The sequence below is a fragment of the Mirounga angustirostris genome, unplaced genomic scaffold (genome assembly GCF_029215605.1).
Source record: "Mirounga angustirostris isolate CCGP_5_RB_7025 unplaced genomic scaffold, mMirAng1.0.hap1 SCAF_14, whole genome shotgun sequence".
NCBI lineage: Eukaryota > Metazoa > Chordata > Mammalia > Carnivora > Phocidae > Mirounga > Mirounga angustirostris.
Genome location: NW_026991722.1, coordinates 63083668 through 63286250, shown reverse-complemented (window position 1 = coordinate 63286250; position 202583 = coordinate 63083668). Strand labels below are relative to the sequence as shown.

The window sequence follows — 202583 nt, the reverse complement described above, 5'->3', positions numbered from 1 at the left end:
GCTTGTGGCCTGTGAGCAAGGTTCTGCAGGGTCAGCTAGTGGACATGCCCTCAGGATCACCTGGCAGGCAGCACTGAGTGGGCAGAGTGGAGAACTGCCCCACCCCAGGGGTTGGGCCTGGGAGACAGTGCTTCAGGGCCCTCAACTGCCCCTCAGCCTGTGGCCTAGCTCACCTTCTACTACTCCCTCACAGTTTCTCTGTGGTCTGCTTGTGGGGAAGTGCTTTGGGGCATCTAATTTCTGAGGCTCTGAGCAGGGGACCTTTGCTCACTCCTTTACCCTGGTCAAGAGACAGCTGCCCTGGGGCAGGATGGCGTAGAACTGCCTGACCAGGGCCCCAGGGCCCCTCCTTCCCCCCAGATCCGGAGCTGGGAACCACAACCCAGGGCCAAAGTGGAAGAGCCCCGAGAGCAGGATGGGATAAACCGGGGCCCCTGGCTGTGCAGGGGCAGAAGGCACTTTGCTGTCTAAGTGATCCATGGGTAAGAGTCATTCAAGGCTTTGGTTCAGATTGGGAAATAACTTGCCAACAGAAGCCTCCCACCAAGCAGGTCTGGTCCTGGTCCTAGAGCTGCTCCTTTTAGGGGAGAGTGCCCTACCCCCCCCTGCAATCTCCCACAACATCCAGATCCCTGGTCTAGGGATCTGGGACAGATCCGAGGGACAATTGTGGGCTTAGGGGTACAAGGAAAATGGTTTTATAGGACTGGGCAGTGCATACTCAGTGCTCTTGGGAGGTAACCAGTCCTAGCCACAACTGAGGAGAAAGGGCCCTAGAGCAAAGTTTGCCTGCCCACAGGGGCCAGGGGCTGTCTCCCACACACACATACTGGGGCATGCAGAGCCAGACACAGGCCACTGGCTCCTTTCTGGGCCTCAGGAGCTTTGCCGTGGTGATAGGCAGTGCTGGCCCATGGCATAGGCCACTGAGGCTAGGGGAGCACACAGCAGACAGCATCTCTGGGCTGTGGTGGGGAACAGAAAGAGCCCTGGCTTCTCATTTGTTCACTGTGTGACCTTGGGCAAGTCACCTAACTTCAATTTCCTAATCTGTGAAATGGGGTGACAGAAAAACCCAGTCCATCCGTATAAAGTGCTTAGAACAATGCCTAACACAGTAAGCCCTTGCATGTGTAGCTTTTTTTTTTGGGTTGTGGAAGGTTATTTACAGTCGGCCAGAGTTCCAGGTAGTTCCTAGAGCAGGCAAAGCCCAGCAGCTGAGCCCTGAGGGGACTCAATGCTCCCAGTACTACCTCCAGGAATGGTAACCATTCACTGACTACACACTAGCATCCCAGAATCCTGTCCCCTTCACCCTTCACTGGGAGGATGGGGCTGAGACTGCACTGGTCTGAGAGTAGGGCATGGGGACCCCCACCCAGGAGCAACCTAGCCCCCATTCCTCTCTCTTCAGGAGGATCAGGAGCCCTACCATAGTCCAGGTCCCCTCTCCTGTGTCTCCCAGCACGACGTGGTAGCCCAGCCAGAAAAGACAGCTGGGTTGAGTTTCCTGGGGCTGTGGTTACAGAAGAGCCACACACTCTGGTGGAGGCAATTCTACCCCCTTCACACATTACCTGAATTAGTAGGCGGCCTCAGTTCTTGGAGCTGAGACCTGAGGGAAGGGGAGCAGGAGGGGCAAGGTATCCTGTATGCAGGAAAGAGCTTGTGATGTCCAAGCTGAGGGAAGTGAGCAGGCAGGGACCTGGAGGGAGGGAGCCCAGCTGCATTTAACTAAGACCCCAAAGGCTGCAGAGAGGAGGACAATGGCAGGGGACCCTTGTCCTTGTGGCAGTGGGGGCATAGGGGCAGAGATGTGTGCAGATCTTCAAGGAAATGGGAGGTAGAACAGACACAACTTCCAGCCTGGTCCCCTACCTGGACACAGACCAGTGGTGGGGTAGCAGGTGGGGTGGGGGGAACCCCAGGAGGTGGCTGGGTCTGCTTATCAGAGGAGAGATGTGAGCTGAGGAGGGTGGAGACTCCAGGTCACCATGTCCCACCCACAGCCAGAACCTCTGTGCTGAACTGGAAGCCATAGCCAGCCTCCGCTCAGCCTCAGGCAGCCTTCACCATCTAGCATGGCCTTGACCTGGAATCCTAACGTAATGTAGCCAGGAGGGACAATGGCCTCAGAGACAGGGCAAGGGAGCAGAAGGTGAGGTGGTGGCTACTCCTGGGGCAGGGCTTGGCCAACCTCCGGCCCTGTCATCGCTGCTGTGGGGCTGAAGAATGGTGTCCTACCCCCTTAGGCAGAGGCCTCAGGCAGCTGTCCTCCAGCTCCCCTCCTTCCTTGAACCCACCCCCTGCCCCTGCACAGGCATCCCCTGGATTTTTCCATGTCCTTGTGTAGGTGATGAATGGCAGTTAGAGCTTAGTACACACACAAAAAAACAGTCACTCCTGACAAATGGGTCTGTGTCCTTTTAGCCAACAAAGACAATTCTGTTTTTCGGGTTGTGCCCTTAGCCTTTATAGCAAACACAATCTCAGTTGAGGATGTCAGAGTTATTTCCTTTCTTTTTACTTCCTGCAAGTTCTCAGATTCCCTGGGCAAGGGTCTTTGGTAAGGGGCACAGAATCGGGGTCTAGGGGAGCTCCTGCCACATCAGGATCTGGGAACAGGGACTCGACACCCTAGGGACAAGGACTTAGATGCACGCACAGTAAAGAACTGGCCTGAAAGGACAACTGGAGGGCCACAGACAACACTCAGGATTGTGGGTGAACTTGACCTAGGCCAACGATGTGGGTGACCCATGGAAAAAAGGTGGCCCCTGGTGTGGTCTTGTTTCTCCCCTCTGCCCACACCCACCTGGCAAATATCCCTGGGGCAAACTCCCCTTCTCCAAACCCCACCCCCACTCATTTTGGGTCAAACCCTGACCAAGCCCCGACTGTTGTCACCTTTGTCTCCTGGCAGGCCATGCCCACCTCCCCACGTAATCCTCCACTGACTAGGCCTGACCTGGGAGGCTTGGCCACAGGGGTGTCATCTCCTGACGTGACCTCAAGGGATAAAGCATCCCACCCCCTCTGCTCTAAGCAGTGCTCAGATGCCTACAGTGGCCTGCCGCCCCGCCCCTGGCTGAAAAGCACTGAAGACGCTGGGGCCTTGGGCAGTTTTACCACGCTGACCGGGTCGGTGCGGCTGAAGCTCCCTGGCCAGCCTGTTTATCTGCCCCTGGGTGCCCTACACAGGGTGACCGAAGCCCCGCAGCGCCCTCCCCACCCGCGCCGCCCGATGGCCTGACGAGGAACGGCCTGCTCTCGGTGTCCAGGAGACTGCCCCCAATGGCTGGGATGGGGGCAGGGTAAATAAACTGCCCGCGATTGTGACCGGGAGGCTTATCCCGACCAGGTCACGGGAAAGAGGCTGTGCTTGCCAGGGCCGAGTGACGAAGGGTCCACCCTCATGGTCGTTCGTTTGCGCCCCCAGGCAGGCTGCTGAAGGCCGCAGACCATCAGGGCCTCTCTCAGCACTCGCCGTTAGAGGGACGGGGGCCCGTGGGCGCAGAAGGCACCCAGGGGGGCTTCCTGGGTCCATTTGTGAAGAAGGAACCAGATTTTCCCGGCCTTGGGGACACGCGGTGAGAGCAGGGTAGGCGGGGGCCAGGCCGCCCGCGCGCGATCAGGAACCGCGGCGGCCCGGGACGGGGACACTCGCGCCCGGAAGTCGGGGCGGCTCGTGCTGATGGCGCCACGGGCGCGCTCCCGGCCAGCGTAGGCTCGCTCACGCGCTGCCCCGGGGCTCCGCTGCGGGTCAGGGTGGCTGGGGTGTCGGAAGGCGGGTCCCTCGCAGTCAGTACCACCAGTCCCCACCCTCCTATTTCCCCGCCAATGCCCGCCCTCGCCTGCAGTCCCCCAACACTCTCCCGAGTCACTGAGGCGCCTGTTCCGGCGACCGACGGCCCACGTTGGACGCTGCCAGCGGCCTCTCCTGACACGCCGGCCGGAGGGTACATCCCCCGAGCTCCCGCACCCCCGCCTGGAGATGGCGGTGTCCCAGGGCTGGACTTGCCCCGCGGCAGCCTGCTTTCTGCCTCACCCCCAGACGGGCAGCACGCGCTGCTCCCTCTTCCTCGAACACTCTTCTTCGCCCCCGACCTTTACCTTGTTACTCACACTGTTCTCAGGTCCTGCCAGACCTATGTACAGGTAGAGGGACTGTTCCCCTTTTCCCGCACAGCCCCCTCACCTGGTTACCTTCCTGTGTACTCAGACCCGAGCTCCCGGAGGGCAGAGCTTGGGCCTGTGGCTCACCCGTGTCCACTCCGCAGAGCCTGGGCTCCAGAGATGTTTGCCAAGTGAAGGAAGGAAGGACTTGCGACTGTGTCTTTTCCTCCCCACTGCAGGTCTTTGCTTCAGTGCCCCCAGCCTCAGCCATGTGGAAGGAGATAGGGTCAGGGGATGGGACGAAGAGGGCTCCACCAGCCTCTCCACGGCTACCTCCCTTCCGGTCCTGCCTCCCTGGCCAGCTTCAGACCAGCTGTCTGCTGCCAGCCATGGGTTCATGTAAGGCACAGTGGCCTTGCCACCTCCCCATGGAGAGGGAGGCCTGTGGTGCACTGACACCCCTCTGAGTCTCCCACTCCAGGGGCCTGTCATTAGCAGCCCAGGAGGAGGCTTAGGGGCTTGGGGTGTCCCTACGGAAGGCAGCAGCGAGCACAGGCTGTTCAACTGGACAGTGGTGCCTCCTGGCTGGACCTTTCCTCTCAGCCAGCCCTGTTTCCCAGACGGGAAAACCCAGGCAGAGACAAATGAACTATCTAGGACCTAGCTAGTGAGAGAGGGCAGAAGATGACAGCAGTGGGGAGGCAGCAGGTGGCAACATATCAGTCCTGACTGAATAGATCAGCAAATATGCCCCTCAGGGGCCCAGACTCCTAAAAAGGACCCCAAGGGAAAGATGGAGGTTCTGCAAGCGGTGGCTCCTTGCCAATCTCCATCAGCATCCTCCAGTCGGTCACCTGGCTCCTGGTCACGATGGAGAGGGTGTGTGCTTTACTGAGGAAGCCAAGCTCAGTGGGGAAGCTGACGCCCAGGGCTCCAAGGGGTGATCAAGGCCAGAGGTGGAGTGGGGGGAGGACAGAAGGGAAGGGTGACCCCAAGGATAGGCAGAGACTGTGTTCCCCGACCTCCCAAAAAGGCTGGCAAAGGTGGAGGCTGGAGCCAAGAGCCTGGCTCCACTCACGCCTAGAGGGCCAGGTCCATGAGTCAGCCCTTTGGCCTGATGAAATGAGGTGTGCATCCTTACCTCTGGTCCCCAGGACCAGGCTTGGCCCAGTCAGCTGGGGAAACCGAGACCAGCCTCTGGGCCTGGACTGCAGAAGTTCCGTGGCTACTCGGGTCAGGAGTGTCCTCCACCGCTTGCGCACTCCCTGCTGACAATTGAGCGGCCAAAGCAGATTAACCCGGGTGCTAATCCCCTCTAATGGCTTCAGAATCCCCGGCGCCGAGCAGCTAAGCCGGCCTTTCTCCACGGCCGCGGCCGGGCCCTCCCCGGCAGCTTCAGCCCGGCGACCGTGCCGATACTATCTCAGCCCAGCCTGGCCGCGGGTCCCGCGCTAATCCCTGGCGCTCGCTTTCTTCCCCGTCCCGCTCAAGATCGGGCCGATTGGCGTTTGATTATGGCCGCTATCGAGGGCCTCTTTGTGCTATCGGCCCCAAATCCCCTAATTCTGTGATAAAGGAGGCATTAGCGGCGTTTGCTGCTGAGAAAGGCACCGGGATGAAAGAAAGCAATCAGGGGAATCCTGATGGCCTCGCCTGCGGGGCCTGGGAGGGAGGCCAGAAAGGGGGTCCGGGAAGAGGAGGGGATGTGGGAGGAGGGGCTGGAGAAAAAAGGGGTGCTGCCTTAAGGAGCCCAACTCCCCACCTCCACCCTGAGTCTGCCTTGAACTGTGCTGAGGAACCCCTCCCCACTTCCACTCTCGCTGCCAGCTCTGCTGGATGCTGAGGGACCACACACCGCCCCCTGGCACCATCTTTGCACTTGCTGAGACCTAACCGCCAAACCCACCCTGGACCTTGCTGGGCCTGCCTTGCACTCCAGTCTTTGACTGTCCAAAGCCAACGATCTCTCAGGGTTCATCAGCAGATCCATTCCACCCATGGCCCCTGATATTCCTCCAACCTCTCCCAATCCCCCAGAGGCCCTGCTCTCCCCCCCTCCCCCATCTGTCCCTCTCTTTTGGCACTGACCAGCTTTGACCAGTCCTGGAAGCAGCCGGGTCTGCTCTTCAGTGTGGGAAACAGAAGTGAGGGCATCCAGTGTTGACTAGGATTGTTGACGGAGCATGTGCAGAGGAAGGTGCCCTGAGATCTCCAGTGTTGCAGTGGGGTGAGTAGGAAGGGCCCCTCTGCAGAGGCCACAATGAGCCCCAGGGTGGGCCAGGCTGGCTGTGCACTGGGCTCATTGGGGGAGCTGACCTGCCTGGAGTGCGGGCAGCAGGAGAGCAGGCAGAGGCCAATGGGGCAGATGGACAGACGTGGCAGAGTCCAGGGGCTGGAGGACCACAAAGACAAGGGGACTAATCCCCAGGATCCTCTTATCCTGAGAATTTGAAGCAGGGGAGCACTGTGATTGGATTTGTGTTTGTAGAGATCACTGCTGCCTCTATGGGCAGGCTCACTGACTCTGAGGCTTGGACAGCTCTGTGGCAGGTGAGCATTTACCAAGGCGCACAAGTGGGTGGGTGGGCCACTAAACCTGAATGGACAGGTGTGCATTTACCAAGGTGAACAAGAGTCTAGGTGTGTGTTTTTCCAGGTGGCTAGGTAGAAAAGTGGGCCAGGGGGACCAGGGGGACAAATAGATGGATGGGTGTGTGCCGTGGGTAGCATCATGGAAACCGCTGGGGCTCTGTCCAGATCCCTTCAGTGGTCAGCCCACCTGTCCTGCTGCTTTGAGTGTTGGCAGCTAATGGAGCACAGCCGCCTCCATCCTGGAGCACTGCCTTTGGTGATGGAGCCTCCCACACTCCCTCTGCTCGGGGCAGAGCTCAGCCAAGGATGGACTGGCATAGGGTACAAACGCCTGGTCCTTACTTTGCCTCAGGGCAATTCAGATCTGTGAACCCACCAGTGCTTCCATATGGGATTACAGGAAACTGACCCTAACCAAGACCACCTTCTTGCTTAGCACTCTCCATTCCTCACCCTGCCCGGTCCTGCTTCCAGGGTAACCGACCATCTCAGTCTCCTGAGACTAAAGAGTTTACCAGGAAGTAAATTTCATTGCTCAAACCAGAATGGTTACTCACCCTATACTTCTTTTGTGTCCCCCAAAAAGAGATGTTGACGTTCTAAACCCCCATACCTGTGAATGTGAACTCAACTGGATATAGGGTCTTTGCAGCTGTAATTAAGATGTAAATTAAGATGAGATTATAGTGGAATAGGGTAGGCGCTTAATCTAGTATGACTGCCGTTCTTATAAGAAGTAAGAAGAGACACAGATGTGGCGCCTGGGTGGCTCAGTTGGTTAAGTGGCTGCCTTCGGCTCAAGTCATGATCCCAGGGTCCTGGAATCGAGCCCCACATCGGGCTCCCTGCTCAGCAGAGAGCATGCTTCTCCCTTTCCCTCTGCCTGCCACTCTGCCTACTTGTCCTCTCTATCTCTCTGTCAAATAAATAAGTAAAAAATATCTTAAAAAAAAAAAGTAAGAAGAGACACAGAGGCAGACACACAGAGAGGGGAAAGCCACATGAAGACACACACGCACACACACAAGGAGAACATGGTGTGATGACAGACATGGAATGGAACAATGCATGTACAGACTGAGGGGCACCAAGGATTGCCAGAAACACCAGAAGTTAAGAAAAAGCATGGAACAGATTCTCACCAGAAGCACTGCCCTGTTGATGCCTTGATTTTGGAACTTTGGCCTTTAGAACTGTGAGAGAATAAATTTCTGTTGTAAGCCATACAGACTGTGGGACTTGGTTAAGGAAGACTTAGCAAACGAATACAGATTTCTTCACTCCTAAGAACACACCCTCAAAAATAAGTCATTTGGATAAGAATCTCAGTATCAGGCTTTGCTTCTAGGGAACATGGCCTTGACCAGAAGTGGGTGGTCCCAGGAAACTGACCCTAAGGATGGCACTCTGAATTTGGATCCCTAGCCAGCTGGGTGGCAATGAGAGACCATCACTGATGGCATGTGGAGACTTGATAGCCCCTGGCACGAGTAGCAGTGTGACAGTGAAAACTGTCACCTGGAAGAACCACGATGGGAAACAGGTGGAGAGGGAGACAGTAGCTGGAACACTGTCTCAGGCACTTGAGAGGTAGGGAGGAAATGGTAACCATAAGAGCAATGGAACTAAGTGGCTGTTGCAAAGTATTATTGATTCCTTGATGAGAGAACATGGCACATTCAGAGATATTAATCAACAGTGAGTGTCAGAGGCCACCTGACACAGGTCAAGAGACCCTGCAGCCTGAGGAAGATGAAGATGAGGCACTGCAAAGTAGGGGTCTTAACCTAGACAAGCCTCTTTGCATCGATGTCAGGGTCCTAATGGTGAAGAAGTGGGACCCTGACACATGGAGTATGGATATCTGGGTGGATGAGCACTTTGAACCTCAGACTCCCCTGAACCCTCTAGGATTCTTCTGTGGTGAACAAAAGTGACCCCACCTTACACAAGAATTCTGCACACACCTCAAAAGAGGCAGGCACCTTATCAGACAGCGCTTGCTTCTGGGTCACCCCCACCTCCCCTGCAGGCCACCACACCCCAAACTAGGATCATATCTCAGCATAGACTAACTGAATGCTGGGCCCACTGGGAGGGCATGGATGGTGTGCAAGGGAACTGTGGGTTTGTCTGAGCAGAGCTGGCAAGAACCAGGAGAGGATGCCTTAGGATGGACCTTAAGGGCAATGGATCAAGGAGATGGGACACAAATATTGATAAGGAAGAGCTGATCAACATAGGGGTACTCTCCTGTGACCCAGGAGACTCTGGCAGGAACCCTCAAGAAATTATTCTAATATGCTCCCAGGGTGGCCTGTGGAAAAAGTCATGGTCAACAGCAAACAAAATAGAGATGCTAGAATAGCCGTGGAAAAGAAGAGATCAGAAGACTCAGAAAAAGAGCATGTGGAATTGGGTTTATGATTAGAAGACCCACCAGCAGCCTGTGAGCTCCCCCAGATCTTCAGGAGGGCCTGGAGGACACTAAGGAGTGCACTTGTGAAAAGCCGCTGCTGCCCTCTGTAGGTGAGCTGAAAGATGCCATTACAGAACTGGCTTCCTAGTAGGGAAGGGGATGATAGGATTCAGGAGTGGGTGCTGAATTAACTGCTAGGAGCAAGGTGGAAATGAATATTCTATTGATTGCCAGATGGAATAATAGCCTGGACTACAGGATCTGTAGTGATGGCTTAAAGAATAGTATCTAGCAACTTAGATAAGCTTCAAAAGATATTTACTTGAGAGAGAAAGAATGAGTGTTGGGGAGGGGCAGAAGGAGAGAGAGAGAGAGAAAGTAAAGCAGACTCCCTGCAGATCAGGGAGCTCGATGCAGGGCTCAATCCCAGGACCCGGAGATCATGACCTGAGCCAAAGGCAGATGCTTAACCGACTGAGCCACCCAGGCACCCCCAAAAGATATTTAAAATGAGTGAGAAGAATTCCACTTCTGGTAAGCATGGAGTCACTACAGGAGTGACGAATTTTGCAGTTTTTATTCAGCCAAATTAACTGTCTACTAAAACAAGAAATCAACACTCTTCAGAGGAACATAACAGAAACTATAGTCTTTATGATAGATCACACACAATGTCCAGGATACAATCCAAAATTATTAGACATACAAAGAAACGGGAAATAATGATCCATGTGTAAGAGGAAAGGTAATCGGTGAAGACCAGCCCCAGGATGATCCTAGATTTTAGAATTAGCAAATAGAATTTTTTTTTAAAAGATTTTATTTATTTATTTGACAGAGAGAGACACAGCGAGAGAGGGAACACAAGCAGGGGAAGTGGGAGAGGGAGAAGCAGGCTTCCCGCGGAGCAGGGAGCCTGATGCGGGGCTCGATCCCAGGACCTGGAACCATGACCTGAGCCGAAGGCAGACACTCAATGACTGAGCCACCCAGGCGCCCCACAAATAGAATTTTTTTAAATGATTTTACTGAGACACAATTTTACTGAGGCACAAACTACTATAAACCACATATATTTAAAGTATATATAGTTTGCTGAGTTTTGTCATATATATACAGCCATGAAACCATCACCCCCAAACGTTTCATTTTATAGACTTTTAAGATACAGTATGTATTCTTTTAGGGGGGAAGGGGACTAGTATCTTTAACTCAGAATAACGATTATGAGATTTTCTATGTTGTGCTTATATCAGTAGTTTTCTTGGGACACCTGGGTGGCTCAGTTGGTTAAGCCTCCAACTCTTGATCTCAGCTCAGGTCTTGATCTTAGGGTCGTGAGTTCAAGCCCCACGTTGTTGCTCCACGCTGGGTGTGGAGCCTACTTAAAATAAAAACAAAACAGTTTTCTTTTCTGAGTCTTCTTTTCATTGTATTTGACTCATTTATCATTTCATCTGTTGATGGACATTGGGTCATTTCTTGCTTGAGTCTTACGAATAAAGCTGCTATTAACATTCAAATACAAGTCTGCATCTTCACTTCTCTTGGATAAATCACTAGGAGTAGAATGGCTGTATCCAAAGGTTGAAGCTGCCATACTGTTTTCTATAATAGTGGTTCTGTTTTACATTCCCACCAAAAGTATTATGTCATCTGCAAATAGAGACAATGTTACCTTTCCCTTTTTGATCTTTATATATTTTACGTCTTTTTTTTTCCTTTATTACACTGGCTAGGACTTCTAAGACAATGTGAATAGAAGTGGTGAGCGTGGACATCCTTGCCTAATTCCTAATCTTAGGAAAAATTGTCCAAAATTTTACCATAAAGTATGATATTAAAATTCTAGGTTATTAATGAAATTGTTCATAATATTTCTTTATTATCCTTTTAATGTCTGCATAATCTGCAGTGATATCCCCTTTTTCATCCCTGATATGGGCAATTTGTGTTTATTTTTTCTGTTTGAGTGTGGTTTATCAATTTTGTTGATCTTTTAAAAAAGACATGTATTGGCTATTAATTTTCTCTATTGTTTGCCTAGTTTATATATTATTGGCTACTGCTCTTTGTTATTTTCTTCTTTCTACTTTATTTTTTAAATCTTCTTTTACTGGCACTTAACACAGAACTTTATGTGATTGGTTTTATATCTCCTTTTCTAAAGCTTTTCAATAGCTTCTATTAAAGCTATAAATTTCCCCCTAAACATTACTTCACTTGCATATTGCAGATTTTGATATATTGTACTTTTATCACTAAATCTGAAATATCTCCTTATTTTTCTGTTTATTTCTTTTTTGACACAAATTATTTAAACATATGTTGCCCAGTGTCCAAATATCTGGAGGTTTTCTACATATTTTTGGTTTTATCTATTTCTAACTTAATCCCATTGTTGGGCAGACTATATACTCTGTAAAATTTCAAGCTTTGGGAATTTACTGAGACTTGTTTTATGGCCTGGCATATGATCTATCTTCATGACTGTACCACATGTACTTGGAAAAAATGTGTTCTTCCATTGTTGGGTGGAATGCTCTGTCAATGTCAGTTAGGTCAAGGTGGTTGGTGGTGGTGTTCAGATCATTAATGACCTTACTGATTTATCCCAGTTGTTCTATTAATTAATGTAAGAGGGGTGTTAGAACTCCAAGTATGCTTATCAATTTGTCTATTTATCCCATTAATTACATCACTTCTGGCTTAATGTTTTGTGAAAATCAATTAGACACCTAGACATTTAAGATTATACAACTTCCTGATTAAAAACCTGTTTATCATTATGAAATATCCCTTTTTATGTCTCAATAATAGTCTTTGTCTTGAAGTGTAATTTTTCTGATGCGAATATAGTTGCTCCAGCTTTCTGAAGTTTACTGTTTCTATATGGTATGCCTTTTTCCCCATGATTTTACTTTTAGTCCATCAGTATCTACATTTGAAGTGCATTTCTTGTAAGCAGCATGTAGTTAAGTTTTGGCTGCTTCTTAAAAGTTTTATTTAAGTAGGCTCTGTGCCCAGTGTGGAGCACAACTCGGGGCTCAAACTAACAATGCTGAGGGACACCTGGGTGGCTCAGTCAGAGTGTCTGCCTTCAGCTCAGGTCATGATCCCAGGGTCCTGGGATTGAGCCCCGAATTGGGCTCCCTGCTCCACGGGGAGCCTGCTTCTCCCTCTCCCTTTGCCTGCTGCTCCCCCTGCTTGTACTGTCTCTCACTATCTCTCAAATGAATATATAAAATCTTAAAAAAAAAAAAAAAAGAAAACCTCACAACACGTGAGATCAAGACTCAAGCTGAGATCAAGAGTTGGATGCTTAACCGACTGAACTACCCAGGCGCCCCTTAAATTTTTTTTATTATGATTATTTTTTATTTTAGAAAGAGAGGGAGAGGGAGTGCATGATCATGCACAAGTCGGGGGAGGGGGGAGGGAGAGTGAAAGACTCTCAAGCAGACTCCGTGTAGAGCTCAGAGCCTACGTGGGGCTCAATCTCACAACCCTGAGATCATGACCTGAGCTGAAACCAAGAGTTTCATCCAGGAGCCCCGCTCCTTAAATTTTTTTTAAAGATTTTATTTTTTTTAAGTAATCTCTATACCCAACATGGGGCTTGAACTCACAACACCAAGATCAAGACTCACAGGCTCCTCCTACTGAGCCAGCCAAGCGCCCCTAAGTCTTAGTTGTTTTTTTTTTTTTTTAATTCAGTCTGAGTCTGACAATGTCTTCCTTTTTAGTTGGGGTGTTTGTTTTGCTTAAATTTAATGTAATTATTAATTTAATTGAATCTAAGTCTATTGTTTTGCTATTTGTTTTCTGTTTGTCCCACCTATTTTAGTCCTTATTCCTCCTTTCCTGTCTTCTCTTGACTCACTTTAACACTTTAACTTTTTTAGAAGTCCATTTTAATTTTTTATTAGCTCTTCAGCTATACCCCTTTGCCCTTTTTACTGGTAGCTATAGGAATTACAATATATCATCTTAACTTTTTGCAGTCTAATTACAGTTAATATTGTACTACTTCATGTAAAATGTAAGAACATTGAGAAATTGTATGGTTCTATTTACTGCCACACCCTTTGTCTTTTTGAGATCATGATTATATGTTATAAACACAAAGATGAAAATTTATATTTGTTTTATAGTCATCCATTTTTAAAAAGATTTTATTTATTTATTTGAGAGAGAGAGAGCATGAGCTGGGGGAGGGGCAGAGGGAGAGGGAGAAGCAGACTCCCCGTTGAGCATGGAGCCCAATGTGGGGCTCGATCCCAGGACCCCAAGATCATGACCTGAGCCAAAGTCAGATGCTTAATTGACTGAGCCACCCAGGCGCCTTTAGTCATCCACCTTTTTAAAGATAAGAAGAGGGGGGCGCCTGGGTGGCTCAGTTGTTAAGCATCTGCCTTTGGCTCAGGTCATGATCCCAGGGTCCTGGGATTGAGCCCTGCATCGGGCTCCCTGCCCGGTGGGAAGACTGCTTCTCCTTCTCCCACCCCTGCTGCTTGTGTTCCTTCTCTCGCTGTGTCTCTCTCTGTCAAATAAATAAATAAAATCTTAAAAAAAATAAAGATGAAAAAATATAGTCTTTTATAGTTACCCACATTTTCAGCATTTCTGATATTCTCCTTTTCTTCATGGAGATCTTCGTTTCCAGCTCTTATCATTTCCCTTCAGCCTAAAGAACTTCCTTTATATTTCTTGCAGTGCAGGTCTGCAAGTAACAAATTACCTTAGTTTTTGTTTATTTAAAAATGTCTTTATTTCACCCTCACTCTTGAAGGATATTTTTTGCTGGATATAGAATTCTGGATGTGTGAAACCCTTCTCCACCCCCAGCACATTAAAGATGCTATTCCATTTTTGTCTTTTGTTTTTCAATCATTTTTTAAAAAGACTTTATTTATTTATTTGACAGAGAGAGACATAGTGAGTGAGAGGTACATTAGCAGGGTGGGGGGGCAGAGGGAGAGGGAGAAGCAGACTCCCCACTGAACAGGCACCCCGATGTGGGACTCCATTCCAGGACCCTGAGATCACGACCTGAGCCAAAGGCAAACACTTAACTGACTGAGCCACCCACACACCCCTCAATCATTTTTTTAAAGATTTATTTATTTATTTATTTATTTATTTATTTATTTATTTAAGAGAGAGAGAGAGCACACATGTGCGAGGTGAGATGGGAGGCAAAGGGAGAGAATCTGCAAGCAGACCCCCTGCTCAATCCCACAACCCATAAGATTATGATCTGAACTGAAAACAAGAATCAGTCCCCAATCATTCATTTGAGCTACCCAGGCACCCCTGTCTTTCAATCATTTCTGATGAAAAGTCAGCTACCATTAGTATCATTTCCCTATATATCATGTGCCATGTTTCTCTGGTTATTTTTAGTATTTATTCTTTATTTTCAACTTTCAGTTTGACTAGGATGTGTCTAGGCATGGTTTTCTTTGTTTTTACATTGTTTGGGGGATGCTGACCTTAGTGAATCTGTCAATGTATGCCTTTCATTAAAATTTTTAAAAGGCTATGGGGCACCTGGGTGGCTCAGTCAGTTAAGAGTCTGCTTGCAGCTCAGGTCATGATCCCAGGGTCCTGAGATCAAGCCCCGTGTCAGGCTCTCTGCTCAGCAGGGAGCCTGCTTCTCCCTCTCCTTCTGCCTACTTGTGCTCTCTCTGTCAAATAAATAAAATCTTTAAAAAAAATTTTTTTGTAAAAGGCTAAACCATTATTTCTTCAAATATTTTTCTCTTCCCTGTGGTAGGAAGAATAATGATCCCCTCAAAGATGCCTACATCCTAATCCCCAGAACCTGTGAATATGTTTTTTAACATGACAAAAAGGATTTTGCAGATGTGACTGGGTTTAGAACCTTGAGATAAGGAGATTATCCTGGAGTATTCTGGGGAGTCCAGTGTAATTACAAGGGCCCTTAAAAGTGGAAGAGGGGGCAGAAGAATTTAGAGTGATGCAATTGTGAGAAGGAAGTGACTCACTATTGCTGTCTTGGAAGATGGGGGAATAAGACAGGAGCCAAAGCAGCCTCTAAAATCTGGAAAAGGCAAAGGAATGGATTTTCTTTCAGGAAGGAATGGAGCCCTGCTAACACCTTGCTTTTAGCCCATTTTGGCTTGTGTCAGACTTCTAACCTACAGAAATGGAAGTTAATATATTTGTATTATTTTATTTTATTTTATTATTATTATTATTTAAAGATTCTATCCATTTATTTGAGAGAGAGAGAATGAGAGAGAGCACATGAGAGCAGGGAGGGCCAGAGGGAGAAGCAGACTCCCCACCGAGCAGGGAGCCCGATGCGGGACTCGACCCAGGGACTCCAGGATCATGACCTGAGCGGAAGGCAGTCGCTTAACCAACTGAGCCACCCAGGCGCCCTATATTTGTATTATTTTAAACCACCAAGTTTGTGACAACTTGTTACAACAGTGATAGGAAACTAATACATGCCCCCATTCTCCCTCTGCTTTTTTCTTGGATCCCAGTAACATACATGAACTATTGCAGGGTGTCTCAGATCCCTGAGATTTTGTTCATTTATTCAGTCAGTCATTTTTCTCTCCATTGTCCAGGTTGGATAATTTATATTGATCTATCTTGAGTTCACTGACTTTTCTGTCACCTCCCTTCTACTGTTAAGCCCATTTAGTAAATTTTTTATTTCTAATACTGTATTTTTCAATTCTAGAATTTCCACTTGGTTCTTTTTTAATTTTTTTTCTCTGCTGAGACTTCCCATCCTATCATTTATTATGAGCATATTTTCTTTTATATCCTTGAACATAATTATAATAGTTGCTTCAAAATCTTTGCTGCAGCTCTGAAAAACCTGCTTTTATCATCATACTTAATGCTTAAAGACTGAGCGGTTTCCTTTTAAGATTGGGAACAAGGCAAAGAGGTTTGATTTTACCATTTTTATTCAACATTGTACTGGAGGTCTAGATAATTCTGTAAGGAATAAAAGTTATAATATTGTAAAAGAAGTAAAACTAGACAGATGGTATTTCAGATGGCATAATCGTTTATATAGAAAACCTCTATGTAGGGGCGCCTGGGTGGCTCAGTTGTTAAGCGTCTACCTTTGGCTCAGGTCATGATCCCAGGGTCCCGGGATCAAGCCCCGCAGGCTCCTGCTCAGCAGGAAGTCTGCTTCTCCCTCTCCCACTCCCCCTGCTTGTGTTCCCTCTTTCACTGTGTCTCTCTCTGTCAAATAAATAAAATCTTAAAAAAAAAGAAAAAGAAAACCTCTATGTATCTACAAAAACAAATTACAGAGGTCTATAAGTTAATACATGAAATTAGCAGGGTTGAATTATGTCTCCTCCAAATATATGTTGAAGTCCTAATACCCAGGACTTCAAAAGGTGACTTTATTTGGAAATAAGGTCATTGCAGATGTAATTAGTTAAGGTGAGGTCTTACCAGAGTAGGATGGACCCCTAATCCAACATGACTGGTGTCTTCATAAGAATACATCCATGTGAAAACAGACGCACAGGAAGAATGCAATGTGACAACAAGAGCAAAGATTGGAGGTAGGCAGCTGCAAGCCAAGGACTTCCAAATATTGCCAGCAAAGGCCCAGAAGCTATGAAGAGGTAGGGAAAGAATTCTCTTCAGGCTTCAAAGAAAGCCTGGTCCTGTTAATACACTTTTTTCAGACTTCTAGCTTCCAGAAGTGTGAGACAATAAATTTCTGGTGTTTCACATGACCGAGTTTGTGGTATTTTGTTACAGCGGCTCTAGCAAACTAATACAGTTATGATATGAGGTTAATATACAAACATTAACTGTATTTCCATATAGTAGTAACAAATAATTGAAAAATTAAAAACAATTCCATTTACAATAGCATCAAGAAACATAAAATACTTAGAAATTAAACCTAACAACAAACCTCTGAGACAGCTACATTGCAACCTACAAATATTGCTGCATGAACTTAAAGAAGATCTAAATAAATGGAGAGTTCATTGATTTGGAGGGTCAATATTTTTAAGATATCAATTCTCCCAAAGCTGATCCATAGTTTCAATCCAGTTCTAAACACAGTCCCAGAAAGCTTTTCCTGAAGAAATTAACAAGACAAATCTAATATATTTTTTAAGATTTTATTTATTATGTGTCAGAGAGAGACAGAAGACGAGCAGGGGGAGAGGCAGGCAGAGGGAGAAGCAGGCTCCCCGCTGAGCAGGGAGCCCAATGTGGGACTGGATCCCAGGACCCTCGGATCATGACCTGAGCCGAAGGCAGACGCTCAACCAACTGAGCCACCCAGGCGTCCCTAAATCTAATATTTTATAGGAATACAAAGGACCTGAAATATCCAAAGCAATCTTGAAAAGGAATAACAAACTTAGAGAACCTATGCAGAAGTTTCTCAAAACTTTCTGTGAAGTTACAACAATCAGCTGTGCTACTGGTCTAAGGATCAATAAGTAGATCAGTGGAATAGTATAGAGAGCCTAGAATAGAGCCACAGGCCATTTACTCCTAAACAAGGTGCCAGTGACACGTAACAGGGAAGGGACAATTATTTCAATAAATGGTTCTGTACCAATGAGGTATCCCTATGGAAAAAAATTTAACTTCAACTCCTGCCTCAGACCACACACGAAAATTAATTTGAGAGCCATTGTAGATCTAAACACAAAATGTAAAATTATCACATTTTAGAAGAAACAGGAAAATATCTTCACAACAAAGGAGTACTTGTCAGTGCTAAGAAGAAAACATTTCTGATTCATACATATAGCATAAGCCCTGAGAGTTGGATTTCTTCTTTTTTGTCATGCAAGTGCCTGATGTAAGCTTCGATTGTGGAGGCATCTCCTTCAGAGATGGTTCTCCCGGATAAACACATTGTCAGCCACACAACTAGGTAAAGAACCAGGCCACCCCCGCCAACAGTCTCCTTGGTTTTAGAGATCTTGGTTGATTTTGATAAATGACCATTTGGGCCTACTGTTTTTTTCTCTTGCCATGCTTTAAATTCCTGCTCTTAGGTTTTATTTTTTATTTTTTATTTTTTTTTGCTCTTAGGTTTTAAATTCGCCAGTAAAGATCAAGCCCCTGAGGGCGCCTGGGTGGCTCAGTCGGTTAAGCATCTGCCTTTGGCTCAGGTCAGGATCTCAGGACCCTGGGATTGAGTCCTGCATCATCGGGCTCCCTGATCAGTGGAGAGTTGACTTCTCCCTTTGCCTCTGCTCCTCCCCCCTTCTCGTGCTCTCTCTCGTGCTATCTCTCTCTTGTCCTCTCTCAAATAAATGAATAAAATCTTAAAAAAACCCAAAAAGACTGAGCCCCTGAAACCTTAGGCCTCCACCATTAACCCCAATAAAAGTAAAACCCCAGGTCTGTGCTCTCTCTCTCTCTCTATGTATGACCTTGCTGTGTGGCCCCGGGTGTGCTCTGTAAGTTCTAGGTCCTGTAAGGAATAAATTTTTATTTTTTCCAAATTCCCTGATGTTTATGGCTGAAAAATGTCTTGCAATCACAGAAGAACCATAAGGGCTGGTCTGACCACAACACTGGTTTTTTTTTTTTTAATTTTTTTAATTTTTTAAAGATTTTATTTATTTATTTGCGAGAGAGAATGAGAGACAGAGAGCACAAGAGGGAGGAGGGTCAGAGGGAGAAGCAGACTCCCCGCTGAGCAGGGAGCCCGATGCGGGACTCGATCCTGGGACTCCAGGATCATGACCTGAGCCGAAGGCAGTCGCTTAACCGACTGAGCCACCCAGGTGCCCCACAACACTGGTTATTGATAGGCTAAGACTGGCACAAAACAACACAATGAGATGGATGTATCTTTTTTTTTTTTAAGATTGTATTTATTTATTTATTGTCAGAGAGAGATCATGAGCAGGGGAGAAGGGTAGAGGGAGAAGCAGACTCCCTGCTGAGCACAGAGTCCAATGTGGGTCTCGATCCCAGGACCCTGGGATCATGACCTGAGCCAAAGGCAGACGCTTAACCAACTGAGCCCCCCAGGCATCCCCAGATGGAGGAATCTTAAAAATATTATGCTGAATTCTTCCTGTAAGCAGCCTGAGGTGATTCCTGCAAATGGTTTGCTATTCACTTGACCCAGGAAACCCTACAAAATCATGCAAATCAAGAGGTTCAAATCTTCGTGTTCACTTAAAGAACAAACTGCCCAGGCCATCAAGGGTATGCATATCCGAAAAACCACCCAGTATGTGAAGGATGTCACTTTACAGAAGCAGTGTGTGCCATTCCGTCGCTACAATGGTGGAGTTGGTAGGTGTGCCCAGGCCAAACAGTGGGGCTGGACACAGGGTTGGTGGCCCAAGAAGAGCGCTGAATTTTTACCACACATGCTTAAAAATGCAGAGAGTAACGCTGAACGTAAGGGTTTAGATGTAATTTGGGGGTCATTGAGCACATCCAGGTGAACAAAGCCCCCAAGATGCAATGAGAACTTACAGGATTCGCAGTCAGATTAACCCGTGCATGAGCTCTCCCTGCCACACTGAGATGCTCCTTCCTGCAAAAGACCAGACTGTTCCTAAACCAGAGGAGCAGTTTGCACAGAAGAAAAAGATACACCAGAAGACACTGAAGAAACAAAACTATGGCCCAGGGGTAAATTCTGCATAAAATAAATGCAAATAAAAGTAAACAAATATATATTATGCTGAACGAAAGAAGCCTTATACAAGAATAGATCATACTGTAGGAGTTCGTTTCAATGAACTCTCAGAGCAGGCAAAATTAATCTATGTTGAAAAACAGAGCTGTGTTTTCCTCCTGAGGATGGAGTGAGGATGATGTTTATCTGAGAAGGAGAATGAGGAAACTTTCCGGAGTGATGGAAATATTCTATATCTCGATAGGGGTTTGGATAGCACAGGTGTATACGTTTGTCAAGACTCACAAAATGGCACATTCAAGATTTGCATAATTCTCTGTATATAAATGTTACCTTAAAGTTGCAAACAATTATTGAACTCTAGTTAATGATATGCATGCCGAAGATTTTAGGTGTGAGGCGTACTGATGTCTGTAACTTATTTGGGAATGCATGAAAAATCAGATGGACTGAAAAAAAAAAAAGAAAAATCAGATGGACTAATGGATGGATGCATACATAGGTGATAAAGCAAAAATGCTAATCAAAGAATCTAGGTAGTGAGGATATGGATGTTCACTGTACCTACCTTTCAAATTTTCTGAATGTTTGAAATTTTTCATAATGAAATATCGGGTAAAATAATAACAACAACAAAAACAAAACAACTCAATTTAAAAATGAATAAAGGGGGAGCTTGGGTGGCTCAGTCAGTTAAGCGTCTGCCTTCAGCTCAGGTCATGATCCCGGGGTCCTGGGATCAAGCCCCGCATCAGGCTCCCTGCTTGGCAGGGAGCCTGCTTCTCTCTCTCCCTCTGCAGCTTCCCCTGCTTATGCTCTCTCACTCTCTTGCGCGCTCTCTCTCTCTCAAATAAATAAAATCTTTTTAAAAAATAAACAAAGGACTTGAATAGACATTTCTCCAAAGGAGACATACAAATGGCCAATAAGCACATGAAAAGACACTCAACATCATTAATCATTAGGGAAATGCAATTCAGAACCACAAGATACCACTCCATTATGATGATTATAAATTTAAACAACAGGAAATAACAAATGCTAGCAAAGAAGTGGAGAAATTGGAACTCCTGTGCTTTGCTGGTGGGGATGGAAGATGGTGTTGTTATTGTGAAAAACAATTTAGTAGTTTCTTAAAAAGTTAAACAGAATTACCATATGATTCAGCAATTCCACTTCTAGGTATATACCCAAAAGAATTGAAGGTGGGGACTCAAGCAGATACTTGTATATCCACAGTCACAGGAAGAGTATTTAAAATAGAAAGTGGAGGGCGCCTGGGTGGCTCAGTTGGTTAAGCGACTGCCTTCGGCTCAGGTCATGATCCTGGAGTCCCTGGATGGAGTCCCGCATCGAGTCCCGCATGGAGTCCTGCATCGAGTCCCGCATCGAGTCCCGCATCGGGCTCCCTGCTCGGCGGGGAGTCTGCTTCTCCCTCTGACCCTCCCCCCTCTCATGTGCTCTCTCTCATTCTCTCTCTCTCAAATAAGTAAATAAAATCTTTAAAAATAAATAAATAAATAAAATAAAATAAAATAGAAGGTGGAAGCAACCCAAATACCCACCTACAGATGAACAGATTTTAAAATGTGGTATATCCATTCAGTGGAACTCAGCTAACCAACTAATCCTTAGTTGGCAGGCCCTGGGAGTAGGAGGGAATGGGGAATTATTGTTTAATGAGTATAGAGTTTCTGTTTGGGCTAATGGAAAGAGCCAGAAATGACAGTAATGATGGTTACACAACATTGTGAATATACTTAATGCCACAGAATTGTGCACCTAAAAATGATTACAATGGTAAATTCTATGCTAGGAACATTTTACCACATTAAAAAAATAAATACAAATAGTAAAAGAGCAAAAGGCTGAGATCACTGAACCCAAGGGACTGTTACAATCCCTTGCCCAATTTCCAGCCAGTTCTCAGGCCCAGACCTCATCTACTGAAGTCACCTTCACATTGGGGAGGGATCCAGCTGTACCATGAACGATATATATAGTGCTAGGAGAGGGGGATCTAGAAAAGGTGGGGAAGAGGGATCAGATGGTGCCTGGTTACAGGCTCGGGACCAACTTAAGCAACAGGGGCCACAGCCCATCCCCACTAGCTTTCTTTTCCTAGGTATGTCCAGAAATTGTGCCCAACCAGAATCCTGGGGATCTGAAAGCAATGAACTTCATGTGGAGCTGAGTGTGGCAGGGCTGGGGTAAGCGTCCCCAGTGTGAGCTGGTGACTTGCAGCTGACCCTTTCTCTGGAGCATTGGCTGAATGGGAGCCACCCCGGTAAAAGAGGCTGTGCACCCTGACCTTATGAAGGTGGCCCCAGACCGCCCTGGGCTGGAGAGGAACCAGCTTCCCACTCCCCCTCCCTCAGGTGCTCCCCAAAAAACTCCTTCCTGCTCCTCCCCCACCCCAACCACTGATCTGTTCCCCAGATCTGTTGCCATTTCCAAAGTGTCACATAAATGGCTTCACATGGAGCCTTCTGAGACCGACTGCTTTCACTCGGTCCCATCTTCTGAGATGGCTCTGCGCTGCGGCGTGTGTCACTGGCTCCTCCCTGGGGTGGCAGACCGTGGCATGTTCGTCTGCCCCCCAGCTGATGGGCATCTGGGTTGCTTCCAAGCTTTGGCGATGATTAATAGAACTTCTCTAAACATGCAGGGGCAGCATTTTGTGAGCATAGAAGTTTTCATTTGTCTAGAGCAGCTCCCAGGACCGGAACTGCTTGTTCGTACAGCAGGTGTCTGTTTGTTAACTTCGTCCGCTGGTTTCTGTGCATGAACGTCTCCTTCTTTCAGGTCACTCTTTCCCCTCTCTTCACTGTAGGAGGCTGAAAGAAGCCAGGCAGCTCCTTCAACGGCCCCGCAGGGCATCTCCTCAGCTGGATCATCTTACTCACAGGGGAAGCATCTTATTTCGGGTCCTGCTACTGGTGACAATGTAGCTAAGCTTCTTGCAAAGCCACACCAAGGGTCTCCTTTCTTCCATCTTCTAATAAGACTTTTCTCACTTCCCTCTAAGCCCCCGCTGGCAGTCTCTGCAGGGTTCTTCCAGCTCCCGCTCGCTGTCCAGTCCCAAAGCCAAAGCCACGTGACTTAGGGCTTGAACCAGCAGCATCCCCTTCCGGTACCTGACCCCACGTGGTCAGGTACCACGTAACAAACCACCTCAAACAAATCACCTCTATTGTTACCTCTCACAGTTGCCAGTTTGGTCTCTCGTGTGGTTGCCGTTGATGACAGCTGGGACAGAAGCCACCCGAAGGCTTCCTCACTCACTCATGATGCTCCGTGCTGCCTGTTGGCTGGCCCTTCAGCTGAAGCTGCTGGCTGGAACACCTCTGCACGTGCCTCTTCCTGGGGCTGCTGGTGGCTCCTCGCAGCCTGGTGGCCGGCTCGAAGAGCAAGCATCCCAAGATGAGTAAGAGAGAGAGGAGCTGTATCACCTAGCGGTCTGAGTTGGCTTCAAAAATCAGTGTCACTTGGGGCGCCGGGGCGGCTCATTTGGTTGGGCGTCCAACTCTTGATGTGGGCTCAGGTCATGATCTCAGGGTCATGAGACTGAGCCCAGCACCAGGCTCTGCTCAGCTGCCGGGAGTCTGCTTGAGATTCTCTCTCTCCCTCTCCCTCTGCCCCTCCCCTCCCCTGCTCACGCTTCTCTCTTAAATAAATAAATAAATAAATCAGTGTCACTTCTGCTCCATTCTAGAGGTTAGAAGTCAGTCATTAGGCCAGCCCTCATGTTCTAAGGCAAAAGGAATTAGATGCCACCTCTTGAAGGGAGAAGGGTCAGGGAATTCCCTGACATGTTTGGAAAACTCCAGAGTGGGCCACTCTTCCCCATGGTGGACTGGTGAAGAGATGGGCGTATGCAGAGGTAGACAGGTAAAGAGATGGTGCATTTACCCAGGCGGATAGGCAGGTAGGTGACCCATTTATCAAGGTGGGGAATACCAAGCAAGAACAGATTTTGAGAGGATCTTAAATCCAGCCGGGGAATGGTGGCTGGGAGATGTTTATAGGTGATCCAAATGGAGACGTGGAGCAGGCACTTGTGAGATATCAGCCTGGAACAGTGGGAGAGGTCAGACCAGAGGTATCCATTTGGGAGTCATTGTCACAATAAAGGTGTCTGAAGCTTCAAGGCTGCAGGAGGTCACTGACCCAGGGAGGGAATGGGGACGGATGAAGAACCTGCCATGGCTGGGGTGAGGAGGGCACAATCTTCCTGACCACCAACTCTTTTGCCCCATCCTGGCAGAACTCCCACTTTGATTGGCAGTCAATCCCCGTGTGCCTCTCTGATCTAATGGCGAGCACGCAGTTCTATGAGGTTCTGTGCTGGAAGAGGTTTCCACAGTCATCCAAAGGGACACATGGGAAGAGATGGAGGTATGGGGCTGTGGCAGCCATCTTGCAACCATGAGGCAGGCTGGGAGCGGCAGAGCCACTCACAGAAGTAATGGTTCCTTCACTAAGGATTCAGATTAAGTCCCGGGCACTTTTATTAAGACTTTTGCAACAGGGGTTGAGTTGGGAGGTTCTGTCACCTGAAGTCCAGATTCTCCTCACTGATACCAGAGTGGAGTCAGCAAAGGGGTCTGAACAAGGGTGTGTGAGGTGGGAGGAGAAGGGGAGGAATGTGAGTGTGCTGCCTTTCAATGGCACCTGCCATGCATGGAGCTCCCACATGCCCAGCCCAGTTCTAACGCCTCATGTATAGTAACCGGTTGAGTCCTCTTGAGTTAGGTTGCTATTATTATGTTACAGATTGGGAAACCAAGGCACAAGGGGCTGAGGGAACCTATGGAAGGTCCCACGGCCAGAAAGTGACGGCTGGGATATAAGCCAGACAGTCTGTTGCTCTTTCCTGTGAGCCAAGGATATCTTTTTCAGAGGTCCAGAGAAGAGGGTCTTAAACTGAAGTGTCTGACTGGCTGTTCAGTGCTACTTGCTTAAGAATGAACAGTCTTCACAAATTTGGTAAAGTACAGGTCATCAGCAATGTTGGGCAGTGGGACCTGGGTGGGGAGAGTGTAGACAGTCGGACTGGCCTGAAGAATAAGGAGGTGGAGAGCCTACACAAGTCAGCTCTTGAGAAGCATGGCTATGGTGAGGGTACAGCAAGAGTGTTTCACGTTTTTTTGGAGGGGATTCTGGGACATATAAGGAGGAGGGGTCGCTCCAGAGCTCTGGGGTGGGGCCTTGGAAGGCTGGAAGGCTCCCCTGACCCAGTAGAGAAGATAGAGACTTGGGATCATGAGACAATGGGGTTTCAGGTTTGGTGATGAGCAGAGAAAGCTTCCTGCTCCTGCCATTTCCTCCAGGAGGCTGAGATCCCGGCTCTGAAACGGGTGGGAGGTTTGTGGCCAAAGAGCGGTGCGATCGTGGGGTTGCCAATGGAGTTGGGTCCCATTTGAGGTCGGAGCCCAGCAGTTTGGGGGCCAAGAGATGGGCAGTTTGGGTGGCTTTCTCCAGACTTGCCCATTCACCTCTGTAGGGCCCCAAGGTGACGAGGAGCCAGCCCTGGTTGCGGTGGCTACAGGAGGAGGTACCCAGGGGCTGGGCCGGGAGGCGCCAGGGCAACCAGGGGGCTGCAAGGTCGGGGTGGCCTCCGGCCACTGCCCCAAAAGTAGGGTGAGGACCTCCAGGCCCGGTGGTCAGGGGGAGGCGGCCCTCTGCGCCCTCCCGGTGGCATCTCCCTGCCCGCGAGTTCTGCCAGCCCTTCGGGGACAGGAAGAGCAACGCGGGGCGGAGGGCTTCCTACTGGCCCCCTCCCCGCGGCCCGGCGGAGCCCCCCGCACGCCGATGCGGAGCAGGATTTCCCGCCGCCGCAGTTGGGGATTAGCGCGCCTCTGGCCGGCGCAGCGGGATTAGCCCGCGTGGACTCGGCGCTCGGCCCGGGGATTACAGCGCGCTCCCCCCGACGTATATATTCCCGCGGCGGCGGCGGCGGCGGGGCCGGGCGGGCATGGCGGCGGCGGGGGGCGCGGCGAGCCGCAGGGGCCCCGGGCGGCCCTGCCCCTTCTCCATCGAGCACATCCTCTCCAGCCTGCCCGAGCGGAGCCCCCCGGCGCGGGCCGCCCGCGCGCCGCAGCCCGCCGGCCGCCAGAGCCCCGCGGAGCCCGGGGAGCCCGGGGCGCCCGAGGCCGCGCCCTGCGCCTGCTGCTGCTGCTGCGGGCCCCGCGCGGCGCCCCGGGGACCCCCGGAGCCGGCCGCCGGGCTGGGTGAGTGGGAGCGGGGCGCGGGCGCGGGGGTCCTGCGGGCGCGGCGCGGTCGGGGCGGAGCTCGGCCCCCGCCCCGCGCCTCACCGCGCCCTCGCCCCGCAGGCGCGCGGCTGCCGTGGCCGCTGAGGCTGGGCCCCGCGGCGCCCTTGCCCTTGGCCGCGGCCGGCGGAGGTTCGGGGGCGCTGCCGGGCGCGGGCGGCCCCGGCCCCGGCCCGCAGCGGCGCACGCGGCGCCACCGCACCATCTTCAGCGAGGAGCAGCTGCAGGCGCTGGAGGCGCTCTTCGTGCAGAACCAGTACCCCGACGTGGGCACGCGCGAGCGCCTGGCCGGCCGCATCCGCCTGCGCGAGGAGCGCGTGGAGGTGGGTGCCCGCCCGCCGGACCGCCGAGGGGCCGAGCAGGCTGGCTTCCTTCCTCCTTCTTTCCTTGAGAAGACGGCCCTGGCGCGATGGGAGGAGGCGCCAGGGGCCCGGGGACCGCTGTGGGGCGCAGGGCCGGTTCCGGGGGGCGGGCGGGGACAGGCACGTGCGGGGAAAGTGTCCCTGGAACTGGAGGGGAGGTAAGGCTAGTTGTCCTTTGGTTTAAGCTTTTTTATTTTCCCTGATTAATGAGGCGCGCGTTCATGTGCCAGAATTTGGGAAGCTTGGAAAGGGCAGGAAGCTGCAGAAGGGGCGTCCGGGGCACCGCCGGGCGGAGGTGGGGGGTGGGAAGGCGTGCAGAGAGATGGCTGGTCCGGGTGGGAAGGGGGCTCTCGTCCCCGCGGCCCGAGCCGCAGCGCCTACCTGCAGCGGTTAAGAGATGGTGGGTGCCGCTGCCGCGTGCCGGCCCCGCAGCCCTCGTCTGCCCACGTCCCCATCGGGAAGCTCCCCGCCTGGTCCACCTATGGGGTGGCGGGGGGGTACGCGGGGCCTGGGGCAGGGCCTGAGCGGTGCTTCCTGCTCCTCAGGTCTGGTTCAAGAACCGCCGGGCCAAGTGGCGACACCAGAAGCGCACGTCAGCGACCTCGAGGCTCCTCCCCGGAGCCAAGAAGGCCCCAAAGGAGAGCTGCTGATGGCTCTGGTAGCTACTCCTGGACTTGGCCGCGTCTTTGGGGGCCGGCTCAGAGAGAGGACAGATTTACCCGAAATCGAGCCGAGAGGGGACACCAGCCTCTTCCCGTCTGTCTGCAGGGCTTCCTGCATCCTGGAGCTAGTGGTCAAGGCGGGAGCCGGCCGCTGGAGTGTGTGTTACCTCCCCAACCCCATCTCCCCCGCCCCGTCACCTGCCCCGTGAAAGGAGGAAACACTGAGCATCTCCATGTGCTCGCTTCTCCAGTGACTAAGGGTCGGGAAGATTCCCTGGGGGCTGGTGGGGCTGGGAGCAGGGCACAGAGCAGGTCAGCTTCCTCAATTCCCCACCAACTCCAGGACAGCAACCACCCCTTGTCAGGGGGGCCCAGAATCTTCTCCCTCCCCGGTATGCTGGCGCCCCTCCTCTCCTCAGCAGGCACATAGTTCCCTTCCCCGGGCCCCAGGAGATTTCTCTGCATCCTGGGCTTGTCAGCTTGCGTGCCCTGCACTGGGCCTTGGCATCCAGAGCTATAGGATAAGAACGTTGGGTGAGGTCATCTCCAGAAGCCACTGCCCCGCTCCTTAATTCTGTGAGCCTTGTCTGGATCCTGGGAAATAAACAAGCAACTGCAAACAGCACAAAAGCAGTCCAGAGTTCCAAGTCCGCCATGGCCCCCACTCCCCCACCCAGGGAGTGGGGGCCATCTTGCCTTGGGGAGCACAGCCCAGTGAGTCCTCAGTCCCTGTGTTCCCCAGCACAGCAGACTACCCCACGGATCATGGCCTAGCGCCCTGGGGGTCTGCACCGGCCTCGAGGTACTGCTCATGGGTGGGGGGATTCCATGCTGTGTGTCTGCCTCCCTCTCTGCCATCGTGTTGGGACAAGAGGAAGTTTGACTGGGGAGGATGCACCCTGCCCCCCCCCGGCCCCGCCCTGCCACTGCCTTGGAAGATGTCTGTTTTCCTCTCCATCATCCTGGCCCCAGGGTGAAGGATGGTGTGAAAACAAGGCTTTGATTCCCCCAGTAGGCCTGTATGGTGGGCTCAAGGCATCTAACACCATCATCTGGCTTGGGGACCATGTTCTGCCTCCTTATGGGTCTTGGAGGAGATGGGCCGGGGGTATCTGAAAGGAGACACAGTCCATTCAGTAAAGGTGCAGAAGGCAAGGCTACCGCCGCCAGGACTCCAAAGCTGGCTAGATCAGATAACACAGAGCAGGCACATGTCCCTGCGGCGCTGCTCTCACACCACGGGGTGCCTCCAGGACAGCAACACCCCCCTCCACCCCTCAGGATGCACACTCTGGTTGTCGCAAAGCTCTTTGCCTGGGGGCGCCTGGGTGGCTCGGTCGGTTAAGCGTCTGCCTTCGGCTCAGGTCATGATCCCAGGGTCCTGGGATCGAGCCCCATGTCGGGGTCCTTGCTCAGCGGGGAGCCTGCTTCTCCCTCTGCCTGCCACTCCCCCTGCTTGTGCTCTCTCTCTCTGTCAAATAAATAAATGAATAAATGAAATCTTAAAAAAAAAAGGGCTCTTTGCCCTGACTCCTGGCCTTATCCTTGGATACCGCACAGTCTGCGCGCAGAGCTTCCCTGCAGGCCGGGATGCCTTCATCTCGCTGGGCTCTGGGACCCTAGCTGCCGGGTGGCTCTTTGTCATTGTATTGGGCAGCCATGATCAGAGCTCCACCCTCAAGGGACCAGTGGTCATACTGTCCTCCTTTCTCTCCTTTCTCTCTAGCTGCTCCTTGGCAGGCTCACCCCCTATAAGCTGCCCATTAACATAGCTGTCCTGCAGGCTGGGCCCCAGGCATGCTCCTCTCCTCTCCATTCTCTCCTTGCTTGATCACTTCCACCTTCAGGCCCCAATTCCTATCTCTCTGCCACATTTATATCTCCAGCCTGGACCTCTTCCTGAGCTAGATATTTATGTCCAACTGTCCCCTTGACTACTACACCTGGAAGCCCACAGCATATCAAAATCACCTCGTCGGCAGCAACTCTTCCCCTGTACAAACCAGGTGCATGAGCCAGAGGACTGGCAATTACCCCCACCTCCCCTCCCCCACCCACCATACCCAGGCCAGCAGCAAATCAAATTTTTTTTTGTTTTATTTAAATTAAAGTTAGTTCACATATAGCAAATCAATTTTGCCTCCAAAAACAATCCCAGAAGCTATCTTCTGCCCAGGTTCAACTGTAGCAACCTGATGAAAATGCTATCATCCCTCACCTTGACCACTGCAGCTGCCTCCAGTCTTGTCCACCTGCAGCCACTCTGGTTCCTCTGTAATTCCTTCCCCATAAAAGGCAGGGTGCAAGTGTGAACCTGCCTCTTCCCTGGTGCTCTAAGGGCTTCCCGTTGTTCCGAAAGATAAAACTCCTCACTGTGACCCATGAGCCCAAACACAGCTGGCGCCTGCCCCTCTGGCATCTTCAACCTCACCGCTCCTTGAACTCTGTATATCCAAAGGTCTTCTCCCTCCTGCTGCGAGACCTTTGCACCTGCTCTTTCCCTCCACCTGATCAATGTCCATTCTCTGGGTCTGCAAGCACTTCCTGACCCCGGGGAAACTTCCCCTGACTGACCCCTAGTACAAACTCTTTTTTTGCACTTGTTCACTGCAGGTTTATGCTTGTTTGTGGGATGATCTGACTAGCGTCTGTCTTCCCCATTTGACTGTCAGCTCCATAGGGCAGGAACCATCATCATGGAGTTCCCCACTGAATGAAGGAATGACTGCCTATTATACTAAATTGTTCTGGGGCAGAATTTGTTTGACATAATTCACAACCTCCTTTAGGGAAGAAATTATCATTCCTGAAAAATGGTTGGACAATTTTCTGGTCCATTTCAATGAGAGTGACCCTCTTCTGGGAAACCCCCTGTGGTGTTCAGGGACCAAAAAAAATTTTTTGTAATCAAACTATTTTATTGAGGGGCTTCCGGGAAAGGTCGAGGAGGAGGACAGGGAGGGAGATCCGACGTCCTCGGCCCGGCCGGAATCTTTCCGGCCTCACAGTCGTCGAAAGGGACCGAATAATTTTTAACCAGACATTTCTTCATTGGACTGCGTATTTTTTTTCTTTTGTTAGGTAACTATCAAGAAGAAATTGTCTTAGGGTTCTTTTCTTGCAGAAAAGTTTGAATAAAAACATTGAAACCGTGTATATAGCCAAAATGCGTTTTTGTTAATAATACAGAAGCACACGCAATGATTTGCGAGAAATTGGAATCCCAAGGCCTTTCAATTTCGCAGTTCTAAAAATTTTCACGATTAGCGTGACCGACACGCCCCTTAGTCTCTCCCACCACAACGCCCCCTGGTGCCAGTAGCCCAGACTCACAGGACCAGAGCGGGGCGGAGCGAAGACTACAACTCCCATAAGGGCCAGGGCTTTTAGTGACGTCACTACGGGGGCGCGGGCTGGCCTCGAAACGCACAGCTCTCCCATTGGTGGACTGTTGCAAGCGCCTGCGCATTTGGCACAGTCCCGCCCCCACCGACTCCCGACGCTGTTACGTACCTGCGTCGCCCGAGCGGTCCTGGGATAGCGATGGAGACGCCCGGAGCATCAACCCGGGTCTTGTCGCTTCCTGCCGCGTCCGTGACCCGGAGGAAGCGCGCGGCAGGGGAGGCCCGGGCTGCGACGAGCAAGCAACGGGTCCTGGATGAAGAAGAGTACATCGAGGTAAGACCTCGATGCGACGCTAGCGAATTCTGGGTCCCTTCCCCGCCTTGCGCTCTTCTCGGGTCTCTCCTCTCGGGTCGTGGCAGACTCGTACCCTCGCGGAGGTGGAGCAACCCGAGTGCGTGCTCTTGGGTTGTGGACAGTCGGGGAGCCAAACAAATACTGTGCAGAGAGAGGTGTCCTTGATGGGGGAGGCAGCAACAGTGCTGTTAGGGGAGAGAGGGGGCGGCTTTGTTTGTATGTCGGGGGGTGGGGCGCGTCAGGGAAACAAGGTATTAAAGCGTGAAGAGGCGTGTGGGAGGATGGTGGCAAAGAGGACTTTCTAGAGAGTTGTAACAGCAAATGCAGAGGCTGGACGTCTTGGAAACAGTCTATGATTGTGTCAGCATCATTGAGTTAGTGCGCGTCAGAGGATCCTTCAAGTAGGTTTTAATACTACAACAGACATGCAGGAAGAGGAGCTGGCAGGGAGATTGGAGAAAATCAGTTTGGCTTTGGACTGGTAAAGTTTGGGAGGCCTCGGATAGAGAGGCAGCTGGCATTAGGGGATAGCTGGGTGCACAGATGTGCAGCTTAGGAGCAGGGTCTGGCTGGAGGTACAGACTTGGGAATCTCAGCCAGTGCTGCTGGTGGGGGTGACAGGCTGAAGTCATCCAGGTAAAGGGTTCCAATTGGAAATAGGAGGCCTTGGATGGCATGAAGGGGCAACACCCACCTTGGTCCAGCTGGTGTGGAGATGGAGCCAGCAAAGGAGATGAGAGGGACCAGTTAGTGGGGGGGAAAAGAAAAGTTTCATGGAAACCAGATGAGCGTTTAGTAATGTTAGATGTTGAAGCAAGATCTCAGGGGGTGCTCATCCTCATTAGAAAGTGCAGCTAAACTCGGGATCATTGAGTTGGACAGAGGTTGGGGGCATCGGCAAGGATCTTAGCATGTACATTGGTAGACTGAGAGCAGAGGCAGATGTGAACTCTGACTTTTATTCTGACTTCTGATAGGGCCTCCAGACAGTCATCCAGAGGGACTTCTTTCCTGATGTGGAGAAGCTGCAGGCTCAGAAGGAGTATCTGGAGGCTGAGGAGAATGGAGACCTGGAACGGATGCGTCAGATCGCCATCAAGTTTGGCTCTGCCCTGGGCAAGATGTCCCGAGAGCCCCCACCACCCTGTAAGAGCGACAGTGGTGGGCCGAGAGGGGAACTCCTGCTGAACTGATGCCTTAGGCTGGCTCTAATCCCCACCCCCTTCCTCCTTCTAGATGTGACTCCAGCCACATTTGAAACCCCTGATGTGCACACAGGCACCGGAGTGGTGGGCAACAAGCCCCGGGGCCGGGGCCGAGGCCTGGAGGAGGGTGATGGTGAGTGAGCAGTTGGGTTTGCCTGCGAGTCTCATCCTGTGTGGCCCTGAGGGGCTGACCCAGAGGCAGATCACATCTTGTCCCTGAGGGCTCTGTTTGCCTGAATGGCAGCCCATGGGGTCAAAGAGCACCGGTCTGGGAGGCAGGCATGGGGCAGTTCTCTGAGCCTCTGGCCCTCCTCTGTGGAATGGGAATCTCGCTACCTCTCTCACCGGCCTGCTCACTGTGTGCCAGCCCCTGCCCAGTGAGCTTCATGGGCCTCGGAGGGCCCCTTTCCCGATGTCATCTTAGAATGCCTCGGGGCTTCTGCACTTGTTTAGTGAGTTAGTCACTTCCCCTGGATAGCTGCACGGCTCACACCTTCTCTCCCCTCAGACCTCTGCTCAGATGTTACCATTCAGGAAACCCTTTTCTGACCCCTTCTCACCACCCCCAGCATGCCTTCCTGCCTGGCTTTGTTTTCTCGCTGTAGGACCTGGCACTTAAAAAGGCGTTTTTTGGGTTTTTTTTTTTAAGATTTTATTTATTTATTTGACAGAGAGAGAGAGCGCAAACAGGGAGAGTGGCAGGCAGAGGGAGAGGGAGAAGCAGGCTTCCCACAGAGCAAGGGAAGCCCGATGTAGGACTCGATCCCAGGACCCCAGGATCATGACCTGAGCCGAAGGCAGTCGCTTAACCAACTGAGCCACCCAGGCGCCCCAAAAGACATTTCTCTATTTTTTGCCTCTCCTCACCACGAGAGCTTCTCTCTCTTGCTTCTGTGTGTATATTCTGCACCTAGGACAGCACATGGCATGTTGTGGGAGTAGAACAAACAAACAGGTTGTCTTCTTCCACACATGGATTGGGGTGTCGTGACATGGTCCAGCTTTATGAGGGAATCTTTCTAGGAAAGAGCATTTTGAACCCTGTTGGACATAAGTGTACTACGTGCAATGGGACTTTCTCACGATCAGCGGTCGATCTCATCAGTAGAACATCAGTGCTCAAACAGACAAGATGCTTGTTGTTCTCTTCTGGGTCCTAGTCTATGGCATGCTAACACAGATGCCCTGTGTGCTCACACAGACGAGATATTTTCTGCTTCAAAATCCAGCTCATTGTGGCATTACTGTAGTCCATCATGATGTGTCCTTGGAGCTTGATCAGGGGAGCTTGATCGCAGCTCCAGTGTAATGTGGCAGATGAATCACAGGCAGTTTACAGATTCTTGTTATTTATTTATGTATCAAAATTTTACTTTATTTGAGAGAGCAAGCAAGTGTGCAAGGGGGGGGGAAGGGCAGAGGGAGCGAGAGAATCTCAAGCGGACTCTGTGTGGAGCACAAAGCCCGACACAGGGCTCGATCTCACGACCTTGAGATCACGACCTGGGCCGAAATCAAGAGTCAGATGCTTAACTGACTGAGCCCCCCAGGCGCCCCTCAGATTTTTTTTTTTTAAATATGCCTTGTTGGTAAATCTAGGAATCGTTTCAGTAATCTCAGTGGTAGGTACCATCAGAACGGGGTTTGAGTCCTTAATCTTTCTGACTCTGGGTCTGGAACTTTTAGCCACTGTGCTTTGTGCAGTCTAGCAGGTCGTAGGCAGTCAAGACTGTCAGTGGAATGGAAGACAAGGCTATCCTTCTGGTGGCCCCGCTGAAGGGGGCCCCACTGTGCACAGTGCAATGGCACCCCTTCAGCGGGGGTACCCCCTTCTTTTTTTTTTTTTTTAAAGATTTTATTTATTTATTTGACAGAGAGAGACAGCGAGAGAGAGAACACAAGCAGGGGGAGTAGAAGAGGGAGAAGCAGGCTTCCCGCCGAGCAGGGAGCCCGATGCGGGGCTCGATCCCAGGACCCTGGGATCATGACCTGAGCCGAAGGCAGACGCTTAACGACTGAGCCACCCAGGCGCCCCGGGGGTACCCCCTTCTATGGTGGTGGGGCGACAGCTGGCGTTGTGGCCCAGTGCCTGTGTGGCCCCATCTGGAGCACTGGATCCTCCGGGGTCCCTGCCTCGGAGCCTGCTAGCAGGTTAGGAGGCTTAGGTGACAGCCTCCCCCTGTGGCACAGGCGCCAGGAAGGGAGGAGCAGGCAGGGAAGGAAAGCCCAGGGATGGAGGGAGAGCTTGGGGCATCGGCGAAAGGTCCTACAGGACCGGCCCAGTTTTGGCAGGGCAAGCTTACTAGGACCATCTGCCTTTTCTCTGACGTCTGGATGCCTCTCTTCCTGAGTCAGACACACGTTTCACTTGACATCCAGCAGCTGAGGAGAGCCCCTGAGTGCTCCCTGGGCAGTGGGGTGGGGGCGGTGATTCTGCCCCCAGGTGGGGAGTTGTCTGGCAGTGTGGGCTCTCACCCACAGATGCACAACCAGGGTGAGGGTTCCAACCCTGCTTATGGAGTAGCACGGTTCCTGGGACTGAGTGACCACAAAGTGTTCATGCTGTTTGTGGTTCTGTGTCACTCCACCTCTGCCCCTGCGCAGGGGAGGTTGGCGAGGAGGAAGAGAAGGTGCCCCTGCCCAGCCTGGATGTTTTCCTGAGCCGGTACACAAGTGAGGACAACGCCTCCTTCCAGGAGATCATGGAGGTGGCCAAGGAGAAGAGCCGGGCACGCCACACGTGGCTCTACCAGGCCGAGGAGGAGTTTGAGAAGGTGTCCTTGGGTGCAGCAGCACGGGCATCCTCTGTCAGGGTGAGGGAGTCCTGGGGCCAGGGGCACAGTGCCTGGGGACCTCTCTGACCCTCACTTTCCCCCTGTGATGCAGAGGCAGAAAGATAATCTTGCACTTCCGTCGGCAGAGCACCAAGCCATCGAGAGCAGCCAGGCTGGCGTGGAGACCTGGAAGTACAAAGCGAAAAATTCGCTCATGTACTACCCAGAGGGTGAGCGGGCGGGGCTGGTGGGCAGCGTGGGGTGGGGCCGGGTGTTTGGATCTGGCCTTCAGGGCGTGTATATCTGTGCTCCCTGGCATACCGGGCCTCTGAGGGGTCCTGCTCTGCCTCTGTCCGTGAGGGAGTGAGGCTGCCCCCTGCTTTGCCTGGCTTCATGCTTGTGTTCACCGGGGGATGGCTTTGCCTCTCCCTCAAGCCTTGAGCATGGGGCAGTGGCGGGGCCTCCCCACCCTCTGACACCGCAGTCATCTCTCCTCATCCGCCAGGCGTCCCTGATGAAGAGCAGTTGTTTAAGAAGCCGAGGCAGGTGGTGCATAAGAATACTCGCTTCCTCAGGGATCCCTTCAGCCAGGCCCTGAGCAGGTCCCAGCTGCAGCAGGCGGCCGCCCTCAATGCCCAGGTGAGTGGCCGCGGCTGGCTGTGGGCAGCCACCACCCCTCTGATCTTGCTTTCCTTTCTTAAATTAGTACATTCTTGGGTTTGGCGGAGCCTAGCATCATGTGAGTATTTGGGGCTCCTGGGCGGCAGGGTCCTGAGTCTTTTCTTGACCTGTATGGGCTTCCACTGGGGCACTGTCTTGGCCAGAGACGTTCTGTGGGTCAGTTCAGTGCCAGCTTCCTGGGGGACAGGGACATGAGAGAAGAGAGGCTGCTGGGAGCCAGCCCAGGCTGGCCAGACCCACACCCATTCGCCGAGCAGGGCAGGGGTAGATGGGGTGGGCAGGCTGGAGTAGGGTGAGGCTTGGTAGGGCAGACAGCAGGGATGTCTGAGCTGGGGAGTCACGGTGCAGTGGCAACTCCAGTGGTCATGGGGTTAAAGTGGGAGAGGCAGGAGGTGGGGAGACTATTCTGGTGGCTTCTGCAAGTGCCTTGCGGGAAAGAAGTCAGAGCACATGTGCCAGTGATCAGTGTGGCTTCCTGTCAGGGCCTAAGTCAGTAGCTGCTGAAAGCAGTTTGTGTGGGGTGTGGACTGAGGCCAAGGACCCCGGCCCTGCCTGCATGGAAGGAGGGGGAGCTTCCCTTGCTCTGATGCCTGCTCTGACAGGTCCTCAAGGTCTTTGCAGGGGCCGGGGTCCTTCCTTTCTTTCTCTAGCCCACGAGCTCTGGGTCTGGATTTGCCAGACCAGGGAGGGGAAGATTTGCCAGCATGTTCCTGTGCATTTGCCCATCAGCTAGCTGGGGGGAGGTGGCTTGGGCCCCCCTGACACCAGTCTCTCTTGTTTGTTCTAGCACAAACAGGGCAAGGTAGGCCCTGACGGCAAGGAGCTGATCCCCCAGGATTCCCCACGAGTGGGCGGATTTGGATTTGTTGCAACCCCCTCTCCTGCCCCTGGTGAGACGTGAACCTGCTGGCAGGCGGGCCCCCTGATGGGACTGCCTGTGGGGAGGTGGGCTGCTCAGGTGGCTCTGGGCACCGTTGACACTTCGCCGTGTCTGCCACATGCCTCGTGGGACTCGGGGACCCCGTGTCCCACCTGTGCAATGTCAGGGCTGAATGGGGCTGTGGCGGGGCTGGACTCTCAGGTAGGGCTGACCTGAGATGCATGGGGCCCAGCCCATTGAGTTGGGCAGTCTTCTTGCCTTGCCCTGAGCTTGGCAGCACAGACTGGCTTTGCTGGGAACCAGGGGTGTTGGGGCTCTGCTGGACAGATGGGCTATGGTGAGCATGCTGAAGGGCACAGGGGGAGGCCAGGCAGGGGGAGGCTGGGCATAGGGGCATAGGGAAGAGGCTCTGGGCTCCAGCTCTGCATGCCCTCACACAGAAGGTTTATGAGTCTTGGGGACAATCTCACGGTGCAGCGGTGCATGTGGTGTCCTTCCCCCCGCACCCTCCACCCCGAGCACTGGCCTCTGTGTTGGGCTACTGGTTCCTGTGACACGGGCCAGGGTATATGGAGGCACTACAGGTTTACCCAGGGTCCTGGGAGGTTTGGGCGCTCTAAAAGCCCCCTGGGTGTCCCCTCCTTTGGGGTGGGGTGCCATAGCAACCTCCAGGAGGCCCTGGTGGCCATGTGCTAGGACGGGAGCCTAGCTGAGCCAGCCCAGCTTCTCTGGGGTGCCCCCTTCCCGGGCTAAGCCCCACAGCTATCAGGGCCCAGGCCTGCTTTGGGCCTAAAGTAGCCTTAGTATTGTCCTCTCAGAGGGCAGAGGAGCTGGGGTTCCAGAGTCCCAGGGAAGGAGAGTGGGCCAGCTGCCAGCCTTCGTGTTTGTTAGCTGGGACATGCATGGTGGGAGCTGGCTGTCATAGGAGGGAGGACCTGGCAGTGCCCTCACCTGCATCCCCTGGCCTAAGGTGACTGAGCTCTCCATCTGCAGGTGTGAACGAGTCGCCGCTGATGACCTGGGGGGAAGTTGAAAACACTCCCTTGAGAGTTGAAGGATCTGAAACCCCCTATGTGGACAGGACGCCAGGGCCAGCCTTCAAGGTGGGTCATGGTGAGGGGAGCTCACATGGGACCCTGAGTAGACACATGGCCTTCGGAGCACTTGTAGCTCAATGCACAGAGGATGGTCTAGCTGCCGCTGGTCAAAACAGAACCACCTGAGGGGTTAAGCCGTGCTCCCAGGCTGCACACCTGCGCATCACTGCACTTCTGAAGAAGACCAGGGCACTGAGGACACGTGTTGGGGGGGAGAGAGGGACTTGGGCATGGGGCCAGGGCACCAAAGCCATGGCCCTCTGAGCCTGCAGGCTGGTGGGCCGGGAAGGGCCCTGGAGCCCCAGTGTTCCGTGGGCTGTGGTTTGTGGTTTGTGTCTTCAGAAGGATTGTGTGCTTGCAGAGGGAGGCCTCTGGTTACAGGAGAGCATGCATCGAGAGGCAGCAGTTTTGTAGAAGTTGTCAGAGGGTGGGTCGTGAGACCTGGAGCAGGTAGGGCAGGGAAGCTGGCTGCCAGGTGGTTTGTGGAGATGGGGTAGTCTAGGATGACCCCAGAGAGGCTTTGAGAAGGCAAGGCACTGTGGTCTGCGTGGTTTATTGGGGAAACTGAGTGACTGGCGTAGTTTGGAACAGGAAGGAAGAGAAGTCGCTGGAAGCTGAGAGCATGCAGTCCTGTTCTCAGGGTGCTGGGCCAGCACTCCCAACTTGGAGTGCTAGGAAATTGTAGGAGGCAGAGGTCAGTGTTGTTGCAGAGAGCAAAGGGCGTGGGGTAACATCATCTGCTTGAAACCCCAAGGGGTCGGGCATGGAACCTGGAATTAATGTAGGTCTGCTGCATGGGGAGCTAGGTTCGAGGTTGTCTTGAACCAATCCCTCTAAACACTTGCAGCGTATAGTTTGAAATGCAACAGAAAAAGAGATCTCACTCACTGTAGCAGCAGCAGAAATTTAGAACACCTAACAATACCTTAGCTTTTGTGAAGAAACCAAAGGCTAGTGCTGCAGGCTCGCCTAAGGAAAATCGGAGGGTGTGGGCCACACCATGGGGCCTCCCCGGTACAGTACCACTCTCGTTCTGGGAGGAAACGCATGTCCACACAACGTGTGCAGATGATTTTGGCACCTTGGTTCTTAAATTTGTCTGGGACACGAGGATAACCAAGAAAAACCGGAGAGAGGAGTGCCGGCAGGCGTCTGGGCATGCCGCAGGTACGGGGTTGCCAGAAGTCTGTCCCGGTCCTGGGGCCTACCAGGCAGCAGGGAAGAGCTTCTGAACAAAACCTCAGTCCAAATCTGAATTCAGGGTACGTGAGAGACGACAGTTCAAATTGTGCTGAGCAGTAGAGTATTTGGATATAAAGTGCCTGATACATGTTGCAGAACGAGTTCCTCAAGGGGAAGGGTTAAGTATAGAAAACAAAGTGTAAACAATGAGAAGAAAATCACAGTAACCACTTAACCTGGCATTAAGGTAGGAAGGGATAAAGCGAAGAGAGCCGGTCACAAAGGAAGTAGGGGGTGGATGATACTATACGAAGCGGTGGACTTAAGTACAGCAGAAAAGCCCGTCGTAAATAACACTGAAAGCAAGTAATTGAGAAGGCATTTGCATGGCAGAGCTTAATGTAACTGGGGGGAAGCTGGAAGGAAACAGACGAGCACTTGGATAGAAAAATAGGACAAGGACCCATTTCAGGAAGTTCTGGAAAGAAATACAGAAGGTCGATGGAGGTTAAAGTCAGCAAACGGTTTACTCCAGTCATCAGAGGGAAGCAGATTCAAACAAGACCCCCTTCTTCCCTAGAAGACTGTCGGAGGTTCATAAGTCGGCAGTGCTGGCTTGCAGGGAACCGTGATGACAGGTGGGAGGCCCAGGCCCTTGGCGGGTGGGCAGTTCAGGCGAGCCAGTCAGGGGCTTTCGGGGGCTTTTAGGGAGGCGGCAGTGGGTTGTGAGGATCACGGGGAGCCACGGGAAAGAGGCAGGTGCCCCAGCAGCAAGGGACTGGCTGGCTCGGTGGCAAGCCACCCACACACCTGCTGCCTTGTAGATCCTGGAGCCTGGCCGCAGGGAACGGCTGGGGCTGAAGATGGCCAACGAGGCCGCCGCCAAGAACCGAGCCAAGAAGCAAGAGGCCTTAAGGAGAGTGACGGAGAACCTGGCCAGGTGAGGAGTGCCTGACCCGCACAGGTGGGGGTCTCTCCCTGTTCCCGCTTGGCCTGGGGGTTCTTTGGTGGGTCCTGTGGCAGCTCCTCTGGTCCGGACGTGGCCTGTATGAACCAGGATGCAGGGCCCCTCTCCGTCTTTTCCTTCTTCAACCATCTCCTTAGCACATCCCTAAGAGGCACCTTTGGGCCCCTTGTCCCGCTGTAAGCTCCTGTCAGCCCTGTGGAAACAGGTGTATTGTTCTCCTTGGAGAGAGCTGGGGTCCATCCCAGCTCCACATCCAAGGGCAGCACCATCACTTGACCTTAAATTTGGCTCCACAGCTGTGTGCCAGGCCATCGGGTATCCTCAGCCCATAATGACCACGCATCTCCCATGTTATCTTTGTGGGGCCGTGGGAAGCCCCACTGCTGGCAGTGCCTGGTTGGGCCTAATGGTGCCTCTTTCACCCACCCCCTTCCACCCCAGCCTCACCCCCAAAGGCCTGAGCCCAGCCATGTCCCCAGCCCTGCAGCGCCTTGTGAGCAGGACGGCCAGCAAGTACACAGACCGGGCCCTGCGGGCCAGCTACACCCCATCTCCAGCACGCTCGACCCACCTCAAGACCCCAGCTGGTGGGCCTCAGACCCCCACGAGCACACCGGCTCCTGGCTCTGCGGCACGCACCCCCCTCAGCCAGGACCCAGCCTCCATCACGGACAACCTGCTGCAGCTCCCTGCCCGGCGCAAAGCCTCAGACTTCTTCTAGGGTCAGGCCCGGGCCAGGCCTACGGAAGCTCCACTCGGCAGAGGACTCTGGCCTTCTGGGGACCCAGGCCCGGGCCAGAAATGGTGACTGTCCCAGGAGCCACCGAAAAGAGGCCCGCTGGCACGAGACTTGCCCCCACGGCCCTCAGGGTATATCCCAGGGCCTTGTTGATACTGTTTTCTATATAACCCCTGCCTGTTTCTATCTAGTCGTGATTAAAGAGCACGTAAGCACAGTCTGGCAGGACCGTCTCTCCGGCCCACTCCGCATGGCCCTCAGGCTGCCCTCATGCCCACATCAAGGTCTCAGGACTGCAGGCCTCCCTGGGAGGAAGCTTCTGGGTGAGGTGAACTTGGAAGTTCAGGGTCTCTGGGCTTTCCTGCCACTCCCTGCATTGCTTTCTGTGGCCCCCCTGGGGCTTGGAACCTGCCTTCTGCACTGAGCTCACAGCACATTGGGCCCTGCTCCCCAAGTTCTGTCCCCCTGATGGAAGGAGAGAGCCCTTGGAAGTTGTGCCCCTCAGGTTCCCCTGGCGTTCTGGGTCCAGGCCCACAGCCTCACCAGCTGGGCCTAGCCCACGTGGTTTGCTGGTGACAAGGTTGCGTGGGTCCTATGTGTCAGACAACACATCACGTGTGGCACCTTCAAAGTGGCCTCAGAATCACCTTCTCCAAGCACCTGGTCTCCAGCTCAGGTGGGGCGGAACTGTCTCACTTCCTGCCTTTCCCTCTCCCAGTGCTCCAGGCACCACCTTCCATACTCAGCTGAGTCACCAGCAGGAGTCGTGGGTAACAGTAACCTGGGCCACAGTGTCAAAAAGCAATGGGGCCAGGCTCTATGCAGACCGGAGAGTGTCACGTACACCACAGGCCACACTTGCCCATGACCTTGAGGGCTTTGGTGACATGGGATATCCAAGCTGGCTTCCAGATGGGTCTCTTCCGGCCTTAAGTGGGGTCAGGTCGGATCCTCTGAGGGGCTTGCACTGCCCAAGGAGACAGCCTGGAATCTGCTCAGACCAGAGTCTTTCTTGTTTTGAGCATACCCGGCCCTGCCCTGGCTTGGGTATGTCTTGGGTTGTCCTGCATGTTTCCTCGCCCCCTCCATGAGTGCCGTGTTCCCTGGAGGCTGGCTTGGGGCCAGTCATCTGCCTAGGCACCCACTAGTCTGTGCTCGACTGTGAGCTCCTGCCAGTTTCCAGGGGGCCAAGCCCCAGCCAAGCCCTGTAACTCACCAGGGGGCTGGGACTGGGCTCAGTGGGTGGGACCAGGACCAGGACCGCCCCAGGGGGTCAGGAAGAGTGTGGCCTTTGGTGCTTTTCCCCCATAGGGAAGGGGGGGCGTGGGCCAGAGCAGCATGAAGGCAGAGAGGTCTGAGTGGGTGTGTGATGTGGAGGGAGACGCTGTCCAGGCAAGGCCGCTTAAGGCCAAGCGCTGGCCCCCCTGAGCGCTGGCTGGTGTATGGGGTGGATAGGAAAGGGTGGGGAGGGCGTGGGTGAGAGGTCTGGGCTGGGGCTGTTTTGGCAAATGAAAGGGCACTCAAGGGGCCAAGGCCACTGATCTCAACTGCAGGAATGGAGGGAGCGGAGTACATGGAGAAAGGGGCTGTCGGAGGGAGCGGGATGGGGTCGGGGTCAGGGTGGGCTGTGCTGTGCCTGAGCTGGAGAGACACGTGCAGCTGGCCAGCCCTGGAGGCTCTGGGCCCCGGGGTGGGTCAGAGGGAGACTGGGGGGGCCTGGCTGTGGGCTGCGGCTGAGGTCTTCTTGCCCACAGGGCCTCGCCAGGAGTCTGCCTGTGCCGAGCACCAGTCCTTGCATCCCTATGCTGGAGACCCCCCGCACCGCAGGGAGGGTGGTTGGCTGAGTCCTAGAGAAAAAGACTCCTCACGGGGCACTCTTGATGCTTGTATACACTTTGTGGTTTATTTGGTGGTCAGTAATTAATGTCTTTGTTGAGTGAAAGAAAGCTAATAGAACGTAATCAAAATAGTGGTCTAATTGACGGATTTTACTTGTTCCTTGCACCTGTGCCTTCTTCAGCTCCTACTGCCTATTTAGTTTATGTGGGTGCACACCATGCACCACGCCCCCCAGGCCCTCAGCACCGCTAGGTGCTCGCTTTCCCCACCTCAGTTCCAGTGACATGATGATCTTTTGCCTTGGAGGTCTCGGCCAGCCTGTCCTCCATCCTGTCCTCGTTCTCGGGCACCACCAGCAGCCGGTGCTGGGTTTTGGCCCCCAGCTTGTCCGGCCGGTGCTCAGGCCGGTGCTCAGGCCGCGAGCCTGGCCGGGTGTCCGGTTTGCACTCGGTCCGGTACTTGCCCTCACCCTCCCTCTTGAAGGAGGCAGAAGACATGGCCTTAGGCTTGGGGGGCTGCAGCCACGAGTGGCTGAGGATCTCATCGATGTGTAGCCGCCGGTTGACGTCCGGCTGCAGGATTCGGTAGATGAGGTCCTTGCACTCGCCTGTCAGGTTCTTGGAGCGGGGGAAGTCCACGCGGTGCTCCTTCTGGATGCGCAGCATTTTCTTGATGTCGGAGTCGTCGTAGGGCATGGAGCCACAGACCATGATGTAGAGGATCACGCCCAGGCTCCAGATGTCGTACACCTTGGGCTGGTAGGGGATGCCCTGCAGCACCTCGGGGGCCGCGTATGCCGCCGACCCGCAGAAGGTCTTGCTGAGGATAATGCGGCCACTGCCGTCCCGCAGGCAGCGCTTGGAGAAGCCGAAGTCAGACAGCTTGATGTTGAAGTCCTTGTCGAGGAGGAGGTTCTCGCACTTGAGATCTCGGTGGACGACGTCCAGGTCGTGGCAGTACTTGACGGCAGAGGAGAGCTGGCGGAACATTTTACGAGCCACATCCTCATGCAACGCCCCCCGACACTTGATGAACTCAAGGAGGTCGCCCTGGACCCCGAGCTCCATGACAATGTAGATGCGCCCATCAGAGGTCTCAAAGATCTCGTAGGTCTTGATGATGGAGCGGTGGTTGACGGTTGCCAGGATGTCCATCTCCCGAGGAAGGAATCTCTCCACGAAGTCAGTGGGCGTCTTCTTGCGGTCAATGATCTTGACTGCCACGTTGAACTTGAGGCGCTCAGAGTAGGCAGATTTGACTTTTGCGTACGAGCCCTTGCCAAGATTGATGCCCACGATGTAACCCTTCTTCCTTAGGACCGCGGCATCGTCCATGGTGCCAGGAGCAGCTAGCGCCGCTGTGCTCTACATCCCCTCCCTATGTGGGCCAGTAGGCATTGTCCTCATTTACACTGTGTGGAGCCGTCTGGCTGGGCTGGGCCTGGACTTGGAGGGGTGGAACGCTCAGCATTGTCCCCGCGTGACTTCAGCATGTGAAGTCATAAAGCCAGCTTGTTGGGAGTAGGGACTGAGCTGGGGGAAATGGGGCCCCTGGAACCCTGGAAGCCAGGCTGGCCTGGCAGGAGGGCCCACTCCCCCCTGCCCACTGGAAGGAAGCCGGCACCCAGAACTGCAGTAACCCTCCCTGCTCCTCCTCCTCTGTGGCTTCCTTGTCATGAGTCAGGCCCAAGGGAGGGCCACCCAGGTCAAGCCAGAGTGCCGGCCCCATGCCCATTTCCTTCTGGCTGTGTGGACCCTGCATTGGTCCATGCCCCACTAGGGCCGATTTCCTGCAGCTTCTTTGGGGTGTGAAGAAAACCCTCTCTAGGACTTGTGTCCTTGGAATGGGTGGTGCCTGGGTGGAAGGGCGCTGGTCTGGCCAGCCTTGTGAATGAAGAGCAGCTCCTGTTCAGGGTAGAAGGCTGAGTGCCACTGTGGCACGCAGGGTGTGTGTGGGGTGGGAGGGCCGGCAGGGCCCTGGGCCCCAGACTGGCAGATGCGTGTTCCAAGGGCTGGGGCCTGCCTGGAGGATGGGCCAGGTCTCAGTCAGGTAGAGGAGGTGGTGAGGCATCCAGGCAGGGAAGAGCCTGGGAGAGGTGACGGCTTGTCCTGAGAATCGCTGAGTCTGACAGTCTGGAGGGAGGGTGGAGGAGAAGGGAGGTGGTGGGCAGTCATTTCAAGGCCTGGGGCCAGAAGTGTCATGACCCAAGTCACATTTTTTTTTTTAAAGATTTTATTTATTTGACAGAGACACAGCGAGAGAGGGAACACAAGCAGGGGGAGTAGGAGAGGGAGAAGCAGGCTTTCTATGGAGCAGGGAGCCCAATGCGGGGCTCGATCCCAGGACCCTGGGATCATGACCTGAGCCAAAGGCAGACGCTTAACGACTGAGCCACCCAGGTGCCCCCCCAAGTCACATTTTAAGATCGTCCCTGACAGAGTGCCTAGAGAATGGGCTTCGGGTGAGTGGAGGCCAGTACCCTTGACCAGATGAGAGGAGGCTGGCCCAGGGTGGGCCTGCAGGGACTGGGTGGCAGAGGGAGACAGAGGGTCTGGTGCACTGACCTCTGAGTGGGCAGGGCCTTGGCCAAAGCTTTGGTGCTGGGGGTCCTGGTAAGAGCAGGCTCGGGGATTGGGGGGGGTCCTGAATTATGTCACTCTGGACCTTTGGGAGGAGCAGGCATGTTGTGGCCTGGTGGACCCCTGGCATTTGCATCTCTCAAGCTGTCTTGCGCTGAAAGCAATGTGAAAACCCTTTTGTTTTTGCTTTGGGAACTGTGGCATCTTATTTGTGTCTCCTTGGGTACTTTGGAAGCCGTGCTGCTCATCTGTTCTCCATCACAGGCATCCTGTGCCCACATGTGGGCGTGCCATGTGCTCAGTGTTCAGGGGAGAGGGGGAGGAGGAGGCCTGCCTCTGTGTGGGTAGTCGGGAGGGTTGGTGATGGAGGAGCCAGAGTGCAGAGGATCCGTAGGGCCCTGCCGGGTTGGTGAGGGGTAGGACATGCCAGGCAGATGTGTGGACCCAGCTGGGGCACATGGGGAGCTCCCTGCATCTGGAGGTTCATGGGGAAGATCTCCGGGGTGGGGTGGCTAGAGTTCAGATGCCAAATAGGAGTAGACTACCCTCCAGCAGCCACGGCCTCCCTGAGGCCCGCTCCTGGCTCTTCAGAGCTTCCGTTGCAGTAGCTTTGGCTTGATGCCCGCTCTCTCCTGGGACGTCTCTGGAAGAAATGACCAGAACTTCACTCCTTTGCCTCCCAGAAGGGACTGGCTCTGAGGATTTGCAGGCCAGGACCCAGGAGCATGACAGTCTCCTCTGCCCTTCTCCTGCACTCCCGAATGTTCTATCTGGGGCGCCCCCTGCATGTCTGCCTTTTTGGCTGACTCTGCTGACCCACCCACTTTCCCCTTTTTTGTGGATTCCGCTTCCTCATACTCTGCCCTTGCCCGGAACAGTGTGGCCTCTTTGGTTCTCGGGGACGCGGTAGAGGAGGCACAAGCTGAGCTGCTGGGGCAGCGAGCAGGTGGCTTAACCCAGCATACGCACGCAGAGGCAGGCCCTCCTGGTGTGTCCCTGGTGGGAAGTGTTCCACTGGACCTGGGGCCTCCAGGGGGTACTCCCAGCCTGCAGCCCTGTGCGTGGGAGACCCACGGACTCTGGCAAAGCCACTTCTCTCTGAGTTTCGGTTTCCTCCATTTCTCTACTCATCTTATAGGCATTTGAGGGTTGGTTCCAGATGCTGGGGTTCACTGATGAACTAGACAGGACCCATGCCTTCCTGAAGCCCAGAGGACACAGGGAGCTCCCGTGTCACACCAGTGGTGGCTGCGCCATGACACAGGAATGCGGGGCGGTGAGGGAAAAACTGGACTGGGTTTGGGGATGCTGGGAGGGCTGAGGTCTGAGGAGTTAGCTACATGGAGGGGGACGAGGACCTGCTAGAGCTCATCATGGCTTGAAAGGACAGAGTGGTGGGAGTGTGCAGGGGTGGGACTGTGGAGGCCATGGTGAGGGTCTTGATCCTAAAGCCTTGGGGAAGGTCCCTGACGGGGTCTGAGTCAGGGCTGACCCTGGGAATGGCCCCAGAATGTGAGGCCATCTGGGGAAGAGTGGGCTTCAGTCACCTGGGCTGCCACTCTGTGCTGTGTGATCTCAGGCAGTTGCCCACCCTCTCTGAGCTGTCTCTCCACCTGTAAAGCACACAGAAGATGCTCCTTTGTGGGGCCCCTCCTGCCCAAGGCTTGCCTTCTGGCTAGGCTATAGTGAGTTGCTCCCAGGCCCCTCCTGCTGCATGTTGCCTGCTGTCCCCAATGACCACAAGCCACAGATGACCAAGGCGAGGAGGTTCACAAGCCTCTCCTCAGGATGTCCCCACTCCAGCCACCGGATGATCTGCAGGACGCTGGGTTCCTGGGGCCTCTGGGAAAACTGGGTGGCCCCTCCAGTATTACCCAGGGCCGATTCTGCACCTGGACCTCAGCACTCACAGGCCTGCCCCAGCAGAGCTTATAGTGATGGGCTGCCGAGCTCAGAAGGCTTTGTGGAGGCCATGGCCCCTTGGCTGATCCTGGAGACATGGGTAAGGTCTGCAGGGATGCATCTATGAGCATGATTATGGCACGTGTATGTGGGGGTGTGAGGATGAGGGAGGGGGCTGGGAGGCCAGGAGGAGGCCAGACCTGGGATGCCGAGGCCGTGCACTGGGATCCTTCCCGAAGGCAGCGGGATCTGGACTGTATGCAGGAGGGAGGTTCTGGCCACTGGGGGAATCATGGGGCAGGTAGAGGCCTTGAAGGTAGCTGCGCTGTGTGTTCACGACAGACTCCCAGGAGCACGGAGATAGGAAGACATAGAATGTGTGAAGATGGCTGTGGGTAGGGTGGGAGCCAAGCGGAGAGGTGGTGTGGATGTGTGGAGGGGTGCAAAGAGAGTAGGGCCGGGGCACTCACTGGACCTTGCTTCTCCCGGGGCCTGGAGTTGGAGTCTTTCTAAGACACCGACATAGGGTGGGGGGTAAGTCTGAAGGTGCTTGTCCTCTTGATGTGTCAAACCCGCAGATCCACATGAGGTTGTCCAGAGTGAGTGCAGAGCAGGAAGAGAAAGGGGCTGCCGTGGCTGAGGTGAGAAGGAACAGCCTGAGAATGACGTGGGTGGGCCACGCAGGGCAGGGCAGCCAGCGATGCTAAATGCAGGGCTGTGCCTTCTAAAGGACACTGATGGCTGCAGGGCACAGGCCTGCATAGTGAGCACACCTGTCCTCTCTCCTCGCCAATGTCTGCTTATCCACTCTGGCATGGAGCATCACCGCTGGGGACAGACTGGGACTAGAGGGGAAAGGGATGTGGTCGAGACCACACAGTGACTGTGGGGCACGTAGGCTGGGTGGGGCTGGGCCATCCAGCGGCCTCCCCCCCCGCCCCCGCCACCACCACTTCTCCTGGGCAGGGGGAATGACCACAAGCAGGATGACTCAGGGCGTGCCCAGAACTGAATGCTGGTTGGCCATGAGGGAGCCCTGGTGGACAGAATGAAAGAAATGAGTGGCCTCCCAGGGTGGGGAGCTCCAGAGGGGCTGAGAGGCTGGTCCACCTGCCCCCTGCAGGCCCCCTCCCCACCGGCAGCCTTGTGGAGGCAGTAGCGCCGGGACATTGAGGGCCCAGATCCTCAGCCCCAGCTGCAGGGGAGCCCCTGTGTGCCCCTGCCCTTCTTGGTCTTGTCCTCTCTGTGCCCCCTTGCCCTTCCCAGCACCGCACTCATGGCCTCCCTCTTGAAACAGCGTCTTCCTTGCTCAGCTCTCTGCTCTGGTCCGGGGCCTGAGGTCACAGTCAGGGCTGGGCACACGGGGATGTATTTTCCCAAACTGGAGGCGAAATGCGGTGCGATCCGAGAGTGGGGAGCCGGGGGGGGGGGTGCGGCAGGGAGTGCAGGGTCCTCTCCCTGGATGACCGCAGTCAGCTAGGGCAAAGACATTCACCTTAGGGTCTGCACTAATATAGTGATTTATTGCTTCTTTAGCCATGTGGGTTACCAAGTCCAAAGGGAGGGAGAAGAAACTGACGAAAATAGTGGCTCATCCGGGACCGTCTTCTTTGGCTTGCCCCTTGGTTTCTTTGGAGCTCAGGCTCAAAGCCATGAGCTCTGCTTCATTCTCTGCTGGCCCCCTGGGCCAAGAGGGGCTCGCTAGGTGTGTGTCTCTGAAGGCTGTGGGAGGACCTCTTCTGTCTCCCTGCCAGGCCTCTCTCCGTTAAGACCCGTGGTGTCCAACTGCCTTGACACCGGCACTTGCAACGTCTCTTCCTCGTTGGGTTTTGGCTGGGACTGTGTCTCGGGCTGTGCCTCCTCCTGGGGCTCCAGCTTGGTGGCAGACTTTTTGTCAGGGGTCTCAGGGGTCCATGAGGGCTCAGGGCCCCAGGAGGTCTCCCCCTCCTTGTTGATGGCCTCAGAGGACTGGCCCCGTGCCGTGGGCTGCACCCAGCAGTGGCTGAGGATCTCGTCGATGTGCAGCCGCCGGTTGACATCCGGCTGTAGCATGCGGTAGATGAGGTCCTTGCACTCGCCTGTCAGGTTCTTGGAGCGGGGGAAGTTGACGCGGTGCTCCTTCTGGATGCTCAGCATCTTCTTGATGTTGGAATCATCGTAGGGCATGGAGCCACAGACCATGATGTAGAGGATCACGCCCAGGCTCCAGATGTCGTACACCTTGGGCTGGTAGGGGATGCCCTGCAGCACCTCGGGGGCCGCGTATGCCGCCGACCCGCAGAAGGTCTTGCTGAGGATAATGCGGCCACTGCCGTCCCGCAGGCAGCGCTTGGAGAAGCCGAAGTCAGACAGCTTGATGTTGAAGTCCTTGTCGAGGAGGAGGTTCTCGCACTTGAGATCTCGGTGGACGACGTCCAGGTCGTGGCAGTACTTGATGGCCGAGGAGAGCTGGTGGAATTTCTTGCGAGCGTCATCCTCATGCAGGGCCCCCCGGGTTTTGATGAACTCGAGGAGGTCACCCTGGACCCCGAGCTCCATGACGATGTAGACCTTGCCGTCTGATGTCTCGAAGATCTCGTAGGTCTTGACAATGGAGCGGTGGTTTAGCATGGCCAGAATCTCAATTTCCCGGGGAAGGAATTTCTCCAAGAAGTCCATGGGGGCTTTCTTGCGGTCAATGATCTTGACCGCCACGTTGAACTTCAGGCGCTCAGAGTAAGCAGATTTGACTTTTGCGTACGAGCCCTCTCCCAAATTTATCCCCATGATGTAGCCTCGCCGCTTGAGGACAGCAGCGTCATCCATGGTGCCGGGAGCGCCCAGTGCCTCTGAGGCTGTCCTCTACATCCCTGTGGGACATGGGCCAGCAGCGTCCTCATTTACACTGTGGACAGAGAGTCCTCTGGGCTGGCCGGGCCTGCTGTCCCTGCCTCCTAGAGGCCAAGACTCTGGGGTGGAATGTTCAGCATTGTCCCCCAGGTGACTTCAGTGGGTGAAGTCATAAAGGAGGAGTGCCCTGGGGGAATGAGGCTCTGGCCTGAGCCACTTGGACTTGAGACCCTGAAAGGCCAGCCAGGGGGCTGGAGTGGACCAAAGGCCAGCGGAGAGTGGTCTTGTGCACTTGGCTGAGACCGAGGTGGGAGGGGGCTGTGGGGAACACATCGGTCTGCCGGTGCTTCCAAACAAGGAGCCAGGCCTCCTTGTGGGGTTGATTATTACAACATGGCATCCCAGGAAATCCATGGTGGATGGTCATATTAGTCCGAGTCCCGGCAGGAAACAAAAGACATACTCAAGTTAGGGCAGTCTGAGAAGAGTTTAATAAAGTCATCTTACTTACAAAGGTGGGAGTGGAGTGTAGGGTACCCCAAGGGTAGTAACAGACCCCTGGAAGAAGGGAAGGTTGGTCACTGGAAACTAGGAAGAGTGTAGAGGCAGTGACTCCACAGGGAGGGAGCTGGGGAAAAATAGCCCTGACCTCTTTTCTCTCCCTTCAGCCCTAGAGGTCCTTGGTGGTGTCCACACAGGCAGCCTGCAGGCTGTGCGGGAGGGCCAAAGGTAGAGGTGGATCAAGAGGGGCTGTGGGCGCCTGGGTGGCTCAGTTGGTTAAGCCACTGCCTTCGGCTCAGGTCATGATCCTGGAGTCCCGGGATCGAGTCCCGCATCGGGCTCCCTGCTCGGCAGGGAGTCTGCTTCTCCCTCTGACCCTCCTCCCTCTCATGCTGTCTGTCTCTCATTCTCTCTCTCGCAAATAAATAAATAAAATCTTAAAAAAAAAAAAAAAAGAGGGTCTGTGAGTTGTTGCCCCAGCGGTGACTGCAATTTCAGAAGCCAGGGCTTTGCCTTCTCCCTGCATGGTTTGGCTGGACTTTTCACCTCCCCTCCCTGTCCTATTCTCCCCATCCGAACCTTTGCTGGCCTGCTTCTCCGACAGTGGCTCTGCAGGGGGGACAACTGGCAGGGATATCTGCTCTTAGCTCTGAGTTCCCTCCGTGGGGTCTGCCCAGCCTGTAACCCTGGCTCGGCTCCCCGGGGAACACTGAAGGTTGGGCCTGGATTGCTCCAGTGCCGCAGCTGCTCCTGGGAATGCTCCATGAGGACAGTGCCAGTGGCCAGGGCAGTGTTGGACAGGGACCACTGTCTCTGCTGGCCGTGGGGCCCCTCTTCTGTGACAGGCCCTTTGTCTAGCACTTGCTACAGGCCATGCCCTGAGGGAGCAGGAGAGGGAGCAGGCACGTCTGGCCTAGCCTTGGCTTTTATCTTGGCCATCTCCACTCAGAGGGAGTGGGTACCTCTCTCAGGGACCCCAAGTATCATAGGCTGAATCCCTGGGACATTCAGGAGGATTATGCCTTCAAGGGACTTGGGAGGACTGCTCCTGGGGAGTAAGTTGGCGGGGCTGGAGGTGGGCCAGGCTAAAATGGGTCCCCTGTTCTCTGCTCCCATCTTCACCCTCTTCCCCAGCCCTGACACCCTGTGCCAGGCCTTGTGTGTGTGTGGCTGGTGGTCTTTCCATTGGATGGCTTGCTCCTCTCCTAGTGGGACGCTGCATCTGCTGTGTTTGCCTCCACAGTCACTCTGTTCCCTGACAGGTGTGAGGCCAGCACCGGGAGCATGGTGGAACCGAGGCTTTCCTCCCTGCAGATGCAGCCTGCTGTGGCAGCAGCTGTGCCCAACATTCCTTCCCCCCCCCTCCCCACACTGTGTAGGCAGGGCTCTTCCTTCAGAGGCCAGCTTTGCTCCACAGTCTAAGATCTGGGTTTCCCTGTCAGCTCCTCTCGTATGACACTCCTGTAGGCTATTGCCTCACCTGAAGCATTTTCAGGAGTGTGTGCTGGTGAAGCCACACCTGCCTGTTCCTTACAGGGTGGATCCTCCATTACCCCATCTTCCCACCTCCTCAAAGCTTGTCTGCGTTCCTCCCGTTTTCCTCATGCCTTCTCAGCAGCGGTTCTGCCTTTAGAGGACCACTTTAGGGAGCACTCTTGGGCCGCCGACCGGATTTGGGCCTGCAGGTATGCGAGGTGCGTCAACCCCTCCTAACCCCGGTCCACCTCGGCTCCCCGTCCCTCCCCTCTTCCTTCACGCTCCGCCCCCCTGGGCTGCTCCCCGCCCCTCCGCTCCCCACCCTCTTCGGTCCCACTGCGCCCCGCCCCTTTCTGTATCCGTCATCTTGGCCGGGTTACTCCTCCCCCGCCGCCCCTGCCCTGCGCGTCCTGCCCTGGGATCCCGGCCCTCAGTAGGCCCTACAGCCCAGGCTCCACCCCCAGGTCCCACCTCTCCGCTTAACCAATGGCACACTTAACTCCTTATAGTCCCGCCCGCCCGCCGGGCCCGCCTCTCAGTCCCCGCCCCCCCGCCGTCCCAGCCTCAGGCCTCGCCCCTTTCGGGTGCAACCGGCCAGGCTCCGCCCCCCGCCCGGCCAAGGGTCCACACGCATTGGGAGCGTGCAGGCCCCGCCCCCCGCCTCGGCACTCATTGGCCGGCGCCGGAGGCGTGGGCGGGGGGCGGTGCGGAGCCGAGCAGGACGGCCGCCATCTTGCGCGGAGCCGGAGTTGGAACCCGAGACCGAGGCCGAGAGTGCGCGCGAGCCTGCGGCCCACTTTAGCCGCGGCTTAGCCGGAGCCTTCTCCCGCCGCCCTTCCGCGCCCGGCCCCTAACCCTCAGTCCGGCCCGGTCCCCTGACCCTCAGCCCGGCCCGGTCCGGCCTCCCCGCGGGGTTACGCGGCCGCCCCGGGGACGATGAACGGAGGATAAATGGTGCCCAAGGCAGACAGCGGTGCCTTCTTGCTGCTCTTCCTGCTAGTGCTCACCGTCACCGAGCCGCTGCGGCCAGGTGCGCGGCGCGGTGGGCGCGGCGCGGTGGGGGCGGGGCAGGGCGGGCAGTGTGCGGGGCCGGGGTCGCCCGAGACGTCCCTCCACCGGGCGGGGCCGCTACCCGGGAGGGCGCCGGCGAGGCCTGCCCCCGGGCCGCCGCGCCCCGCCCCGGGCCGCCGCGCCCCCCCGTCCCCCGCTCGGGACCGTGCCCCACGCCCGGGACTGTGCCGAGAGTTTATCTGGGTTCAGAGCGCCTCGTACATCACGGAACTTTGTTCTCGAGGGATGTTATCTTTGGATCGGTGTCCGTGGAGCGCTGCGTGCTTTGAGATTGACGGAAGCGAGAGTGATGTGCGGGGCCCGACGTAACTTCTGGGGCCTGGGAGTTCTCTGGCCAGGGAGCTGCGCCCCTGGGGCGCGCCCACCTTGTCCAGCGGCTGGGGTCAGGCTGGAGTGCGGGGGTCGAGAGAGAGCAGCTCGTGGGGGCACCTGGTTTCCCATGTTTTCCCTCAGCAGTGGTTTGGTGCCAGCGTCTCAGCCCTGGAAGCTCCTCGGCTGGAAAGCGGTAGCCGTGTCGCTTATTGTCACTCAGTGAGGTGTTGCAGTTGAGAACTACTCAGCGCAGAGACCGGCCCACCGTGGTAGTAGGAGTCCGCCAAGTATCGCACGCAGGAAGCAAGCTTCCTGGGGCAGAGACTGGTGCTGTGGCCGGGTCTCCGCCGTTGGAGCCTGGGTATTGCCAGGCCCTTAGGAGTGTTCCTTGAATGTGATAATTAAGTGCTTTGGAGCTCCCCTCGGAACTTGTGTTTTTATAAGTAAGCTTGTGGTGGGGAATCAGGATCGTGGCAGCTGGAAGGTCCGGGGTAATTTTTATTTCTACCTGTTTCTTGTGTTCCTCCTCCTCCATTGTGGAAAAAACCCTGACCTTTTAGGTCAAAGAAAATGTTACTATATATTATATACATATAATATATAATGTTATAATATACACATACAGATTTATTGTCTTTATACCGATGCAGTTGAAAGTATGATTCTTGGGCGCCTGGGTGGCTCAGATGGTTAAGCGTCTGCCTTCGGCTCAGGTCATCATCCCAGGGTCCTGGGATCGAGTCCCGCATCGGGCTCTCTGCTCCTTGGGAGCCTGCTTCTCCCTCTGTCTCTCATGAATAAATAAATAAAAATCTTTAAAAAAAAAAAAAGTATGATTCTTAATACTATTTTTTTATGGAGGAAGGGGCCCATGAAAGCCGAAGTGTCCAGGGCTGTTGTCTGTGAGCTCTGTCGGGTCTCTCTGTGTAAAGGCAGGCTGGGGGGCACAGTGGTGTGCCACTCCAAATGCCTCAGCCAGGGCTCTCACCGCAGACCAGACACCTCTCTGCCTTTGTCATCCTTGTGGAGTGCTATCTCCTCCCCGGTGTTTACTTGGTGGCCAAGGCCCTGGGCCCATGCTCAACCTGGAGTCACTCCAGTGATGCTTCTCTGGACTCCCTTTGTACAGCTGGTTGCTCGCTTCTTCTGATGGTTCTCTGGGCAGCAGGGTGACTGTTTGTGGGGTGGCCTTAGTAGGAATGGAAGCCAGAAAAAGGCCTACCTTTGGAGGGAGTATTGAATGGGCTCTTGAGCCATGGAACCAATGGATTTATGGCTTCTTGTGATTAAATTCTTTAGAAAACATGTCTGTATCTGTAGAGAGGTGAGACATTCTGTTCTGGCTCTTGGGTCCTAGTTTTGCCTGTCCGTCCCTCAGGTGGACCTTGAGGGACCAGGCCACACATCATGCTTGTCTTCGTTGGGGTGCCTCTGGTTCCAGGTCCAGCATCTGCCTGGATGATAGAGGTGACTAATGTCCCCAGCTCCCTTTCCTTTGCTGTCTGTGTATCCTGCCAACTGGCCAGCAACAATTCAGAAAGAGTTTTCAACAAATAATGCAATATATGTTAAGAAAAAAAAAAAGAAGAAGGTAGCAGGAGGGGAAGAATGAAGCGGGGGAAATCGTAGGGGTGGACGAACCATGAGAGACGATGGACTCTGAAAAACAAACTGAGGGTTCTAGAGGGGAGGGGGGTGGGAGGATGGGTTAGCCTGGTGGTGGGTATTGAGGAGGGCACATTCTGCATGGAGCACTGGGTGTTATGCACAAACAATGAATCATGGAACACTTCATCTAGAACTAATGATGTAATGTATGGGGATTAACATAAGAATAAAAAAAAAACAGTGATGTAGAAAGCCACCCAGAAAAAAAAAAAAAAAAAGAGTTTTCAAGTGCTCACTGTCTGCCTACCACTAGGGATGCTCAAATGAACTGAATAAATCCCTTTCTCTAGGAGTGCCCTTTAAGTATGGAAGCAGAAGCTGGATGTAAATCAGGTCATCAAGTATGGGGGCTTAGAGGCAGGCAGCAGCGGTGGCCGGCCAGTCATTTGGACCCGTGAAGCAGGGGAGGGCTTCACAGGAGACCTCACATTTAGGTCTGAGTTGGGGCAGGGAGGTGGCTCTGGTTGAGGGAGCAAAGTTATCCTTTGCATTCCATGACTTTCCAGATCAGAACTTTGCAGTGACTCCTGGTGGTATGTTGAGTTGTTCTGCCCCCGGGGGGCTCCAGCTGGTACCCTGACTTTGGCTGAGCAGCAAGGGCAGGTCTCACTTGGAGTCATATGTTTTCCTTGGGTGCTTGTATGTGCTCTGTGTCCTTCCAGGCAGGGATCTGCTGGCTGGTGCTTGTGAAGGAGACCTTCCCTGGTCTTATTCACCTGCATTCTTTCTATGGGAGTCCCAGCTTAGACCTGTACTTGGGTGTGAGGAGGGCATCAGGCAGAACCTGCTTCCCAGGAGGGAGGGAGTCCTTGAGCACCGGGGCCAAGCCACCTTTGGCTCTTCTCTGGTGCAGCCAGGGTGTGAGACCTTTCACAGAGTGGGGGCAACAAGAGAGCTTTTGGCAAAGTTTCTTTTAAAGATTTTATTTATTTATTTGAGAGAGAGAGAATGAGAGGGAGGAGGGTCAGAGGGAGAAGCAGACTCCCCGCCGAGCAGGGAGCCCGATGCGGGACTCGATCCAGGGACTCCAGGATCATGACCTGAGCCGAAGGCGGTTGCTTAACCAACTGAGCCACCCAGGCGCCCCTGGCAAAGTTTCTTTTAAATGCATGTTTGATCTTGGTTGATTGAGGACGTGTTACATGCCAGGTGCTGTTCTAATATGTACTGACATGTGCGTTGCTTAACTCTCAGGTGGTCCCTGTGAGGTAGATGACTGCTTTTAGCCCCATTTTACAGATAGGGAAACAACCACAGAGAACTCACGAAACTAAGTGGCTGAGATGAGATTTCAGCCCCAGATGTCTGGCCTGTGTTCCCATCATGTGCCCTTGGCTGTGCTCGCTTCGGCAGCACATATACTAAAATGTGCCCTTGGCTGAGGCTCTGTCTGCCCCAGCTGTGTATGTCCTGTCTTGGCCATCCTTAACCCCCAGCTGTGGAACTCCGGGACACATCTCTTCCCATGATAGACCCAGTGGTTCTCCAGGTGAGGGTGCAGACCCTTTTTCATCTAAACACTCTGATCTGAGGGTTAGAACCAGCCGTGCCCTCAAATCCCTTTTGTGGTTAGCCATAAGGACCAGTGGTGGTGGGTGTTACATCTCCCTCCTGGGGCTGTGGTGAGAAGGGTAGGTTGGAGACCTCTGCTGAGGGGCAACAAGCATGGAGGGGCTTCTGGGGAGCCAGTGACCGTGGTATCATCTCATTGTCCCTTTCTCCATGTGTGCAGGTAATGCAGTAGCAGTTGCTGATTCTGAAAGTGTTTTTCTAGCTTCAATTATGATAGAAAATCATGCCATGGTGTTAGCCACAGCTCAGTCTAGGGTGACCCCCACCATACATAGCTGAGAAGACATTTGCCTTCTCCAAGTGAGCTCTGTCCCAGCCCTGTAAAAAGGCTTGTGTTCAGTGAGGCTGCCTGATGAGGTGGTGGGACTGGAAGCTGTCTTTGTACTGTTGGGAAAGCTGGCTGGGAGAGGCAAATGACTTGCATAAGGTCGCACAGCTGGTGAGCAGCATAGCTGGGATTCAAACCCAGGTGAGTTGGTTCCGAGTTAAGGGTTCTTTCCCCTTCGTCATTAGGGATCCGGAGGGGCCTGCTGTCAGTGCCGAACTGGTAAATGTTCAGTGAACGAACTAGTGGCTGCCGCACCTTGCTTCTGGAGCAGCAGTTGAGTTCGTGAATAGGAAGAGTGTGGCTGCTTTACAAGCAGACGTGTCTGAAGCTCATGGGAGTAGCTGGGAAGTTGAACCTGCACCTGGGCTTGCCAGCCGCTTTCTGAGTTCTGAGCTCTTTCCTTCACAGCCCGCCTCCCTGTAACACTGTAGAACTTGCTCCGCTGGCTGATTGCGCTTTCAGCTTAACAATTTCATTCTTTTTAGTTGGAAAGTAGGATTAACACACTTTCCAGCCTCACTAGCTAGCTAATGAATTGTCTTTTTTTTTTTTTTAAACATACAAAGAAAACTTGGAAATAACTTCAAAATTACAGAAAAGTTGCAGGAATAAAATTCATGCAAAGAACACCTGCATATCCTCTACCCAGACTTACCTGTTGTTAGCATTTTAGCTCATCTGCCTTATCCACCATGTGTGCTCGTGCGTATGTATGTATGCACACACATAATTTATCTTCTGAACCATTTGAGAGTAAGTGGGCCTTTCCCCCTGAACACTTTGGCCACTGCAGAGAGCAGGAGGAAGCTCCTGGTACTTGGCGCCTCCGGGAGAGGAATGGTAATGCCTCCCCACAGCCCTGTAACAAACCCTCACCACAACCTGCTGTGTACCGGGCACCGTCACCACGGGAAAGTATTGAGGGCACAGAAAGCACTGTGGTTAAAGCTCTCGTTGGCCCAGGTGGCAGCGAGTCAGGCTATTGTTTCAGTTGGCCCTTCAGGTCTTAGGAATGGAAAACGCGCTGCTGTTGCACGCTTCGCCAGACAGGTCTGCACCTTCTTGCTGCTGTGAGGCTGCGCCTTTCCTGTTCCTCTGGCCCACGTTGCTCTTGCCTGCCACCTTCCTTGGTCCTGCTTCCCAGGCTAGCTCACCAGCACTTTCCTCACCCCCTCCCTCCACTGGGCAATTTGGCAGCGCTGAGGCTTGTCCACCTCTTAGCCGTCATGGCAGGTGATCTAGTTCTCGGCCCTCCCTGCCTGGGTGCTCTCTCACCTCTGTTCCTCTGCCTCCCTTGGTACTTGGCATAGGGAAACACTGGTAGTTTCTTGACTCTTGAGTGGAATGTATCAGTGACAACATGTAGGACCTAGTAGATAGCAAGGGACTGATTAAATGTCTTTTCTTTGGTACACTGCCAGATTGTTCCCTCCTCCCATGTGCTTTTGTATTCGGGGTGCTGAGGAGTTGGTGAGTGGTCCCTTCCTCTTTCTGTCTTCAGAGCGGGTCAGTAATCCCGAGAACGCAATTTTGGGCCAACACTTTGCCAGAATGATGGGTGGGCTCAAAGTATGGTTATTCTGTGATAGCTGTATTTTTGTTTCTGGTGTGATTTACCAATTGACTTGGGGTGTTTAGTGAAAGTCAGTCACATCTCGTCCTGTTGCTCCAAGCTGGGCTGTGCGTTCCATCCGTGTGGACATGGTTGTCTTGACAGAGCAAGTCCAAGGGAGGGTGAATGGCCCGTGGGCCATGGTTGGAGCGCCGTGAGCTACAGACCCAGAGTGTCCTGGGGCTTCTGGGCATCGACCTGGGAGGGAGGAAAGCCCAGGTCTGGTGTGGCTTCACACAAGCTGTTTGGAGAAGGAGTGGCTGTGGTTTAGAACACAGTGAGTCCAGTGTGGTGGGTTAAGAGCATGAGCATGGACCCTAGAGCTGCATGGCTGGATGTCAGGGCCCACTGTGCTGCCCACTCGCTGACTGCACTGAGCCTCAATTTCCTCGTCTGTAACACAGACATAATAGAACATACTTCAGAGAGATGCTGTGAGAATTAAAATCAATGGGTATAGAGCTCTAACAAATCTGACAAGAAGACCATTCATCTTAGCTCCAAATGTAGGGACACTCCCCCGCCCCCCGCTGAAAGTCTGGGTGTATGGGTGTGCATGCATAAGGGCATGTTTCTTGGGAGAGAGCCCCCACCTGGGAGGCAGCAGAGCGAAGTGGCTTTGAGCACTGTCCCCTACAACAGTGAGCGCTAAATGAGTCTAGCCATTCCCATGGTCGGAGAGGGGGTGTATGTGGTTTCCTACAGCCCCCCAAACAGCCACAGTGCTTTGGACAGGGCTAGGATTGTTCATACTGACACGTTTTACTCTTTGTCACATTCATGTTGTGTCCCCTGGGCCTAGTTTGGCACAGAGTGGGCACTCAGAAATCAGTTATTGAACAAATGCACAAATGGCTATTTATATTTTGACATAAAGAGCAACAGCTTCCTTAGCCAGCGGGCCTAGCAGCTGCCCCTGGTGGGGGTGGCGAGGATGAGGGCCTTGTGGCCGCCTGCAAGAACGCCTTTGGAGGACCGTGTGTTGGGGGCCGGGCGGGGGGTGGTGCTGCAGAGCCAGCTGGCCTAGGCCTCACGCTGGGGGGAGCTTGCTTCTGTGGGGGTGAGTTGGGCTGTGAGGTGAGAGTGGGTGACAACTTCCTCACGAGCGTGGATTCTCGTTGTTCACCAGCCACCCAGCCTGGGGTGGGGGTAGGGGTTGGGCAGGAAGCCTTTGGGGGTGGGTGGGCAGGGCTTCCTCTCTGATGGACTTGCTGGGCACCGAGGCTTGGGAACTGGACTTCCCCCTGCATGAGGACATGGCTTGCCCTCCCCTGGGCCATTGAACAGCACAAGCCTTGCTCGAGAGCTGGTGGGTGCAAAAACTGCCATACTTGCCTTTTGGCTTTCTCCCCCTTCTCTGCTTTGTGTGGCCTTTGCTTCAGCCAGCTTGGGCTGGTCATTGTCCCTAGTCTGTGCCCCTGCTCCCTCCAGTCTGTCTCTGTAGGCTGGCTTTCAGATCCTTGAAAGCCAGCCATCAGTTTGATCACCTTGCTGTCTGTGTGCCCTCAGCTGTTGATTACTCTGTGTTGGACAGGACAGGACTGAGAGCAGAGCCCTGGTGGGTATGCTGGATGAACAGAGCCTTCAGGTGTCCACCCTGTTCTTCCCTGTCTTGGAAGCCTGCTTTCCTAGGGGTCCTTCCATAGGAGTTTATGGCTGTGGAGAGGAATGCTTGGGGCTCCCTGGGGCACTGGACAAGGGGCAGAGGCCACTGCAGAGGGCATCCCAGAGGGTCAGCTGGGAGATGGGAGGTTCCAGGACCCCCCAGTGCTTAGATTGACATCAGGTCTCCTGATGCAGAGGCCTTTTGAGTACTACTGGCTGCTTCCTAGGGTCTCTGGGTCAGTTCATTTATCCCTGGCTTTGTGGTCTTACAAGGCAGAGTGAGAGGACTGGAAGTACCTGAAAGGGATGAGGTTCATTTAGGGCCAAGGCAGGCTTGTGCTGCAACCCTCAGTGGTTTGTTGGCCACATCTTCAGATTCTCCCTCCACCCCATCAGTGCAGGTGGGATGCACATGCAGAATGATGTAAAGAGCCACAGTGAAAGCCCAGGACAGTTTGGAAAAATGATGTTGATTTTTTTTACTATTTACAAAAATTTCATACATGGAATATTTTACATAAATGGAGTTACACTTTTTATATAATTTATTGAGTTTTTCAGTTTACAGTGTTCTGGAGATCTTTGTAGGCTAGCACACATACCTGTACTTCATTTTTTTTTTTAAACAAGATTCTGTGAGAACTTTACTCAGTCTCATTTTGTTTTGTCTTTGGGGTCTGCTTCTGGGAGAGGCCTCTTACCTAAACTTTTCATCAACCAGAAGCTGCAGTTTAGTGAGATTTGTACAGTTAGAGATGCCATGGCCGATAGGCTGGGGGACCTAACTCCTAAAATACATAGGCAGTACTTCCAACTGGCTGTTCCCAGACCCTCATGTATTTATCTCAGTCTAAAGCTAGATCTGCAACAACTCCAGGTTGGGCTCCTGGTTTTCACATGGATTTATGCTATAACTCAAATTTGTGTGCTTATTTATCTAAATGGCATAATTTCACCAAGGATAATTTAGAATTAGAGTGGCCATTTAGGGGAACCATTGACATGAGCAGAATTATTCAGTTGAGAGGTCCCATATGGGCAAAAATGAAACCAAATCCCAAAGACCCAATGATCAGCATTTTTTATTGGTATGAGGTAGCTTAATTCCAAAAAGAATTAAGATTTCAAAATATCTTCCTTTGAAGGGCGGCAGAGGGATACTTTGTTCTTTAAAAAAACAGCAACAAACCTTTCTACTTTGGGAACATGCATACATACAGAAAGGTTGCAAGAGTAGTAGTATGAACTCCACCTTTATATAGGTCACCTAGATTCACCAATTAACATTTGACTCACCACACATTTGTGCGTATACGCACACGTGTGTGCAGGCATGTGTGTACACATCTATTTTGTATTGGTGGGGGGAACTACTTGAAACTAAGTTGCAGGCATCATGACCCTTCATTTCTAAGTCCCTCAGTGTATATTTCCTAAGAACAAGGCTGTTCTCTTATCAGCACAATATAGTTATCAAATTTAGGAAGTTTAACATCGATGCAGTACTGTTAGCCATGTTCCCATTTTGCCAGTTGTCCCATTACAACATATTTTCCCAAGCCAGGATCCAACCTGGAGTCATGGATTGCATTTAATTTTGGTGTCTGTTTAATCTTTTAAAATCAGGAACAGCTTCCTGTCTGTCTTTCGTGTTACCAACTTGTGACAAAGTACAGGCAGCCATTTTATAGACTATTCCTCATTTTGGGTTTATCAGATTCCTTATGATCAGATTCAGTTGGTGCATTTTTGGTGGGTGCGATCCCCCAGATCGTTGAGTCCTCCTCAGTGCATGCATCTGGAAGCACAGCCCATCAGTTTGTCCCAGGAATAGCGATATTAACCTTCATCACGTGATAGGGTGGCATCGGCTACATTTCTCTGGGGAAAGGTGCCTTTCCCCCTTTGTGATTGGCAGGTACTTGGTAGGGAGATAGCCTTGCCCATTGATTTTCAGCATCTGTTAATTCTTGCCTGAATCCGTTACCACTGTGATGATTGCTAAATGGTGATTTTTCTCTTGCTTTTTCTTTTAGTAGTAGTCTACTATAAAAGAGAGCTTCTCTTCCTTTTCATTTTTTACTGTCAGTATGGATTCATGGATTCTTCTATTTTTTTTTTTTTTTTTTTTTTTTTAGATTTTTATTTATTTAACAGAGATAGCACAAGTAGGCAGAGCGGCAGACAGAGGGAGAGGGAGAAGCAGGCTCTCCGCCGAGCAGGGAGCCCGATGCGGGGCTTGGTCCCAGTACCCTGGGATCATGACCTGAGCCGAAAGCAACCGCTTAACCAACTGAGCCACACAGGCGCCCCTGATTCTTCTTTCTATTCAATTATTATAGTCTGTTACTGTCATGATTCATTTTGATGCTTACATTGTAATTGATATATTACAAAGGGAAACCCCTTTAGGCTGGCTTCTGCATCCTTCTGACATGTCCTCATCCGTTTTGAACATTCCTTATTACCAGGCTCATCTTGTATCTTTCCTGCCCCAGGCATTTTTCCATGGAACACTGGTTCATTTTAGCGGGAGACGGTATTTAGAAGCCAAGATTTTGGTGCTAGGTGTGTTCATTGCTAGTGGGATATTGCTGCTACCAGTCATTTCAATCCAGCTGGGGTGTGTGTGCATGTATGTCTGTCTCTGTGCATGTGTGTGTATGGATGGGTCTGTGTGTTCGTCCCTTTTTGTGTAAGTTCATACTATTTCTTTTTGTTCCAACCCAGCATTATGGGATCTTGCCTGCTTTCCCTGTTTCATATTTGTATCTCCCTTTTTCTGCGATGAGAACTCTGGCTTCCAACATCAGTAGATTTACTTATTTGCTTAGCCCTACTGTGTGCACAGAATAGTTTCAGAAGTGCTACACCCATTACCACTATCAACAGCAAACCAACTAAGTACAGTTTTGGATTTTTTTTTTCTTTTTGCAGCTCTTTTTGTCTTTAGACTGATAGTATACGTACAGTGTACTGGGTCCAAAAGCTACTTGGATTAATTTTTTTTCTCCTTCCTTGTGTTTGTTATACACTTAGGAACAAAACCTTGTTGATTTGGGGGCACCTGGCAGGCTCAGTTGGTAGAGTGTGTGATCTTCATCTCAGGGTCTTGAGTTCAAGCCCCATGTTGGGCATGGAGCCTAGTTGAAATAAAAAAACAAAACAAAAGAAAAAAACCCCAACTGTTGATTCGAAACCACCTTTACTAAATAAAGACTATTGAGAGAAGTAATTATTAGAATCTCATTATAACAAGCTTCTGCTTCGTCACACTAATCGGTAAAGAAACATCTCCTTTTTGAATAGGTTGTATTTTCCTGGGTACATTAAAAATCATTTTTATGACTAGATATTTATAGTTTTAACAAATCAGCTCATTAGTGTAAATTGCTGTTTGCTTAAGATATTTTTTCCAATTTTGTTTCTCTGGTTTGAAGAGAATTATGTATGTTGAATAAATGACCACTCAGCATCAGTAAAGAGAAAGGCCAAGTAAAATTTATAACAATTACATTCCTTAGATTTTAACACTAATAAGTGCTATTAATTAGTTTTTTAATTTTGTTAACCTAAAGTCTTCTGATGGAGTGTATTAGAAATTACTTTATAATACTAACTACAGTGTGGGGTCCTGGATTGGATCCTGGAACAGGAAAAGGACATAAGTGGAACAACCAGTGGAATTACAGTGGTCTGGAATTCAGTTCATAGAAAGGTACCAATGTTAGTTTCCTAATTATTGCCAAATGTGCCATGGTAGTGTGTAGTGTAAGATATTAACAGCCGGGGAAACTGGATGAGGGCACATGGCAACTTTTTTGTAAACCTAAAATTATCCCATAGTCGAAGGTTCATTTGAAAAGTTATTTTGTAATAACTGAATATTTAAAAATGAGTTATTTTTCACTTCTAAGCATCCCAAGACCTTGTTATCCTAGTTTTGTCATTGACAGTTTTGTCAGTGCAATTTTGGCAAGTCACTCTTTCTAGTTTCTGCTGCTGCTTTGGGAAAATAAGTGGAGGGTTTAGATGTCTGGGGTCATTTGAGCTCAAGTTTGTTTAATAAGCTCCCAGTTCCACCATTCACCCCATGGTGTGCGCCATGTTCTGATAGTCTCTGGGGTGTGTGGTGATGTGGGGGAACTGTTTGAAGGTGGGGTTGAGCTTGGGCATAGTTGTGTACATGCTTTATCTGACAGTCCTATTTGGGAGGGAGACCGTGAGGCAGGTGGTAGGTCCGTTTTAGGGATTGGGATGCCGAGGCCCAGAGAGGATAATTACCTTGCCTGGTGGCATCACTTGGCTTTTAAGTAGAAGAAGCAGAAACTGGATACCGAAGATTGCTATCTTGAGCCGGGTGCTCTGCCTCTTGCACCATGATTCCAAGATAAGATGAAAAAGCTGCATGGCTGTGGGGGACTGAGTGGAGATAGTTGCACCACCATCTGACGCCCACCTGCGAAGGAAGAGGCACCTTCTCAGTGCTCATGGCTTCCAGCTCCACCAGTATCTTGTGTGGACACTGATGCTCTTTGGACCTGGCTGACCAATTCTGGGAGTTAGTGTTTTAGCAGCCTCCCCTGCTGACCTCAGCACCCTCTGATTGCAATCAAGAAAACACGGACATTTTAAGAAGCTTGGAAGTCTTGTTAATAATCTTACCTGACACCTCCTTGTGGATTTTGAACCATGTAGCTATATTATCTCTTAAGGAGCATTAATAAAAGTTAATGATCAGAACAAGGTATTTAAAAGATTTCATATAACTAAATGTAAAAATGGTAATACTTTTAAAAACCAGAAAGTAACCCCCAAAATGATTAGGACACACAATAAAACAAATGTTATAAAATTCTATCTGATCGCTGTTGTGTGTTTCTCCTTTATAATTGCAGTGTGAGGTGTGATGCTCTTTTTATAGAAAGCAGGTACTCATATCAACCTTATTTTACAGATGAAGAAACAGCTTGGAAGAATAAGTGACTTGCCCAAAGTCACACAACTTGTAAGTGGTGGAGCCAATATGTGTAACCTGGGCAAGCTAGAGCTCACGCTCTGATATTGCACAGCTTCCGTAGGTGCTTCGTTACCCTTAGCTCTTTGGCCCTCTGCTCCCTCTCGTATTTTTGCTCCTGACTTTTCAACTTGAACTTCCTTGCCCACACACTTTTCTTGTCTTCTTCCCATAGCCTTGGCCACCGGTGTCACGGCGCTAACCCCCTATCTCACGTGCCCACGGCTGTGTCCTCACAAATGTCCTTCAGGCACCCTCACACTCGGCTTGCCGGATGCCAGAAGCATCCCCTGCTGGCCTGGTCCTGTACTTTTGGCCTTGGTTCTTGGCTGCTGTTAGTGTTGTTGTCATCATCATCATCACCACCATCCTTCTGCTTACCTCCGTCACCCCCTTTCCCCACCCCCCGCCATTTCTGAGTATCATGCACTCTGCTAAGCACTAGGTGTGCAGTAGCTTAGTGAACCCTAACAATAACCCTACTTTTTGGATAGAGTTTTTGATGTGTTGAAACCTACTCTTGATTTTGGTTCTGAAGTAAGTGTATGAATGAAACTTTCAGGCTGCCATTGTAATCTTTAGTATTCTTTAAAGAGGCCCACTAATGAAAAGCTGTGTGCTTTTGTGAGCTTCTATGGGGGTTCATGCAGGTGTCAGAGCTTTGCCCCTACTGAGCTAACCTGAGGGAGAAGCTGGGGCAAATCTTCTGATGACTGGGCCTTAGTGTCAATCTCCTTTTAGAGTGCCTCAGACTTATAAGCCTCTTGTTTTGCAGAAGTTTATTCGGTGTTAAGCTTTAAAATCCCTCCGGGTCTTGTCTGTGCTTGTGAGAATTAGGTACAGCCCACTGTCACCTCATTTTACATATCGGAAACCAGCCCCGGGAGGGATATGATCTTGTTTTCTCTAAGTGGGGATAATAATAAAACTGATCTCAGAGGATTGTTAAGTGGATCCAGGGAAACAAGGTTTAGGTTATTTCTTTAAATTTAAATTTGTGGTAAAGAACGTAATATAAAATACACCATCTTAACCGTTTTTAAGTGTACGGTACTGTTAACGAAATGCACCCTGTTGGGCAACAGATCTTGAACTTTTTCATCTTGCAGAACTGGAACTCACTAACCCACTGAACAACAACTTCCTTTTTCCTACTTCCCCTAGCTCCTGGCATTCCATTTTCTAAGAGTTTGACTACTTTAGAAGCCTCATATAAGTGGAATCATGCAGTATTTGTCTTTTTGTAATTGGTTTATTTCACTTAGCATAATGTCTTCAAGGTTCATCCATGTTGTAGCATGAGAGAATTTCCTTCTTAAGTTTGAATAATATTCAATTGTATGACTATACCACATTTTCTTTATCCATTCATCTGTGAGTCATTTAGATTGCTTCTGCCTCTTGTCTATTGTAAATAAAGCTGTGATTAACATGGGTGTGCAAATATCTCTTTAAGATCCCATTTTCAGTTCTTTTGTATACATATCCAGAATTGGGATTGCTGGATCATATGGTAATTCTATTTTTAATTTATTGTGGAACCTCCATACTGTTTTCCATGGTGACTGCACCATTTTACAATCCTGCCGGTAGTGCACAAAGGTTCCAATTTCTCTGTATTCTTGTCAACACTTGTTATTTTCTATTTTTTTTTTATAGTGGCCATCCTAAAGGGTATGTAGTAATACCTTGTTATGATTTGCATTTCTCTAATGATTAGTGATGTTGAACATCTTGTCGTATTCTTGTTGGCCATTCGTATATTTTCTTTGGAGAAATGTCTAACTCACATCCTTTGCCCATTTTTTTTTATTTTTTAAATTTTTATTTATTTGAGAGAAAGAGTGTACATGCATGCATGTGTGGTGTGGGGGAGGGGCAGACGGAGAGAGAAACTTAAGCAGACTCTGTGCTGAGTGTGGAGTCCTGACACGGGACTTGATCTCACAACCCTGAGAGCATGACCTGAGCGGGAACCAAGAGTCAGACACTTAACCAGCTGCACCACCTAGGTGCCCCGCCTTTGCCCATTTTTAAATTGGATTATTTGTATTTTTGTTGTTAAATTGTAGGAGTTCTTTATATATGCTGGATACTAATCCTTTATCAGATACATGTTTGTAATTTTTTTTTCGTTCTGTAGGTTGCCTTTTCACTTTATTTCTTTAAGTTTGATGTAGTTCTTTTGTCTCCTCTTGCTTTTGTTCCCTGTGCTTTTGTTATCATATCCAAGAAATCACTTCTAAATCCACTGTTGTCTTGTATTTTCTTCTAAGGATTTTACTGTTTTAGGTCTTATGTTTATAAATCCTTGATCCATTTTGATTTAATTTTTGTATATGGTGTTGGGTAAGAGTCCAACTTCATTCTTTTGTATGTGGTTATTTTCCTAGCATTATTTGTTGAAAACATTGTCCTGTCCTCATTGAATGGTCTCAGAACCCTCGTCAAAAATCATTTGACCATATACGTGAGAGTTTATTTCAGGGCTCTCTATTCTGTTTCATTGGCCTATATATCTGTGTTGTTGCCAGTAGCACGCTGTTTTGATTACTGCAGTGTTATAGTATGTTTTGAAATAAGGAAGTGTGAGGCCTCCAGCTTTGTTTTTCTTCCTCAAGGTTGTTTTGGCTATTCTGGGTCATTTGAGATTCCATATTAATTTTAGGATAGATTTTTCTGTTTTGGCAAAAAAAAAAAAAGCCATTGGCATTTTGATAAGGATTGCATTGAATCTGTAGATTGCTTGGTTCATATTGACATCTTAAGTCTTCCATTCCATGAACATCAGATACCTTTCCATTATTTGTGCCCTCTTTAATTTTAGCAGTGTTTTGTAGTTTTTGGTATACTGGTATATCATCTCCTTGGGTTAAATTTATTCCTATGTATTTTGTTCTTTTTGATGCTCTTGTAAGTAGAATTGTTTTCTTAATTTCCTTTTCAATTTGTTCATTGCCATTGTATAGAAATACAACTGATTTTTGTTGATTTTTATGTCCTATGGCTCTGCTGAATTTATTCTAACAATTTTTTTTTTTTGGTGGAATCTTCAGATGTGACATATAAAATCATGTCTTCTGCAAACAGAGGTAATTTTACTTTTTCCTTTCCAATTTGGATGTCTTTTATTTCTTTTTCTTGCTTAATTGCGGAGTGGTTGTGCTATTTTACATTCCCATCAGTATTGTATAAGAGTTCCAGTTGCTCCACAATCTCCCCAGCATTTTATGTTGTCAGACTTTTAAAGTTTAGCCTTTCTCTTGTGTAATGGTACCGCATGTGGTTTTAATTGCCTTTTCCTGTGAGTGATATGCTGAACACTTTTTCATGTCCTTGTTAGCCATTCATGTATCTTCTTTTGAGAAATGTCTGTTCAAATCCTTTGCCCATTTTTTATGAGGTTGTTTGCTTTTTTATTATTTATATTTTTCATTGAATTGTAGGAGTTCTTTGTATATTCCAGATAAGAGATATGTGTTACAAGTGTTTTCTCTTAGTGACTTACCCATTCATTTGCTTAACTGTGCTTTTTTCTTTTATATTGTTTATTTTTATTCTTGCTTAACTGTACTTTTAAAAAGTATCTGTTTTAGGGGCGCCTGGGAGGCTCAGTTGTTAGGTGTCTGCCTTCGGCTCAGGTCATGATCCCAGGGTCCTGGGATCGAGCCCTGCATCTGGCTCTCTGCTCCACGGGAAGCCTGCTTCTCCCTCTCTCGCTCCCCCTGCTTGTGTTCCCTCTCTGGCTGTGTCTCTCTGTCAAATAAATAAATAAAAATCTTTAAAAAAAGAAAAGTATCTGTTTTAATTTTTAATACGCAAATTCCTTTTTGGTATATCCTTTGAGCTTTGACAGATGTGTAGGGTCATGTAATCAATCCCACACTGAAGATGAAGAGCACAGTTCCATCACCCCAAAATTCCCTCATGCTGCCATTTTGTAGTCAGCTCCTCTCCCTACCTTGAGGTTTCCACCTGGTAACCACTGGTCTTTTGATGAATTTAAGTTTATAACATTGTTTTATAGATCTTGCTTTTAGAGATGTATGTAAGCACTTTGCCTAACCCAGGTTCACAAAGATTTTATTTATTTTCTGCCAGAAGTTTTATAGAGTTAGATTTTACATGTAAGTCTTTGGTCTGTTTTGAGTGAATTCTATATCCAGTGTGAAGTGTGGATCAAGGTTCAGTTTTTTGTTTTTTTAATTTATTTGACAGAGACACAGCGAGAGAGGGAACACAAGCAGGGGGAGTGGGAATGGGAGAAGCAGGCTTCCCGCTGAGCAGGGAGCCCGATGCAGGGCTCAATCCCAGGACCCTGGGATCATGACGGAGCTGAAGGCAGACACCTAACGACTGAGCCACCCAGGTGCCCCGAGGTTCAGTTTTGATATGTGTATGTCTAGTTGTTCTACCACTACTTGCTGAATTGAATTGTCTTTGCACCTTTATCAGAAATCAATTGGTCACATTTATGTGGGTCATTTTCTGGGTTCTGTATTCTGTTCCATTGATCTATGTATCTTTACCACACTTTTGATCAAAGAAGTTTTAAATTTTGAAGTTTATCAGTTTTTACGTTTACACTCTGTGTTTCTCTAAGAACTCTTTGCTGCCCCAAGGTAGTGAAGATTGTCTGCTTCCTTACTAGACTTTGAGCTCTGTGAAGGCAAAGACCGTGTATTTATCATTCTGCTCTTCTTGCTTTCATCTAGCACAGTGCCTGAGCTGCAGGAGGTACAAGACTGTGCTAACAGGTTTGTCCTAAGGATTTAAATATAATAATGTGTTAGAGGCATTTGATACATTGCCTGGCACATGCAAAATGAACATACAAGAATCTGATCTTGCTCCAGCTGTTTCTCTTGGAATGAACTGGTTACACTGTACTATGGCTGACATCAAAATGTGGTGTGAGTGATGGATGAAACAGCCAATGGATGTTACATCAGATGCAAGATAGCTATTACTCCAGGTCTACCCCACCCTCTTGCCCTGGTCTTATTCCCACATTTGAACTCTCCCCCACCCCACCCGCCATAAAATATAGACTGATTGTGGGTTGCTGTTCTTTTCTTCAAAGTGTCATTCATTTAATAGAGATGCTTGGTGAACCTGCCTCTCTTTCCTCTTTCATCTTGTCCAGTCATCCTTTTCCTTTGGGCCTCCCCCTCCTCTTCTAAGATAACTAACTTTAAGCAGGGCCTTCTTCCCCAAACATCTGCTTAAGGAGAAGCTGGAGGACAAGGTAAGGCAGATGAGCCAGTGTCCCAGTTGGGCAGTGTTTGAGGATAGAAGATACAGTAAGTGATGGTCACCTCATCTTCTGGATGTAGAAAATGCTTGTGACTTAAAAAAATAAATACTGAAGTTTGGGCCTTGTCAATTTATTCTGGTGTGGTGGTCTCTAGCATCAGCCTTGTGACGCCTTGACTGATAGGAGAAAGTGGCTTCCCCAGTGCGCCCCCACTCGCCCAGTCAGCTGTCACAGCAGAGCTGGGTCACCTGCTTGTCCCTATCAGGCAGGTGGGTGACAGGGAACGGGGGATGTCCTCGCTCAGACTCAGCAGTCAAAGGAGTCTCTCTTCCCATGTGGAGGGCTGACTGAGGGTGATTCTCAGTGATTCTCCTCCTGCCCCAGGGCTATTTGGAAATGGGTTTGGTGGTCACAGTGACTTGGGAGCAACTGGCATTTGAGAAGGCATAGCAAAGAATTTTGGCTGTATTTCAAAACCACAGTATTTTGGTACATGCCTGGCCCTGCAGGTCCCTATCCAGCAGTCAGACACTCCTCGTCCCTGGGGGTTTGTAGTGCTGACCTCCACAGAGGCACTGCGTTTCATAAGTCCTGTGTTTTTTGTCCTAACAAAGAGAAAATGGGTCAGAATGGGAAAGTTTGGACACAGCCCTCTGAGGAAGGATGGGTTAGCCACGCCCCAAATCAGAATGCAGGGCATCCTGTTGGGGGTGGCTGTGATTCCTGACCTGAGTCCTGATTCCCACTTAGCTGAGCTGGTTTTGGGATAGAGATCTGGCCAAAAGAGCCAGAGCCTGCCTTCTGGTTCCTGTTCTGCTGCTGTCGGCTTGCCATAGGAATGGAGCAGGCAGGTCAGCCCTTTTGTGAAATGAGCTGACTGGACTAGATGGGTTTTCTGATAAATACAGTAGTCTCTGGCCTTCCTGATTTAAATTTTACTAGTAAAACTTCCATACTGTAGTCTTCATGAGCCACACACGTCCCGACTCCCTCTTGGATGCTAGGCCCTCGTGTGTGAGAATCATGGGGCCAGCTGGTCTCTGAGCTCCTTGCAGTGTGACATTCAGATACTCTGTCCTTCCTGCTGTAACCCTGATGCCTGCCAGAGTGGAGGAGTGCCCAGGCCTCCCATTAACAGCAGCCTTCCCTGGGCTTCGCTGCTGAACCCCATGGCAGGCTGTGCTGTGCAGAAGCCCCTGGCCCCAGCTCCCTGCTCGCATCTTCCCTTTCTCTAGGTGGGTCCCTTGGAGAGCATTTCCCTCTTCAGAGGGCCTCACAAAATCGTTCCAAAGGGCAGAATACATGAAACCGTTCAGCAACCAAGAGCCACCACACTGTGCCAGGAAGCAGGGTGGTTACAGGCAATCTCACTGGTGCCATGAAGTGATAGCTCCCTGGGAGAGGGCTGATGGGATTGTAGGGGTAACCGTAGGGACTGCTGAGCCAGGGGTCCCAAGAACCTGAGTGGAGGGGTCTTTGGGAGAAGGCCGGATGGAAGTGGCCCTTCACCTCATGATAGGACAAATAGCATTTAGAGCACTGTAGAGAAGGCAACGAGTTTATAATTTAATCACAGTTTATTCTAGAGTGATCTTCTGGGAAATGTTCCGAATGCCTGGTAATGCTGTCCCCATCGCCTAGTTCTGCCCTCCCAGAACCATTCTCTGTCCTGCTGCCGACCGGTGTTCTGCTGAAGGTCTCCACTGCCTGCAGGATCCAGTCTTGGAGCCATAGCATATCCCATGACACCAGCTTGCCCCCCAGTGCCTTTTGGTTTGATTTCCTGCTGAGCCCCAGCCAAGCAGAGAGCTCCTTTCCTGCTTTGGTGGCACTTGTCCAGGCGGCACCCTTGGCCTATGGCCTTCCTTGTGGTCTCTGGTGGTGCACGTGCCTGTTCAAGCCCCTTATCCTTATCCTCTTACCTGAGGACACAGGTAACTCTACTTCAGAAGGCCCTCTCGGCAGGTATGCCCTGTGTTTTGTATTTTAGTGATCTGTGTGGTCAACAGTGATCTCTGTCCCCTCCTGAAGGTGTCTAGAGCAACATTCCTGGCCCAAGTTCCAGCCAGGGAACACCAGGTTCCTGACATGGTGCTCATGTCCCAGCATCCCGTGTTCCCTGTCCTGTCCCACAGCAGAGCCTTATTTTCAGATCCTCTCTCCCTTCTGCCGCTAGTGTGTTAGTGTGGTGCCAGATAAATATCCCTGTTCCGGTCCTGCCTTGGTGGGGAGGGGGTGAAATGAGACCCAGGGGACAGCCCCTCTGGGAAACAGCTGTTGCTCTTTCCAGGGAAGAATGTCTGAGCGGTCTGACGGAGGCTGCGCTGCTCAGCTGGGAGACGGGCCGCCTGGTCCCCGGGTGGGCACCCCAGCAAGGCATGGAGGGCTGTGTCTGAAGATGCACCTCTGCTCTGTGCAGACCATCAGAGCCAGCTAGGGGCAGTGGGAGGAGATAGGGATGCAATTCTCTCTTGCATTTCCTGGCTGGAGATTTTCGATTTCCTGAGCTTTGTGGCTGTGGACATGCGTACTTCCGCTGTTCCCTGTCTTCCTCTGTTTCTCTGTGGGCAGATGTTAGGAGAAATCAATTCCAAACAATTAAGGCCACATACTAAATTTCACACAGTAATTTGAGACAGCTCAGCTTACATAATTTAAAATGAGGCCAAGGCTTGCTGACAAAGAAGAAATTGAATCCAGAGAAAGAATCTGTATTGCAGAGGCTTCTAAATTTCTAGGGCCCGAATCCTCTAAGTCCCAAACGTTGCTTGTCTCTGGGGGCTCTGTGAGGTCAAAACCATTTTCATAATAAAAACAAGGGTCGTTAGCCTCTGTCTCTCATTCTCTCACCAGCGCTCAGTGGCATTGCCAGAGGCCACTTGACAGGTGATTGATGGCTAATGGGCTGTGTGCTTGGTATTCTCCCTCCCTCTCTGTCTCTCTCTTTTTTAAAGGATTTTTTTAAAAGCTGTGGTAAAATCCACATAACATAAAATTTACCACTTCAACCATTTTTAAGTGTACATTGACACTGCCGTGCCACTGCCCCCACAGTCCCCTCTCCACAATTCTTCTCATCTTCCAGACTGAAATTCTATTCCCATTAGATAACAACTCTCCATTCCCCCTCCCCCCAGCCCCTGGTAATCTCTGCGTTCCTTTCTGCGTCTGAATTTGACTCCTCTAGGGCACCTCATGTAAGTGGAATCGTACAGTATTTGTCCTTTTGTGTCTGGCTTCTTTCACTGAGCAGAATGTCCTCAAGGTCCATCCTTCTTGTAGCCCGCGTCAGAATTTCCTTCCTGTTTATGACCTGATAATATTCCATTGAATAGATACACCACATGTCTGTTCATTCATCTGTTGGTGAATGCTTGGTTGTTTCCACCTCTTGGTGAGTATGAGTAATGCTGCTGTGAGCACTAGCACACAGGCGTCTGTCTGAGTCCCTGCCTTCACCCCTTTTGGACAGGACATAGAGCTAGGAGTGGAATTGCTGGGTCGTATGTGTTTTAACCTTTTGGGAACCTGGTGTTTACACAGTTTCTCGGTTTTAATTTCTAATACAGTACATGTTGATTGATACAACCCACATAAACCGAAGATCTTTGGGGTCCTCAGAAATGTCAAGCACATAAAGGGGTTTGGGAATGAAAACATTTGAGAACTGCTTAGTGAGAAGAAGTTCTCATTTTGGTTTTGTGGCCTTGCACTTACATAGTTAGGGTATGGCTTATTTTGAAAAGTGTCAACGGGGGCGCCTGGGTGGCTCAGATGGTTAAATGTCTGCCTTTGGCTCAGGTCGTGATCCCGGGGTCCTGGGATCGAGTCCCACATCGGGCTCCCTGCTCCTTGGGAGCCTGCTTCTCCCTCTGCCTCTCTCTCTCTCTGTCATGAATAAATAAATAAAATCTTTAATAAAAAAAAAGAAAAAAAAGAAAAGTGTCAACGATCCCTTGGCTAGGAAGGGCCTGCCTGTGTCTCCCATTTGCTGGCCAGGAGATAGGCATCACAAGAGGTTTGGGGCAGGCCCTTGGCAAAGCCAGTAGTGGACAGAGGGGGTGACTGTTTCTGAACAACTTTAGATGTGGCAGAAATCGTGCCGGACGCTTTACAAAGGGACTTGAGAGGATCTTGAGGAAGAAGAGGAAAAGGAATGTTGATTTGCAGCTTGAGTTATGCCAATGAGACCCATCAGAATTGCTGGCTGACCTACCAAGCAACTGACTATGTGTCAGTCCCCGCCACGTGAGGTAAGCTCTGTCATGTCCTGGGTCTACCTGCTTTGTTTACCATGCTGGCCCCGGACCGGAGAGTTGCCTGGCACAAAATGGCACTTGGTAGATATTTTTTGAATGAGTGATTCACATGTATTTTACCAGTGACTCACACATTGGATTGCTGTCAGAAGAGTCCCTGCACTACAGGTGAGTCAGGAAGGGAGAGAACCTTTCCTGGGGCTATCAGAGGACTGGTGACACTTTGTTACAGACTTAAAGAATAGAGGAAGATCTTTGAGCAGTTTGGTTCATCTGACATTTAGTGAGTGCCCCTCTGTGCTGGGTGTTGGGTATGGGGTGGAGGATAAAGATTTATCCTTACACTTACACTCTAGGACAGGTTTTGGCAAAAACTCTGTAGGTGGCCGCTTTTAAAAACATGTTTCTGCATGTATCAACAGCTCACTCCTTTTTTTTTTTTTTTTTTTTTTGGTGAGGGAGAGCGAGCATGAGCGGGCAGGGGGTGGTGGGGGGTAGAGGGAGAAGCAGACTCCCCGCTGAGCAGGGAGCCCATGTGGGACTGGATCTCAGGACCCCGGGATCATGACCTGAGCTGAAGGCAGATGTTTAACTGACTGAGCCACCCAGGTGCCCAGCTCATTTCTTTTCATTGCTGAGTAAATAGTCCACTATATTGCGATTTGTTTATCCATTCACTTATTTTGGATATTTGGGTTTCTAGCTTTTGGCTGTTACAAATAAAATTACTCTTTTTATGGACATGTAACTTTCATTTCTTTTTGGGCAAACACCTGGAAGTGGAATGACTGGGTCATCTAATGGGTGTACATTCAGCTTTCTACAAACTGTCAAATTGTTTTCCAAAGTAGGTGTACAGTTTTACATTCCCACTAGCAATGTAGCAGGGTTCCAGTTACTTCACATACTTGCCAATGCTTGGTATCACCATTCTTTTTAATTTTGGCCATCCTAATAAGTATGTAATGGTATCTCATTTTGGTTTTAATTTGCATTTCCTTAATGACTAATGTTGAGTATCTTTTATGTGCTTATGTGCCATCTGTGTATCTTCTTTGGTTAAATGTCCTTTAAAATATTTTGCCACTTTAAAATTACGTGGGTTGTTTTATTTATTTATTTATTTATTTATTTATTTATTTATTTATTTATTTATTTATTTTAAAGATTTTATTTATTTATTTGAGAGAGAGAATGAGAGAGAGAGAGAACACATGAGAGGGGATAGGGTCAGAGAACAAAGCAGACTCCCTGCCAAGCAGGGAGCCCAATGCGGGACTCGATCCTGGGACTCCAGGATCATGACCTGAGCTGAAGGCAGTCGCTTAACCAACTGAGCCACCCAGGCGCCCGGGTTGTTTTATTATTATTGAAATCTGAGGGTGCTTTATATATTTTGGGTACAAGCCTTTTATCAGATATTTGATTTACAAATATTTTCTTGTAGTATGTGAGTTGTCTTTTCATTTTCTTCACAGTGTCTTTGAAGAAGAAAAGTTCTCAATTTTGATGAAGTCCAGTTTATCAACTTTTTCTTTTATGGATCATACTTTAGCTATTCATATCTAAGAAATCTTGGTCTAGCCCAATGTCACAAAGATTTTCTCCTGTGTTTTCTTTTAAGTTTTATAATTTTAGGTCTACGATCTATTTTGAGTTAGATTTTGGTATAAGGAATGGATCAAAATTCTTTCTTCTTTCTTTATTTATTGATGGATATCCACAGTTGTCCCAGGACCATTTGTTGAAAGGACTGTTCTTTCTCCAGGGAATTGCCTTTGAACCTTGGTTGTAAATCACCACCACATATGTGGGCCTATTTCTAGACTCTATTCTGGTTCAGTTGATCTTGATGCTTGTCTTTGATGCTAATGGCACACCATCTTGATTACTGTACCTTTACAGTAATTCTTGAAGTCAAATAGTGTAAGTCCTCCAACTTTGTTCTTCCTTTCCAAAGTTGTTTTGGGTATTTTAAGTCCTTTGCATTTTCATTTGAATTTTAGAGTCAGTTTGTCAATTTCTACAAAAAGGCCTGCTGGAATATTGATTGGGATTGCATTGAATCTGTAGATGGATGTGGGTAGAATTGGTATTTTTTTTTTTTAAGATTTATTTATTTATTTTAGAGCAAGAGAGCATGAGCAGGGGGAGAGGGAGAGAGAACATCCTCAAGCAGACTCCCCACTGAGTGGGGAGCCCGATGTGGGCCTCGATTCCAGGACCCTGAGATCATGACCTGAACTGAAACCAAGAGTCACTCAACTAACTGAGCCACCCTGGTGCCCCTAGAATTGGTGTCTTAACGACATTGGGTCTATCGATCCATGAACACTTCATTATGTCCCCATGGGTTTAGGTCTTTAAAAAATTTCTCTTAGCAATATTCTGTAATTTTCAATGTATAGGACTTGTCATCTGTCATTAGATTTATCCCTAAGTATTTCCTATTTTTTGATGCTGTTGTTAAGGTAATTTTAAATATTTTAATTTCTGGAACAGTTTGTATAGAATTGGTCTATAGAACTGGGTTGTGCAGTTGGTTGAGTGTCCGACTCCTGGTTTCAGCTCAGGTTGCGGTTTTGGGGTCGTGGAATCGAGCCCCGCTACAGGCTCCACACTCAGCTCGTGGGATCTGCTTGGGATTCTCTCCTCCTCTGCTCCTTACCCTGCTTTCTCTCTCAAATAAATAAGATCTTAAGAAAAAAAGAATTGGTCTTATTTCTTCCTTAAATGTGGTAGAATTTTCCAGTGAAGCCATCTGGGTCTTGAGTTTTCTTATGTTTCAACTAAAAATTCAGTTTCTTACATAGCTATAAAGTTACGCAGGTGTCTGGGCTGCCTTTTTGAGTGAGCTTTGGTAGTTTGTGCCTTTCAGGGAATTAATTTTATCTAAATTGTCAAACTTACTGATATAAAGTTGTTCGTACTATTGTCTTACTATTCTCCCATTCTTTATTATCCTTTTTAATATCTCTGAAATCCTAGTGATGACATCTCTCTTCTGACGGTGCTATTTTGTGTTCTTAATTTGTTTCCTGACTAGTCTGACTAGAGGTTTATTAATGTTCTTAATCTTCTAGAAAAACAGCTTTTGTTTTCATTATTTTCTTTAATATTGTTTTGTATATTTCCACTCCGATCTTCATTTTTTCTTTTCTGCTGTTTGCTTTGGGTTTCATTTGCTTTGCTTTTCTAATTTCTTAAAGAAGAAGCTGAGATTACTGATTCAAGACCTTTTCTGATAACAGGAGTTTAATGCATTACATTTGCCTCTGGGAACTGTTTTAGTTGCATCTCACAAATTTTCATCAATTTAAAATGCTTTCTAATTTCCCTTTTCATTTCTTCTTTGACCTGTAGGCTATTTGGAAGTGTGTCAGTTGTTTCCATATAGTCGGAGATTTTCCAGATATCTTTCTGCCATTGATTTTTAATTTAATTCTTTTGTAGGCAAACAACATACTCTGTATGCTTTGAATCATATATTTATTGACAATTTGTTCTATGGCCCATAATATTATCTATTATGGTAAATGTTATATACACTTATGAAAAGAATGTGTATTCTGCTGTTGTTGGCTGGAGAGTTCTGGAAATGTCAGTTGGTGTTGTTCAGGTTGTCTGTATCTTTGCTGATTTCTTGTCTGCTTCTCAGTTATTGAGAGAGGGGATGGAAATTGTGAATTTGTCTATGATAGTTTTTCCTGCTATCTGCTACTTTATTTTAAATCTGCTTTAGATACATAAACATTTTAGGATTATTTTGTCTTTTGTCATTATTAAATGACCTTTATTCCTGGTAATATTTGCTCTGAAGTCTACTTTGTGTAATATTAATTTAGCTACTCCAGCTTTCTTTTTAGCATGGTATATCTTTTTCCATTCTTTTATTTTTACCTATGTGTGTCCTTATATAAAGTGGGTTTCTTTTTTTTTTTTTTTTAAGGTTTTATTTATTTGACAGAGAGAGACACAGCGAGAGAGGGAACACAAGCAGGGAGAGTGGGAGAGGGAGAAGCAGGCTTCCCGCGGAGCAGGGAGCCCGATATGGGGCTTGATCCCAGGACCCTGGGATCATGACCTGAGCCGAAGGCAGACACTTAACAACTGAGCCACCCAGGCGACCCTAAAGTGGGTTTCTTTTAGACAATATGTAACTGGGTCTTGTTTTTTAACCTGTGTGACAAATTCTGCTTTTCAACTGGGGTGTTTAGATCACCTCATCTGTTTGTTGATAAGGCAAAATTAATTAAAATTTGCCATTTTGTCATTTGTTTTCTATTTGTACCATCTGTTTCCTTTTCTCTTTCTTTCTACCTTTTGGATTGAGTGTTTTCATTCCATTTGTCATCTTCGTTGGGTTATTTGTTAAAACTCTTGTGCTGGCTTTGTGGTATTCATCTTGAATATCCTGCAGTTGACCTTCACGTGACAGACTGCCTTAAAGTTTTGAAATGGTGTGCTTCTGCTCCTCCCTTCCCAGCTTTTGTGCTGGTGTCGTCAAAGTTCTACTTCTGCAATATAGGATACATGTTTTTGCTTTAAAAAATTCTAGGTTGACTACTTTTTTTGTTTTCAGAATTTAAAAATGTTGCTCCACCATCTTCCAGCTTGTATTGTTTCTAACGAGAAATCTGCTGTCATGTTTGTTTGTTTTCCTCTGCAGAATACCTTTTTTCTCTGGCTACTCTTAAGATTTTCTCTTTATCACTGGTTTTAAGCAATTTGATCATGATGTGCTTTGGAGCAGTTTTCTTTCTGTTATGTTTGGGGTTCACTGAGTGGCTTGGGTCTGTGGGTTTTCATCAGATTGGGAAATGTTTTTGTCATTGTTTTTTCACATATTTTGTCTGTCTCCCTGCCTCCCAAGTCTGTGTATCACATAGCTCACAGTTCATTGTTTTCTAGCCTTTTTTTCCCAGTGTTGTAGAGTTTCTGTTGTCTTCAAGTATTCATCTTTTCCTCTGTGAAACTGAATCTGTTCGTCCTATGCCTCGCAGTTTTCATCTCTAGGCAGTGGATTTGCTTCTTTCTTAAAATCTTCTGTATCTACTGAACATGTTTGATTTTTCCTCTAGCTTCTTCTTCTTTTTTTTTAAGATTTTATTTATTTATTTGACAGAGAGAGACACACAGCCAGAGGGGGAGCACAACCAGGGAGAGTGTGAGAGGGAGAAGCAGGCTTCCTGCCGAGCAGGGAGGGCTCGATTCCAGGACCCCGGGATCACGACCTGAGCCAAGGGCAGACGCCTAATGACTGAGCCACCCAGGCACCCCTTCTTCTAGCTTCTTGAGCATTTGTGACACAGTTTTAACTTTAATGTCCTTGTCTACTCTATCATTTGTACCTTTTCTGAGCCAGTTTTGATTGAATTTTTTTCATTTTGGTCCTAATTTCCTGTTTCTTTGCATGTCTCGTAATTTTTTTATTGCGTGCCAGACGTGGTGAATTTTGCCTTTTTTGGTTACTGCGTATTTTTGCATTCCTATAAATATTCTTGAGGTTTGTTCTAGGATGTGACTTGGAAACAGTTTGAACCTTTCAGCTGTTGCTTTTAATTGTTGTTAGGCTGTGTTTAGTCTGGAGTTTATTTTTCTCTACTAACAAGGCAGGACTCTTCTGAGTACTTGACTCAGTGCCCCACAAGTTATGAACTTTTCCAGACTGGCTCCTGAGAACAGGCACTGTTTGTGGTCCTGCTCAACTTCAGTTATTGTTTCCCAGTTATCCTTTAGGGTGCCTGGGGTAGTTTCCTCACACCACACACTGATCAGTACTCTGCTTCATTCCCTGAGGGGTTCCTCTCTAGATCTCTGGAGTCTTACTTTTGTGCCGCTCTCTCTTCTCCAGAACTCCTGGGAGCTGTCCTGTGAGTGCTCCCTGCCTTGGTTTCCCCCAGTTTTTAGCTGTATCCACTTACCTCCAAGAGTCTTTTGCACCCCCTGGAGTCCTTCTCCTTGCTTTGTAGGCTGGCAATGTTCTTGAGGCAGTAAGGCTCACCTCACATGCTCCCTGACTTACAGATCACTATTCTTTGTTGCTTGATGTCAGTGTCTGGAGAACTGGCGTTTTCTAATATTTTGTCCCCCTTTTTTTTTCTCCCAGTTGTTTCAGGTGGGCAGTTAAATCTATCCCTATAACTCCATCTTGGCTGGAAGCCTTTATAAAATATACAGCATTGTGACTCTTTTGTCCGTGTCATACATTTAACAAAGGTCTTCCTTATGGTTAGATTGATTGATTTACCACGGTGTGTAGTGGCAGGTAGAGAAGAGTGAACACTGGATTCATGATTCCTTTCCCTGACCCTTCCTCCCTTCCCTACCTCAGAGTGGAAGACTCTCAGACATATGCCTGTCCCTTGGGGGGGATGTGGGTTGTCTCTCCTTGCAGAGCACTCTGAAGAGGCTCTCTCATGAAGGTACTGACACTATGGTACACAATGTCCTGTGTGGCCGTCCCGGGGTGGTGGTGAGGGGAGGGCTCAGGCCTAGCTTCTATGTCCTACCTGATTTGGTGGGCTCATCTACCTTGGTTAGAGTGATGATTGGCTCTGGTTACTTAGGCCAGTGATGGGACAGGACTCAGGGGTGGGAATAGTTCCTTTTTCTTTCTGGATTTCAGTGGAATGATTCCAGAATAAGGAAGACCACAGAGGGAGCAGGACCATAGTAAGAGAGCTCTGTTTGTTTCTTCTTCCTGTGTTACCAGGTTAGTGTGCACGACTTCATCCCTCCCACCTCAGTGCTTTTCCTTGGTTCCATGTTTGCCCGTGTAGCAGCTGTCACCTCACTTCACAAGTCTGGTTTGAAGAATCAGAGTAAATACTTTTGCCTGTGCAGGTCCTTTAGTCTCTCTTGGTCATCAGTCTCAGCTCTGCTGTTGTAGCTCAAAAGCATCTGCAGCTGATACATATTTGTGGCTGTGTTCCAATAAAACTTTATTTAAAAAACAAGTGGGAAGGGCAGGAGTTGAGACCCGAAGGCTATAATTTGCCGACCCCTGCCTCAATTCAGGTCCTCACTTTACTGGGTTATTTGATATTTTTTGTGTCATTCCGCTATTACAATTGCTTCCAGAAACCATTGCCAGTTCTACCTTGCTTAAAACACAGATCTCATCATGTAACTTACTGACTAAATAACCTCTGGCTTCCTATAACATTCCCAGTAAAGGTCAGAATTATCTTACCCTCAGAGCCTCCATAGTCTCTTTTTATATTTCTGATCTTACCTCCAGTGATTCCCCGTCTGTCACATACCATCTGCTTGGCATGTTTTCCTGCCCTGTGATAATTCCGTAAGCTTTACTTTTTCTGGAATGTTTTCTCCCTTCCTGTTACATTATATGTGTGTATTGAAACCATCCACCTGCCTTGGGAACCCTGTTTACATCCCACCTTCTTTCAGAAGGATTCCAGAGCCCCTCAGGTGTAGGCAGTTTCTCCTTCCTTCATGCTGTTTGAGCACTCCTATGGTGCGCCCTCCTGATTTGCTCTTTGTCAGAAATGTGTGTGTGTGTCTTGTTGACCCAGAATCCCTCCTGAGGTGGGAGTTGTGCCCTCTTGTGACCGCTGTAGTCTAGTGCAGAGCCCAACTCAGAGCAGAAGCGTGTCAGGTGTGTGTTTGAGATGGCACAAAAAGACTGATGTCTTGGGGGTGCATTGCCCTGGGGATTCGTGTTGTTGTGGGCCCAGCTCTTGGCTCCTCCTTGGGGCCCACATGCAGGCCCCTGAGGGGGCGGGCTGTGGGCAGGCTGCCTGTGTTGGGCCACACTCCTGGGCCCTGGGCGGCGGCAGGCCTGGCTGTCCCAGGTCCCCTTTGCTGCTGCCGCCTCCTCAACGGCCTCTTGCCCTTTGGTTCCACAGAGCTGCGGTGCAACCCCGGGCAGTTTGCCTGTCGCAGCGGCGCCATCCAGTGCATCCCCCTCCCCTGGCAGTGTGACGGCTGGGTGACTTGTGAGGATGAGAGCGACGAAGCCGACTGTCCAGGTGAGTGTATCGGGCAGGCAGCTGCCCGGGGCCCCGCTGCTCCATCACAGCTGCGTGATTGTGCTTCCGGGAGGGGGGGATGGCGTCCCCTGCAGCCTGTGCTGGATCCACTTACTGGACGCTTATATTGAGCTGGCCCCTCCCCTCTCTCCGTCTCTCTCTTTAAAAAGAGATGCCCAACGCAGGCAGATCCCAGAATTTGCAAGGTCGCAGGGTCAGGGCCGGGGTGAGGCAAGAGGGGTGCCCAGGATGCCACGTTTTGGTTGGCACTGCCAGCCCTGAGAGCAGCGCCCCTGAAATGTGGTGCCCTCTCGCCTGGCTTGGGAGGTGGGTGCTTTTTGAGACCTGCTTAGAGTCCTGTTGAGGGTCATTAGACTGGCTTTGGCTCTGCCAACTCATCCTGCTCACTCAGTCCCTAGTAATTTTTCATTTGGGGGTTCTCTCCTGACAATGCATGGACTCCTAAAGATCTATGCAGATGCAACAGAAAGTCTAAACTGTTGGTTCTCCATTTGGTTTCTGCCCCAGCACCCTCAGGGAGTATAATACACCTCACGAGTAATGGTGTTTGCTGCATCCCTGGTTCTTTTGGGTTAGGATGGAAGATGTAGTATCTTGCATTTGCCCGTACATATGTGTGTGATACACACACTAATTTGTTTAAGACCCAGGCAGCACCAATAAAGCCCCTAAGAAGAAGGGGTTTTTATTCTACCTTGAGAACCTCGGACCTAATAACTCTTCAGCCTGGCATTTAAATTTCTTGACATTCTGGTTTGGTTCTACTTTACCAACCTGATGTATTGCTATTTTCACTTTAGTGGCTCCGCTGGCCTGTTTCCTGTGCCCACCCCATGATGAATTTCCTAGCCACATGCTTCATTCATGCCTTTCTTTTTTTTCCTGGGATCCTCTTGTTCTGTTTTCATGTGGGCAGATCTTACCTGTCCTTCAAGGCTTGGCTCAGATGGTACCACAACAAGTAGACATCTCTGGGCTCTCGGATGGAGGTTGGCTTCTGCCAGCACCTCTTCTCTCTCTCTGACAGCATCTAGAACCACCAGTATTTCTCACCATTACCTGTGCCCATGCTTGATCTCTCCTTCCAGACTATGAGCTCCCCGAAAGCAGGAGACCTGTCCTCTTCCTAAGTGTGACCTGGCCTAGGATGGAGGTCCTTTTTAACATTCGGTAAATGGAAAGAATGTTGTAATTCCTGTGGGTCAGGTACTGAAGAAAAACCAGTTACCTTCAACCATGGGGATCAGGTAGGGTATCAAATACAAGGTGACATTTGAGCTTGGGACAGTTCTTTGAAGGGGGTTCCAAAATAAGAAGCAGAGGTGGTCTGGTCAGACTGCCTGAAAAGATGGCCTTTAGAGGGGATCCCAATTATCCCTTGAGCTTGTTCATTGGATTATGCATGTCTGGTTGAGGTGCTTGCCTTTCCAAATGAGTTTGAATGGTGGCAGCTGGGGCAGAAGCTTCTGGGACAGCCCTGTGTCTGGAAGCCCACCTGCTCCTTCCTTAGGTCACAGCCTGGAGAGCATGAACTACCCCGTGCTTGGGATGCTGATGCTTCATGTTCTGTCAGCTGTTGAGGACCAGTGGTTGTGACTGGGAGCTTCCCTGGATCTGCCTTATGGGATGAGACTTCATATCCAGCCTCCTAGAGAATATTCTGAACAAAGAACCAAACGATTCTTGGCTGGCTTTCAAGTGGAAGGATGACTTATTTGCTGATCTCAAAGTGCCTTTTGGCTTAGCTTTTAAGGTTGTGCGTAATAACTGTTCTGTTGTGTAGGTACTGAAAACAATGGTAGGCACTCTAGTTCATCTTGTTTATCTCTCCATCCACTGTGGACTTGATAAAGGCAGGAACTAGATTTTATTTCTCTTCTGGGCCACATGGCCTGGCACAGGAGGTCACAAGTCGCTCAGCACAGGTGTTGATTTGAGGCTACAAAGGTTGCCATATTTTCTCCCCAGACAGAGAAATAAAGTCTATCCAACAGGAGCCTGGAGTTCGGAGTGGATAGTGTGCTCTGGGCCCTAGACACTGAGGGCACAATGATCATGGCAGTGTGTGGAAACTCACGCAGCCCTGATAGGACCAAGGAGTGTTTGAAGAGGGGTGGGAGGGCTAAGGCGCTGTTAGACCTCCTGGCTCACTTCTGGCCTCCCCTTGTGTCTGGTACCGTGTCGGTACCGTGATGAGTGCCACGCCATGATCCAGGTGGCGATAAGCTTTGAACTCTGGGGTTCTGAGAAATGTAAGTTATGAAAATATACAAGGAAGAAGTATAGTACTTGTTTCTCACTTCCCCAATCATCAGTAATTGCTGAAATTTTGTCATATTTTCATTTTTTTAATTAATTTTTTAAAAACATCATGAATATGTTAAATCCTCATTAACACTCTCCCCTACCAAAAAAAAAAAAAGAAAGAAAAATCTTCGTTAGTGGGGAGGGGAGTGTGGACAGGGAGTTAGCTGATAACTACCTTTGCTGTGGCCTTCCTGTATATGGGGAGAGTTTAAATAAACCTATGGGAAGCCCTGGCCATGCTTGGTCAGGTTTTTGAACATGGGATTCAGGACGTCTGGAAGGACCATACGAGATTATTTCATTGTCCTTCTGAAAGCCTGCTAAAATGATAGTAAAAGAGTATAGAAGATATAAAGCCATAGTAAAAGAGTATAGAAGATATAAAAGATACTGGAAGATAGGAAATGGGTGGTGTGCTAGATAGAGTCTGGGCATCTAATATATTGCCTGCATTTCCAGGGCTGGAAGGCTGGAGCTTTCTTATTCAGACCCCACTGCCAGCAGGCTTGGGCTATCACTTGGCCCAGGAGATCCTTCCCATGCAGTTTGGAAGGTGGAAGGGAGGTGGACTCCTCCTTCCTCTGGCAGTGGTGTGAGGGTGCATGGGCTTAGACCAAGGTGAGTGAGTACAGCTGCCTCCTTAGCCTCCTCTGGCCAGCCGTTGCAGGGCTGCAGGGCAGCTGTGATTGGCAGAGGTTTTCTGCGGTATCCTGTCCTGTGGACGTCTTCCTCACTCTGGACTGCAACTGCGGAGGAGGAATGGAAGGCTGGAGGTGGCTCACTTTTGCACACACTCCAGCCTCTTCAATTGTTCTGAAAGTACCTAATGCCCTGTATTAAACTCCTTTATTTTTGAAATACCTACCATGGTTTCTGTTCTTCTGACCAAACCATCTTTGATGTAAATGGGAACTAACATAAGAGGGATAAAATTTTTTAATGGAGAAAAATGTACAACTTTATTAAGAGACATTAAAAAAGCTTTGAATAAATAAAGACAAGATATTCTTGGCTAGGAAGACTCAGCATGGTGAAGCAGCCTTATATTGATCTGTGGAGTCAGTGCATCTCCAAAGGGGCTTTTGGGAAATGTGACGAGTCAGTTTTAAAATGTGTAGAAGAATAAAGTCCTAATATTGTAGGACACTGAAGAAGAGTAAGGTGTGAGCAGTTGCCTTACCCTTGTCAAGGCTTACATTATTGTTGGCTCAGGGAAGCACAGATTGGCCCGTGCACCAGAAGAGCTGCCAAAAACAGACCTGAGAAACGATATATGGCACAGGTAGAATTACATATCACCGGGCAGAGGATAGGTGCCTCAATCCTAGCGCTGTGACAGTTGGGAAAGAATGTATACACAATGTACAGAAAAATCAGTTTCAGGTTAATTGAAGAAAAACTTCTAGAACACAGTCTAGGAGAATACCTTTATGACCTTGGTAGGAAAGGTTTTTTTTGTTTTGTTTTTTTAAGATTTATTTGAGAGAGCGAGAGAGCAAGCAGGAGCAAAGGTGCTGAGGGAGAGGGAGAAACAGTCTTCCCACTGAGCAGGGAGCCCAACGCGGGGCTCGATCCCAGGACCCCAGGATCATGACCTGAGCTGAAGGCAGATGCTTAACTGACCGAGCCACCCACGTGCCCTGGAAAGGGTTTTTTTAAAGTCACAAAAATAATCAACTCTAAAATAAAAATGACCAGTTTTACTAGATTAAAATTAAGATCTGCTCAGCGGGGTGTCTGCTTCTCCTTCTCCCTCTGCCCCTCCCCCTGCTCTCTCTCTCTCGAATAAATAAAATCTTAAAAAAAAAAAAAAAATCTTCCCTTTTTCAAAAGGTACCTGTAAAGAATGTGAACAGACAAGCCACAGAGTGTGAATAAATTTGCAATATGTGTAGCCCTTAAAGGATTATAGTACAGCACATATAAAGAACTCCTACATATGGACAAAAGACACTCAGGCATGTCACAGAAGAATTAATAAGAACAGTGGTTATGGGGCGCCTGGGTGGCTCAGTCATTAAGCGTCTGCCTTCGGCTCAGGTCATGATCCCAGGGTCCTGGGATTGAGCCCCGCATCGGGCTCCCTGCTCAGCGGGAGGCCTGCTTCTCCTTCTCCCACTCCCCCTGCTTGTGTTCCCTCTCTCACTGTGTCTCTGTCTGTCAAATAAGTAAAATCTAAAAAAAAAAAAAAAAGTGGTTAAACAGATAAAAAGATACTCAACCTCATTAGAATTCCAAGGCTGCAGTGAGATTCCACTTTACAGTTATTTAGATTGGCAAAAATTAAGATGTCTGTTGGCAAAAATTAAGGTATCAACAAAACCAGTGTTGGAGAGGATGTGAGTGACTTGGAAGTCTTAATCTGCTGCTGGTGAGGGGGATAAATGGATGCACCTGCTTTGGAAAACTGGCATTAACTTGTAAAGTTGAACATTCTCATATTCTGTGATCCAGGATTTCCATTTGGGGGAGCTCTAGAGAAATTCTTACAGCACTCTTCATACTAATAAATATCTTGGAAACAACCCAAATGTCTGTGTTCACATGATGGCGTATTATGGACCAACAACGGTGAGTGAATAGTAGGTCCTTGCAGCAACATTAATGGATCTTAAGGACAGCATGTAGGTGACAAAGGCAAATTGCCAAAAAGTACAACACAATAAAGACAAGCAAAAGTGACCACTGTCTTATGTACAGGTAATACAGGTGTGGTAAACAAAAATGGCAAAATGGTGATACACAAAATTTGGGCTCCTGGTTCCTCCCTGGTGAGGAGACAGAGGGATAAGACTGGGAGGAACAACCCTACAGCTGATGTTTGGGTTCTGAAGTAGGGTGGGGGTTGGGGTGGAGGGCTCACAACTATATTTTATTATTAGGCTTTAATAGAGAACCCAGAAATAAGCCTTCATATATACGGTCAAATTACTTTCCACAAGGGTATGGTTCAGTGGGTGGGGGGAAGAACAGTATTTTCAATAAATGGTGCTGGGAAAAGTGGACAGCCACATGGAAAAGAACCTTTGCTTAGCGTACAAAAATTAATCCAACATGGGTCAAAGACCTAAGTATAAGAGACAAAACTATAAAACTCAGAAGAAAACATAGGAAAAAAGCTTCATGACATGGGCTTGGTAATGATTTCTTACATGTGGTATCCATGACCGACAACAAAGGAAAAATACAGATAAATTGAGCTACATCAAAATTTAAAACTGTGTTAAAACATTCAACAGAGTGAAAAGGCAGTCTATGGATTGCAAAAAAATATTTGCAAATCATATCTGATGAAGGGCTAATAATCAGAATATATAAAAAAAACTCCTACAACTCAACAAAAAAAATCTGATTAAAAAGTGGGCAAAAGGACGCCTGGGTGGCTCAGTTGGTTAAGCGACTGCCTTCGGCTCAGGTCATGATCCTGGAGTCCCGGGATCGAGTCCCGCATCGGGCTCCCTGCTGAGCAGGGAGTCTGCTTCTCCCTCTGACCCTCTTCCCTCTCATGCTCTCTGTCTCTCATTCTCTCTCTCTCAAATAAATAAATAAAATCTTAAAAAAAAAAAAAAGTGGGCAAAAGCGGGACACCTGGGTGGCTCAGTAGGTTAAGCGTCTGCCTTCGACTCAGGTCATGATCCCAGGGTCCTGGGATCGAGCCCCGCATCAGGCTCTTTGTTCAGCGGGGAGCCTGCTTTTCCCTCTGCCTGCCGCTCCCCCCTGCTCGTGCTCTCTCTCTCTCTCACAAATAAAAATCTTAAAAAAAAATGGGTAAAGGACTTCGCATTTCTCAGAGAAGACCTATAAATGGCCAAGAAGCACGTGAAAATGTACTCAATATCACTATTCTTTAGGAAAGTGCAAATCAAAACAACCACGAGACAGCACCTCACACGCATTAGGATGGTTGCTATCAAAACAAGTGCTAGTGGGGATGCGGTGGGGATGTGCAGATGATGGTGGGACGTGGAGAAGTTGGAATGCTTTTGCACGACTGGTGGGAATGTGAAATGGTGCGTCACTGGAAAACAATATTGTGGTTCCTCAAAAAATTAAAAATAGAATTACCGTAGGATCCAGTAATTCCACTTCTGCATATATGCTCAGAAGAATTGAAAGCAGGATCCATGTCCTTAAAAATGGTTAAAATTTTATATGTGTTTTGCCACAATGAAAAATATGTACATATATACACATACACAGATGATCTATTTTCTGAACATGAACAGAACGCTGTGAAAAGGAACAGTTGAGCAAGAAGGAGCTCTTACCCATTGAAAAATTAGTCCAGAAAATCCAATATCTGATTAATAAAAGTTCCTTTTTTTTTTTAAGTTTTTTTTTTTTTTTTGAGAGAGAAGGAGAGCAGGAGGAGGGGCAGGGGCGGAGGCAGAAGGAGAGAGAATCCCAAGCAGACTTTGTGCTGAGTTCAGAACCTGAGGCGGCACTTGATCTCATGACCCTGAGATCACCACCCCAGTAGAAATCAAGAGTCTGATGCCCAATTGACTGAGCCACCCAGGTGTGCCCCCCCACTTTTTAAAAAGATTGTATTTATTTGAGAGAGAGAGTACAAGAGTGTGCACAAGCAGGGGGGTGGGATAGTGGGAGAAGGAGAAGCAGATTCCCCACTGAGTAGGGAGCCCAGTTCAGAGCTCGATCCCAGGACCCTGGGATCATGACCTGAGCGGAAGGCAGACACTCATCCGAGCCACCCAGGTGCCCCATGGTTTTATTTTATTATTTTATTTTTTAAAAGATTTTATTTATTTATTTGAGAGAGAGAATGAGATAGAGAGCATGAGAGGGGGGAGGGTCAGAGGGAGAAGCAGACCCCCCGCTGAGCAGGGAGCCTGATGTGGGACTCGATCCCGGGACTCCAGGATCATGACCTGAGCCGAAGGCAGTCGCTTAACCAACTGAGGCACCCAGGAGCCCCCCATGGTTTTATTTTTAAGTAATCTCTACAAGCAATGTGGGGCTCAAATTCACAACCCTGAGATCAAGAGCTGCATGCTCAGGGTGCCTGGGTGGCTCAGTTTGCTAATTGTATGACTCTTGATTTTGGCTCAGGTCGTGATCTTTGGGAGTCATGAAATCGAGCCCCGTGTTGGGCTCCATGCTGGGTGTGGAGCCTACTTAAGATTCTCCCTCTCTGTCTCCCTGTCCCTGCTTGTGTGTGTGTGTTCTCTCTCAAGAAATTTTAAAAAGGAGCTGCATGCTCTACAAACTGAGCCACCCAGGAGGCCCAGTAAGAGTTACTTTTTTTTTTTTTTTAAGATTTTATTTATTTATTTGAGAGTGAGAGAGAAAGAGCCCGCACAAGCAGGGGAAGGAGCACAAGGAGAGGGACAAGCAGACTCCACGCTGAGCGCAGAGCCCGATGCAGGGCTTGATTTCACGACCCTGAGATCATGAGCTGAGCTGAAATCAAGAGTTGGATGCTCAACCAACTGAGCCACCCAGCCACCCACCCCCTGTAAGAGTTCTTTTATTTTTTTTATTTTTAATTTTTAAAAAGATTTTATTTATTTATTTGAGAGAGAGAGAGTGAGCACAAGCAGGGGAAGTGGCAGGCAGAGGGAGAGATAGAAGCAGACTCCCCGCTGAGCAGGGAGCCCGACTTTGGGCTCGATCCCAGGACCCTGGGATCATGACCTGAGCTGAAGGCAGACGCTCAACGACTGAGCCACCCAGGCACCCGAGAAACATTTTGTCTTTACCCCAGAACTGAACATTGTCATCATCATCTTTTTGTTTCAATAACTATTGAGATACAATTCACATACCGTAGAATTTGCTTGTTAAATTACGGGGTTTTGGTGGTTTTTAGAATATTTTCAGAACCATCACCCCAACTGTAGAATTTTTTTTTGTCACCCCAAAATAAAACACTGTACCCATCAGCAGGCACTCTCCCATTTTCTCTTAAGCCTTAGCCCCTGGCAACCACTTACCTACTTTCTGTCTCTGTAGATTTGACTCTTCACATTTTATAGAAATGGAGTCATACAATGTGCAGTATTTCGTGTCTGGCTTCTCTCAATTGGCATAATATTTTCAGGTCCATCCATGTAGTTTTCTTTTTGTTTTACCTTTAAAAAAAACCCTATATATGTACTTTAAAGAAAACATCTGTCTTATGTTAAGACTTTCAGTTTTTTAACACCTTTATTGAGATACAATTTATGTACCATAAAATTCATCACTTTTAAAAAAATGTACAAGTCTATGATTTTTGTGAAATTATTTATAGAGTTCTGCAACTTTAGAACATTTCCGTTGCCCCCAAAAGATCCCCATGTCTATTTGTAGTCACTCCTTGTTCCTTCCCCCAGTCCCAGGCAACCTCTAATCTATTTTCTGTGTCTTATATACTTGCTTTTCTGGACATTTTCTATAAAGTGAATCATACCATATGCCTTCTTTTGTGTCTGGCTTCTTCCACTTGACATCATGTCTTTGAGGTTCATCCATTTGCAGCCTGAGTCAGTAGTTTTTTCCTTTCCACACCAAATTTTCCATTCTATGGGTAATGCCACATTTTGTTTACCCTTCCACTTTGATGAGCATTTGATTTACTTCCACTTTGTGAGTAAAGCTGCTGTGAACATCGTGAGTTTTGAAGGGGACATATGCTTTCATTTATCTTGGACAAATATATAGGGGTGGGATTTCTGGGTCATATTGTAAATTTATGTTTCACTTTTTAAGAAATGGCCAAATTGTTTGCCAAAGTGGCTGTAGATTTACATTAAAAAAAAAAAAGTCCTTAGCAGGATGGATCTCTTTCCTGATTTCTCCTCAGTTGTAGATCTATCATTCTGCCAGAGTGATTTTGGAATCTCTTCTCCCGGAGCCCCTGACTTCACCTGTCTGGCTTGTGCTGGCAGGGCCTGCTGCCTACCTTCCCGGCTGTCCTCTTGGGTTTTCCCTTCACCATCAGCATGGGAGAATCAGTAGATTTCTCCCTCGTGTCTGTCGCGCTTTGCTGCCTCTCTCTCTCTCTCATGTTAGATCCTTTGTTTTTTGGTTTCCTGTTTTGGTTTATTTTCTCATTTAAATAATGTACTGCCTTCCTTAATAACTTCTGCAGAAAAGGAACACCGGAGATAAAAGTTTTTGGTTCCTTGCTTGCATGTCTGAAAAGGCCTTTATTTGACCCTCACACATGATAGATTTAGCTGGATTTAGAATTACTAGTTATAAATAACTTTCCCTTACAATTTTGAAGATCTTACTCCATTTTTATGAGCTTTCAACATTGTTGATGCCATAATTCTGGTTCTTTGAAGGAAACCTGTTTTTGTTCTTCTGGAAATTTTGAGTATCTTTTGATACATTGTGCTGGCCACTCAGCAGATCTTTTCATTGTAGGAACTCATGCATCTTGGTTTAGGGAAAGAAAAGACTAGATTTTTTTTTTCTCTTCCATTTAACTAGTCTCTTTCTAGAACTGTTACTGGAAATTGGAGCTCTTGGACTGATCTTCAATTTTTTGTCTCCAGTTCTTCATCTCTTTGTCTCTTTTACTTTAAGGAAGTTTCTACTTGCACCACCACATCTTTTAACAGGTTTTCATTTTTGCCATCATGTTGCATTTCTAGTGGAGATTTTTCTTTGGGTGGGGGGGTTACTGGTGTCTGTATTATGTTCCTTTTTAATAGCATCCCATTCTTGTTTTATGGATACAATATTGTCTCTCACTTTGAGTATGTTAATGGCATGATTTTGTTGAACTGTTCCATATGCATTCCTTCTGTATTGTTTCCTCTGTAGTTTGGTGTCTTTCATTTGGAGGCTCTCCTCAGAGGTTGGTTGGCCTTGCCTGCCTGTCTGCTGTGTGTGGCAGAGGGACTGGAAACTCTGTGCTTCTGGGCCTCCTTGGATAGTGAGCCAGCTGCACTGTTTCATTGCGGGGTCTCCTCCCCTTGGGGACCTTTTTCTTAGACTGGCCAGATTTCTCCATAGAGGAATGTTCCAATCTGCCCTCCCCAGCTAAGAACAGAACCCTAACTTTCAGTTGAACTGCTGTCCCCAACCAAGAGACACCTGTTTGACCCTTTCGTCAGTAAATCACCCATCTTCTGCTGGGGCGGAGAGACAGGGCTACCTGAGCAAACCAAGTACAGGGGATGAGATCTGGGTTTGTCAGCTGCCTTCTCTCCCTGACTTTTTTTTTTTTTTTTTAAGATTTTATTTATTTATTTGACAGAGACATGGTGAAAGAGGGAACACAAGCAGGGGGGAGTGGGAGAGGGAGAAGCAGGCCTCCCATGGAGCAGGGAACCTGATGCGGGGCTCGAGTCCCAGGACCCTGGGATCATGACCTGAGCCAAAGGCAGACGCTCAATGACTGAGCCACCCAGGTGCCCCATCATTCCCTGACTTTTAATATGAGAAACTTCAAGTCTGTAGAAAAGGTACATGAGTAATACAGTGAATGCTTATATTGCTCTTTACCTGCATTCACCTATCCATAGCAGTTTGCTGCAGTTGCTTCTTTACATGTTTTTTTCTGAACCCTTTGAGAGTGTGTTAGTGATACCATGATATTTCCCCCTAAATACTTCATCTATCTTCTTCTTTTTTTTAAAGATTTTATTTATTTGTCAGAGGGGGAGAGAGAGAGAGTGCATAAGAAGCGGGGAGGGGGCAGAGAGAGAGGGAGAAGCAGGCTCCCCGCTGAGCAAGGAGCCTTGAGGCAGGACTCGATCCCAGGACCCTGGGATCATGACCTGAGCCGAAGGCAGACGCTTAACCATCTGAGCCACCCAGGCACCCCTACTTCATCTATCTTCTAAGAAGAACAACAATCCCATAACCACAATACACTTTTCATGTGCAAGAAACTTACCATAGTACTATTATGTTGCATACAGTTCATTTTGAAGTTTTTCATTTGTCCCTAAAAATATCTTTTACAGGTTTTTTGTTTTTAAATTCAGGATTTATTCGAAGTTTACATATTGTATTTTCTTGCCATCTAGCTTTATTCTGTAATTCAGAAGTGTCCCCAGCCTTTAAAAAAAAATTATTATTGATCTTACGTGGCATTGACCTATTTGAAGAGTCCAAGCCAGTTGTTTTGTAGAATGTCCTTCAATATGGGCTTGTCTGTTTCCTCATGATTAGATTCAGGTGAGACTTTGTTTTTAAGCAGGTCATAAAGTGTCCCATTGGGAGCACATGAGGTCAGTTTGTCCCATTACTGGTGATGTTAAGTTTGATCCCTTGGTTAAGGTAATGTTTGCCATATTTCAGTACAGTAAATGTCTCTCCCTCCTCCTTTGTAATGAAAAGTAATCTGAACAAGTAATATATGGAGTGGTATTCTAGGTATTCTCCAACAACCTTACACCCAGTTGTTTTAGCTTATATTGATGGTTCTTGTCTGAATTAGTTATAATAGTGGTGGTTAAAAAATGGTGATTTTGTAATTCTACCATATGCACTCCACTTAATAAATGATATTATTTTATAAAGATCTTTCCTATTTCCTGGCACTGCAAAATGTTCCAGATTCAGGGGGTGCCTGGGTGGCTCAGTTGTTAAGCATCTGCCTTCGGCTCAGGTCATGATCCCAGGGTCCTGGGATCGAGCCCCGCATCGGGCTCCCTGCTCCTCAGGAAGCCTGCTTCTCCCTCTCCCACTCCCCCTGCTTGTGTTCCTGTTCTCGCTATCTCTCTCTCTGTCAAATAAATAAATAAAATCTTTAAAAAATATTGTTCCAGGTTCATCTTACAGTTTTCCTGCCCCAGACCTGGAATCAACCATTTCTCTGAAGAGTCCTGTTCCTTTCGGTGAGGAATGGTATTCAGAAACCAAGATCAGAGTGGTAGCTATGCTCATAGTTATTTGGACATCATAGCGTCTAGGCATTTCTTTCTTTCTTTTTTTTTTTTTAATTTATTTATTTGAGACAGACAGAATGAGAGAGAGAGAGCATGAGAGGGGGGAGGGTCAGAGGGAGAAGCAGACTCCCCACCGAGCAGGGAGCCCGATGCGGGACTCGATCCCGGGACTCCAGGATCATGACCTGAGCCGAAGGCAGTCGCTTAACCGACTGAGCCACCCAGGCGCCCCTAGGCATTTCTTTCAGTGGATTGAGCTAGGAAACCTTTTTAAAAATAAGCAGCTCATATTTATTGATACCTCTGATTCTAATCTATACTAAAGTTCTTCTCTTCCTCCCATCTTATATTTTTACCTTCTTTTTCCCATAGTAAGAACTGTGGTTCCCAACACCTTGAATATATGTATCCATTTGGCCAGTCCTAAAATACTTGTAGTTTTGGAATTACTACTCCTATACCACTACCAAGAACACACCTACTAAGTAAATTCCAGGATTTCTTTGTAGTTTGTTATGTTATTAAGCTGTTTCCCACTGATGGGGTATAGTCAGTTCTCAAGTCAGAAGTCACGAGCATTCATTCCTTTTTTTCTTAGGGGTGATTATGTTAACATTTCATTCTGTTTGTATTTAGTTTTAGGACTTTGCCTTCTCATCTTGTTGATTTATTTTTAATGTTTTTGTATTGAGATAAAATTCATGTGCCATAAAATTCACCCCTTTAAAATATATAATTTCACATTTTTTAGTATATTCACAAGATTGTATAACTGATTTATTTTTAGGATATGTAAAATGTAAACAAGATTCAGAAGTCATAACTATATAAAAACATATATTTAAAAGTTCTTGGGGCACCTGGGTGGCTCAGACGGTTAAGTGCCTGCTTCCAGCTCAGGTTATGATCCTGGAGTCCCGGGATCGAGCCCCGCATTAGGCTCCCTGCTCAGCAGAGAGCCTGCTTCTCCCTCTGCCCCTCACCCTCCTTGCTCTCTCTCTCTCTCAAATAAATAAGGTCCTCCTCGTTAGTATAGTGGTGAGTATCCCCGCCTGTCAAATAAATAAATAAAATCTTTTAAAGGTTCTCCACGGGGGCACCTGGCTGGCTCAGTTGGTAAAGCATGTGACTCTTGATGTTGGGATTGTGAGTTTAAGCCCCACGTTGGGCATAGAGCCTACCAAAATAAAAAAGCTTCTCTTTCCTCTCCTTTTTCCCTTTTCCCTGTTCCTACTCACATCCTATAGGTAAGTAATTCGATTAGTTTCTGGCTTATCTTTCTGGAGTTTGTTCTTGTTTTGGTTTTTTAAATATTTTATTTATTTGTCAGAGAGAGCACAAGCTGAGGGAGAAGCAGGCTCCCCACTGAGCAAGGAGCCCGAGTCGGGACTCGATCCAAAATCAAGAGTCAGACGCTTAATTGAAAAGCCACCGAGGTGCCCATTTTTCTCTTTTTCTAATTTAACAAAATGCCCATGAAGTCACTATATTAATTCATAAGGATCTTTTTCATTCTTTTTTACAACTCTTTTGCACTCCATCTTAGGAACATACCATACTTTATTTAACTAGTCCTCCTATGTATGGGCCTTCAGGTTGTTCTCATTAGTTTGCTATCGAATATAATGCCACAGTTGGGGCGCCTGGGTGGCTCAGGCGTTAAGCGTCTGCCTTCGGCTCAGGTCATGATCCCAGGGTTCTGGGATCGAGCCCCGCATCGGGCTCCCTGCTCAGCGGGAAGCCTGCTTCTCCCTCTCCCACTCCCGCTGCTGTGTTCCCTCTCTCACTGTGTCTCTCTCTGTCAAATAAATAAATAAAATCTTCTAAAAAAAATAAATATAATGCCACAGTAAATAACTTAATACATGTTTCCCCCTTTCAAATTGTTGAAGATGTATCTTCACTGTAAATTCTTAAATACAGGATTGCTGAGTCAAAGGGTCAATGTATATGTAGTTTTGCTAAATATTGCCAGATTCCTTTTTTTTTACATTTTAATGGAAGTATAGTTGACATGATATAGGTACTTACTTTTCTACTTGCCCACCCGTTGGCCTAGGATTAGCTTTCTGGGCTCAAGTAAATTGAGTGATTTGCTTCTTAAATAAGACAGTCTTGAGACTGACAAATGCTAATAAACTGGATAGGATACTGGGACAACAGGCATAAACCAAGATCATCCCCAGGCAAATTACAATGTATGGTTGCCTTCTTCAAGCTAATTATTACTTCTGTTTTCCAGTTTTTACAACTTTGCCATCTTCTTTCCTGTTCTGTTTGTCCTTGTGACTATGCCTTTTTAAAAATTCCATTACTATTGTTTTAATTAAGAGTTTCAGGAGAGACTAGAGGTGAATGAATATGTTCATTCAGTTGGATATCTCTAGAAGCTTCAAAAATGTTATTAATCTGGGATTTTTTACATTCCGAGGAACCTATCATGCATGAGAATGGAATAAAGGCATTTTCCGATATGGACAGACTCAGAAAAGTTGCCCTGCCCTTTCTTAGGAAGATATGTCTTGTAAAAGGAGAGGGTAAAGCAGAAAAGAAGGTAGCCTGGGGTCCAGGAAAGAGGGCCCAGAACAGGAGGACAGCAAATGGACCCCAGGATTACAGCCATGCCCCAGCCCAGACAGCAGCCTATTCAGCCTGGTGCTAGAAGGTAGGGACTAGAGGAGGGGTTTCCGAGGGAGAAGTGGAGCCAGGAGATTGTGATGTGATGTTTCAGGTGTTTAACATTTTTATTGCTAGCCATTGTTATTTGCTATAGCAACTGGAAAGAATAGCAGCAGATACACCAAAAGCCAAGCAAATTTAAAAATTAATGCGCATACTAACTCCAGGAAAAAGGCTTGTAAAGAATTGAAATAACCTAGTATGCTTTCTGGCTCACAAGTGAAGAACCTTTGTACATTAAGTGTACATTATTACATTATTCTACTAACTTTAATTACAAAATTGATTCTACTCTGTTGGGAAGGTGGATAAGAGTATATATGAGCTAAATCTGTACCTGTCCTAACATTGCGTCAATGGACGACATTCAAAATTGATAAAACTGTAAGTAGCTGGGTAAACCTATTATTTAGAAATATGGACAAAATATCAGAAGAAATGAGTAAAAAAGATGTTTTTAGGAAATGGGATTAGGAGCAGGGGGCTGGGAAGAGGGGAGACGGGTTTCTATTTCATCTTGTGGGTATACATAAGAAATAAGAATTAATATATACATACCTTGGGTGAGGATTCCTACCAGGCCAGTCTGCTTCTGCCATATCTCTGCTGGCACTTGAGACCCAAGGCCACATCTTGAGTGTGTCATAGGGCTATCTGATGGCTTCAGCTTCTGTCACCGGCCTTAGTGGAAGGTAAGGCATTTTTTCTGTGAAGTTGTGCCTCAGACATTTGTGGATCCTTGCAACAGAAGGGAAGCAGATTTTGAGCTTGGAACTGACAGAGCTGTATTTTTGCAGTTATTCTCTGTGTTAAGTTACATATTATCCACATGTGGGTATAAAATGGGAAAGCAAAAGTGCTCATTTGTTATTTCAGAAGCATAGGTCTCGAAACCTTGATAGAACAGAGACAAAGATGGCAGTCCTGGGGCTTGCCCAAACTAGTAAACCTTTAGCCTCAGTGAGATTTTTTTTTTTTTAGATTTTTATTTATTTATTTATTTGACAGAGATACAGTGAGAGAGGGAACAAGCAGGGGTGTGGGAGAGGGAGAAGCAGGCTTCCCGCTGAGCAGGGAGCCCGATGCGGGGCTTGAGCCCAGGACCCTGGGATCATGACCTGAGCCGAAGGCAGACACTTAATGACTGAGCCACCCTGGTGCCCCTCAGTGAGATTCTTAGTAAGCTCGGTGTCCCTGGGCCTAGCTGGAAGGGAAAAGAATCAATGTAAAGAATGTACAACATAATGGAAATACCATTCAAAATTTTATATTTTCAGGCTCTCTGATGTTAGAAATCCTCTTTTGGTAAGCAAGAGTTACTTACCTACATTTGGATTTTTGGCCATGATTCTAAGCCTGTTTCGTTATAAAGAAAGAAAGTGACATGCATTCTGACTACTTGGAGCTCTGGAGACTCTCCAGTCTGTCTTGCCCTTTATTTGGAGAGGTTACAAGCTCATCTGGACCCTAATGCCATATTTGGACAAGTTATACAATCCTAGAAACACAAATTAGAATCAGTCACATTTTGTCCTTTATTTGCAAATAACAGATGTTGGGAAGCAAGCATGCTGCTGCCTGCCCTGACTCAGTTTCCTTGTTGGACTCAAGGCTCTCCTATGCCTCGACCCCTCCTCCCCCCAGCTCTCCCTGTGAGGCCTGTAGTGGGAAAGCAGAAAACCTGGCATGCTGGGTGCCCCTCGTGGAGCAAGGGGCGGCTGCCCTGAGCACTACACACCCCCCACCCCCTTCCGCAGCACACAGCTTGGGAAGATGGGTGGGGACAGGCCTCTGGTGGCCATGCTGTGAGGTGGGAGGAGGCTCAGGTCCAGTGGACCTGGAGCAGGTGGAAGGCTCACATCTCCTATTTTCCACTACTTCTGTGAAGCAAGCCTCATAACACTTCTGACCCTGCTTTCCCATCTGGAAGACATTTCCCTTTGCCTCAGTTTTTATAATACCAAGTCAACCATGTTGGCTCCTCCTTGGTTCACGTCTCCGTCCATGCACTCCATCCGTCTTTGGTGGCCAGAGCTATTCTGAAGTCTTGGCGAGGACACCTGAAGAGAGTAGAATACAGACAGCGGTCTGTGGTGCAGAGAGCACCCCTTCCAAGACGGCAGGCCGGGCTGGGGACCGGGGGCTGGGATGCGCACTCAGACTCTTCCATTCCCAGTCACAGGGCGTAAGTGTGCCCACCGCCAGTTGCTGGATGGAAGAGAAAGCGGACCGAGGGCATGACCTCTCACTAAGGGAGGACAGGATTGTCTCCTGTTTTGCTCACTATATTCCCCATGCCTGGAGTGCCTGACACACTGAGGTTGAACAGGAGACAGAGGGAGAGGGCAAGTTGCCTTGGGGTGTCTGCATCCCGAAACCAGTTCTGGGGCCGGCTGCACAGGTGTCAGCTCACACCCGCCAACTGGCCCGAAGGGGAAATGCTGTCAGTGAGTTGCAGAAGGAAATTGTGTGTTGTTAGAGGTGCTCCTAAGGGGTCTGTAGGGGTGCTACTCCAGTGAACTCTGTCTCTTCCCCATTTGCACCCAGTTCCTGCTTCTCCTGGCCCCCAGGACACTCGGAAGTCCCTGGTCTGTGCCAGTGGGTTCCCATGGTGGTGCTGAACACGTGAGTGATGAGGGCATGGGTGTGGGCGTTTGGCTGTGAAGAGAAATAATGGAAAAGAGAAGGGCTCAGAATTGCCACCTGAGCCACCAGAGAAGCCTGCTCAGTGCAAAGTGGCTTTGCCATCACCACTTGGCTTTCTGGTGACTTCCCTGAGTTGTTCTGCCTATTGCCCCACACCCCCTCCACAGTCAGCCAGCATCCAGCCCCCGGCAGCACTCTCCCTGCCCTGTGCCCCAGATTTATCTGTCTCTGTGAACAGTTTGGCCTGTCCTCTACCAGGTGCTGCTGCGCTTGGGTCTGGGCCAGAGGCCAAGACCCAAAGTGGAATCACAGGTCTTGCTCGTTGGAGCAGACAGAGGGACACATGAAAATCAGGTGTAGGGAAACGTGCTCACCACACCCAAACTTGCCCTCGAGCTTGTCCCAAATGTGTCCACCTTTGGCCTTTGCCCAAGCTGTGCTCTCTGCTGGGAAGCCCTCCTTGTCTCTAGTCAGCCATCTCTTAGAAGCCCAGTGTGGATCTCCGCACTCCTCTGCCTGCCTCCCCGGGGTGGGGGTAGCACTGCCCTGTGTCGGAACTGCCAGTCCCCTGCCGGGAGTGGCAGTGCTCAGGATGTGTGGATGGGGCACCCTGGTCCTGGAGAGCTGATGTTGCCCCGAAGGGAGCAGCTGCAGCACGCAGGTGGCTGCAGTGAGGTCATTGTGTTGGCGGTGAGGTTGCACCAAAGGCCTTGAACATGCTTCTCCTCTGAGGTCTTGCCTTGAGTTGAGCTTCTCTCAGACATGGGTAGCACATTTATATTTTAGAGTGGTTTGTAATCGGATGGCCCCTGAGCCCCATCACATGCCTGGGGAAGGGCTGTGGAAATATTGTACTGAATAATGGGGAAGGAACCAGAGCTGCCAGGGCAGGAGGAAACGAGGAGGAGCACACACAGATTTCTGTACAGGTTGTACTGTGCAGCCCTTTGTAAGGTAATGACAAAATGCAAACGACCTAAACTTCGAAACATTGGGGATTATGATAACTAAATCCATTCACAGAATTCTGTGCAGCCATTAAAAGTGATGTTCTTAAGGGCATTTAAGAATATGGAAAGCTGTTTAAATTCAAGCTTACAAAGCAAATCATAAAATAGAGTGATGTGATCCCAATATTTTTAGGGATTTGTATAGAAAAAAAGACTGGGAGGGCGGCAGACCCTAGCATAGTAGTGGTTTATGTTTTGGCTTTTCAGACTTCTGTGTTTCTCAGTTATTTCACATGAATGATTTGTTATTTTACAATGAGGAAAAATACAGGTTATTTATGAAATAAAAACAGTGTCAGAGTCTGCGACACGAGCAGGATCAGATAGCTGGCGAAGCTTCAGTCAAGTGGAGCGCTGTGGAGCCAGGTCTCCCACAAACCCACGTGCCACGCCATGCCCGTGTGCCCCACGTCCTCTGCCTCAGGCCTGCTGGAGGTGGCCATGGGGAAGCACAGCCGGCCTCCTCCTGTGTGCAGCCATGCAGACCAAGGTCACCGCTGTTTGTCCTGACCTTGCACCGGGTGTCCTCACCGTGCACCAAGATGCCCCCATGCAGGCAGAGGAGGGAGGAGAGTGGCCCGGATGGGACGTTGCCTCTGGCTGTCTCCTGTTCTGTGCCTTGGGTACCTTACGTCACGTCTCCGCATCACCCTTCACCTTTGAGAGGGAGGAGAGTGGTGCTCTCAGGGTTGGAGAACTCCACAGAGAGACTGTGGAAGCACCCACCTGCGAATTGCTATTAGATCATGCATGACCCGTGAAACTAGAAGTCTTCCTCATCTTCAGCTTCCTGTTCGCACTTCTGACTGTGCTTGAGGCTGGCTGCACGACGGGGCCTGTGCCAGGCGCCTGGGAGCCAGGCAGGAATGTCAGAAGGCCCTGGCCTTGCACTGAGAGGAACCTGCAGGCAGCTGCTCAGACAGCAACTCAGGCCCAGTGTGAGTAGTGCAGGGGAGGGTATCACACAGTGGTTCCCCGTTCACGCTCACGGGAAGCTCCCAGGCAGTTGGGGTGCAAGGGGCCGCCTGGCCTCTGGAGAGACTCCTCACTGTTCCCCGCCACGGAACTAGAGCTGCTGAGGGATTTTCCACAGGAATGACTAGCCCTGTGCTGTGCCCGTTAGAAAATGCAATGAAGGAGCGACCTCATTTCGTGATAGTAAAACAAAATGAATAATTTCAGTGAGGAGGGCATGTGACCCACTCGGCCTGAGCAGCAAGGTTTCCTAGACTTTAAAGAACACCTGAGTAACGAGAATATGTGCTGTCTTCCCCTCGACCTGGTTTCCCCAGCCCTGAGTAGGCTGACTACGCTGTGCTTTAATTTGGCACTGGCCACAGAGAGCCCCTGGCGGCCGTGTGCCTCGCTGCTGTGTGAGCAGTGCTGACAGCCCGTTTCTCTTCTTGCTTTCAGAAGTGACTGGAGAGTCGCGTCCTTATCATGGGAAGGAGGCTGTGGATCCGCGGCCGGGGCGGGCCCGAGGCAGCGACCCCAAGCACTTCCACGCGGTGAATGTGGCTCAGCCCGTGCGCTTTAGCAGTAAGTTGCAGACCTGCCCTGTCCGGGACCTAAGCGTTGTTGCCCCGTTTGGCCCCTGGCCATCAGGGCCACTTGGCTGGAAGAGGGGTGTGCCTCCTAAAATGGCCCTTCAGCCCCTGCATGGTGAAGCCGTGATGCAAACCCAGGCTCTGGAACCAGGCTGCTTGTTTCCACAAGTCAGAGGCTTTTTGGGGTTGGACTATACCGGCCGTTTGGTAGATGGAGAAATAAGCTCCCAGAGCTTAGGTCCAGCTGACGGGGAGGGAAGGCTCTACCTCTGTCGTTAAGCCATTTTTGAAGAGACTAGTTAATGTCCCTATGACATTAAGATTTTAAAGGAGCGTTACAAGATTAAAGAAGGTTGAAAGACAGAAAAGACACACCGAACTCCCCCCCCCCGCCCCCCAATCCTAAACAGACAGGCGTAATGACATACGTAGGTACAATGCACCAGGACAGGAGGAACTGACATGAAATATGTCTCCTGCAGTCTAGGAGTCTGTTGGCTATGTTAATACCCCCCCGCCCAACACACACACACAGACACTCAGCACCGGGGGGGCATTTCAGCTCCTGGGTTGTCTAACCCAGACTGAGCGAGTGCGGAGCCGGCGTCAGCCATTCCCTATCCTGATGCAGTGCTCGGCCTTGATCCATAATAGCTGTGAACTGCAAGGATTCTCGTGGTTGAAAGGGCACTGGGCAAGCTTGGCAGGTGAAGAAACTGAGGCTCTGAGAGGTCATCCCACCCAAGGTCATGCAGCCAACGGGGGACTCAGCCCTGTGGAGTCCCAACTCACACTAGCCCTTTTCATTGCTTATCTGTTTTTTTTGGAACAGGTAATATTTCTACTGAGGTAATAAATCCACAAATTTCAAATGATTAAAAAAGATGAGCCAATAGAAAGTAATGTTCCCTCCTTCCATTGCTCCCCACCATCGGCTGCCATCCCGGGTTTCCTCTGGACCCATCCCAGGGTGATGGGCGAGGAGCCCGGGGTGGAAGCCCGCCCTGCTGCTTGCCAGCCGAGGTGCTTGGCCCCTGTGCGCCTCGGTGTCACCACCTCTGTCTGGAGACAAGGCGGAACCCACGTGGAGGGGGTGTGGTGGGCAGAACGCATCATGTGTGGGGGCTTAGGAACCATAGTAAAGTCTCCCCTGGTGATCCCCCTGCCCCTCAAGGCCACGCCACACACTCAGCAGGCGTGTGCTGCGCACCCCGCACACCTTCCAAACAGGGATGATCTCAGGGCTGGCTCCTGGTCCACCGTGAAGAGCCTTCGTGCACGCTCAGCAGTTTGTGAGCGGGTCCTCCCCGGTGGGCAGGTGGCGCTGTCCCCCTGTCGCACTGCAGCACTGCTGTGGCAGGCCTTGGCTCCGGGCCAGAGCTGCCATTTCCTCTCTTGTAATCTCTGTACCTCTGTTAATAAGTTACACACATAGGCTCTAAATAATAAAAACACGAGCATCCATCTTTCAGAAGTTTTACTAGTTCCGCAGGATGTAGATGGATTAAAAAGTTGGGGTTAACAGTTGGCTTTGTTAAAAATTATTATTATTCATTAATGTGTGCTTAGGAGGTGGGTACCCCAGCATCTGAAGGCTGTAGATCCTGTGGAACAGGTCATAGGTCTTACGTAAGGCCAGCCATACAGTAGGGCAGGAGTCTTCCCGGCCCGGGGGTGGGGGGTGGGTCCGCCTGGTGAGGAGACATGTGGGCTGGCCCACCTCAGGGAGATGCAGGCTCCCACTGGCTACTCTGCCTTTGCCTGCTGCACAACCACCTGGGCCTCACTTTCTCGTCTGTGGGAGGCAGGGGCTGGTCCCTTTATCCCAGTGGCACTTCCAGCTCTCATCCCCTGAATTTCTGTTTGAGGAGAGTGCTGGCCAGTACCCAAGTGAAGAGAAAAGGAGGGCCAAGGAGTGGGCTCAGGAAGCAGTGGGCTTGCTGGTGGAGTGGCCAGAGAGCCAGCTGTTGGGGCAGTGAGGGCAGTGTGGGCGGGGAGCCCTTCTGTTCACCCCCGCCAGGCTTGCAGTGAGCAGACATGGGGAATTCTGCCATCTCATCAACCAAATTTCACCTGAGAATGAAATCTACTTTACCAAAATGCATTCAGCAGCCAGTCTTTACTGCCAAGTCAGTCAAAGGCCTTACCGAAATGAGAGGAGTCCCTGAATGTGTTTCTGCCTTGGGCTGCATCTGTGTCTTAGAGAAACTTGCATTTCACAGCATATGTGGTCTTACAGGCAGAGCTTGCTTCTTGAGCCTCATTTTCCCCATTTTTCTGGGGTGATTTCTGACCTCTGCTCAGATGCAGCATATCTAATTGCATTTTGGAGTAAGGATCCTAATTTAGGGGACAACCCCCTTCCCGCCCTTCATGTTTCCTAGGGAAGTGCCCGACAGGATGGCATCACTATGAAGGCACGGCCAGCTGCTACCGGGTCTACCTGAGCGGAGAGAACTACTGGGACGCTGCGCAGACCTGCCAGCGCGTCAACGGCTCCCTTGCCACCTTCTCCACTGACCAGGAGCTGCGCTTCGTCCTGGCCCAGGAATGGGACCAGCCAGAGCGGAGCTTCGCTTGGCAGGACCAGCACAAGTGAGTCCTGAGGTGGGGCTCCTGGGCCTGAGGTCAGGCTGCCGCCCAGCAAGCAGGATGCCCACCGAGGCCATGGCCTCTGGCCACCCATGACACTCCGCAGGCTTAGCTGGCCGGCATTTGGGGGAAGGGCAGCCCCATCCACTGGAAACAAATAGAGATCTGGGGTTTAGAGCAGGCATCAGGATGATGTTGGGAGCTCTTAGACGGGCAGGGATGAGCTGCCACATTGTATCACCTCGGGCCAGTCCCCTTCATTGGCTCCCATCTGGGTTCAGCTGCAGCTGTGTTGGGAGGGGCTGTTTGATGGGGCTTCGTGGGCCTGGCAGGAAGGCCATGCAAGTGGGTGGGGGTTCCTTCCGAGAAAGAGGAGAACTTTCAGGCCTTATGCTCAGTGCTTCCCATCGGCACACTTGTTCAGTCTTCCCAGAAACCACAGGAGGCCAGTGGGTGAACACGTAACTGCAGACACGCACTAGCTGGGGCATGCCCAGGTTCCAGCCCACGCAGTCTGGCTCCAGAGCCTGGCTCTTGACCCCAAGGCTCTGTGCCGTGGAGAAAATGTGGCGGTTGCAGCCAGCTGCCAGCATCTCCCAGCCCAGAGTTTCCAGGGTCTTGTTGGGGGGCAGGTGTGTGCTGAGGACTGTGGTGGTCCTCCCCTGGAGGTGGTGTCCTGCTGGCTCTTCCACGCAGCCGGGGGTAGGGGAATGGATTGTAGGGGTTGCCAGATGGCCAGCGCTCCCTCTCAGGGATGCCACGCCGCTGTAGGAGCACAATGGCAGTGGCAGGTGGAGAGCGAGCCTTCATCTTGAGACCCTGGCTGGGTTCAGGCTCCACCGTTAACACCCTGTGATGTTGGCAAATCACAGTCACCTTGCTGTTTTTCCTTCTACAGCTACAAAGTGAGAAAAATATCTTGTAGATCACAGGGTGATTGTGAGTCCATGGAGAAGCAAGAGGGTTCAGCCCACTGGGTGGGGAAGCACCCTGTCTCCCCAGGGTGGGCGTGTGCATGGCAGTAGGCTTAAGGGACAAGAGTGGCATCGATCCAGATCTCCCATGGTGGCATTGGGCATGCTGACGGGCATCTCCAGGACTGTGGCTGGAAGGCTGGGGTGAGAGGCACACACTCAGCAGGTGGTTGTGGCAGTCGGCCAGGACCACGGGCGTGGCCCTGTCAGTGCTGTGATGTGCGTGCTCAGGAGCACACTGCAGGTCTGGGGCGAGCTGCCTCGAAGCGGAGACCAAGTGGGAGACCATGAGCATGGTTTTACCCAACACTGCACTGTAGACTCGCACGGGTTTATTGAGATGTAATTCACATACCATAAAATTCACCCCTTCAGAGTGTGCCATTCTGTGGTTTTAGCATATTCAGCAAGAGTTGTATTCACGGGGCTGTATATACCCCAAGAGTAAGATTGCTCTTGCATAGAATGTGAAAACTGTATTGGATCAGCCAATAAGAATGGCCTTGGCAGGAGTTACCCAAGATACAACTTTTTCTGACCTGTGAATTTATCGTTTAGACTTCTAATACATTTTATTAAAATTAAGTATCAAAACTTAAAAAATCATTACTGCTTTACAAGCTTGGTATCTGAAAGGTCACTATAACTCTAAGGTGTCCACATTCATACCCCGTCCATGGCTGTCTCCCTGCTGTGCTGAGGTCTGCTGCCTTTCACCCTCCTGCAGGCTGTGGGTCGGCTACCAGTATGTCATTGCCAGCCGGAACCGCTCCTTGGGTCGCTGGGAGGTAGCCTTCAAGGGTAAGTCTTTCTGGTCGTTCAGAAGAGTTGTTGGGTTTGCAGTTGGGGGGGGGGGGCATCATCCTGACTAGGAAGATTTTGCTAGGGGCTCCCCACTTCCCCCACCCTCTCCCCAGCAGTGCCTAGTGCAGGGCTCATGGAGAGGAATGGGCCCCAGACTGTGGGGAGCACCGTGATGATGGGCGGGCACCCCAACGCCCTTCTTTCAGGCCCTGTGTGGGGCTAGAGCCTTCTCTGGAATCTGTGCTTCCTTCTCACTGGGCCATATTTCTAGACTGTCCATTTTCCCTTTAAGTGAAGGCCTTTAATTGAGGTATAAAAATGAACATACAGAGTGTGCAGCTGACAGGGAGGGAGGGATAAGTCTTCTAGGATAGAGACATCAGAAGTAGAATCCGAACTAGAAGGAAAGCCATCAGGCAGATGGAATTAAAATAGATAAGAGTGTGTATGTGTATGTACATGTGTGTTGCTTTAAGGATTTTATGCTGAGTTGCTTGGAAATGCCAACGTAACGTAAAGGAAGCATGTCTGGTGTGGGCGGCTGAGTCCTGCCCCCTGCCTGTCCCTGTCCCTCCCCTCCTGCCCCATTGCCCTGGCACTGGCATGTTTCACCCAGGCCCTGGATATGGCCTCTCCACTTGCTGCCTGAGCTATGTTCCCGTGCCCTGTCCCCTTTTCAGGCCTTGCTTTGGGGCTGCTGTTTGGGCCTGTGGTTTGAGCTTGGGTCCTATTTTCCCCCAAACATGTCCCAGTCCCATTGTGGATGTCTTAAGTATCTCTGAGAAGGACAAGTGAGGAATGGTGGTCCCAGGGACCCCAGAATTTTGCTCTGTCCACCTCACTGTGGAGAATGAAGGAATTGACCTCAGAGCCCACCTGTTTCGCAGCCTGAATGGCCTTGAGGCGGGCTGTGTTTTTACATAGAGTGGGTGAAGGCACAGACAGGATCAGTATTCAAAAGCCCCAGGCAGCTGGCTTCCCTGGAGAGAGGCAGGGTCTCACGGGACAGGGGTGCTAAGCCTGGCAGCCGGAAAGGGGCAGGGAGCAGAGATGGTGACTGCAGAGGCCCCAGCAGAGGGGCCACACCTACCAGTCTTTGCTCCTGCTTGGGAAGTCACCCCATTCTTGTGTCCTCCAAATATCCTATTGAAAGCATGTCCCATATTTGCAAACTTGGTCTTTCTGAAGAGTTGTGAGTGTAATGCGTAGATGTCCCACCAGAGTAGTAGATAAGTAAAGAGCTTTTGGGTTTCCAGGCCCAAATACCTTGCAAAGGGTAAATCTAGTAGTTCCTCATTGCCCTAATCACAGCCATTGGTGGTGAATCCTAGGCCAAGGCCCACTGCCCTGACCCCAGCAGAGGGCGCTGGCCTTCGGGATAGTATAGACACTCCTGGATACTGTTACCTTCTTGCCATTGGCAGTTAAACAGAGAATACCCCAGTCTGCAGTGCATGATAGCATGTTCTGAGCTGGGGGGCGTGGGACCGTCATCCCTGGCGAGAATGGCAGAGGCCCCGGGTAGGCTCTGATGGCCGTGCTTGTCTCTGTGGCAGCCCTGGGGCATTTGGAGAGCAGTCGTGAAAATAAGTGTGTCGGCACTGGCAGCAGTGGCTCAGTGTGCGAGGGACCCGAAGCAGGAGTGAGGCGCCCACACGGACGGTGCTGATGCCCTGACCTCCAGCAGCTCGGCGTGGGTCCGTGGGTGCAGCGTGGTGTTGACTGCTTGTGCCCGCTTAAGTGAGACTTGGCAGTTCTGTTCGGGATTTAAATTAGTAGCCACAAAATGAATATGTGGCTAAAAAAGGTTCCTCTACTACCGGATAACTGGCCGGAATACTTGACACAGCTCAACATAATTTGTTCTGTTTTTTTGTATTTTGTCTTAGGTTTTTGTTTTGTTTTGTTTTTGTTTTTTTTGAGAGGGAGAGAGAGTGGGGCGGGGGAGGGACAGAGGGAAAGGGAGAAACAGAATCTCAAGCAGGCTCCACGCCCAGCACAGAGCCCGTCGTGGGGCTCCATCCCATGACCCTGAGATCATGACCTGAGTCAAAACCAAGAGTCAGACACTTAACTGACTGAGCCACCCGGGCACCCCTGTTCTGGGTTCAAAAAAATTAAAAGAAAAAAACATAAACTCACATGTAGCACATGAATTCTGATGCATCCTGGATTGGGAGGGGAGTTATAAAAACTTTAGGGCACAGTTAGGGAAGCTGAATCTGGATTTGTAGTAGAGGTTGACTCATGGGTTTTCAGAGGTGTGACCATAGTGTTGTGCTGTGGACGAACGTGTAGGGCGAGCTGCCATGATGCAGGACAGAGGTTCGTGGGAGTTCATTATTTCCTTCCCTCTGTTTTTGTGTCTATTTGAAAGTGTTCATACTGAAAGCATCTTAAAAGGTTTCTGCTAAGAAACTCCAGCGTGGGAGAATACTGAAAACACAGCCCCAGCAAACAAGCCGGTGGCCAAGCCCCTGCTTTTGCTTACGAAAGTTGCTGTTTGCGAGGTGCCACCTGCTTCAAAACTGGGGATCCGGCCGGGCCTGACATGTGGGCCCAGAGATGATGCATCACAAAGGCAATGGGAAGTAGATTTAAGTCTTTTGTCATTAATGGCAAACTCGCCCCAAAGGAAAGACTGCGTAAGAATATGAGCAATGGTGGTAGGAAGCCTCCACGAGAAGGTGTTTAAAACTATTCACTTCGGGCGCCTGGGTGGCTCAGTTGGTTAAGTGACTGCCTTCGGCTCAGGTCATGATCCCTGGAGTCTCTCTCAAATAAATAAATAAATAAAATCTTAAAAACAAACAAACAAACAACGAAAAAAACTATTCACTTCATTTACATCTTGTCCAACGTTTTCCTGTGTGTTTTATAACGTGTTGTGTATCGGCACAGTGGTGCCCGCAGAGTATTATCCATATATACACACTTCTTATCCGTGTATGCAGGCACCCCACTCCCCAGGTGCACTTTAAGTTTGGAGCTCTGCTTGTGAGAGGGCCTGCTCCCATGGCCTCTCCCCTTAGAGGGAGGCCCTGCCTCCGGCTTCTGTCTGCACAGCAGGTCAGCCCCACCCCAGGGTGCTGAGACCTTGATGTTGAGGTAGCACCCAGGGCCTGGCGTGCCCCGGAAGGTGGAGAGCTGCTGCCACCAGAGAACACGGGTGCCACCTTTATAACATTGGTGACCGAAGTCTGAAAAGAGATCTGTGTTCTCCAGATGGAATCATCCCCATTTTCCCATAAGCCACTCCCCAGGGCCCCAACATCATTGTTGTTAACAGTGTCATTTCAGTTTCTGGTTATGATACATGATATTTATTTTAAAATACAAAAATGGAAGCATACTGCATGTTTGATGTGTCCACGTTGTGTAACTTGCTTACTTAAGACCTGCTCAGTCCGGCGTCTTGGCCCCCATTATCCCCCCATCTCAGCATGCCCACCTCTAGGGGCTCACTTCCGTCACAGGTGGGCTGAGGCCACACATGCCACTTAGGAAGCCCTTTGTGGTCTCCATCTTCTTGGCCCTGGTGCCCACACCCGGGGAGTGTGACCCACTTGTGTGCCCCCTGACCCGTCCTGATCTAGAATCTTCTGTCAGCAGTGAGGAAGGGGGCGGCGGGGGGAGGATCAGGGCTCAGGCGGGCCTAGAAGGCACAGTGCAGAGACCCTGCCCTCTGGGTGAGGAGACTGTCAAGCTGGAGTGGAGTCAGCTGGGGTCAGGCCATAGTTCTGCTGAAGGAAGGCAGCCCTGAGAGTGGGGTTGCTGCCTCCAGTAGAGGGGCATTTGGGAGGATCCCCAAGGCCCCTTGTGGGCCCCAGGGCAGGCCCGTTCGGTGGGGACTGTGGTAGCATACAGGAAGGTGAGACCCTGCCTCGAGAGGCGGACAGCCTGCTGCAGGATGGGGGGTGCCGACCGAGGAAATTCTGTGTTGTTGTACGTGGCCGTGTGTGGCCGGCTAAGTACAGCTCGTGTGCACAGGGAGCACTTGCCGCCACCCCCACCCACCCCCACCCACCCCCATCTCCTCACACAGCTGTCTGAGGGTCCTCTATTTTCCCCCCTCCCACCCTCGTGGCTCCTTCTCTCAAGAAAGGCTGCAGCAGCCTTTCCCTCTGCCCTCCCTCCAATGCCCCACAGCCCTCCTCTCTAGCCACATGCCTCCTCTGCTGCTGCTGGAAGCCCTCCCTGGGATGCTCCTTCCCCAGGTCAGGGCTCGCTCCGGAGCAGGGCAAGGTAGCACAGCTGGCCTGGTCCTGGCTGGCGCCTGGGACGGCTCAGGGATTAGGCGGAGCCCACTGAGTCGAGCCGCCTGGACCACACGAACAATGGGGTTTATGGTGAACACCGGCTTCCCTTGATGAGCCTGGAATCGAGGTGCCCGGGGGGCTCCTCTGGGCAGAAATGCCACACCCATGTGGCTGTAGCTTGTAGCTAGCAAAGGCCCACACCCTCTTGCAGGTGGGAGAGTGCTCGGGAAGTCTGGCCTGGATGCCCCGACTCCGCCTGAGCTGTCCCCTTCTCTTGCTGTTGGTGTGTCATGCTGTGTTGCTGTAATAAATCTTAGCCATGACTGCAGCTAGAAGCTGGGCCCCTTGAGTCCTTCTAGCAAAGCAGCACGCCTGTGTGTAGTGTGGGACTCCCAACACAAGCCTTGTCACCCCTGCCCTCCGTTCTCTGCTCCCGAGGCACTGCTCCAAGGTCTGCCTTCATCTCCATGTGCCAGCTTTCTCTTTACCTAGAACAGCCGTGACCTTCCAACATCACATACACTTCACTCACTAGGTCTCTTAGTCATCTGTTTCCACTCCCTCCCCCCGCCCTGATTTGAGCTCTGCAAGGCAAGGCTCGGTGCACCCTGAGTGCCTGTTTATAGGATGGGGCCTGTGGGCATGTGTTAAGTCAGTGGGGGAGATGATTAGGAGGCTCTGTTAGATGCCTGGGGCTGCCCTAACAGAGTACCACAAACTTCTGGCTTAACACAAGTTTATTTTCTCACAGTTCTGGGGACAGATCCAGAATCAAGGTGTCGGCAGGATTGCCCTCCCTCCAGAGGCTCCAGGAGAGTTCCTCCTTTGCCAGTGCATAGTGGCTCCTGGCGGTCCTTGGCTTGTGACAGCCACACTCCAGACTCTGCTCATTTTCCACATGTTCCTCTGTGTCTTCTCCCTTGTTGTAAGGATACTGGTCCTTGGATTTAGGACCCACCCCAAATCCCAGATGATTTAATCTTGAGAGCAAAATAAGGTCACATTCTGAGGTTTCAGGTGGCCATGAATTTTGGGGGGATGCTCCTCAACCCACTGCAGAAGCTAATTGAAGACCACACGGAGTGTGTTGGGGATTTAGCTGCTGGCAGAGAAAGAATGGCTCCATTTTTGGGAAAATAGAGTATGAGGTGCCATAGAGAGGGCACATAAGATGAAGGCTTGAAAGGAACTAAGTTTGGCAAAGAGGAAGTGATCTTCTTAGTCATTGGTTTCAAGAAACTGCAGTCAGGGTAAATAGGGCTTCTGACCAGCACAGAGCGAGGAGGCCCAGGTAGTCCCAGGTAGTCCCATGGGCACCAGTGGGTGGGAGGAGCTCGCTCCACTCTGCCCTCCCTGTGCCCTCCGTCTTTGCATGGCTTGCTGGGGCCTGAGCCACCCTTACCCCACCCTACCCTCCACTCTCAGCTTGGCTCAGGCAGGTTCCACGCGGCTGTGGGCAGGACAGGGGGTGGGGACCAGGTGCAAGGACTCTACCCTGAGAGGTCATTTGTGGTCTTGGTCAGAGTTTTGCAGTTATGCACTGACATTGTGCTCTGGGCTGGTGACTAGACTCAGGGCTAAAGACTTTTTTTTTTTAAGATTTATTTATTTTAGAACATGAGCAGGAGGGGCAGAGGGAGAGGGAGAGAGAATCTCAAGCAGACGCCACACTGAGTGCAGAGCCTGATATGGGGCTCAGTCCCAGTACCCTGAGATCATGACCTGAGCTGAAACCACGAGTTGGATGCCCAACCAGGTGCCCCTGAAGACTTGTTTGTTTTTTATAAAGGACAGGATGAATCTATTCCATTTTCAGACCATGAGACAAGAAGCCAAATAGTGAAGAAAACAGTTTTTAAGAAGGGAGGCATCTCCCATCTGAAGGAGAAGAAGAGGGCACACAAGGGTTACAGGAGGCCTCATTGGGGAACAGGGGCTGGATGACACTGTGCTCATGGCAGGGCCCACTCTTAGCATTAGAGGCAGTCTCCCCAAATGGTGTAAGAAGACCCCCCCACCCCTGCCCTCCCTCTACGGTCCTCCTGTGAGTCTGACCACTGGGGCCCCAGTATCCCCTAGCAGGCGTGCACTGACATTGACTGTGCCTGTTGGCTGGCGACTGGGCTTCTAGCCCATCATGCTTCCCCAGAGTCCATCTTCCTGCCCTTGTCAGGGAGCTGGGAGGCCATGTTCCCAGCGTCTAAAGGATGAGGCCCCCCCTCCAGACTCGCTGGCTCTTTAAAACTGACCTCCATGCTTAGTATTGGGAGGAAATAGAGTTCAAAAGGCATGCATGGGAATGCCTTGTTGCTGTCAAAGGGTAAACCGCACTGTCATCTTAATAAAATGAGGGTATCTCCGGTGACCTGCGTCCGGGCTAGCCTCAAGGCATCTTTTGGTGGTCCAGTGTCGGAGGGTTCTCTGAGGTAGAGAGTGGGCTCTGGGAGCTGGCTGTGCTGTGCCCCAGATATGGCCAGAGTCCCACCTCCTGGGACATTGCAGAAGAGAGGCTTAGAGGTTCCTGCCCCCTCTCCCTGCACTCCGGCACCCCCACTCTGGCCTGCTAGGGCAGGACGATTTCTGATTGCCTGGTCCCCAGCTTGGAAGGCAGAAGTTCAGTGAGTGACAGAGTCTCCCTGGAGCTGGGGCTTTCCAGTTCACCCGGGCAGCTGATAGCCCTGCTGGGCTGTCGGAGCCACGATTCTGTCGGAGTTGTATGTCCCGGCATGTGCAGTGGGTGCCTTTTTGAGCCCTTCTCCATTTACCAGTTGATACCCTGTTGTAAGAGAGGATCCCCCCGGCCTTGTTTATTTGTTGTTTATCCATATGAGCTCAGACATTTTAATCCACTGTGTTCTGGCCCGTTACTTTATTCTTCGTGTTGCCCAGAGCAGTGCTCATGGGAACTAAGGGAGGCTGTGAATGAATGCCGTAACTGCAGTGTGCACGGAGCACGTGGCGGCCCACAAGCCCTTTGACTGATGGTCTGGTTTGGGGGGTCTTGGTCCCCATGAGGACTGCACCTGATTGGTATGTTGACAGCATGTGATTTTCCCCCCAGGTTCCTCAGAGGTGTTCCTGCCCCCAGACCCCATCTTCGCGTCGGCCATGTCGGAAAGCGACAGCGTGTTCTGCGCCCAGCTCCAGTGCTTCCATTTCCCCACCCTCCGCCACCACGACCTGCACAGCTGGCATGCCGAGAACTGCTACGAGAAGTCTTCGTTTCTCTGTAAAAGAAGTAAGCCACCGTGGCCGTGACTCCTAGGGAGCCGTAAAGAAGTGCTTCTCATGAGTACATGAATACGGCTCTCGGATTTCCGGACCTTGGCGTCAACCTTGAGTAGCCTTTGACCTCACGGTGCACCAAGGCAGACCCCTGTGTCGCGGTGGGGCGGCAGGAGCTCCTTGCCTGGCTCACACCCCTCTCTGGACGCACACCGCCGCCGTGGGGGGAGGGCAGGAGCTGGGCAGCAGTCTGTGTCTGTGAGCCCTCGTCCCTCTTTCCCAGGATAGAGGTGGTAATTCCTGCCCTCCACACCTCGTTGTTGTTCGGAGATTAAATGAGAATGGTGACGGAGGACTTGCCACATCTTGTGGTGTCTTGGAGCCTCTGACTCCCCCGGTCACCCACCTGCACTCTCCTTGGATCTTTCCAAGACTGCCCGCTCTGCATCTGGGCTGCTCCCCCGGCTCCGTCTGTGATCCTTCCCTGTCCCTCTGCCTGCTCCCTCGCTCATATTCCACATTGAGGCCTCCTCTGGCTTCAGGGACACACAGTGTGTTGTCCTTAATGAGGGCAGGGACCCTCGTCCAGGCCCCTCTGCGGTGGGAGGAGGGATGAATTGCACCCAGAGGCAGCATGTAAGGCAGGCTGGGTGGCAGCCGATGGTCTGAGCGCCCTTAATTTGGACCATCATTCCCTTCCCTCCTGATGGGTCATTCATCAGGGGTTCATAGATGTTTGAGCCTATTTCTGGACTCCATTCTGACCCTTGGCTGTCTGTCAGTCCCGTGCTGATACCACACCGTCTTTACAGGAGCTTCGGGATATATCCTTCTGGCCAGTGCTGGGCTTCCCTGCCTTGCTCTTGCCCCTTCTGTTGCTGACTCTCAACATTCTTTTCTCACCTGAATTTTAGGATCCGTTTTCTGAGCTCCATTATTAGAACGCTTACCTCGGTGGATTCTGCTAGGTTTTCTATTTATGCATTTTTGTGTCTTCTTTCAAATCTTTGACTTTTTATTTCTTTACGTTTTTTTCCCCTGGTGTTCCTTTACTTGCTAAGGGCTCAGTGTAGTGTTGATTAGAAGTGCTGGTAGTGAGCATAATCTTATCTTCCTAGCCTCAAAGGGAAAGCTTTCAGTGTTTCAGCATTAAATATGGCACTTTCTTTAAGATTGAGAAAATACAGGATGCCTGGGTGGCTCAGTTGTTAAGCGTCTGCCTTCGGCTCAGGTCATGATCTCAGGGTCCTGGGATCGAGCCCCACATCGGGCTCCTTGCTCAACAGGGAACCTGCTTCTCCGTCTGCCTGCCACTCCCTCTCCTTGTGCTCTCTCTCTCTCACTCTCTCTGACAAATAACAAAATCTTAAAAAAAAAAAAAAGATTGAGAAAATACCTTTTTGAGGTTAAGGAAGGACCTTTCTGTTCCTACTTTGCTGGGAATTTCTACATTACAAAAATGTAAATGGTTTTTTGCACTTATTGGGATCATGTGGCTTTTTTTCTTTACTGATTTATATTACTATTTTGCTTATATGATTTTATTTATCATTTACTTTTTTACATTAGTAGATCTCTGATATTAAATCATCCTCAGGGTTTTTTGCATATATATTGCTGGCTTTGCTTGGCTGATATTTTATTTAGGATTTTTTTTTTTTTTTTAAAGATTTTATTTATTTATTTGAGAGGGAGAGAATGAGAGAGAGCACGAGAGGGAAGAGGGCAGAGGGAGAAGCAGACCCCCCGCCGAGCAGGAAGCCCGATGCGGGACTCGATCCTGGGACTCCAGGATCATGACCTGAGCCGAAGGTAGTCGCTTAACCAACTGAGCCACCCAGGCGCCCTTATTTAGGATTTTTGAAAATCTTTAAAGAAATGAGCTTGTCCTAGGGGCGCCTGGGTGGCTCAGTCATTAAGCATCTGCCTTCGGCTCAGGTCATGATCCCAGGGTCCCGGGATCGAGCCCCGCATCGGGCTCCCTGCTCTGCGGGAAGCCTGCTTCTCCCTCTCCAACTCCCCATGCTTGTGTTCCCTCTCTTGCTGTGTCTCTCTGTGTCACATAAATAAATAAAATCTTAAAAAAAAAAAAAGAAATGAGCTTGTCCTGTTATGGTCCTTTTCTTTGCTTTCCTTGACTAGTTCTTGTATCACATTTATATTCGATTTATGAAATGAGTTGGGAAGTGTCTAAGTCACTTTGCACTAGTTGGGGATGATCTTGTCCTTGAGTGTTTGTTTAGTAGACCATATCCTGTAGAACTATCTGGGCCTGGGAGGCGGGGGACTTTGTAACTTGTTATTTAGATACACAGTTGATACTCGAACAACATGGGTTTAAATCCACTTACATGTGGATTTTTTCAGTAACTACAGTACATTGTTGTGAATGTATTTTCTTTTCCTTATGATTTTCTTAATACTTTTTCTCTAGCTTATTGTAAGAATACAGTATATAATACATATCAAATACAAAATATGTGTTAATTGACTGTTCATGTTATCTGTTATCAGTTACTGTTTGGGTCAACAGTAGACTATTAGTAGTTACATTTTTGGGGAGTCAACAGTTATACATGGATTTTCAACTATGCAGAGGTCAAGGCCCTTAACCCTTGCTTTGTTCAAGGGTCCACTGTAATTTCGAACTTAGGGAAGAGTTGTGGTAATGGTATAAAGAACTTCCTCTCATATATCCCCTACACAGATTCACCAATTATTTGTATTTTGGCACATTTGCTTATCATTTTTTCTCCGCATATTTATTCTGATCCATTTGAGAGTAAATTGAAGATATTGTACTCTAGAGGCCTAAATATTTGGTGTGTTTCCTAAGAACCAGGACACAGTCTTACATAACCACAATTATGAAAATCAGGACATTTAACATGAGTGTAGTGCTAAACAGTAATCTGTAATTTGTTATGACAGTTTTGTCAGTTGTTTCAATAATACACCTTATAGCTATTTTTTTTTCCTGGTCCAGGATCCAGTCCAGAATCATGCATTGCATTTAGTTGCAGTGTTTCTTTTTCCTTTTTGTCTTTTAGTTTGAGTAATTTCTATTGATGTGTTTTACTAATTCTTTCCTTATCTTTGTTGAGTCTGCTTATGAGCCCATTAATGGCATTTTTCACCTGTTTGGTTTTGACATTTTGTGTGTTTTTCATTTCTAGCATTTCTATTAGATTCTTTTTATTTATTTATTTTATTTTAAAAAAAGATTTTATTTATTTATTTCTCAGAGAGCGAGAGAGAGAGAGAGAGCACAAGCAGGGGGAGGGGCAGAGGGAGAAGGAGAAGCAGACTCCCTGCTGAGCAGAGAACCCCACACTGGGGCTTGATGCCAGGACCCCTGAGATCATGACCCGAGCTGAAGGCAGCCGCTTAACCAGTTGAACCACCCAGGCATCACTATTTGATTCTTTCTTGAGTTTCCATCTCTCTGCTGAATTTTTATCTCGTATATTATCTGCCTTTTGCATTAGAGCGTTGAACATATTCATCATAGTTATTTTAAATTTTCTGTGGGATGGTTCCTTTATTTGAGTGTAGTTTTGTTGATCTAGTTGTCTCTGGAGTTTTTGTGGGTTTTTTATTTTTTCTGGCTTTTTGTATGCCTTGTAATATTTTGTCGAAGATCAGACAACTTGTGTAGGACAGTAGAGATTGAGTTCAGTAGGTGGTTTTGGTACATGGAAAGAGGCTTGCCTTTCCTTCTGATAGGACTTGTGTGTAGGGAGGGTCTTTACTGCAGTGGTGGTGTGGGGGTCAGTATGGGCAGGTTTTGGGCTGGGCTGTGGGTATCCTCCATGCAGCCACCCTTCGTATTCAGTAGCTGCCTTGTGTCTAGAGTGGAGCTGGTTTTCCAAAGGGCTCTTCTTTCTTTTTTTTTTTTTTTTTAAGATTTTATTTATTTATTTGACAGAGACACAGCAAGGGAGGGAACACAAGCAGGGGGAGTGGGAGAGGGAGAAGCAGGCTTCCCGCTGAGCAGGAAGCCCGACGCAGGGCTCGATCCCAGGACCCTGGGATCATGACCCAAGCCGAAGGCGGACGCTCAACGACTGAGCCACCCAGGCGCCCCCCAAAGGGCTCTTCTTTTTTTTTTTTTTAAAGATTTTTTATTTATTTGACAGAGAGAGACACAGCGAGAGAGGGAACACAAGCAGCGGGAGTGGGAGAGGGAGAAGCAGGCTTCCCGCCGAGCAGGGAGCCCGATGCGGGGCTCGATCCCAGGACCCTGGGACCATGACCTGAGCCAAAGGCAGACGCTTAACGACTGAGCCACCCAGGCGCCCCCAAAGGGCTCTTCTTAATGTCTGCTCTGCCCTCTGCTTTAGATCTTCCCTTAGGGCCACTCTTGAGAGAGTCTGTCTCTTGCAGCTGTCTTAATGTGTGTGGCCATCACCAGCATCTGTCCTGCCTCCAGCTGAAGTGTGGATCCATCACGGGGTTTTCACCAGTGCCCTAAAGGCTCCCGGTGTGCTCTGATTGGAAGCAGTTGGCATGGGAAGCTGGGGGCAGGCTAAATAACTACAAGCCAAGCAATTAAGGCAATTGGTTTGAGGGGCATATTTGGCTTTCTCTGCTGGGTCCTGCCTTGGAAGTGTGGAAAAAACAGGGAAGCTCATAGTCATCGACCAAATCCTAAATGTTTTGGGCTGGTCGCCGCAGAGGCGGTGGGTCAGAGCTCTGTTGTCATATATGGCCTAGCCATTGTCTGTATATTTAGTCTCTTAGATACATCATCTGATGAGGCATGTGGTGTCGCTTTGCCCTGACATTGGTGACATTAGCTTTGATCCCTGGATTAAGGTTGTACCTGCCAGATTTCTGTACTGTGAAGTTCTAGTTTTTCCCGTTTTGAAATTAATAAGTAATATGTGAGGAGATCCTTTGAGGCCATGTAAAATTCCTGTTCCTCATCAAATTTGTACCTGCTGATGTTGGCATGTATTGGCAATTTTCTAACTCTGTCATTCCTTCCATATTTACTAGTTGGCATTCTATGGTAAGGAAGAGCATTCCCTTCTCCCCCGTTTATTAATTTCTTTATTTGTATTAGAATGCATTCTTGGATTTTTATTATATAAGATAGGTTATAATTCATGAGTACCATTATTTTTATGCTTAATTTGACCCATTTATGCTGGCTTTTTTTTTTTTAATTGACATTTTTATTGAGATCCTGTAGGTTCAGATGCATTTAAAGGAAGTAAGACAGAGAGATCCCTTATACGTTTTGCCTGATTTCCCCAAATGGGAGCGTTTTGCAAAACTATAGTGTAATATCACAGCCAGGATATTGACTTGGACACAATCCACTGATCTTATTCAGCTATCTCCAGTTTTACTTGTATTCATTTGCGCGTGTGTGTATGTGTGAGAGAGAGAGAGAGAGAGGGATTTATAGAGTTTTATTACTTGTGTAGGTTCCTATAACTCCGTCAAGATATGAGTAGTTCCAGCACCATAAAGATCCTCCCTATTATTCCCTTATAACCACACGCACTTGCAACCACTGTCTGTGGTGGTAGAATTCTCCAGTGAAACCACTTGGGCCTGAGATTTCTTTTGGGGGGAGTTTTTAAATTATGAATTCAACTTATATGATGGCTATAGGACTGTTCAGATGGTCTATTTCACGTTGAGTGAATTTTTGATATTTTCTGGTTTTCAAAGAATTGATCCATTTCTTGTAAGTACTCAGATTTATGGGCATAGAATTGTTCATAGTGTTCTCTTTTTTTTTAAGATTTAAAAAAAAATTTATTCGAGAGAGAGAGAACATGAGAGAGGGGAGGGTCAGAGGGAGAAGCAGACTCCCTGCCGAGCAGGGAGCCCGATGCGGGACTCGATCCCGGGACTCCAGGATCATGACCTGAGCCGAAGGCAGTCGCTTAACCAACTGAGCCACCCAGGCGCCCCTCATAGTGTTCTCTTATTAACCTTCTTATGACTGCAGGATTTATAGCGATGTCCCCTATTTCATTCCTGATTTGTGTTTCTCCCATTTTGATTTTGTCAGTCTTGCTAGAGGTTTATCAATTTTGTTGATTTTCTTGAGAACCAGCTTTTTGTATCATTGATTTTTCTCTATTTTTGATTTCACTGATTATTGCTCTTTATTATTTCCTTCTGTTTGCTTTCTTTTTCTAGTTCATCTTGTACTTTCTGGACTCAGCCTTTTCCCAAAGAACCTTAGAGGACCTGGACACTAGTTATGCTCATGGCTTTTACGCCCTTTCAGTGGACAGAGCTAAGACGTGTGTATGTGTGTGCGTGCGTGCGTGCGTGTGTGTGTGTGTGTATCTTGGATGTAGATTTTTGATACTAATTTAATTGTTTTAATGATTATAGATGTATTCAAATTTTCTGGTTCTTTTTCAGTCAGTTTGATAAGTCATATTTATCTAGGGCATTGCCTATGTGTCTGAATTTTCTACTTCATTCTCATACAATTCTCTTAGCATTCCCTTAGGATTTTTGAAGCATTCGTGTATATCATTATGACCTCCTTTTGATTTCTAATATTATTTATACCTTCTTCCTTTTTTCTTGATTAGTCTTACTGAAAATTTGGCTCTTTCATTCATCTTTGTGACTGACCAGCTTTGGGTAGTAATGGAGTCTCACTGTTGTGTATCTGTTTTCTGTGCCATTAATTTCTACTGTCAGTTTCCATCCTTTCACTTTTATTAGATTTACCCTTTTCTGGGGTGCCTGGGTGGCTCAGTCGGTTAAGCGTCTGCCTTCGGCTCAGGTCATGGTCCCAGGGTCCTGGGATCGAGCCCTACATCGGGCTCCCTGCTTCTCCCTCTCCCTCTGCCTGCTGCCCGCCCCCCCCCCACTTGTGCTCGCTCTCTCTCTCTCTCAAATAAATAAATAAAATCTTAAAAAAAAGATTTACACTTTTCTTTTTCCACCTTCTAGAGTTAGACCCTTATCTCCTTAATTTTTAGTTTTTTTCTAATATAAGGCATTAAAGTTTAATTTTCCCTGTACTTACAAACAATAAAGTACACAGATCTTAAGTGCAAGTTTGTTGAAATTGTACACATGTGTAACAACTTCCCAAATCAAGATGTGGAATATTTCTAGCCCTCCAGAAGATGCCTCCTATCCTTTTGTAGTCAGTATATTCCCCCCTTCCAGGAAGTCATTCTTATCATAGATTAATCATAGATCGTATTTACTAATAGTCTCTAATTTAGTGGTTTATGTGTATTGTGATCAGATTAACATGATATTTATGTTCTATTGTTGTTAGGATTTTTGTTACTATTCCATATGTGCGTAAACACTTGGCCGTAGGATTTTTTATACATTTATTAGCTCAGGCTTATTGATGGCATTGTTCAAGTCTGTTTGGACTGCATGGTATATCAATTGTTGAAAGAGATGTGTTTTAATCTCTCGCTGTGGATGTTGATTCATCCATTTTCCCCTGATAATTCTCTAATTTTAGCTTTATCTGTCTTGAGGTCATGTTATTGGGGGCGTAAGTACTCATAATTATTGTATCTTCCTGAATTGAACCTTTTTATCATGATATAATGATCCCTTTTTATCCATACTAGTTTTTGTTGGTTTTGCTTAAAGTCTTACTTCTTTTCCAGTGGTAGCTGCAAAATGGTATTATGAGAAGAGGCTTAATAGAAAGCCAGACTTTGAATCCAGGTTTGGCCTTGGACAAGTTTCTTGAGCTCTGTCCCTTGGGTTCCACATCAGGAAAAGGGGGTAGTAGAGCACCCACCTCACCATGTTGTTGGGAGAGATTGGTCAACATACATGCAGTGCAAAGAACAGTCCTCGGCATATAGAAAGCTCTCAATATATATGAACTGTTTTCATTATTATTACATAATATTTTTGGCTAGCTTCCTTTTAATATGCCTTTTTGTACTCTTTAATTAAGTCTTCAAGTTGATTTTGGCACTTTATTCTGTGCTGTTTACGCGGGATTTTTCTTTTTTATCTTTTCCTGACTTATACGAGATTAATCAACTTTTCTCTAGTCTTTTTTTTTCCTATACTGGTTCAGAAGTTCTGTTACATATGCCTGTCCTGTTAGTGGTTACCCTTACATTTTTAAAGGGCATAATTGATTTATTTTTTTTAATCTAAAGACAGTGTCTCTAACTTCCTTCTTGTTAATACAAAGACCCTCTATTGTGAGGCCAGTCTAAGATCTGAATTACAAATTTACAGAATTTGCTGCTTAGTAAGTAATTTCTTTTCTCCCTGATGGAGCCTGTAATTTCCAGTGGGCCAGTGCCACTTTGTGTACACTGATCGAGTGAGGAACATCTAGACTGCAGAAGGGCCTAATTTCTACTCACCGTGCGAACCACCTTTTAAGAAGGCTTAAAAAGGGACATTGGGGGCATCTGGGTGGCTCAGTCAGTTAAGTGGCTGCCTTTGGCTCAGGTCATGATCCTGGAGTCCCAGGATCGAGTCCCACGTTGGGCTCCCTGCTCAGTGCTTCTCCCTCACCTGCTCTCATGCTCTCTCTCACTCTCTCTCAAATCAATAAAATCTTTAAAAGGGGGGGGGGCATTGGGAGGATGGTTAAAACCAACCCTTATCTTTCTTACAATTCTGCAGAGCACATGCCCTGCGTCTGCAACTTGGGTATGCCTCCCCTTCCCTAGATGATGAATTCACGAGGGACCTCATAGGCTGCTGAGAACAAGTGAGCTTTTCAATGAATTATTTTATGGATATCAGTCAAAAAGTCACCATCAGCTGGAACTGGAAAGCAGAGGGTTTTGTTTTTGTTTTTGTTTTTTCCCCAGTGGCAGCCATTTCAGCTCAAAAGCTCAATTCTTGGAAGACACACTTCCCTGTGCACCTAAAAATAAAAAGTAAAAAAAAAACCCACCAGAAGCTCTATATTGCTTTAGCTTCAGTTGTTCCCCAGCTTCTGACTTACATGGACATATTGTCCATTATTTTAGTTTTACTTTGTTTTTATATTTCTTAAATGAATCACTTCTTGGTTTATGAAGCCAGCATTTATGTACCTTTCCTCACATGTTCATCGGTTTCTTTATTATTTCTTCTTGCATCCCACTTCTTTCTGGGTTCAGCTTTTTATTTCTCAAATACATTCTTTAGGAGCTCTTTGAGATGAGGTTGTGTTGTTAGTGCTACACTCTCTGAATGAAAAGTCTATTTTTTGTCCCCAATCCTGAATTTTCGCTCAGCTGGGTATAGATTTGTTGGTTAACAGTTACTTTTTCTCAAGACTTTGAAGATGTTATTTTATTGTTTCTGCCTGTTCCTTGCTCTGAACTATCATATGTCTTTCCTTCATTTGTTGGGTGTGTTATAAATTTAAAACTTCTTATCTTCCTGCTCCACAAACAGGCTGTGAGCACCCTGCCCAGATGGCCAGGTCCTGCAGTGTGATAAGGCTGGCCACTGCCATAAGTTCTCCTTGCCCTCCCCTGACTGTGACCTAGTGAGAGTCAAGTGCTCCAGTGAAATCCCCCCCCATGCCTTTGCTTGTGCACTCCACCCTGACCCCCAATAAAGCACTTGCTGTGGGTCCTCGCTCCTTCTCTGCTTCCTATCCACTTGGTTGAGCGGCACCCTTAGTGTTCTTCCTGTGTGATCCCTCCTGGTGTGCAGTGAATCTGTCGGTCCAGGACCTAGGAGTATAATACACTTCGTTTTCCTGTGCCTCCCCTGGGTTCCCCTTGTGGCCATCCTGACTGACCATTGCCTAAAAGAACACAGAACAGTAGGTAATTGTCCTCTCTTGTTGCTTTTGAGTTTCTCTTTGTTGATACACTGAGGTTTCATCACATTGTGTCTGGTTATTGATTTATTTTTATTGGTCCTTTTAGGACCCCTAGGGATTTATATGTTTTGTTAATAATGGGACGATCTCAGCCATCATCTCTCTTTTTTTTAAACAGCTTTATTAAGTTATAATTCACATACTTTACAATTCACCCATTTAAAGTGTACCACTCAACGCTTTTTAGTATATTCACAGGTGAGTGTAGCTATTACCACTAATTACATGTACATCTACATATACATTTTGCCATATACATTTTATTCAGATTAGCTTCAGATTGATACTAGGTTCATTTCAGTGATATGTGGAATGTTACCTCTTATAACCCTATTCCCTTTCCTTCTTTCTGTGATATTATTATACACATTAGGTCTGTTAGTGTTACAAACGAACAAAACATAGTTGTTAATTACCACCTCCAGTCATTTCCTTAGCCTAGAACAGCTTTGCTTCCACACACCTCCTTTGGGCTGTTATTGGCAAACACGTTCGTTACATTTCTATATGTTAGAAGCCCAGTACTATGTTATAAACACAGTATCTTATACAATTGCCTTTTCAATCAGTTGAGAGAAAAAAAATACTCATTTATATTGTCTTTCATAATTACATCATTATCTTTTCTAGTGCCTTTTGGTTTTTTGTATGGATCCAAATTCCTCTCTGAGGGTCACTTTCTTTTAGCCTTAAGAACTTCCTTTGGGGTGGGGCGCTTGGGTGGCTCAGTTGGTTAAGTGTCTGACTCTTGATTTTGGCTCACATCGTGATCTCAGGGTTGTGAGATAGAGCCTGCGTCAGGCCCTGTGTCAGGCTCCTCACTGGGCGTGAAGCCTGCTTAGGATTCTCCCTTTCCCTCTCTCTCTGCCCCTCCCTCCCCTCATGCTCACTCTCTCTCCCTCTTTAAAAAAAAAAAAAAAAAAAACCTTCTTGGGGGGAAAAGATCTTATAAGAATTGGTATTTCTTATAAGGCAAGTGTGAAAGCAACAAATTCTCTCAGGTCTTGTCTGTCTGGGGAAAGTCTTTATCTTGCCTTCAGGTTTTGAAAGCTAGGTTTGCTGGATATAGGATTTTTGCTTGACAGTTTTTTCTTTGAGCACCTTGAGTATGTTATCCCACTGCCTTCTCACCTCTGTTTTTTCTGCTAAGAAGTCAGCTGTTAGTCTTATGAGGGTTCTCTTATAAGTAACAAGTCATTTCTGGCTTGCTGTTTTTAAGGTTTTCACTTTTTCTTTGAGTTTAGCACTTTGCTATGATGTGTGTGTCTGACGTGTTTAGGCTCTTTGCATTTATCCAACTTGGAGTTTGTTGTGCTTCCTACACATACAGGTTTTTCCAGTGAATTTGGGAAGTTTTCAGCAGTTATTTCTTCAGATACTTTTTTCTGCTCCTTCTACTCTCTTCTCCTTTTGGTACTTCCATTTCGTGTATGATGGTGCACTCGATGGTGTCCCACGTTTCTCCAGGGGCTGCTAATTTTTCATCATTCTTTTTTTCTCTGTTCTAGCAGAGAACAGTTCTATGTGAGTTTCTTGCCCTGCATATTCCTGACCACATGAGCTTTGTAGATTTGATTCCAGTCTTAAGTGAGGCACAGACCCATGGTCGTGAGATTTCTGATGAGTTTTTTAGATATCTCTACTCCCTTTGGAGACTGAAACAAACTTCTTCTTATGTCCCTTTGCCTTTCACTGAGAATGTGTCTTTTGGAGAGCTGACCCTGCCTCATCCCTTGTCCCTTCCTCCAGGCATCTGTTGTGTCTGGGGCTGGCTTAGGGCTCTTGAGTTTTCAGCTCCCTCTTGTCTCTGGCCATGGCCATTTCTCTTCCTCTAGCCCCAGGTCAGGTCTGCACAGAGTTTACTGTGTGTGTCTTGGGACTAGTGGACTTTGTAAACAGAGCCAGCAGCTTCTTGGGAGAATCATTGGAGACACATTCTCAAATGTGTTGTAAAATGGTTAATATGCATGGCAGCTGCATCTTAAAATTGAGGAAATCTCTAAGTAAACTGCTTAGGCAAACACTTGAAAGTAAACACTTCTTCATGGGCTTTCCCCTGGAATCTATCACTCTTCTCTCTCCTAGGTGTCTGGGCTCATGGCCAGGTGTGCCCTGACCAGGTGTGCTTTGTCCTAAGAGTGAGCTGTAGTGACCTCTCTCAGATAGCCACTTCCTCTGGTTGTGGGCCAGATTCACACACTCCAGCACTGGGAGGGCTCTCAGGTTGATCTTGCGAACTCCTCTGTTGTCATGTCTGCTACCTAGACCCAGCTGGGGAGAGTCATGGCTCCTTCTGCTGATAATGCATACATATATGCATGTATGTGCATGTTGCAGGTCAAACATGCGTTGACATCAAGGACAATGTGGTGGATGAAGGTTTCTACTTCACACCCAAAGGAGACGACCCATGCCTGAGCTGCACCTGCCATGGTGGGGAGCCCGAGATGTGTGTGGCTGCCCTCTGTGAGAGGCCCCAGGGCTGCCAGCAGTACCGCAAGGACCCCAAGGAATGCTGCAAGTTCATGTGCCTGGACCCAGGTGAGACTGATCGTGGGTCATGAGTCAGCCCCCCTGTTCTGAGCTGGAGCCCAGATGTCCCTTTGCTTTCTCAGTGGTAGGGACTCATGAGAGCTCATGGCACATGGCATAGCAACAGTGGCAGCATTTGTTGACAGAGCTGTCCTGACCGCTTTGAGGGCCAACTGCTCTTGTGGGCATGTGTGTGTCACATGACCCAGCCTTCTCTAACTGCCACCTTACAGGTTGGCTTGTGTCAGCTCTCAGGTAGGTAACAAGTACTGTACACCAGTGAACTTGAACTTGAATGTTGGTGTCTGTTCATGAATCAGCTGTAACTGATGGCTTCAAACCTGACCTTTCTCCTCTCAAGACTTATGTCCCCATTTGAGCTCTTTTCCGAGTATGGTGATGTGGACGGTAATGACAGTTTTTATTGCTTATAGTCATTGATTTTTAGCATTAAGATCTTTCAGAAAAAGATTAAATATTACCCTCAGTTTTGAGAAAGAAACTCCTTTCTACCAGGTGGTGTTTGTGGTTAGACACTATGCAGGCATGTGGTCTCTAGATAGCCCTCTTCCTTTCCTTTAAAAAAAAAGAGCAGCAGGTAGCAACCTGCTCTGTACGACCATTAGTGGGCATCACACTCCATACAGCATGCTGGATTATTCTCCACACCAGTGCAGTTGGCATCTCTGTGAATTCATAATCTCAAGTGAAATGTAAATCAAAAGCATGAATTTGTTTTTTTATCTTGGCAGTGTGAGAGAGACGTGGACAGGGCCTTGTGGAAGTCCCTAAGCTCATGGACCCTGTAGAAGAGAAGGTTGGGCAGGGCGTGGTGGCCATCTCCATCCTCCAGGGCCCCTGTGGAGGAGAAACTGCTTTGCCTAGTACTGGTGGGACAGGAGCTGGAACTGGTGTGTGAGGGCCACACAACTAGAGCTCTCATTAAGTAGAGAGTTGTCAGTGTCCCTACATGCCAGGAAGGGCTTCTGGGGGAGAGGGCAAAGCAGTGTCAGAGGGTGTCGGAAGTTTGGCAGAATCAGACACTTTGGCACATGTCCCAGACGTGCAATCGGCTGTGGAGACTACAGAGGAGCCTACCAGGGAGAGTGGAGGTCCGTGAGGGTACACTTGGGCCTCCCTATCTCACAGAGTAGATTGTATCTGCTTGTACAAGATGCATTCCTATGGGATTCTGACAAGGACTGATTGGGTGCTTACCAGGTCTCCTGTGTCCTGGCCACATCACTCTGAACCTCCAGCTCACTTACCTTCCACAGGAGTCAAACTCTGGCTTTCATAAGCCACATCACCTGGATTTCTCATTCCATCTCTTAGGAGTCTACCAGTATTGCCTTACCCCTCTATCCAGGCTTTGTCAGAATGACTAGGCCTATATAAAGCCTGTAGGCAAGGCTTGCCTAGCCCTGAGGACTTCTCAGCAGAGCAGGGCTCTCAGGGCCTCTGGATGAGACCACAGCTGCTGCAGGCCATTCTCCTGTGCAGCCAGAGCAGCTTATCCAGAACTTCTCCCTGCCTCTTGTTCAGCCTTACCTTTGCAGGCTCCTAACTGCTTCCCAGGCTGAGTGTCTTCCCTGGGAAGTGACTGTATTCCAACAAGGACAGAGACACTGCCACCCAAACTGGGGACATTGGGAAAGTATCCCCTTCAACAAAGCAAGGATGTCTGCTCTCACCACTCTGTTCATGGTTGTATAGGAGGTCAAGGGCAGTGCCAGAAAATGAAAAGGTATCCAGACCAGAAGGGGAAAATGAAATCATCTTTTTTTTAGTAGATGACATGATTGTCTGCATAGAAAATCCCAGAGGATCTACAAGAAAGTTACTAAAACTAGTAAGTGTGTTTAGCAAGGTCTCCACATACAAAGTCATATATAAAACTCCATTGTTTTTATATATACTACCTGTGAACAGTTGGAAATTGAAATATCTAAAAAAAGTACCATTTACAGTAGCACCAAAAAAACATGAAATACTTAGGTATAAGCCTTACAAATAGGTGCACAATCTCTATGCTACAAACCATAAAATACTGATGAAAGAAATCAAAGGTGTAAATAAAAGGAGAGGTATACCATGTTCATGGATCATAAGACTCAATATCATTAGGCACTTAACTCCCCCCAAATTATCTGTGGATACAATGCTGTCCTAACCCAAATTCCAGCAGACTTTTTACAGACATTGACAAGCTGATTCTAATATTTATGTAGAAGAGTGCCTGGCTGGCTCAGTCAGTGGAGCACAGGACTCTTGATCTCAGGGTTGCAAGTTCGAGTCCCATGTTGGGTGTAGAGATTACTTAAAAGCTTAAAAAAAAAAAAAGATAAATAAAACTTATGTAGAAATAAAAAGGAATTAGAATAGCTAAAACAGTTTTTGAAAAGAATAAAGTTGGAGGATTCATGGTACCTGATTTAAAACTTACTGTATGGTCATAGTAATCAAAACAGTGTGGTATTATCAAAAGAAGAGATACATAGATCAGTGGAACAGAATAGTCTAGAAATAGTCCCACACATATATGGTTAACTAATATTTGACAACAGTACAAAGGCAATTAAATGGAGAAAGGATATCTTTTAACAAATGATGCTGGAACAATTGGGCATTCATATGCAAATATATATATATACACACATATACCTTTAACTACATATCTTACTATGTATAAATATTAACTCAAAATGGTCATAGACCTAACTGTGAAACCTTAAACTGTAAAATTCCTAGGAGAAAATATATGCTCTAAAAAAAAGAACATAGAAACCATAGAAAAATCTTTGTGACCTTGGGATAGACAACACTTGTAGCTAACCAGTCATGGTGTGAGTCCCCAGGGACCCAAGAGTTGCCTTCTGGCTCCTAGGACAGTGCTGTCTTCTCTGTGTCTGACAAAGTGTGTGCAGGTGGCTTTCTTCTAGGGGATGCTTCTTCCTTCCTGGTAATCACCATGGAGGGATGGTCAGGACCTTGACTGTGTCCTTGGGTTCATTTTGGAAGTGATTAATAAGAGTCATTGCAAAGGGACTGCTGCTTTAGGTGCCCCCTTGGGACTCTGAGCTGGCCAGCAATGAACAGATATGTCAGCAGCCCCCTGAGCTGACAGACTTCCTCCCACAGACAGAGACAAAATGTTCCCTTGAGACTGGAAGAGGATCAGAGGCACCACAAAAGCAGCTAATTGGTGAGAGGACGTATCCTTTCCACATATTTACTTCCCAAGGGTTGTCAGCAATAAGTGCAGCTTTGAGGGAAGCTCTCTGGCCCTGTAGGAGGAGGGCAAGAATGAGCTCGGACCATCTGCATTGGTGTGGAGCAGGCTGGGCCAGCAGAAGGAGTAGAAGGGCCCTGGGAACCCGGCCTTTCACATGGAATCCATGTTGGCCGTGAAGTGTCTCCTTGGGGCTGGTGGTTGGGGAACCTGCCCGCATGGCTGTCACAGAGTTGAAAGTCGACAGTCCTTGGCCCTTCCACCCATGTGGAGTCCTGCTTCCAGTGGCTACCAGTCACTCTCCCCACCACTGAGGCCTTCCCGTGGCCTTCCCTCTGGGCTGTGGAGGCAGGGATTCCCGGGACCACTTCCTGGTTCTGTGTTTCTGTGGCTTGGCACGAGTGGCCCGTCTCACCTCGGTGAGAGCCCCTGGAGAGGTCTGTCCCACTGTTGGCACTCAGCCAGTGCAAGTTCTCTTCCCTCACTCCTCATCCCATGATCATCTGTGCTCCCCCTGCAGCAGGTCCACGGCAGGTACCTAACAAACACTGGTGGGGACCAGGGCAAGGCAGGGTGTCTCCATGTGGGCACTGTCAACATTTGGGGCTCAGCACTGTGATGTGGGCCCTTCTTGTGCTCAGCAGGATGTTGAGCAGCATCCCTGGCCTTTACCCACTAGATGCCAGGAGTGCCTGCACCCTCGAGGGGTTGATGGTGACCCAAAGTGTCTCCAGACATTGCCCAATGTTCCCTGGGAGTGACAGAGTCCCCCAGGTGAGCATCCCTGGTCTAGGGTCCAGGAGCTTGGTCACATAGGCCTGATTTTGTACTGTGTGGTTGGGGGCACAGGGGCCCATAACAAAGCTTCTTAGGCAGAAGGGGTGCATCGCATGGAACTAGTGCTAGGCTGGAAGGTAAAATATTTTTCCTGGCTGATGATTTTCTTCTCTCCTTTGGTGTTATCACAGTATGCATGACTCTGAGCTGTTTCATTTCTGCCATCTCTCCTGAGATCGTCAAGTGCAGGGAATCAGGAAGCAAGTTGCCTTTTCCACATAACCGCTTGGTGGTGAAAGGCTGTCGCCTTCCCATAGCACTAAGTGCCTGGGGGGTCAGGCTCTCCTTTTTGGAAAACAGCCGGTTTCCTTCCTCCCCTTGTACCAGATGGCAACAGCCTGTTCGACTCCATGGCCAGTGGGATGCGTCTGATCGTTAGCTGCATCTCCTCCTTCCTCATCCTGTCACTGCTGCTTTTCATGGTCCACCGGCTTCGCCAGAGGCGGCGGGAACGCATTGAGTCCCTGATTGGAGCCAACTGTGAGTGTGCCTGGCCCTGCCTGTGACAGCCACAGTGGAGGTCCCACTCCAGGCTGTGTCCCCTGTGGGGCGGGAGGCACAGGAAGCGGGAAGGGGCAAGGAGGACAGAGGGGATGTTGATAGGGATGCCCCAGCGTGTCCCCGTTCCACCCACTCACCTGCTCCTGGGCTGAGCACATACCTGGGCAACCAGGGGAACTGTCCTGGGGACCTGAAATCAGGCCCTGGATGTGCGGAGGAAGGGACGCACCCTCAATGCCAGCCGCCCCCAGGCTCCCCGGCCCTCCAGGCCTTGAAGCAGGACCCGCAGCTGGCGCTGGGTGTTCAGATCAGGGATGGTACCTTTCCCGGCAGCCTGGACCGTGAGTGGGCCACCTGCCGGGGGCAGAAGGTGCAGCGCAGCCGACACCCCGAGCAGCTGTTAGGCAGCTTACGGGTGCCTTGCTTTCCTCAGCCCGAGTCCTCTGCAGCGAGCGCCCTTGCCCTCAGTAGAGCGGCGGGAGTCGCTCCCTGTCTTAGCGAGCAAGCCAGGCCCCCAGCACCAAGTCCCCTGGTCCCTGTGGGCAGCGATGGGGTTGCAGACCCCGAGGGCTTGAGGGCTCCGATTCAAGGTGGCCGGAATGCTGAGGGACTGTGCCGGCTGCAGTCGGGGGCCTCATGGCCCTGAGAGGCAGCCCAGTCCTTCCCCAGACCCTCAGTCTCAGCAGGCCAGCTACAGAGACCCTCAGCTGGAGGGGTGTGGTGACGGCGGGGCGGCCGATGTGGCAGGAAGTAGTGATGGCTTGCACGTGGGTGAGGGCCAGGCGTGCACTGAAGGAGGGGTTCCGGGTGAGAGATTCAGGGCTCTCGTGTGGGCAGCTGGGCACACAAGTGTGACAGTCGGGATGCCTGATCCCTTGGCCTGGGGGTGGCAGGTCCAGCCTCGGGAGGGGGTGGGTGACTCGGGGGCTGAGCCGCGCATCTTTGAGTGACATGGCTCTGTTGGCTTGTCTCTCCCTGTGGTTGCGCAGTGCACCACTTCAACCTCGGCCGGAGGATCCCCGGCTTTGATTATGGCCCAGACGGGTTCGGGACCGGCCTCACACCACTACACCTTTCTGATGACGGGGAAGGTGGCACGTTCCACTTCCACGACCCTCCGCCTCCCTACACCGCATACAAGTACCCAGACATCGACCAGCCTGATGATCCGCCGCCGCCCTACGAGGCCTCCGTCAACCCTGACAGCGTGTTCTACGACCCCGCAGGTGCTTCCCCCCCAGGGACAAGGGGGCAGCACGTCACTAACCAGGGGCTCAGTGGTCCTCCTCCCCAGTCCATGAGGCCCTGAACCTCCACTTCTTCCTGGCCTTCTGCTTTCCCCTTGAGTTTCCCTTCAGGTGGAAGGAACCACCGTCTGTCGGTAGGTGGGCTCTTCCCAGGGTTGCCTGTGCAGATGAGCACACCTTCCTCCCGTGAACACCTGTTAGCAAGCAGCCCTTGGGGCACACGCAGCTGGGCTCTGCGGAGAGCTGGGGAGCCGGGTGCTGGTGGCTGTGGGGTCAGGGCGAGCCTAGAGCTGCAGGGGGCCACTCAGAGCCAACTGCCCGGCCATAAAGGCACATGTGTACATGTGGTGAGCTGAAGAGACGCCATCATGACGTTCCCTCCTGTCTGGAAGCAGTTCTGTGAAGAAAGCACTGGTTCTGTGATGTTGGCCCGGTGACTCGAATCTGCTGTCCATCTGACACCGTGGAAGCTCATTCCTCCCAGGGCCGTGTAGCACAGAGGGAATGCCGGGTGCCTCCCCCGCTGCCTGGCTTGTCCCTGTGCCTGGTGTGCAGCTCAGGCGTCCCGTCCCGTTTGCCGGTGTGTTAACACGGTCTCGCACACACGACCCCCTGCGGTACACCAGCGGGCAGTGCCCTCCTCCACGGTGGCCAGTTCCCTGCACACCCACGTACCCCAGCAGAACGGGGGTCATGGGGCCTGCAGTGCTGTGTTCACTGGGACCGAGACTGCCCCTCTGTGGTCTGTGGGCAAGACCTGGATTTGACCCCTGCGCGCACGGATTGCCCGTCTGCTGTCGGGGGCGTTCAGGGTAGAACAGGCTTCCCGCCAGGGATGCCGCCGGGGGGCAGCAGGTCCCAGATGCCTGCATGGGGCCGGCTTAAAGGGAGCACATGCTCCCCAGGGCAGGGTAACAGGACTGCTGAGCCTGGGGGAAGCCAGCCAGCGCAAAGGGGCACGCTGGGCCCCCACGCCCCAAGCTTTCGGAGAGGGCCTGGGTAATAAGGAGCAGGCACACTGAGGGGAGTGGGCTGCCACAAAGCTTCCCTCAAGCCAGGGATTTCTGCAGACCCCTGTGAGGTGTGCGGAGCTGCCTGCCACGGCCCTGCCTCCTGCATTCTCATCCCTGTATTCCAGCCACGGCCTGGCCGCCGCCAGCCCAGTAACCCCCTCACGTCACGGGAGCCCTGCTTTGATTCCCACCAAGTCTGAGAGGATTTTTCCTCTCCCCTGACTTTGTTCTGCCGACTGTCAAAGTATGTCCAGCTCATAGCTGTACCCCTGTACCTCGCCCGCCCCTTGCAAAGGTGAGGGGTGAGCACCGCTTCCCCCCACTCCCACCATAGTGGGAGTGTTCAGACAGGAGGAGCGTCCCCTGGTTCTGTCCAGCCCACCCTCTTCCCCTGGGCCAGACGCACCATCCTGCTGACACCCTTCTGTCTCCTTGCAGACGACGATGCCTTTGAGCCAGCAGAGGCCAGGCCGCCCACCCCAGGGGATGGTAGCGGTGAATGTGCATCCCCCCGGCGCCTGGAGCACCCTCTGCCCGCCGCAGGGGCCTCTCTGGCCGACCTGGAAGACTCAGCCGACAGCAGCAGTGCCCTGCTTGTACCCCCTGACCCTGGCCAGAGTGGGAGCACCGCGGCCACAGAGGTGCTGCCGGGGGGCGGCTGCCACAGCCGCAGTTCCCTCAGTACCGTGGTGTAGAGGACGGCCCGGCCCACGGCCCTGACGGGCAGAGAGTACCTTTTTGCTGTCTTGCTGTCAAGAAGACCTTGATCCCCACGGGAGACTTACAGGGCCCTTGAGTGAGCCTGGACCCGGCTGCACGGCCACACACCCACCGATGGCGTGCGTGTGCACGCACACAGACTGCACTGGCCTCCCGAGGGAGCAGATACCTGCACCGGGTCTCCTGGAGGGCTCCAGAAACATGCATAGCTGTCGGGCCCTGTCTGTTTCTTTTCAAATGGCAGAAGAATGGCGAAGTTCGTTCAGACCACACGTTTCAGAAGCAGGGAACAAAGAGGGCACTGTGGGCAGGGGCAGGGGCCAAACCACACCTGGCTTTGGTGGGCTTGCTGGCTGCAGCATGCCGTCCAGAGGAGCCTGCCAAACGGCCACCGAGCCCCAGCTGCCAGGAGGCGGGAGGGGCGCTTCCAGGCACTGCTGTGTTTGTGGACTGTCTGTTGTCCGGGCACTTGGTCTGCCTCAGGGTAGACGGCCTTGGAGGTTACACAGTGACTGCTCTGAGGATCCCCCCCACCCCAGCTGTGAACATCAAGGGTGACCCTGCCCCGGGCTGGGGGCTGTCCTGGACCGCTGGTGCCCGAGGCCCTGAGAAGGGGGTCATGGAAGGAGGTTGAACTCTCCACTGCGAATCCCAGTTCTGTGCCAGGAGGCCCTGGCCCCACCCTGTCATTTTTCTCCCCAGCATTGCTGTGCATGGCTCCCCCAAGAGGCAGCCCTGGAGTTGGGCCAAGACCCTTAGCCAGGCATGAGTGTTCTGGCCCTGGATCCTCTGTTGGGGGTTGGGGGCTAAGCCGGCTCCTGTCTGCTACCCTCTGGAGCCCCCAGTCCTATTGAATTTGCCCCTGGGCCTGGCCTGCCCCTCACCCCATTTGTTTGTGCCATAAGGGGTTCTTTCTTTGTGGGGAGGGGTGGCTGAAATGAAAGCCCCGGGCTGTGTCCATCTCCTGAAAGTCCACTTGCACACTATCACCACTGGGGCCGAGAGCCCAGTGGCCACATGCCACCTTCCCGTGCTCCTCAGCAGCTTGGGGTGCGGGGTACCCTGCCCAGGGGCCTTTGGACGAAGCGACCCTATTGCCTGCTCCTGGGCAGTGGTCTCGTCTCCTGACACGGGGCTTTTAGCATTTCTGAGGTTTGGAGATTAAGCGGGTTCTGTGCGATTTTTAGCACATCCATATCTTTTCTACGTTGAATGTCTGGATCTTTTCCTTTTGTGTGTGCGTATCTGTGTGTGTGTGTACATATGTGTCCAAGTTTTGCAGGTGGTGGCGGTACACCGGAACTCGGGCATGAGGCCCCAGTTTCCCAGGCCAGCCGTGGCCTCGGGGCTGGCACTGAGGCACAGCCAGGTCTGCACCTCCACCCCTGAGGTGGAGGCCGAGAGCATGGAGCCCTGCTCCTGGTCCCCCGTGGAGCCTTTCCAGACCAGCATGCACTGACCGGAGGGTTGACTAGAATTGGGTGCTTCTGTGGGGCTTTGTGGTGACAGACCTCGTTGGCACGTTCTCACACTCTCCCATTGGAAACCCATTGTGTTCTTCCAGTATGGAATGCGATTTTTGAGTTGCCCTACAGAACTGTCATCCCCTGAGCCCGCCAGAGGTGTAAATTCTGAACAGCCTGTCCAGGATCACAGGATCCAGAGTGCTGGAGGCAGGCCTCAGGCAGGTGGGCTGCGTGCCACACAGGCCTGAGCTCCCCTTGCCAAAGGACTGCTACTTCGAGAAAGGCCTCCTGGGCCCATGTGGCCCACGCCGGCGGCTGAAGACAGCAGGAAGCGTATTGGGCCGCCAGCGTGCTGGGCTCCGGGCAGCTGAGGGCTAGAGAGCAATCACGGGTCTTACTGGTGCCAGGTGAGTGTCCTGAGCGTGTCTGCTTTGGAGTGACCACCACAGCGGAGCACAGAGGGGCCTGACCTCTACAGCTGAGAGGCCTTCACAGCTCCCATGTCTCTGGCCCCACATCTCAGAACCATGTGTAGAGGGCAGGACGGTTGGCACAAGGGGCATGGGACTGGGGAACTCCCTCTGGAGACCGAAGGACTGCTGGAGCCAATTAGGCACGCGGGAGGCATCGAGGAGAGAGGGACCTGAGACGCTGGGCCTGCTTCTGGACCGGCCCGGGCTCTGTCCCGGCACCAGGGTGCTCAGCCCACCGGTGTCCATGGGCTGGGCAGAAGGCCCGCGAGCAGTACTGCTCCAGACCCCTGCCCGCTGTGTCTGCAGGAGTTGGTGCCCGGGAGCTGACCTCTGCTGGACAGCGGTTCTGAGGGGAACAAGGTGGGGAGCTGGGGTCTGCCTGGCTGGCCTTGGCCTCCTGTCCAGTTGCCACCCTATGTAAGATCTGACTGCTCTACGGCCCAATGAAGAATCCCGAGGCCAGCCCTAACAGACTCTCGTGCTCCTGGGAGAGACTGGGCCCCCAGAGGTACAGGCCAAGCTCTTGGGAGGGGCCTCCTCCCCCCGGGGGCCTGACTTACCTGGTGGAGGAAGGAGTCGATACTGTACATTGTCTCGATGCCTGTTTTTTGTTTTTCTTTCACTAAGGGTTTTTAGTTTGGGGTTACTTTTGGTTGGGTTGGCACTAATCCTTTTCTTAAGATGCTGTGAGAACCATTTCGTCCAAATGCCAAATAAATTTGTGTTCTGGAAGAGGCGTGGTCAGTCCTTGGTGCGACCCAAGTGGGGACAGGAGGCTCCAGCCAAGTCAGGGCTGCGAGACGCAGTGGTGGGGATGGGTGGATGGAGGGGTCGGAGCATCTGTGCAAGCCAGGCCAGGCGCAAGGCTCCAAGATGCCCCTGTTCCCTCTGTTCTCTCACCATGGCCCTCTCAGTAATTTCCCAGTTTGTGATAGAGGAACAAAGGGGTGCCCAGGGGACTCAACCTCTAACCCAGCATCGTGGCAGTTGGCTCCAGACCAGGCATTGGGGGCCCAGGGACTGGATGGGTGAGGGGCCAGGGTTAGGAAAGGAACAGGGAGTCCCTTGGTTGGGATAGGAGTTTTGAGGACAGGTCCCTCATTCCTGAACACACCTGCTGGGGTGGTGAGGGGTCCTGAGTGCCATCAGCATTGCTGACAGTGCCCCTTCCCCAAAGAAAAGAGCCTGGCCCTCTGGAGGTTGGAAAGAGGTATCACCCCACCTCACCGCCCTCCCTTCACCCCACTGGCCCAGTCGTGCTCACATCCACAGGCACACATGCCCAGATACAGAGCTCTTCCCAAACTGTCACCTTCCTGGTTACACCCAGGGACAGAGAAATCAGCCCCACTTTCCAGGAGAGCAAACTGAGGGAACTGAGGCTCAGGCCACGGTCTGGGGTGAGGGCCTCAGGAGCTGCTGCAGAAGCCTGAAGTCCCCACCTAGGGGGTGGAGGAAGAGTGGGAGACCTGAGGCTTCCCAGATGGTGGGATGATCCCCCAAAGGAAGGCTTGCCCCAGGTGTGCAGGGGGGAACACCTATACAAGAGAGTCTATGGTCTTTTTTTTTTTTTAAGATTATTTGAGAGAGAGAGAGAGTACATGAGAGGGGGGTGGGTGATAGGGAGAAGCAGGCTCCTCGCCGAGCAGGGAGCCCGATGCGGGACTCGATCCAGGAACTCCAGGATCATGACGTGAGCCTAAGGCAGTAGCTTAACCAACTGAGCCACCCAGGAGCCCAAGAGAGGCTATGGTCTTGGGGCAGGGAGTGGTACCAGGCCCACAAAAGGGAAGGACACCCTCCCACCCCAGCCTCAAAAGCCAAGAGCACTGGGATTCAAGGTGCCCTCCCCTTTGATCTTCTGTCCTTGCCTGGTGGCCTTGGCATGTCACTCCTGGCCCCCAGCCTCCATTTCCTCATCTTTAAATGGGCATCGTAGCACCACCCCCAGGAATTGAGAGAATCCACTTAAAGTGCTTTGCTCCAGTGAGTGCCAGCGATTGTTGCTGGCACACAGCCACAGCCCTGGCATCGGGGTGTGCCTGGTGATCTCAGACCTCTGTCTTCCCTGCCTATGGCCCGGCCTGGACACCACCCCTCAGAGCCTCTCTGCAGGGGCCGGCCAGGGAGCCCACAAGACTTAGCCATGCCCCTAGCCGGCCCCGCTAACAAACAGCCACCTTGCCTGCCCACTGCCTCTGGCACTTTCCAGCCCTCTGGAGTCAGTGGCTGCAGCAGCAGGGCCCCGGGCTTTGCACTCGCCTTCCTCACCGGGCCACTGGCGGTGTGCGGGGACACAGAGGGCGAGCACCTGGACCCTGCCATCCGTTCTGGAATCTACGCTCCCTCGTAGCTCCCCCTTTTCCTGTTAAACCCTGCCACTGCGGGGTTTCCTTGGGGAATGAGATGTTGGGGTCTGGGACAGAAGAGCAGGGTCTGTGCTAGCCTCCTCTGGCCTAAGGCCTGCGCCCCCATTCTTGGACCCTGGCTGGGCTGGAGCTTGGAGAGGACCCAGATGACTGTGCTTCATCTCAGTCCCCTGTCCGCTGTCCGAAGGCACCCAGTGCTAAGACTCCCAGGACCCGAAGTGTGGTGAGGACAGAGTGTCGTGTGAGGCTGTGGGAGATGTCTTTGTCCTGGGACCACTAGACAGTCTGGTGCTAGCATGACCCAAGAACAGTGTGCATGCTGAGCTGCTGTGGTCTCTGCAGGTTTCTGTCTGGGGTCCTGGGTCACAGTGGCTGTCTGGGCACCAGGCAGCATGCGCGTGACCGTCCCCCTGCATGAGCGTCCGGGTCTGCTGCTGGTGTGACCTCCAGTCCTGCCACATGTGCCGAGCTGTTCGTATCGCTGGGGTCTGCAAGCCGGTCAGTGTGGCCAGCCCATGTGTGAGCAGGTGGTACCGGTGCCCAGTGTGGGACCAGCTTGGGACCCTTGTGCCAGGAGACCGTCCTACCCCCGTTCCCTGCGGGGCAGGCTACCTGCAGGCGACTGTCAGAGTATAGCCCAGCCCAGGTGGCGCCTCCCTGTGTGAGAGTGTTGCAAACATTGTGGTCTGGCCAGGTCAGGGTATGTGCGGCAGTTGTGACCTGTCTAGGTGTGCGGTGGGGGGGGAGGGGCGGAGGGCTGAGCTTCTTGAGGCTGGGAAATTCTCTGTATGTGTGGGAAGGAGCACCGCCTTCCTCTGTGTACCCCCAAGTTGCCTCCCTGATCCCCCCACAGATCTCTGGCTTTGTTCCCTCAGGCCCCACCCACTGGATGGAGATGGCCTTTGCTTGTGGGGGCCCAGCCCAGTCCCCCATCAACATTGACCTTCACCTAGTCTAGCAGGACCCCACCCTGGGACCTTTCATCTTCCAAGGCTACAACTCAGCACCTCCAGGCCCATGGATCCTGGAAAATGATGGCCATACAGGTCAGTACCCTGGGACTAGGACACCCCCCAGACAGGAGCAGGAACCCACCTGGGAGTGGGAACTACCCCCCCCTCCCCCCCCCCCCCCACAGGAATCAAAACCTCCACAGTCAGCACAGGAACATCCACACATGTTGGTAAAGACACCCCCAACAGGGGTCATGCACCCCCGTATACAGGTGTCAGGACCCCCCTAACAATAGCAATCAGCCATTGCCCCTAGGACCAGAAGTCAGAGCCCCGTCCCCCCTCCCCGCCCAGCATCAGGATGCCTCAGAAGTCATCACAACCCCCCAATATCACACATAGCTGTGGTGAGTCAAAACTCAAGTCACAGGGGGGCCACTCTCTCCCCCGTCCTTGCAGGGGAGGTTATTAACCCTGCAGTCTGCTGACCCGCAGAGGGGCCTGGACACCAAATGAGGTCCTGATTCCATGGAAGCCCAGCCAGGGAGCAGATGGGCCTGAAGGGGACCTGTGCTGGCACCCTGGGCCCTAATAGCACAAGGGTGGGCAGGTGGGGGGAAAGAGACAGTCACGCGCTCCCCTACCCTCAGTGCTGCTCTGCATGGACACTGGCCCGCAGAGCCGTCTGGGGATTCGGGGCGCCGGGCTGCCCCTGCCTGCCTACCGCGCCCTGCAGCTGCACTTCCACTGGGGGGGCCCTGGGCGAGGAGGCGAGGAGCACAGCCTGGATGGGCAGTGCCGCCCCCTGGAGCTGGGCTTGGGCATGGGGTAGGGTGGTGGGAGTGCCCCATGGGAGGGGCAGCTGGTACCTCTCACGATCTGTGCCTCTCCAGATGCACGTGCTCCACATGAGCACAAGGTACCAGAGCCTGGGGGAGGCGTGAAGTCACCCTGATGGGCTGGCCTTGCTGGCGGTGCTGTTGGTGGTGAGGGAGGGTCATGTGACTCCCGGCAGTGAGGGAGGGACAGAGGAGCTCTGTGACTCCTTGTCCTTCCCAGAAAGAGGTCTGCAAAGCAGGGCAGCGTGGGCCTGTCCATGGAGTCTTGGTGGAGCTGTTGGGGGAGTGCATAGGGTTTGTAGGATTTAAAGCGTTCTGTGGGAGGATGGGGGCCAGCCAGAGGTCCTGGAGCTGCGGGGTCAGTGGGGGGTGACCTTCCCCCCAGCAGATGTCCCAGCTGACCCCTACTGGGAGCCTACCCTCTTGCCTCTTACAGTCTCCCCTAGATCCCCTCAGAGTTCCCCCTTTGGAGACCCGTCCACTCAGAGCCCCTCTCACTTGGAGTCTCCTCCCCAAGAGCAAGACACTGACAAGGCCAACTTCTCTGCCCTTGTGTCAGCCCAGAAGAACGTGTCCCAGTGTGGTGAGGAGCCACGGGGTTGCAGCCGGGGCTGGGGGTGCTGGAGGCTGGGGCCGGCTGGGCACAGGGACGCCCGTTCCAGTCCCGCCTCCCCTTCCCCGCCCAGGGGTCTCGGTGAATCCGGCATCCGCCTTCCCGAGGGCCTCGCTGCTACAGGATGCCTCCGGCCTCTCCCGCTACCACCGCTACTCAGGGTCGCTGACCACGCCCGGCTGCCAGCCTGCGGATGTCTGGATGGTCTTAGAGGACAGGGTACCCATCTGGCGCGCGCAGGTGGGCCCACCACCCCTTCCCTGGGCGATGCGGCCCTCCCCCTCCCTCCCTCCCTCCTGCAGCTGAGGGCAGCCCACGTCTTGACCTGTCTCTGCCCCGAACCCTCACATGGCCCAGTTCCAGACTGTGCCCCAGGCCAGGCCCCCTGGCTCAAACCCTGCACCGCTCAGGGAGAATTTCCGCCCACAGCAGCCTCTCCAGGGGTGCAGGGTGTTGGCCTCTCCCAGCACCTCCATCAGCAAGGCAGCCTCGGCCCCCGCCCCACCCCTAGCCAGTGTGCACCGGGCTCTGCTGGGCCTGGGGCTCAGCTTGTGGCTCTGGCAGAGCCCCTAGGAGCCAGAGTCGACACCTTCCCGCAATAAACGATGCACAGAGTGACCTTGCCCTCAGGTATCTTGTGGGGGTGGGGTGGGAGCGCACTGCCTCTCCCCCTGCCCTAACCCCACTGAGGCCTCTGTGTGCCTTACAACGGGGAGACCCCTGAGTGGCCCTCCCTTACCCCATCACAGCCAGTCCCAGACCCCCACCCAGAACACCCAAACTTCCTCAGATTCCCCTGAGAAGGAGAAGGTGCCCCCATTTCCAAGGAGAAAAACTAGCAGGTCGTAGAAACACCACCTGCTAAAGTCTAAGACTACACATTTTATTTTAAAAAACAAGCTGGCTGACTGACCCCAGGCCACTGTATGGGTTAAATGGTGACTTCAGCGGACATTTCCCTGCGTCCAGGAGGTGAGAAGCTACTGGCTCCGGGCTCTGCTGCAGGCTGTGCTAGGTGAGTGGGTCCTGGTGACAAGGACAGCTAGCAAAACTGCGCCCAGGTGACACTGGGAAGTTCGGCCGTGCAGCCTGAGCGTAGGGTGACACTTTCTGAAGAGCCTGTGGGAGGCTAACTGAAGGGTTAAGTGTCCTTGGCGTCACCGTCCACAGCGAAGCTCAGACCAGATGCCACTGTGTGCAGGCAAAGTTGTCCAGTGAGAGGCTGGGTCTGTCAGTAGAGTGAGGCTGGCCAGGGCCAAGCTGCCGTCCAGTTGAAGCCCCGTGGACTGCGGTTGTATATCCCCGCGGCATTGCCCTGAGTGAGGCTGTGTCCAGATGACGATGTCCCAGCCACCCATGTGTCCCTGAAGTCTGGTGGGTAATGTGTGGGTCACACACTATCTCAGTGCTCGGAGGCCCTGCCTCCTGGCCAAGGCCCCTAAGAAAAACGAACAAAAACCACCGAACAGGAAAAACCAACACTCTCCCCTGAGACAGACCTTTGGGCTCGGCCCGAGGCTGTCCCCGGCGCTGCTACACCCCTGAGCCAGACCCTGCTGCAGCTCTGAGGCCAAAAGGGGCTCCACCCCTCCGCCTGCCCAGACTCAGTCTCCAGCCTTGATCCCCCGCTGCGCTTAGCCATCTGCACTCCCCAGACGTGGTCCCCAGGAGTCCCCAGCCTGTGCGCGGCCCGACGTCCAACCCCAAAGCCCGAACGCTAGCAGGCGGTGCCTGAGGCCCCTTCTCCATCCACGGGGGTGTTGGGTCTGTCCACACAAATACATTGCCCGAGGGCGCTTCCAGCACCCGTCCCGGCAACCCTCGGGGGGCTGCCCTCAATCCCCGCCACCCTGCGGGGCCCCGGGCGGCACCGGCGTCTTCTTGAAGTTCTTCTGGCCCGGGCCCTGTTCGCGCCACCGTCCGCAGGGCCGTCCGGGGCGTCGTCGGCGGGCCTCGCGACCGCGGCCAGGGCGTTCATGGTGCCGAGTGCCCGCAGCAGGGCCGGGCCGCGGGGCGCGGCGCGGGGGGCCGCGCGGGGCTCCCGGCCGGCGGGCGGGGGCGGCGGGGGCGGCAGCAGCTCGCGCAGGGCGTCCAGCTCCGCTCGCAGCTCCGCGCGCAGCGCCTCCAGCCCCGCGCCCAGCTCGGCGCGCACAGCCGCCAGGCCCTCCTGCAGCCGCCGCTCGCTCACCTCCAGGACGCCCGCCGGGTAGGTGGCCCCGCCGCGCGGCTCCCCGCACACGGAGCACACGGAGCCGCTGCTGCGCGCGGCCGCTCGCTCCCCGGCCCCCGGCGCCCGGGCCTCCCCCGCCGCGGCCCCCGCGCGCTCCACCAGCCGCAGCAGCCGAGGCGCGTCGGCCAGCGCCGCCGCCTCCGCCCGGAGCTGGACCCGCAGGCGAGCCAGGCGTCCCGGGGCGCGGGCTTCTTCAGGGCCCGGCCCTTTGGGCTGCGGCCCGGGGTCCCGCCGGCGGCCAACGGCCCGTCGCAGCGCCTCGCTCGCGCCGTACGCACTGCGCGCCTGCACCCACGGGCGCCCGCGGGCCGCCGCCATCCGCGCTGCCACCGCCGCCGCCGCCGCCACCGGAGCCGGGCCTGGTCGGGAGCCCCAGCCCGCAGCCTAGCGACCGCTGGGGCCCCGGCGACGCTCCGTGGAGATGGCCCCCGGGACGGCTGTGGGAACGACCGAGGCCTCGGGAGATCTGGCCTGGGGGGGCCGGGAACTCCGGGAGGGCGGGGGTGGGGAGGGCGGGTGGATGGAGCCCCAGGGGACCCCGGCGGGGCAATGCAGGCAGGCTTGAGTGTGCTGGACCTGCTCTAGGGGACTGCGCTGTCGTTGGCGGGTTGAGCAGCTTGGACTGGCTTCTGGGCAGGGGGTGACAGGACATGGAATGAAGGCTGCAGAAGCCTGGGCGCCCAGACCCGTCAGGAAACAGGCTTGCACCCTGTACTCCAAACTGCTGTCCCCATCACAGTCAGGGGAAGGCAGGTGTGCTTCTGGACCCGCCAGGCCCCAGTCCTCCTCACCCGCTAGGGCCCCCACTTCCATACCATAGTCCAGGTCGCTATTATCCCCGCCCCCACCCCTACAGCTGCAGGAATCTGTCCTCCTCCTGGGCGCCCCCATTCAAGCTCTTCAGGGGTCTGGGTGGCTCTCTGCTGTGCCCCAGTCCTCAGCCACTGGATGTCCCAGCCCACCCTACACTGCGTTCTGGACATGTCTTCTTTTACCCAACAACCTCAGCCCCTCTGAGCCTTTGCTCAGGCGGTTTCTCCCGCTGGGAACGCGCCCCCCCTCCCCCCCCATTTGCCTGGCGGCTCCCATTCATCCCTCCTCTGCAGCACAGCCTTCCTTAGCCACCCCAGCCCCCAGCAGGTGACTCAGGCTCCTCGCCCCCGTGTTTCAATGGCTCTGTTTTCTGTCCACCTGGATCCACAGTAGGGGTCCTGAGCACTGGAGGACTGGGTCACTCAACTTTCAGAGGTACTAAACATGCGGGATGTTGGAGACAGGAGTAGATGAGTGAATGAGTCTGGGGCTGAGGGTCCTGAGTAGTGCAGGGCCTCTACCACCCACCCTGGTCAGCCCGTGCACCTCCTCAGCCTGGCATTCAAGACCCTCGTAGTCATCCTTGCTGGCTTTCCTGTCCCTGACACCTTTCCCACTTGTGCGGGTTGTCCTCACCACTGGACTCCATCCTTTTTCACCCCGGTGCCTTCACCCATACAACTGCCTGTGGCCATCACAGGGTCATGGGCAGTGCACTGTGGGTAGCATCCCTCTGCCCAGCATGCTGTTCTCACCGGACCCTAGGGCCTAGTTAGGACTCTGGGTGCCCTGGGGGCTCCCCAGCAAATTGTGGGGAGGGAGGGTCTGGTGTGAATCCAGGCTGGGCTGGGAGGGGATGGCAAGGTAGCCACAGGGACCTGTGTCCCTTGAGCGCACAGGGGCCTAGCCACTATGTAGCTCTGTGCCCGTGTGTGTGTGTGATTGAGGGTGCTGCCAACCCTGTTCTTTGGCAGCCCTGGACCCAGGCCACCATGAAGACTTCTGGATCCCCCTATTCATTCATTCATTCATTCATTCATTCATTCATTCATTCATTGTAGCCTCTCTGGAAGGTGCAAGGGGAGGTGAGAATTTGGCACTCTGTCAAACCCCACAGAGCCCCCCATTCCTGCTGAGTCACCTGACCCCCTGGGATATCCAGTGTCTGGTTCTGCTGGTCCCCAGGGCCTCGTTAACCATACTCCTGCCCCCCCTCCCCTCAGTAATTAAAATATTGCAGAAAAAAAATGCCCTGGATTCCTTCCCCAGGCCTGCTGGAGTCAGGTTGTGTGACCCAGGGGCTCTGCCTCCTCTGAGCCTCACCTATGAAGTGAAGGAGACCCCTAACATCTGTGGTGGGGGCACAGCAAGGAGGCTGGGAAAGGCTGGGGAGGGGGGCGGGGGGGGTGATGGTGGACAGACTCCAGATCTGTGATGTGGTATGAGAGCCAGGAAGGGTGGGGCTGGGCTGCCAGGGCAGAGAGGGGCCTCGAAGTTTTCTGACTGTTGAGGCTGCTGGAGGGATGTGGTAGGAACAGAGCCTTTGCGGTGAAGAGCTGACGATCCTGCAGGTGCTGCAGATATGAGGTCATGGCTGGTGGCAGAGAGTCCCAAAGTCATGGGCAGACAGATTACCCAGGAGCGAGTGCAGAGTGGGAGGAGAGGCCCCGGGGACCCCAACCAGCCCAGAGGGGGGCTGCAGAGGCGTTGGTGAGGGGTGAACAGGCAGCTGTGGTCAACATGACCCTGAGCCCCTGAGGTCAAGGGCAGCGATAGTCAAGAAATAGGTTGCGGTGACTGTAGCCTGAGCCTCACAGGTGGGGGGGCCAGCAGAAGCTGAGGACTGGAGGTGAGAGGATAGGTTGGGGAGCCCTTGCCTAGGCTCGTTGGTCAGAACAGAGGTAGCTTCGGAAGGAATGGGACAAGAAGCAGGAACAGAGCTACTGACCGGGCCAGGGGGACTGGCACACAGGCCTGCTTTCTGGTTCTTCTGCTTTCTAGAATATCCTCATAGGCCAGCCTGCCTGGCCCCCTGCACAGAGGAACTGAGTGGGGCCCAGTGCAGGGCCTAGCTCCTTCCCCACTCCGGCCCCCTCTGTGTGCTCAGGGCCAGGGCCTGGTCTGCTGGGGGTGGGGAGGCCGGCTCTCACAGCTCCGGGAGCTGTCCCCGTCTGGGCTCTGTGCATTCAGGTGGGCCCCTCTGCACAGGCAGGGTTGGGCGATCAGCGGGCTTGGCCACTGATTAACCCAGAGCCTGGGAGGAGGGAAAACCCTGGGCTCTGACTCTTCCTGGAGAAGGGGGGCAGGCTCCGCGTCACTGAATTGCCTCACCTTTGCTCTCTGTTGCCGTGAAACCCTGGCGGCCCCCCAGAGAGGAGGTCTTATTTTCCAAAGCCGAGGGCGGTGGGAGCCAGGGAAGAGTTCAGTCGGCAGGGCCAGGCGGGCTTTGTATGTCGGAGGGGCCCTGGTGGCCTCGGAGGGGGCAGGGGAGCCTCCCAGTCATCACGGGAGTGTCTGGAAATGCAGATGCCCAGGTCACCCCCTCCGCCAACCCCACGAGGTAGAACTGAGTGTGAGCGTTCAGGGCACGGTGGTCTTTGTCTTCTTCCGCAACTGTCTGCACACCAAGTTCTGGCCCAGCCTGGTTCTCAGTGAAGGGGGGCACAAGGCGGGGAGACCCTCCCGGGTTGGCTCTGAGGGTCTGGGGAGGGCGACCCCCATGGGAAGCGGGAAGTATGGTCTGCCCTGAGCCCCCAGCCACCCTGGGAGGAGAAGGGGGCTAGCCTTGGAGCTGGGCCTGGAGTGGGCTGCCCCTTGCCTTTCTGGTCACAGACCCCGGCCCTCAGCACGGACTCTAGAGCATGGATGCCCACCCAGTCTCTAGCCAGCTGTGCCGCTTGCTTGCTGTGGGAGCCAGACTGACTAGGCCCCTGGCTTGGCTGGGGCCTGGACCTTGGCCCCAGGGCTCTTAGGAAAGGAAGGCTGTGGTACCTTTGGGGCCCCGAAGTGCAGGCCACGTAGTGGAGCGTCAGTAGACTAAGCGGGCAGCTCGGGCTTGGGTCATGGCTCAAGGCACCACTCTGGGCTAGTTCATGCTGCCTCACGGAGCTCTGGCGGCCCTGTTGCCTTGTTTCGGTGTTCCCAGCTGTCAGAGCCCAGGACCAGTCTTTGCTGGCCAAGAGATGGTGAGGGTGGCAGTGGTGACAGATGCTGGGAGGTGGGCAGGGGCCATGGGAGGCCTGTGGCCTGAAGGGCAGGTCTGAGCTGCAGGTGGCTCCTCATTTAAAGAAGGGGCGAGAGGGTCCGGGGCTTCCTGTGGGGACTGGACTTGGGCACACTCTGCCCCTGAACACCCCTTGGCTACGAGGCCCTGGAGCTGCTCCCCGGTCTCCTGGTGGCTCTGGCTACCCAGGCATTCCCTAGGAACTGTCCTGGGGCAAGGGCAAACTCATTACCTAGTAAGGACCTTGCCTGACTTCAGTAATGAGCTCATTACCTGATAATGACCTTGTTTGCCTCATCCTGGTGTCAGCAGCCCTAGAACGTCTGGCCTGGGGTGGTTCTGACCAGTCCTGACCATGGCCTTCAGCCTCCCCACCCGGCCCAGATGGTGCATCAGGCCCGCCAGGATCTGTGTGCCCTGCAGGCCCAGCCTGGGCTCCCAGTGGGACCATTCTGGGTTCCTGACCACCCCCCAGCTGCACAACCTGGGCAAGTGAACCCTTTAACCTCTGTTCCTCATTCCCTCACCCACAGGTGGGGCAAGAGGGTTTGCGTGGAACAGAGGGAGGAGGGCCGCCTCTGAGGGACACTCTCTGACCACACAGGGCTCCTCAGAGGCTCCCCTTCTACAAGCTGGGGGAGGGGGTCGCCACATCAGGACCATCCACACAACCACTGGTCCCTGGCATGGCCCCTCATCTCCTCACTCCCGGTATAGGGGAGTATGGGGAGGTCTGAGGGCTGGGTCAGCCTGCCCCATCAGGGTCCCCTCACCTCCCCTGTGGCCAGAGGGCATTTCCCTGTCCTCAACCCTCTTCTCTTAGCAGCACTAACACAGCTGGCTATGGTCTCCTACTCACACCCTCCTGGTGACCCCAGACCCTGGCAGACGCCTCTCACCCCCATGCCATCCCCCTGGATCCCCCCATGCCCCCACCTGCCTCACTTCTCCAGGCCTTGGGTTTCGCCCTTTTCTTCTCAGTGGGAGCCTGATCAACCTAATTCTTTTTTTTTTTTTTTAAAGATTTTATTTATTTATTTGAGAGAGAGAATGAGATAGAGAGAGCATGAGAGGAGGGAGGGTCAGAGGGAGAAGCAGACTCCCTGCTGAGCAGGGAGCCCGATGCGGGACTCGATTCCGGGACTCCAGGATCATGACCCGAGCCTAAGGCAGTCACCTAACCAACTGAGCCACCCAGGAACCCCAACCCAATTCTGATTAAGACCCACCTCTGCCCAACATCCTCTGCGAACTGCCACCTCACTCCTGCAAGAGGCCGGGATCCTGCGTGCCCCCGGGGTTTGGACCTGCCCCCTCAGTGACCCGCTTCCTCTTGTTCCCCAGGCCAGCACCCACCCACCCCCCACCCCGAGCCTGTGCACATCCTGCTCCCTCTGTCTCAGGTCACAGTTTACATGGCCTCCTAGAAAGGCCTGCCCTGACCTGGGGGCCCTTCCCCATGCTGCCCCTGCATCTGCCTACCTGGCACTCACCAAACTTTGCATTTCCTCCTGGAATGTGGGGTCTCTGGTCTCTGTCCTTGTTTGGGTTTGACTTCCAAAAGGGCAGGGACACCCCGGCATCCTCAAGGTCCAGAAACTTGTGCCTGACACACAGTAGGCATGGCCTAAATCCTCTCTCCGTGAAGGAAGGTGTCTGCACTGGGCTTGGCATTGAGTAAGCACTCAGTGTTGGCTTTATTTCCAGGCCTGCAGGGCGGGGGTGATCGTGGAAGGCCCAGCTTGCAGGGCTGGCTGTGTCTCTAGTGTCCCCTGACTGGGCAGGGTCCTCGCTCAGCCCAATCCTAGGGTTTCCCCACCCCACCTGGAGTTGGCCGTGGCCAGGCTCTCTGCCCTCACCCTCAACGTGCCCCAATGGGGTGGGGTGGCAGGGGAGGGGATGAAGAGTGTATAAGTGGGGGAGGTTGGTGTCAGGGAGGCCTGGGCTGCATAGGGGGATGAAGTTGGGGGTGATATTCATGCAGGGAGGGGGTGTCAGGACTGGGGGGATGGACTGGGGCCAGTACGGGAGGGCGCATGTCACAGGAGGGGAGCCCTAACCACTCCCCACCCACCCCACTGAGCCCCCTCGAGGCCTTTCATGAGTCTGGCATGAGAGATGGAGACAAGGGAGTGTGAGTGTAGACCGCTTTCCAGGATTTGAACCACGTCATGTCAGACATCTATGTATACCCTTTTAACTAACACCCACATCAAGATCTTTCCCCTACACCTTCCTGTCTCAAAATTTAGTTCGAAGGAGATCAGTTTTCTCTGTATTATATGTTTAATGTCATGTATGATAACACACAAGATACCACGTAACATGCGTGTCTGCTAAAAGCATCCCAGCAGAACAACTGTGAGTCAGTGACCCAACCCAGGAATTGCTCCAGTACCAATGAGTCCTCTCCTTCTCTCCAAAGGCACCTGCTATGCTGAATTGTGTGTTTCCCTGACTTTTATATATATATATATATATATATCTTGTCATGTATGTAAGTATCTCTACACAGTGTGTCAAAGTCGCTTGTCTTTGCCGTAACAATGGCATTAGGCCGTGTGTGCGCTTGTGGGTCTTGCCTTCTCCACCTAAGGTTACTTCTGAGATTCATCAGGTTGCTGGGGTGGAGCTGGTGTTTGTTCTTTTTTACCGCTGTATAATATTGCAGTTGATTTGTGCACGCTCCTGTCAATGGATATTTGAATCATTCTTGTTTTTTGCTATTACTAATTGTGCTTCTATTCACATTTTTCTACCTGTACCCTGGGACCCATAGGCAAGAATTTCTCAGAGGAATATATTGGGGTGTGGACCTTGTGTAGCACCATGTAAATATTTGAGAGAATGCCAAATTGTTCGTGAATTCCTACCCTCACCAGCAGTATGTGAGGACCTCTGTTGATTCACAAGTATCTAACACATGGTCCTGACAGGATTCTTGTATTTCGCTAATCAAGTGGGTGTTCATTGATATTTCACTGTGCTTTTACTTTGTGTTTCCTTCAATACTGGTGAAGTTGTGCCTCTTTTCAGATGCTTATTCACCATTGATGGTCCCGGCTCTGTGAAATGCTCATTCATGACTTTCGCCCATTTTCCTGTTGAGTTGTTTTGGTTTTCTTTTTTTTTACTGAATTGTAAGTGTCTTATTTAATTCGTTTATTTTCTCAAAATATGATTTGCATTTAGTATAGTGCACATATTTTAGATGTACAGGTGGACTTTTATATTCATGTTCACTCATTATCTTGGTCTGTTCGGGCTGCTATATAACAAAATGCCATAGACTGGGTGGCTTATAAACAACAGAAATTTTTTTTTAAAGGTTTTTATTTATTTGACAGAGAGATAGAGAGCACAAGTAGGCAGAGTGGCAGTCAGAGGGAGAGAGAGAAGCAGGCTTCCCGCTGAGCAGGGAGCCCGATGTGGGGCTCGATCCCAGGACCCTGGGATCATGACCCGAGCTGAAGGCAGCTGCTTAACCAACTGAGCCACCCAGGCGCCCCCGCAACGGAAATTTTTTTTAAAGATTTCATTTATTTATTTGAGTGAGAGAGAGGGAAAGAGAGAGAGCATGAGAGTGGGGAGGGCCAGAGGGAGAAGCAGACTCCTCGCTGAGCAAGGAGCCTGATATGGGACTCGATCCCAGGACCTGGAGATCACGACCCGAGCCAGAGGCAGACACTCAACCAACTGAGCCACCCCGGTGCCCCGAAACAACACAAATTTCTTTCTCACGGTTCTGAGACTGGAAAATTTATGATCAGGGTGCCAGCATGGTCACCTTCCAATAAAGGTATGAGGGACATCCTTAGGGGGCCCTCTCCAGGTGGGAAGGAGTCCTGGGTGCTCACACACAAGGCTGTCCAGCAAGCCGGTGGTTTCTAGACATGTGGCCACGGAGCCTTCTGCCAGGGGAAGTCGGGGCTGCTTCAGGAACAATGAATAGCCTCAGTCCTGCCTCTGGGTGCCACTTGTTGAACATGAAGCTTCTCCTGCTCCTATTTGCTCATGTTCTGCAGTGCACATCCTTCCACCTATGCTCTATAAATGGTGCCTCTTATAGACTGCACTTGGCTTCTCTAGCATTTCTCTCAGGTGCCTGCTGTCATATGTTTGCTGACTTGCTTAACCATGCTGTCATCTCTTGGTTTTTGTGTTGAGTTGGGCTGTGCTCTTCTCTGCCTTCTCTGCACTTAGTTCCCCTTTCCAGTATCTCTTCTGTCTCTCTCCATGGCCCCAGTTGTCGCCCTTCAATCCTCCATGAAGGACTGTTTTTATTCTCTGCCCCCATCTAATATACTTACTGGACTTTCTGTAACCACTTTTTATCCCTGTCTCACTCCTTGTTCATATATCACAATGGCTTCCATTCTCTGTGCTCAAAATTCCATAAGTAACTCATATAGATTATTATTTGAAAGCTGACAAGGCCCATTAAACTTATATGTGTTTCAGTTACTTTATGCTTCAGTTTCTCCATAGAAGTTTCTTGTGTGACAGAGATTCTGCATTTGTTTTTTTTATTTATTTATTTTTTTATTTATTTGACAGAGAGACACAGCGAGAGAGGGAACACAAGCAGGGGGAGTGGGAGAGGGAGAAGCAGGCTCCCCGCAGAGCAGGGAGCCCGACGCGGGACTCGATCCCAGGACCCTGGGATCATGACCTGAGCCGAAGGCTCAACCGACTGAGCCACCCAGGCGCCCGAGATTCTGCATTTGTAATTTCTTTCAGGCCAAGAAACAAGAACTCGAGCCAAAATTCAAATCTGAAGCAAATTATTTCTGAAGACTTTTCCCCCTGGAATAGCAGAAAAGCTCAAGTCAGATGACATTTTGTACTCCCCAAGTGAAGTCTCAGATTTTGGTGACTACCGAGGGTGTCGCTGGAGATTTCCCCTGGTAAGTCATTGTTGTTCATAAGAAAAAGCTTCATTCAGGAGAATGTACTTAAATGTAATGAATTTGGGGGAGACTTTAGTCTGAACTCAAACCTTATTTCATGGGAGCATATTCCTGAAGATTACAGAGTGCATAACTGTAGCAATGATAGCAATAACTTCACACAACCCGCAACCTAATTAATCAAAAGAGAAGCTATACAAGTGAAAAGCCTTACAAATATAGCAAATGTGGAAAACACCTCAGCTGCATCGCATATCTTACTCAAATTCAGAGACATATTGGAACTTCAGAGACATACTGTCTCATAGTGGAGACAAAGCCTACAGTTGCAATGGATGTAGGTATACATTCAGTGATAGTGCATATCTTACCTTATTGAACATCAGAGACCCTGTGTATATATGTATACTTATGTATGTATTTTGTTACTGAAGTATAATTAACACACAGTGTTATATTGGTTTCAGATGTACAACCTATTGATTTCACAAGTCTACACATTACTCAGTGCTCACCACGATAAATGTGGTTACCATCTTTTTTTAAATTTTATTATGTTATGTTAGTCACCATATAGTAGATCATTAGTTTTTGATGTGGTGATCCATGATCCATTGTTTTCGTATAACACCCAGTGCTCCATGCAGTACGTGCCCTCCTTAATACCCATCACCGGGCTAACCCATCCGCCCACCCCCCTCCCCTCTAAAACCCTGTTTGTTTCTCAGGTCCATAGTCTCTCATGGTTCATCTCTCCCTCCAATTCCCCCCCTCATTTTTCCCTTCCTTCTCCCAGTGTCCTCCATGCTATTCCTTATATTCCACAAATAAGTGAAACCATATGATAACTGACTTTCTCTGCTTGACTTATTTCACTTAGCATAATCTCCTCCAGTCCCATCCATGTTGATGTAAAAGTTGGGTATTCATCTTTTCTGATGGCTGAGTAATATTCCATTGTATATATGGACCACATCTTTATCCATTCATCTGTTGAAGGGCATCTCAGCTCTTTCCACAGTTTGGCTATTGCGGACATTGCTGCTATGAACATTGGGGTGCATATGGCCCTTCCTTTCACTACATCTGTGTCTTTGGGGTAAATACCCAGGAGTGCAATTGCTGGGTCATAAGGTAGCTCTATTTTTAAATTTTTGAGGCACCTCCACGCTGTTTTCCAAAGTGGCTGTACCAACTTGCATTCCCACCAACAGTGTAAGAGGGTTCCCCTTTCTCCACAACCTCTCCAACATTTGTTGTTTCTTTCCCTGCCCATTTTTTCCATTCTAATTCGGTCCACCTTTCCATTCTAAGGTGGTATCTCAACGTGGTTTTGATTTGAATTTCCCTGATGGCTAATGATGATGAACATTTTTTCATGTGTCTGTTAGCCATTTGTATGTCTTCTTCAGAGAAGTGTCTTTTCATCTCTTCTGCCCACTTTTTGACTTGATTATTTGTTTTTTGGGTGTTGAGTTTGAGAAGTTCTTTATAGATCTTGGATATCAGCGCTTTGTCTGTAGTGTCATTTGCAAATATCTTCTCCCATTCCGTGGGTTGCCTCTTTGTTTTGTTGACTGTTTCCTTTGCTGTGCAGAAGCTTTTTATCTTGATGAAGTCCCAAAAGTTCATGTTTGCTTTTGTTTCACTAGCCTTTGGAGATGTATCTTTTTTTTTTTTTTTTTAGATTTTTATTTTATTTTATTTATTTACGACAGAGAGAGACACAGCGAGAGAGGGAACACAAGCAGGGGGAGAGGGAGAGGGAGAAGCAGGCTTCCAGCGGAGCAGGGAGCCCAATGTGGGGCTCAATCCCAGGACCCTGGGACCACGACCTGAGCCGAAGGCAGATGCTTAACGCCTGAGCCACCCAGGCGCCCCTGGAGATGTATCTTGAAAGAAGTTGCTGTGGCCGATGTCAAAGAAGTTACTGCCTATGTTCTCCTCTAGGATTTTGATGGATTCCTGTCTCACATTGAGGTCTTTCATCCACTTTGAGTTTATCTTTGTGAGTGGTGTTAGAGAATGGTCGAGTTTCATTCTTCTGCATGTGGCTGTCCAATTATCCCAGCACCATTTATTGAAGAGACTCTCTTTTCCATTGCATGTTTTTTCCTGCTTTGTCAAAGATTATTTGACCATAGAGTTGAGGGTCCATATCTGGGTTCTCTATTCTGTTCCATTGGTCTGTATGTCTGTTTTTGTGCCAGTACCATGCTGTCTTGGTGATCACTGCTTTGTAATATAGCTTGAAATCGGGCAACGTGATGCCCCCAGCTTTGTTTTTCTTTTTAAACGTTTCCTTGGTGATTTGGGGTCTTTTCTGATTCCATACAAATTTTAGGATTGTTTGTTCCAGCACTTTGAAAAATGTCATTGGAATTTTGATCAGGATGGCATTGAAGGTATAGATTGCTCTGGGTAGCATAGACATTTTAACAATGTTTATTCTTCCGATCCATGAGCATGGAATATTTTTCCATCTTTTTGTGTCTTCTTCAATTTCTTTCATGAGTGTTTTGTAGTTCCTAGAGTATAGATCCTTTACCTCTTTGGTTAGGTTTATTCCGAGGTATCTTATGGTTTTTGGTGCTATTGTAAATGGAATCGTTTCTCTAATTTCTCTTTCTACAGTTGCATTGTTAGTGTAAAAGAAAGCAACTGATTTCTGTGCATTGATTTTGGATCCTGTCACATTACTGAGTTGCTGGATGAGTTCTAGGAATTTGGGGGTGGAGTCTTTTGGGTTTTCCACATAAAGTATCATGTCGTCTGCGAAAAGAGAGAGTTTGACTTCTTCTTTGCCAATTTGAATACCTTTTATTTCTTTTTGTTGTCTGATTGCTGTTGCTAGGACTTCTAGTACTATGTTGAACAATAGTGCCGAGAGTGGGCACCCTTAACGTGTTCCTGACCTTAAGGGAAAGGCTCTCAGCTTTTCCCCATTGAGGATGATATTCTCTGTGGGTTTTTCATAGATGGATTTTATGAACTTGAGGAATGTTCCCTCTATCCCTATACTCTGGAGAATTTTAATCAGGAAAGGATGTTGTATTTTCTCAAATGCTTTTTCTGCATCAGTTGAGAGGACCATATGGTTCTTCTCCCTCCTCTTATTAATGTGTTCTATCACATTGATTGATTTGCGAATGTTGAACCACCCTTGCATCCTGGGGATAAATCCCACTTGGTTGTGGTGGATGATCCTTTTAATGTATTGTTGGATCCTATTAGCTAGGATTTTGTTGAGGATTTTGGAATCCATATTCATCAGGGATATCGGTCTGAAATTCTGCTTTTTGATGGGGTCTTTGCCTGGTTTGGGGATTAAGGTAATGCTGGCCTCATAGAATGAGTTTGGAAGTTTTCCTTCTGTTTCTATTTTTTGAAACAGCTTCAGTAGAATAGGTATTATTTCTTCTTTGAATGTTTGGTAGAATTCCCCAGGGAATCCATCAGGCCCTGGACTCTTGTTTTTTGGGAGGTTTTTGATCACTGCTTCAATCTCGTTACTGGTTATTTGCCTATTCAGGTTGTCAATTTCTTCCTCTTTCAGTCTTGGCAGCTTATAGGTTTCCAGGAAGGCCTCCATTTCATCCAGATCGCTCAGTTTATTGGCATATAGTAGTTGATAATAATTTCTAATAATTGTTTCTATTTCCTTAGTGTTAGTCGTGATCTCTCCCCTTTCATTCATAATTTTATTAATTTGGGTCCTTTCTCTTTTCTTTTGGATAAGTCTGGCCAGTGGTTTATCGATCTTATTAATTCTTTCAAAGAACCAACTTCTAGTTTCGTTGATCTGCTCTACTGTGTTTCTGGTTTCTAATTCATGGATTTCTGCTCTAATTTTAGTTATTTCTCTTCTAATGCGTGGCTTAGGCGTCATTTGTTGCTTTTTCTCTAGTTCTTTAAGGTGTAGAGTTAGTTGGTGAATTCGGGATTTTTCTATTTTTTTGAGTGAGGCTTGGATGGCTATGTATTTCCCCCTTAGGACCGCCTTTGCAGTATCCCATAGATTTTGGACTGATGTGTTTTCATTCTCATTGATTTCCATGAATTGTTTAAGTTCTTTGATTTCCTGGTTGTCCCAAACATTCTTGAGCAGAGCGGTCTTTAGCTTCCAAGTGTTTGAATTTCTGCCAATTTTTTTCTTGTGATTGAGTTCCAGTTTTAGAGCATTGTGGTCTGAGACCACGCAGGGAATAATCTCAATCTTTTGGTATCGGTTGAGACCTGATTTATGACCCAGTATATGGTCTATTCTGGAGGAAGTTCCATGTGCGCTCGAGAAGAATGAGTATTCTGTTGTTTTAGGGGGAATGTTCGTAAATATCTATGAGGTCCATCTGGTCCAATGTATCATTCAAAGCTCTTGTTTCCTTGTTGATTTTCTGCTTAGATGATCTGCCCATTGCTGAGAGTGGAGTATTGAGGTCTCCTACAATTAACGTATTGTTATCAATATGACTCTTTATTTTGGTTAACAGTTGGCTTATGTAGATGGCTGCTCCCATGTTGGCGGCATAGATATTTACAATTGTTAGATCTTCTTATTGGATAGACCCTTTAAGAATGATATAGTGTCCTTCTGTGTCTCTTATTACAGACTTTAGTTTAAAATCTAATTTGTCTGATATAAGAATTGCTACCCCAGCTTTCTTTTGAGGTCCGCTGACATGGAAGATGGATCTCCATCCCTTCACTTTCAGTCTGGATGTATCTTTAGGTTCAAAATGAGTCTCTTGTAGGCAGCATATGGATGGGTCCTGTCTTTGTATCCAATCTGCAACCCTGTGCCGTTTTATGGGAGCGTTTAGGCCATTCACGTTGAGTGATTATTGAAAGATATGAATTGGGGCGCCTGGGTGGCTCAGATGGTTAAGCGTCTGCCTTCGGCTCAGTGCATGATCCCAGGGTCCTGGGATCGAGTCCCACATCGGGCTTCTTGATCAGCGGGAAGCCTGCTTCTCCCTCTCCTACTGCTCCCCCTGCTTGTGCTCTCTCGCTCTCTCTGTCAAATAAATAAATAAAATCTTTAAAAAAAAAAAAAAGAAAGATATGAATTAATTGTCATCATGTTGCCTGTGAAGATGTTGTTTTTATAGATTGTCTCTGTAAATTTCTGTTGTATATCACTCTTGGGGTCTTTCTCCTTTTATAGAACCCCCCTTAATATTTCTTGCAGGGCCGGCTTAGTGGTCACATATTCTTTCAGCTTCTTCCGGTCGTGGAAGCTCTGCATCTCTCCATCCATTCTAAATGAAAACCTTGCCGGATAAAGTATTCTTGGCTGCATGTTCTTCTCATTTAGTACCCTGAATATGTCTTGCCAGGCCTTTCTGGCTTGCCAGGTCTCTGTGGATAGGTCTGACGTTATTCTGATGTTCCTCCCTCTGTACATAAGGAATCTCTTCCCCCTAACTGCCCTTAAGATGGTTTCCTTGGGGGCACCTGGGTGGCTCAGTTGGTTAAGTGACTGCCTTCGCCTCAGGTCATGATCCTGGAGTCCCAGGATCGAGTCCCGCATCGGGCTCCCTGCTCAGCAGGAAGTCTGCTTCTTCCTCTGACCCTCCCCCCTTTCATGTGCTCTCTCTTTCTCTCTCTCATTCTCTCTCAAATAAATAAATAAAATCTTTAAATAAAAAAAAGATGGTTTCCTTGGTTCTAAGATTTGCAAGTTTTACTATTACATGCTGGGGTGTTGGCCCGTTTTCCTTGATCTTGGGAGGGGTCCTCTCTGCCTCTAGGACTCGAATATTTGTTTAATTCCCCAGATTAGGGAAGTTCTCAGCTATGATTTGCTCAAATACATCTTCTAGTCCTCTCTCTCTCTCTCCACTCCCTCCGGGATTCCAATTATTCTGACATTGGAATGCTTCATGGTGTCACTTATTTCTCTGATTCTATTTTCATGGATTCTGAGTTGTTTTTCCCTGGCCTCCTCTTTTCCCTTTTTATCTATTATATTGTCTTCCAGGTCGCTTATTCTCTCTTCTGTCTCAGTTACCCTAGCTGTTAGATTATCTAGATTGGATTGGATCTCATTGATAGCATTTTTAAGTTCTGCCAATTCACCTTTTATTTCTGCCCTTAGAGACTCTATGTTGCCATTAATTGATTTCTCCATTCTAGCCATTGTCTTCACAATTGCTAGCCTGAATTCCATCTCTGACATCTTGGTTATGTCTGCATCCATTTGTAAATCTGCAGCATAAGTCATAATCTCTGAGTCTTTTCTGTTTTGGGGGCTCCTCCTCCTAGTCATTCTGTTGATGGGTGTTTGAGGGAATGTATAGAGTCGAAATTATTGACCAGAACCCAAGCAAGATGCACCTGTTTTCTTGGGACCTTAGAGTTGCTGGCCTCTTGTTTTCCCAGCCTGTCTTCTGCGGGAGGGGCCTGCCGCGCTGTTACTCAGGCAACCCTGTTTGGGCGGAGTTGCCCTGCACCCCTGTGGCGGGGGATGGGCCCAGTGGGAATCAGTCTTTGGGGCTTTTGTTCTCTGGTGCCTTTCCCTGGCGGCTTTCCGCGTCTCTTCCGCGAGTCAGAGCAGAAGAGACCGTTTCCAACCCTCTGCCTCAGAGCAGAGAGACCGCAGTCTGTTCTTCAGTGAGCTCTCCAGGCCACACCGTCTCCGTTTCTGTCTGTGCTGCTATAAGCTGCAGCGTCCTGGGTTGTGCGCCCCTCCGCAGCGGTCCCAGTCCTGCCTCCAGGTCGGGGCACGGCTCTGCCCTTTGTGCTTCTAAAACCGCCAGCTGCTCCCAGTTCGCGCGTGTGCGACCCCGCCGCTCCAGGTTTCCGTCCCAGGGGCTGCAGTTCATGGGCGCGACCCCGCCGCTCTGGGTTTCCACCCCAGGGGCTGCCCTAAAGTCCTTTCCCGACGCTACTGGTCTGCGAGTCTGTGCCCCGTCCGCAGCGTGCGAGGCTGTCACTCACCGGTGGTGTAGGATCCCCACGTCCGGGCACCCTCCCACTGCCCTTTATCCTCCGATATCTGCCCACGGAATCACAGCTCCCCAATTCATACCTCAAAACCAACCGCCTACAATATTCTGTTTGTAGAGAGCCAGATCTTCTTACATCTCAGGCTGGTTTCGTGGGTGCTCAGAGTGGTCTAGTGGATATACAGCTCAATTCCCGGGGACCAGTTGAAATAGGGTCCCCTAGTCCTCCGCCATCGTCCCCCCCCCCCCAAGTTTGGGAAGTATTACACAAAGATGTCACTACCAGGAGACGAGATCTATAGCAGCCATTCTGGAGGCCAGCAACCACAGCAGGGTTGTGCTGGTGCTGGCTGGGTACAGCTTGTGGCCAAAACTGAACCTGGGATTCAAGTCAAGAAGGGTGAAGTTGTTCGAGCACTGTGTCAAGGCTGGACCTCCTTCCCCTGCTCGTGAGGAGGGACCAGCATCAGGATCACTGGGCCTGAGAGCAGCGCTGAGGATTTCCCTACCCCTTCCCCTGTCCCTCCTTGCGACCTCAGGTTAGGGGCAGCAGGGGCAGGAAGCCTGATAAAACCCACCACCACTAGTATCCTTAGGGCATGAGGTGCATGAGCCTTTTCTGCAAAGATGGATATGGACCGGGACCCACCCGAATCCACCTGGAGACGTGGACGAACTGACAGAATCACTCCACGTTCCTGGGCACCATCTTCTGGACACCCCTGCAATTAGATGCACGCGCTGCCATCCACCCTGACACCGGAACTACACTTCCCAGAAAGCTGTGCTACAAGCTCCTCTTGGTCGGTGGTCAGAGCATCTGGGAAATGGAGTCCACTGTCTGTGCAGCGCAAAGCCTCCCGGGAGTTGTAGTTCGCGCTAAGTCCGCGCAGGCGCACCTTCCCACGGCTGTTTTGGGCTGCTCTTCTGTGGCTGTCGCTGGGCTTTTTTGGGAGGGCGGTCAGCCCCGGGACCTGTCTTCGAGGCCGGGCTCCGCGCCCTCTAGTTCACAGCAGCTGAGCCCGAAGCTGGCCTGAGTGTGTGGGTCCCGAGTGATGGGGTGTGGGGCGCTTGCTGAGCCTGCCTGACCCCGACCTTGAGGGGGGGCACAGGGGGCTCCGCGTGCGTGATTGTGCAGCCGGGACTGCGTGTGCGACCCCCCGGGGCTCCCCTGCAGGCTGTCGCTGAGCTCCAGGAGGCTGCAGAGCTGCCCACACCTCCGGGGAATGCTGCCGAGTGGCGGCGCCATGGAGACCCCTGCCTGGAAGCCCCAGGAGACAGGTACAGCGTCACTCTCTGTCTGTGGATTTGTATTGGAAGAGACTGAAGGTGAATTTTCCTGCTGTGAAATTCTATACGGAAAACCCAGAAATGAGAGCTGTGTGAACGTTGATGAATCTTACCTACCCAAAGTTAAGCAAAAGAGTAACACACAAGACGATTTCGTTTATACCAAGGTCAAACACTGGCAAAATAGAAACTTGTTTATGGGTGCAAGGTTGTGGTAAAACTGTAAAGTTAAGCAAGGAAAGTATTACTGTAAAAGCCAGAAGGGTGTTTAGCTGGGGAGTGTAGGGAGGTGAGGGAGAGAGATGGTAAGAGAAATAGACAGGGCAGGGGCTGTTTCCGGGACACCATTAGTATTTATTTCATGACCTGTGTCAAGAATTCCATGGATGTTCTCTATACAACTGTCCGGTCCAGTGTAAGGTTCTTGCACGCACTGTATGTGTGTTTCACAATCAAAATCTTTTAAAGATAACCACACACCCATTAGGATGGCTATTATAAATCAAAAACAAAAACAAAAAACCCAAAAAATAACACGTTAGTGTGGATGGGGAGAAATTGGGACCTTTACACTGTTGGTGAGAATGTAAAATGGTGCAGCCACTGTGGAAAACAGTATGGAAGTTCTTTAACTTTTCTTTAAAAAATTAAAACTAGAACCACCATATAACCTCTGGGTATGTATCCGAAAGAATTGAAATCAGGATCTGAAAGAGATACTTGCACACCAGGTTTATAGCAGCACCAGTCACAATAGCAAGAGGTGGAAGCAACCCGTGCGTCCAGCCACAAATGAACGGCCAAACAAACCGGTATATCCATACAAGGCACGATGGTATTCAGCCTTAAAAAAGGAAGTTTTGACACATGGTACGACATGGATGAAGCTCCAAGACATTATGCTAACTGAAATAAGCCCCATCTCAACAAATAGTGTATGATTCCACTTATATAAAGTCCTTAGAGTAGTCAAATTCATAGCGGAATGGTGGTTGTCAGGGGCTGGGGGAGGGTGTGCGGAAAGCTGTTGTTAAAGGGGTGCAGAGTTTCAGTTTTGCGAGATGAAAAAGTTCTGGAGATTGGTTGCACAGCAATGTGAATATACTTAACACTACTGAACTGTACTTAGAAATGGTTAAAATGGTGAATTTTTCTGTTACGCGTATCTTTACCACGATTTTTAAAAACTTAAAAACATTAGTAAAATAATTAAGGTGTTAGTGCGAACAAAAGTTGAAAAGACCCTGGGAGTCCACAGAGCACTGGGTCGCCTGGGCCTTTTCATGCCCTGATGGGTCTCCTTTCTTGAGCTGGGGTTCTGACAGGCTCCCCTGGTCCCGGAAGGGCATCTCTGAGAAGCCTGCTCCTAACACCCCTGCCTGGGGTTTCTCTTCCTTCTGCCTGGGGTGCTTGAGTCAGGAGCTCAGAGTCAGAAGTTCTTCCAGGTATTTGGAGCAATGATCCAAAACCTGGATAACAGGACACCGTCTAGCTATGCATCTGTCCCCTGAGCACTTGTGTGGGGCACTGTGTTGGGGGGCCTGCCCTCAGGGCCGTGGTCCTGAGTGACCAATGGGAGAAGCGGCTGGGGCTGGGCCTGGCATACAGTAGGCCCACAGGCAGAGGGAATAGCCTGTGCATATCCAAAGACAGTGACAGTGTCTGGGCAACTACATAGGCCATGAGGAGGGTCTCTTGAGTCATGCTGAGACTATCTCTGCTTTATTGTAAAGAATCATCCAGTACAAGTAATGCACACGTGCTGGGGAAGTGTTGGAAAATCCAGACAAGCACGATAAATATTAACCCCCCGAGTCCCGGACAGAGCTCCTCTTACCTTTTTGGCAAACATTCCTGTGGGCTTTCCCAGTCTGATTATGCTAATTATCTCAGTAATTATGTAATGTAATACTTTGAGATTGGTAGGTCCAGTGGCATATTCATTCACATAGGATCAATACTAAGCAAGGATCAAAAATGATCTCAGATGTAAGGTTGGTAGTTACCAATTTGAAAGTATGATCTCTCCCTGTTAATAAAACCCTCTTGTCCCACTTTCCAGCAACCACCCTGTTCCTCTTTTTTGCCTTTATACCAGAACTCCTCCAAAAAGTTGTTTCTGTCTGCTGTCCCTAACTGCTCTCCTCCAGGTCCGTCTTAAACCCACTCTAAGCGGGCTTACATCCCTACAGTGGTACCCCAACTGTCCGTGTCAAGTTCACCAGCGAATGCCATGTTGCTTCATCTGTAGCACTGTCTTCTCTTGGCGGGGGGACAGCGCCCCCCCGGCTTTCCTGCTGCCTCTCCAGGAACTCCTCAGTCTCCACTGCTGGGTCCTCATCTCCCCCTAGGATGAGAGACCTCTCTCCCCAAGACTAGAGGGCCTCAGGGCTGGATCTTCAGAAGCCTTCCCCTCTTCTCTAGCTGCCCTCACTTTGGAGAAACGTCATCCAGCCTTGTGGCTTTCACTGCCACCCATGGGCTGCTGATGCTCACATTTGTATCTCCTGCTTAGATGTCTGTTCTGAGCTCCAGGCTCACTACCTGACTGCCCACTCGGCGTTTCCATTTGGATAGCTAATACCCTGGGACTTAACATGTCTAAAAGGACTCCTGCTCTGTGCACAGACCTCCTCCTCCCCCTGCACTCTTTCCCATCTTAGCAGATGATCATTCCTTTCTTCCAGTTGCTCAGTCCAAAAATCATGGAGTACTTCTTGATTGCCTTGTCTCTCACATCCCACATTTGGTTCCTTCACCAACCCCGTCAAACTTTCTTCACAAGATATCCAGACTCTGTCCCCTCTCAGCTTCTCCCCTGCCCAATGCCATCTCTCCCTGGATTGTTGGAATAGCCCCTCCCTGGTCTCCCTGCTTCTACTGGTTCTGCTCTAGCAGCCAGATGATCCTGTTCCAGAATGAGCCTCACCATGGCCTGTGAGGTCCTGTGCCATCTGGTCTCCGGTTCTGAGTTCCAACCTCATCTGGGGTCGCTCCCTCCCTCCCTCTGCTCCGGCCACACCCACCTCTCTGCTGTATCTGGAACTCACTAGGCATGCTTCCACATGATAGTCCCTCTGCCAGGAACACTTTTTTCCCAGATACCCATGTACCCAAGTGGTTTGTCTCGTCACTTTTTTTTTTAAAGATTTATTTATTTGAGAAAGAAAGCATGAATGGGGGGAGAGGGAGAGAGAGAATCTCAAGCAGACTCTAGAGCCCGTGACCCTGAGATCATGACCTGAGCTGAAACCAAGAGTCGGATGCTTAACTGACTGAGCCACCCAGGTGCCCATGGAGCTAGTTTCTTTTTAATCAACTTAATGCCATATAACTTAGATACAATAAAATGGGATGTGATAGAATGTGGCATATAAATCTGTGTACCTACCACCCCAATTAAGACAGGGAACATTTTATTTATTTATTTATTTATTTATTTATTTATTTATTTATTTGAGACAGAGAGAATGAGAGAGAGAGAGAGCACATGAGAGGGGGGAGGGTCAGAGGGAGAAGCAGGCTCCTTGCTGAGCAGGGAGCCCGATGCGGGACTCAATCCAGGGACTCCAGGATCATGACCTGAGCCGAAGGCAGTCGCTTAACCAACTGAGCCACCCAGGCGCCCAGACAGGGAACATTTTTAACATCCCAAGAAGTTCCTTTATGCCTCTCTCTAGTCAATTCCTAGTGTTCCTCACTTCGAGCAACCACTGGGCTGATTTCTGCCATCATAGAACTTGCTTTAGAACTTCACAGATTGGGGCGCCTGGGTGGCTCAGTCGTTAAGCGTCTGCCTTCAGCTCAGGTCATGATCCCGGGGTCCTGGGATCGAGCCCTGCATCGGGCTCCCTGCTCTGCGGGGAAGCCTGCTTCTCCCTCTCCCACTCCCCCTGCTTGTGTTCCCTCTCTCGCTATGTCTCTCTCTGTCAAATAAATAAAATCTTAAAAAAAAACAAAACAAAACTTCACAGATCGTGTGTCAACTATACTTCAGTTAAAAAGAAAAAAAAGAAAAAGGGGGGCAGCTGGGTGGCTCAGTCGGTTAAGCAGCTGCTTTCGGCTCAGGTCGTGATCCCTGGGTCCTGGGATCGAGTCCTGCATCAGGCTCCCTGCTCGGCGGGAAGCCTGCTTCTCCCTCTCCCACTCTCCCTGCTTGTGTTCCCTCTCTCGCTATGTCTCTCTCTGTCAAATAAATAAATAAAATCTTAAAAAAAAAAAGAAAGAAAACAAAGTTCATGAAATTCAACCATATTATATGTACCATTTTTTCATCTGGCTTTTTAAAAATTTTCATTGAACTAAATGTCTCAGATTCTTCCATATCACATGTGTATTAGCAGTTCATTCATTTTTATTGCTCTGTTACTCCTTGTATGAACATACCACTGTTTGTTTATTTTTTTTTTTTTAAGATTTTATTTATTTGAGAGACAGACACACAGCATGAGCAGGAACACAAGCAGGGGGAGTGGGAGAGGGAGAAGCAGGCTTCCCACGTAGCAGGGAGCCCAATGCGAGGCTCGATCCCAGGACCCTGGGATCATGACCTGAGCCGAAGGCAGACGCTTAATAACTGAGCCACCCAGGCGCCCCGAACATACCACCGTTTGTATATTCATTCACCTGTCATTGGGCATTTGAGTAGCTTCTAGTTTTTAGCTTTTATGAGTAAAGCTGCTGTGGTCATTTGTGTGCAAGCCTTTCTGTGGACATATATTTTATTTCTCTTGGGCAAACAGCTAGTAGTGGAACGGCTGGTGGCTCATATGACAGGTATATTTAACTTTGTAAAAAAACTCTGAAACTTCTAAAGTGGCTGATCCATTTTACATTCCCACTAACAATGTGCAAGAGTTGTGTTTGCTCCAGATCTTTGCCAACACTTGGTATTGTCAGTCTTTTTAATCTTAGCCCTTCTAATGGTATGGTGCTGACTCATGATGTCTTTCATTTGGATTTTCCCAATGGCTATGATGGTGAGCATATTTTCATATGCTTTTCATCATTTTTATATCTCATTTTATGAAGGCCTAAGTCCCTTGCCCATTTTTAAATTTTTTTTAAATTTTATTTTATTTTATTATGTTATGTTAGTCAGCATACAATACATCATTAATTTTTGATGTGGTGATCCACGATTCATTGTTTTTGTATAATACCCAGTGCTCCATGCAGTACGTGCCCTCCTTAATACCCATCACTGGGCTAACCCGTCTCCCCTCCCCCTCCCCTCTAAAACCCTGTTTGTTTCTCAGAGTCCATAGTCTCTCATGGTTTGTCTCCCCCTCCGGTTTCCCCCTCTTCATTTTTCCCTTCCTTCTCCTAACGTTCAATGCTATTCCTTATGTTCCACAAATAAGTGAAACCATGTGATAACTGACTTTCTCTGCTTGACTTATTTCACTTAGCACAATCTCCTCCAGTCCCATCCATGTTGATGTAAAAGTTGGGTATTCATCCTTTCTGATGGCTGAGTAATATTCCATTGTACATATGGACCATATCTTCTTTATCCATTCATCTGTTGAAGGGCATCTCGGCTCTTTCCACAGTTTGGCTATTGCGGACATTGCTGCTATGAACATTGGGGTGCCTATGGCCCTTCTTTTCACTACATCAGTGTCTTTGGGATAAATACCCAGTAGTGCAATTGCTGGGTCATAGGGTAGCTCTATTTTTAATTTTTTGAGGCACCTCCGCACTGTTTTCAAAGTGGCTGTACCAACTTGCATTCCCACCAACAGTGTAAGAGGGTCCCCCTTTCTCCACAACCTCTCCAACATTTGTTGTTTCTTACCTTGTCAATTTTTGCCATTCTAACTGGTGTAAGGTGGTATCTCAATGTGGTTTTGATGATGAACCTTTTTTCATGTGTCTGTTAGCCATTTGTATGTCTTCTTCAGAGAAAAGCCTATTTATGTCTTCTGCCCATTTTTTGACTTGATTATTTGTTTTTTGGGTGTTGAGTTTGAGAAGTTCTTTATAGATATTGGATACCAGCCCTTTATCTGTAGTGTCATTTGCAAATATCTTCTCCCATTCTGTGGGTTGCCTCTTAGTTTTGTTGACTGTTTCCTTTGCTGTGCAGAAGATTTTTATCTTGATGAAGTCCCAAAAGTTCATGTTTGCTTTTGTTTCACTAGCCTTTGGAGATGTATCTTGAAAGAAGTTGCTGTGGCCGATGTCAGAGCTTACTGCCTATGTTCTCCTGTAGGATTTTGATGGATTCCTGTCTCACATTGAGGTCTTTCACCCATTTTGAGTTTATCTTTCTTTGTGTATGGTGTAAGAGAATGGTCGAGTTTCATTCTTTTATACCTAGCTGTCCAATTTTCATCTTCTGTTCCACACGTCTTACAAGGGAAAATGTGTTAGTGATGCGAATATGTATTAGTATTAATAGACATTCTGTTTTACATTTTAGAGGCTCCATGGGCACCGTGTGTAAGGAAAGGGCAGAGTTCCAGCGGGGCCCCGTTTCATGCCCGAACTCCCGGGACTGTGTTCTACTGCTTTCACCAGTGAAGGGATTAACCACCTCCGGACACGTGTCACTGCTTGGAACCTAGGGCCCCAGGCCTTTGTCCCCCCCATGTGTCCCTGTCACCTAGCTTAGCGTCACTGGCATACACCTGACAGGAAGCCCCACAGAAGCTTCTCGATGAAGAGGACCAGAGAGAAGGGCCCAGGGCTTCCGTCTCAGTTCTGCATTGTCTGAGACGCGGTGGGTGGCGGTAGCTGCTCCCACCGCCGTGAGCTGTAGCCCAGTGATAGTCCGCCTCGGCCTCAGCCTGCAGCCCCGAGATGCACAGAAGCCCCGCATTGGCGGAGGCGTCTTTGGAGCCCGAGGAGCGGCTGGGGACCCCGGAGCCCTGGTGCTTACTGGAGTCTGAGGAGTAGTACAGCAGACCCCGGGGAGGGCTCCCTGACTGCTGCTGGATCCGGTAGATGTTAGAGCCGCCAACACTGATGTCCCTGCTCAGGTGCAGGTGAGTCTGTCTGTCGTTCCCGGAGCTGCAGAGAGGGGGGTGGCCGGGTCAGCACGGGCTGGGACAGGGAGCCTGCAAACACACACATCAGAATGAAGAGAAGGGATCGGGTGCGTGTGCATGAGGAGCTGAGCCAGGGGATCTGACTCAGGCTGGGGGGCCGCCCTCAGGGACTGGGGCCTGTCCCCACCTGTGCATTGAGGAGTGCAAGGAGGACAGGGCTCCGGGCCATGGTGACACAGCCCCTTCTTAGGCCACAGAGCTGGGGCTGGGCTGCCCCGGGCCGGTCTTATCCCCTGTCCAAGGGCCTCACCGAGGAGGGGCTGCTCATGCAAATGTGACCCACCCCTGCTTCTCCCTGCTGTGCACTCCCGGGTCTGTGGCCTCTTGACAGGGTGAATTCCTGATGCACTAGTTTCTCCCTGGTGGGCTTGGAGGAAGCAGCTGCTGGGACCACACATAGGCCCAGGTCTAGGGACTGGTCCAGGTCCAGAGAGGACACGACTGCCCAGTTCCCACTGAAAGCAAGGGGCCCCGCCCTAGGGCCTCCTGTCAGTGGAGGACTGCCCAGCTGGGAGCCCTAGCCTGCACAGACACCCAGATACTGCCTCCCCGCACCCCCCGCTGGTCTGTCAGCAAATATGTCCTTCTTTCCCACTCCCACTGCCTCTCCTTCACCTGCTTCTCTGATTCCTGTTCCCACCAGGTGACAGTGACCCTCCAAGGAAGGACAGAGGTCCTGGTGTGCTGTCCCTGATCAGGCTTCCTCCATGGACGGGGGTCTAGCGGGAGGTACATGAGCAGTCCTGACCCAGCAGAGCCTGTGAACCACTGTGGAGCTGAGGACAAGACACGGGGAACAGAGAGCAGAGGGCATCTGTCCCCGTGGGAGGGTCTCAGAGGAGGTGGGCTGGCTCTGGGAACTGAATGTGAACAGGAGCTTGTGGAGGGGACACACACCTTCAGAGAGGAGGACACAGAAGGTGGGAATGCTGGGTCTTTCTTGAGCAGGACTGACAGGACAGAGTAAACCCTGATGAGGCCCCTGGAGGTTTGTAGACAGAGCAGGGTCTGAGTGTCTAGCAGCGACCAGTGCAGGGACATCCTGTGACCTCCCCTCCATTTGCTGTGAGATTCTTAATCCCAGCTGTGCCTGTCCTCACTGTTGCTCATTAGAGAATTAGCTCCATGGGAAGTCCTAGGACAGAATTTGGGACAGGGAGACCTAGAAGGGGCCATTGGTGGGGAGGGTGACCGGAGGAAGATGACAGCCAAGGAAACAGGGAAGGGTGAAGTGGCTTCTGTTCCGGTGGGACACAGGGAGATGAGTGACTGGGCCCTAGACTGTGGGAGAGGGAGGGATGGTCCAGAGTGTGTGCCAGATGGATGGACAGGGATGCCTGGAGGAACACAGGTGAGGTCAGGTGGGAGAGCAGGTGGAGGGCTGGTGATGGGTCCGTTGTCCCCGTGTCACATAGAGACCATGGTATGACCTGTGCAGAGGTGCAGAAACACTCACAGAGAACCAGCGCTGAGGGATGCCTTCCCTCCCCCATAGGGAGGATGTGTGTGTTACAGTAACCTCCTGCCTGAGGGCTTAGTCTGCATCATTTATTCATTCATTCATTCACTCATTCACTCTTTAAACGCACATTTAAGGAATATCCACAGGTGTCAGATCATTGTTCAACATAATGTGAAATAAAATATGATTTTATATTCATTTCAGAATTTCTAGTACATTGTGTGTTTCATATAATGTGCATGGTTTCTCTTTGCCTTTCTCAGTGTCTGTGTTTGAGAGTCAAACTTCTATCGCACAAAGGTTCCTACTCAATCACTTTGTGTCCATTTATCAAAAGATTCTTTGATACACTGGAGAAAAGTATGCAATTCTATATGCATCAAATTTGAAGATAGGAGGACCTAAAACTTAAGAGAAAAAGGAAGAATTGGAAAGAATAATTGTCATATCTGAAAAACAGTGTCAGCTTCTGTAAGTCACCATAAAATATAGAAATAAATGACCAATATCATATTCCTTAGGAATAGCAACTAAATATCATGACAGTTTGAGAACTAATGAATTTATTGTAGATTTCATCATGAATAAATTGGGGATTCACAGTAATCAGCCAGGCTCCCTGACCTTGAAGAGAGCCTTGAGCCCACCCTAGAACCTGTCTCAGGCATTCTCAAGGCATCCGGGTCAGAAGAATCCTTTCCTGCTGGCAAGGTCTGGAGCCAGTGGTGAGCAAGAGGATTGGAAAACTGGATGTGGGAGAGGAACTGTGGGCCCAGGAGCCCCTCACAAAGTTGGAAGGAGCAGAGAGCCCCCCCCCCCCTTGCTCCTAACTCCTGGGGGCTCTAAGGAGATGCTGGTTTCCCAGGGGAGAGCTGGCTTTGGGCTGTGCTTTTCTTCTCTGAAGGACCATGCTGATGCACACTGCCCACCGGGAGCTCCAGTACCAAGGAGTCCCATCAGTGGGTCTGTGTGTGAGCAGAGAAAGCTAGGGGTCCCCAGGGTGGCTGGAGGGGGCGGGGAAGATGGAATATAGTTTTCCTGGCACAGGAGAAGTAATTTTAGGTCCCCAGCTATTTCCTATGATGTCTGCCCTTGTGGCTCTACTTTCCCAGACATCTTGCAGATCTTCCTGAGAGGTGCCAGAATTAAGAAGAAATGCAAAACAAAAAAGCACTTCAGTAGTTAAGGATGTTAAGGGAAGAAAAAATGCAAAAATGGACAGTCTCTAACAATCCAGGAAACAGTCTAGCCACATCAGAGACACCCCCCTGTGCTGTTTCCAAGGAAACCAGGCCTTGGACTCCTTGCCCCAGATAAGGAGCTCAAACCCTTTCCAGTTAATCCTGGCTCTGGGAGCAGGTCCCTAGCCCCTTCCCCTTGTGGGACAGCCACCTCTGCTTCATTATAATGTGAAAGTCTCTGCACCAGGAGGCGCACTGGCCGCATTAACAGAGCAGAGGATGCCCCTATAGGCCTGTGCTCTCAGGACTCCTGACCGACCTTACGCCCACCTTGACATGGGATGACAAAGCTCCCTTCTGAATATTCATCCCAAGTGTGAAATGAAAAGAACCCACTCACTCCGGCTCTGGGAGTCAAGGCTTTGCAAGTTATTCCCTGTGATTTCCTTATTTGCTGCAAATACAGATTCCTTTGTGTGACTCCACACCTGGCTGGGTCTCTAAATGTAACTCAGGAGGAGCAAACTCACAGTAGTTCCCAGACACAGTAACTTCATTTTCCTCTCCCTCCCTCTATATATAGCTTACAGTACTTAAATGTATAACTTATAATATATGATATGTATATGCAGCATGCAACTTATAACATACACATGATATAAGATTTATATATAATCTATGGTATTTTATATAACACATGACATTTATATTTACTAGAGTATATACAAAATGATATAAGTAATAATTCAATATAATGTACTGTACACATTTAATATATGTTTATGTAATGTATATAAGATAATTTTATAATATGTGATATTTATTTATAATAATTTATAATATATATCACTTTTTTTTTTTTCCTTTTCCCCCTAACAAGGTCCCTGATGCCCTGGATAGCAGAGTACCACAGTCTGACAGGCCCTGGAAGGAAAGCTGGAGGCTCTAAGGTGACAGAAAGAATGGGGCTTGTTTGGGAACAAAGCAGTGCAAATGCCTCCCCACCCCAGGAGCTTTTCTCTTCGGCCCTAAAGGGACCTCCTTGTCTATGAGGGAGGAGGCCATAGAGGAATCAGGACAGGACAGAGAAGTCCCAGAGTCCGCTGGCTGAGGCCACACTGTTGGCTTTCCCCTCCTCCCCTCCCCAGGGGTCTCTTGCCCTGGGCCCCGGTAGCATGGCAGGTGATTATTTTTCATGACAAGAACCACTCCAGGTATGGGCGGGTCTGTCGCTGTCTGAACACCAGCCTGGGCAAGGCCCCCATGGGGTGGCGGATGGAGCAGGAAGGAGGGAGGGAGTCAGAGCTGAGCCCCCACGCAGCTGCGGGGACACAGGTTCTGCAGTTACACTTCAGTGAAGACACCGCCTGCCAAGTGTGCAAGAATGAGTAGAGTAGTTCCCTGGTTCGTCTGGACCAGAAGCCTGTCCACACAGGCCCAGTCCCACAGCGCCACCTGCTGGGCCGAGACACCAAGTCGTCCAGCCCATCTGACACCTCCCAGAGCTCCTGGAATGATGTCCAGACATCTGCAATTGGATCATTCCGGTATCACTGCCCAGAGCAGTAGAAAGAAGAAGAATGTGGTGTTCGGGCTGACAGGTTTTTTCCAGATCACTAATGACCTCCGGATGGTTAAATACATGGTGTATTGCACACTGCTTATGTTACCAGGTATTTCAGGATTACTTGACATTGGAGTTTGCCTCTTCCAGGAGCTTGGGGTCATAACAAGTCTACCATCATCTTGAACCAAGGAAAAGGCTTAAAGTTCTCCGAGTACCAAGGTGGTTCACACCTCATAGTAATTCCACATGGACCCGTCTTCCAGTTTGACCGTTGTTGTTGTGGGTTTAGATTCCCCTGTGAGGTCCCCTCAGCCTGCACTGCAAGGACGTTTGATGCCTGTCCCTGCCATGGGAGCAGAACACTGTCAGGGTCATGCGTCCTCTGCTCCTGCTGACTTTTCTGGGTTCAAAGTTTCCTTGAAATTCAGCCTGCAAAATGCTTATATATTTGACTCTCTTGTACACTTAATATATTTTAAATCAGTTTTACAATTTTAACTAGTATGAAGATTGTTATACACAGAACGTTACTATAATTGGAGCCCTCCTCTATTGAGGGGTTCTTCCATCTCCTGCACTGAAAATCCTCATGGCCTAATGTGGAATTCATGGGGGACGAGTGTCTAAAATCTGGGTCCAAAGAACAGACATTTATCCCAAAACCCTCCAACAAGCAGTTGCAGGGCGGGGCGGGAGAGGGGGGAGCAGTGACCAGTAGACATCCTGGAATTAAACTGGGGGAAACAAGCTCATGGAAGGACAGCACTGAATGTGGAGATGGTGTTGGTTGTACCTTCACAATATTAAGTCATCCAACCCATGGATGTGGGATCCTCTGGATTATTTAAGTCTTTTTAGTATTTTTAGCTATCCTTTGTACTTTTCAGTTTGCAAGTCTTTTGCTTACTTGGTTTAGTTGACTCCTAAAAGTTCTATTCGTTTGGATGCTATCTTAAATGGAATTGTTTTTTTAATATCCTCTTGGGCTTCTTCACTGTTGATTTAGAGAAAATCACCTGGTTGTTGTAGGGAATTTACTACATGAACTCCTGTAGGAAATGCTGGACAGATAGAGCTTAGGGTGATAAGGACACTGACCTCCCCGCACCCAGCCCCTTTCTGCTGGTCGACGAGATCCCACTCTGTCCTCCAGCCTCCAGCATCTCCCACCACCTTCCCCCTGGACCCAGATTCCTCTTTCTCTGAGAAAGTCAGTTACATCAAAAGTTAACCTCTCAAGCTTTGACACCCACCTTGGACTGTTGGATTAATTGAAGATGGAGGAAAAAAAAGTGTTTTCCACACCACTAATTCAACTTTATATTTACACTGGAACTGTGCAGTTAGAAGCCTATAAGATTCTGATTATAAATTATTCACAGATAATTATACTTTTATTGATTCATATGCTCCAATACTGAGACATTTTCAATTGTTTTTACAATTTATAAAAATTATTATGTATTTATCCTCTACAGTAAGAGCCAGATATTCATCAATTGCAACATTTTCACATATAATATTAATGTTTTGGCCAATATCAAAAATAAATAGATATCAGTAGGATATGACATGTGCATGTTAAAAGTTCAGGGATGCTTGCCAGAGGGCAATTCATGTTGAGGGGATGGGGTCTGTTGAAGTGAATCCCTACGTGAGGAGGTTGCCAAAGTCCATCATTCCTCCCCCAGATGTGTGGGTCTGGCCCACCTCTCAGCTCCCCATGTGAGGAAGGAACTGAGTGAGGACACTCAGGAAGACACATGGATCTTCACCAGAACATTAGTTTCCTTGGGATGATGCATCTTCTCTGTATGGGGTATTTGTCTATGACCATACATCTATTCCATGTATGTGTCCCCTCTCTGTTTCTAGTCAAGGACAAAGGTACCTATGAGAAGGGAAAGGTGGAAACAGAAATAAGGAACAGATTCTCAGAAGGGATGTAGAAGAATGTGGTCCAGGGAAGGGCTGTGCATCCTGCAGTTGACAAACGGGGAGAGAGGTCCCTCGAGGAATTCCAGGTGAAGGTAGGATTCCCACCCCCCCCTACTCTGGGAAGGACAGTTGTAATAAAGTGTGGGAGGGAACCGGCCAATTACTCTTTGGGGCAGGATATTAGAGTTTGGGGGATGCCTTGGAGTGGGGAGAAGGTGAACCAAAGAAGAGTAGGAGGAATGAAGAGCATCTAAGGCAGAGAGAAAGGACCCCCTCTGTCTAATTTACTGTAGGTTCCCAGCATATAGCCCCTGCCCCTCCAGAGGGGAGCTGTCTAAGGAACCTGCAGAATGTGGTGGAATGACTGACTGAGGGCATGAGGAAGCTGGACAGGCACAGAGAACGTGCAAGATTGATCCAGTCACTGGGGCACCTGGGTGGCTCAGTCAGTTAAGTGTCTGACTCTTGATTTCGGCGCAGGCCCTGATTTCTGGGTTGTGAGATAAGCCCCATGTTGGGTTCCACACTCAGTAGGGATTCAGCTAAAGGATTCTCTCTCTCCCTCTCCCTTTTCCCCTCTCCCCTTCTCTCTCTCTCTCTCAAATAAATTTTTGTTTGTTTGTTTGTTTTAAGAAGCAGATTGATCCAGTCACTGCTCAAGACACTGTCAGCTTAGGGGCACCTGGGTGGCTCAGTCATTAAGCGTCTGCCTTCAGCTCAGGTCATGATCCCGGGGTCCTGGGATCGAGCCCTGCATTGGGCTCCCTGCTCCACGGGGAAGCCTGCTTCGCCCTCTCCCACTCCCCCTGCTTGTGTTCCCTCTCTGGCTTTGTGGGAGTTCCACCCCCATACTCCTCTCAAGACACCCCCTAGCACTTCCTCCCATCAGAAGAGCCTTGTTCCCAACTGTGCTCCCTGATATTTGCTCACATGGGCAGGGACCTTAATTGTGCTGACTTGGATGTTCCTGTTGCCCCAGACTCCTTGCTGTTGGTGTTTATTGACTCTGACCTCTGCCAGAATATAAAGTCAAGGAGAATCTTTTCCTGTTTTGATCACCTGTGCATCCTCTGGTCTTGCATAATGTCTAGCAGAAAATAAGCATGGATCTGTGTCTATTGAATGAATGAATCCAGGAGAAGGAAACAGCTGTGTGGAGAGGGAAGAGCATTTCTATCAGAGAGAACAGCAAGGAGCAGTGAGGATGGTGTGTTCTAGGTAAGAAAGGCAGCTGGTTGGGGCTGGAGGGGTTCGGGATGTTGTGAGCAGGGATGAAGACAGGTGGGGTAGAACATAGAAAGGATATCGTTGGGTAGAACTCGGTGTGATGTTGAGTGGGGAGGATGTGGTAAAACACACACCACACACAATTTGCCATTTTAACCGTTCTTCAGTGCTTGGTTCAGGGGCACGAAGCAGCTGCCACACCATCCGTCTCCAGAACTTTTTCATCTTCCCAAACTGAGACTCTGTCCCCATCAAAGAATTCCCATCCCCTGGAAACCTCTATTCTCCTCTGTCCTTATGAATGTGCCTATTCGAGATCCCTCCTGTTAGTGGACTCCTACAGTAGTCGTCCTTCCGTCTCTGGCTCCTGTCGCTCAGCCTAATGTCCCCTAGGTTCCCCTAGCCCTTAGCTTGGGTCAGAACTGTCCTTTTTTACTGGGATGAAAGACACCTAACACAAAACTTCCTTCCTTGCTTTCTAAGGCTCAGCAGTATCCCATTGCGTGTAAACACCGCATCTTGTCCGGTGTTCCCGGGCCGCCAGGGGCGGGCGGCACTGCAAGTCGTCCCTGCGCGCAACGCATGGCGGCGCGCCATTCCGGTCTCGGCGGGAGCCTGGTTGGGTAAGTTACGTCCCAGGGACAACTGCGCGTCCGGCCGTCAGGGGGCCCCGGGGAGGGGGGACGTGGCCCGCCCGAGGTCACAGGCGGGGCGGCCAGGGAGGCCCTGGGACCCCGGGGCGGGCGGGAGCAGGGCCCCCGGCTTCCAGGGGCCCCGGAGGCAGAGCGCTCGGCCCTGCCGCCGCCTCCGCCCAGCCCGAGTTTGCCCTCCAGTGAGGGGGCCCCCGGACTTTCGCGGGGTGCCTGTGCGCGGCTAATGCGAGCCGGGCCTCCCCGACGGGTGACGGAGTGGCGAAGTGACGTGTCTGGCTTCTCCCGTCACCTGCCGGGTGCAAGCCGAGCACTGGGTGGTCCCGCTCACTAGTAGGGCTGGCCACCCCCGCCTTTGTTTCTACGCCCTATCGATGCCGGGAAGATGGGAAGAGGCTTACCGAGATGAGAAAGCAAACTTCCCCTGACTCCCTTTTTTTTTCCTTTTTGTCATTTTCTCGTAAAGGCTCACAGTTGCCGCTGCCGGTGGCCCTGTTAAAATCAGCATTCCTCGGAAGTTTGCCCACTTCAGCAACATCTGCTAAATGCCTGTGTGCCAGACGCTTCTCCGGGCTCTAAGGTGCCTGGGTCAGGTGGGGGAAAGAGGCGACTGTAAACCTGGTTCAGGTATCGAGGAGAGCCAGGACGTCCTCACGCCACGGAACAGGCCGATGGTACTGTATCCGTGCGTAAGTTTATTATGAGCGTCGCTGAGATCAAGCGTGGGCCGCGCACCGTCTACAGAGAGTGAGAAAACGAACAGCAGTCTTGCTCGTAAATCTCCTAGAGACCACTGGTGCCCGGAGAGTGCTTTTCCTTTCTTTCGCCGGACTCTTGTACCCTGGCCAACCTGTAGTTGAAATTCTCCCCGTGATCTGGCAAATGGAGTTGCCTCCCAACCTATTTTCCCAACAAGCTTGTCATTAAATGTAATCTGTGATATGAACATGGTGGATGTTACATTAATAAGACAGAAATGAAGCCCAAAAGACTTCAGAATTTCATCACTGATGTGAGCAACTTCTTCGACCGTGGTTTACAAATACAGTTGTTCCTCAACGCTTTGTGCTGTTTACAATATAAAGGCTACAGGCTTGACACAAAGTTAAGTTGAACTACATTGTTAATTTTCTCTATTACTTTCTTGAGTCTAGACCGGGGGTTGGGTCAGATGGCAAATATCTTCGGCTCTGCCAGACACATATCATCTCTGTCGCATATTCTTTGTTTTGTTTTGTCTACCACCCTTTTCAACCTTCAAGCTCTGAACTATAGAATTTTCAGATTCCCGCAATATAAATATTCCTCTGACGGCCTACTGCAAGCTACCGACCTGGAGTGTCTGAGTGCAGGGTTGAGAATGCTATTTCCAGCACATGGATCCAATAAATGTAAATAACCCCAAGAGCATAGGTCATGGTAGGAGAATTGGGAAGTAATGTGTTTTGAGACCTTGTTGTCAACAGTACTGATATCACTGTAAACTTGTATAATTAAACTTTTGATAATATCTGTTTAACAGCAAGCCCACAGAATTCCTGAAAATTTAACGTTGGGTTCTCATGAGCCGGCTCCAGCTCGGCACTAGTTTTACCTCTAAGTGGAGATGGGGGTGGGTAAGTTAGGCTTCTGGGTTGGTGGTCAGTGTTCAGTTTTGTCACCTGGGTTCCACTTAGGCACACCCCAAGGGGACTTCCAGTGAGTCAACAGCCTGTATCATCCCCTCCCTGTGAGTGTGGGCTGCACTGGTCATGTGCTTCTAACCAGTAACAGAATTTGGTGAAAAGGGTAGGATGTCCCTCCTTTGATGATATCATGTCAAATGGGAAGGATGATGGATGTCATGCCCATCGTGCTCATGTTCCCGGGATGACTGGAGACAGACTCTCCTGCTGGCCTGGCAAGAGCAAACGGCCAAGTGAACAGCCCCCGGAGAGGGCCATGTGGCAGGGGACTGTGGGCAGCCTCCGGGACCTGAGGGTGGCCTCCAGCCAGCAGCCAGGAAGAAGCTGGGGTCCTCAGTCATGCAATCGTGAGAATATGCATCTGCCAGGGACCTGAATGAGCTTGAATGACTGGCACCTCGAGATGAGAAGAAAGCTCAGCCTATACCTGGATTATAGCCCCATGAGACCCTGAGTCAGACCCAGCTACAACTGAGCCCTTGCTCTTGCCCCACGGAAGTGGAGGTAAGTGCATTTTTTAAAGATCTTATTTCTTTATTTGACAGACAGAGCAGCAGAGCACAGGCAGTGAGAATGGCAGAGGAAGAGGGAGAAGCAGGCCCCATGCTGAGCCCAGAGCCTGATGTGGGGCGCGATCCCAGGACCCTGGGATCCTGACCCAAGCCAAAGGCAGTCGCTTAACTGACTGAGCCACCCAGGCGGCCTGGTAAGTGCATTTGTTAAGTTTCCAAATTTGTGGTCCTTTGCTACACTGCAGCACAAAGTGAACACAGCGTTATTCGCGAGATTTATGCACCTTTCTGGGTGTGTGTTACATTTCGCAATTTTAAAAGGTTGGGGGAGGAAATGTACACAATACACAATAAAAATAGAAGGAAAGAACTGTACCCAGGTGTTGGCCAGAATGCTCTTGGACAGTGTGACTCTGAGGAAACTCACAGTGGGTTTCCTTTTTTTTTTTTTTTTTAATGCTTGATGGAGAATTTATTTTTTGTGAGTTTTTTTTTATTATTATGTTATGTTAGTCACTATACACTACTTCATTAGTTTTTGATGCAGTGTTCCATGCTTCATTGTTTGATTATAACACCCACTGCTCATTGCAATACATGCCCTCCTTAATACCCATCACCGGGCTAACCCATCCCCACACTCCCCTTCCCCTCTGAAACCCTGTTTGTTTCCCAGAGTCCATAGTCTCTCATGGTTCGTCACTGCCTCTGATCCCCACCCCTTCATTTTTCCCTTCCTTCTCCTAATGCCCTCCATGCTATTCCTTATGTTCCACATATAAGTGAAACCATATGATAATTGTCGTTCTCTGCTTGACTTATTTCACTTAGCATAATCCCCTCCACTTCCATCCATGTCGATGCAAATGGTGGCCATTCATCCTTTCTGATGGCTATTATTCCATTGTATATATGCAGTACATCTTCTTGATTATTCTTCTGCTAAAGGGCATCTTGGCTCTTTCCACAGTTTGGCTATTGCAGACACTGCTGCTATGAACATTGGGGTGCTTGTGCCCCTTCTTTTCACTACATCTGTATCCTTGGGGTAAATACCCAGAAGTGCAATTGCTGGGTCATAGGGTAGCTCTATTTTTAATTTTTGAGGCACATCCACACTGTTTTCCAAAATGGCCGTACCAACTTGCATTCCCACCAACAGTGTAAGAGGGTCCCCCTTTCTCCACAACCTCTCCAACATTTGTTGTTTGTTGCCTTGTCATTTTTTGCCATTCTAACTGGTGTAAGGTGGTATCTCAATGTGGTTTTGATTTGAATTTCCTTGATGGCTAATGATGTTGAACATTTGTTCAGCTGTCTGTTAGACATTCATATGTCTTCTTTGGAGAAGTATCTGTTTATGTCTTATGCCCATTTGTTGACCTGGTTATTTGTTTTTGGGGTGTTGAGTTTCAGAAGTTCTTCATAGATCTTGGATACCAGCCCTTTATCTGTAATGTCCTTTGCAAATATCTTCTCCCATTCCATGGGTTGCCTCTTAGTTTTGTTGACTGTTTCCTTTGCTGTGCAGAAGTTTTTTATCTTGATGAAGCCCCAAACGTTCATTTTCACTTTTGTTTCCCTTGTCTTTGGAGACGTGTCTTTTTTTTTTTTTTTTAAAGATTTTATTTATTTATTTGACAGAGAGAGACACAGTGAGAGAGGGAACACAAGCAGGGGGAGTGGGAGAAGGAGAAGCAGGCTTCCCGCTGAGCAGGGAGCCCGATGCGGGACTCGATCCCAGGACCCTGGGATCATGACCTGAGCCGAAGGCAGACGCTTAACAACTGAGCCACCCAGGCGCCCCTGGAGACGTGTCTTGAAAGAAGTTGCTGTGGCCCATGTCAAAGGGGTTACTGCCTATGTTCTCCTGTAGGATTTTGGTGGATTCCTGTCTCACTTTGAGGTCTTTCATTCATTTAAAGTTTATCTTTGTGTATGGTGTAAGAGAATGGTTGAGTTTCATTCCTTTGTATATAGCTGTCCAATTTTCCCAGCAACATTGATTAAAGAGACTTTTTTTCCATTGGATATTTTTTCCTGATTTGTAAAAGATTAGTTGACCGTAGAGTTGAGGGTCCATTTCTTGGCTCTCTATTCTGTTCCATTGATCGATGTGTCTGTTTTTGTGCCAGTACCATGCTGTCTTGGTGATACCAGCTTTGGAATATAGCTTGAAGTCAGGCAACATGATGCCCCCGGCTTTGTTTTTCTTTTTCATTTCCTTGGCGATTCAGGGTCTTTTCTCTTCCCATACCAATTTTAGGATTGTTTTTGTCCGGCTCATTGAAAAATGCCATTGGTATTTTGATCAGGATGGCACTGAAAGTATAGTTTGCTCTGGGCAGCATAGACATTTTAACATTTATTCTTCCAATCCATGAGCATGGAATGTTTTTTCCATCTTTTTCTGTCTTCTTCAATTTCTTTCCTAAGTTTCCTGTAGTTTCTAGAGGACAGATCCTTTACCTCTTTGGTTAGGTTTATTCCAAGGTGTCTTAAGGTTTTTGGTGCTATTATAAATGGAGTCGATTCCCTAATTTCTCTTTCTACAGTTACATTGTTAGTTAAGCAACTGATTTCTGTGCATTGATTTTGTATCCGGCCACATTACTGACTGGCTGCATGAGTTCTAGTAATTTGGGGGTGGAGTCTTTTGGGTTTTCCACCTAAAGTATCATGTCATCTGCAAAGAGAGAGAGAGTTGGCTTCTTCTTTGCCAATTTGGATGCCTTTTATTTCCTCTTGTTGTCTGACTGCTGAGGCTAGGACTCCTAGTACTATGTCAAACAATAGTGGCCAGAGTGGGCATCCCTGTCGTGTTCCTCATCTTAAGGGAAAAGCTCTCAGCTTTTCCCCATTGAGAAAGATATTCGCTGTGGGCTTTTCATAGATGGTTTTTATGAGTTCGAGGAATGTTCCCTCTATCCCTACCCTCTGAATAGTTTTAATGAGGAAAGGATGCTGTATTTTGCCCAGTGCTTTTTCTGCATCCATTGAAAGGATCATATGGTTCTTGTCTCTTCTTTTATTAATGTGTTCTATCACATGGATTGATTTGCAAATGTCGAACCATGCTTGCCTCCCAGGGATAAATCCCACGTGGTTATGATGGATAATCCTTTTAATGTACTGTTGGATCCTATTGGCTAGGATCTTGTTGAGAATTTTAGCATCCATATTCATCAGGGATATTGGTCTGTAATCCTCCTTTTTGATGGGGTCTTTGCCTGGCTTGGGGATCGAGGTGATGCTGGCCTCATAGAATGAGTTTGGAAGTTTTCCTTCTGTTTCTAATTCTTTTTTTTTTTTTAAAGATTTTTTTTTTTAAATTTATTTATTCATGAGAGAGAGAGAGGCAGAGGCAGAGGGAGAAGCAGGCTCCCCACGGAGCAGGGAGCCCGATGTGGGACTCGATCCCAGGACCCTGGGATCATGACCTGAGCCGAAGGCAGGCGCTTAACCGACTGAGCCACCCAGGCGTCCCTATTTTTTTTTTTTTTTAAAGATTTTTTTTTTTTAATCTTCTGTTTCTAATTCTTAAACAGCTTCAGGAAAATAGGTATTATTTCTGCTTTAAATGTTTGGTAGAATTTCCCTGGGAATCCATCTGGCCCTGGACTCTTATTTTTCTGGAAGGTTTTTGATCACTGCTTCAATCGGTTACTGGTTATTGGTCTATTCAGGTTGTCAATTTGTTTCTGTTTCAGTCTTGGTAGTTTATAGGTTTCCAGGAGGCATCCATTTCTTCCAGGTTGCTTAATTTATTGGCATATGGTTGTTGATAATAATTTCTAATAATTGTTTCTGTTTCCTTGGTGTTAGTCATGATCTCTCCCCTTTCATTCATAATTTTATGAAATTGGGTCCTTTCTCTTTTCTTTTGGCTAAGTCTGGCCAGTGGTTTATTGATGTTATTACTTCTTTCAGAGAACCAGCTTCTACTTTCTTTGATGTGCTCTACTGTTTTTCTGGTTTCTATTTCAATGACCTCTGCTCTAATCTTTATTATTTCTCTTCTCCTGCTTGCTTTATATTTTATTTGCTGTTCTTTCTCCAGTTCCTTTGGGTGTAAGGTTAGCTTGTGCATTCACAATTTTTCTACTTTTTCGAGTGAGACTTGGATGGCGACGTATTTCCCCTTAGGACCGCCTTTGTAGTATCCCATAGGTTTTGGACTGATGTATTTTCTTTCTCATTGGTTTCCATGAATTGTTGTAAGTTCTTCTTTAATTTCCTGGTTGACCCAAACATTCTTAAGCAGGATGGTCTTTAGCTTCCATGTTTGAATTCCTTCCAGTTTTTTTCTTGTGATTTTCAGTTTCAAAGCATTGTGGTGTGACAGTCTGCAGGGAATAATCTCAATCTCTTGGTATTGGTTGAGACATGATTTGGGACCCTGTATGTGGTCTATTCTGGAGAAAGTTGTGTGCGTTTGAGAAGAATGAGTTTTCTGTTGTATTAGGGTGGAATGTTCTATATATATCTCTAAAGTCCATCTGGTCCAGTGTGTCATTCAAAGCTCTTGTTCCTTTGTTGATCTTCTGCTTAGATGATCTGTCTGTTGCTGAGAGTGGAGTGTTGAGGTCTCCTACTATTAAAGTATTATTATCAATAGGATTTTTTATTTTGGTAAACAGTTGGCTTATGCATTTGGCTGCTCCCATGCTGGGGGCCTAGATATTTACAATTGTTAGATCTTCTTGTTGGATAGACCCTTTAAGAATGATATAGAATGATATGTATCTCTTACTACAGTCTTTAGCTTAAAATCTAATTTGTCTGATATGGGATTGACTACCCCAGCTTTCTTTTGAGGTCCGTTGGCATGAAAAATTGTTCTCCGTCCCCTCACTTTCATTCTGGATGTATCTTTAGGTCCAAAATGAGTCTCTTGTAGACAGCATATGGATGGGTCCTGTCTTGTTATCCAATCTGCAACCCTGTGCCATTTCATGGGAGCATTTATGCTGTTCCCATTGAGAGCAACTATTGAAAGATATGATTTTAGTGTCATCATGTTGCCTGTGAAGTCCATGTTTCTATCAATTATCTCTGTAAATTTCTGGTCTATATTACTCTTGGTGTCTTTCTTATTTATAGAACCCCCCTTAATATTTCTTGCAGGGCTGGCTTGGTGGTCACCTATTCTTTCAGTTTCTGTGTGTCTTGGAAACTCCTTGTCTCTTGATCCATTCTGAATGACAGCCTTGCTGGATAAAGTATCCTTGGCTGCAAGTCCTTCTCTTTTAGTACCGTGAGTATGTCTTGCAGCCTTTTCTGGCTTGCCAGGTCTCTGTGGACAGTTCTGACATTATTCAGATGTTCCTCCCTATGTACGTAAGAAATCTCTTCCCCCCGGGTGCTTTCAGGATTGTTTCCTTGGAGCTGCGTTTTGCGAGGTGTACTATTACATGTTGTGGCATTGGTCTCTTCCCACTGATTTTGGGAAGGGTCTTCTCTGCCTCTTAGACGTGAATGCATGTTTCCTTCCCCAGATTAGGGATGTTCTCAGGTATGATTTGGTCAAATATATCTTCTAGTCCTCTCTCTCTCTCCACTCACTCAGGGATCCCAATAATTCTGAGATGGGAACGTTTCATGTCATCATTAATCTCTCTCAGTTTCATCTCTTGGGCTTTAGGCTGTTTTTTCCCAGGCCTCCTCGGTTTCCTTCTTTTCTATCATCCTATCTTCTAGCTCACTAATTCATTCTTCTGCCTCATTTACGCTGATAGAGTATACAGTTTAGACTGCATTTCATTCATAGCATTTTTAAGTTCTGCCAGATTAGGTCTCATTTCTGCCCCTAGAGATTCTATAGTGTCACTATTATTTTTCTCAAGCCTTGATATTGACTTCATAATTGTTACTCTGAAGTCTATCTCTGACGTCTTGCTTATATCCATATCCATTAGGTCTGATTCTTTTCTTTGTTGGGGGTTCCTCCTGTTAGTCATTCTGTTGGGGAGGGGTTGAGGGAATGTACAGAGTACAAAGTCCTTCATACCTCGAGACCGCTGGTTATTTTCTGCTTGTAGGTATGCAGATATATATTCTTACATCTCAGGCTGATTTCTTGGGTGTTCAGAATGGTTTGGTAGATGTCCAGCTAAATTCAGGGGACCAGTTGAAATAGGGTCCCCTACTTCTCCACCATCTTCCCTCTGTCTCCAACAAAATGGGCGTTTAACAAGTGGCTTTCAAATCCAAGAGAACAGACGATGAAGTATCATGGAATTTCACAGTCAGAAGGGACCCTGGCATGCTTTACTCTAATACTTCTCTCTTGCCCTCTTTCAAAATTAGCTGGTGTCTGGATAACTCCCTCCAGAGACACAGGCAGCTCATAGTGTTAACTTTCTCCTTCCAGCAAGCTTAAACTGGCCTCCCAGTAACCTCCCCACACTGGTCTGGATAACACTCCAGGAAAACAAAACTCGGTTTTGTTTTTCCACGCAATAACCCCTTGGTCCCTCCAGAAGTGTATTTCTATGGTGTCATTGTCCAAGCTTGATGTTCCAGAGACAGGGTTTCAAACACTTGCTCACCATCTTTCATCTTCCTGGGAATACAATAGCTTTTTAAAGCTCCATTCCTAGAGAGAGGTACCTAGAGAGCGCCCCACTGACTCTTTGAGGACCGCAAAAAGAGAGCACCCCACTGACTCTTTGAGGACCGTAAAATCTCTACCTTTTGTCAGCTTTAAAGATCCAATACACATGGGATTCCTGTGGAGGGTCACAGAAGCTATTGTAATCAAGGCCATTAGCCTGAAACGCCTTATCCCTCCTTCCCAGAGGAGAGGGCCCTACACTGCCAAGGTCCATGCTCTTATGTCTGAAAGGTTCAGAAGAGGCTGGCAATGTCCCTGGGGTAGGGCAGGTGCTGGGATGTGACCAGAGAAGGCTCCGGCAGCCTGGGAAGTTGTAGTAAGGACACGAGGAAGCCACGAAGTGGCTGGCAATGGCTTGGAGGCAGGAAGGTAATATTGTAGGAAATGGCCTCAAAGAGTCATTGGGCCAGAAAAGGGGCACTAATGACTGTGAGGGGTAATGGGCTAAGGGCCCTGGGAGGTGTCTGGCCACAGCTCCAGGGGGCTGGGAATTTGTGGGCAAAGTTGGGAGCGGTGTCAATCAGGGCCATTCCTGGGGTGAAGGGGCTGCCAAGAGGTGCTCTCGGCCAGGGTCCTGCCCCTCGGTGTCCCCACACCGCCCACCCACCGGAGGTGCCCCCGGGGCTCTGTGGGCAGTGCTGTGGCTCCCGTTCGGGACTTATGCATGGCAGAGGCCCCAGGATCATGGGCAGCCTTGGCCTACCACCCCCTACATTAATTCTGAGAGCACTGGCACACGGTGATGGTGTCTGGGATGCGCCAGTGACTTCAGGGGGCCATGGCAGCAGCCCTGTTGGAACCCTAGGGGGTCAATTGGGGTGGTTGACACGCAGACAGGCTCCAAGAGGGGCTCTCGGCCAGGGTCCCTCCCCTTCATGTCCCCACACTGCCTAACCGCCAGAGTAGCCCAGCAGCTGGGGGCTCGGCCTGCAGTGTGGGCTGCAGCCAGTGACCCCTGCCCAAGACCTACCAGCAGGGCAGAGAGGCCCCAAGATCAGGCACCACCACTGCCTATGGCTCCCTACAATTCTCAGAGCTCTGGCGCGGGCTGAAGACATCCAGCCTCATGCCAGAGAGTCAGAGAGCCATGGCGGTGGCGCCGTTGGAACACTGGGTGTTCCCTGGTGGAGGGGCTGCCAAGCGGCGCTCTCAGCCAGGGTATACCGCCCCTCGGTGTCGCCAGGCCGTCCACCTACCAGAGTACCCCGTAGCTCTGGGTTCGGCCCCCAGTGTGGGCGGCAGCCAGGCCTACGCGTGGAAGAGAGGCCCCAGGATCAAGCCCAGCCAGTGCCTATCGACACCTACAGTTCTCAGAGTGCTGGCCGGCTCACTGATTCCTCCGGCAGCGTGACAGTGAGGTCAGAGGGTCACAGCGGCAGTGGGGGCCGGAGGCAGCCGGCAGGCATCATCGGCAGGCAACGGTGGCAGGCAGGCAGAGGTAAGCTGCGACAGGCAGATGGCTGCAGCAGGCAGCGGGGCAGGCGGGGGCTGGCAGGCAGTGGCGGCAGCAGGTGTAAGTGGTGGAGGCAGGCAGCAGTAAGCTGTGGCAGGCAGGCCATGGCAGGCAGCGGGGGCAGGCTGCAGCGGCTGCAGAGGGCAGGTGGCGGCATGGGCAGGAAGGCTGTGGCAGGCAGGGGCAGATGGCGGCAGTACGCGGTGGCAGGCAGTGCGCTGCAGGCGGCAGCCGCAGGCAGTGGTAAGCGGCGGCAGGCAGGCGGTGGCGGTGGCGGGGGTAGGCAGCGGCGGCAGGAAGCGGTAAGTGGCAGCAAGGGGCAGCAAGCAGCAGGCGGCAGCGGGGGTAGGCAGTGGCGACAGGCAGGCAGCAGGAAGCAGCCGCGGTGACCGCGTCAGGCAGCACATGCAGGCGGCAGTGGCAGGCGGCGGCAGCGGCAGGCGGCAGCAGCGGGGGTGGGCAGTGGCAGCTGGCTGTGGCAGGAGGGGGCAGATGGCGGCGGCAGCGGGGCAGGCAGCGGGTTGCAGGCGGTGGGGGCAGGCAGTGGTAAGCGGCGGCACGCCGCAGCAGGCAGTGGGGTAGACGGTGGTCACAGGCAGGCAGCGGGAAGCGGCCGCAGTGGTCGCGCCAGGCGGGGGCAGCAGGCAGCACAGTGTAGGCGGCGGTGGCAGGCAGCGACATGGCGGTAGGCAACGGCAGTACGTGGCGGCAGGCAGCGGGCTGCCGCGGCAGCGGCAGGCAGTGGTAAGCGGCGGGAGGCAGGCGGCGGCAGGCCTTGGGGCAGGCCGCTGCGGCAGCGGGGGTAGGCGGTGGCGGCAGGTGGTGGCAGCAAGCTGTGGCGGAGGCCGTGGCAGGTGGCGGGGTAGGCGGCAGCGGGCGGCAGGCAGGCGGCGTGGGCAGGCAGGCGGGGGCAGACGCCGGGGCAGCGGGGGTAGCAAGTGGCTATACGTGGCGACAGGCAGCGGGTTGCAGGCGGCCGAGGCAGGCAGTGGTAAGCGGCAGCAGGTGGCAGGAGGCAGCGGAGGAAGCGGCAGCAGTAAGGGTGACAGGAAGCTATAGGCAGGTGGCAGCGGGTGGTGGCAGCCAAGTGGTGTCAGGTGGCGGTGGCAGCGGGAGTAGGCAGTGGCAGCAGGCGGCGACAGGCAGGCAGCGGCAGGGGCAGCTGGCAGCAGCGGATGTGGCAGCGGGCTTCCGTGGAGGCGGCAGCAGCGCCAGGGTTGGGCAGCCCCGGGGTCATTGGGTGGCAGCGTATGGCAGCCATAGCAGCAGGCGCCGTTGGCTTCAGCTGGAGTCAGCGACCCGGGCAGCAGCAGCGGGGGCGGAAGTAGGGGACCGGCTGCGGTAGAGGCGGGGTCAGCGGTAGGCGGGGTTAGCGGTGGCAGCATGGGGAGGGGCGCCGGAAGCGTCAGCAGAGTGCGCCGCGGCGACAGCGGCGTCAGTGGGCGTCAGGAGCTGCGGCAGCAGAGGCGGGGTGTCAGTGGCGTCAGCGGGAGTCAGTGTTGGGCCCCAGCGGCAGCAGCAGTAGGTGCCGCGTTAGTGGGCGTCAGTGTGCCGCAGCAGGTGTCAGAGGGAGGCGGTGGAGGCAGGGGCCGCGGGAGCGGTAGAGGCGGGGTCAGCAGTAGGCGGGGCCAGCGGTAGGCGGGGTCAGCCGTGGCAGCATGGGGAGGGGCGCCGGAAGCGTCAGCAGAGTGCGCCGCGGCGACAGCGGCGTCTGCGTCAGGAGCTGCGGCAGCAGAGGCGGGGTGTCAGCGGCGTCAGCGGGAGTCAGTGTTGGGCCCCAGCGGCAGCAGCGGTAGGTGCCGCGTTAGTGGGCGTCAGTGTGCCGCAGCAGGTGTCAGAGGGAGGCGGTGGAGGCAGGGGCGTGCGTGCGGTAGAGGCGGGGTCAGCGTGGCAGCATGGGGAGGGGCGCCGGAAGCGTCAGCAGAGTGCGCCGCGGCGACAGCGGCGTCAGTGGGCGTCAGGAGCTGCGGCAGCAGAGGCGGGGTGTCAGTGGCGTCAGCGGGAGTCACTGTTGGGCCCCAGCGGCAGCAGCGGTAGGTGCCGGGTTAGTGGGCGTCAGTGTGCCGCAGCAGGTGTCAGAGGGAGGCGGTGGAGGCAGGGGCCGCGGGAGCGGTAGAGGCGGGGTCAGCAGTAGGCGGGGCCAGCGGTAGGCGGGGTCAGCCGTGGCAGCATGGGGAGGGGCGCCGGAAGCGTCAGCAGAGTGCGCCGCGGCGACAGCGGCGTCTGCGTCAGGAGCTGCGGCAGCAGAGGCGGGGTGTCAGCGGCGTCAGCGGGAGTCAGTGTTGGGCCCCAGCGGCAGCAGCGGTAGGTGCCGCGTTAGTGGGCGTCAGTGTGCCGCAGCAGGTATCAGAGGGAGGCGGTGGAGGCAGGGGCCGCGGGTGCGGTAAAGGTGGGATCCGCAGTAGGCGGGGCCAGCGGTAGGCGGGGTCAGCTGTGGCAGCATGGGGAGGGGCGCCGGAAGCGTCAGCAGAGTGCGCCGCGGCGACAGCGGCGTCAGTGGGCGTCAGGAGCTGCGGCAGCAGAGGCGGGGTGTCAGTGGCGTCAGCGGGAGTCAGTGTTGGGAGTCACTGTTGGGCCCCAGCGGCAGCAGCGGTAGGTACCGGGTTAATGGGCGTCAGTGTGCAGCAGCAGGTGTCAGAGGGAGGTGGGGGAGGCAGGGGCAGCAGCAGCTGGTGGGGGCAGCAGGCCAGGGCGGTAGGGGCAGCGTCAGCGCTGGGCAACCATTGCCAGCAGCCAGCGGGTGGCAGAGGGTGGCAGCTGGGGCAGCGGCATTGGCGGTCGGCAGCGGGTGTCAGTGGTGGCAGCGGCGGGGGTAGGGCCAGTGGCAGCGGCCGCATCGGTATGTGCTGCATTAGTGGGCGCCCGTGTACCGCAGCCAGCGCCAGCGGCGGTAGGTGTGGAATCAGGGAGAGCCGGTGGCAACAGCGTCGTTGGAACCCTGGCAAGCTGCGGCTCCGAGGAGAAAGGTGCCCCTCAGCCTGGTATCCGCCGGCGATGGAGGGGGCAGCAGAGGACCCGGAGGCCGAGCCTGAGGTGGACTGCCAAGTCGTGTTTCCTTGCATCGGGGAGGCCAGGTGAGTTCGGCCTCAGTCTTTCCATCTGTAAAGTGGGCAGAACAGCAAAACCTTAGGGTTATGGTGTAGATTCAACATAGGTAACAGGCTTTGTCTAGACTGGTTCATGGAACAGGTTGTCATTCCTATTATTGCACTTCCAGCTGCGTGATCTTGGGCAAGGTATGTAATCTCTGTGCTTCAGAATTCTCCTCTGACAGCTGGACCTGCAAATAGTACCTATATAGGCTTGTTTGGAGGATTTACTGAATTAGTAAATAGGATCCATTTCCAAAGTCAGTGTAGACCATGGTTCCTGGCATGGGATAAGCGCAGTACCAGCGTTTGGGATTAGTATTATACAAATATTGGTTATTGTTATCGTTAGTGCTGGGGAAGGAACACCGTGATTGCCATCCTCATGATTATCATCATGAGTTAATTGAGGAGCTGCTCTGTGCCTGGCGCTGGCTAAGCATTCTACACCCTTTATCAGTTTGCACATCTCAGTGGGCTAGGATCCTGATAGGCCTCTGAGTCTTAGAGACGCAGATAATGCTTGGAACCAGATTTCAAGCCCTTGTCTTTGCATCTCCAAACCCTGTGCTTCCAACCTCTCCATGATTGGGGCGTATCTGAAACCCTCATGCCTCCATGCTTGGCTCTGCACCTTACAGCTTAGAACAGGGCCTAACACAGAGGAATACAGAGGGATAAGTATTCTCTATTTCTGTTACCGTTGTTGTCTTTATTCACTTGCAGTGCTTAATAAGGGGCACAGATGTAACGGCGGTGGTTTTTTAGATTCCGTATAAAAGTGAGATCATACAGTATTTGTCTTTGACTTCTTTCACTTAGCATCATGCCCTCAGGGTCCGTCCATGTTGTTGCAAAAAAGAAAGATTTCATTTTTTGTTACGGCTGAAGAGTATTGCAGTGTCTACATGCACCACATCTTCCTTATCGATTCATCCCTCCATGGACACGTAGGTTGTCCTCTTATCTTAGCTGTTACGAATAATGCTACAGTGAACATGGGCGTTCATACATCTTTTCAAATAGGTATTTTTGTTTTCTTTGGCTAAATGGCAGGAGAGAAATTGCTGGATTGTAGGGTCGTTCTAGTTTTAATGTTTTGAGGAGTCTGCATACTGTTTTCCACAGTGGATGCACCTACTTAGGTTCCCACCAACAGTGCACCTGGGTTCCCTTTCCCCCACATCCTCGGTAACGTTTTTTATTTCTCATCTTTTTGATACTAGCGCTTCTAACCAGTGTGAGGTGGTATGCCATTGTGGTTTTGATTTGCATTTCCCTGATGATTCATGATGTTGAGCACCTTTTCATCTACCTGTTGGCTCTATGGATGTCTTCTCTGGATAATGTCCATTTGGATAATCCTTCCACTTCTTAATCACATTGTTTTTGTTGGTGTTATTGAATTGTAAGAGTTCTTTCTATATATTGGATAGTAACCTTTTTCAGATCTATGATCTGCAAATCTTTTCTCTGAGGTAGTAGGTTGCCTATTTATTTTGTTGGTGATTTTCTTTGTTGAGTTTGATGTAGATGCACTTACTTATTTTTGCTTTTGTTGCCTTTGCTTCTGGAGTGTGAGCCACAAAAATCACTACCAGGACCTATGTTGAGCAGCTTTTCCCTATGTTTTCTGCTAAGAGTTTTAGGGTTTCAGGTCTTATATTCAACTCTTGAGTGCATTTGGAGTTAATTTTTGAGTATAATGTAAGATAGTGGTGCAGTTTCATTCTTTTGCATGGGGCTGTCCAGTTTTCACAGTACCCTTGATTAAAGAGACTGTTCTTTCCTCCCTGTATTTTCTTGGCTCTGTGGTCATAAGGTACTGGGCCATAGATGTGTGGGTTTCCTTCTGGGCTCTCTCTTCTGGGCTGGGGATCTGTGTGTCTGTGTTTATGCCAGTATGCCAGCAATTACTGTAGGTTTGTAATAGAGTTTGAAACTAAGGAGCCTGATGCTTCCAGCTTTGTTCTTTCTTAAGATTGCTTTTGCTATTCAGAGTCTTTTGTGGTTCCATGCAATTATGAAAGATTCTGTGCTTTATGTCTTTTAAAAATGTGTTTGAAATTTTGATAAGAATTGTACTGAATCTCTAGATGGCTTTGGGTAGTATAGACATTTTAACACTTAATTTTTCTGATCCATGAGCATGGAATGTCCATTTTCTTGTGTTGTCTTCAGTTTCTTTTTTTTTTTTAAAGATTTTATTTATTTATTTGACAGAGAGAGACACAGCGAGAGAGGGACCATGAGCAGGGGAAGTGGCAGAGGGAGAAGCAGGCTTCCTGTGGAGCAGGGAGCCCGATGCGGGGCTCGATCCCAGGACCCTGGGATCATGACCTGAGCCGAAGACAGACGCTTAACGGGCTGAGCCACCCAGGTGCCCTGTCTTCAGTTTCTTTCTTTAATGTCTTGTAGATTTCCGTGTATCAGCTTTCACCTCATTGGGAAAATTTATCCCTAAGTACTTTATTATTTTTTTTTGATGCTGTTGTTACTATGATTGTTTTTTAAATTTATTTTTCTGACAGTTCATTTTTAGTGTATAAAATGCAATAGATTTTTATGTATCTTTTATCCTGCAACTTTACTGAGTATATTTTAATACTTTTTGGTGTTGTTTTTAGGTTATTTTACATATAATATTATGTCATCTGAAAATAGTGGTCTTCTTCCTTTCTAATTTGGATTCCTTTTATTTATTTTTCTTGTGTAATTGCTCTGATTAGGATTTTCAGTGCTACAGTTGACCCATGGCCCACGTGGGTTTGAACTGTGTGGTCCAGTTAAGACATGCTTTTTTTTCAGTAAATACAGCTATTGCTGTAAATGTATTTTCCTTTCAGATTTTTTTTTCTTTTCAAAGTTTCATTTAAATTCTAGTTACGTAACATACAGTGCAATATTGGTTTCAGAAGAATTCAGTGATTCATCACTTGCGTACAACAACCAGTGCACATCATAACACGTGCCTTCCTTAATCCCCATCACCCAGAGAGTCCATCCCCTGCGCACCTCCCCTCTATCAATGCTCAGTTTGTTTTCTGTCATCGAGAGTCTCTTATAGGTCTGGTCCCAGGAATTCAGCTGAATACGGATCAAACCATTCTGAACACCTACGGACTCAACAGGAGATCGAAGAAAAGAATAGCAACAGCTCTCTGAACAGAAAAGCGACCACTTTCTGGAAGGTAGGATGTGCGGAGAAGTGAATCCATGGTGATATTCGGGAGGATAGATGGCGGGTCGGGGGAAGGGACCTCCGTCGGCGGCTTCTGGCAAGTGATAGAGCCACGGAGCACAACATCTGAACTTTCAGAAGTCGGCTCTGCTGAGGGGTGTTGCTCCAGTGGCTAAGCAGGGGGTGGAACCCTCGCAGGACAGTGTGGTCTCAGGACCCTCAGGGTCACAGGAAGAATGAGGGGTGCCTGAGTGTGGTAGAGCTCCCAGGTATTGGAACGGGGAGGCCGGCTGCAGAGATGGAGCCGAGGAGTGGGCTCTCAGCTCAGGGTTGCCATAAACCGTGATCCGTGGCACAGTCGGGCCACTGCTTCTCCAGCAGGGACCCAAACAAGCAGCAGATCCGGGGAGACTCCCCTTCCTCCCCTGGGGGGAGCGGCGCGGGAGCGCACCACAGGGATCTGCTGGGTTTGGAGAACCCACACGGGGTCGTGTGCCAGAGATAGAAACGCTTGGTCACAGGCCAGGTGAGCATGGAGCGAGGCCGGAGACCAGGGAGATGGGAGTGATTGACTACTTTTCTCTGGGGGTGCACTGAGGAGCGGGGCCCCGAGTTCTTGGCTCCTACGTAGCGGAGATTGGGAGGCCGCCATTTTCACTCTTGTCCTCCAAAGCTGCAGAGAAAGCTTACAGGGAACAAAAGCTCCCGAGAGCAAACCCGAGCAGATTACTTAGCCCGGACTGGGCAAGGGTAGGGCAATTCCGCCTCCGGCAGACATTTGGAAACCACGGCAACAGGCCCCTCCCCCAGAAGATCAGCAAGAACAGCCAGCCAAGACCAAGTTTGCCGAACAATGAGAATGGCAGAACTCCACCGCTAGGGGAATACAGCACATAGAATTCATGGCCTTTTTACCATGATTTTTTAGTCTTTCAAGGTTAATTTCTTTTCAACTGTCTTTTCTTTTTTTCTTATTTGAATTTTTCTTTTTCCCTTTTTCAACCAGCATCTTATCACTTTTTTAAAAAATATTTTTTATTTTTCATTTTTAGAGTCATATTCTATTCCTTCATAGTAGTTACTGTTAATTTTGGTGTATGTATGTATCTATCTATCTATATATATTATATAAGTTGTTCTCTCTTTAAAATTTTGAAATACGGTTTCTTCTAACAGATCAAAATATACCTTAAATCTCTAGTGTATGGCTTTGTTCTAGTCTCCTGCATGATCACATTCTCTCCCTTTTTTTTGTCTTAATCCTCTTCTTTCTGTTTTCAACCAACTTCTTATGTTATCAATTCTTTCTATAAAATCTTTTGCAACTTTCATCTTTACATTCATATTCCATCCCTTCATCGTATTAATCCTTGTTTTGGTACATATGTAAGTTTTTCTTTCTTTAAAATTTTGAGAGGCACTTTCTTCTAACAGACCAAAATACACACAAAATCTAGTGTGTGGCACTGATCTGTATACCAGCCTGATCATATTTGATCATATTCTGGTTTTTTTTGTTTTGTTTTGTTTTTGTTTGTTTTTATCTTTTTATCTTTTTTTTCTTTTTCTTTTTTCTTTCTTTCCCTTTCTTTCCCCCCGGTTTCAGGTCTTTTCTGATTTGTTTAGTGTATACTTTCTGGGGACGTTGTTACCCTGTTAGCATTTTGTTCCCTCATTCATCTATTCTTCTCTGGACAAAATGACAAGACGGAAAAAAATCACCTCAACAAAAATAACAAGAGGTAATACCGACTGCCGGGGACCTAATCAATACAGACATTAGTACTATGTTGGAATAAGAGTTCAGAATGATGATTTTAAAGGTACTAGCTGGGATTGAAAAACGCATGGAAGTTATTAGAGAAACCCTGTCTGGAGAAATAAAAGAACTAAAATCTAACCAAGTTGAAATCAAAAAGACTATTAATGATGTGCAATCAAAAATGGAGGCTCTAACTGCTAGGATAAATGAGGCCGAAGAGAGAATCAGTGATATAGAAGACCAAATGGTAGGGTGCCTGGGTGGCTCAGTTGGTTAAGCAACTGCCTTCGGCTCAGGTCAGGATCCTGGAGTCCCGGGATCGAGTCCCGCATCGGGCTCCCTGCTCAGCAGGGAGTCTGCTTCTCCCTCTGACCCTCCTCCCTCTCATGCTCTCTGTCTCTCATTCTCTCTGTCTCAAATAAATAAAATCTTAAAAAAAAAAAAAAAAGACCAAATGATGGAAAATAAAGAAGCTGAGAAAAAGAGAGATAAACAACTACTGGATCACAAGGGCAGAATTCGAGAGATCAGCGATACCATAAGACGAAACAACATTAGAATAATTGGGATCCCAGAAAAAGAAGAAAGAGAGAGAGGGGCAGAAGGTATAATGGAGCTAATTATAGCAGAGAAGTTCCCTAATTAGGGGAAGGAGACAGGCATCAAAATCCAGGAAGCACAGAGAACCCCTCTCAAAATCAATAAAAATAGGTCAACACCCCGACATCTAATAGTAAAACTTATGAGTCTCCAAGACAAAGAGAAAATCCTGAAAGCAGCTCGGGAGAAGAGATCTGTAACCTACAATGGTAGAAACATTAGATTGGCAACAGACCTATCCACAGAGACCTGGCAGGCCAGAAAGGACAGGCATGATATATTCAGAGCACTAAATGAGAAAAATATGCACCCAAGAATACTAGATCCAGCTAGGCTGTCATTGAAAATAGAAGGAGAGATAAAAAGCTTCCAGGACAAACAAAACCCAAAGGAACTTGCAAACACAAAACCAGCTCTACAAGAAATATTGAAAGGGGTCCTCTACGCAAAGAGAGAGCCTAAAAGTAACATAGACCAGAAAGGAACACAGACAATATACAGTAACAGTCACCTTACAGGCAACACAATGGCACTAAATTCCTGTCTTTCAATAGTTACCCTGAATGTAAATGGGCTAAATGCCCCAATCAAAAGACACAGGTATCAGATTGGATAAAAAAACAAGACCCATCGATATGCTGTCTGCAAGAGACTCATTTTAGACCCAAAGACACCCCCAGATTGAAAGTGAGGGGGTGGAAAACCATTTACCATGCTAACGGACACTAAAAGAAAGCTGGACACTAAAAGAATCCTTAAATCCCACAAATTAGATTTTAATCCAAAGAGTGAAATAATAGATGAGGAAGGACTCTATATCATACTTAAAGGGTCTGTATCCAACAAGAAGATCTAACAATTATAAATATCTATGCCCCTAACATGGGAGTAGCCACTTATGTAAGCCAATTAATAACAAAAGAAAAGAAACACATTGACAACAATACAGTAATAGGGGACTTAAATACCCCCCTCACTGAAATGGACAGATCATCTAAGCAAAAGATGAACAAGGAAATAAAGACTTTAAATGACACACTGGAAAAAATGGACTTCACAGATGTATTCAGAACGTTCCATCCCAAAGCAATGGAATACACATTCATCTCTAGTGCCCGTGGAACATTCTCCAGAATAGATCACATCCTAGGTCACAAATCAGGTCTCAACCGGTACCAAAAGATTGGGATCATTCCCTGCCTATTTTCAGACCACAATGCTTTGAAACTAGAACTCAATCACAAGAGGAAAGTTGGAAAGAACTCAAATACGTGGAGGCTAAAGAGCATCCTACTAAAGAACGAATGGGTCAACCAGGAAATCAAAGAAGAATTAAAAAAATTCATGGAAACCAATGAAAATGAAAACACAACTATTCAAAATCTTTGGGATGCAGCAAAGGCAGTCCTAAGAGGAAAGTATATAGCAATACAAGCCTTTCTCAAGAAACAAGAAAGGTCTCAAGTACACAGCTTAACCCTACACCTAAAGGAGCTGGAGAAAGAACAGCAAATAAAGCCTAAATGCAGCAGGAGAAGAGAAATCATAAAGATCAGAGCAGAAATCAATGAAATAGAAACTAAAAGAACAGTAGAACAGATCAACGAAACTAGGAGCTGGTTCTTTGAAAGAATTAACAAGATTGATAAACCCCTGGCCAGACTTATCAAAAAGAGAAGAGAAATGACCCAAATCAACAAAATCATGAATGAAAGAGGAGAGATCACAACCAACACCAAAGAAATACAATTGTAAGAACATATTATGAGCAACTCTATGCCAGCAAATTCGATAACCTGGAAGAAATGGATGCATTCCTAGAGATGTATCAACTACCAAAACTGAACCAGGAAGAAATAGAAAACCTGAACAGACCTATAACCGCTAAGGAAATTGAAGCAGTCATCAAAAATCTCCCAACAAACAAAAGCCCAGGGCCAGATGGCTTCCCAGGGGAATTCTACCAAACATTTAAAGAAGGATTAATGCCTATTCTTCTGAAACTGTTCCAAAAAATAGAAATGGAAGGAAAACTTCCAAACTCATTTTATGAGGCCAGCATTACCTTGATCCCCAAACCAGACAAAGACCCCATCAAAAAGGAGAATTACAGACCAATATCCTTGATGAACATGGATGCAAAAATTCTCACCAAAATACTAGCCAATAGGATCCAACAGTACTTTAAAAGGATTATTCACCATGACCAAGTGGGATTTATCCCTGGACTGCAAGGTTGGTTCAACATCTGCAAATCGATCAATGTGATACAATACATTAACAAAAGAAAGAACAAGAACCATATGATCCTCTCAATAGATGCAGAAAAAGCATTTGACAAAGTACAGCATCCTTTCTTGATCAAAACTCTTCAGAGTATAGGCATACAGGGTACATACCTCAATATCATAAAAGCCATCTATGTAAAACCCACAGCGAATATCATTCTCAATGGGGAAAAACTGAGAGCTTTACCAGTATGGTCTGGAACACAGCAGGGATGTCCACTCTCACCACTGCTATTCAACATAGAATTAGAAGTCCTAGCCACAGCAATCAGACAACAAAAAGAAATCAAAGGCATCCAAATTGGCAAAGAAGAAGTCAAACTCTCACTGTTTGCAGATGATATGATACTTTATGTATCCACCCCAAAACTGCCTGAATTCACGCAGGAATTCAGCAAAGTGGCAGGATATAAAATCAATGCACAGAGATCAGTGGCATTCCTATACACCAACGACAAGACAGAAGAAAGAGAAATGAAGGAGTCAATCCCATTCACAATTGCACCCAAAACCATAAAATACCTAGGAATAAATCTAACCAAAGAGGCAAAGGATCTGTACTCAGAAAACTATAAAATACTCATGAAAGAAATTGAGGAAGACACAAAGAAATGGAAAAACGTTCCATGCTCATGGATTGGAAGAACAAATATTGTGAAGATGTCAATGCTACCTAGAGCAATCTACACATTCAATGCAATCCCCATCAAAATACCATCCACTTTTTTCAAAGAAATGGAACAAATAATCCTAAAATTTGTATGGAACCAGCAAAGACCCTGAATAGCCAGAGGAATGTTGAAAAAGCAAAGCAAAGCTGGCAGCATCACAATTCCAGACTTCCAGCTCTATTACAAAGCTGTCATCATCAAGACAGTATGGTACCGGCACAAAAACAGATACATAGGTCAATGGAACAGAATAGAGAGCCCAGAAATGGAGCCTCAACTCTGTGGTCAACTCATCTTCAACAAAGCAGGAATGAATGTCCAGTGGCAAAAAGTCTGTTCAACAAATGGTGTTGGGAAAATTGGACAGCCACATGCAGAAGAATGAACCTGGACCATTTCCTTACACCACACACAAAAATAGACTCCAAATGGTTGAAAGACCTCAATGTGAGACAGGAGTCCATCAAAATCCCAGAGGAGAACACAGGCAGCAACCTCTTCGACCTCAGCCGCAGCAACTTCTTCCTAGAAATATCGTCAAAGGCAAGGGAAGCAAGGGCAAAAATGAACTATTGGGACCTCGTCAAGATAAAAAGCTTTTGCACAGCAAAAGAAACAGTCAACAAAACCAAAAGATAAGTGACAGAATGGGAGAATATTTGCAAATGACATATCAGATAAAGGGCTAGTATCCAAAATCTATAAAGAACTTATCAAACTCAACACCCAAAGAACAAATGATCTGATCAAGAAATGGGCAGAAGACATGAACATTTTTCCAAAGAAGACATCCCAAGTGGCCAAGAGACGCATGAAAAAGTGCTCAACATCGCTCAGCTTCAGGGAAATCCAAATCAAAACCTCAATGAAATATCACCTCACACCAGTCAGAATGGCTAAAATTAACAAGTCAGGAAATGACAGATGTTGGTGGGGATGCGGAGAAAGGGAAACCCTCCTACACTGTTGGTGGGAATGCAAGCTGGTGCAACCACTCTGGAAAACAGTATGGAGGTTCCTCAAATAGTTGAAAATAGAGCTACCATATGATCCAGCAATTGCACTACTAGGTATTTACCCCAAAGATACAAATGTAGGGAGCCGAAGGGGTACGTGCACCCAGATGTTTATAGCAGCAATGTGCACGATAGCCGAACTGGAAAGAGCCAAGATGTCCATTGACAGATGAATGGATAAAGAAGAAGTGGTATATATATACAATAGAATATTATGCAGCCATCAAAAGGAATGAAATCTTGCCATTTACAATGACATGGATGGAACTGGAGAGTGTTATGCTGAACAAAATAAGTCAATCAGAGAAAGACATCTATCATATGACCTCACTGATATGAGGAATTCTTAATCTCAGGAAACAAACTGAGGGTTGCTGGAGTGGTGGGGGGTGGGAGGGATGGGGCGGCTGCGTGATAGACATTGGGGAGGGTATGTGCTATGGTGAGCACTGTGAATTGTGCAAGACTGTTGAATGACACATCTGTACCTCTGAAACAAATAATACATTATATGTTAAAGAAAAAAAGAAGAAGATAGCAGGATAGGGAAGAATGAAGTTGGGGGGAATCGGAGGGGGAGATGAACCATGAGAGACGATGGACTCTTTCTCTGGCCTGTTTGACTTAGCAGAATGCCTTCAAGGTCCAGCCATGGTGCAAGTGGAAAGATTTCATTCTTTATTCTGGCTGAGTAGTATCCAGAGTGTGTATCTACCACAATTTCTTTATTCATTCATCCACCCATGGGCACTTAGGTTGTTTCTAGTTTCCTTGTTGTACATAATCCTGCAGTGAACACAGGGGTGTATATACCTTTTTGAGTTAATGTTTTCATTTTCTTCGGATAAATACTCAGAAGGGGAATTCCTGGATCTTACAGGAGTTCTCTTTTTAATTTTTTTGAGGATCATCTGTACTGTTTCCCATTGTGGCTGCACCAATTTATATTCCCACTAACAGTGCACAAGAGTTTTCGTCTTCTTTACATCTTCACCAAAACTTGTCATTTCTTGTCCGTTTGATAATGGCCATTCTAACAGGTGTGAAGTGGTGTCTCATTGTGGTTTTGATTGGCATTTCCGTGATGATTAATGATTTTGAGCATCTTTTCATGTTCGCGTTGACCATCTGTATCTCTTCTTTAGAAACATGTCTATTTGGATCTCCCTATTTTTCAATTAGATTGCTTGTGGGTTTTTTTTTTTTTTTCCCATGGTTTTGTTTTGTTTTGTTCTGCTGTTGAGTTGCATGAGTTTTTGTATTTTGGATATTAACCCCTTATCAGATATATGATTTGCAAATGTTTTCCCATACGGTAGGTTGCTTTTTTATTTTGTTGATGGTTTCCTTTGCTATTTTGAAGATTTTTAGTCTGATGTCGTCCCACACTTTTTAAATTATTTTTACTTTTGGTATCAGGTTAAAAAATCACTACCAAGACCTACGTCAAGTGGCTTTTCCCTGTGTTTTCTGTTAAGAGTTTTAGGGTTTCAGGTCTTATATTCAATTCTTGAATGCATTTGGAGTTAATTTTTGTGTGTAGTGTAAGATAGTGGTGTGGTTTCATTGTTCTGCATGTGACTGTCCACTTTTCCCAGCCTTGTTGATTAAAGAGACTGTTCTTTCCCCCTTGTATATTCTTGGCTCCTTGGTGGTAAGGTACTGGACCTTAGATATGTGGGTTTCCTTCTGGGCTCTCTCTTTTGTTCTGGTGCTCTGTGTGTGTCTGGTTTTTTGCCAACACTAGATTGTCTTGAATACTCTAGCTTTGCAATAATCTGAAATCAGTGAGTGTGATGCCTTTAGCGTTGTTCTTCTTTCTCTAGATTGCTCTGGCTATTCAGAGTCTTTTGTGGCTTCATACAAATTTTTGGATCCTTTGTTGTATTTCTGTGAAAAATAGAATTACAATTTTGATAGGAATTGCATTGAATCTGTAGGTGGTTTGGGAAGTGTGGAGAATTTAACACTATGAATTCTTCTAATCCAAGAGCATGGAATATCTTTCCATTTCCATGTGTTGTCTTCGTTTTCTTTCCTTAACGTCTTGTAGTTTTCAGTATATAAGCTTTCACCTCTTGGTGAAGTTTCTTCCTGGGTATTTTATTCTTTTTGATGCAACTTCACGTGGGATGATCTTCCCAATTTCTTTTTCTGATAGTTCGTTATTAGTGTATAGACATGCAACAGGTTTTTGTATATTGATATTGCATCCTGTACCTTTACTGAATTCGGTTGTTAGTTCAAACAGTTCTTCCGTGGAGTCTTTAAGGTTTTCCTTATATACTCTGCCATCTGCAAATAGTGAAAGTTTTACTTTTTCCTTTCCAATTTAGATGCCTTCTGTTTATTTTTGTTGCATAATTGCTCTGCTAGGTTTTCTGATACTATGTTGAATAAAAGTGGCGAGAAAAGACCAGGAAAGTTCCTAACGTAGAGGATCTTAGAGGAAATAGTAACAGCTGAAACTTTTCTCTCTTGGATGTGATGTTATCTGTGGGCTTGTCCTATATGGCCTTTATTATGTTGAGGTATGTTCCTGCTCTACTCACGCTGTTGAAAATATTGATTGTAAATGGATGTTGAGTTTTTTTCAAATGCTTTCTGTGCATCTCTCGAGATGGTAGCATGATTTTTATCCTTCATTTTGTTAACGTGTTGGATCACTTGGGTTGATGTGCACGTGTGAACCCTCCTTGCATTCCTGGAACAAATCCCGCTTGATCATAGCATATGATCCTTTCAGCATATTTGTGAACTTGGTTTGCTAGTATTTTGTTGAATATTTTTGCCTCTGTGTTCATCATGGATATTGGCCTGTAATTTTCTTTTCTTGGGGGGTCCTTGTCTGGATTTGGTATCAGGATAATGTTGGCCTCAGGAAATGATTTTGGAAGCTTTCTCTTCTGTTTTTTGGAAATGTTTGAGAAGGATTGGTATGAATTCTTCCCTGAATGGAAGAATTCACCAGTAAAGGAATCTGGTCCTGGAACTTGGTTTTTGGGAGGTTGTAAATTGCTGATATGATGAGCATTGGGTGCTTTATGTAAGTGTTGAATCACTGAATTCTGTTCCTGCAACTAATGCTGTACTGTGTATGTCACTAATTCGAATTTATTTATTTATTATTTTTAAGATTTTTTTTTTTTTTTACTTTTTTTTTTTAAAGATTTTATTTATTTGACAGAGAGAGACACAACGAGAGAGGGAACACCAGCAGGGGGATTAGGGGAGTGAGAAGCAGGCTTTCCGCTGAGCAGGGAGCCTCATGTGGGGTTTGATCCGAGGACCCTGGTATCATGACCTGAGCCGAAGGCAGACACTTAATGACTGAGCCACCTAGGCGCCCCTAAGATTTTATTTATATGAGAGAGCGAGGGACCGTGGACAGCAGGAGCAGGAGGGGCAGAGGGAGAGGAGGAGAGAGAGAGTCTCAAGAAGACTCCGTGCTGAGCTTGGAGCCTGGCTTGGGGCTCGGTCGCATGCCCCTGAGATCACAGCCTAAGCCGGAACCAAGAGTTGGACGCTCAACCGACTGAGCCATCAGGTGCCACAGGAACTAGAATTTAAATGAAAACTTATAACATAAATATGAATAAATAAAGCTCTGATTCTTTGAGGTTGTCCAAATTGTTGCTGTGTACTCTTCACAATAGTTCCTTTGAGCCTTTGTTTTGGTGGTGTCCATTGTGATATGTTAGCCAACTAGAAATCGTGGTTTTGAATAGCCTTGGTGTGACTATTCTCAGGGAGAATGAGGTGAGTAGCTTGGGGAATGGGAGCAGGAGGGCCGTGTGATTGCTGACTGAGGGTGACCCCAGGCTGTGCCCCATGGAGGCACCTGCTCTGCAATAGCCATCGTTCCCTCCCACTGCTCACTTGTGTTCGTGGCGCCTGTCACAGGGGACCTGTCAATGCCCCACATCTTGGCCTGGGTGGTGCCTGTCACAAAAACGCCAAATGGAACAAATGGCGTGGCCTGAAACCTGTTATATTTGTAAAATTCTAGTCAGAATCCTGTGTCCAGGAACCTCTGGTAATTTCCTAATTGGTGTTAAAAAATGAAGGGGTACGCAGTCTCGGTGCCTCACATGATGGCTTTCTGGTTGGCATTTACCCTGTGCTAGGGGAGGTCATAGAAGGGGACAGAACATCTCTCTTTGCACGGTAGCCCGGTCACACCCATAGCATCTGGCTGTGAGCTGTGGGTAGATCGTGCGCCCTGGGGTGAAATTAGTGAGACCTGGAACAAGATCATCTCACCAGCAGGGGCCTGAAACCGCTGCAAGCCGCTTTGCATTGCTGGGGGGATTACAGAATGATCATTTGATCCCTGTCCGTGTTCGAAAATGGCCAAGTCATTATTGTGAAACCTGAAAATCAGGCCCCGCTGAGAGAAGAGAATCTTTCACCAGTGTTGGCGGGACCCTGAAACCCTGCCCCTCCATTCATGTCATCTTTCCTGAGTGCCTGCCCTGGGCAAGGCAAGGGCTTTGGGGGGAGGCCAAGATAGATGCAGTCGCGGTGTCCAGGGACCCAGGTTCCCATCAAGGCGTGTGGCCTGTCAACAAGTACAT

General features: G+C 49.7%; 7 protein-coding genes and 1 pseudogene across 8 annotated transcripts; 5 read left to right on the top strand and 3 right to left on the bottom strand.

The window, feature by feature from the left end:
• Positions 1-19203: 19203 nt before the first annotated feature.
• LOC135362530 (large ribosomal subunit protein uL22-like) lies at positions 19204-23431 on the top strand (annotated as a pseudogene).
• A 2324-nt stretch (positions 23432-25755) lies between these two features.
• Positions 25756-27680, top strand: GSC2 (goosecoid homeobox 2). Its single transcript, XM_045887969.2, has 3 exons — positions 25756-26011; positions 26114-26373; positions 26958-27680. The coding sequence occupies exons 1-3, from the start codon at positions 25756-25758 to the stop codon at positions 27060-27062; spliced, it is 621 nt and encodes a 206-aa protein (XP_045743925.1). The 3' UTR covers positions 27063-27680.
• A 2908-nt stretch (positions 27681-30588) lies between these two features.
• ESS2 (ess-2 splicing factor homolog) lies at positions 30589-40515 on the top strand. The gene is made up of 10 exons (XM_045887110.2): positions 30589-30752; positions 31751-31919; positions 32010-32111; positions 34583-34752; positions 34865-34982; positions 35258-35391; positions 36221-36323; positions 37307-37416; positions 39417-39532; positions 40001-40515. The coding sequence occupies exons 1-10, from the start codon at positions 30618-30620 to the stop codon at positions 40278-40280; spliced, it is 1437 nt and encodes a 478-aa protein (XP_045743066.1). The 5' UTR covers positions 30589-30617; the 3' UTR covers positions 40281-40515.
• Positions 40516-42181: 1666 nt separating this feature from the next.
• Positions 42182-43578, bottom strand: TSSK2 (testis specific serine kinase 2). The gene has a single exon (XM_045886403.3). It carries the CDS (start codon positions 43469-43471, stop codon positions 42386-42388), a length of 1086 nt encoding a protein of 361 aa, XP_045742359.1. The 5' UTR covers positions 43472-43578; the 3' UTR covers positions 42182-42385.
• A 3972-nt stretch (positions 43579-47550) lies between these two features.
• Positions 47551-49618, bottom strand: TSSK1B (testis specific serine kinase 1B). The gene has a single exon (XM_045886402.3). The coding sequence runs from the start codon at positions 49421-49423 to the stop codon at positions 48320-48322; it is 1104 nt and encodes a 367-aa protein (XP_045742358.1). The 5' UTR covers positions 49424-49618; the 3' UTR covers positions 47551-48319.
• Positions 49619-52118: 2500 nt separating this feature from the next.
• On the top strand, positions 52119-136598 carry DGCR2 (DiGeorge syndrome critical region gene 2). 2 transcript variants are annotated; one of them, XM_045887108.2, is made up of 10 exons: positions 52119-52454; positions 81997-82119; positions 102047-102172; positions 104565-104775; positions 106474-106547; positions 113871-114047; positions 126183-126386; positions 130774-130926; positions 131937-132173; positions 133646-136598. In XM_045887108.2, the coding sequence occupies exons 1-10, from the start codon at positions 52376-52378 to the stop codon at positions 133900-133902; spliced, it is 1641 nt and encodes a 546-aa protein (XP_045743064.1). In that variant the 5' UTR covers positions 52119-52375; the 3' UTR covers positions 133903-136598. The 2 variants fall into 2 exon arrangements, with proteins under 2 accessions (XP_045743064.1, XP_054366355.1); XM_054510380.2 differs by having other exon boundaries at positions 102047-102174; positions 104558-104775.
• A 1414-nt stretch (positions 136599-138012) lies between these two features.
• Positions 138013-141213, top strand: LOC123853286 (carbonic anhydrase 15-like). Its single transcript, XM_045887968.2, is given in 8 exon segments — positions 138013-138193; positions 138423-138458; positions 139111-139281; positions 139839-139983; positions 140051-140184; positions 140545-140610; positions 140714-140881; positions 140990-141213. Coding segments are annotated over 8 exon segments (1125 nt in total).
• A 1044-nt stretch (positions 141214-142257) lies between these two features.
• On the bottom strand, positions 142258-143333 carry LOC135362529 (protein FAM246B-like). The gene is given in 2 exon segments (XM_064578005.1): positions 142258-142543; positions 142546-143333. Coding segments are annotated over 2 exon segments (711 nt in total). The 5' UTR covers positions 143189-143333; the 3' UTR covers positions 142258-142475.
• Positions 143334-202583: the final 59250 nt, after the last annotated feature.

What these genes read in the sequence shown, in the direction of transcription:
- GSC2 (XM_045887969.2), top strand. Translation starts at nt 25,756, where the DNA reads ATGGCGGCGGCGGGGGGCGCGGCGAGCCGCAGGGGCCCCGGGCGGCCC. An exon ending in GGAGCCGGCCGCCGGGCTGG is followed by an intron (nt 26,012 to 26,113) that starts GTGAGTGGGAGC and finishes CTCGCCCCGCAG; the next exon opens with GCGCGCGGCTGCCGTGGCCG. An exon ending in TGCGCGAGGAGCGCGTGGAG is followed by an intron (nt 26,374 to 26,957) that starts GTGGGTGCCCGC and finishes CCTGCTCCTCAG; the next exon opens with GTCTGGTTCAAGAACCGCCG.
- ESS2 (XM_045887110.2), top strand. Translation starts at nt 30,618, where the DNA reads ATGGAGACGCCCGGAGCATCAACCCGGGTCTTGTCGCTTCCTGCCGCG. An exon ending in AGGCCTGGAGGAGGGTGATG is followed by an intron (nt 32,112 to 34,582) that starts GTGAGTGAGCAG and finishes GCCCCTGCGCAG; the next exon opens with GGGAGGTTGGCGAGGAGGAA. An exon ending in CGGCCGCCCTCAATGCCCAG is followed by an intron (nt 35,392 to 36,220) that starts GTGAGTGGCCGC and finishes TGTTTGTTCTAG; the next exon opens with CACAAACAGGGCAAGGTAGG.
- TSSK2 (XM_045886403.3), bottom strand. Translation starts at nt 43,471, where the DNA reads ATGGACGATGCCGCGGTCCTAAGGAAGAAGGGTTACATCGTGGGCATC.
- TSSK1B (XM_045886402.3), bottom strand. Translation starts at nt 49,423, where the DNA reads ATGGATGACGCTGCTGTCCTCAAGCGGCGAGGCTACATCATGGGGATA.
- DGCR2 (XM_054510380.2), top strand. Translation starts at nt 52,376, where the DNA reads ATGGTGCCCAAGGCAGACAGCGGTGCCTTCTTGCTGCTCTTCCTGCTA. An exon ending in CTGGGAGGTAGCCTTCAAGG is followed by an intron (nt 106,548 to 113,870) that starts GTAAGTCTTTCT and finishes TTTTCCCCCCAG; the next exon opens with GTTCCTCAGAGGTGTTCCTG. An exon ending in GTCCCTGATTGGAGCCAACT is followed by an intron (nt 130,927 to 131,936) that starts GTGAGTGTGCCT and finishes GTGGTTGCGCAG; the next exon opens with TGCACCACTTCAACCTCGGC.